At 43.6% G+C, this 288,358-nt stretch overlaps 2 protein-coding genes, 1 long non-coding RNA gene and 1 pseudogene across 5 annotated transcripts; 1 reads left to right on the top strand and 3 right to left on the bottom strand.

Moving 5' to 3' along the window:
• Positions 1 to 19,388: 19,388 nt before the first annotated feature.
• LOC110303995 (uncharacterized) lies at positions 19,389 to 38,356 on the bottom strand. The gene is made up of 3 exons (XR_002378992.2): positions 38,192 to 38,356; positions 37,358 to 37,881; positions 19,389 to 19,537 (listed from the first exon to the last, which is right to left on the bottom strand). It is a non-coding gene; the product is annotated as an uncharacterized LOC110303995 (long non-coding RNA).
• A 46,164-nt stretch (positions 38,357 to 84,520) lies between these two features.
• On the bottom strand, positions 84,521 to 201,800 carry Msrb3 (methionine sulfoxide reductase B3). 3 transcript variants are annotated; one of them, XM_021175168.3, is made up of 7 exons: positions 201,552 to 201,800; positions 175,463 to 175,579; positions 156,528 to 156,636; positions 154,592 to 154,669; positions 128,286 to 128,314; positions 94,152 to 94,249; positions 84,521 to 86,924 (listed from the first exon to the last, which is right to left on the bottom strand). In XM_021175168.3, exons 1-7 carry the CDS (start codon positions 201,709 to 201,711, stop codon positions 86,754 to 86,756), a joined length of 762 nt encoding a protein of 253 aa, XP_021030827.2. In that variant the 5' UTR covers positions 201,712 to 201,800; the 3' UTR covers positions 84,521 to 86,753. The 3 variants fall into 3 exon arrangements, with proteins under 3 accessions (XP_021030827.2, XP_029338519.1, XP_029338518.1); XM_029482659.2 differs by lacking the exon at positions 201,552 to 201,800 and adding an exon at positions 175,689 to 175,861; XM_029482658.2 differs by lacking the exon at positions 201,552 to 201,800 and adding an exon at positions 175,669 to 175,861.
• Positions 138,612 to 139,176, top strand: LOC110303928 (small ribosomal subunit protein eS10 pseudogene; annotated as a pseudogene).
• A 21,181-nt stretch (positions 201,801 to 222,981) lies between the features above and the next one.
• On the bottom strand, positions 222,982 to 278,529 carry Lemd3 (LEM domain containing 3). Its single transcript, XM_021175093.3, has 13 exons — positions 276,950 to 278,529; positions 251,452 to 251,489; positions 248,546 to 248,612; positions 246,451 to 246,518; positions 233,105 to 233,184; positions 232,870 to 233,015; positions 231,353 to 231,454; positions 231,137 to 231,239; positions 230,465 to 230,643; positions 227,502 to 227,583; positions 225,579 to 225,684; positions 225,411 to 225,489; positions 222,982 to 225,204 (listed from the first exon to the last, which is right to left on the bottom strand). The coding sequence occupies exons 1-13, from the start codon at positions 278,493 to 278,495 to the stop codon at positions 225,041 to 225,043; spliced, it is 2,760 nt and encodes a 919-aa protein (XP_021030752.1). The 5' UTR covers positions 278,496 to 278,529; the 3' UTR covers positions 222,982 to 225,040.
• Between the last annotated feature and the right edge of the window lie 9,829 nt (positions 278,530 to 288,358).

Raw genomic sequence — 288,358 nt, forward strand, 5'->3', positions numbered from 1 at the left:
TTCTTGCCAAAATGATATCTATCTCCATCATAAATAAAAAGCAAACCAAACAAACAAAGTAGCTAGCATTGCTAATATGTTAACACCTCTATCAAAACTCTTCCGAGGTGGGAGGGTTTTCCTTTGGACATTACTAGGCTGCTGGGTGTTATAAAATGGAATCTGTAAGACGAGCTTTGTGTAAGGATCATGTCCTACTTAAGCAGGAAGAGGAAGAAAGGAGCCAAGGGGCAGGATGGGGGCAGGGGTAGGGGCAGTCATTGTGAGAGTGAAGGAAATATTAGAATCTGAATTTGTCCGAAATAGCCCAAAATCTTCCAAGTTAGAGAATCCTGAGGTTTGAAAGTAGTTTAAGTTACAAATTCCTCCCCTCAGATTTCCACTTTCCCCGCCCCACACACACACAAAGGCTTTGCTGGCATTTGCCCATTCAAATTTCTATTTATTTGTGATTTTATCTCATGAGGGTGAGAAGTGACGGGAGGGTGAGAAGTGACGGGATCTAGGAATGACACAGGGCTTGTGGGTAGGAAGTGACCAGGCACAGTAAATCAGCTAGCTTAAGAAAGCCAAAGCTCGCCTTTAATCCTAGCACTTGGGAGGCAGAGGCAAGTGGCTTTCTAAGTTCGAGGCCAGCCTGGTCTACAAAGTGAGTTCCAGGACAGCCATAGCTATACAGAGAAACCCTGTCTTGAAAAACCAAAAAACAAACAAACAAACAAACAAACAAACAAACCAAAGCTCCTCCCACCTCTGCCCGCGACACACCCACTGCTTCCTACGCCCGGTGTCTCGCTCAGGCCTGCAAAGGGGTCCAAGGGCACTTTTGCTTGAATATCCACAATGGTTGCCTTCGTCAAACATAATGCTCGGTTAGAGAAGGAAGGCAATCCCTGTCAGCCTTTTGCGAGGTCCAGGCGGAACTTTTGGGATCTAAACTTTCTTCCAGGTTTTGATCCTTGCCAAGATATCTGGGCCGTGTTTTGCATTCCTACCACACTTCTCTTGCTAGACTATTCCAACCCAAGTGTTTCGGTCACTGTAACAAACTCCCTGAGGTGATTTCTTCAGAAGAAAAGGTTTGTTTTAGGAGATGGTTTCAGGATTGTCTCGCCACAGGGGGGCGCGCCAAGCACCGGCTCCCTTCATGACTTCCAACAAGCCTGGGTGGGGGAAGCGGGGGGGGGGGGGGATACGCTCTCACTCCACCCCCTGCAGTCTTATCTTAAAGTCGGATTAGAGCATCAAAGGCTGAGAACCAAGCCTTTCACATATAGGGCCTAGAGGACCTTTTAGATCCAAATTACAGCAATGGATTAAAAATCGATCAATGACAGAACTGAAACCAACCAAACAACAAACAAACCACGATCCCTTACTGAAAATCCGAGTAGACCCAGTGAGCTATCTATGAATGCATTACTGATACATTGGCTAGGAGAAACAGGACAACCGGGGACGGTTTAGTTTTGTTTCGAGCTTCCAGTTTAAAAGACAGAAGAAAGAACTAGTTGGTAGCCACTAATCCGAATCAGTAGCAAACAGAAAACCCTGCTGAGTCGGGATAATAATGGATCCTGGAGCCAATATTACTTGGCTGATGATTCTAGAAGCCGCCCCTGGGATGATCTCTTTGATAGCATCGCCCATGGATGCCTCTTGAACAAGGCTGTATGCTATTGCACATCTCTGGGCATGAAGTGTGCTTATAAGTCATGGGTTGTGGCGCACGGAGGTGTGGACAGTGTGACTTCTTTTCTGCCTCTTTCATTTCAGGAACAGGAAGAAACGACCAGAGATCCCGCGTTCAGGATCTATGAACCTTAGGATTAACTGTGTACTTCTAACAGTACTACCTGTCTCGTCCCAGGTCCCTGGTATCTTCTTCTTTGAGGCAATTTGAAATCATAATTTCTCATAGGGAGACACAACCTGAACTTGTCCGATGGACCAAACCAAGGACTCAGAGAGCAGCTTTTATCAACGAGAGACCCAAGACCCAACCCCAGTGTGTGTGTGTTGCTGTTGTTGTTGCTGCTGTTACAAACCACAGAATCCACGGTGATTTAAGCAAAATGAGGTTATCAAGACTTACTAGTAACTCAGCAACGAATTGGAAGGCCGAGGGAAGAGGGAGGTTGAAGCCAGGTTTCAGGAACCCAGCCCAGATCATAGGTAGAGTAGCCAGAGGGTGCTGGCACTGCTGTACTTTGCCAGTCCCTTCGATTGTAAATTGGCTTCACAGAACCCATCCCACCCCCACCCCCCATTCTTGCTAACGTCCAAATACAAGCTCCAGGCAGACATGTTTGCCTCCTCGTGCCAAGGAAGAGGGGTTGGGAAGGTCTGCTAAAGGAAGGTGAGGCTTAAAGTGGCAAGCAGAGAAAAGGCACCACAAACATTTTCCAGAGCGGCAGCGCCTACTGAAGAGGATGCTGGTCTTTTATAATGAGGACTTTTCCACCTAGACTCTTTAAAAAGAAACCGGAGGCCCTTAAAGTTATCGATACCTGTCGAGTATAAGGGTGAGAACACGGGCTGGCTAAAAGCAGAATAGCCGAATGTCTAGCGTCCCAGCCCCCCCCCCCCCCATGTATCTATCAACCTCTGTGCTTCCTGCTCTTCCTCTCTTTCCTCAAGCTGTCTATAACTCTATTATTGTATCCAGAAGGTCTAGGCCCACAGATTCTGGTTTTCAAGACAGTCATAGCAAGACAATTAAATTCTGCTTGGTTATGTGTGGAGGTAATGTATTTCCAAAGCTCTAAGAGGTGTCTTTTAGCATGTATAACTATATTCCCATAGCAAGTGTTCCTCTGCCCTGGTTCCAGGAAATTTGGTTTTGAGCTCCGGGAGAGGCACAAAATAGTATGCCTTACTTCTGCTCCGGGTCTCGGAAGGGATTGTACTCTTATTTTCCTTCCTCAGGGACCTATTCCTGTCCTGTCCTATGGTTCTGCTTCGTAGCATCGTACAAGGTTTTTGAGGTTCCCTGGACAAATCCAGGAGAACAGAGGGACTTCCTTGTTTCCATTTTAGGAAATAAATAAAATAGGTTTTGTTGTATCACAGGTGAGCTAGACAGCATAGACATCAAGAGCTGGGTTGTCAAGCATAATATCTAACAGTTAAAACTACACGTCTCCAAAGGACAAGATGTCCTTGCCTTCAGTGGCCTGAGTCCTCTATGCTCCGGTGGCACAGAGCTTCACATACATTGCCTATACAAGTGGCCCTGGTTAAACCCAGTGGGTCATAACAGTAAAACAAGACGCGCAAGCGGATTGGGACCTCTCCGTGGTGGATGGGAGTGAGGGGAAGACACAAAATGTGGCAGGGAACCTAAGCAGAATGTGCTGTATAAATGTATGAAAGGGCCAAAAATATACTAATTTTTTTAAGGTGAGGAAGAGGTCGAAGAAGACATTTTGATGATATCCTCCAGCCGGCACACGCACTTGAATGGATGGACGCACACCTCATCACCGCAAGGAAATAAGATGTAGCAAACTGTCACACATTTATGCCTAAATGAACTTAGGAGTCTTATGGTTGAGAAAAGTTGGCTTCCCGCTGTCCCATACGTGCACGCTCCACCAGCCGGATGCCAGACGCCATCTGCTGGGCGCAAGTTGTATCGCTCTGGACTTGCTCCCCAGGCCACAGAGCCACAAGGAGAGCGGTCCACTCCATCCTGGAAGCCTCAGTGGGCCCGCTGACTCAGAGCCCAGGCCCGAGCAAGTCCATAAACAAGTCCGTGACCGTTCCCAGGTTACCAAGCAAACTACCTTCACCGGGAATGAGAAAAAGGAAGAACATCGCATGTAGGCCTGCATCTCAAAACCGCCATTATTCATTCAAAGCTCATAACCACAAAGACACTTCTATTTTCTCAGGTGTTTCAAAGTTTTGATACGGGGAGAAAATATTGTTTCTCGAAACATAAATGAGTCTAATTCAGATCGATTTGATTTTTTTTTCCCACATTCTCATAAAGAATGTAAGATCTCTTCCAGGACTCATGTCCCAGGTCCTGTACCAGCCTCAGAGCATCCCTGGGCTCCAGTCTTGGTTCACCACAGGTAGACATATATGTTCCTGGCATTTCTCCGATGCCTGTGGGGGCAGAGAGCAGATAGCCACAGCCTACACCTTTTCCAAAGAAAATGTTATTAAACTATCTTGCTGAAAATCAAGTTTGTTTTATGTTCTAAGTATCATATCATTTAGTCATGTTCAGTTTTGTTTGTTATTTTGTTAATAAAAGAAGATCTGGGCCAGTTGCCATGGTGTCAGGACCCTGGGAAAAACACTCAGTAGTGACAATTGCATTATGATTCTCCAGATTTATTCCAAGTATATGTTAGATCCATCTGTAAAATGAATGGCAAAAAAAAAAAAAAAAAAAAAAAACAAACCAACAACAACAACCAAAACCCAAAAAACAAATAACAAAACACAAAAAAACCAATGCAGATTCTCTCATGTGTTGAGAGATGCATAGCTAACATGGCCACCATCTGGAAATTGAAGTAATAAGTAAGTATTATAAATGCCAAAAGACCAAGATAGATTAAATTTTCCTGATTCCTCCAGCAAACTTTATAGCTTACGTAAGCAAAGACCACTGGCCCAAAAGTGAGAAGCGTTGGCGGCAACAGGACCAGCTACTGATTGACTCGTGGAGCAATCAGCTTACAGTCTGCCATGATCATTGCTTGCACGGTCAGAGGTGTTGGGAAGCTTTGGAGAGGCGCATGGATATTTTCCAGTCTTCGGGCCTTCGTTGTGACCTCTGGCCAGCTTCTTTGCCCTGTCTCCGACATGGGGTCAGGCTAATGGCCCAGGCACAGATTCTAATTTGGTTTTGTGTTTGTTTGTTTGTTTTGCTCTGTTTGGATTTTTTTCCCCTTGCTTGTTTGCCTGTGATAATGTCTTATGCGATGGGCTAGTCTAGTCTGGAACTCATTGTGAAGCTCAGGCTGACCTTGAACTCGTGACAATCCACCTGCCTCAGTCTCCTAGGCACTAGGATTACAGGTGTGAGCCAGTATGTCACATTTCAGATGTCTAATTCTTGGGTCGGTTTTTTACCATTAAGTTTCACGTGTAGAAGGAAATTGAGATGGGCAGTAATGGATGGATATCCTGAAAGCCAGTTATGAGTCAGGACTCATAAATATTTGCATTTTAGCCAAAGGCACAAACAAAGATACCTTAGCTGACTGATTTTCTAAACTTCTGCTTTCTCACCTTCCTATTGGCATCCTGACTCCCTAGGGTCCCAACCACCCGTCCTTTCCAGACTGGGTGGAAACCAGGGGGCCTGGGAAACGCTCTCCTCACAGTGCTCCAGTAACACTCAGTCCTCCCTTGCACATCGAATCCCACAGAGCTTCTTTAAAATGTGAGTTCCTGGGCTGCAGAGGTGGCTCAGCCATGAACCACACAGCATTGCTCTTCCACAGGACTAGAGTTTGGTTCACAGCACATGCTTCTGGCAGCTCATAACCGCCTGTAACTCCAGTTTCAGGGACTCCAGTGCCCCTCGTGGATTTCATGGGCAACTACACTCACTTGTGCACACACCGCATACATATTATTATTATTATTATTATTATTATTATTATTATTTTAAATGCCCTGACTACTGGGAGGCTGGTCTTGCTGTAAATTTTTGGAAAAGGCTGTAAAGATGATGTCTGTAATTCTGGTTTACTGAGTGCTTGCTCTTTGTCAAACAGCCTTGAGAGCACTCAGTGTGTGCTCACACCCCAGCAATACCAGAGAGGGCTGTTCTCATCTTAACTTTGCAGAGGAGGAAACTGAGACACGGGGAGACACATGCTTATAGAAAAGATAAACATGATGCAATCTCATGCTGAGGATAGCATTAACCTGCACAGAGTTTTTGTTTTGTTTTGTTTTTTAAAGATTTATTTATTTTTTATTTATATGAGTACAACTACAGCTGTCTTCGGACACACACCAGAAGAGTGCATCAGATCTCATTACAGATGATTGTGAGCCACCATGTGGTTGCTGGGAATTGAACTTGGGACCTCTGGAAGAGTAGATAGTGCTCTTAACTACTGAGCCATCTGTCCATCCCCCCACACAGAGTTCTTATTCTGAGTACATGGTAGTCAAACACTTGTGTGTCCCAGACCTAAAATGCCCAGGGCCCAGTTGTAGAGACTGAGCAATAATTTTCTAGAACAGTTTCTGAAAAGTGGTTTTCTGTCACCGAACACAGAAGAGACATCTTGCTAGTAGAAGGTAAAGTAGGCAGAAACCCACCACCATATTCCATTTTTCTCCTGACACAACGTCATTCCAGGGGGCTGGGGGGGGGGAGGGGAGCCCATACAGAAACAGGAGGTTCTGCCCACATGTATCAGTGTTGGCGGGCAGCATAGTGAAGCTAGCCATTAAAACAAGCCCTGCTCTGCCCTGAACACGCACCTCACGGCAGACATGTGTCTGTCAGAGAAGCTTCGGTGTTATCCCTCACGTCACTTTCAGTTAAATATTTGTTACATGTATTTAACGTGGGGAAGAGCTTCAAATGTCACAGCCATGATGGGGGGTTAGAGGACAGTTTATGGAGTGGGTTCTTTCCTCCCACCACGGAGTCCTGGGACTCAAAACTCAGATCGTCGGGCTTACTGATAAGTGCAATTACTAGCCAAGCTCACCAAGCTCTTAGAAGCCATTTCCTAAGGAACTTTTCCAGAGAGGATAGCAGGTGTCTCTGTCTGTCTCACTCTGTCTGTCTCTGTCTCTGTCTCTCTCTCTCTCTCACACACACACACACAATATACACATACCCATACTCATGTACCCACACATGCACACATGCTTTTGGATGCCACATGTTTGATGATGTGGGAAACCACTCATATATGAAAAAGGAGTGAAACAAAAGCAGGCTAGAGAGAGCACTTGTTGCTTTTGCAAAGGACCTGGGTTTGGTTCCCAGAACCCACGTTTTGGCTCACGACATCCTTCCATCCCATCCCACCAGAGGATCCTCTCACCTCCACTGACCCAGGCAGGCAAAGCAGTCACCCACATAAAATAAAGATGTATTGTTTTAAACAGAGAGAGAGAGAGACAGAGAGAAGAAAACCACAAAGTAAAATGTATAGCACACAGGCCAACATCAGATGAACAAAAATGTTGTATTTGAGTAAATTACTTGTCCTAAACAAAACTTACGGATAGTTTTCCCTGTTGTTTTCATTCCTCCGATTTCCACCATGAATATGTAATATGTGTTTACTCAGCTACAAACCAGTAAAACTCAATGCCATGGCTTGGGTATAAAACATCCCACCATAAGCTCATGAGTTGGTCCCCAAGTGGGCAGTGCTGTTCGGGGAGCTTGTGGATCTTCGGAGCAGGCGGCAGAGCCAGCAGAGGCGGGCTGGCTGAGGGTCTTTGGGAAACATAGCTTGGTATTCAGCCCATGCTTTGAGCCAGCTTAAATCCTTTCCCTCTAAAGTACTGACTGGGTACTTTCGTCTCAGCAACATGTAAGACAACTAACTCAGTCATCTTTAAAAGATTCGCTCTAGTAGACGAGCCCACCATCAGTAAACTTTACCCAGATGAAATATATATATATATATATATATATATATATATATATATATATCCTACACACACATATATATATATATATGTAGGAAACCTGTTATCCGGTGGCTAAGCCTTTTCTTTTGTACTAATTGCCTTTATTTCACGACAACTGTATTTGGTTGTTAAGCACTGTGCCTACAGTCACTCCGATGAGGAGGGGCAGAATGACCAATGGCAGCATCCTGACATCTCAGCACCCCTGCACAGACATTCTTCCACACAAAGTTCTCAAAGCGTCTCAGCTGTGACTCTTTCTGAGCATAAATGTTTCACAATGTTCCAAGCCATACAAAAAGGTTTCAACTTCTCTCCCAAGTAGACAAAGAGAACCAGTACTGACCAGAGCAGTAACATGCTTGCTGCCCTTGCCCGGGAGACAGGAAAGGCACTGAAGAGCAATGGGAACCTACTTGCTTCACAGTCAGCCAAGGGCGGCCTGCACTATAATATTTAGGTTTCCCTGTTTATATCCTGTCAGGGGAGAACACACTATCACAGTCTATCAAGTCACTTGAAAAGAACCGCTGAGTTACAACTCCAGGGCACTAACAGAGTGATTTAAAAGAGTGTATCTATGTAGCTGGAATAAACATACCACACTCCAGAAAGTCCCAAGATAGCTTCCCCCACACCCACCCACACCCACCCACATCCACCCACCCCCAGTAAATGGCAAACAGTTAAGACTTCATTATACCCCTCCCCCTCTCCAAGGGTTATCACTGCCTTTTCCCTCACATTGAAGGGAAAACAAATGATCAAAAGATGGATGACCTCTGACCCTTCCCTATCTCATTCTCGGTCTGTCAAAAGGTTGCTCGGCAAGGCAGGACAAGCTAATTATTTTTTTTCCCCTAATCAATCAGCTATTTTAACGACGTGTGACATGCCTGATCTATCAGTACCATTAAGATAATGCCCACTCTGTTAGGAGGCTGCTAAGTTTATGGATAAGCCACCACTAGCCAGCCTGGCTCCTCAAAGAACCCAGATCCACTCATCTGAGTGTACGCAAGCCTCAGGATCTGAGAGCACATGGGAAAGAACTCAGCTGGTGGCTGGGTGGCGGTGGCTTAGGCAACTGACGTGCATGGCTGCCCCTGATACCTCCCCCTCCCTCCCGGGGGGGGAGGGGATTTGAAATTACCACTCATTGGATCCTCTAAATTTTCATTTTGTCTTCTAAAGAAGTTGGGGGGGGGGGTGGAAATGAAACAAAAACAAAACAACAATAATAAAAACAAACAAACAAACTACCCAAACCCACCATCTCAGTCCTGCAGTCAGGACTGAGGTATTAATAGGTATTAAAAACAATTTCCATAATAGCTCAGAAATCTTTTGTTAGCGATGACCTGAAATGTCACCAGTCTGCAGCTCTGTTTGAGGAGGGGAGGGGTGAAGCAGTTGGGAGAACATGGAGGCCATTGCTAAAGACATCAGGGCAGAGTGTTAAAAGAAGTCAGGAGATGTGGCAGAAGCGTGGACCCAGGTGAGTGAGCGAACACGGTTTGGTTTTGCCTTTGTGCTACCTCGAGCCTCCTGCTTAGCCCCTTGGGTACCAGCAGCAACTTTGTTGCTAAGGACTGGAATTCCCAGGCACCGGCCAGGCCAACCGGGAGCCGGAGGGAGGGTGGCCGCTGGAGAAAGTAGGCCTTAAGGTCTACCCTGGAGGCCTGCTTGCTTCTCCTGTCACACTTTCTCTTCTGCGTGGGCAGCTCCAGAGGTCCCATACAATCAGACCGGGGACCGCTCGCTCTCCCTCTCCCCAGATGACAGTGGCCCTGACCAGATGTTTCACAGGGAGCTTTCACACCCCTCTCCCATTGGGCAGCCACAGGACCAGGCCTGTGGGGGAGGGGCACGGGGGCTGCCCGGCCACAGCTGGCAAGCAGCTTTCAGCTCTGGATGAATTCAACTTGAATATCAGCCTGAAGAATGTCTCCTCAAAGGAAGGGGAAAGGCCTATCTCCGCAAGGACACTGTCTGAGTGGGTGGGAGGAGGGGAGAGAGGGGGTTGAGAGCATCCTCCCTCCTCATTCATAGACAGCAGGAAGAACCCAGGACAGACATCCCTCCCCATCACCACCACCACCCTGTCTCTGGGTAGAATCTTCAGGAGTGGCCAGCTCTCCCTGGGGCCTGTCTCTTTTTGTAGCCTGGATACCAGTTCCTAGGGGTTAGGCAAATGTAATGCAGACAGGGTTCTGATGCTTCTGCTTCCTGTTCCTAGAGAGTGTATAAACAGGAAGGGGAGGGGCCAGAAGTAGAAACGGTAGAATGTTAACAGAGGTCTATGAGACAGTGCGGAGACACCAGGAAGACAGAAGACCGCAAGAGACAACTCTGGGAAGGGCAGCGTGGTTTTTCAAGTACATCTAGTGAGACAAGCAGCCCAGGCAAGCAATGGCATACCAAGAGGCAGAGAGGCCTAGTGACCCCTGAACAACCGCTTCTGTTTCTGTAAGAATGAGTAAGAAGGAGATGCTGGGTCATATGCCCTCCTTGGATAAATACTTACTGGATACCATCTTGAGCATACGCTTAGGGAGTAAACCTAAAGAAATCTCACCTCCCTAGACCTTTGAGTTTAGCCAAGGAGGCAGGGGGCAAGTCCCTGCAGAAATGACAAGCCAGAGAAGGTCCTCTGAGAGAGGGAAGGAGGTTTTTATGTTGAGGAAGAGAAAGGAGAGAAAGCTGTGCCTTAAATCAGGGTGTAACAGAGGCCTCTTGGAGCTGAGAGGAGGATTAGCCGGGCAGAAAGCAGCTTGGGAAGTTTACTCAACAAGCAAACCAAACACCAACAAGGTAAAAACAAAAGCCCTGTGGAGGAGGAGGACCTTTGGCCAGGTCCTAAGGTTTGACCACACTCCTTGGTTTCAGGATGAGTAAAAGCAAAAACAGAAATTAACTAGAAAAACAAAAGCCAAGCGAGTTTGTATGAAAGATGCATTAAGGAAAGTTGATGGTAAACACTCAGCAAGGGGGCTTTGCAGAACTCATGGTCAGAAAGAGTAAGAAAGAGCTGGTGACAGCCCTGTCCTGGCAGCCTACAGGATATGGAAATAAATGGACCATACTAGACTCTCTCTTTCCCTCTCTTTGTCTCTCTGTCTCTGTATCTCTTTGTCTCTGTCTCTAACTCTGTCTTTCTCTTTGTCTCTGTTGCTGTATCTGTCTGTCTCTGTCTCTGTCTCCATGTCTCTCTGTCTCCCTGTGTGTCTCTGTTGCAGTGTGTGTCTCTCTGTCTCTGTGTGTCTCTGTCTCTCCCTGTGTCTCTGTTGCTGTGTATCTTTTTGTTTCTGTGTGTCTCTCTGTCTCTGTATCTCTCAGTGTATGTGTGTCTGTCTCTGTGTGCCTCTCTCTGTATCTCTGTCTCTCTGCCTCTCTCTGTCTCTCTCTCTCTGCCTCTCTCTCTCTCTCTCTCTCTCTCTCTCTCTCTCTCTCTCTCTCTCTCTCTCTCTCTCTCTCGTGTGTCTGTGTGTGTCTGTGTCCACTGTAGCAAGCTCTCATGCACCCTCTTAATTCGGAAAGGCAGGAACCACAGACAACCGATGGGAGACATTGTCTCAATGGTCTCTCCTGACGAGAGACTCCTGAAGATTTTTCTGCTCTTCTTTATCTGCCCCACTCTGTTTGGCCCTGTCTATAGTGTCCATTTGAGAATGATTCTAGAAACCTGGTCCTGGGGCAGACCTGCTTCTGCCTGCTTCTGAGAGCAAGTTCTTGTTTCTGCAGAGGATGCCAGTGGGACCAGCCTGCTCTGGGTGTGACAGCAGCTGGGTCCTTCCCATCATCCCCTCTACCTTCAAGTCCCACAGGTCACCCTATATGTGCTTTTCCAGAACATTCACACTGGGAGCAAGGGTGGGCGCTACAAAGTTCACATCAGCTTTTCATTGATAATCTGCCTCCCCTTCAGAAAGCCAGAGCAAAGCCTCAGTTATTTCCAGGGTCCCAGTGTATCCTGGGAAAAGTCTCCACACTGCCTCTCGAGTCATAAATGAAAATTTATGGCTTACTCTTTTATTAAATTTCAGTGACCTTCACAGTGCTTTGAAAAGACTAGAAGATAATTGTACCTGTGTATGAGCACGCACACGTGTGCAAGTGTGTGAACTCCAACACACCCAAAGCACTTCACCACATACTTTCTCATTTAGTTCAATATAACTTTTCCATTTTATTAAGTGGGGAAAAAATGAATCACAGAGTGACGAGGTTATTTGGTTGTAGGCACACAATTTATGAAGTCTAGATTGGTCTTCATTGTTCTCTGGAGCCTACCACAGTGCCTGACACATAGTAGGTAACTGATGGATATTTGGTGGAGTGAATTAATACCATGTATACTGAAGAGCTGGGGTTAAAATGTTAACCTTGCTACCCATCACATCTGGATTCCTCCCAGCAAAATTGTGTGTTTAGCTATAGAAGTCAGAACAAATATAGCACCTACTCAAGCCCTATAGATTTAAAACATTTTCTTGTAATATATCCAGGCCATGGTCTGTATTAGTGACTGCTCAATTAGCATTGAGCAGTTCATGAGGTAAGGGAGTTCCCTTACCTCTGCTGCCCCATACTCTATCCCGTAGCCTAACCCCCAAAGTGTGTGTGTGTGTGTGTGTGTGTGTGTGTGTGTGTGCGTGCTCATACACAGTTCTGCATACAACTTCATAGACATCCAGTCAAACTCAGTACACGTTCAGGACTAGGCTAGGTTGTGGGTTGCCCTGGTGTTGTTTGTCTTCTGATGCTAATTTCGCTTTCCCAGGAAGGGTTGCCTAGGACTAGGAGTGGATCACAGACTCAGGTGACTTCATGTGAACCTTCTCCCCCATTTTAACTTGTAAAAGCAAGCCTAGAGTTGGTGATTGGGCAGTGGAAGGAAAGGTGGAGCTGAAAAGTTTTAGGGAGAGAAGGAGAGAGGGGGAGAACGAGAAGAGCAGAGAGAGAGAGAAAGACTGAAGGAGGAGGAGGAGGAGGTGGGAGTAAAATGGAGCAGAAGCACATGGCCTGGAGAAGGCTCTAAGGCATCTCATAGCTGGGGAATAGAATAGTGTAGTGGTAGATCTGCCCAATCTAGGGGCGCAGCTTGTATTCATATCAACTGAGTTGTGTTTTCATTGCACTGGCTTATTTGGGTTGGAGATTTACCACAACAATGTTGGGGCAGCTTTTCTTTCAAATTAGATAATTTAGTGCCTAGTAAAGGCCCCTGGTAAACTGTGTACCGCATTGTACAAAGCTATCAGGCTGCAAGGGGGAGGAAAGGAAGGAAGCCAAGACACAGGTACACAAACATGCACTTCTTACATCTCGAGGGGGACAGGCAGGTCAGCTCCCTAGGACTTCCCAGTGGAGTAGGAACCTGAAGGGTAATAGGTGACATCACTATTTCAGACATGCCATCTAAGAATCCAGGGAGCAGTCTGCTGGTGAGCAGACAAGCTTCTCATTTCCTTCTGAGGAATGGGAGGAGGTCGGTTGTGCATTTAAATCCCTGCTGGCCGGTGGCTGGCAGCCAGACAGGCTGGCACACTGCACCAAGTCTCAGTTATCCGTACAAATACGACCCACTCAATGATCGATTTATCCTTCGAGAACATTGAGACCCAGACCATTTTTTCACCCCTTCCTCCCACGAATATTCTTGGTAAATACAAATAGCATGGTTTTATAAACACTCCTTTAATAAACCCCAGAAACGGAGCCAAGACTAGCATCCACAATCCCGCTTTCGGGAACAAGTGCCCTTCCCTCAGACCGTTCTTCCTTGTGAAAATACCACATCCAGTTAAACAGACGAGCCGGTGTGGTCAAATAAAATGGTAAAACTCAAAATGAAAAACCTTTTGTGAGGAGGAATGAAGGAAGGAAAATAATTCCTCTGCCAGCTCAAATACATCTAAACATCTCAGGAGTTCCGAGACCTTCAGAATGAAGATAAATTTGTGGAGATTAGCGGTGACAGCCATGCAAAGTACAGAAGGAGAGCAGAGACCAGTCCTGCTTTTAATGAGGAAGAAAGATCTCTGTCATCAGGAAGCCAGGGGCCCCAGAGCCGTGTCCAGTGACTGAGTAGGACGTCAGCTTCCCGTATCCTGCTCACCACTGCCATGACTTCATCTTAGAGAGGCCAAACTCTTCCAAGTAGTGAGGACCTATGCAATCCATATTTATATACTTAATCATAGAAGCAAACATAAAACAAAAATGAGCATAAGGAATAATATTTAACAAAAGTGCTGTATTAAACTATGTATCAACTATGTATATGTAACAACTATGTAACTAAATGTAATAAACGTAAATAGTTACACAAACTCAAAAGCAAGTAAATACGTTTACTGCTTGCTCCCATGTCCCATTCTAGGGACTTGGCACACATTAACTTGTATAACCTTCAGAACTCCTGGAAGAAACAATGGTTATCCCTGTTTTGTGTTTAAGGAAACCAAGAAAAAAGACAAAGAAACTTCCCCTCAAAGTTACACACGCACCAAATAGTGGAGATGGTACTCCCAGAATCTCAACTCTGTGTTTTTATTTACTCTAAGAGAGAGCTCACCGTAGCTGTGAAAAATGAAATTCCTTATGGATGTTAAAAGGATGCCTGGGAGTGGGTGGGGCAGCTGTGCAGGTCAGGTACTGCAATCTCCCACCCTATGCATAAAAAACCAGATCTGAGATCCTGCCTAAGCTAGATCCTGACAAGTCCTGTCTTAAATGAAGCCCCAAGGAAACTGTCCACCAATTCAGAAACGTGGTGCTCAAAAAGGAGGGAAGGAATAATATGCAAAAACAAGAAATGCTGCCAGGTTGCAGTGATGCACGCCTTTAGTCCTGCCACTCGGGAGGTAGGGAGGCAGGCAGGTCTCTGAGTTTGAGGCCAGCCTGGTCTATGGAATGAGTTCCAGGAGAGCCAGGGCTACCAGAGGAAATCTCTCGAAACAAAACAAAACAAACAAACAAACAAACAAAAAAAAAAACCCTAGAAACCCCAAGATCACTCTGCTCAGGAGTGGATTCCAAATTCACACTACCTACATGATAATGGAATGAGAAATGAACAAGAAAAAAAAATGGTTCAGAAGCAGCAGATCTGAACCTCTGAATAGAGATGCTTCTATGAAGAAAGAGGGAAGGAAGGGAGGGAGGGAGGGAGGGAGGGAGGGAGGGAGGGAGGGAGGGAGGGGAGGGGAAGCCCAGAGGTAAAGGAAAAAAAAAGAAGAAGCAAAACCAAAAACTGTCCATGAAAGGTAGATAGCAAATGCATTATAGAGACCACAAAGCAATCTAAAAGAGGCTCGTTGGGAGCTTTTAAAATATTATTTAAGAATAAGAGAGGAAAAAAAGAATGACCAAAACAGCTGAACTAAAAAGGCAAGTTTTGTCTTAAAGAGTCAGTCTATGTTCTCGTGCGAGGAAGATAGCCATTACACCTGACACGCTTTAATGCATGAATCACACTGCAAAGGTGACCTAAAGCGAAAGCTAGAAGATCGGAGATGGATGTGAGGAAACCCAGCTCTGAGAGACAGAGAGAAGGGCGAGCGGAACAGCAGAGAAATGGATAGTGGTGGGGATTATTTGGAGAATGTGGTAGACATGTTTTCACGCTCTAAAAAAACCATGATGAATTGCTTTTAAAGATTGATTGATTTAAACTATATGTGTTTGGGGTGTTGCCTGCACATAGGTAAGTGCACAGATGCATGCATGCCTGTCACCCCGAAGAGATCAGAAGAGGGTAACAGATCCCTGGGTACCGGAATGATGGACAGTTGCGAGCTGTCACGTGGGGTGCTGGTAATCTAACCTTAATCCTCTCCAAGAGCTGCAGCCCTCAACCACTGAGTCACCTCTCCAGCCCCCAAATCTTGAATATTTAGATTGAAAGAAAAATGTTGGCTCCAAGTATGTTTCTGAACCTAATGGGATCCCCATGACCAGGTGATGTAAAAACAAAGACACTCGCACAAGTCAGCAGGGAGAAGACCAGCTGCCATGGCAACACCATAGAGCTGACCAGTCATGGCCAACTTCGCAGAAATAATGGATTGCAGAAAACGATGGAAGAAAATCTTTTTTGCACTGATGAGATACAGCTGATCTGAGCTTCCTATATCTTGCTAAGATTTCACTTTTAAATGAGATTAAAGTAAAAATCCTCCCAGACATTGAACAACTAAAACTGCTTGCTACCAAGACCTTCCGAGAAATGCCAACGAACACACCAAATGCAGAAGGGAAAAGTGAGGCACAGGAACACACTGGCAAATACAAATAAGTAAAGCATGCTGGGAAGTCTCCATCAGATGTTACTAATAACAGAAGAGGGTTGCTTTGGAATTAATGAGTCTGAAGAGACTTATCTGTCTTAGGAGAGGTGGGCACATGGATAAACTTCAGGCTTTGAAAATAGTCTCTTAAGTTTAACGGCGTAAACTATGTTAATTGAGGAAGAATATTTCTTGGCCATAAACTTATTTCTAGACCTTCTTGGAAGTTCTTGTTCAGAGTGTCTGGAAAGGTCTCTATTTCTGTGTGATTTAACACATCCTCCCTGCAGGCTAATTTTGCAGAGCAGTCTTAGTTGTGACTATACTCAGTGGGACTTGATTTCTGAGTTCTTCCTCTTGAGCCTCCAGGATGGAGAAACAAGCTGTGAGCCAGGACACATAGGCAAACCAGTGTGCCAAATGGTGATGATTCCTGGGCAAACATCCTGGGATTCAAATGAGAAGAGCCCCCTATTCTTCCTGGCGTGTAATGTTTTTGTGGGTGATTAGTGTGAAGAGGGAATTTAGTGGATCCTCATCATCGGGAAAAAATTATTTTGAAGTGACGATTTAAATTGGGTATTGGCAGGAATTGAATATTTAGGCTAATGAGTTTAATTGAGTATCAGGAAGTGTTGTTCTTTTTTATTTTATTTTTTTTCTTTTTCTTTTGTGACGGTGATGTAATAACCATTGGCATTCTCTGTTGTAATAGCAGGATGGCTTGTGTGCTAAAGTGTTTGAGCAGCAACACTCAAACACTTTAGTGTTGGAGAAAAAAGTGCTTCCATAACATGTAAAAGTTATTAGCTCCCGGCTTAGCCTGGGTGAGAAGCAGAAGTCACTGAAAGTACAACTTGGCTTAACTGAAATCCAGAGCCACTTACCGGATCCTTGAATAGAAGTCTTCTGATCGATACAAGAAGAATACAATCAGTATTACCTCCCTTCTGAGAACCCAACGATGGATGCTAGTGTTGAGAACCACAGTCTTTGGAAATACTGATATAATGACCTTGGGGGACTTTTGCTCCAATGTGTAACCTGTTATGTTACAGCTCTGTCCCTTTATCTAAAGACCTAAGATATGGATCAGTTGAAAGAAACCGTACACACAGGGTAAGCCAGAGAATGATGGCCAAGTTCTTGGCCCAAACTGTCCTTAATCCGTTAAGACCTTGTCAGCACCATCATATCAAATTGTTGCCACTCTGAGCTGTGGGTACTTCAAGAGGAAGATTCTACTCCTTTAAATCGGGGCATCTCCAGGTTCAGCCTGGTGCCTGGCACATAGTGGTTTCCCATTCAACTTTTGTTTTTGAGTAAAAGTTAATTGGTGAGCTCTTGGAGGTCACTGTGCCTCTCACCATCTCAGAAAAAAAAAAAAGTCTCCCCTACTTCCTACTAGTCCATTATCCCACGTCACCTAGACACCATTCGGATGTGCCTCATAGAGACCAGTGCTTTCTAATACAGAGTTAAATTTGGCTATGCATATTTACATTGATTGGGTTACATTTCAGTACCTCATACTAGCAACACTTCAAGAGTTCAATCTCCACACATGACTAACAGCTACTACCTTCAAAATAGCACAGCTATAGAACATTCCCATCATTCTAGAAAGTTCTGTCATAAGGCTACTATAGAACCCCAGCTGGGATCTGGAGGCCCAGGTCTGAGCTGACTACTTTCTGAGGAAGGATTAGTCTTCACTTCACAAGCACATGCCCTTCTTCCGGCCCAAAGTACACCCCTTGCCCACAGGAAGTAATGGGTTCCTTCTCTTCTTTCAGGTATTGGCCGAGTCACACAGTATCCCAGCTAGATCAACCTGAGTGAATCTTGCCAAAATTGTTATTTTACGTACCTTTATGTAGTCACTTGGCCAATATCTGTCTCTCCCGCCAAAATAAGCACCAGGAGGCTAGAAGTGGCCACATTTTGTTCACAATGTATCCCCACTGAACAGAAAACTGAGCGGTTATACATTGTTGCAATTCTCGCTGGACAAGCTATGAAGGAAGCATCAACTCCAGGGTTCTAGCCTCAGCCTCTCAGTGGTTGGTGCCTGCAGGAACCGCCCTCTGCTGGCACACACAGGGAACACTGGATCCATAGCTCTCAACCATCATTCCTTCATTGTCATTTCTGTTCATCTACCTCCCTTGACTATGCTAAATATTTTCCACCTTGTTCTGTTACCTGTGAGGGTCTGTGAGAATATTCCAGACTCTCAGAGATGAGGAGACTGGTCATGCCAAATGAGCACCCACAATGTAAGAGAACACAGCCTTTCCTGCAGGTGTTGAAACAGGTTCTAGAATTCTCCCCGTGTAGGTGACACTCCTTTCCACGTAGTCGGATGCTTGATACCCAGCCCTTGTATCTTCTCTGGAGAGTAACTTCCCCTAGGAACCATTTCAGCTCCAGGGTTTGCTGTTGCGGGCCCCGCTCTGGGAACACACATACATCACTGTTCCAATAGTGTGACCACAGTTCTCCCAAGTGCTCCCCAGAATTTTGCTATTGTCTGGGTAAATTTTGGCAGCACCCCTGGCCTATTGCTGCCTGGAGACTGGGGAAAGCAGAGCCAGTTGCAGTTGAGTGTCTCCTGAAGTGTTCGGGTCTGCACAGTTCACACGTCTACAGCCTAGGCAGGCAGACACAGCCGCAGAAAGGACAGCCCACTCAGGCTCCTGGGAGACTCCCTGTCTGAGTTCACGCGGCTCTCGCTCCCAAACGGAAGTGGAAAACCAAATAAAGTCAACTCCACGGAGGTCCCGGGGCCTAACACTGAGCAGCCTCACGAATACCAGAGTGAAGCCTCATGACTCATGTTATTACAATTAATGCCTAAGTAAGGAGTAAGGATTTGGCTCTTAGTATAAAGCACTGGCAGGACAGCTTGAACGCTTTCTGCTTGTCGTAAAGTGTAGCCTGGGACATTTTCTCTCGCTGAGCAACAGGCATTAACAATGTTATCTATGGTAGTAGAGGAGTTACTCACAGGGCTTTATTAAGTGATGTCAAGCTCCCCGCTTCCGGGTGTTCTTCTCTTTCCTGGGAGGGGCTTCAGGACACTAAGATGCCTTTTCCAGGGTGTCTCCAGCAGTCTACCATTAGGAGATGAAACGCATACCTAGAGGATTAGCCATCCAGACACCACCTTCCCCAAAATGACTTGCTAGGAAGACAGACTGCTGCAAAGGTAAACACGTGTGCTCCCGATATGATATAACATATAACACCATTCACATTTCTGGAGTAGGCTCTGCACGGGACAAGGACAAGTTCAGACAACAAACAAACAAAAACAAAAACAAAAAAATTGCTCCAGAGCCAGGGGAAGAGAAGTAGTTCAGCTAGTTCTCTAGGCTCTCCAGAGCGCATAGCAAGGTCGTGGCCCCCCAGGGAAGGAGGCTCTCACAGAGAACAAACAAAATCACCTTGGGTCTCTGCAGGCAACTGCAAACAATCCCATGCAGGCGGGTACTGAGAGGGCTCCATTGCTCCAGGCAAGTCCATCCGTGTGATGATCTGAACACAGATGCAGAGTGTAGAGAAGAGGTGGCCCTTCTTCTTGTACCTAAAACAAGGTCCTCCTGGTAGGAGGAGGGATAGTATGGAATCTTGCTCGAGGAGAGAAGAGTTGGAAGGGATGGTGGAAAGCATTGGCTTTTCCTGATTGCCTGCTTAATATGGGGCGTCTGGACAGTATCTGGCAAGGCTTACCAGATCTATACCCTCTGGCAATGTGAGTCAAGAGAGAGAGAGAGAGAGGCCAGGCGTGGTGTTGCACACCTTTAATCCCAGCACTTGGGAGGCAGAGGCGGGCGGATTTCTGAGTTCAGGGTCAGCCTGGTCTACAGAGTGAGTTCCAGGACAGCCAGGACTACACAGAGAAACCCTGTCTTGAAAAACAAAACCAAACAGGGGGGTGGGGGGGACTGGGGATGGGGGGGGTGCACTTCTACCAGGCAGCAGCCCTACTCCCTGTGATGAAAAGCCCAGTCATGACCTGGCCACAGTTCCCCTGCTCCCTGCAATAGAAGGCCTTTCCCAGTTTGGCAAAGGAAAGAAACGCTGCCGGGTTTCGCATGATAGGGTTAAGTGCTGCTTCCCTAGTTCACCCCATTACCATGATGGATCCTGAGGTTTGCCTAGGAAGCACTGGCTTCCTGACATGTGGGGTTTTCACACTGAAATGAGGACAGTCCCCCTACCTGCCACACCTATTGTGTGACCTTCCCCTGTCTTGTCTTCTGCCATCACAGTTGGTGTAGAGTCCCATGGACTGTCAGCTTGTTGCAGATGGACTTTGGAATCATTCGCCTCTATAACCCCTGGTCGTGGGCAGAAAAAAAAAATATCCCAAAGCTATTACTATTGTGTTAGAATTGAGGCTCACATCCCGACAGACCACACCAGGCCAATATGGTTCCATGTGGGGTTTACTGTGGGGGAAGGGAGCAAAGGTGGCAATGAGAAAGAGAGAGAGGGAGAGAGAGAGAGAAAGAGAGAGAGAGAGAGAGAGAGAGTGAGTTGTGACATAACCCCACACAGGTAAAGGTGGGAGGTGAGCCAAATAGATTCTGGGAATGTATGGTGGTTGCCATGGCAACGGATGTGGGGTCCCTGTCATCTAGCTTTGACTCTACACATCCAAGATGGTCCTTCCGTGTCCTGCACCCAGGGCAGTCAATGGATGTCTGATTCCTACATCTTTTCATCACTATTCCCTAGTCACTAGAATAAAGAATTTAAGGACCAGGGGTCTCATTTGTTCCTCTCTCTTTCTCCCTCCCTTCCTTCCTTCCTTTCCTTCCCTTCCTTTCCTTCCTTCCTTTCTTTCCTTCCTTTTTTCTTCTGTCCTTTCTCTCCTTTCTCTCTTCTTCTTCTTCCTCTTCTTCCTCCTTTTCCTCCTCTTCCTCCTCTTCCTCCTCTTCCTCCTCTTCTTCCTCTTTTTTTTTTTTTTTTTTGAGACAGGTTTCACTCTGTAGCTCTGGCTGGCCTGGAGTAGACCAGGCTGGCCTCAACTAGCAGATATCCACTTGCCTCTGCCACCCCAGTGCCAGGATTAAGGGTTTGAATCACCATGCCCAGTAAAGTCGTTTGTTATTGTTCATTTCTCTCTGTCTGCTACGAGTGGAATATTTGTAAGTAAGAACTATGGGACTCCCTACTTTTAACTTTCTGAGTTTGTATTTAAAATGTCCTACTGTCCCCATTTTCCAGGTATGAATTTGATGGTGTAGAGAAGAGAAATAATTTGCTCAAATGCCCCCAGTTACTTACAGGTAGCCTGGGGCTGGGCCCCCCAGGTGGACTCTGCACTGGGCTGGAGAGCCTATGTTTATAACCACAATACTCTGCTGCCAGAAGCATGGGTGAGGGAGGCGACATCTGTAGGGGGTGGGGGGTGCCAAGCCTGTCTGTAGCATTGAGGAAAGGGGTGTGCAGCGCCTGTTTCTCTGCCTCTTGTCCTTTAGCCATACTGAGCCTGGCTCCTTTGAGGTAAAAGAAAGCATCGTGCAAGAGTGTGGTCCAGGAGACCCAATAGCTAACAAAACAGGAAGCTTGCTCACTGTTTACAAGGTAAATGAGAAGCAGAGAGCAAGCCAAGGTGGAGCTCCTGCCCAAGGTAACAGCCAGACAGTGGCAACGCCAGGCTGGGAGCCCTAATCCCCTGACTTCCTGCCTGGGGTTTCTCCAGGCATTCCCCCCACCCCATTCTGCGCCTATAAAAAACACACAGGGCTCTCTTTACCACATTCCTCAAGTTTTAAAGGCACCGCTCCTGCTGTCCTCCTTCCCAAATTCTAATACTCTTTTCTTTTTAACATCTGAGGAAGAAAGTGTTATGGTTAAAAGCATTTGGATTCCACTATGTCACTGTAACATAACGTGTAATAAATACCTTTTATTATTTATTACCTAAAAGCTTAGGGGCCATGGAAGACTAAAAGCTATCCTTTTTTTTTTTTCCCCCTCTTGATGAAGCTCTAACAAGTTTATTCCAGCCCCTGGGTGGAAGGCGAGGGTGGGAAAGGGCGCAGTGGAGCTTTGGGATTTAATCTTCTCAATGCCACAGGCCGTGTCTCTGTGATCATTGTATGTGACTAGAAGATTTGTTTTAGCTCAAACCTTGCAGCCTGGGGCATGCATGCCAGGCTCCCAGAACCGCCTACCCCAGCCCATCCCCATAATAAGCTTCAGTAAAAACAGAACGGAGGATCTAGGTTACCCCTGAGTTCCCTGGGGTAACCCTGTGCTCAGAAACTTCTGTTCCAGGATAAGAGCTACAGAAAGATCTCGGAGTCAGTTAGTGGAGCAAATTAACTTTGTGGCTATTTCTGGTGAAAAGAAAAACAAAAATCCTTTATCTTAAAAGGCACAGAAGACTACAAGTCCTCCACACTTTACCCTCCTACCCCCTCTTACTACCTGACAGGCGGGAATTGTGTTTGCATTAAAATGGCATCTTCCAAGAGGACCTATGAACCTGAAACAAATGTTGTTTAATTTGCCATTCATTAGGGGTGTATCGGGATTGATTTATTGCACCCTTATGACCCTACATCTTTGGAACAGCATTCCTGCACGATTAAACTGGGAAAGGGTTCAGACAGGAGTTGCAGGGATCAGCAAAGGAGGCTATGGTGATGCTGAAAATTGCTGGGTATCTGTAACCCAAAGAGAACACAGAACAGTTGAGCTTTGAAGGCATGTGAGCCAGACAAGAGTGTGTAAGCCTTTTGACCCAGGTTTGCCAAGTCTCTCCTAAGGGATGTGGCCCACACAGGCCACTGTGATCCAGCTTGTAGATTGTTGAGTACTCTCCCCCCCCCCCCAGGAACCCTGCTCTTTCTGCTAACTACACCACAGCCAGAGAAACATGGAGGTAGATACAAATTAGAGATGTTCGCTAGAGAGAAAACTGTGCCTCCTGGCAGAATCAGAAAATGGTCAAATTAAACAAAACAAAGCCAAAAAAAAAAAAAAAAAAACCCAAAAACCAAAAACCAAATTGCCGAACGCTGAGAATTGAGGTGACAGCAATTCCCGCCCCCCCCCCCCCCCCCCCGAGCACTGGGATCCAATCTCTGTCTTGTGCGAGGCACAAGTCTAATTACAACTCTTATGAGGAAAGATGACAGTGTTTTATTTTATTTTATTTTGTTCTTTATGTGTAAACCAACCAGTCAAGTACTGGTAAGCCTCAGCCAGCTGGCATTTATTTGTTTTTATCTCCTACTGTGATTCACCTTGTTTTAATTGACTTCCAAGAAAACATTCAGGAATGGGGCTGGGGGGGGGGCACTTCGTGGTTGTGGCTGTAGCTAAATACACACGTTTACCTGAAGCCGGGGTCAGGGAGGGAGGACACGGTGCCTTCAATTCCCTACCCAACTTCCTTCCAATCCTATCACCTTAGGCTATCCTGCCAGAGTCCGTGGGGCTGGGTTGGAGGGAACTCCGGGAACCTTGTGCGCCTGCGCCTTCTGTGAGCGCTTAAATGCTGGGTCTCCCTGGAAGCAGCTATCCCCAGGTCTGACCACTCCTACCCACAGTCCTCTTAGACTCCCACCCCAAACCGGCATTTGTCAGGTGTCTAGCAAGCATCCTGGCTTTGGTTTTCCCATTGAAACCAAATGGCTATATAAGTGAAGAGGAATGTGGAGGCGGGGGCAGAGGAGGTCTGCAAGTTGATCGTATTCTATTATTTGGGGGGACATTAGGAAGTCCCTTTTCAAATTTTCTCCCCACCGAGGCTGGGCATCCTACCACTTGTGAGGGAACTGGCTTCCCCCAAGAGTGTTAGGAGTTATTAACATCGCTTAGGAAAGGAGTCCCTGGAGGTTCGCCATGGGCTTGATCGTACAGAATGGCTGTGCGAATCAAGGGCTAGAGATGCTCTAGAGGATAACTTGCTGTCTCTCCTTAAAGAATCTGGAGTGTGCTTCCCGGAGTGAGCAGCAGGAAGTCTGACTGACCTACATGAAGCATCCAGAGTTAATGATTCATTCAACTGCTCTCTCAGACGTTCACTAGCCAGAGGTCTGAAACTTAATTTTTTTTTTCTTTTTTGATAGAAACGGACACCTACGGTTTAAGAATTCCCTTATAGCCTTTGGGATGAAAAATCTTGGCTTCCCAGTTTTAATTCAAATACAAGGTGAGAGGCTCTTCTCCTAAGAGGAGCCAGCAAGGAACTCTCTCTGGCTCCTTCTGTTAGGGGGCCTTGCCCTCCTCCCAAGCTCTGTGGCCTGGGTACCTTTGATGTCCAGGCTGCCTCCGACCTCATCTCAGTAGGATGCTCTCCTTGATCCCTTCCAACCTCCCCACCCAAGGTCCTCCTGAGTGTGGGAAAGTGGGTGGAGCAGAGTAGCGCAGCATCTGAGGTCTCTCAGCCCGCAGTGAGGGGCCAGGTCAGCAGGACAAACAGGAAGGTGCAAAAGGATGGAGTGGAGACAGGAACGATGGAACGACAGAAAAGATGGAATGGACAGAGCCAAGGGCCCAGCCAGAGCTTCCCACGGCATTCACCACAAGGTGCTGGCTGTATTTGGCGTGGTCTCCCCCACCCCCCAGCTCCATCCCATTTACAACTGCTTAAACAGCCCTGTATCCAACCAGCTCATGACAGCTGTTTTAACCTGTGGAGACGACTCTGGATGGTGATGGATAGGCAGATAGACTTGCTGGGTATGGCTGCATATGCAGCCAACTGCCCACTCCGATTTTGGCTTTATCCTTCTACCGTTCCTGGTGTAATCCCCACGCTCTGCCACCCCTCGGGCCTTCTTGTCTTTATAATTTCTGTCTTGTTTGTTCTATGCCACTCAAGGAGCTACAACACCTTTGGCTTCCCTAATGCTCTTTCCACGTCCAAACTTCATCCTCTCTCTGCCCTTGACTTTGAAGATGTCCTCATCTCTCTGGTAAATAGTACTGCGTGTACAGCACCCCCCCCCCACACACACACCTTGGTGGATTTCAGCAGAATTAACCCGAGAGTTGTAAGTCAAATCTTAAACGGAAACAATTAACTAGCACTCAGTGAATGGTGGCTCTGAGAACTGATAATCAATTCTCGTATTCTATAATGTCCTTTGGTTGGTGTGTTTCTTCTGTAAGTGGCAGGCAGGTGTGAAGGGGCTAAAATTATGGAGGTGCCAAAAGGACATCATTGTCTTGAAAAGGTAGTTACTAAGTCTGCCTCGGTTTGTGTCAGCCACTTCATCCAGAGCCTTAGAGCCTGGGCTGTTCACTAAAGCTCCCAGGTGTTAGCTTTGACTTTCTAAAGAGGACAGTAAAGACTGGGCACATGGCATGAGTGGATCACAAGACACTTTCAACAGGGGATGGAGCTGGGGAAAGTGGTGATCTTTCTTTCTTTCTTCTTTTTTTTTTTTAATTTACTGTTTATTTTTTTTTAATTTTTAATATTTTTTATTACGTATTTTCCTCAATTACATTTCCAATGCTATCCCAAAAGTCCCCCATACCCCTCCCCCCCTTCCCTACCCACCCATTCCCATTTTTTTTGGCCCTGGCGTTCCCCTGGACTGGGGCATATAAAGTTTGTGTGTCCAATGGGCCTCTCTTTCCAGTGATGGCCAACGAGGCCATCTTTTGATACATATGCAGCTAGAGTCAAGAGCTCCGGGGTACTGGTTAGTTCATAATGTTGTTCCACCTATAGGGTTGCAGATCCCTTTAGCTCCTTGGGTACTTTCTCTAGCTCCTCCATTGGGAGCCCTGTGACCCATCCACTAGCTGACTGTGAGATCTTTCTAACAGTTTCCAAAGTGCCCAGAAAAAGCCATGGGGAGGACAGAAGAGCTACAGAGATTTTTCAGAAAAGTGTGTGGAATAGGAAGGAGCCTGAGGGAAGAGCAGGAAGTCTGGAGCTTGGGGTCTCAGAAACCATCTCTACACCCATGGGCCCTGAGGGAAATGCCACCTACCCAGCCCACGTGAAGATTCCACACGGAAGGCCTTTGCTTCTGAGTTAGCTCTGAGGCCTGGCGCATCGTTGTGACTCCGAAAGCACACCATAAGCTTTTGGCACAAAGTCAACCTTTACTTCCCCGAGCAGAAGGTTCCTTAGTGCAATGTGACGAGACAGAACCACTTAGCATGCCACTTTTGCCAGATCTTTCCACTTCAAAGTGCAAGTTTGGAATGCTGTTCTTAGCTCTACCACTGCGCTATCATGGGACAGTGACCGCGCCCCACATCAGGCTCCCTATTGCTGGCCACAAAACTAGAGAGAGAAATCTTTAGCACCCAGTAAAACCATGACTGCTCCAAATAGTTCATAATGATTTTTTTTTCTGGGAAAAATAACTTTCAACTGAAATAGCATAAAAAAGCAATGGGAAAATGCACAGGCATGCGAGAAAACCCAATCTCCACTGTTCCATAACAGTGTATCACATCGCAGAGAAGAAAATAGAAAGAAAAATGTGTCCCTAGAGAGTCAACAGCTCGAGCTTCTCTGTCCCATAGAAATGACTGTTTATAGTATATACCAAAGCACCATATTAGGAGACCACTTTTTTGGTTTTTCTTTGTTTGACTCAACCAATTCATGGGCAAAGAGATTCAAAATGATTAGAGAACATATTTCCGTTGTTCACCAATGTTACTGTATTATTGTCACACTGCATCCTCTGACACACAGCTGGGTGGCATGGCCCGGGAATGACTATCTTGATGGGAAAACAGGAGTGCCTCTGGGATGCACAACACTACCACATAACACACAACACAACCATCAGGTCAAACATTACCAGGCTCTGATACGTCTAAAGAAAATATCAAGCTGCCAAGCTGGGGAAAGGAGTTCTTTGGTGCTGGCCTGATGAAGATGCCGGACAGGGTCATGAGTCCGTGGTCAGGGAGAAGCTTGATTCAGTATGGTGATTGTCCCAGTGAATGTCTCTGACCAGCAGTGTAGGTTAAAGGAAAGATCTCCGGGAACCTGGGCTCAGAGAGAATTCTCCTTTGCACATCCTACCTACATCCCCTCTAGAGAGCTACTCACCTCAGTGTCCTTATGGAATTCTATAAGAAGAACTCCATAAATATTACATACACATTTATTGTCACTACTTCTATTGACCTGGACTGCCATGACAAGGCATTATAGAATGGCTGTCTTAAACAACACATTTGCTTTCTCTAAACCCTGGAATCAAGATCCAGGCCCAACGGGTGAATGGCTTGATTCTTGAAGATTTCCTTCTAGATATCAGATAGCTGCCTTCTCAGTTGTGTCTTGGTATAACGGCTAGTTAATCCTTGTGCGGTGTGCAGAGAGATCAAGAGAGAAAGGAAGAGAGGGCAAGGGATGGAAGGAAAGAAGAAAGGAGATGGGGAGGGAAGATTGTTTCTTTGGTATAGCATTGTGCCTAGGCACTAATCCTATTGCAGAAGGGTTCAACCTCTGTGGCTTCATTTAATCTTAATTATTTCCTTGAAGTCCACATCCCACACTGGGAACTAAGACCCCGAGTGAATGGACTTTGCAAAGAAAGCCTTTACTCCATAAAATCTGTAACAATTGTTATTATCACTATCCTAAATTATATATCATAAACTTTGAGTTAGATAAATCCAATGCAAAATTATGAAGGAATAGGAGCATGTGGCCGTTTGAATGAAAGCGGTCCCATAGGCTCGTGGGAGTGGCACTACTGGGAGGTGTGGCCACATTGGAGTAGGTGTGGTTTTGTTGGAAGAAGAATGTCACTAGGAGGTGGGCTCTGAGATCTCAGATGCTCAAGCCAGGCCTACTGTGACATTTGCTTCCTGTTGCCTGAGGATCCAGGTATAGGACTCTCAGCTACCTCTCTAGTACTAAGCTGCCTGGCTACTGCCATGCTTCCCACCATGATGATAATGGATTAAACCTCTAAACTGTCAGCCACGCCAATTAAAAGTTTTCCTTTGTAAGAGTTGCCATGGTCATGATGTCTCTTCACAGCAGTGGGAATGCTAAGACAGGGTGTTCCTATGTCTCCATTGCTCGGCCGTGTTCAGTTAACCATCAGACACTGTTGATCAGACCAAGGCAACTCTTATAAGGACAACATTTCATTGGGGCTGGCTTACAGGTTCAGAGGTACAGTCTATTATCATCAAAGTGCGAGCATGGCTGCATCCAGGCAGGCATGGTGCAGGAGGAGCTGAGTGTTTTAACATCTTCATCTGAAGGCTACTAGCAGGATACTGGCTTCCCAGGCAGTTAGGATGAAAAAGCCCACACCCACAAGGCCACACCCACTCCAACAAGGCCACACCCACCCCAACAAGGTCACACCCACTCCAACAAACTCCAACAAGGCCACACCCACCCCTACAAGGCCACACCCACTCCAACAAGGCCACACCTACCCCAACAAGGCCACACCCACTCCAACAAACTCCAACAAGACCACACCCACCCCTACAAGGCCACACCTACTCCAACAAGGCCATACCTACTCCAACAAGGCCACAACCACCCCAACAAGGCCACACCCACTCCAACAAACTCCAACAAGGCCACCCCCACCCCACAAGGCCACACCCACTCCAACAAGGCCACACCCACTCCAACAAACTCCAACAAGGCCACACCCACCCCTACAAGGCCACACCCACCCCTACAAGGCCACACCCACCTCTACAAGGCCACACCCACTCTCACAAGGCCACATCTCTCAACAGTGCCACTCCTTGGGCCTAGCATATACAAACCATCACAACACACACGTGCTTACTGCTGCTTCTTCCACTCATGATCTGACTAAACTTTGGAAAAGCACGGTCTGGAGAAATGAACTCTGAGAGGCAATCCATGTTGCTTTGACTAAAGACTTTGGTATGTACAAGCATCTCCGGACTTTCTGTCTTCAACAACACATACACAGCCATCAGTCTGCCTCACAGATCCCGAACTCTGTGCTATATATTTGTAATTAGTTTCCCTGGGACCTGCCATAGTCCCCCTACTTAGCAGAGAATGCACCTACAAAGTTAGACCCACACCCATTACCATCCTAAGACTCTTTTCGCAGGCCTGTTTAACTGTCTCAAACTGTTCCAACCATCCTCCCCATACACATGAATCTTGGAGTCAAATTATCCCCAACACTGAAGGTGTTCCTTGGCTTCCTCTTACTAATTCAGGCCGCTCTACCCCTTCTGGGGCAGCTGGCTCACCAGTTTGTAGATTTGGGAGGGGATAACTTCAATGCTAGCACAGGGAGACAACTTGGCAGACGGAAGGCATCTCTCTTAAGAACAGCTTGTAAATTGAGCTGACTCTATGTATCTTGAACAGGATTTGAATTCCTGCACAAAACATCATAAAAAAGAAGCAAGTTGGGAAGGAAAGGGTTTATTCAGCTTACACTTCCACACGGCTGTTCATCACCAAAGGAAGTCAGGACAGGAACTCACACAAGACAGGAACTTGGAGGCAGGAGCTGATGCAGAGGTCATGGAGAGGACTGCTTACTGGCTTGCTTTCCCTGACTTACTCAGCCTGCTTTCTTATAGAACCCAGGACTACCAGCTCAGGGATGGCCCCATCCACAATGGGCTGAGCCCTCCCCCCTTGATCGATCACTAATTGAGAAAACACCTTACAGCTGGATCCTTTCTCTGTGATAACTCCAGCTTGTGTTAAGTTGACACACAAAACCAGCCAGAACAACTGACCCCTTGTCAGCTTGACACACAAACACATCACTATTAAGCCTCAACCCTTGTTTTCTTATTTCATCCCCAAGATCTAAATAACTTTAAAAGTCCCACAGTCTTTACAAATTCTTACATATTAACATTTCAATCCCTTAAAAATATCCAATCTCTTTTGAAATTCAAAGTCTTTTTACAGTTCAAAGTCTCTTAACTGTGTAAGAAAATACTTTCTTATTTCAAGAGTGAAAAGTATCAGGGCACATTCACAATCAAAATCAAACTCTAACCATCCAGTGTCTGGGATCTACTCACCGATTTCTGGGCTCCTCCAAGGGCTTGGGTCATTTCTCCAGCCATTCTCTTTGTAGCACACACCTTATCTTCTAGGCTCCAGCTGTCTCTACTCCACAGCTGCTGCTGTTCTCGGTGGTCATCTCATGGTACTGGCATCCCCAAAACACTGCTGTCTTCTGCTACAACTGGATTGCACTTTCTCAAATAGCCTCTCATAGGCTCTTTCCATGGTGCTAAGCCTCAGCTTCTCTGGTCTCATTAGTCCTTGGTCCTCAACTGCCAGTGAGACTGCACCTTCACCAATGGCCTCTCTTGGCCAAGCATCAGTGCCAAGAGTCAGCTGTTCTTCACGACCCCTTCATGTTTCAAAACCAGTACCACCTGGGTGACTCTTATACGTTACCAAGTCTGGCTGCCAACACGAGGTATAACCATGGCTGCCTCTGGAACACAGCTTCTCTGTGCTCTCAGGAAACACTACCCAGAAGATTTCACCTTAGTGATGCTGGTCTCTTCTTAATCACTGCTAATTTCTTAGTTCCAGCTAACCAGCATCAATCATCCCAGTGATGCAAAGGTTTCGCTTTAGTAGTTCTGGTATCTTGTTAATCACAGCTGATTCTTCAGACAACTGACCAAAACCACAGAATCTCCCGAAAGCAAAACAGCAACAGCCCTGACAAGAGTCCATAAGCAAGGCCTCCATCATTTGCACTGTTCTCGACATTATCTTCCAAGCTCCTACAGAACATCCCACAGAGTTCTTAACACCCAATGGCTCTTCTATCTTCTAGGTCAAAGTTCCAAAGTTGTTTCAAAGTCCTTCCACGGTCCTCCCACAAACAAGGTCAGGTTGTCACAGGAATACCCTACTTCCAGTTTGTCTTGGACAGGGTTTATATTCAGGCACAAAACATCATGACAAAGAAGCAAGTTGGGGAGGAAAGGGTTTATTTAGCTTACACTTCCACATTGCTGTTCATCACCAAAGGAAGTCAAGACAGGAACTCACACAGGGCAGGAACTTGGAGGCAGGAGCTACTTACTGGATTGCTTCCCCTGGCTTGCTCAGCTTGCTTTCTTCTAGAACCCAGGACTACCAGCGCAGGGATGGCACCACCCACAATGGGCTGGGCTATCTCCACCCTTGATCACTAATTGAGGAAATGCCTTACAGCTGGATCTCATGGAGGCATTTCCTCAAGGTAGGCTCCTTTCTCTGTGATAACTCCAGCTTGTGTCAAGTTGACACACAAAACCAGCCAGGACACCATGTTTGCAGGAGCAGCCCTAAGCTGGGTCAAAAACACATAGTTTGGTGAAAAAGAGAATATGTGATTCAGAGGGAGAGAAAAGTTGAGGTCATCAGATCATAGTTATGCACTTCCTATGAAGGAGCCTTCCACTTGGAAGCTGTCTACATGGTGCTGAGCAGGACGCCTCTTGGGAGAAAGAAGGTGGGTGAAACTTCCCCACCTAGGTTGCCCCACCAGCATTCCAGGTAGTTCTGCTATCCAAATCGTTCCCCGAAAACCTAGTGGCTTTAAAATTGTGTCTTAGTTATCTCAAGGTTCAAGGCTAAGTAAAATGGCTTTCATGTAGACTTCCGTGCACTTATAAATAAATGCCTGCTAGGGCTGGAGTCGTTACAAAATCTTTTTGCTCCTAAGTCTACCATTGACTTAGGCTGACAGCGGTGACCTCAGCTGGGAACATCAGCTGAATTCCTTCCTGCACGTGGTCTCTTCACTGACCAGGGCTTCCTCATAGCATGGTAGCCACGATCCAAGAGAGAACATCTCACAAGGACCAGGTTAAAAAAAAATGGTGAAAGGAAAACAAAACATACTCATAGACTAAAAATAAAGCCATCAATAATTACACCTGTTACTAAAATTTTAGTGGCTCAGGGAGGTGGAATGAACACTAGCCTGGGAATCGAAATATTTTCACCCCAACTCACCTAATTATTCTAAAAAAAAAAAAACCAGAAACAGAAAAACAAGCAAAACAACAACAAAAATACTGGCAAAAGTTGGTGAAGTTACCGACCAGATGCAGCCTGGACTTCTTCGTTTGGATGACGACGACGATCAGAGTCTACCATCTACCTTAGATGGTTCTCGGATAGTTGCATAAAAATAACGAGGGAATGCAAAAGAACCTTGAAAACTGTGACCTGGAGCTAATGACAGGAACCCTGGACATTGCAGGACTATCTTCTCAGTCCTCTCGGGCCTTGGTTTTCTGAGTGGAGATAGCAATGCTTAGCAATGCTTTGGAGCAGTCCCTCAGACACAGTGGCCTAAGGCTCCATGTTGCAGGAAAGAGAATTCTCCTAGACACCTGAATATCCGTCTGTGTACCCCCAAGTGAGCCACGCCTCCCACCTAGCAGACATTCCCTTTAGGGAGTAGTCTCCACATGTCCTGTGTTTTTCGGTTGGAAGTCGTAACTGCATACAAGGGAAGTATTGTGGGAAGCCACATGTGCCGTTGCAGAGTAGCACAGGCTTCTGTTGGCCACCACGCATACATAGGCAGTAAAGTTTTTTTGCCAAGATGAGGTTTTGAGAACTAACCAAAATTAACCAATCAGATGAGAGAGAAGTTGACCAATCAGATGAGAGAGAAGTTAACCAATCAGAAGAGAGAGAAGTTAACCAATCAGGTGAGAGAGAAATTAACCAATCAGATGTAGGCATGCAAATGAGGTGGTAAGCATCAACCAAGCACAACCAATCCGGGTGTGAGACACGCCTCTCCTAGGCCTATATAAAGTAGCACCAGTGCTGGGCTCAGGGTCTATTCACCTCTACAATCAAGCTCTCCCAATAAACGTGTGCAGAAGGATCCTGTTGCAGCGTCATTCTTGCTGGTCGAGTCGGACGCGCGCAAGAAAGTATCACCGCCCTGGCCCTGCCCCAGCTACGTCCCACCCTGGCATGCCACGCCACGCCACGCCCCCACCCCAGGATAGCCAGTAAATATATATATATTACATTATGATCAATATGGAAACCACACAATTGGAAGAAAATGACTGTAGGTCTCTGTGACTGTGGAGAACAGATCTGTGTTACCTGACCCAGGTGAGATGTAAGACTGACCATTTCACTGCAGGAGTCTGTGGTTTCATGGTGTCACACACAAAGCTGGTCCGTCTACTTAACCATCAAACTCCCAGAGTCAGAAAAGATGCATCTCAGATGTCTTTGAGTCATTCAAGGTGATTTTCATAGAGCATATACTCAGTGCTATTTAATTTATGGGGAACTAGAAAGAGATGATGTCATTTAAAATAATGAACGAGACAATGCACATTCAATCCCATCTTTGTATTAAGCTTACTCTTTAAAACCAACACCCCAACCCACCCTGTCCAACCTTCACCTCAGGTGAGGAAGCCAGCAGCCTTGACAAAGACAGACCTGGCCTGTTAATTGAATGTTCCAGGCTCTGTTTAGCTTAATAACTGGGTCTTTGTTTTTGGTCAAGTTCTCAATGTTAAGGAGGCATTTAAATCAGATGCATTGCAGGGAGAATTCAAAACCTCAACTCCTCCTGTTGGGTTCAGCTCCTGCCCCATCAAGTTCCACTTCTTCCTGCCTCCAGCCCCATTTGAGTCCATTGTCTCACGATAGTCACCCCCAGCTCTTTGCTTGGCTCTCTCCCATCTCTTTCAGTGTCTCTTTGGTGAGCCTTGAGGCCCTCTATTTAACTCGATACATTTACGCTTCCACTTGCTACCTTATATCTTCTACTTCAAAACTGCTGATTCGGATGAGTTAGGGTGAGTATCTAATTTCTCTTTCCTCTTTAGACTGTATTCTTCATAAGAGAAAGAACTAAATCATAGGGGCTTAGGGTGAGAACTAGATCTATTTTGTACATGACTGCCTCCCTAAGACTAGTATGGGATTGGCCTGACCATCTAAGTAAACACATATGACCAACAAACCAAAGAAGGGCTGCTTATAAAGCATTTCGCGTGTGCAGTTCTGTGTTACATAAGCAGTTGGTAAATTAGTCTTTCAAAATGAATATATATGTGTATACACACACACACACACATATTCTACAAAAGTGGGGTTTCTCTTTTGAAATCTGTCGTCTGTCAAACACAAAAGCATAAACCACCAGTGCTTCCACTCAAGGGCCCTGCTTCACATTGTTTCCAATAGGCTATGAGTCAGACAACACACCCTCGACCAAGCATCAATCAGCAAATGAGGCCTTAGTTGTTTTATGGGGCAGAGTCCAGCCCCACTGAGAGCATGAACAATCTTGTTTAAGAAGAGGAACACATTTAAAACCTATAAAAAAAATGTTTTGTGTCTCTGCAGTAGGCAGCCATAGAAAAGTGCTAAGTATGGAAATTCCCTTCAAGTTTCTCAGAGCCAAGTGCTTGCCGTGTGAACCCCAGGGATCTGAGTTCAGATCCTGAGAATCCATGGAAAAGTTGCATGCAACAGTGTCCTTAATCCAGGCGCTCCTATAGAGGGAGACGAGAGGTGGAGATGGAAGACTCCAGAGATATCTTCATCAGCTAGGCTGCCTGACACAGCAGCAGAGAGCATATTTCAAACAAGTGTGAGGTGAGGGTGACACTGGCTGTTCTACTTGTGTGTGCTTATAACTGCCCACACACACTCATATGCAGGAAAGAAAAAAAAAAGGAAGAAAGGAAGGAAGGAAGGGGGAAGAGAAGGGGAGGGGAGGGAAGGGAAGGGGAGGGGAGAGGAGGGGAGGGGAAGGGGAAGGGGAAGGGGAAGGGGAAGGGGAAGGGGAAGGGGAAGGGGAAGGGGAAGGGGAAGGGGAAGGGGAAGGGGAAGGGGAAGGGGAAGGGGAAGGGGAAGGGGAAGGGGAGGAAGGGGAAGAAGGGGAAGGGGAAGAAGGGGAAGGGGAAGGGGAAGGGGAAGGGGAAGGGGAAGGGGAAGAAGGGGAAGGGGAAGGGGAAAGGAAGGGAAGGGGAAAGGGAAAGGGAAAGGGAAGGGGGGAAAGGGAAAGGGAAGGGGGGAAAGGGAAGGGAGAGGGAAGGGAAAGGGAAAAAAGGGAAAGGGAAAGGGAAAGGGAAAGGGAAAGGGAAAGGGAAAGGGAAAGGGAAAGGGAAGGAGGGAAAGGGAAGGAGGGAAAGGGAAAGGGAAAGGGAAGGAGGGAAAGGGAAAGGGAAGGGAAGGGAGAGAAGGGAGGATTCAAAAATCCCATTTCCTTTGCTTCTATTTTCTTTCCATTCCAAGTGTGAGTCCCAGTGGTTGAGCTGCTTCATGAATGTGGGGTTGTTAGTGTGGCTCCAGAGACTTGATAGTAAGCTTTTAAAGAGGAAAAGAAAAGACAATTTGGCATGTGTGTTTTCCTTCATTTCCCCCTAGGAAAAACAGAAAACCAACAACAACAAACACACAGAATCTGGGGTTACCAGCTATGGCTCACAGACACCTTGGGGCATATTTCCTTTATCTGACAGCTGCTGAACATCTCTGGGGCCCCAAATCCTCTCTCTCGTCAAAGCCCAAGGGTGACTTGCTGTATACCCAGTGTTTAGACACGTTGCTTCTTGCAAGCGGGTAAATATTCCCACCTTCTCCTGCATTCTCGTTTTTTTCCCCCCTCTGTCTGCCCTGAGGCCTCTTCTAAGACAGAAGAATCTCATCTGATCGCTAAGTTGAAAACGGAATTTGAATTATGTATTGTCCAATAATGGATAATGCTGTATAAAGCATTACTGTGGGCTATGAGGGTTAGTGTCTCTCAAAGAATCAATCTCTTTACCTGTAAAGTGGAAATAAACACGACAGCTACCTCATACAATGTTATAATATGTAAAAGAACAAGAGAAGGCAGGCAAGACTTGAAGGCATGGTGTCTCCAGTAGTGTCGATATTAAACAGGGTGGTGCTCTCTTCTGTTGAGAGGCAGAAATCTGATTCACCTACCATTGGATATTGAATGGTCCTTATGCCTTTTTGATATGTCCATGTGTTAGTTGTGATGCTCTGAGACCTCCAGGGTCAGATCACGAGAAACCATGAACCTTTCTTTTGTCCAATCAACTCTGGCATTCTGTGGAATGCCAGCTACCCCAGCCTACCTTAGTAGAGGATGCACCAAGCAGTCACATGAAGAAACCGCATGCAGAGAGGTGTCTGGCTTTTCCTGCTGTTCTTGCCCCAGTGCCTGACCTGTGCGTTCCGAACATTCAGCTGAGCTTGGGGAGCTGAAAACTGGAGAACTGCGGAACCCTGGCAACTGCTGCCTATCCCAACTGTCTCCAGCTTCGACTCCAATAGGAATGCATCCCTGCAGGGCCTTGCCCAAACTCCTGATTGACAAAGCGTATTGTTTTGTACTACTAAGTTTGGCAGTTAACAGTAGAAAGCTATAGTACCTCAAACATTGCTAGATAATATGAACAAAAACATTACAGTAGCGTTTGGAAGAGAATTTTTAAATTAAATGCTGAGCTTTGCTAACTCCAGGGACATGTTCCTCGGAGACACATAGGACCAAGAAGGTTATAAAATGACACACGATGTGGTTCCCCGGTGTCCTCGGAAGTGCTTCCAAGTCACAGGAGCTCAACAAACGTTTGCCTCGTGAATGAATAAATATAATTAAGAATGAATAATAAATGAAAAGCAGCCTTCTGCGAATGAATGGTAGAGTTCACGCATCATTTAAGGGCATTAAAGTTCCCCTAAGATGATTTTTTTTAATCTAAAAATTGCAATGTGGGATAGACTTTAAAACGTCTTTAAATGTTCTGAGAAAAAAACAGGATATTGCCTCAAAACTATCCTTCAGGTAGACTGTTGAGACTTTAAAGTGCTTCTCTGGCTGTGATTCCTTGTTCAGCCAACAGGAGCAACTAGCTAATTTAATCACTGAATAAATTACTTTGTATTTGCTGTGCCAACACTGTCAGTATTGGAGATACAGTATTGAGTAACCAAACGATACATGTCTCTTGCAGCAACATTTTTAGTAGGAGAAGACACTGAATAAACAAAATCAAGGGAGCTTGTGCTTTTGAGGACGGCAGAGGAAAGCACAGTGTGGTGGTTTGAGTGAGACTGCCCCCCCATAGGCTCATAGATTTTATACTTAGTCACCAACTAGTGGAACTATTTGAGAAGGACTGGGAGGTGTCTTGGAGATATGCCACTGGGAATGGGTTTTGGAGTTTCAAAATCCCACACCATATCCAATCTCTGTCTCTTCTGTCTCTCCCTTTCCCTCTCTCTCTTCCTCCCTTTCTCTCTCTCTCTGTCTCTTTCTCCCTCTTCCTCCTCTCTTCCCCCTCCATCTCCCTGTTTTCTGTGGGCCAGGATCTAACCTCTTAGGTACTTTTCCAGCACTTTGCCATCCTGACGCATGGATGATAATGGATGAGCCCTCTAAAACTCTAAGCAAGCCCTCCCAAAGAGTTACCTTGGTCACAATGTCTCTTCACAGCAGCAGCTCAGGAGCCAAGATACACAGCACGGTAGAAAGGCACGGCTGTAATGGAGCAAGAAGTGGCTATTGTTTAAGAAGAGCAAAAGCTAATAGGTAGATGATGCTTGCGCAGAAACAGAAGGAAGTCCAGAATGGCTTCTGTGGCTCCTTTATGAACTGAGCCACCTTTCCAGAGCCTCTTCTCCTCCACCTTTTATTTTATTTTATGTAATAGTTGAGAATACTTGTGAGGTAAAGTGTGGCGTTGGGGTACATTGAACACATGGTACTCAAATCTCAGATCAGGCCCATGAGCATTTCTTGCTCCATAAAGACATCCCTTGCATTGGTGACATTTGTGTCCTCTTGTCTAGGTCCTTATAAGACATAAAGTAAACTGTGAGCTGTGCACACTTCAATCTCAAGTTAGAGAGTTGGAGGAGCAGAGGAGCGGAGGAAACACAGGAAGGCTGCCTGGCAGAAGTATGGCTCGGGTGCTTTTTGGAACGACCAAGCAACTGCAAGGTTGAGAAGGAAAATAGATGAATATATAAGCTCATTTGTTAAAAACAAACAAACAGACAAAACAAAACCCAACAGCTAACATTTCCTCCTCCCACTCCTCTCCCCTCACCCCTCTCCCCTCCCCTCCCCCCACCACACACACACCAGAGTCCCTCCCACCCTCCAGACCTACACCTGGAGGCAGAATGAGGTAGGTCCCAGCCCTCCCACTGCAGCTGGTGGGCCTGAGCTTTTGAGCAATAAGCTTATGGCATTGGTTAATTCTTCGATGATTCCCCTGGGCTGGTACGGCTAGAAAATTACCTGTTACATACGAACAAATATTCAGACTCGAAAGTCTCGGATTTGCCCTCATCAAGAACATTCAAAAGAATGTGCTGGAGGGTTGAAGACAATTTCCAGAGAGGCGCGCATTCTCAGGATGGTTTCAAGTAATGGCTGGATCGCTGGGACAAGCGCTGACCTCCCCCACCCCACCCCCACCCCGGGGACCGAGCTCGTTAGGATGCACGTGTCGAGGACTGTTAAAATTCCAGCTCGTTACATAATAGTTGCACCTTCTGCACTCGGATACCTTGGAAAATGCTTCCAGCCCTTCCGTTTTGGTCCTCGCAGCCCTCTGACAGGCTCCAGTGTCTCAGAGAGACCGTTGCCCTAGCGAAGCTAAAAAAACAAAAACAAACAAAAACAAAAAACAAAACAAAAAAACCCGAGAAGAGTCAACGGAGAGACACTGCTGTGGGCAAGCCTCTCCATTTACTTGCACTGAAAAGACTTGAGACCTTGAGGGGCGTACTCTCCCCAAGTTTAGGGCCAGCGCTCAGAGATCCCCATGTCCTTTCCTCTTTTACCGTGTGCGCATCCCATCTCAGAAAGCGGTAATCTGACTCCGAGAATAATTCCAGGCTCCAGGCCTTGGAATTATTTAGTGCCTTGAGGGAGGGGGGAAGCAAGCATCATCTCCGATTATCAGGACTTGCTGTTCAGTTCTGCCTTTCATGAGGAGACGCCTGCTTCATCCTTTTGCCTGCATGGTGGGGTCAGCTGACCCTGCCACCACAGTCCCTCACTCTCCCACGAAAGCTTCTGGATCTGCGTCTCTCCTAGCTCCCTCGCTTTGCTTGCTTTGTGCTTCTTCAGAATTTTGAGCATTGCGTTGAATACGCGTTGTTCAAAGTCTTACCTACAGACATTTCAGACTTTTATGCAAATAACGAAAACCCAGGTGTAGGGTACAATGTTTGCCAAGAAAGCATTCTAGTATGTAAGATGTGAGTTCCAAGCCCATTCAGGAACAAAAGGATCTTCTATTTGTCCAATCAACTTCAGAGCTCCAGTACTCATGGGTCTTAACAAAGAGCAAGCTTGTGGGGCTGGAGGAGTGGCTCAGAGGTTAGGCGCATCTACTGCTTCTGCAGAGAACCCAAGTTTGACACCCAGCATCTTCAGATTGTTTTGAGTACTTTGTAGCTATTTTCAGACACACCAGAAGGAGTCAGATCTCATGACAGATGGTTGTGAGCTACCATGTGGTTGCTGGGAATTGAACTCAGGACCTCTGGAAGAGCAGTCAGTACTCTTATCCACTGAGCCATCACTCCAGCCTCCAGAGGATGATTTCTAAGGGGCAGTTCTCTCCTATCATGTGGGTTCTGAACTCTGGCCATCAGGCTTGGTGGTAAGTGCTTTAACTCACTACGAAGTGTTACCAGCCCACAAATACATTTTCCCATGGAAAGACATTTGGGGAAAGAGATTTTTTTAGATGTCTAGAAACTGTGTACTAAAGAACACGGGTGCTCTTACAACACACTGGGGGTTGTAGGTGACATCATATCCCCCCGCTGTAAGACTGTAAAGAAGAAAACCTGGTTCATCTAAACATGACACACAGTTCAGTTCTGTCCCTCTGACATCCTGTGATGAGGAGTTGTTGGACTGAGGAGGTTGCTGAGTTTTCTTTCCTTAGAATTATGCTGTTGAAAAATCACTTGCTCTGGTGTCTTCATCTGTTCCTGGTGGAAAATCATATGCCAAGAGCATAATGGTATTGTAGGCTGTGACCTGCTGCTAGATAATCACCGATCCAAAACTATAACTACTCACAACCACATAAACATGTTAAGGTAAATACTAAGGACCTCACGCACTCAGAGCCTCAGAAGTATTTCGGCTGAGTTGGTTCTGGCTTGCGGCCTCTCCCCCACTGTTGTTAAGGTGTAAGCAGGAGCTACATGGTCACCTGAAGGCTTGATGCCATTCGTCATTGCTAATCTGATGGCGGATGTTAGCAGGATGGCAGCGTGCATGTGGATGCTTCCATACTTCCAGTTTGATATCCTCACAGCTGGCTTTCCCCAGAGGAAGTCGTCCTTGAAACCCAGGCAGAGGTTTGGATGGCTTTTGAGACCTGGTCCCTGAGGCTCATGTTCTGCCATTTTTGAGATTCCCCATTATCCATCCACACAGGTCATTCCAGATTGGCTCATGATCAGACTCTGCAAGGCGTTAGCATAAGGAAAGAACTGCTGTGCTGTGTGGCACTTCTCAACCTGTGGGTCCTGACTCCATGGGGAGACGGTTCTAAACACCCTTTCACAGGGTCGCCTAAGCCCATCAGAAAACAAAGGTATTTACATGATGATTCATAACAGTAGCAAAATTACAGTTATGAAGTAGCAACAAAAAAAATTTTATGACTCCGGAACAAGAGGAACTAAGGGGTTGAAGTTAATTGCGGGATTTCAGCCTTGTTTGACAAAATGGGCCTGTGATCCCAGCATTTGGAAGGCAGAAGCAGCCAACATGGTCTACATAGCAATTTCTGGGCCAACTGGGGCTGCATTATGAGACTATGATTCAAAATACATACATACATACACACACACACATGTACACATGCGTGCATGCATATACACATACATAATACAAACATGCATACATACACACATACATACACATGCATGCATATATACATGCATATATAGATACATATACACATATATACATGATACATACACACATATATAGATACATACACACATATATACATGATACACACATATATACATACATACACACATATATGCATACAAGCATGCATATATAGATACATACACATATATATACATGCATACACACATACATCTGCTGTTGAGAGTTGTGGAAAAAAATTCAGCAAGATGAGCTGGCAATATCTTTTCTAACAGACAGTCAAGGCATCAGGTCTGAGATGCAGCTCTTTGAGAAGGTATTTAAATTGGATATGAATGATGAGAAGGAACGAGCCTTGAAAGGGTCTGGGGAAGAGTGCTCCTGATACAAGAAGAAAAGCAAAGGTGCCAGAAGCCATAACATGAGTGGCAGGTTTCAGGAGCAGTTGACACAGGAGCCCGGAGAGGAGAGATGAAATTCCATCAGAGACCTAGCAGGGGCCAGATGTGGTCCTTGGTGGCCAGAGTAGAAACTTTGGATTTCAGTAAGTGCATGGTGAAATTGAAGAAATTAAAACAGGTAAAAGACATGACCTAAGTTACATTTTCCAGAAGCTCTTTATCCAGAAGATGTCTTAATAAAATAAAATATAACATCACAGGCTGCTAAAAGAATAGTTCACAGCAGGATTGCTACAGGGGAGATGAGAAGCTGGTGAAGTTGAAAGATGTTTTAGCAGCAGAAACATTGTATCAGGTGGAGGTGAGGAGAAAGGGTCAGTAAAAACAAGGTTTAAACAATTAGGTTTAACAGAGAGAATGCTGCTCCCTTTATGAAACCCAGGAGAATGTAGATGTTGGGCTGAAGTTGAAGAGTTGGGGGGGGGGGAGGCAGAAATTCACTCTTGAAGGTGCCGACTTGAGAAGTCTGCTGGTTAAGCAAGTAGGAAAGTCCAGCAAGAGGTTGGACCCATACAGAGTACAGGGGGCCAAGAGGAGAGCTAGGAGACATCTGAACAAGAATAGAAGAGAGATTCATGGCTGTAGGCTGCCCTTTCTGAGGAAACTCCACCAGTAAGGAGTATGGGGAAGGGAAAAAGGAGGACACACACAGATTTTGCAGGTGGCAAGGCAAGTTGGGGGTTGACAGTAAATAGTGCATTTGAGAAAGGATGACCGGAGCATACACACACGCGCACGCACACGCAATCGCGTGCATGCACACAGAGTGGAGTGAGGGAGGGGTGGGACAGGGAAAGGGAGGGAGATGAGGAAGAGAGAGGGGGAAGAGAGGGAGAGAGAGAGAAGGAGGGGGGACGGAAAAGGGAGGGGGTAAGGAAAAGGAAGAGAAGACCGCGGAATCTCCCCATGCAGCTTCAATGAGCAGGCGCTGTCACTGAAGGACACAGATCTTAAAGCGCCTAAAGGTTGTTTTCCAAGGGCTCTCTGTTCCCTGAAAACCAGGACTAGCTTGCTCTGTCTTAGCACCCAGTTTATGTTCAATAAGTGAACAAATCTCCCCGAGAAGTGACCATCTCCTATGCAGGCCCCGCCCTCAGGGATCCTTCTTCCTGTGTCTGACTTCTACTGTCAGGGGTCCTGAGGTGGCAGGATATGCCATACCTTGCCCCTTCTGAAGGCTCTGAGGTCACCCCTTACACTCCTCAGAGGCTTCTAGAGCTACTACCAAACCAGGCTAGGAGTGGAGATGCTGGGTATTTCATTCAGATGCTAATCCAGTCTCCCTTCCACTCACTTTTACTATGCTTTTTCGGGGTGTACTACGCTGGTGGGGGGAGGTTCCACAAATCAAGGTGAAAGGGAAGTTCTAAAAGCACGTTAGACACACTGGACATGCTCTCCCACCTCAGAGACATTCTTAGAAACACGCATATTAACTTTGTGCCTTTGGGTGGGAAGATTTACGTTCAATGCCCTCAGATTTGAATTGGAAGCGATCGAATGGGGGAAGGGGGCTGGGAAGAAAATAATGTCTTAGCAGGAAACTGCCCCTCCAGATGTCAAAAAAAAAAAATACCAGAGTGAATAAAACAACGTTGTGAAATGTCTTACTTTTGGGACTTGGTTTGGGCATTGAGATACTGCAGCCCCTCTCCTGGGACATTGGTTAGCTCTCCGCAGTCGTGATTTGCTTATAATGTAGTATCTGTCACAGGAAGCCTCGATTCACCCCCAGGAAAATGACTGGAGCATCACATCACACCCAGCAAGTTAAAATTGCTCATGTTTCTTGGTCTGACCCAGGGCCCGCCAGCCCTTCCTTTTCAGCAACATCAAGATGGGCTTATCACCCAGGCCCGGCTCTGGAACTCTCATTTTGAGTTCCTGGGGACAAAGGGACCGTTTTACACAACTCAACCTTTAGGTTCTAATCCCTCAGCCTATTCCTCTTCTCACCTCATTTTTCTCCCCTCTGGTCTGAGCTGCCATGAACTTTATCCAAAGCCCCATCTCTAACTTGAGTCTTGTCTCTCCGATCCAGTGGTTCTCAACCTTCCTAGAGCTTCAACCCTTTGATACAGTTCCTCATGATATGGTGACTCCCAACTGTAAAATTATTCCGTTGATACTTGATAGCTACAAATTTTCTACTATTATAACGTGTCATGTAAATATCTGATATGTAACCCAGGTGGGGGGTCACAACCCACAGATTGAAAACTACCGCTCTAATTAATTCACATTGTCTCTCTGCAATAACGTCTGCGCCCTAGGCAACCCTGAATTCTTTAGTCAGTTCATCTGCATGGCCCAATCTTCATCCAGAATAGAATGCCTCTGGCTCTGAGTAGTGGCATGACATTGTCCACAGAGGCTCCATAGATTACAACGTGATACACTATTGTCCCCTCCCTTAAGAGTTAATCTGGCAGAGCCCATCAGTTATTCACCCTGCCATTTCCAGGGAAGCTGATTTGTCTAAAGACCTGCAAGAGGGATAGGGAGATGGCTCAGCGGGAGCACTGATTGCTCTTCCACAGGTTCTGAGTTCAGTTTCCAGCAACCACATCGTGGCTCACAACCATCTGTGATGGGATCCGAGGCCCTCTTCTGGTGTGTCTGAAGATAGCTATAGGGTACTCACATACATAAAATAAATAAATAATTCATTTTTTAAAAAAAAGCTATGCAAGAACACGGGAGGAATAACCATCCCCTTCATGTGATACCTTACCTCTTCCTCCTCCCAGAATGCCCTCTGCTGGTGCAGCCACTTGGATAGTTTCTATCAAGTAGCACTGCAGAACCTGCCTACTCTACTGCCCAGAAATCTAAGTGTGCTTTCAGTGACACACTGGACTTTCCCATCTCTTCCATGAAGCTTGCCTGCCTCTTCTACCAAGCTGCTGCTTGGCTGTCTACTGCTGAAAATGGCAGGGTCCTTGCCTCTTAACTCAAAAGACATGTCTCACCTCCCTCTCTCCCTCTTTCTTCCTCTCTGTCTCTCTGTGTGTCCCTCTCTCTGTGTCTCTCTCTCTGTGTCTCTGTTTCTCTCTCTCTCTCTCTCTCTCTCTCTCTCTCTCTCTCTCTCTCTTCCTCCCCTCTTGGCAGCTGCCAAAACTTACAGTTTGGTTACTCTGTTTCTTTTCTCTCAAACTCTAATAAACTTGTCCCAGAGCTTCCTTGGAGTCCATTTCTAAAGTCTTTTATTAACAAGAGTAAAAACCCCCAAGGAGGGAACCCCAGTTATCCCAGAAACAATAATGCTAGATACAAGAAAAAGGAGCTCTCAGGGTTCCCGCCTTTCACACAGCTGACCCAAACCAAATTGTTATTTACAAGTCGCTCAACCATCTTACACCAAACACCTCAGTTCCTCCCTCAGCAGCCCATCAGGTGGGTGCTTCGACCTCGGTCTAAGCTCCTGGCACCCCTCTTTCTTCTGGCCACTCATTTGACTACCCTCTGCATTGCCCCTTTGAGCTCTGCGGGCAGGGTTTTAGAGAGAGTGTGTGCCTCTGCCCGAGGTAACAGGATTTAGCTTTGTGTGATAGGAAGACTCGTGTGGGCCCCGCGCCCGCCATGTGCTGGAGTGTGGATGCTCTTTGTTAAGCTCCCGGGGTCTGGAAGGAAGCAGCTATGCTCTTGTTTAATTCCATATGAGCGGCTTTTTTATTTTTACAAATAGTCCTCTTGCTGTTAGGGAGAGTGAGGGGCATAAATCATCATGTCTTTGGCAGCCAGGATTTCGTGAGCATGGTCCTCATTAAAGTCTTTAGTTGCAGGGTTCCTGGAGACCTTGCTTTGATACCAAAAAAACATCAAACTGAAGCGCCACGGTGGGGGGGGGGGGCATGGAGAGGAAGGGCTGGAAACTCGGGAGGACCTCAGAATTGCTGTTGGGAAGCAGCGGGGAAATACTAGGCAGCTACAAAAAAAAAAAAAAAAGTAAAAATTGCAGGAGTTATATAGCTTCCTTGCTGCAGAGTCCAGTCAGCACCCCCTACCCGCCAGTCCCCCACACAAAAAAACAAAAAAACCCACAAAGGCACAGAAAGCTATAGCAGCCAGAAGAACGGTTGCTGGAGGTGGTGAGGGAGGGGTTGGGGGGAGGAGAAAAGTTCTCGGAGCTTTTCCCTCTCCAGACCTCTGCCCAGCAGGCCGTGGACCTCAAGGAACTAACCTTTTCCTAAGGCCTGATCTCCCCGCTGGGAGGGAATCCAATCCCCGGGCAAAGGTCACCCGGAATAGCACTGCGCTGCTGGCTGCGCTGTTCATTCACAAAATGAGCTCCTTTGTGATAAAGTGGGGTGAGCAGCCCGCTTGTGTGCATTCCAGGCTGGTGGTAGGAGAGCCGCCAATAGCCGCCCAGGCAGTGGGGACTCTCGCACTAGCATCTCCCTTTTCAGAGTCATAGCGGCCCTGCGGAGCCCCGCACCTCCAATTCCAAGAAATCAAAGCACGTTTTAAATGTGTTTTGTGTGTGTGTGTGTGTGTGTGTGTGTGTGTGTGTGTGTGTGTGGTGGTGGTGGTGGTGGGGGTGGGGGGGGGTTGGTGGTGGCAGTTTCAAGGAACCCAGCAGTGACTGTTTTTGAAAAGTGAAAATCCTGGCTGAATCCATCTATTTTGACTGGAAGTCACAAAAATGTACCAGGCAAAGGGCCGGGCACAAGGAGCCATTCTTAAAAATCGCCCCATGGACGGGAGGAAAGGCCCTTTGAGTTTAGGTTTTTTGGTTTTGGTTTTTGGTTTTTGATTTTTTGGAGCAGGGTTTCTCTGTGTAGCTCTGGCTGTCCTGGAACTCACTCTGTAGACCAGGCTGACCTTGAACTCAGAAATCTGCCTGCCTCTGCCTCCCAAGTGCATGTGCCACCACTGTCTGGACCCCTTTGAGTTTTGTGTTTGGTTAAACCAAGATGAGCTGCTTCCAGAGCAGAGGGATTCCTGCTGGAGCCTGCATCCTCATGTCAGTACAAAAAGACACACACCAGTTGGTCTTCCCTGCCTGACCAGGCAATACCTTTTCCTTATGCAGACAAGCAATAGTCAATGTCTTTTTAAAGGCCTGAAAGAGGGAGTGTTAGCCAAAGTCACAGGGGAAAGGCCAGGGCAGTGACAGAGGAGTCACCCAAGTTCAGCTTTCTGTGGCAGTGTCTGCTGATCCTGGCAGCCCTGTCCTTCCTAGTCACTTCCTAGGGAACTTACAGCCCAGCTTGTCCACTCTCCATTCCTATGTATAAACTGGCATTGCACGGATCTACACACAACGTAAATCCTCAGTGTCATTTGGGAAACATGTTACACTTGAAAACCAGTTTGAACATGTGTGCTCATGCACAGACACCCAGAGGGGGTGAGGGGGCAGTCTGGATTATATAGGGAGAAGCCTCAGAGGGAAGGGCAGTCCAGCTCCTGGGTTAAAAAGTTCAAGGTTGGGGTCAAGGTATGCTAGGAAGGGACTGAGGGACTCTGGGAGACCCTGGAGACCAGGTCTGCTCCATTGTGTAAAATATGTACCTCCATTCCTCGTCCCAGGGTCTGAAACCAAACACTCCACCCAAGGATGACCGATTTCTCAAGTCTTTATCTGCGTATAGGCGATGCAGGAACTAGCAATATGTGGATGTGTATATGTGTGAGTCTCATTACCTTCCACCCTTCACAGAGGTCACCCACAATGGGAAGTGGCGATTGCTTCTGGTTCTGAAGGCAGACCTCTGTGTGTGAGTTTAAACCCTTGTCCTTGTATTTCATTTGTGCCTCAGATTGCTGGTTTATGAAAGGGTAGCTGTATAGCAGGACCTCGTGGACTGGAACACCCAGCAGTCTGATGCTTGTACGACCTATCATACAGCACCATCAGAGAGTTGATCAAGTGCCTAATCCTTCCATCAAGAAAGAAAGAAAGAAAGAAAGAAAGAAAGAAAGAAAGAAAGAAAGAAAAGAAAAGAAAAGACGTTTGAAAGAGAGCCTAAAGTAAACTGAGCCTGCACAAACCCTGCGTGCACAAGATCCGTGTGGAACTCAGAACTCTGACGTCCCACTGCCTTCCTGCATGAGAATCCCAGGCCTGTCACGCTTTCGACTGAACTTGGGCCAAGTTACCTATCAGCATCCTACTCAGGACTGCTTATTTATGAGATGTGGATACATTTTCTAAAATCCCCCTCAATAAAGGGAAAGAAGAAAGATAGCAGGGTTCGTGAGAGTTCTCAATTTCAGGGGTTAAAAACTTGCTTCACCGTGGCAGTGGAGGCACACAGCTTTAATGTCTGAATTTGGGAAGCAGAGCCAGGTAGGTCACTGTGAGCTCAAGACCAACTTGTCCTTACAGCCAAAGCTATGTAACTAGACTCTACTGCAAAAATAAACAAACAAATAAAGATTAATCACAAGCCACTTCTGTGTGTGGCTAAGTAGTGTGTCCAATGGGCATTGCACATGCTCAGTAGATGTTAGTCGCTATGATCTTGTTGGATTTGTTGTTGCTTCACTTGAAAAGCAAATCTCTAGATATAGAGTATTGTTTCCAAAACTGAACTGTGCAGTGGTAGCTGGCTGTCAGTTATGTAGCTGGTTGTTGGGGATCCAGATTGTAAATCCATAGTTGTAAATCCATAGCTTGAACACAAATGAGAAAGAACGCCAAACATGACAAGGAATACCTTTAGAGAGGCTATGAGAGGGACATCCTTGGCCACACAGTGGAAAACTGTTCTCAGAAAGGACCACTGAGTCCAAACAATAAATCTTACGATGAACAAAAACAAAACTGTGTCATCTTCATAATAAAAACAATGATAAAATACTATGAATTGTGGGATAGACTTTCCAATTCAGGATGCATTCTAAAACAAACAAACAAACAAACAAACAAACCAAAAAACCCACAAAAAAACCTTCTCCCCAGAGCTAGAATGAGATTTGAAAGCTTCATCCTTGCAGGAAAAAACAAACAAACAAACAAACAAAAAACAAAGAAAAAAAAAAAAAAACTAGAGATCATGACCGGGCACTGTCCTCAATCCTGGAAGACCACGATGGCAGCAGAGGGTGATAAAAAAAATCTGTTTCCGAACAGAAAGGAAAAGAAGAAAGGGTTCATGAGAGTTCTGAGTTTCAGGGGTAAAACTTGCTTCAGGGCTGGCTGTTGGGCACACAGCTTTAAATGTCTGTACTTGAGAAGCAGAGTCAGGTAGATCACTATGAGTGCAAGGCCAACCTGTCCTTAGAGCCAAAGCCTCCGAGTGAGACTCTGTCTCAAAAACACACGCTCAAACACATGCAAATACTTTGCTTCAAAGTCCTAAGAAGGATTGTGGCAGTGCTATGACCTCATCTGATGAAATCAGGAGGGACTGCAGAGAGAGTCAGGGGCCAACATAGTGCTGGGATGGCCCACATGCTAAAGGAACAGATCTAAGACTAGTGACACCTCCCTCCTAGTCAGTCATCGATATGGAACACGCTAGTCACACCCCCTGAGCTGTGCACATGTGGACCATCCTGGAGAGGGAATTGTTACTCTCCACCCTGAGCTGCGTACCACGGGCAAGATTTAGTGGCAATAAATCCACACTGACCGTGCAATTGGGGATTTACCACAAGCAGAAAGAATTCTTCTACCTGTGACAGCGCTGAAGGGCGCACATGCTCCCCAGATGCTGTCTCCTGAAACACTCTTTATTGACATGGAATGTACTGAGATAATGTCTCTTGGAAGCTCATCAGGGAGAACACAGATCCTGGGAAACTCCTAGAGGCTGTCCTGTGCACCTGGGTAGAATCCTCCAAGCCTTCAGGAATGTCCTCTCTAACGCCTAAAACCTAACTCCCCCAGCTCCAAGGTGAGGCTTGACCTCACATATAACCTCTGGCCTGGACCACCACCTTACCATCTTCCTTATGTAGTAACCTATGAGATCTGCTGTAGAAATCTCCCAACTACTTAATCTATGTTTAAATATAGCAGTTACACCATATCCACAGACCTGAACAAAGAGAGACTGGTTATCGTATGCTAAAATAGAAAAAAATAATAATACTTGGGCATCTTGGCCTCAGAGTGACATGAAATCCAGGTCCAAATGGGATTTGAAGGCATCTAAGAGTTTAAGCCCAACCTGTTCTTACAGCCAAAGCTACATATCAAGACTCTAATACACACATACACACAAAGAAATAAAAATGGTTTGCTTCAAAGTCCTGAGAAGAATTGTGACAGTGCTTTGTCATCAAGTACAAGCATCAAGGATGAAACTCCATCAGCAATTAGGAATACTACAGAAGTGAGTCTTCCGGCATGGAGGGACCAGTATCCTTTGGAACTATTTTAGCACAGCGGCCAACACTACGAAATGGTATACTTATCCCCTGCTGTCTTAGTTAGGGTTTTGCTGCTGTGAACAGACACCATGACCAAGGCAACTCCTATAAGGACAACATTTAATTGGTGGTGGCTCACAGGTTCAGAAATTCAGTCCATTATCATCGAGGTGGGAGCATGGCAGCATCCAGGCAGGCATGGTGCAGGAGGAGCTGAGAGTTCATCTGAAGGCTGCTAGCAGGATACTACCTTCCAGGTAGCTAGGATAAGGGTCTTAAAGCTCCTATCCACAAAGGCACACCTACTCCAACAAGGCCACACCCACTCCAACAGGGCCACGCCCACTCCAATAAGGCCATGCCCACCCATTAAGGCCGTACTTTCTAATAGTGCCACTCCCTGGGCTGAGCATATACAAGACTAGCGACACCTCCCACCTAGTCAGTCATCGATATGGGACACGCTAGTCACTACCCCTGAGCTGTGCACATGTGGACCATCCTGGAGAGGGAATTGTTACTCTCCACCCAGAGCTGCGTACCACGGGCAAGATTTAGTGGCAATAAATCCACAGACCGTGCAACTGGGGATTTACTACAAATAGAAAGAATTCTTCTACTTGTGACAGTGCTGAAGTAACAAATATGTACCATGGAAAATGGAAAATAGCCTGTAGATATTGTTTAGCTACAGAGGATGCTAAGGTACCAGAGAGGTTCAACTGGGGACCACAGATACAAGTATGAGAAGCCCACGCCTGGTATAATTTTGGACAGAACCAAGGTGTGTTCAGTAATCAAAAGAGGAACTACTCCCAATTAACTCTCCAATTCCCTCCCAAGGGGAGGATTGTGCTCTTTATTATGTCAAAAAGAACACTGAGATTTTAAGGCCATACAGCTATAGTTTTTCTTTTTCTATTCTGGCTGACTTTTCACTTCTCCCTTTGAAACAGGATCTCATGATGTAGCCCTGGCTGGCCTGAAACTCATTATGTACACCAGGCTACCCTCAAATTCACAAGAGATCCATCTGCCCGTCTTACTGAGCCATATTTAATCACAAAGCTCTGTAGTGGTAAACATGGGACTTCTTCCTAAACCCGCGGCTACCTCCTCTTTGATGGTAAAACCTGATACTCTGGGGATTATGGGGAGATTTTGCCATCAGGTAAAAATCTCAGAAGAGCCGGGCGTGGTGGCGCACACCTTTAATCCCAGCACTGGGGAGGCAGAGGCAGGTGGATTTCTGAGTTCGAGGTCAGCCTGGTCTACAAAGTGAGTTCCAGGACAGCCAGGGCTACACAGAGAAACCCTGTCTCGAAAAACCAAAAAACCCAAACAAACAAACAAACAAAAACAAACAAAACAAAACTTAGAAGAAAGCAGAAACGCAAATATTCGAAGATTTACTATTTTGCCAATTTGTTCTCTTCCTCAGTGTTGTCTGATTTGATTGGCTCAACTAGTAATCAGTGGATAATTTTCAGATATAGAAACCCTCAGCTATCGAGCAATGTCAGAGAATTGTTACAAGTATTCTAGACTAAGTGCCCACTCTATGAGTGAAGAACAGCCGGGTGGTGGCACACACCTTTAATCTCAGCACTTGGGAGGCAGAGGCAGGTGGATTTCTGAGTTCAAGGTTAGCCTGGTCTACAGAGTGAGTTCCAGGACAGCAAGGACTGCACGGAGAAACCATGTCTTAGAATTAAAAAAAAAAAAAAAAAAAATGTGAAGAACAAATACCGTGTGAAGGTTTTGTCCACAAGGGCAAATAGGGAATAGAGAAGGACAGAGAACATCAGTTATCCCTCCATGCATTAAGCAAGTTCAGGAGACACGGGCGAGCTGGCCCTGGTCCCAGTTGTCTCAGTGCGGTCTCAGCAGCAGGTCACCAAAGGCAAATCTAATTCAGTAGACAGACTTTGGCTAAACAAGTATTTCGGCCTTGCTTCGTGTCAGCTGGGGGTTGCCTGTGCCTCATGTCCTAAAAATCTCAGCAGAGAGGCCAAGTGCAGAAATCTACGCTGGAGAGTTTCTACTTCTACAAAAAGAATGAGCGGTTGAGGCACTCTGCCAAGGTCAACCTGGGACTGGAAGGCTGCAGCTCTGCTTGGAGGAGCCAGCGCCGGGTGGAAAGCTGGAGGCGCTGGGAGGGCACGGACAGGGCGGCTTGAGGAAAGGGCCAAGTGTGGGAATGTTTATTGAAAATAACATGGCTGGGGAGAACCCAGCCCTCACACCTAGGGGATTTGGGAACTGGCCGTCTGCATTTGAAAGCCCTGCCAGATGAGTTCTGCCATTCCCACTCCATAAAGTTCTTGGTGCAAAAATGAATGGCAAAGCCAGCCATGAATGCGATTTCTCAACGCAGTTAATTGAAACCAATGGGTCTCCGTTTCCACTCTGTTCTGGTGGTCTAGAGGAAAAATGCTGGTGGAAAAATCTCTGGGCACTTACTACCATCCCGGTCCTACTCAAAGAGCCACTGTGTTATACAGGCAGGACGATCGAGGGAGGGCCGCATCAGCAGTCTTCTCACTAGAAAGGGAAAAGGCAAGTTTGGATCTGGTTGCGGAAGAAGGACTTACTCATGACCCTGAAATAACATGACCCAACTGCCCCTGGGCGACGAAACTTCATAGTTGACATTAGACAGTAGCTCAAGGAAGAGACATGCTGATTACATATCTAATTGGCTGCCGCTGTCCTCATGACGTCACACACATCGCTGTGGTTTTCCGGATCACTCTTGACTGCAGATACTGGCGCCTATTCCAAATGGCACTGGTTCCATTTCCTTGCTTCCTGGGAGCGTTTGTTTGTTTACTTATTTTCTTTTACAAGTGCCCGTAGTTCTGTGTTTTGTTTTGTTTTTAATTTTATAAACTTTATTTAAAAAAAAAAAAAAAACCTTGCAAATAAATAGAAAACATCATCACAGTCAAACTAGCCAGACCCAAAGCCAACTCAACCCAGTGAACCTTGATACAGTTAGAATTGACATTTGGAACGGAAACTGTGAGGTCTCACACTAATTTTTTACATTATCAGTATTTATGCTCTTATCTGCCACTCAGAATAGAAACTCCATGACAGAATTAGAACCTAGACAAGCAATTATCTTTCTATCCTCATTCATAACGTGCCTATCACCCCAGCTCAGGCCTTCCCCGCGGCCTAGTATTTAGGTTTTCTCGTTCCCTTTCTTCATGCTATATGGTACCCACATGCGCATTTGCTTGCAGGTATACTTATATTCCTCATATGAGAGGAAAATGTGTGTTTGTTTCTTTCTGAGATTATTTTATCCATTTTATACATTCTAAGTCCATCTATTTTCCTGATTTTTTTTCTTCTGGAGACAGAGTTTCTCTGTGTAGCCCTGGATGTCCTGGATTTTGCAAGGATCAGGCTGGCCTCAGACTCACAGAGATCCTCCTGCCTCTGCTCCTGCTTCCTGCCAAGTACTGAAATTAAAGCTATGCCCACCTCCAGCTCCTGCAAATTGTTTAACCTCCTTTTTCATTAGAGCTGAATAGTATTCCATGTTATATTGAGAGACATGCATATATATATATATATATATATATATATATATATATGCATATATATGAGATAGATAGATAGATAGATAGATATACAAACTTTTCATTATGCATTCATCTGTTTATGGACAACTAGATTGACTCCAACTCTCCCTGATAGAGAATAAAGTAGCATTAAGTATGGGCTTCAAACATCCCTATGGTACAGCATGGAGCTCTCTGGGTATATGCCAAGATGGAAACATCAGGCTCACATTATGACTCTATTTTTAATTTTTTGAGAAATTTTGAAATGGGTTTTCACAATGGCTGTGTTGATTTGCAGGCCTCCCAACAGAGATGAAGAAGGTTCTCTCTCTCTCTCTCTCTCTCTCTCTCTCTCTCTCTCTCTCACACACACACACACACACACACACACACACACACACACATACACACACAGAGAGACATCTACAATAAAAACCTTAATCATATCTGTACTGGCTAGTTTTGTGTCAACTTGACACAGCTGGAGTTATCATAGAGAAAGGAGATTCAGTTGAGGAAATGCCTCCATGAGATCCAACTGTAAGGCATTTTCTCAATTAGTGATCAAGGGGGAAAGGCCCCTTGTGGGTGGGACCATCTCTGGGCTGGTAGTCTTGGGTTCTATAAGAGAGCAGGCTGAGCAAGCCAGGGGAGCCAAGCCAGTAAAGAACATCCCTCCATGGCTTCTGCATCAGCTCCTGCTTTCTGACCTGTTTGAGTTCCAGTCCTGACTTCCTTTGGTGATGAACAGCAGCATGGAAGTGTAAGCTGAATAAACCCTTTCCTCCCCAACTTGCTTCTTGGTCATGATGTTTGTGCAGGAATAGAAACCCTGACTAAGACAAATTGGTACCAGCAGAGTGGGGTATTCCTGTGACAATCTGACCATGTTTTGGGGAGGACTGTGGAAGGACTTTGGAACTTTGGGCTTGAAGATCCATTCGTTGTTAAGAGCTCTGCGAGATGTTGTGTAGGAGCTTGGAAGATAATGTTGAGAACAGTGCAGAAGATGGAGGCCTGGCTTGTGAAATTTCAGAGGGAAAATTAAAGACTCTTTTCAGGGCCATTGCTGTTTTGATTGTGAAGATTCTGTAGTTCTGGTTAGCTGGGGCTGAAGAATCAGCTGTGATTAACAAGATACCAGAACTACTAAAGCAAAAACTTTGCATTACTGGGACTATTGATGCTGGTTAGCTGGAGCTAAGAAATTAGCGGTGATTAAGAAGAGACCAGCATCATTGAGGTGACATCTTCTGAGAAGTGTTTTCTGAAAGCACAAAGAGGCTGTGTTCCAGAGATAGCCAAGGTTGTACTCCTGCTGCAGCGGGACTTGGTAATATGTAAGGGTCACCCAGGTGGTACTGGTTTTGAAGGCATGAAGGGGTCATGCAGAGCAGCTGAGGCTTGGCACTGTGAGAGGGCATGGAAGGCCATTGGTGAAGGTGCAGCCTCAGTGGCAATTGAAGGCCCAGGACTGAAGGGGTCACTCAGTGTTTTGGAGATGCCAGTACCATGAGATGACCACCAAGAGCAGCAGCCGCAGTGGAGTACAGGCATCTGAAGCCTAGAGGACGACACATGTGCTACAAAGGGCATGGCTGGAGAAGTGACCCAAGCCCTTGGAGGAGCCCAGAAGATCGCAAGTTGGATCCCAGACATTGGACGGTTGGAGATTGATTTTTGCTTTTGATTGTGACTGTGCCCTGATATTTTCCCTCTTGAAGGAAGAAACTGTTTTAGTGGAGCCCACAGTTAAGAGACTTTTAATTGTAAAAAGACTTTGAATTTTAAAAGAGATGGATATTTTAAAGAGATTGAAAATTTAAGAATATGTAAAGACTGTGGGACTTTTAAAGTTATTTAGATCTTGGGGATGAATAAGAATGTAAGGGTTGAGGCTTACTAGTGATGTGTTTGTGTGTCAAGTTGACAAGGGGTCAACTGTACTGGCTAGTTTTGTGTCAACTTGACACAGCTGGAGTTATCACAGAGAAAGGAGCTTCAGTTGAGGAAATGCCTCCATGAGCTCCAACTGTAAGGCATTTTCTCAATTAGTGATCAAGGGGGAAAGGCCCCTTGTGGGTGGTGCCATCTCTGGGCTGGTAGTCTTGGTTCTATAAGAGAGCAGGCTGAGCAAGCCAGGGGAGTCAAGCCAGTAAAGAACATCCCTCCATGGCTTCTGTATCAGCTCCTGCTTTCTGACCTGTTTTGAGTTCCAGTCCTGACATCCTTTGGTGATGAACAGCAGCATGGAAGTGTAAGCTGAATAAACCCTTTCCTCCCCAACTTGCTTCTTGGTCATGATGTTTGTGCAGGAATAGAAACCCTGACTAAGACAATATCATAGAATGGTTAATATTGACTTAACACCTAATAACCACAATTATGTGATTTTGTCTTTCTGAGTTACTTCAGTCAGGATGATTTTTCCCTAGTTCTATCCACTTACCTGTGAATTTCATGACTTTGTTTTTTTTTTTTTTTTTTGACTGAATAATATTCTTTTGTGTAAACACACCATAAGGACATACTTTAAAAACCTTACCAAATTGAAAAATCTAAAAAAATAATATGTTATTTTCTTGATATACACCACCTACAAAAGTTAAATCAAGATCAGATAAGCAATTTCAGACCTATAACCCTGTCTGAAATAGAAGTGGTAACTAAAATTCTACCACCACCAACAACAAAAATCCCCAAACCAGATGACTCTAGCCCAGTATTTTACCAGAATTTCAAAGAAGAATTAATACCAATACTTCTCAAATTATTCAACCAAACAAAAACAGAAGGGACATTGCACAGATCATTTATGAGGCCACAGTTACCCTGATAGGCAAACCACATAGAGACTCAATAAAGAAAAGGAATTCAAGTAATGTTGAGGATGTCCCTGGGGTTACCCTCTCTTCAGTCATTCCAGCTCTCCAGAATGACAGAAGTTAAAGCTTGGACTTTCCTAGAGCAGCTGGAAGAAGAAGAAGAAGGAGAAGGAGAAGGAGAAGGAGAAGGAGAAGGAGAAGGAGAAGGAGAAGGAGAAGGAGAAGGAGAAGGAGAAGGAGAAGGAGAAGGAGAAGGAGAAGGAGAAGGAGAAGGAGAAGGAGAAGGAGAAGGAGAAGGAGAAGAAAGAAGAAGAAGAAAGAAGAAGAAGAAAGAAGAAGAAGAAAGAAGAAGAAAGAAGAAGAAGAAAGAAGAAGAAGGAAGAAGAAGAAGAAGAAGAAGAAGAAGAAGAAGAAGAAGAAGAAGAAGAAGAAGAAGAAGAAGAAGAAGAAGAAGAAGAAGAAGAGGCAGCAGCAGTACCACAGGGGTGGGGATGAGGGACATAAAGAAGGATCATCAACTTGGAGTTCTTTGGGTTGCTTTAGGCTTCTCCAAGGGAAGACTGGAGAGCGAGAGACTCCAACCTGAGAAGCAACTTAGGGGTTAAGAGCAGAGGAGGCATGGTCAGTAACCAGCCTTAGGGAAGAGAATGCTACAAATTGTGACGAAAGAAGCCTCCAACACATCTACTCAGCTAGGAAACCAGCCAGTTGCCCTAGGCTTTGAAGACTGTTGTCCAACCCTGAGGTGATGTCTATTGTTGCTGTTAAAGTGTGTTTACTGCATGCAGCAGAAGGATGGGTCCTATTTCTGCATGCATTCTGTTAGTCTGTGTCTTCTTACTGGGAAATTGAGAGGGCTGAATCAATTATCAATGAACAGTGGTTATTCCTATTATTATGCTGTTGTTATTGGTGGTGGTGGTGGTGAGATGTGGGTATGGGTGTGTGTGTGTGCTTGTGTGTTCACCTCTTGATTTGCTGGTCTGGAGTTATTTATTCCTTAAGTTTTCTTCAGTGTGGTTAACCACTTCAGATTGGAATTTTCCTTCTAGTGCCTTCTGTCAGGCTGGATTTGTAGCTATCTACCTACAAATTGCTTAAATTTATTTTTATATTGGAGTATCTTATTCTCTTCATCTACTGTAATTGAAAGTTTTGCTGGCTATTGTTGCGGTAAATTTTCACCCAAATTAGCCTGGCAATGAAAACACAACTCAATTAATATGAATACATGCTGTGTGCCTAGATTGGGCAGATCTACCAGTACTCTACCATCCTCTCCATCATGAGACCCTTTAGAACTTGCCATTTCTCCAGGCCACATGCTTCTGCTCTTCTTTTGTTCTTCTTCATCCTCCTCTGCATCCTCTCCCTCTTCCATTTTTTCCTTCTTTTCTCTTCCCCCCTTCTGCTCCACCTTCCATTTATCTGCCCAATCATCAGCTCTCCGTTATTTTATAAATTAAGATGGGAAACAGGTTTATAGGAAATCACCTGAGTGCTGACTCATTCCTTGTTCGCAGCCCCTCACAGGAGAACGGAATTAGCATCAAATATGATTAGCTCCAGGGCTATCCACAACAGGGTATAGTAGTCTGGGTGGCATCTGTGGTCTCTTAAGAGTTCATAGAACATCTGTCCAGGCCCTTCTGGCTTTTACAGTTTCCATTGGGAATTCAGATATTATTCTAATATTCTTGATATGTTACTTGGTCTTTTGCCTTGCAATCTTAAATATGTTTTCTTTATTCTGTGTTTAGCATTTTAACTATTATGTGCTGAGAGGACTTTCTTTTCTGGTCTAGTCTGTTTGGTATATATGATTCTTGTACCTGGATAGGCATGTCCATCTTTAGAGTAGGGAAATTTTCTTCTATGGTTTTTGTTGATAATGTTTTCTGTGCTTTGGACTTGGATTTCTTCTCCTTTCTCCGTTCCTATAATCCTTGGATTTTTTTTTAATTAGATACAAGAGTTTTCTAGTAGACTTTGTAGGGTCTCTTAAATAAAGAATTACATTATCTGCAAATAGAGTTAGTCTGACATCTTCCCTTTCTGTTCTTACCCCTTTTTTGTCTCTCTCTTGTCTAATTGCTGCATCTAAGACTTCCAGCTCTAAACTGAAGAAGAGAAGGTAGGGTGGACATCCTTGTGTGGTCGTCCATTTTAGAGGAAGTGCTCGTAGTGTGTCTTCACTTAATAAAATGTTGGCTACAGATTTATTGTACGTAGCCTTTATTTCCAGGGATATTGCATCCATTCCCAAAGCCTGAAGTGCTCTCTCTCTGTCTTTTTTTTTTTAATCATGAAAGCACATTAAACATTGTTAAATGACATTCAAGCATCAACTGAAGCAATAATGTGGTTTCTGCCCTTAAATTTGTTTTTACAGTATACTGCATTTACTGGTTTATGTATTTGTACCAACTTTGCCTTCTTGGATGAAAGTAACACCTTCAATTTTGTTGCTTGTGATGGTCTGTTTAAGAAATCCACATCATCGGGGTTTAACTTCAGTAGCTGATATGCTTTAGAAATTCTTCTATTCCTTTGGGATTTTTCAGTTTTTCAGTCATACGTCTTCTGAGTAATGCCTAAGGATGTTCTGAGTTTCACTGGAGTCAGTCGTGGTGACTCCCTTCTGGTTTCTAATTTTATTTATTAATTTCAGTCTTCCTTCCTCTTCTCATATTCACTAAGGATTGTCTATCTTAGTAACTTTTTCAAAGAGCCAGCTCTTTGATTAATTTTGCATATTTTTATAATAATTTATTTTTATGTTCTGTGCATTGGTATTTTGCCTACATGTGTATCCACGTGATGGTGTTGGATCCCCTGGAGCTGGAGTTACAGACAGTTGTGAACTGCCATGTGTGTGCACTGGGAAATGAACCCGGATCCTCGGAAGAGCAGCTGCTCTTATCCTCGGAGCCATCTCTCCAGACCCACATATTGTTCTCTTAAGGTTAATTTCATTAATTTCTTCCCTCATACTTATTAATTCTTGCTATTTACTGAGTTTGATATGAGCCACTCATTATTTATTTTTTGAGAGCCTTAAGGTGTATTATTAGGTTATTTATTGAATATGTGCTCAGATTTTTAAATATGAGCACTTATTGCTATAAACTTTCCTTACAGGACTGCCTTACCCAGAGGATACTATGCATTTTCCTTCTCATTGTCTTGGGGAATTTTTAAATTTTCTCTCTGATTCCTTCGATGGCACACTGCTCATTCAAAAGTGTTTTGTTCAATCTTGAAGTGTTTTTGTCATTTCTCTTACTGTTGATTTCTGATTTTATTGCATTATGGCCTGGTAGGAGATAAGGAAATATTTCACTATTTTTTAATTTGTTGATACGTGACTTGTGTCCTATGATGTAATCAGTTTTGGAGAAGGTTCTATGTGCTGCTGAGAAAACTCTGTATTCCCTCTTTGTTAGACAGAATATTCTGTATATATCTACTAAGTCTTATTCATCTATAGAGTATTTTAATTCTGAAATTTTTACTTGTTTTCAGTTTGGAAGACTGTCTTCATTTGAAAGTAGAGTATCAAAGTCCACACAGTGATTGTGTCAAGACCTATACTGTCTTTTATGTTTTAAAGCACATATTTTATGAAATTATTAGGGGCTCAGCATTTGGTACATAAAAGTTTATAGCTGTTCTATCTTCTTGACAAATGTTCCTTTATTAACATGTGTGTGTGTACGTGCATGTGTGTGTGTGTCTTTTTATATCTTCTAATTAGTTTTAGTTTGAAGTTTACTTTGTCTGATATATGGATATCTATGCCATCTCTTAATATTTTGTTTGTTTCCCATCCTTTGACATTAAGCTTTTAGGTAGCTTGGCTGGTTAAGTGTGTTTCTTGGAGACAGCATATAGTTGGTTCTTAGTTTTTAAATACAGTTTGATAGTGTGCATCTTTTTAGTGACAAGTTGAGGCTTCTTACTTTTAAAAAGTGGTTTTCTATTTCCTATACAAATTTTTAGGTGATGTCCTATTTTCTAGACTATTGATATTTCTGTTTTGTTCCCATATTAGTTTTGAAGGTTCATTGCTCTGCTCTGCCAAGTCCAGATGTTACTGTAAATAAACTTTCATCTTCCTCCCTGTAAAGTATTCCACTAAGAACTTTTCGCAGTGCTGACTCCGATGTCATGAATTGCTTTAATTAATATTCTGCCTTGAAACATCAGTTTTAAAAGATAGTTTTGCAGGGTATAGCATTCTTTTTTTAAATTAATTAATTTATTTATTATATGTAAGTACACTGTAGCTGTCTTCAGACACTCCAGAAGAGGGAGTCAGATCTCGTTACGGATGGTTGTGAGCTATCATGTGGTTGCTGGGATTTGAACTCCGGACCTTCAGAAGAGCAGTCAGGTGCTCTTACCCACTGAGCCATCTCACCAGCCCAGGGTATAGCATTCTTGATTCACAGTTGTTTACTTTCAGAGCTTGAAATATTTTCTTCCAATGTAGTACTGACCTTTACAGTTGATAATGAAAAATCTGGGATAATTATATTTCTGCCCTTGTATGTGAGTTATTGTTTCTTTCTTGTTAGTTTTAGAAGTATTTTCTATACTTTGTATTTTTTGACATCCTACTGTAATATAACATGGAAAAATTCTTCTCTGGCCAGTTGTGTACTGACCTCTGAAGTCATTGTGGTGGAGACCTGGTTACATAGAAGCCAGAAGCCTGGCTGTGCAGAGCTTTCTCTTATGTTGGCATTAATTCTCAGATCATTTTGGGGGCTCTTGGTTGTCTTTCCCCTTCCAGACCAAACTTGAAAATCTATTGGAGGTTTTCCTAAACAATAGGGTCCTCTTGTCTTCTTTTCTCTTGGTCTGATTACTCAAAATAATCTCAAACTTGACCAAGTTGTCTGGCTCAACTGCTTCTGGATGTTCATCTATAGCCTGGCCTACCCCTTGATATTTTTGCTGCTTTGGGGGTTAAGATGAGTGAAGTCATCTTGACTGATCCTTTAAGCATAAGGAATTTGATAAATGAAGTTGTATGGGATCTTGGCAGGCAGTGCTTTAGAAAAAGAACAGTGACCATCTGGGGACCAGTCTTTTTATCCCCTGTTTTATAGACACATATTCAAGTTCAAATTGCTTTGTTAGACTTGTGTGTGTGTTTATATTCCAGTTTTATACAATTATACACCCATCTTCTATGCTGACAGTGAGGAAGAATAACTGGAAAGGGCTGCTCAGCTTAAGTCTTTTGAAGATTCACTGCATGGTTGCATATTCCTTTCTAATGTTCTGGCATCTACTCTATTTCTAGATAGTTCAAAAGCAATCTTGAGTAGATGAAGAAATAGAACTGATACTATCTGCACTCCTAGACAATTTTTCTGGACTTTCTGCTTTGGATGTTTGTCACTAGACAATTTATTTAGCATCAATCGATGTTCCAAGAGGAAGACACAGTGATGTCATGGGTCTAATTAAAGACAGAAGATTGCACAGACACGTACGCGGCTCATAAATACAATGGTGATCTCTGGAGAAAATGAGGACGTTGATGAACTAATTACCTTTAAAATGGTGGAGAATTCTGTCCAGGGAATGGAGAGGTGGCTCAGTAGCTAAGAGCATTTGCTTCTCTTGCAGGGGATGCAAGTTCAGTTCCTGGCACCCACTTCAGGCAATTCTCGGCCGAGGGAATCCATAACCCTCTTCTGGCCTCCTTGGACACTTTCAGAGTTGTGGTAGACACACACACACCCAAACAATATATTTTTAAGACTTTAAAACAGTTTCCCATTTCTTCAACTTTGAAAACAAAATAAGATCATAAGTTTTCAATTCTTTCAAAAGAATAAAAATAAAAGCTTTGTCTTGCTAACAAGAAAGCAAAGTTTCTTTTCCTTCACTGATACCCTTCCCAAAGAAAGACTGAGGCTACATCTGCTTTGGTGAGGTATCCTCCAAGCAAGATCGGAGGTGCCCCATCTCTGATGATGAGTGTCTAAGACCATTCCATGGCCTGTGTGCCAGACAGGGTGTGTTGTTCCCTCTCCTGGAGCAGCGTCCCTGGTGTGTACCACAGTGAGAAGGTAGCTCTGTCACTTTCCCCAAAAGCTTTGGTATCGTGGGTGCTGGGGTGTTTGTCTGTTTTTAAAATAAACCCAAACCTCCTTCCTGTTTCTTGCGCTTCTCATTTTGAATGGCATTTCAGTGAGTGGACATCTTTTTAGTGTTGAGTTGTTGAATCAAAGGATGTGGTACAACTCCCAGTTCATTCAGGATTTTGGTTATAGTAGTTTGGGCAGTCCTAATACAAAATTCTGCAATTAAAAAAAATACTGACATGAAACTACAGGTGAAAAATTCCCTCATTTCATGTGACAGGTCACATTCAAAATGCAGGTGCATTGAAAATATTGTATGGGAACACCTTCAGGCTACATGGTGAACTGTACATGACACACAAGCGGATGGTGTGTTTAGACTTGGGTTGTGCGCCTGATGCATTTCATTAGGCATAACTCTGTAGTACGAATTTCAACATGTTTCCGAGATCTGAAATACTTCTGGTCCCTGACATTTCAGAGAGAGAAAAGTGAACCGGTATTACGGTTTTCTTCCTACAGACCTTAACAGGTTTATCCCAGTGTTCTTGGAGTTTTGCAAAGAGGGTCTGTCTCTTCTTCACATTCCCTGACTATCGCTCTACATTCCATATACTCTGCTGGTTACCTTCTTGAGTGATTTTGCCTGTTCAAATGCTTTTCTCGAGTGAGCTCTGTGCAGTGTCTGGCTGCATAGGGTTCTCCCTGTCTCCAATCATTACTATTTCTTTACTCTTTTCTTATTGTTCTGCCTACAACCAGTGTAGGACTGCTGACACCACTGCTCTGTTCCCACTTCGTGGGGTTGCCGTTTCTCACCAGCGCACATAATATTTTCTGTTTTTACTGACAGCTACTTCTGTGGAGAAAAAAGAGAATGTCTCTATCCTGCTGTTGCTAAGATTTTACCCTAGGGAAATGCTGAGATTTTTATCACATGTAAGATACCATGAATGCACAACAATTTCATGATAAACATGGATAATTCAGAATAAAGTTCATTTTATAACCATGGCTTTTTATCCTTTTTCTGCATTTCCAAAATATCTATGAAGAAGTATGCTTTCTAGAGAAAATGAGCCTGACTCTCAGCAAGGTGGGATTTCACTTTTACAGTCATGAGCTGTAAAAATTGAGAATGATTTTTGAGATAAAGTCAATAATAACAAAAAATAGAAAGATACAACAAAAATTAACCCAAGATGTATGCTTAATTTCATGTACTGTAGAAGGGAAGAAAATGTTAATTTTTTAAAATTATTACATTTATTCTTGTGCATGTGCACGTGTGTGTGTGTGTGTGTGTGTGTGTGTGCGCGCGCGCGCACATCATGGTGTATACAGAAGCCAGAGCACAACTTTGAGGGTCACGTCTTCTACCATGTGGGTTCTGGGGAGAAACGCAGGTCATAAGGCGTATAGGCAATACCTTTACTTACTAAGCCGTTTTTCTGGCTCTGAAAGCATCTACTTTTAGAGATTTGTGGGTGTAGGCCCAATGTAGAGCACTCGCTTATCATGTGTGAGGTCTTAGATTTAATCTGCACCAACCCCTACACCCCCCAAGTTCCCACTTGTATACACCTAATACAATTTCCTCATCCACTGTCCCTTCAGAACACATATTGTTCCTTCTGGCTCCTAACTTCGGAGGTCTGCACCAGACAGAAAGACACTTCATGGTTCCCTTCCATATTAAGGAATCATAACTACTTAAAACAAAGTTATCGAAACAGCTTTGTCTTCATGTGAAGAAGAGAGAAATAGGTTGTTACAGAGCGAGGACCAACATTAGCTGGTGTCTGGAAATGTCAAAATGATTAACACGAACCACTAAACTTCCTTTTGAAGTCAGTGTGTAGATGGGGGTGGTATGACTTCCAGATTAATCATCAGGATTAAGAAAACAATACTCAGGTATTACAACGAGCCCTCTTCTCAGCTGACCTTACATCTTTTCCCAAGTCCTTAACTGTTTTCAGCATCCCTGTCTCTGTGGATTCGTGATGTTTTGCTAATGTTATTACATTGCCCACCTCCACCCCAAACATCTCAGGCGCTGTACATTATGCACATACAGTCATGAAAAAGCCAAAAGCAGAATTTCTCAATCCAAGGAACTGTAGGTAAGGCTCCTCTTCACAGTCTCAACTTGCACTTAAGAGACCATGAACAGCAGTGGGGAGGGTAGAGTCGAGGAAATAAGGAACTTCAGAGACAGAAAAGGGTGTTCTAGGGAAGAGACTAGCCTGTTTTCCTGACATGGTCAGCAGCGTGATTGGTAGAGCCCAGACCATAAGAGAACTGTTTTAACTTTTCCAGACTGGCTACAAAGATATGGTCTAGAGGAAGGTCTTTAGATCGACTGAAGCCATAGCTTCTGAGAACGTGGTAGGGCCCAATCTTACCACACATGCTCCTACCATGAATATTCATCAGTTCATTACATGTTAGGGGTCCCTCAGCTGACCATGTTGGAGTTTTAACTTCCAAAATGGTGAACTAAATAAGCTAGCTTGCCTTAATTATATTGTTGAAGTAATGAAAAAACAGACCAATACAAGGACTTACTTATTTCTATTTGTTAGCTTTTATGCGGTCAGTATACCTTCATTCTGAGTTTATACACTCTAGCTATTGTCACGATGATGTCGCCTACCCATCAACAAATATTAGAGACATTCAAAATTATTTCCCCCATGTCTCCGTACTCATTTAGTGTCAATTGGACTTAATGGAACCCTTTGAGGAGAGATAGATAAGATGACTTTACTTCACATGAGACACCCCCTACCACCACTACCGTTGGCCCAAGTAGCGAGCTTCTGAATCCAATGATGATGTCATCCATAGGCGACATGGATGCGTGCATCTGTTGCTTATGGCAACCATTGTAGTTCACCTGCCCGCCCTCATCTGCGTCAGAATTGCGCAGCAGTGTACAGCAGTGTGTGAAAAGACAGAGCCCCCAACCCTCTATCTTTTCTCTTTCCTTCTTCGTCGTCCCCCTTTTGTCGTTTTCCCCACAATAAACCTCTCTCCCTTGGAACTGTGCTGGCCTGGTGTGAACTATCCAGATGAGCCATGATTCTAAACACAACACCCCTATCTCAGTAAGCATGGTCCTTGGTGTTGAGAGATGGACTCTTGTCACAGATGTAGAAGGGAATGAAATAGTGAACGTCCGAGCCATCCTGTCTAAATCTGTCTTCCTTCTCAGTCCCAACAGAGACACACATAGCTTCCCGTTCAAGGGAAATCTTTGTTTTGAGTCCTAGAAGGTCCAGTTGTTTCTGTCATGGGGACGTCCCCAGCCTCCCATACTTATCTCTGTGACAGACAAGATTGAAATACATGACTGGAGCTGCACAGGTAGATTGCTTTGTTCAAATTAACCAAATTCCGCAAACAGAAGTCAGGATCGAGGAGAGGTCAAGTCCACTGGGGGCCACACACCGGCCTGTTATGTAGATCTCACTCCCCTCTGCACCCTGCCTGTACGGCTCTGCCTTTCTTGTCTTAATGCCCAGCTGTTTCTCACTGCTTTGCCTTTGATTCTGAGGCCCCTCCAGCTGACATAGTCCTGCTTCAGTGAGTGACATCCACAAATAGGCCACTATCTGTTACTCACTGTTTCTCTCAGATTTCCTTCTGCTGTAGACCATCCTCAGGATACCTATATCTCTCTGGCTGACAGCACACACACACACACACACACACACACACACACACGCACACGCACACGCACACGCACGTGCACGCACACGCACACAAACACACACACACACACGCACACACACACACTTTTGTCTCTGGCAGAGTGCTATAGCTGCCCAGGCCACACACTAGCCACTCTGGCAGTCAAGCTGCTAGACCTGACGGATGTCACACGGCTGCCCTGGGGCCTCTCCCGGATCTGTTCTCTACAAGAGAGATTTATTTCTCTGATGTTTTAGGACAGGAAAAGACTCGTTTCTTGGAGGCCTGCCAAGAAGGGGGTGATCCACCCAGGAAACAAACAAGACCCTTCCCCTCTCTCTCTCTGTCTTTCCTGCTTTCCTGTGTCAAGTACTCCCAGAGCAACTCCCCCTGAGTGGAAAGAAAGCTGTCAGGATGAAAGGGCCCTGCTTGTGATGAACAGCTGCTGGCTGGACCCATGCAGGAAGAACCAGCCTCAAGTTAACTCCTTGTTCCCAGCCAGACAGGAACTGACTGCATCCAGACTTCTGAAGCCACAGCTCTGAATCAAGCAGCTTTTTATGAATGGAGAGCCATGCCAAAGATCTTCAAAGCCTACGAGATCTTCATTCCCCCCACTCTTTCACAATAGACACCCTAACGTGTCCACCCCAGGAATCGAGAGGCTCAGACCTCTGGATCTACCACTCTTCCCTAGTTTTTTGGGAGACCTCAGCCTGTTGTTGTTCAGAGGCACAAGTGGCACCGCCAGTGAGTGGGAATAGCATCTGAAAGCTGCCTTAGTTTGCACAGTCAGTTCTATCAGAACAGGGAAGAGAAGGGCACATGCTAAAGATACATTCTGTGTAGTCAGAAGTCCTGTAGACAGAAGGTCTATAAGGCTCCAGGTTCTGTTACATTAGGGCAGGAATCAATCTTAGCCATGCTTTCCAATGCAGCAAAATGTGATTATTTTTCCAAAGGGAAAAACGAGCCCCAGTTTGCAGTAGATGAACAATCAGATGGGAAGAACTGGGCACAATTCTGCACCCAGGATCAGCCTCAAACCTTCCCTCAGCATCTGCTGAAGGCTCCAGCTCCATCCTATAATAGCGAACAGGACAAGAGTATCAGCTCGCAGGAGAAACATATCTATACATTGATAGCTGTACATTAGTTGTAGGTACTACAAAAACTCAAAGACTATCTGAGAAAAACTTTAAAGAACAGTTTCCTTTGAGCTCATAGTTTAGGATTTCAGCCCTATGGTCACCTGGCTCCCTTGTCTGTGAATTATAGTGATGCAGACTATGTGATGGTTTAACTCTGATCATCAACTTTATTGGATTAAGAAACCACCAAGGCATTAGTGAGTCACACCTTACCTCTGAACTTATCTGTGAGCCTTTTTCTAGAGAGGAATGACTAAGAGGGTAAGACCTTTCCTGAACACAGGAGAGACCTTCCCATGCACTGAGGACTTGGCTGGATAAAAACGGGAGAGGAGAAAGCCTCTGAGCTCCGTCATTCCCTCCTCTCCTATTCCTGGTCCGCTGAGATGTGAATCAGCAGCCTCATGCTTCTGCTGCCATGCCTGCTAGCCACTCCCACCACCATGCCTGTGAGCCCTGCCCACTGCTATGCCTGTGAGCCACGCCCACTGCCATGCCCGAAAGCCACTCCCACTGCGATGCTTTCCTGACTGTGACAAACTATACTCGCAAACCATGATCCAAAAGAAAACCTCCTTCTCTCATATTGTTTCTTGCCTGGCATTTGGTCACAGCTGCTGGAAAAGCAATAGAGAACAATGTGGAGATAAGGAGTCGGGGTGGAGCGGGGCTACTGATCTCACTGCAGCTGGGTAACAGCGTGTGAATCCGGGCAAGATAAACCGTTCAAAGGTACCCTCCCAACCCGCCACTTCCAGTTAGGTCACACCTCCCAAAAACACACTCAGTGATGAAGTCATCAGTAGAACGATCCATTGGTGTGGTTGGTATCCTTCTTATCCATCTATTTCTCAACAAAACTACCAGACTCAAAACCTGAGACTTTGAGGGGCATTCGAGGGGCACATCACTCAGGGTTCTCTAGAGGAACAGATCCAATAGAACATATATTACAAAGGTAATCCACTATGATGGCTTACAGTATAGGTGTACTCGTGCCTGCCGTGTGTGTGTGTGTGTGTGTGTGTGTGTGTGTGTGTGTGTGTGTGTGCTGTTACCTGCAGAGGTCAGGAGGGGGCGCATATCTCTTAGAGCTGGAGTTAGGAGTGGTTGCACAGAACTCAGAACCTCCGGGGGAACAGCAAGTTCTCTGAACTGCTGAGGCATCTCTCAGGCCCTCTGCTAGAATCCTTTGAGTAGATCCGCCCTTCATTCTTCTCCAAGGTTTTAAATCTCTTCATGAAAAAAAAAAAAACAAAAAAAACAAAAAACAGAATCAGACAAACTTAAGTACCATCGTCTCCTTACAACGAGCAAAGAATGTTATTTCAGGATAACTCTGTAGGTTCAGCAGGATGGAAATTCCCACTTTCCTCTAAACACCATAAAACAAATACAGGATCGGGAAGCCCCGCTCTTGCTGTTCCCACTGCTTTCCCAGATAAGAGTCGTACCTGTCTTTTCCCCTTCACTGGCCTTCGGTCTAGTTGGTTTGTTCTCAGAGTGAAAAGGATGGTGGTACTGTGTGGTACTGAGACGAGCTGCCGTTATTGGCAGCTGTCAATCTGCCGCTGTGCTCCACCACTGCTCCACATTGGCTGAGATGGAGACGGACTTCACATGAGGAATGGCCGTTGTGTGAGTCATGGCCATTACATTAGGCAAGCCAGACTATGATCAATACTAGGATTTTATTTTCACTCTAACAGCTTATATCTCGAAGACCAGAGCACACTGCACAAGAGTCTGACTAGCTCTGTCGGTTAGTCTTTATTGGGGCTGCTAACAGGCGGATGGGCAAGGGGTTACTCACAGGAGCAGGGTTGACTCAAAGGCAGGCACATCACAGAAAAGTCCACCCCAACATGGATGGCAGCTCACTGAGTGGTCTCACAGCTATCTGTAGGCAGCTTTAAAGGCCAAAGACTCAGCAGTTTGGCCATTCCGAGTCTCCTTTCCTTCCCAGTACATACTTCTTCTATGAAGACGGTGAGGGGTCTCCAAAAATATTGAGAGCAACTTTCCCTCGGCATGTGACTTTTCTTTACCTACAGAGTCTCAGTAGCCTCTTCAGGAGGCAGGGAATGTTTCACTTCAGAGGAAGCTGCTGCACAACCATATTGGACATTATATTCATCTATTCATTTATTGGTAGACACTTAGGTTGCTTTGTGTCCTGGCTGTTGTGAATAATTCAGAGATGAACATGAGAGAGCCAATTTGTTAACATAGAGACATACACATGACACTAAGACCAAAGCTGATTCCCTTAGCATCAGATTGCTAACTCAAAAGAGAAGGTTACGGTAAGAAACCTTGCGGTACAGCAGTCTCTTACAAGGAAGAGATCTACCACCTATGGAAAGAAAAGTGAATATGGACTTACAATGCCAAACTTTTGATCTAATTACTCTCCCAAGATGTAAGACATCTGGTAGACCCCACAGTCTTCCTTCACGTCATAGACCTTCACATGAAAGAAAGCTGTGGTCAGAACTGTTCGTTCTTTCACAAGCCCAAGGCATGAGTAACAAAAAGGCAGGCAGTTATAGTCTGTGTGTGTGTGTGTGTGTGTGTGTGTGTGTGTGTGTATGTGTCTGCCTGTGTCTGTCTGCCTATCTGTCTGTATGTCTGTCTGTGTCTCTGTGTGAGGTCAAGCTGACAGCCTTTTAAAATACTTTTTTTTTTCTTCTATTTAACAAGTTTATTTTCATTTGGAAAACAGTTCTTCATTACAAAGAATTTTTAGGTAGAAATTTTATTCACTTGAAAGCAAAATAACAAAACTAGTAAAATGGAAAAAAAAAACCAAAACACCCTAACTGCTTTAGTATTTTTCAGGTCTTAGTAGCTTTGTTTGTTTGCAGCCAGTGATGTTCCAACAAATCATAAAATGAAAATGTGTATCACCCATAATCTATCGCATGCTGACTACATGTAGTCAGTGCTTGCTGTCATATAAGTAAAATCCACATTGACTTCATGAGAATAATATGAAGAGCAAATTATTAAGTGAAAGCCTGTTTCATGTATGTAAATATTTTAATCAAAATACAAATTATGTAAACTTAAAATGCCAGAAATCACCAAGATTATTCTTGTTAAAATGTTTATATAATCCCCTAAAATATTCAAAATATTCAGAACCCTCTCCCCTCCCCCCCACCCTGTCTCTCTTCCCCCTTCCCCCCTTGGGTCTCATCGTGTAGCTTTGGCTGCTCCGGAGTTCACTGTGTAGACCAGCCTTCCCCCAGACTCACAGAGACCCACACACATCAACCTCCTGAGGGTTGGGGTTAAACGAGCATGTCACTACAACTGGGCATTTTTTTTTCTTTTAAAATTTTTATTCTATGTTCTGTGTCCATGTGTGTGCACATATGTGTGTCCCATGGTGCTCCTGTGGCAGTCAGCGGGTGGGTCGCAGGAGCCAGTTCTCTCCTTTCACCCTGTGGGTCCCATGGAGTGAATTCAAATTGTCAGGTTTGGTAGCCAGTGCCTTGACCCACTGAGCCATTTCACCAGCCCTCAAAAGTACTTCTGAAAAGTGTGAAAATATTGGGCTGGAGAGGTGGTTCTGCAGTTAAGAGTGCTCGTTGCTCCTGTAGAGAGCCTGAATTTAGTTCCCAACACCCATGTAGGGTGGGCGGCTCACACTACCTGGAAATGAACCTTCAGGGCGTCTGACAACTGGCCTCTTCAGGCACACACATGCACACCCCAACCCACCCACCCGCGCACAGATACTTATAACTGAAGATAAAATTAACTCTTCTTAAAAAGTAAAACATTGATCTTTACTTAACAATTATGAAAGTTTTAAACTATTTTTAAGAAAAAGCTAAAAATTTTACCTTTTTAAAAGTATCTTTTAAAATGCTTTATTAAGGTGTGATATAAAAATACACGCTTACGTGAATGTAATTCGGTGAGTTGAAGGAACAGCTATAAAACCATCGTACTTAAGATATTTTTGTCACTTCCAGAAGCTCCTTCCTGGCCTTCATCTTTTTGTTTGTTTGCTTGTTTGTTTGTTTTCTTGTTTTCTGGTTTTTGTGGTAATATGACACATGAAATCTAGTTCAAACGTAGTTAGAGGCACAATACATGGGTCCTAGCTGTAGGCATCATTTCTACCTTGTATTTCAGGCGTCTAGAACTCAGTTGTTTGGCGTAATTGAAGCTTTATACTCACTGAAAACCAACCACCCCTTCCTTCTCTTGGCTCCCTGGTCACATCCTATTCTCTGTGGGTTCGAGTTTGAGGCTGTGCGCGAGGGGAGCTGGCACTGTTTATCTTTGGTGACTGGGGTATTTCACATAGCATAGTGTTCCTAGGTCTACCCGTGTTACCGCGTTGTTAGGATTTCTGTATTTTGAAATGTGAATTATATCCCATTGCACGCACATGGCACAGCCTCTATTTCTCACAGGTTCATTTCGTTTGCTTGGCTGTGGTAAAAAATATGTCGGGGAACACAACAGTTCGGGTTTTCCCTGGAGACCCCAATTTCACTCTTTGTAGCTGTGTCTAAAATACACATGAAAAATTTTCCCCTGGGGAAAATGTTTTGCGCAAAAGATTTAAGAAATCATTACACTTTGGATAGAAAATACGCCCTCCCCCACCAACTTCCCGCAAAGAGGTGGATGCGCTGAGGGGCTGGTCCCCACTTGGCAGTGTTGTTGAGGTGGCTGAACTGAGAGGTTGATCCATTGATAAGTTCATGACTATTACCAAATGGGATGTCATCACGTGTGGCCTACTTGGAAGACATGCTTTCGAAGGGTGAATCTCATCCCTAGACGCTTCCTCTCTTTGATTCTCTGGCTGCCATGAAGGCACACAGCTTTCCTGTGTCATACATACCCTTCCTCCACAGATGACCTAAAAGCAATAAATATTAACTTATCCAAATTGGTTTCCCTCAGGTATTTGGTCACAGAAAAAAAAAGTTAACTAACATAGAAATGTTATAGAGAACGCATCAAGGAGCGAAGTCTCCTGGGTCCTATTGCTTAGTCACTGTCTGCATTGATGTGTGCTTAGACATTGTGGGAGTCTCCGAAGAGCTTCTCATTTTCTCTTCCCTGTGTGTGACGTGCTGAGACAAAATGCAGTCTGCCCCCATCCTAGCTCTTGGGGACCTGAGGGTGCTGGGCAATAGAGCTGACAAACTGCCCTCGAGCAGGGAACTTCAGACGGCCCCATCCAAATCTCTCCTCTCCCTGGGGCTAGAGGAAAATAAAGCCATTTGTGCATGGCTGAATGAGGACAAGGCTTGCTGTAAATGTTGTTTAACTTTTCTGAGGCAAATCAAACACTGTGAATGATCAATGTATCAGAACAGAAGACTCAGGTGCAGACAATGCCAAGCAAGAAACGCTCAATTTTCCCAACACTGTTATTTTCAATGGATTCAACTGGGAGGAGATAATAAATAAATGGATGGATGGATAGATGGATGGACAGATGGATAGATAGATAGATAGATAGATAGATAGATAGATAGATGGATGGATGGATAGATGGATGGATGGATGGATGGATGGATGGATGATGGATGGATAGATAGATAGATAGAATAGATGGATGGATGGATGGATGGATGGATGGATGGATGGATAGATGGATGGATAGATAGATGATAGATAGATAGATAGATAGATAGATAGATAGATAGATAGATAGATAGGATAGATGGATGGATGGATGGATGGATGATGGATGGATGGATAGATGGATGGATAGATGGATAGATAGATAGATAGATAGATAGATAGATAGATAGATAGATAGATAGATAGGATAGATGGATGGGTGGATGGATGGATGGAGGATGGATGGATAGATAAATGGATGTATAGATAGATAGATAGATAGATAGATAGATAGATAGATAGATAATGCATACTTATGTTGGGATATGATTCCATTCAGAAGAAGAGACCTTGAGAGCAAGATGTAAAACAGCAACCCCATTGAAGCCATTAGATGCCATTTCCAGGTCTCCCTCTCTGCGCAGTCTTCTGGAGAGCACTCAGCAGACAGAACCTGAGCTCAGAGATCTAACCTCTCTCTGACCCATTTATTTCTTCTTCTGTTTGCCAGAGACAGACACCAAGAATTAACAATCCACAGAACCTGCTCTGATGGACCAGCACTGAGAGGACCCACAGTCCTGCAGCAAACACATCATCAGACAGCTACAGGGAGAACAGGAGGACCTGTGGGGTGTAATCCTGCCTATTACACCCCACCCTTGTTGTGCCATATCCCAGCAGGCAGTCTGGGGTGTGGGAGGGATATAAATTCATGGCCTGACTACTCCAAGGTATGGTGAAGGGGAAGAATTTGACTGTAGACTTGAGAGAGAAAACATCTAGATAGAGGCATCTGGGAGAATCCAGAGCAGGGAGAGAAAGGAATAGACAGGTCACGGCCAGAAGACTGAACTTGGCCAGGAGAGCCACAGGAGCAGAGCCAAGAGGGTGGGGGTGGGGATGGGAAAGCAAGAAAGAAGAAATAGACGAAGAAAGAGATGAAGAAAGAGAGAGAGAGAGAGAGAGAGAGAGAGAGAGAGAGAGAGAGAGAGAGAGAAAGCAAGCAAGCAAGCAAGCAGGCAACAGAAGGAGTATAGCCAAAACTGTAGTCTATAAAGGGAATGAGTAGCTGAAGGGAGGGAACCCCATGAACTAGAGAAGCAGAGGGTAGGAGACAGGTGAGAAGAGCCAGGACTTTGTGCTGCTGAGGGAGCCTGGAGGCCAGCATGCCTTCTGGTATGGTAATAGGCACAGATGGCTATTTGTCTCTTCTGCCAGTGATAAGGCTTCTTTGGTTAGGGAAAACCAGTTTCCCAAGTTTCTGAGGACTGCTGGCTTTTGTCTAACCAGCCATTGTGTGTGTGTGTGTGGGGGGGGGTTCTGGGTGGATGGGGACCTGGTTTTGGGGGGGAGGGGTGGGTTCAGATGGGGGTATAGCATGTTTCCAGCTCTATTTACTTTTAAATTTCAACTTATGGTTATTTCTTCTTGCTGGTTAAAAGTCCAGTTAGGAAATTTTTTTTCCACCATACTGGTAATGCCAGAGAATCCATGACAGCATTCAGAATTCAGAATTACCTAGATGGACGTATTGTATGAACACTGTAGGGTCTCTAAATGTGCTCCACTCAATGAAATCAAACGTTTGAACTTTAACAGACTGGATTTCAGGACACATTCCCATCCAGCAGCTTTAAGATGTCTCCCCGGTAACGAAATCCATGAACGAATAGTCATTTGGTACAAAAATACTTGCTCGACATGGACTAACTTCCCGAAGAATGCAACGTATTTTGATGGTTGGCATGTTTTGTTGTTGTTGTTGCTTTGAATTAGGTGGGTTTTTTTTAAAACACTGCTTTGAAACATTTCACTTATAAAACTTTGTACCCTACCTCACATAAAACTAGCAGTTTCCCTCAGAAATTTAAGAACTTAGAGAAAGTCGCATGCATTGGAATAATTCTAGCAAGGAGAAGAGCTACGCTTTCTGCTCTTAGAGAAACATCAGATGATGCTTGTGTTTGGTTCTCCTGTCTCCAGGCTCCTGATCCAGGAGGCAAAGAGTGGGTAGACTTTTAATAATAGCATTCATCCATAAGGGAAATTAAGAGTATTTCTCTCTTTCAAGTGTCCAAAAGACCGTGTTTTGAACGTCAAAACCCTTTGCAACATCCAAATGAAATAATAATAACAAGGCACCAATCTCTTACACGCAGTAGGAAAGTATCAGTATTAGTAGCCAAAGTGAATTCAAGGGTGAAAGAAAACTGAGGTGATGTAAAATTCTGAAGAGACCAGGACTGGAAAAACCTCCCTTTGAATGAGTGGAAAAGTGTTCACTCACATCTTTCTTTGGGGACAAGAAAGGACAAGATACCAGAGGGTCATAATACAGTAACCATAGAATAGTTCCTGTGAGAGACATCTGTTTTGGTTCTCTTCTGAACGCTGTTTCCATGGGCTAGTTAGAGGTGGTTCTGGCTAGTTTTATGCCAACTTGCCACAAACTAGAGTTGTCAGAGAGGAGGAACCTCAACTGAGAAAACGCCTCCATAAGATCAGGCTGTAAATCATTTTTTTAACCAGTGATTGATGTTGGAGGGCCCAGGCCATTGTGGTGGTGCCATCCCAGAGCAGGTTCCTGGGTTTTGTAAGAAATCAGGCTGAGCAAGCCAGTAAGCATCACCTGTCCATGGCTTCTGCATCAGCTTCTGCCTCCAGGTTCCCACCCTGTTTGAGTCCCTGTCCTGACTTTCTTGAATGATGGACAGTAACTTGGCTTCCACTTAAGCCAACTAAGCCCTTTCCTCCTCCCCAAGTTGCTTGATTGTGGTGTTTCATCACAGCAATGAAAACCCTACCTAGGAGAGAGGTGTCTAGCATAGAGCACTGGTCCAAACGTCTACAAATTCAACTAAACCAAAGATGATCTTTAATTTGAAAACTCGAGTCTCAACACAATGGACCCCAGAGTGGAAGAGGCCACTCTTGGAGAGGGTAAACCACTTAGAGGTTGAAAAGTTTCAGACTCTGTAAGCAATTTTCAGGCTTTTAAACTAAAATATGAGTTTGAAGATGGCAGAAGAATTCTCTTTTCACCTCTTTCTCCTTTCAAGACTTACAGTGAAATAAAAAGAGCAGAAATCCACAGTGTCTATCTTGAAAGGCATGTGTCACCTCAACATACAACACAAAGAGTGCATGTGCAAAGAATCGAAGGGACATAATAAAAAAAAAACCTAAGGCTCAATTCTAGAGCCTTAAGCCGGGCAGTGGTGATGCACGCCTTTAATCCCAGCACTTGGGAGGCAGAGGCAGGCGGATTTCTGAGTTTAAGGCCAGCCTGGTCTACAGAGTGAGTTCCAGGACAGCCAGGGCTATACAGAGAAACCCTGTCTTGAAAGAGAAAGAAAGAAAGAAAGAAAGAAAGAAAGAAAGAAAGAAAGAAAGAAAGAAGGGAGGGAGGGAGGGAGGGAGGGAGGGAGGGAGGGAGGGAGGGAGGGAGGGAGGGAGGGAGGAAGGAAGGAAGGAAGGAAGGAAGGAAGGAAGGAAGGAAGGAAGGAAGGAAGGAAGGAAGGAAGAAAAAAACAATTCTAGAGCCTTTAGAAGGAACTGTTAGCATTTCCTTCTAGGCTCCGCCCAACCGTTACCTAGCAACAGCTAGGTATGAGCCTGGCTCTGTTAGAAGGACTATACAGCTCTTGCGTGCTCTCTCTCTCTCTCTCTCTCTCTCTCTCTCTCTCTCTCCTCTCTCTCTCTCTCTCTCTCACTCCCTCCCTCCCTCTCCTACACACTCTCTTCCCCACGTGTCCTTCCACGTGTTCTCAACTGTCCTCTTCCTCTCTTCCTCTCTTCCCCTCACTCTCTGTCCTTCTCTATCTCTCTTCCTCCTCTGCCTCTACCCCCTCCTCCCCATCCCAAATAAACTCCCTTTTATAAAAGTCCTGTTGGCTTAATTGTTCATGGGGACCCTTAAGCAGGGCCTGTCAAGGCACAGGAACTATGGGTGAATGGTAACATGAAGCCTGGTGTCATGGCAAAGGCCTGTAATCCTAGCACATAACCTCTGCAGCTAATTCTGGCAAAGAGCAATCGGTCCCTGTGCCTTATCTGGGAGTTTATAACACAGATCTGACATCTACTTTCCTGCTGCTAGATCCTGACCAGGGAGGGAGATCATGACTGCTGAAGCTGATTCTCTCAGAGAGAAGAGACTGCCTGTATCATTCCTAGAAGATGAATAGTATGTATCATATGACCTCACACTCACACTGAGGCGCTACCTCTCCAGCAATTTTAAACCTCAGTTGTGCATTTCTTGTGAACAAAGATGCTGCTGTTGTTGATCCTCATTTCATTGGCCCTTCATCTTCCACAACTCTACTTGCTGAACTAAAATAGTGGTACTGGTTGGCCATGGAATATACTAGTTCCTTAGCTTGATGAAATGAGGTGAGACATCTAAGCTCACTGGGCAGTTCAGCTTGCTTGTGGAGCTTGGTCAGTGTGTCTTTCTAGAAAGCTGAATCTAGCCAGTTGCCCCTCCAAATCCAAATCATAAGGAGCAAACCACCCACACACCTGCCCAGGGCTGCCATAAGCTGGCCCATCCAGAATCAGTCTAGGTTAATGGTGGCTCTCTTCTATTCAAAAGACACCCACAAAAGCCAAAATCCCCTTTTTCTACTGGCATCAGGGTAAGGATGGGGGATTATAAAGGCTTGGATCATCATGGCAACTCCATAAAAACCTAACAAAGTTCTAATAGTGGCCCTAAAGGAAAGAGAGATGTTTGAAATGACACAGAATTCAGGATAATGTCCTAAAGAAGTTCAGAAAGCTGCTAGAATACACAGATTAAAAAACATTAAAAGGGGGACTGAAGAGATGGCTCAGCAGTTAAGAGCACTGGCTGCTCTTTGCAGAGGTCCTGAGCTCAATTCCCAGCAACCACATGGTAGCTCACAACCATCTGTAATGGGATCTGATGCTCTCTTCTGAAGACATCGACAGTGTGCTCATATACATAAAACAAATAAATCCTTAAAAACCAATTAAATGAAATCTGTTAAGAAATGCATGGGCATTCTAGAGATAACACTAAGAATTCTGGATCAATTTATTGAAACAAAACACAAAGCAACAGAAATGTCAACCATAGTCTCAACAATAGACTCAATGGATCTCAAAGAAGTAGAACGTTTGAAATTATCTAACTATAGAAGCAAAAGTAAAATGGAATGAAACACTATGAGGTTAATGAGAAGCCACCAAAAGACCCAGTCCTTGTTACAGTGTGTTTGCCTCACCTCCTTATCTTTGCTACAATGAGTTTGCCTCACCTCCTTATCTTTGCTACAATGTGTTTGCCTCACCTCCTTTGGTGTCTGGAGGAAGGGAGGAGCCTGGAATAGGAGCTCACACAACAGCTGTGTGTGCAGATCAGACAGACTCAAGAGCAGACAGCACAGGGTTGCGGTAAGAACCAACATGAATCACCTACAGAGGCTGACTCTACCTTAGCTATGTGGGCACACAAAAAAGCAAAGGCACTATTCAAGATTCCCTAAGGTCTCTTCCTCCTCCTCCTCCTCCTCCTCCTCCTCCTCCTCCTTCTCCTCCTCCTCCTCCTCTTGGGTCTCTCTTAGTTTTTAAACAGGAGCTGGAGAGGAAATTCAGAACGTCATGTTTGCCTAGCATGCTTGCAACCTTGGGTTCAATCCCCGGTACAACACAAACTGAGTGTGGCACGGCAGGCTCATAAACACAGCACAGGGACCACGAAGCAGGAGGAACCAGAATTCGGTGTCACCCTGGGTACACAGTAAGCCTGAGGCCAGACTGTCTGAAAGGAGAAAAGTGGAAGAGAAAAACAACAAAAGAAAGAAGAAAGAAAGAAAGAAAGAAAGAAAGAAAGAAAGGAAGGAAGGAAGGAAGGAAGGAAGGAAGGAAGGAAGGAAGGAAGGAAGGAAGGAAGAAAGAAAGAAATGACAATGTGTATTCCCCTCTGAAAATGGATGCTGTAAAGAGAAGCAAAAACGCCTATGGGAACGTAGCATACATAGGATTTGGAAAACTCAGAATAACCCATCCATTTGAAAAAGATAAGGACCACACAAATCTCTAAAACTTTCCTGAACCATCTTGGTTTCTGCACCATTTTGAAGAACTCCACATCTGCTCCATCTCTAAGTGGAATCCTTCATCTACCACTCTGCTCCATTCATCCTTCTTCCAGCTGAGTTCTCTTGTATTCACACTTCTTCTCAGCTTCATGTGTCCCACTGGGGTGATGTGCAGTTACCTGCATGTCTGTTTGCTCAAACAGCTGCATTCGTGAAGTCTTAGTCTGCCTCATTGCACCCACCATTGACTGGTTCCCAGACACGAGTGTTATGTTGAGTGGATAGACTCTGGCCCATATAAAGGGAATAATCAGGAAGTGGGCAGCTGTTGATTTCTTCACAGATATTTTTTTCTCTTTCTTTCTTTCTTTCTTTCTTTCTTCCTTCCTTCCTTTCTTTTTTTTTTTTCTTGCTTTGCTTTGCTCTTGCTGCTAATGTAAAGTTTAGGGTAGTGCTTAGAGGGGAAAGGACATAGCTTTTATAAAATGTTCATATGTCATGTGATCTGTATTAAAACTCTGAGATTGGTACCAGGAAACCTTGTGGTAACTCCAGACTATCTCTATTTCTTCCCTAGAGTCTTTTGTCTTTTTCCTTGGGGCATAAATAGAAGCCTGGGGCAAAGAGAATCAGGAACCCCACTGCCTATGTGTAGGGGAAAGACCCGTCCTATGTAATTGGATGTTTAAAAAAAAAGAAAATCTCTTTTAGTGAGGCACAGGATTTTGGCTGAAGTTCAGCCACATACCTAGTCTAAGCTGAATTTGGGTAGAGCCCTAATAATTACAGTTACTCTTTAGAGAAAGAGCCCAAGAGGTTTACCTGGAGATTCATTCCAGATGTGCACAGGTATGTGAGGAGCTTGGTAATGAAGCTGTAAAGCGGATGAGGCCAGTTTGTGCCCCACCACCTTCCCTCCCTGCAATCATTCGAATGCTGGGAGATGCTCCCCAGACATCTAACAAACACCAGATGCCTGACCAGCATCACAGGCTAGAGTGTTAAGAAGGGGGGGGGTGCGCAGAACCCCAAACATGAATGCCTTTGCAAGTATCAATCTGCTATGCATTGTAATCAATCAGAAACAATTCTCTTTAGTCCGCTGTCCCTTGTATGGCCCACACTCACATACTCTCTGGTGGCAGAGTGTTTGGCTTAGTGACCCTGAGGAGACTCATCCCCTGTCTGTCACCAGGAAAGATTGCAGGGCCAGCATTCCCAGAAACTGGATGTTTTTGTCATATGCATTTCCAGTGTCACCTGTACTCTTCCTCCTTTGCCATTCAAGTTCAGGTGTGCCTTACTTGTATTCAGAATTAGAAGTATTCAAGACGTCCACTGGGAGGGGTTGCTACTGCATTCATTTATGTCTGTCTCACACAGAGCACCGGTGTATCCAGGCCAGCAATGACAAATATAGCTGTCAGCAGTGTCTTTACATGCTGCATCATGGTGACAAGGCTTTGACCAACAAAGAGGCATCAAGGTCTCACGGCGTGTCCCTGTGAATCCGATACCCTTGCAGACACAATGGGAGTTGTTTCCTCCATCCACACATAGACCTTCATGGGGACATGGCTGATGTGGGGGGAGTGTGCCAAGCTGTCCTCAGGGCATCTATACAGACACATTGCTTGCATGGCTGCCCTCCTCCTTCAACCCCCTAGGTGCCTCAGGCTATGGCTGTCTGTATCTGTCAGCCTGGATTCGAAGCCAGAAGCCTAGCATAACTGTCCTCTGAGAGACTCCACCCAGCAGCTGGTTGAAACAGATGCAGAGACCCCAACCAAACATCAAACAGAACTCCAGGAAAGTCTTGTGAAAGGGTTGGAGAAAAAACAATAAAGGTATTTAAGCAGAAAAAAAAAAAAAAAAAAAAAGGGTTGGAGGAAGGATTGAGAAGCCTGGAGGGGATAGGAACTCCACAGGAAGACCAACAGAGTCAACTAGCCTGGACCCTTGGGGCTCCCAGAGACTGAACCACCAACCAAAAAACATACACAGGCTGGACCTAGGTCTCTCCGCATATATGTAGCAGATGTGCAATTTGGTCTTCATTGTGGGTCCCTGCATAATTATACTGAGAATAACTTGTCAACTACATTGGAGCATGTCTAGGGGACAGAGTCTGTGTGGTCTCATGAGCTTGAGCTCCATGCATGATTGGTCATGTATGATTAGGGATATAACATACTCGGCTTTGGTTGAACATCATTGAGAAGACCACATATCTCTGATCGGAGGCAGTGAAGCAAACGGTTGACTTATAGAGCTTTATTTAATGTGTGATTCAGTTAGGATGAATGAATATAAATTCCTGTGTTGATACTGAAGTCCGGAGAAACGGAGCCTCAAGCAGCCTCAGCTGGACTCCTACAATTCTTTTGAGCTAAGAAGGCGCAGAGCCTTTCTTCATTCGAGTCGTACTTTCTTATATATCTGTGCCTTCGCCCTGTTGGGACCCCCCCGAGAAAGCAGATGATGCCAAGTCACTGCTTGCCCTGCCCTCCCGCTTATTCCCAAGACCTTGTAAAGGTTCTTATCAAGTCTGGGTGATGGAAAGTGCGCATTCATGTTTGCTGGGAGTATCACAGGGGACACTGCGAGGGGGAGCACTTGAAAACTTTCAGACAACAGAGGCCCCATGACCTCTACCCTGTGACGTTATTATCACCTATCATCTAACTAAAACGTTTGGAAAACTATATATGGGGTAAGAATGTGACTTGGTTGCCTGTGGAGTAAGGATGTGACTTGGCTTCTGGGCTGTGGAGTTATATGCAGACTTCATGCTAGCAGTGGGAGTTGTATGGGAAGAGGGATTGGGAAACGCCTCCACTGGATTGGCCTGTGGGCAAGTCTGTGAAGCGTTTTCTTAATTAGTAAGTGACGGTGAATGGCCAGTGTTGGTTGTCTCAAGTCTGGACAGGTGGTCCTGGGGCTCTATAGAAAGTAGGCTGAGCAAGTCAGTAAACAATACTTCCCCATGGATTCTGCATCTGTCCCTGCCTCCGGGTTCCTGCCTTGATGGGCTGTGATTCGGAAGTCTAAGAGAAATAAACACTTCATTCCTAAGTTGCTTTTTTGGCAGAGTAGAATCAAACCCTAATTCAGACAGCTCCCAGAACATGAGAGGCAGAGGCAGGCAGATCTCTGTCCACTTGGGGGCGGGGGATGGGGGTGGGAGACCATTTCCAACTGCCAGGTGTCTGTGACTTTGAAACCGTTCCAGAATTTTCCATGGCCACATGATAACCTTTCTGGTATTTCAGGTTGGGAGGCCTCACAGCTGCTTGATGTAGGGCTGGTAGTCATTGTCAAGCTGTTGTTTCTCAAGGTCAGCCTAGGACAAGACCAGCATCTGGATGAGAAAGGACCGAGTTCTTGTCAGAATATTCTTTGGTAGCACGGTACATCTTCCAGCCCCTTGTTAAAATGGTGGACTATCAATCCACTTTGATGAATTCAAGAACCAATGAATAAGGAACCAGTACTGGGTGCCTCTGAGACTGCCCCATGACCAACTTGTAAATTCAAACTTTGTTGGATACTAGTATTGTCCAAAAGTCACTTTACACTGAAACGTGGGAAATGTTAAGAGTTTCTATAGATGATGAAATAGATGTACATGTTATATGTGGACGTTTGAATGAGAATGGCTCCCAAAGTCTCATATATTTGAATGCTTGTTTCTCAGTTGGTGGACTCTTCAGGAAGGAAGGAATTAGGAGGTATGTCCTTGTTTGAGGAGGTGTGTCCTGCAGGTGGGCTTTGAGGTTTCAAAAAAGGCCCCACTTGCACCTCCACCCATGACTGGCTGCTTGCAGTCAGGAGGTAGATATTAACTATGGCTCTAGTTGAATGCCTGCCTGCCATCATGCTTTCTGCCATGCTGATCATGGACTAAACTTCTGAAAATGTAAGCAAGCCCCCAATTAAATTATTGCATTTATAAGATACATTGGTCTTAGTGTTTCTTCACAGCAATAGAATAGTAACTAAGGCTTTATGTGTGTGTGTGTGTATGTGTGTGTGTGTGTGTGAGTGTATGTGTGTGTGTGTGTGTGTGAGTGTATGTGTGTGTATGTGTGTGTGTATGTGTGTGAGTGTGTGTGTGTATGTGTGTATGTGTGTGTGTATGTATGTGTGTGTGTATGCATGTGTGTGTGTGTGTATGTGTGTGTGTGTATGTGTGTGTGTGTGTATGTATGTATGTGTGTGTGTGTATGTATGTATGTGTGTGTGTGTATGTGTGTGTGTGTGTGTGTGTATGTGTGTGAGTTTCATAGAAAGGCCCTGCATGAAACTGCTGGTCAGTACTTGGGATCCCAGGAATGTGACTTAGAGAAACAACTGAAAAAACGAGTCTCCAGCAGTCCCGCTTCTCCCTCAAATAAATAGGTCAGTAAAACCCAAACAATTCAACCACAGATAGTATCATACCAAGTGTAGATGAAGTTTTATTTTGTTTTGGATTTCAAAGACAGGGTCTCAACTGTAGCCTAGGCTACATGGGACCTCACTAGGTAGTCCAGGCTGGCCTTAAACTCACAGTGACTCTCCTGGCTCAGTGTCTCAAATTCTGGGATTACAGAATGAGCCACTGTGCCCCATTTATAGAGATGAGTTTTAAAGGTTAAAAAAATAAATAAGGGGAAACCAGGAAGGAGAATAATATCTGAAAAGTAAATAAATAAAATAACCAATAAAAAATGTGATTTGTTATTTAAAAAAGTAATGAGCAGTGGCGATCTCTATATCTCTTTCTCTAGAGACCAACCCTTGACGTTTGTGTAAGTTTCACACCGGACTTTTTAGCAGAGCCTAGGCACCAACCACGTCACAGCCCTGCAGTCTCACACCTGCAGTTACAATGAGAATCTCCGAAGCATAGTTTTAGCACAACACACACACAGGAACTGTTGAAGATTCTGCTGTGGTGAGGTGGTGGCTGAAGAAGTGACTCTGTCCTCCTGTTCTCTGGTCTGGAGGAGTCTCAGAGGCCCTTTCATTACACGGGATGTCCAAGTTCCAAAGGCTAAAACAAAGGAGAGCCTCCTTGGACACTAAGGACAGGCCAGCTCCGTAGGGGAAGTCGCTCTACACTGTGTGTGGTGGGAAGCCACGCTAGAGAGCACGGTCGGTCTTTAGGAAGCAGAGAAGAGAGACATTTTTATAAAGAAACTTTATTACCGAATTTCTGTATACAACAAATATCGAAAAAGGCTTCTCAATGAAGGTTTCTTGTCACTTTTCAAAAGTTTTAAACTATCAGAAGAAAAGTTATTAAAAAGCTTTCTAGATCAAGCATCATACACAACCCCCAGCACATGGTACTAATTCTCATTGGGTTTTTTCGAATTGAAAGCAAGACATTTTAAACAACACGGAGAGTCTTTGTTCCAACTGCTACATCATTTGCATTAAGATTTTAAATATATAAAAGAAGTGAAGAGTTTAAATACTCAGAAATACATTGGATGCTGCGGCTTCCTTCTGATCTGTTCTGTGCACTCATAGGGACGTGGCTCCTGCCTACTAGCCCATCTATCTCTGCATGGCCCAACGGTGCAGTCAGAGCTGGGGTGCAGACGAGGAAGACCGTGCAGCCTCCTGTGCTAAATGGCAGAATTCCCACAGATCACATACACCTCACCACCTCAGCTCACTGAGCTCCATATCCTGCGAAAGTAAATCTAGTCCCTGACAGCTGACATTAGCGCTCACTGACATTGTAGCAATATATTTCTTTAACATAAGACAGAAATATACTGAAATTTGATGCCACTTAAGCCCCCCCAAAAAGAAATCTGGAATTAAATTGTATGTACTCATTTTCTTTCTTTTTCTTTTTTTATTTCAATGGATGATATATATATATATATATGTATGTATGTGTATATATATATATGTTGGTGCTGGGAAAAGCTGCTTTTGTTACAAAACAGTAAAAGTTAAAGGGAAACAAAATTTTGGTTATTGGTGTGTGTGTGTGCGTGTTTAGTGCTATATGTATGATAAAAATGAAGGAAGAGTAAAACAACCTAGCGTCTCTGTGGCATGAGAACCTCCTTCTTTATCTTCTTTGTCTACTCCAACACTCTGGCTTATAGCCAAGGGACCCTGGGAAGGCCACCACACAGATGGGAGTGGGCAGAAAGGGCTGTGTGTGTCTCCGAAGGATGGATGCCAAGCTGTGACAATATCCCGTGAGACCCACGTCTGTCCTTAGCCACCCTACATGGGATCCTTCGAGATGATGTGAAAACTTTATGGAAGCCTGGAGGCCTCGCCCGGGACTCTCCCCATGTTTCTAGAGAAGAATGAAGCCCGGGATGTGCAGAGTAGCCCCGAGCTTGGGGTAAACGTCTGGAGCTGGGGGACCCCAATGCTTAGGTAATTTTCCTGTGTGTACCAAGTTAAAAGCATGGACGTCTCTAGAACTGGGTGATACTGAAGACTCGGCAGGATGTCAGGATCTTCAGGAGGTACCTGGAGAAAGGCAGAGCTGCTGGACATGGGCGGTCTCAGCTTGCTTGCCCCGGCTTTTATTGCTTCCCACTGTGTCTGCAACTGTCACACGCCTGTTCTCATCATCGTAACTGAGTACGAGGGGCAGATGCCAGTCTTCCTCAAAAATTTAGAAGTCTAAGTGTCTTTTCAAGCCACATCTCGGGATTAGCATTCAAAACTCACAACGCTTACTGGTGAGACAGCACCTTGAACTGCTGTCAACTTCGATCAGCCCTGTGAAAACCTCACGCCACCACGCAGAGCTTAGGCAAGCAAAACCTGGCATATTGCTACAAGATAAAGGTCTGACTTTCCGCTGACTGTTTCCATACCAACCAGCCAAGTCCACCTCTGCTTCTTCCCATTGCAAATTTGGCCTGCTCTGTGCAATTACAACCGGATCAGTGTGATTTTAAAATACTGATCTTATTAATTGTACAGCAATATAGTAATGTTGCCCTGAGAGTATCAATATATTTTATAAAGATATGAGTCCTATTGTGTACATGAAAATATAGGCACAATGGGGCTAAATGGCTTGTCCCTTGTACACACAGTGAAGTGTGGACCTTGAGCCTGACTATTCTGTCTTAATCCCCAACATCCTTGCTCCGACCTCCTGATGCTATGTGAAAGTCTGGTTTAGGTATAGTACCTATGAGATCCTGTTGGTCTTTTTGCACAGCATGGGATTATTTAGTGCTCAAGACTTCATACTAGGTCTTCTCTGATCTCTCTCTCTCTCTCTCCTACTGATGAAGTGTGTTGTCCCTAATATTTTATTTTGCACTGGGGAAATCTTCTAAAATGCTCATCCAGATGGAGTTCACATGAGGCATGCAGAGAAAGGCTTATGCAGAGGCAACGGGCAAGCATTCTTCTTTGTAAACTTTGGACAAAAAAAAAAAAAAAAATGGAGCCCAGTATTTTACACTTGTCTTACATTCTGCTGTTTTCAGTGGAAAATAATATAAAATAAAGACCTGCCCAGAGGTAATGTTTTGCATCTCTGCGGCAACCTTCAGTGAGCCCTCTCACATCTGGCAACAATGTAACATAAGGAACGACTTCAGACCTTCACACCCTTCGAGTGAGAAAAAACAACCTTAGCTCAGACTTTCCGTGCAGCCTAGAGATCGAATGCAGTGCTCTATCGTTATCGCAAAGGCCATGTGTCTAGATGCTCTGTCCTTGCCAGCTCTCCTCTCTGCTGCTGAGCACTAGCTCTCTGATGTCACTACGCAACCTCCGCCTCTTAATCAAAAGGAAGGGTACCTACAAGGACAAAACGTAAAGGAAGGTAGGTATGCGTTGGAAGAAAATGATGCCAAGGCTACTTCGAAGCTTACCAAGAAGCTCCACAAAGCCATCTCCGTTTGCAAGAGCTACACACAGTTCTGGACCTAGTCAACAGCAAGATACATGGATGGGCAGAACTGCCATCTAGACAGAGAGAGAGAGAGAGAGAGAGAGAAACATTTTCAACAGCATAAACTGCCCTTATAGCTTCTGAAAAAATAGCTCTGTTAAGATAAACCACTTTTTGGTTTTTTTCAATCAGCTGTGCATTAAGAACACTTTGTTCCCACCGCTACCCCTGATTTTACAGCTCAGCTCTGTCTGCTGCTGCTGGGCTGCCGCTCTCTTTGATGCCGCTTCCTTCTGCCTCACTGCTGTCTGCAGGAGTGAAGGACAAGGATGCTGAGTTGATGCAGTATCTTTTGCCGGTCGGACGAGGTCCATCGTCAAAAATGTGCCCAAGATGAGCACCACACTGTAAGAGAAAAAGGATGCTTAAGGCACACATGCACCAAGTGGGCTTTGAGGGGACTGGATGACTGGCTTGGGGAGGAATAAAATAATGAAAAGCATCCTGAACCATTTCTAATCTGCCTGTCAATAGCTGAAGAGATGGCTCCAGACAGACTTTGTACCACACGCTGAGAATAAAAAACACTCGAATTGTGCATATCAGACATCATTTAAGAGCCACTGTATGTTTTGATCTGTGAACTCTCTCAGTCAGCTGGAAATTGACTGCAGTAAGTTTATGAATTGAATTGACCCTTGATCTCCCCTTGTAAGAAACAGGACAGCATGAAATCTCTTCCCCCTGGCATGACTTTTTGGCTTTGGATGGGTGGGTTTCAGATATGCAGAAGTCCACTGTAAAAGATACACTTTAACTGGCCATGACAGAGGTGAGGGTTGTTTTCATGGGTGGTAAAACTTAACATCACTCCTGGATGTTCTTGGAACCCAGGGAAGCAGTGGCAAGACTCGGGAGATTTATGTCACGGTCACCAAAGCTGCAAATAGAGCACATGGGAGGGCTCCAGCCCACACCATGGCTTGTCTTCTAGCTTCCAATAGGTGGACTGTCATGCTGGCTTCTCTTTTCACACACGAAGTGCATTGGAGAAGGAAGAGGCGGTTCACTCAAACCTAAGTCCTTGACTATTCAGAATACTGAGGAAGGTGAGTGTCAGAAGGAAGGAGTGTTGGTTATGTTCCATCGAGTGGAGATGTCATTCGGATGCAGCGACCCCACAAAGGCCAGCTACTGGATATGTGCCTGCAGTAACTGTTTTAAAGCCGAGTACGGCTCCAGATGGTACCACACGCCACATGCACACATCTCCCGCTTCCTCTTAGCCGGGACAGGGTAGGTAGATGGAGACATCCATGCACCACCTCCAAAAGGCTTTGGGGACACAGACCTCATTGTGCGGTAGAGAAGCCAATGGCTGGACTAAATGATTTCCACACAACTGACAGCTATGGAGTACCTGTTCACATGCCTGGCACTGTCCTAGACTCTGAAGATTCAGGTACCAATCCCTGGCCTCTGAGTGCTTACCTGTCAGCTAGAGATACCGAAAATAAGCAAGAAAAGCAGTGACACATAAGATGTAGTCAGTAGAAACCAGCCAGGAGAAGACAGGGATGGGGTTGGGGAGGGAAAGTATCAAGGTGTAGAGGGGCCTCTGTGGTGGCTTTGGAGACACATATGAAGGAAGTGGCTGTCGGGTGGGAGAGGAAGGACTGGGGATTAAGGTAAAATCAGGACATAAGTGGCTTATAGGTGATTTGCTCCGTCCTCCCACCAGAGCTGTTTATAAACTGAGAAGGGTCTCAGAAGGGAGTGGTATGAAGAGAGAGGTGATGTAAGAGGCTCACCAGAACGGAAACACCCAGAGTCTCGATTCTCTCTCTGCAGGTGCTAAGCTCAGTGCTAAAGGCTCTCTGGTTTCTAATAAACACTACTGATAGCTGCTTCGGCGTCCCCTGCACTTCCGTGTTAAAGGTACATCCTTGCCTTACTGCCAGCATACCGTGTCAATTTATTCAAGGACTAAAAGTGAACCTGAAGTGGTCTGATCTATTGCCTGGGAGGAATAAAATATGAAGCAGGCCTACAAAAACAAGTCTTGCGTTACTGTATCCCAGTCTGTGGAGGTTTCGGTGACCTCAGGTTGCTTTTCCCTTTGACCACCAATAGAGGCCACAGGTATCCGCGGCTAGGAGGCACCGGAGGACTCCATGTGCTCATCCCGTGACACAGAGAAGCACTTGTTTCTGCTGCCAACGCGTGTAAGGTGCAGGCTGACAGGAAGCTAGCATCCTGCGACTGGCACACAGTTACTGATCTCACGTGCAGGTCTGGCACTTTGGTCCCTCGGCATCCGAGGGAAGTTTGCGGAGGAAAGCCGGAGGTGGGGCGTGAGAGCCTGCACAGCAGTAGTTATTGAGAGAACGCAGCTCTCTGGGCAAAATAAACGAGATTGCTTCAATCCACTAATCGTTTCTTGAGTGTACGTGTGAGCGTGCCTCCCTGTTGAATAAGTATAGTAAGGACAGACTTAAAGCTTGTTGGAATCTATGTGGTCTTCTTAAGTCCCCTACACTTTTCAGTAACTACACGACAGTGACTCAGTGTGGTGACCTAAGCTGATTTTCAACCTGTGCTTCTATTCGCTAATTAGGGACTGGCCCTCTGATTGAACAGAAAGGAACACTTCACTCCAAAATGTATCTCTGGTACAGGCAAAAGGAACAGAGAAAAGAAGATGAAGTTAGGAGAAGACAACAGTTATCTGCAAGCAAACATGGGTTAGGGTAGCGTTGTGCCACGAAATGTTCGTGAACCCCAAAAGATAGCCAAGGAGCTGATTCCAATGCGATCGCATTAGGGTCTCTTTATCCAAGTTCAAGCTTGGGCCACACTACTGTATCTGATGCAGCAGAGCAGGAGGGGGCAGCCCTAAGCTTATTTTCAGGCAAGCATTTGTAGAAACAAGAAGTGGGTATCTAGCCTGGCACACATCTGATGGGGGGGGGGTATTATGGCCTTTATCATAATTGGCTGGTGCTAAGAATCAAACCATAAATGTAACTCTTGTGTTTTTTCCTGATGGGTGGTTGTTAAGAATTGAAGTGCCAGGGGCAGGCTTGTAACCTGGGGGTGCATTTTGTTGGGAACTACCCTGGAAATTGGTGCTAGACGCAGGTTTTGGTTTGGGGGGTAACTTGGAAACCGGTACTAGATACAGACCTTGTTGTGGGGAAAGGGGTAGCCTGGTGGTAGGTATTGGCATGTTACTTAACTTGAGTTCAACCTCAGGTCAGGTTCTCTAAAATGGAGTCTGAACCCAAAAGACCTGGCGTCTCAATAAAGCCGTGCCTGGGAAACAATGGAGGTGACCTCAGGGTGCCCATCACAATATGCTTTAAAGGCTCCCAGCACCCCGGGTCACGGAGCTTGGCACGGGTGTTCACTTCTATCTCTGCCACCACATTGGTGCCTGCCATTCACTGCCTGCTGTTTCTCAGGGAAGACTAGCTTCCTCTCAGGCCTACTGGTCTGGGCTTGAGAGTGCACAAGCCCAAAGGGAGCGCACATGGAGCCCATTCTCTCCAGCTTCTGGCCGGGCCAGAGGCTCAGATGATGGATGGAAGTTGTCAGTGATACATTGTTTCCTTAGCCGCCTTCGAGCTCTGCCTCCCTGGCCCCAGCCAATTGGCAACGAGCTGGGATCACTCAGCACACCTGGCAGTAACTGAAACAAACTGGTTGCCTGATGAAGAAATCTCTGAAGCCTGCGGTTAGTGATTTCATCCAGGGATAGACTCTCTGGTGTGCGCTCTCAGATCCTTTAAGCACTTATGCAGCTCTTTATATTTTACAGAGAAACGCTGCACCTGAGTATTCTACTCGCCATTCCAAAGGTGCAGGTGAAAACAGTTCCAAGGGAAACATTGACTCTCACAGGAATCCTTTCCCACTCTGCAAGGTTCAGGGAGGGAACCTGCAGAGAACCCAGAGACAGGGCATCCTAGGGAACAGAGAACCAGATTTAACTCTGACTGCAGTTCCCAGCCTCAACCACCTGGACCCGGACCGCCTGAGAAACACAAACAGTGCACCCTCCACAGATGCATAGCTCTGCACTGAGGTATTTCCCACTGTTCCTCCAGGCCTTTCTCATAGGATGCTTTGGCTTTTTTACTGTCAGCTTCTCTTAAGTGTTTGATCTGCAAAATAAAGCGCTTTCAAAGCTAGGCCTTTACACTTGGGCACATGGGCTCGAGAAGGGACCAGAAGAGAGTTCTCAGAAGAAGAGCGATTTACTTTGCCATCAGTACTGTTTCCTCCCGCGCTGCTTGAGGACACCTGTGCGCAAGCATGAGCCCTGCTTCTTTGTGCTTGCGATATTAATCTTGTGTCAAGGAAATGGTTGTGAACTCACCAGGTGTGTGTTACGATTCGACAGAAAGACCGAGTGATGTGCGGGCATCTTCGATCATCAGCGATACAGGAGTTGTCATCTACAGAAGATGACTAAGGCTTGGAGGGCCGCTAAAGAGTTGCTTAGTTTTGGGAACACTCTTTGTGTTTGTGGATGTTCCACCTCTCTATTGATCGAGATACATTAATACTGGTCTAAAACAAATGTCAAGGACATTATGATGGCCTTAGCAGCAACACATTCGGCACAACCTGTGTGAACTTGGATTTAATGGGTGACTTCAAGAGTATTAAAGAAAGTTGGTGATCTCTTAGTCTCCCCCTTACAATTCTTACCTGGGGAAGGCAGGATCCCTAGTATTTCCAGGAGAGACTGACTCTCCTGGACTACTGACCATTCCAAGATTTTACCTCTTTGACTGACTTTTAAGCTCCTGGCATAGTGCTGCTTACTAGCTGAGGAACTGAGGGGCCTAGGCCAGATAAGGAGGACTCTTGGAGCCTCTGAACCCAGAAGAGGAGCTCAACGTTTCCCTAGGCTTAAAGACAAAGCCTTTGGAAGGCAGAGTCCATCTGGTAGTGCCAGAAATGAAGCTTGGGAGAAGCAGGTCCCTGCCCCTCTTTAGAACAATCGAGACAACACACCTTCTCCACAGGGCCAAGCACTGGTTGCCTTCTGTGAGAACTATCCTGTTTTGGCATAATCTCTTTGATCTCCTCAGGGCACCTTTGAAAAAATCTTTCCTGCATTCTTGCTGATGTTATCTTGCCTGGAGGGGTCGGGGGATGATGACTCCAACCCTGAATTACAGGACTAGACACAAGCAGATCAGAAGTTAGGGACTTGGGGAAGGCTAATACCTCTTGTCTCAGCTTTCCAGTGCCTTTAGAATTTGTTTAGAGAACTCAGCATTAAGGACGGGTTATGCGCAAAAGGAAAGTAGATGTAGATTTTAAAAAGAGGGTGGCACCTCGGAGGCTGGTGAGATGGCTCATTGGGTAAAGTCATTCGCCACCAAGCCATGGGAGGACATGGCGTCAATCCCTGGAATTCACACAGTGGAAGGAGAGAGTTCTGCAATCAGATTTCCGAGAGGGCAGAGCCCAGGCCTGGTATCATGGCCACTAACTAGCAGAGCCCTAGAAAATGCTGCCATACAGACGGTGCCCAGTACACTGAAATTAGAGTCTCTGGGGATCAAACCCAGTGGTAGAGTGTTCCACCTTCATGATCAGACCCATTTCTCAGAGGAGAACAAACTGAAGACATGAGTTAAATCAATGAAGAATTATGCTTTTCAAGGGAGAGGGAGGTCTTTGAATGTGGAAGATGGTATACTTGCTAACCCTACTTTTTAATTGAAAACAGAAATTCCCAGGGCATATTACCTACATGTATGAAATTGTCAAAGAATAAATTCAGTAATGAAAAGAACCCCACAAACTCATTGGACGGTCAGGCTCAAACAAGTACCTCTTGGAAATAAAAGTGCTAATGACTTCTCTAAGACTCTTGCACCTGTTGAAGATGAGAAACTGGGCAAAGGACAGCAGCAGAGTCCTGACGGTAGCCCCGATGGTGGCCTCTCTGCTCCTGCAGTGACCCAACTGTACCTCCCTTTATTCAATCTGTGCAAAAACATCTTCCAACAACAGTCTTGGGTACCAGAGTAAATGTCAGTAACACAGAACTCTGAGTCCATCTTTCACTTGTTTGGGGGCAGATATGAACTTCTGATGGTTTGTGTATGCGGCCCAGGGAGTGGCACTATTAGAAGTTGTAGCCTTGGAGGAGGAGGAGGTGGAGGAGGAGGTGTGTCACCATGGGTGTGGGCTTTAAGACCCTCTAGTCCTAGTTGCCTAGAAGTCAGTATTCTGCTAGCAGCCTTCAGATGAAGATGTAGAACTCTCAGCTCCTCCTGTACCATGCCTGCCTGGATGCTGCCATGTTCTTGCCTTGATGATAATGGACTGAACCTCTGAACCTGTAAGCCAGCCCCAGTTAAATGTTGTCCTTTGTAAGACTGGCATTGGCCATGGTGTCTGTTCACAGCAGTAAATCCCTAACTAAGACAGAACTGAACTCTTTGCCTTAGCATATGCCGTGGCTCTTTCTCTTTTTTTTTTTTTTTTTTTTTTTTTGTTTTTCGAGACAGGGTTCTCTGTATAGCCCTGGCTGTCCTGGAACTCACTTTGTAGACCAGGCTGGCCTCGAACTCAGAAATCCGCCTGCCTCTGCCTCCCAAGTGCTGGGATTAAAGGCGGGCGCCACCACCGCCCGGCGGCTCTTTCTCTGTACAGGAGTTTCAGCTGTGTCTCTTCGAGAGCCACCGACGAGTTTAAGTCTCTCGGCACATTGACTACTCTCATGTCCGTCCGCCTCGTTTTCATCCACACAAGCAATATCAGACTGACTAGAGCATCCTTGGAAGTAAGCACAGATATAGACACTGGCAGAAACACAGAGCTGTCTAGCTTGCACTCCTCTTTGACCAGCCTAACTTACACTTCTGACAGCAGCTTCCCTCCAAACTGTACCCAGGAAAAGCCATTTCCAAGAGCTTCACAGACTGTGTGTGGATCATAGTCATTAAAGACATTGTGAATAAGGACTGGATAATAGAACTGCCGGGGGGACACATCAGTACATCAGGTTACACTAGGCTATGTAATGAAATCTTCATTCACCCCCCCTCCCTGCAAATGCTTCCTTCATTCACCATTATAGTGAGAAGGCTAGGCTGATTCCATGACAGACCTCAAATTGGCAGGTAAGGAGACTAAGTCAATTATTAATAGAAAAAAAACAAAAACCTGCCCTGGCATTCCCCTAAGGTGCTTTAAATTGGGTCTGCAAGCTCACTTCGAGGTCTCTCTATCATAGGGAGACCCCAGCATGCTGGACTTGTGCAGAATAAAACACTCGTTGCACTTACATACTATTTGAGTCTCGGGTGTCATTCTTTGACCAATGGTGGACCCTTACATTAGTAAATCGAATGAAAAAAAATTCTCCCTACCAATGGTTGTTTAATATTGTAAAGCCAATGACTGACATCGTGTTAGTGTTGCTTAAAGTCCGAAGACTGAAGGTATCATTCAGCCATTAGAAAGAACCTGCTGTTCTTGTCTGTCCCTCTTGTGAACGGTCCCTTGGCCTTAGTTACTACAGGTAAGTACAATGAGAAGCCTTGGGAGTGTTTGCAGCAGAGAGCGAGCCACCTGCTGGGGACGCGGGAGGAGTCAACTCACCTGAGAACAGCTGGTTTCCACCCTGTGCATCCCGTAGGAAAAATCATCTGTGAACTCAATGGCCTCCGAACTGATCACATCATGGAAGGCAGGCCAGCCTGGGGCAAGACAGGCACACGGACCAAAAGAGAAGAGACAAAGGCTTGGGTTAGAACGCAATTCTCAAGGATGGTGTAGCTAATGAAGCGAAGCCTTGGCTTGTGACCAGGTCTTCTTCAAGCTTCGATAAAAGGTCAAAAGCTGGAAGAGAGAACAGTAAGATCACATAGAAGTTTAATCCCTCCCTCACATGGGATGGAGGCAGGGAAGCGCTATTGTGCTTCCTTCCATAGTCTTGAATCACCTGATACCTTCTGTGAGTGTCGAGATTTAGAAAGAGCTCTGTGGCCACCTTCTCTTGTCCTCAGAGCCACTAGGCTTGACTTTGAAGCGCTACTGAACCTCCAATGTGGCAGTTTCCAAAACCACCAATTGGGCTGGATGTTAACATGTCAACCATCCCGTACTTCTTTAGAAAATCATGTTTTTTCGATTCTCCGTTTCATATGGTTAAAATAAAAGGGATAGCCAACCTATCCACTCTCTCTAATTTCTCTCCTAGTCTAAAGTGTATCTGGCACACAGCACGTATCTTATAGGTGAAGGTCTTGCTCACTTCCTAGGAAAAGTTCAGAGTGGCACGCCCAGGTGTTTATAGACAGCATTATTTCTCAAACAGCATCTTCCCCTCCCGTTTTCATGAATTGTAGTCTAGTTTTATCAAAACACATTCTCAGAAACTCTTGGTGAGTAGGGCGCACAGTTTGGTTTGCTTATTTTTGTTTTTGTAACATTTCTTCCAATGGTGTATGGAGGTCCTGAAGTCTGGGTGCCCAGACGACGACAGGGGTGAGAAGCTGCTGAATTGCTGATGTCCCTACAGTTTTCCCTTTCAGAGACCACTTGTTCCTGAAGGAAGGAAGAAGCGCTCTAAGAGAAGTGCTTCACAGTAAGGAAGTGCTTCACACTGAAAGAAAACAGTCGGCAAAATGGCGGCAAACACCAACAGTAAGGATTTCCAGTTTCAAACAACTTGGCTTCTGCCAACTTTTTCTAAGAAGCTTGTCCCCAACTCTACATGAGTTCAGGCTTCCCAGTCATTGCTACACTTAACAGTGTGAGCAAAACCCACTTCCAGTTCCTCCATGGGAACTCAGGGCCGCTACCAACCCCACAGACAACCTTAGCCTTACCATCTCAGAACTTCATTCTTCCAAGACTCGCTGCTAAAAGTCATCCATTACTCATTGTGCATTAAACTCTAAAAAGACCTTGTTGACCTGTTTTGATTTACAGTGACTGCTTCACACATTCGGGTGTTCTCTGTTAAACCACAGAAGTGCCAGTTGCTAGTGAGGATAAGTTTCAGGGCCTTATTTAAGGACATTGATAAATGATGTCATTTATCTAGGAAAAGAAGAAAAACGCTGTATATTGTCCTTTTAACCCTTCCATGGCATAAGACATCTGAAAGTAGCTTAAGGCAATAAATGCCAGGGTGGGAGTGTCTGTGGAATCCTTGGGACTTGAGGTTCAGTAGAACAAAGGTAAAGGATGAGACTCCACGTTTTCTGTTTTCCTACTTCCAAAATTCACACTAGGAATGGCGACATGGATGTTGCTCCCCATCCCCCCACCATGCTACACTGCGTTTTATTCTGGCTTGTCTTCTCTGTTTCTCTGATTCTGAGATTGGCTGGCTTTTCTCTGTGCTTTCTTCCTGGGTGATAAGTGCCTAAAAGCAGACCAAACTCACAGCATCACATTATACCACTCAGAGAGCATGGATGCTCACCACCCTGATTTCCAGGAAGTATTAAGCAAGGGGGTGAATAACTGAAACATATCACATAGACCGATAAGGAAGACAAAACACACACACATACACACACACACACACACCATGCTTGCTAGGCTCTCTGCATGGATGGAGATTGTTTGTTTCATTGTGTACATGGGGTAGCAGAGACATGTGGAACATTTAGGCCAAGCATTCTGTGGGCCTTTTGGGGAGAGAGAAGAGGGCACAGAAGTTGTAGGCAGGGGAACCAAAGCTAGAACCTGATAATCTGACTCCCTCAGCCTCTTCACACCCTGCCGATTCCTCTCTAAAATGCTGAGGGCTCTTTCATTTGAGTAGACTACTGAGAAGGAGACCGAGTTTTTATAAAAGTACTTGAATGCCCTATGTGAATGAGTTGACTGCCTCTGGGAGCACATTGACTGACTGACTGGATGAATGAATGATAAATACTAATTGTTTTCTAGTGAACAAACTCTTCAGAGGGGAAAATCCAAACGTCACGATGTAAGTGCATCTAGTTAGAGACTAGATACAGTTTTATTCATTTATTTAAAGCACCACCAAGACAAAGCAACCCAGCTCATCCCTATGTGATAAGGACACTTAGTTAAATCTGAGTATCTCAGTTCAAATGATCTAGTTGGCCACAAAGATACATATTTTGTCAACCCGAACTAAATGTTCAAAGAAATTTCCAGAAGACCATAGTCCAGAACAGAGCATCTCAAGGAGGGTTAGAATGGTGTGGAAGTGCTCAAAGAAATGGTGGCTGACTAGTCTCTTTGTTGTTGTTTAATATGCTGTTTACTTTGGAGGAGACACTGAAAAGCAATTGTCCAGACGTTTCAATACTCCTCTAACTTATAGTGTCCTTGCGCACTATGGATGAATGGCAGATATAAAAATAAATAAATAAAAAACAATCAAATGTTCAGTATGTCCTTCAAACTTTAATCGGTGGAGAGCGACAAGAGAAACAATTCCCCATGACCAATGGCGTTTGTAAAGAGGGCAGTGGCCACCACTGTCACTGGTGACGTTGACAAAGGAGGTTACCAGGTGTGCGTCTCAGGGACGTAAGTTGCAACAGAAAGTGAATCCACTGGAAAGGTAAGTCCTTCCCGACAATCAAGCTAAGGAGGACCGTTGCCCCGGGAATAAATCGTCCTATGACAGGGAGCCCGCAGCGATGACAGCTCTTTGAAAGCGGAATTCCCTCTTCATGTGCAAGTATTTAAAGGAGGAACTCTTCAGTACTGTAAAAATCCTCAAAGGAAACCCTGCCCCCACTGCTAATAACGAGGGGAGCGCTTCAAAGGGCGATAGGCAAAGGCTGAAGCAATCTGCGTCTTGTTGAGAAAATTATCTTGAGCTGAGGAGTGGGGGGGTGGGGGGAGGGAACTGTGTTTATGTCAGTTTTGACATTAAAGAAAGATCATCGATCCTCCGTTCTCTGGGCTTTTCCTTCTGGTCTCCTCATCCAACTAAACATCATTTGTTTTGGATGCGTTCCATGCACTTTTTAAAAGGAAAGTCATGTGAAAACCTGTATAAACAGTGGGCTCCCTCCGCCCCACCCCCACCCCCAGTACGCCCCCTTTGTTTCTATTTGATGAGGTTGGATTTGGGCCTATTATCATCATTTCATTTCAAAGAACATAAACTGTACTTTTTTTTTTTTTTTTTTTTTTTTTTAGTTCTCAGCCTACTAGTATCGAGATTTGTCTTATTTTTAATAAATGCAGTCTCCCTTGAAGGAATTGTCATCTCAAGATAGCAAATAAACCCAGCAGCTACAAGGCAAACAGACAACTCTGCGTGCCGCGGTTCTGCTTTGATGCCATTCAACAATCGGGCCAGATTATCTGCAGTTGTATCTTAACACTTCTTGTACAGTAGGGAGCAAGTTCAGGATATGCTCATTAACACCTCTGACCCAAAGCAAATGATCCAAATTACTACCACTAAGTTGCCCCCCCCCCCCCGTGCTTGCTATATACACTACAATAGTTTGTTCTTAGACTACAATAAAACTCATTATTCTGCTCTTATCCACAATGCAGTTTGATACAGCTGTTCTGAGGCTACTCCACCGTCAACCAAACAGTGGTCTGGTGCTCCATCTATACTGTGTCCTCAAAGTGCGGCCCTCATTCTCCGTTGTCAATCAGGATGATACATAAAATCCACCTCCCTCCATTCTTCCTCTACTCCCAAGTCAGAGTTAGAAACCCCAGTAAGGTCCCAACATGATCAGTCAGTAGACAACAGTAGAAACTGGGACAAAAGTCTAGTGGGTTGAAAGGTCATTTCAAAAATGTTATCTGAATGTCCACTTAAGTTTGAACATAACTAAAGTCAACTATATCTGAGCATGGTTTCGGATGAACATCTGTATGTTTAGGGTCCACCAAGCCTCGCAGCTCTCTAATTGTAAATATTTCAAGTTATGTTAAGTTTGGGGTTTCTTGTAGCCTGAACCTGTTCATCTCCCTAACCACCGTTTGCCTGCTTAGCTCTACCAAGAAAAATAACACTCGCAGGAAGGCCTCCTGCCGACAACAGTTGTTTGAGGCTTAGATCCTTAATCCTTGACATTTCCAGTGTAACTTTTATCTCATTTTTTAAAAAAGGGATGACTCTCAACTCTCCTTCAAAGACCCCATTTGGTTACAATCTAGTCTTCCATAAGTTTTAGTAATCAACCAAATAGATCCTCGTAGCAGAAAATCACACCGTGCAGATGGCTCATCAGGAAAAGTTTCCCTTCAATCCCCTACCTGCCTACAGGCAACCATGATTTATTGTGTTCCTGTTTAATTCCCTTTTTAAAAGTGTTTATTTCGGTTATCTCTTGATTTGTTCACTTTAAACCCATGCTGTTCAATACAGTCATTACTAGCCATTTGAAGATAGCCACCTGCCAAGTCCTCAACACTCAGACTGCTCTCAAGTCCACAGGTAACTGCTGTTCTGGGGGCAGCACAGACACACAGAACATCCTCCCATGGTTTCCACAATGCACAAGACCTTAGCCACTAGAGAACATGGCTTTATGGATAGAACAGACACATGACACATTCTCACCGAGATGCCCACGGTACAGAAGGCTTCGACCACTAGATCACGTGAGCTTAGATGTTTTTAAATCAATCCCTTTCATGAAAGACTGAGAGTTCATACTCTATCTTTACTAAGCCTCTCATTTCCAGGTTTTTGTAGTTAAGGAGTAGGGGTTTTGTCCCCTGGGGAGGGGAGTTGGATCATCAGTGATATAAGAGATATTTTTTAACCATTCAACATCTTTATTTTTAAATTTTTAATTAAAACATTTCCAGGATAAAATATAGAGGAGAGTGCAGAACCTCTGATGCAATATTTTATCTACTCGGATGTAACAGGTAGCTCAGTTTACATTATTTTCTGCTTCAGATACTTTCCCTACTTTGTTAACAAAAAAGTGCTATGATTCCAGCCAGGTCTGACACCAGCTCTCTACATCCAGGCCTTCGGATGGCATCAAGGCAGTTGTTCTACAGACCCTGCCCACACTGCTTCCTCCATGAACATCTGGATCCACAGACAACACACACGCACCACTTTAACCACTGAGTGTCTACAGAAGTGATGTCACATCTTGACTGTCTTTCAATGATTCATTTTTTTTCTTGATATTCTTGGTCTTTGGTGTTTGTAATAGTATTATCTAAGTTCACAAACACAAAACCTTTCAAATACCTCCGAGAATACCAATGGGAGGGTTGGTTCAACTTAAATTTTCTGCAATTTTCTAAAATATGTTTTTTCCGGGGCAACTGACATTCTCACATCTCTGGAGAGCCTTGATCATGGTGTATATTTAAGAATAGAGGCTGGATAAATTGTCCCACCTGCTCGACATAGGTGCTTCTGTTATTAGGCGTAATTGTGGGCTTATTCCTTCAGTGGCTCTTATCTCTGTATAGAAAGGCTGCTGACAGACAAGGGTTTATTCTGAGGTTTCTTAAATACCTAAAAGGGAAATAGTTGATATCACAGGACCAGACCCTCAACAGCAGCCCCAATTCACTGACAGCCAGCTTAATAATATCTTAAGAGAACAGTATTCCAGGACCGTTCTCGTGTAGAGAATCGATGATCTGTCCTTTCAAATATGAAAGTGAGGAAGACATAAAACCGGTCTGCCATACCTTTAGGCTCCCATCCTCCCCCGCCCCGTCAATTTGCTCTCGCCAGTCCTGAACTCTGAGCTTTTTTGTTACTCTGCTGGGCATCAACTGTTGCACATAGTCTGGGATGTAGTGTTGAAAAGCAGGAATATCCATTATATCCATTTCCATTCTTAGAAACATTGCTTAGACTTCCCTGTGTGCTCAACTCCAGGGCTCTATAATGGCCACCACCCCTCTTGCTTACTTCTTTTTTTACCCCAATTTTAGGAGTCTTTTACAGCGGGAAAGAAATAACAGTGCATCTTATTCTATATATCTTGTGCAAGAAAATAAGATTGCAGATTTCAGCCACCATGTCATATTTTCTGTTAAGAAGAGGCAGATTTAAGGTTTCAATTTTTTTTTTTTTTTTTTTTGCTACTAACAGGAAGGATCTTATTGATAAACAAATACCAAAGTCAGCCCTGAGTTTTGTAGCTTGATGGAAAACTGTTTGCCTGGTGTGTGTGAGGAGGCTCTGGGTTAGATTCTCAGCAATGTAAAAACTAACTGAGCAAAATAAATGAAAGTCGGGATTGTGCTAAGCAGCTTTAATTGGCTTAGATGCAGCTCTGTGGCTGAGAACTGACTGTGGGCTAAGTATTCAAGCACTCTGAAGGCACTTGTCTTGCCAGCTCAGAATCAGCAGTTTAGAGTCAGAATTTAGAATCAGAATCAGACTGGTTCTGGGAAAGACATCTCTCACACAACTTTACAAGCTTATGTTTCTAACATTGTTTGAAAGCTTGTTGTGCTCTGCCTTGACATTGCAAATATAAGAACAAGAAGCCCCCCCCCCCACTCCCATGTGAGGACCACAGGATTTTATCTCTATAAACAAGATCTCTCTCCAGAAGCAAAAGACAAAGGATCAAGAGTAATCACTGGGAAAACAGAGCTCTGGCTTTGGGCAAACATTCCTACACAGTGTATCTAATCTTGTCAGGTGGCACCTGAAAAATAAAAAGGTAGCTAGAATATACCTTTAAAAATATTTGATTTTATTTGTAGGAATACGTGCCAGAAGAGGGCATCAGATCCAGCCCCCCCCCCCCCCCCCCGGAGCTGGAGTTAGACAGCTGTGAGCTGTCAGTGTGGGTGCTGAGAACTGCACCCAGGTCCCCTGCAAGGGTGGCAAGTGCCCTTAACTGCTGAGCCATCTCTTCAACCCCAGTCTGACTGCCTTTTAAACTCTGTATTCTAGGGGCTGTGGGATATGAAAATGTAGGGTCTGCTTATGGGCTTTATAGACTACTAACAAGATCATGTTTGTCTTTTTTAAAAGATGGTTCTAGAAACAGATTGCAAAGTCAAACAAACAAACAAACAAACCATAAGAGAGATTGTGAAGTTAGGAGTGTTGGAAGGTTCTACACTGAAATAGAACCCATGATGATCTCATTGTTTCTCAACCTGAACGCTGCGACCTTTTAATACAGTTCCTCATGATATGGTGACCTCAACCATGAAAGTATCTCTGTTGGTAAGTTTGCTACCGATATGAAGCGCAATGTAAATATTTGGGGCAACAGAAGTTCGTCAAAGGGGTCCTGACCCACAGGTTGAGAACCATAGTTCTAAATGAATTCGTTGATTTTGGTGACAGTGATATATTTGGCAAGATGAAGGAGCAAAAACAGCCTGGAGTCCGGGCTGGATCACGGCGGCTGACACACACTTTCAGTGCAAAGCTTAAAATCAGTTTCTTAAGGACGGCAGAGTGATCTGTGGACTTGAAGGTAAAGACCAAGCCAGAGAGACAGATTTGAAAGTCATCCGAACGTAAAGGCACGCTCGGGGTGAGGACACACAGGAAGGAGAGGCAGGCCAGACCGGTACTTAAATGTGGCTTAAGAGTGAGTTAGCGGAAGAAAATAAAGAGCGCTTCAAGAATTAGAAAGACGGAGATAAAACCAGCTCAGAGTTCAAAAAGGAAACTGCTAAAGGTCAAAGGGCCCAGGGAAGCCACAGCATCTACAGGAAGATCTAAATGCAGGGAGAGGGAACAAATCCTCTTCCTTCCAGCAGAGGGCAGCAGGAAGGAAGTCGAGGCAGGGGAAACAGTGGGCACGTGATCTCTGTGTTACCTGGATTCTGGCCCCTCCCACTCAACCCACAGCTCTCGGTTTTCTAAAGCATCTTAAAGTAACAATGTTACTTTTCCTAAAATTTCTCAATAAAAATGAATGTGAGATGTGAAAGTGTTAGAAATACTAATTACAAAGCACTATTCAAGTGCTCCTCGAGACTCTAATCAGAAGTGATACTCCAAAAGGCTTACAGAGAACTTTAATTTTGTATTTTGTGTCATTCCTAGTATATTGTGGTCTACCAAACAAATCGTGATGGACCAGATGTTATAAAGGACCATAAAAATGTGATTTGCTCTTGATGCACCGTAGGAAAAAATAAATATGGCTCAAGAAATGACTCCAGAGACGTAACTGCAGGTCTGTGTCCACACTGAACCTGTTCAGAGAAACCAAGACTTGTACTTCAAACGATGTCTCATGGTTAGCATTTACTTATTTATATGAACAACTCAAAATTAACAGTGCTCTAAGCACCGAGAGACCATGGCTGCTTTATTTACTAATATATTTTTTAATACCTAACCTATAGAGCTATTTCTTGAATGAATCAAACAATAAAGAAAATATATTCTGCTAACAGCAAAATTAAACCTAATGAAAAGCAATAAATCCCCACTTACGGCAGTAAAAATTGCAGAGAAAGAAAGTATGATGCTGTTTCCCAGGATCCAAGGGAAGTGGGAAGGAATTATTATTATTTGATGGTTTGGAGTTTCCACTTTATAAGGTGAAAGGTTATAGAACTGGGTGGTGGTTTCACGCCGCCATTAATTTATTTCATGCCCTCAACTACACACCAAACAATGTTACTGTGGTGAATTCTATTACATTTTGCCCTCATGAAAAATACGTGCGTGTGTGTATGCGTGCATGTGTGGGTGCATGCGTGGGTGCATGCGTGGGTGCTTGCGTAGGCCGGAAGTAAGTTTGGGGTGTTGCTCTTGAGGTGCTGTCCACCTTATTTTGTGAGCTGGGGACTGGCTTCAGGTTCACCCAGCATTAGACTGGGCTTGCTGGCCAGTAGGCCCAAGAGATCTGCCTGCTCCCACCTCCCCGGTGCTTAAGTGACAAGCGTGAACCTTCGGTATGTGTATGTGCCATCAGAGGAAGGTCCCCATCAGGAACTGAGCCGGTGCCTGAGCCAGGGCTGGGTTTCCCAAACTCCCAACCGGAGGAAAGAGAGATTATTCTTCTAAACAAGAAAGAGAAGAAAGGAAGAAAAGGAAGAGGGAGAAAGGAGAGGAAGACACAGAAGGGAGGGAAGAAGAAGGACGGGAACAGAACGTCTGAATGCATCTGCTACTGAACCAACCGAAGAAGTAGGGGAAAATAGGCAAATGAATTCTATTTTCTTAGGCAACATTTAGTAAATAACAATTAAACATTAATTATTTTTTTCTATCAAAAAGAATGACTGTTTTTCCAAACACATTCATTAATAAATTTAGATGTAAAATAAGGTACCCTCATTCCCCTCCCCGCCCCCCATAATCACTGCAAACATTTGAGTCTATTTCAGGACACCAGCACCACAGGCTGTCGAGAACACTGAGGTGTCCTCTGGGCCGTGTAAACATCTGGTATCTATTCTCTGTAGAGATTAATAATGGAGCCGCACTGCACCAGGTTTCACACTAATTCCTTTGAGCCCTGTACGGCATTTTTAAATGGTTCCAAACACACAGGATCTCTAATTGGTGTGGACTTCACCCACAGTCGTGAGCTGTCTCTAACCCATAGGCAACAATTGACAGTGCCCAGCTCCCCTATCTCCCTTAGTGGAGGCAGCTATTAATAATACTGCTTTTCCAAGGTCAATAAAATTACTGAGCTAAAACAAACCATTCCAACAAAAGGGCCGGAGTCGGAGACTTTATTTTCCCTTGCCAACCACTGCCTCTTGTTTCTTTAAATCAAGGTCGGTGTTTTAAAAGATGCAACTCACATCAGCTTGAAGACTCTCGGCATCAAGGGACCTGAGCAACATCAAATGCCACGGCCGGACTTCAGCCATAATCCCTAAAAAGTGCCATTAAAAAATGTCTCTCAAACTGGGCTTAAATTTAGTGCTGAGCCAGTCACTTCCACCCCCGAAACAGTCAACGTGAGATGATTATTTTATTTTGCTTCCAAAAGCTCTTCAGTCCGGGGAGGCATCCGTCCATTAGGACCTTACACAAGGACTTTGCAGTTTGTTTAGAATTTATTAGCTACAGCAGACAGGAAGGTGGCAATGTGGGCTGTTTGCTGAGTGAAGATTATTTACTGTGCTCAACTGACCTTAGAAATACCACAAGAGATAAAACAGGGAAATTCAAAGAAACACAGATTCTATTCCCAGTGGTATGCACTTTACACTGAAGGAAAACAAGGCCCCCACCAAGTGGGGTCCTGGCTCACACCACACACTCTGGAGCACACCGGGCAGTGCCAAACTGGAGCTTATAGTCCTCAGCGTGGCACCCATCAACACTTTCACAGTAATTCCTTGTCTAAATGCATGGACCTGGCAGAAATGCTAAAACTATTTTTTTTCTCTTTAAAGGGCAGTTTGAGTATCAAAATTCTTTTACCCATCTCAGGTTTCTCCTTAACTGGTCTCTCCAAACACGCAGCTGGCTTTTGATCTTTACTGTATTACAGAAGCTTAAATACTACAACTTAAAATAAAATCTCCCTGTTTCCATAAATATTGTATGATCCTTTATAGTCAGCACTGACTCTTCACATGCACCTACTATTAATTACACGTCTGATAGCCCACCTTGAAAAAAATGGAAAGAGAACATACTCAGAAAGTTATTTAAAATGAAATATTAGAATAAATTAATTTTCTCAAGAGTTTTTTTTTTGCATTACAAAATGTATTTTGCCTTTGTAGCAGACACATGGCAAAACTGAAGCAATTTATCACAACACTAAGCATTTTTTAATATATATATGTATATATGTATGTATATATATATATACATATATATATATATAAAGTTATAGTTGACATCACAAAAGCAGGAAGCAGGCTAGGAAGGCAGTTCATTGTTTAAAGGCTTTGCCACACGAGCAAGGGAACCTGAGGTTGGAGTCCCTCCACTCGTGTAAAAAGCCAGTGTGCGGCAGCACGTGCCTGCAGTCCCAGTGCCAGGAACATGGAGGATGGGAGACCCACAAACTCGAGCCACGAGTCTACTGAACTCCTGAGCTCCGTGTTCAGTTAGAGATCCAGTCTCAGAGAAAGGAGGTGGAGAATGACTGAGGAAGAGACCCAGCACTCCCCTCGTGCCACTACCAGCATGTTCCCACAAGCACACACACACTACACACACGCCACACACACACATACACACCACACACATACACACATACATACCACACACACACCATACACACACAAACCACACACACACACACAAAAGGGGTCAGGAGAGGAAGAAACCTATGTCCCATGAAGACTTAGCTTCACAACAGTTTGAAACTCTTCAGAGAAATAATTTGCTAACATGCAATTCTCCTCTGATCTGTTGTGTGTATGTGTGTGTGTGTTTGTGAGTGTGAGTGTGTGTTTGTGAGTGTGTGTGTGAGAGAGTGTGTCTGTGAGTGTGTGTATGTGTATATATGTGTGTGTGTGCGCATGTGTGTGTGTCTTGTGTGTGTGTGTATGTGTATATGTGTGTGTTTCCTAAAAGTTATCCCTGTCTCCTATATCATATTCTGTTTGTCTCCTATTTGCACCCCCTTAATTTAAATATAAACTCCATGAGATTATACAGTTGCTTTCCTGCCAAAATATTCCAAGCTCCAAGATTGGGCAGATGGTGGAACAATTGCCGGGATGGATGAACGTCCTACGGAACAGAATCCCATTACTCCAGAGAGCTGGGATTTCAGGATTCCATCTAAAACTTGCTTTAAATTTACAATGCGCCAAGTGTTTATGCTGTTAGCAGAATTAATTCTACAACCTCTACCACTTACCAATATTTGTTCACCATTCTGGCACCAGAAGACACATTCCTTTCTATAAGTTCCAAACTCTTCCTAACAGTATACTGGGCATCAGTGACAGAGACCCATGTGATACCCCTCATGTGTACCTTTGGGGACCTCAGGCAGCCTATGTTGAGATCCAGGTGCGCAAGTGGCCCTGGTAGTTTGAAAGTTTAGGTGATTTTAATTCTAACCACTGACAACAATTGAAAGCTTTAAAGTAGAGTGCATCACACGAAGAGTTAAAGCCCATATGACCATGTTTATCTAAAGGGTGGCAATGCAAACACTATAGAGAACTATAGTGGACTCCTGAACTGAATGGTTCTGTGTATCTCTGGGCTGATGGCCCAGGGTTCTATAAGAAAGTAGGCTGAGGAAGCCATGGGGAACAAACAAGCCAGTAAGCAGCTCTCCTCCATGGCTTCTGCATCAGCTCCTGCCTCCAGGTTCCTGCCCTGTTTGAGTTCCTGTCCAGACTTCCTTCAATACTGAACAGAGATATGAAACTATAAGGCAAATGAACCCTTTCCTCCCAAACTTGTTTTTTGGTCATGGTGTTTCATTGCAGTGATAGAAGCCCTATCTAAGACAAGTCCCAAGATCCAGTAGAGTAAAACTTCATGAAGAGCTAACCATCCCCCAAATATATTCCACACCCAAAGGCCAGCAAATCATGTTGTCAGCTATGAGGTAATGCTCAAGCTTACCTGTTACACCAGGTACAAGACATGGGCACAGAGCACTAGTGGGTACTAGAACAACTGTGTTCTTCTTGTGGTTTCTTTGGCATAGGGATTCACTGTGGAGCCCTTACTGGTCTAGAACTTGCTAGAACTTGCTAGACAGACTAGCCTCTCCATCACATCATCCATGCTTAGTTCTGCATCCCAAGTGCTGAGAACAGAGGTGCTCATTGCTATACTGAGCTAAACGTTTGCTGGAATGGAAGCCAAACTGACCCGAAGGAAATATTAATTAAAACAAGGAGCTGGTGAGATGGCTCAGTGGGTAAGAGCACCCGACTGCTCTTCCGAAGGTCCAGAGTTCAAATCCCAGCAACCACATGGTGGCTCACAACCATCCGTAACGAGATCTGGCGCCCTCTTCTGGAGTATCTGAGGACAGCTACAGTGTACTTACATATAATAAATAAATAAATCTTTAAAAAAAACAAAAAAAAAAACAAAAACAAAAGGCACCAGGACAAGGACTGAAGACACTGAAGGGTGAATACAACTGAATCTTGTAGTGTATGTGTATGGGAATCACACAATCAAACCCGTTACCTCATACTATACTACTGATGTGTGCAATCTTAAAAAATAAAAAAATTTCAAATTAAATTGTGTCATACACTTTAAATATACAGCATATACAATAAAACTCCTGGAACCTTCGTGTTAAATTTTCTTTTGGAATGGACTGCTCTGGAGGCCTGATGACACACACCGATAATCCCAGGGCTTGGTAGACTAAGGCGGGAGAGCCTGTAGTTCTGGGCCAGCCTGGGTTTCCTTTCCTACTATGTGGGTCCTAAGAATAAAACTCAGGCCATCAGGCTTGGTAGTGAGTCTCTTAGTCCACTGAGTCGTTTATCGGCCCTTACACACTCTTCAGCTACAACAATTCAAAAGCTGTACAGACACAATAACAATGAGCAGAACAGAAACTCAGAGACACACGTACTTTAAAAAACAAGTCTCTGGTTTTCTAGTTTGTTATCAGAATTTTCTGAAAGCTTCACTCAGCATTCAATAACACCACAGACCCTGGGGATTTAAAAAAATATTTAAAAAGTTACAGTCTCAGCCATATACTATAAGGTGGACAAAAGTCATGGTGTTCAATGCTACATAAAAATGAATTTTAATTATATTTCCCACCCTGGAAAACTTTCTTAGGAAAAGTTTTACCAAACTTTCATGCTATACGTGTTAAGTTTTAAAAAAATAATCTTTGACAAGGGTAAACTAAGAGCAGGTTTTTATATAGGTTTTTGTTTTGTTTCATTTTTATTTACCATGTTCCTTTCACATAACTTTACACCTTCCAATTAATGTCAGCTTTTCATTCAGCTCCTGAAGGGCCCTTGGCTCCTGGCCTCTGAGATGGTGCAGTGTTGTTGCTTTTTAAATGCCTGGTTAATATTCCCCTGCCACTTTAAAAAATTCATGCACATATTTATTAACCATATATAAATGCATAAACGTGAATATAGCAGTCACATCTTATGTGCAACCTTTTTCCTGTTTTTTTTTCTATTTACCACTCTCATAGGAAATCTATGTTAACAGCCTAATAAGGGTTGTATTGCATATTTGTCTGCTCTAATGGCCACATAAAATCATAAATATGTACACACGAATCAACATGAATGCCTTAGCATTCCACCGTGCAAGTGTCCCCCATGCCACAGAGGTAACTTCGGATCTAATTCTTCCCTCTTCGTGTAACAAACTGTAATAGACACAGAACCATCTGGGAGGAGGGAGGGAAGGAGGAGGAGACATGAGAGGGGAGGAGGCCAAGAGAGACTCACAAGGATGTGATTACAGTTGCACTGCGTTATACACAGGTATTAACATCTTACACGGGGGCTAGAGGGATGCTCTGAGGTTAGGAGTGCTTCCTGCTCAGTCAGAGAGCCTCAGTTTGTTTCTCAGCACCCACACAGGCACCTTCGCATCCACCTGTAGCTTCAGCTGCCAAGGGCGCAACCCACTCTTTGAGCCTCTGTGGGTACCCACATGCATGCAGGCACACCTTGAGTGCACAAACACAACCACACACAAATAAATAATAAAAATGTTAAATGTTACACTGAAACCTGTTATTCTATATAGCTAATAATTTACATAATTATTTTATAAAATTAATACATTTATGCAATAATTTATATGATCGACAAATACTAATAAGAAAGAAATTAATGAAAACATGGCGAAGGCCGGTCTTACAATAACATCCTGGTACAATGGCTCTGCACGTGGTAGACCCCCTGAACGGGAAGTGTTTATAAAAATTCTCTATTTTCTCAGCAGTGATGGGCACAACCACTGCTCTCTCCTCTGCTCTGCTGGCAATCACGCTTAAGGCCCTCTCCGTAGCCCCTTTGTGAGATTTCAGTCTGGGAGCACTCCACAGTCTGGGAGCACTCCACAGTCTGGGAGCACTCCACAAAGGTCATGTCCTTTACAGTTTCACTATTTATTAACATACACATTTCTCCTTGGACATTGTTATTTGCTTTTGCTTACACTGAGCAGTTCTTTGTAGACCCCATGTCTGTTCATCTTTTTCTCCCACAACAATGAGTAGAGATGGTTTTAGACCAGCTATTAACATTATTCTGAGCCTATTCTCTGTCTACACCGGTGGTTGTCAGCCTGTGGGTCATAACCCTTTGGGGGGTCGAATGATCTTTCCATAGAGATCACTTAAGATCTTGGAAAAAAACACATATTTATATTGCTACTCATAGCAGTAGCAAAGTTACAGTCATGAAGTAGCAACAAAAATAATTTTATGGATGGGGTCATCACCACATGAGGAACTGTATTGAAGGGTTGCAGTGTTGGGAAGGTTGGAAACCACTGGTCTACACTATATGGTTAGAGAAACTAACCTTGCTGCACAGATCTATGGGAAGTTGGGGACATGGTCAATTTAACTTCACATTGCCAGCTGAGAGATCAGGCATATGGGAGAATTGAGTGGAGCCGGGTTTCAGTGTGTGCCATGGGGCATCCACCTCTGCACTCTCCAGGATCTCTGGCGAATGCTTTAAGTGCATCCGGTTTACATTTTGTTTGTTTGTTTGCTTGTTTTTAAACCTCATACGGTGGTAAGACCTCTGTGGTTTCCATGTGGTTACTAGCTGGTATCTACTCAACAGGGAAGAATTCAAACGCCAGCCTCCCCTTGTGTGTAAAGGAAACTTGGGTCTCCCGACTCATTTAGATTGTTGTGTGTTTTTACAGCAGTAAAAGGATCTCCAAAATGCTCTACCCCTTCCATGCCAACTTTAGAAACACTGTGTGGGTTCTGAAGGTCCCATCCCACCATACTGTCTCCTAGGGAGGCATAAGGAAAAACACCAACGTGTTTCCAAGCCGCCATCCTATCTATCCCTGACTCTACCTTCCCCTCTCTAACTTACAGTTGTGATCACCTGGGTTTTCTTTTGATGTTTTTTTGTTTGTTTGCTTGATTGTTTTTCCAGACAGAGTTTCTCTGTGTAGCCCTGGCTATCCTGGTACTTGTTCTGTAGGCCAGGCTGGCCTCAAACTCACAGAGATCCACTTGCCTCTGCCTCCCGAGTGCTGGGATTAAAAGGCATGCGCCACCACTGCCCAGCTTAGTTGTGATAGTTTTAAGACATTTTGTTGGGGGGGGGTTAAATATCTAAACTACAATGAAATCGGCATGGTATTGTGTGATAATGTGTAACATAACATATAGGCATCCAGGGGCATTAAGTGAACCAATCACCATTTCCCCTTTCTACCTCTGGGATGTCTCCATTTCATCAGAGGGAAAACCAATTCTTACTAAATAACTCCCATTCATTCCCCACAGACTGAGTCCCTGCAAACTATCTTTGGATTTTCTATCTTTATTTTGCTTTTCAGTTTAGGTTGTCCATCCATCCGTCCATCCATCCATCCATCCATCCATCCATTCCATCAGTGAACATTTGAGTTGTTTCTGTCTTTGTGTATTGTGCATAACTTGCTATGAACACGGGAGAACACGCAAGCACCGTTCAGATCCCTGACTTCAACTCTTGTGTAGATTTCTATAAGGGGTGGTGTTGATTGAGCTGGCCCAAACCTGCAGGTCTCTTCCGCTGTTCACCAACAAGAGAATACCATAGTGTATATCCGTAGCCCAGACAAAAAGTCAAAAGTCAAAATTCAAAGTATAGGTTCTATCTATCAAAGTATGTGATCAAAAAAAAATAATAATCACAAGTCAAAGAATTGCAAAGCTGGGGGAGTCTTTACAGGGTCCTAATACTCCCATGGTCTCTCTAACGTGAATTTCCTGCTTATTTTTTCTCATGGGGCTAAAATAACTGGGTAAGTCACTCTCACGTTCACCAGCCAGTTTGCTGCACATTTATCCATTGAACGTTCACATGAGGAGAGACATTGTCAACACTATGAACACTCAGTGGCAATCACATATCCAAAACATCATTCAGACCATGCTCACAGAACTAGAGATTGGAACTGGAGCGTTCCATGTGTTGGTATCAGGACCTCAGAAACCAATGACATCACAAAAGCACGACCCACACCCTGTTGCTAAGACAACAGCCACCATATTTCCAGAATCCACTTGGCTCACCTCCCACCCTTACCTGTGACTACACCATCATCCAAGGCTCCTGATCTCTCTCTCTCTCTCTCTCTCTCTCTCTCTCTCTCTCTCTCTCTCTCTCTCTCTCTCTCTCTCTCTCTCTCTCTCCCCTTTCTCTTTCCACCGCCACCTTGCCCTTTTCCCTCTCAACAAATTTCATGTGGGGGGGGGGGAAGAAATGGTGAGAGGGGGAGTAAGGGGCAAGAGACAAGAAAGAGAGGCAGGAGTGAGAGAGAGAGAAGGGGGCAAGCAGCCCCTTTTATAGTGGGTCAGGCCTACCTGGCTATTGCCAGGTAACTGGTGGGGGTGGAGTCCAGACAGAATACCAACATCATGTGTCTATGTTAACACATGCTGATATTAAAAAACATCAATTTACTTCTTTATCTGTGTGCACAGCTAGCTTTCTGGTTCCCAGGTATATACACTGACCTGCCTTCTCAGTAGAAGTAGTGGTAGTTCACTCTCTTCAACTCTCCTGTTTTAAGTTAGTTTCCTAACCACCAGGCCCATTGGGTCTTAGCATGGTTAGAGACACTCTGTGCCAGGGATGCGCTACTTCTAGCCTGTGTTTAAACCCTGTGTGTATAAAGCTTTTTGGCTCCCCCACCCAACCTCTTGTAATCCATTCATCTCTCCTTACCAGCGCACTGGAAACTGGTTCTTTACTCCACTGTCTAACATTTCATTTCAGCTTACTATAAACAACATATGGATGCAGAGTATGCAATGCCAGAGGGCACTGCCTTCCTAGGGCTATATTTTCTGTATTATTTAACTGGCAGGCAATTACTACCTCAGTTCCTACTACTCTAACAACTGTAAACATCAAATAAAACACCATCATGGTACATATATGGATACCCAGTGATATTTATCAGTTGCTGAACAGTCCAGTATATTTGCAACTCTGTCTCCTTTTCTTCTACACCAAGTGAAGCCTGACGACAGGCCAGCAAGCTTGAGAACCGGACTGAGAATGCAATCGAGAATTGAATCTCTCATCAAATCAGACAAAGCGCCCAGGCCAGCACACACATACCAACTCGGGACCGGCCTCAGCCAAGTGAAGGCGCTCTGCTGTGAGCTTAACTGTTTGCATTTCTGAAAAAAAAAAAATGACCAAGGCTAGGGCAATGAAAGGGATTAATTTTTCAGTCTTGTTGAAGAACAGGAGTCGATCTGTGACCCAGCTCCCCAGGTATTACCCGCCCGGCCCCAAGAACAGAATCATTTAGGAAGTAACTGCTTCAAGGAGTCTATCTGAAACTACAAAGACATTGAATTCCTGTCAGATGCGGGCATTTCTTCAGGGAATAAAAGAATTTTATGACTCATAAGACGACAATCTCCTGAATACTCACTGAAGTAATCTAATGAGGTACTGTCACCAGGAGAGAAGTTTGATGAATGGATGCGTTATGCAGGAGAGTTTTAGGCAAAACAGGAAATTGAAAAGACTCAGACGTGTATTCGTTTGTAATTTCTCCTTTCGGGATAAAACTAACTTCAGAAACACACTTTTCCCATGTGGCATGGCATTCCAGAGAATGCCACATTCGACTTCTAGGTCCTTAATTAAAAATTCATATTTTTAAGAGTGTGCACAGATGGTGGCAAACCATCCTGAGGCAGCCGAGTCCAGGACTTGGTTCTAAGTCATTTTGAAGATTCTTATTCTCCAAATTAGATATAATTTGGAAGGGAAATGTAAGTGCTGAGGGTAAAGACTTGTACCCTATGCTGATTAATCAGGAAGGAGGTAGGGATTTTCCTAGGGAAATACAAAAGGAAGCTGAAGAGATAGCAGTGTAGCCTTGACTTTTAGATAAGGCAGAAGCACACAACACCAAGAAGGCCACCTTGACCTTAAACTAGTCCCAGTTAATTCTAATCAAAATTTTGTCTGTTCTATATTAAATTTTCTTCTACTAACAGGTTGTAAAAATAGAGCAAGCAATGAAAGCCCTCTGTTTAATCTTTCCCAGGGACAAACACAGTGTAATGTATAATATGTAACTACGAATTGGTTGGCAAGTTACTTTTATTTAATTTAGTCTATGCTCAGCTTCACCTCTGAAATACCAGTCTGCGTCCTTCTATCTGGCTTGATTCTATAGTCCACTTAGCACAGTAAGTGTTTACACTGAGAAGACAAGAAAATGTGTGATATATTTTAACTGTCAAAAGTGTTGTGAACAGCAGCAGCTGGAAGAATGCCTAGCCCCTTTCTCTCTTACCCAACAGCCTGTACTTTCCACAACCCAGCAGTTACATCCTTTCATGTCTATATTAAAAGAAAGGCAGAAGGAAGGAAAATGAATTTATTGCTGTTTCTGAAAAAAAAAAAAAAGCACATTATAGCTCCTCTCATGTGTGGTCTCTACATTCAGTGCAAACTTCGAGTTAGTATAGGGGGACGAACTGGTCGCCAGCAATGAAGCTTTTTCTTTCTTTCCATTTTGTTGTTGGTTTTTGTAGACACAAAAGCCTGGGAGGGCCCTCTGCGTGAACCCTGCTTTTTCCTGCTTCTCTAGGTGTACCTTGTACATCATCCTAAACTCGTCATCACAAGGCTGTGCTGAAAGGCTATTCTCAGCCGACTCAACTCTGAAAATAAGTTGCTTCTTATACCTCCTTCTGACACAGTGATCTTCCACTACTGAAGCTGAAGAGATGGCTACATTACACCCCTGCCACAGTGACGACAGGCCCTACAGGAATATTCTGGGGTGAATATTGAATGGTAAAGAAAGTACGGGCATGATTAGACTTTATGTTTAGCACATTCAACTCTAGAAATGTGAGGTTTGCCCACCCTCTGTACCACACCCCCATTATTTGTTAACCACAGCAGCAAATCTTTCTGTTTCTCCCACGGAGCAAGAGTTCGCTTTCACTCCTGCTTAGAATGCCCAAACTCTGAGTGCAGTTCAGTTCTCACACTTCTGAACTTAGTCACACTCACTCGGTGAGGACTTCCCTGAAATTCCCGTCCAGATTCGCATCTCCTCCCATGCACGCTGTGCGCACCTTCTTTCTGTTCCACTTCCTCTTAGCTTTTAATCAGATGTTCTTCACTGGTTTCAAGACAGAGATTAGAGTATAAACTGTCCTGCCTATTTACCACAGGATCCCGTTATTTACTGTGTAGAGAACCCTAGAGCTCTACCAGAAGCTGAAGCCAATACAAGATGAAGGTCTATAGTCTCACACCCGCCCCGGCCCCTGCCCCTCAAAGAAAGGAAATCTAATGTAGACATTTTTGTCTCTTCCCACCAGCAATCCCAGGGGCAGCTCCCCCCAAGCATCCTCGCCAACTACTACCTTCTAGCCAGATGTCTGAAAAAGATAAATCCCCAAACCCCATGGATATATAAACATTAAGCAACATGCCCCCAAAGAACCAAACATTTAAAAAAGATTTTTTTTTTAAAAATCTGAGACAAATGACAACAAAAACACCAAAGTTTGTGGGACAGTATAGCAAAAGCAGCTCTAAGGGCGGGAGAAAGGTCTAGAAATAAATAACTACATCTAGAGAGAAAGACGACACAGGAGTGCACACCTGTCACCTCCAAACCCGGGGTCTGCTGGGTGTGCAAAATGGTCACGTTTCTTTTCTCAGTGAGCCAAAAAAGCAAAGCAGTATGAATATGAATGTGCACCAGCAAAGAAGTGAAATAAGGAGGCTGATGGAATGGTGAGACAGTTTTCACCATTTTACAATTTCTGTCCTGTGCGGTACGTTCACATCCCTTATAAACCGGCAAAGACATACCTATACAAAAAGCAAGAGGTGCAAACACATCAGAAGGAAAGGCGGCAAATATCTTCAAAGGCTCTTCTTCCATAAAAACGGCAGAATATTTAAATTAATAGAAAACTTATTTGTCTACATACAATCTCCTTGTGCTGGGTGAAAAACAATAATGAAGAAAAACTGAACGATGTTCTTTTTAATACTCTTACATGAATTTAATTGACAAAGGAGAGTAATATATAAACATAGCAAAGCTACAGCTGGTAGATACCGCACAAGGGAAGCGGGGCGGGGGTAGAAAGCCTGCTAACTAAAGTAAAGAAATAAACACATAAAGAAATAAACAAGTAAAATCAATTCTAGAAGCATCAACTTCCATAAAGGGGGATATTTTAATTCAAAAGCACACAGCCTCTGGTGCACTTTTATATACGACAGAGCTGTGAACTGTATAGAACGAAAATTACTAGAAACACAAGACACTCACACACACACACACACACACACACACACGAGCCCTGGTAATCCTCACTTACTCTAAGGGCTGTTAATGCACACATTTCAAAACAACAAAAGTGGCAAACAATGATAAAGGAGATAAAAATGATGTGAATTCCATCAGGAGCCATATTGGCCGGAAATGGCAGTCAGCCTAACATGTACTAGGTCACAGACTTGATCCCTAGCACTGGGGAGAAAATAAGGGCTCACTGAATCTCCCTACCCGTTTACCAGCTACAACTACTCCAAGAGCACCAGGTCAACCGAAGGGAATCGGAAGTATAAGAAAACTACACATCAAGGGGAAATCTGGAAAACGACGTATCAAAGAGACCAAAACGCCAATCGAGCTTAAAAACCCTTAGCTTTTTGCCCAAGATTCATGAGCAATATTCTGGGCTTTAGAAAACGAGTCTGCCTTGGGATCTCGGTTCTTGACAGGTTCTTGACAACAAGGACGGAGAAACAAGGCCCCAGGAGACATGGAGTGCCAACGGGGGCTCTTAGGAATCGGACAGAAGACCTGTTGTCTGAACAAAGACAAGTTCAGAAGAGACTTGCCACAAATGTGACCTGTTGCTGAACTATAATCCATGGAATTAGAGAATAATTAATTCCATCCCTTCTTCCTTCTTTGATTCATTCTTGAGTTCAAGCAAATGTTCCCTGAACTTCTAGTGAGGGCCAGTCCTTGTGCTGGATGCAGAGAAACAGTGAATGAAGCAGACAACAGTGTGTCCGCTTACATCTGATTACGTCCAGGGGTGGTCAGCCTCTATACATTGGAGTCACTTGGGGGCCTTTTAGAGAGTGTTGTATACCTAAACTCTAGCACCAGACACTTTGAGACAATTGGTTATCAATGAGACCAAGGACCTATTTTTTTTTTTAAGTTCATTAAGTTGTTCTGACATGTGAATAGGGCTGAGAAAAACTGTTCGAAGGAAGTAGGCTCTAGCCAACAGAGTGAAGACTGGGTAACGTTGGTGTAAATAAACCCAGGTGCAGGCAGTGGGCTCGCCATCACTGGAAGCCACTGGAGACACGCCACTCCTCAGGTCTTCAATTATCCTCTCCTCCCCTCCTTTTGTAGATCCCCGGGATACGCTCCCATTTTCTTTTAGCACTTAGCTCAAATTATCTTTCTAATCCAACCTTTCATGATCTCTCATACACAACTTACATAGTACTGTTGATACTCTCCCAGAACCTTGGCTACCTCGGTCTCCACAACTCCACAACATTCGCTTTCAATCCCCAGCTGCTGAACAGATGGTGTGAATCCAAAACCAATCATTTCAAACACTGCTCCAGACTCCCAACAATCATGGGAGCTGAGTGAAGGACCCTCTCCCTCCCACAAGTGGGAAATCAATGCTTGACATCCCAACCTGACAGTCTGGATAAACTGTCCACTGAGACAGTTATATACTATCAAGTACATTATAGGTTCTACCCCCCCCGGGGGAAACTGGGCTTGCAGAATGCTCAATAACAAAATATATTCTAAGCTCAAAGCAACTGACTTACAAGCAAACTTTTGAAAAACCCTCCAACCCATTCACATCTTTGAGAATGTCCGCATATCACATCCTGACCAGTTCCAGGAGTAGCCACACCACTTAACAAAGGGCAGAGTTGAAAGACAGATGCAGTAAGCTCTAGACTATATTTTAAAAGTCACAAATTGAAGGCCTTCAGCTAGAAGCATGTCCATGGTGGCTTCATTTAACCAACAGTGGTTTCTGTAGAATACGGACTGTCATTGGTCAGCTGCTCTCTTTCTGGGGAAAGAGCCAGCTCTTTCTTCCTTTCAACTACACCATGTTTCAGCTGTTAGTTTCAATATTCAGTAAAGCTACCATGAGAAGAGCCATGCAACTCTGACGGGAGTCCACCATCTTTTGACTTGTGACGTTTGAGTTCCTGTTTCCAGCTGGTCTCTTTATTCTTTAAGGCTTCCACATGTCAGCCTTGGTGACTTCCTCTTTCTGCCCCCACAACATTCACATAAGGCAGTATGTTCCCCTCTTTGCTCACTTGGTGAGAAGCCCGGGTAAATTACATTTCTTTCCTTTCTATCATGAGTTCCAGTCTTTCGAGACAGTGCCCCATGGAATGACTGGAACATTCTGAAAGTCACTGGGTGGAGATCTTCTGCCAGGAACAGAAGTGGTGGACATGGGGGACACAGAAAGGTTAGCTATAATGATTTCCTTTTCCCTGTTTACAAAAGCATTGGGTGGTTTTACACACTACACTAGAATATTACAAGAAGCTCTAAAAAAGATAATAAAGCCACCTGTAATCTTGCTTCACTGAAATAACTACTGTTAAAGTTTTACTATATTCCCTTTTAAAAATTCTACATAGAGAAAATATAGTGACCTGCCCTTATTATGGAGATTTGGAATGTTTAGGCTCTCTTCCCTCTCCTCCCCCTCTCCCCCTCCCCCTTTTTCTTTCCTTTCCTTTCTTCCTATGATCGTGAGTATTTTATGAACACCCTTCCACATTCACCTTGAGTATTTTCTCTATAAAATTTCTGAAATTAGGATTTCTGTATTAAGCAATCATCAAGCTCCTTTTCGGGGGGGGGGGGAACCCATACACATCAAAATTCTGTTCCCATTACTAATGTTTGAACTTGGTTTAACTATACTCTTGAAGCCCTAATTTTTGGGTATATAATAGCTGATACCATTTATATTTCTATAATTCCCAATTTGGTTAAACTTGGGAAATGCTTATTGGCCTCTGAAAAATCATTCAATTATTTTTTATCTTTTACTTATTTATTTATTTAAGGCTATTTGCACAAGTAAGGTAGAGTTCACAATACTGTACTTAAAACTTTGTGTTCAATGGAAAAAGGAATTTGTCAGAAGCAAATGAGGCTGAAAGAATTACGCTGTTTTGTTTGTTTGTTTTTTCCACCTTTGTAAACATAGAAAGGAAGGAAGGAAGCAAGAAAAACTAACTTCTCTCAACTGGATTGAAATCACTCTACATTGCCTGTCAGAACACGAAGCTAGAGTAAAGCTGGCTTCCCAAAACCTATCAGCAATCAGCAGGCTCTGCAGAGGGTAAGAGACACCAAGAACGAAACAATGTAAGGTGGGACAGAGCAGATGTGGCAGAAAAACCTCATCCATGCTTTAAAGGGATTTAGTAGAAGTTTGCAACATAGTTTGCTTGATTTGCAACATAGTTTGTCTTTGGTCTTATCCATTCTCTTCCTTCCAGCAAACAGCCTCCTCTCACCATCCTTTCAAAGCCAGGCAGATGCGCTTGTGTAAGACGAATGGTTATCTTTAGACAAAGCAGACGTCTTTCCATTTGCCCATTTTATGTAGTATTTACACATAACCTCCGAGGAGGAGAAAAATGAGGGATTAGGAAAGGCTTCCTCTAGGTAAATATGACAGGGAATGAATATACATCGTTATCTGGGGATTAAAAAGGCAGAGCTGCCAGAGTCAGTGGGCAGATGTCCAACCTTCAGAGTTACACTTGTGCCACCTAGTTAGCTACAAGTGACACTTTCTGAGATGGTCTGTTTCCAAGTGATGAGGATATGCCTAGCTATAAAGATAAAGTTTTAAAATGACATCCTAATTGAAAAACAATAATCTTAGGCCCTTTATGCTAAGCCTACTAAATCTTAACACTTTAATGAATATATTAGAGATCTCACAAAAGCTGCATTTGCGTTGAAATTCTTTCTTAATATATGTTTTTTGACTAAAAACCAGGCACAATTTGACACGGTTAAACAACTTCAAGTGGATTATGATTGATATATTTTTCTTGTAATAATTTTACTAGCTGTAAATTTCAGGGCGGAAATAAGATAGTGGTCATTAAAAACAGAATGTGAAAATATTTTAATCTTCTTCGGTCATTAATCATGTCAGCTTTACTAGGTCAGCCCACTAAGCTATCTGAAGCAGATTAAGACATTTTCTAAACCATAGCCTTTCTGTTTTGGATCACTCTATATAAAGTCATCCCACCAACTCAGTGGCAAATTCAGATAAAAGATAAATACAGAACCCTTCAGTGTTTTGTGCCGTAGACCCACGACTCAAATCATGGTATGTCACACGTCATATTAAATTAGAAAAACATAGTTAAAAAAAAAAAAAAGCCTAAAGAGAAAAATCATCAATCTAGCAGTAAGAAGAGTAAATGAAAAAGTCATTACCAATCGATTTTGTGTATGATTCTACTAAGTTCTACTAGAGCAGGCCACACAGTATAACGCATTCAGACTGACGCTGGTGCGTACCCTTAGTCCCAGCAACTAAGGGCTGAAGCAGGCAGATCTCTATAAATTCAAGGCTAGCCTGGTCTACAGAGTGAGTTCCAGGATAGTCGGGCCTACATAGAGAAACCCTCAAACCCTCAAAAAAATATAGAGATTCCTATGAAAATAATTCTGAATGGCTACCTTTGAATGAAATACTGATATAACGTTCACATACAGGTTTTCTACTAGTATACAACACTAGAAAAAAATTAATGCTAATGAAACATTATAACAGAAATAAACGTATATCTGAAAGGCTAGGGGAAAGCTCTAAATTCCATTTTTTTTAATTGCCTGCAGAGCCTCAGGTATATTCTTACTGCTATAGCATAAAACTTGAACCTTTGTGTAGCTGCTCTGAGCTACTAAACCCACCACTAAGCACCTCTACTGTCACTAAACTAGCCACTAAGCGCCTCTACTGTCACTAAACTAACCACTAAGCACCTCTACTGTTACTGAGTTTCTAGCTATTGACACCTTTTGTCTTCCACCAATCATCCTTCATAACATGAATGATTTAGATACAAAGTAATTTATGGATATACTGTTTATTTTAAAAATACTACTTTTGATAATGAATGGCAAATATCCCAAATTACTTTGAAAACGGCATAATACATTTTATAAAACTCAACATCATCTCACTTGTCTTTCATCCACTCAACAAATATTACACATGCCATATTGTGTGAAGATATAATGAGAATTGATTGTTTAATACATAGTAATTAAATGTTTCCAAATTGATAAGAATAAGACATCAGGCTACTATTAATAGTAACATCTGAATACAATATATACAGTTTGGCCATCTATGTTCTTAAGAAAGAGTATGTGAATCTCTTATATATATGAAAGGATGAAAAATTACAAGATGAGTGATCACCAAGGAAAAATATTGCACAAAATTTGCTCACATTTAGTTTCTACCATCAGAAATTGGGAAATGAATTAAAAAATAAAACATTTTTATAAAAGATGTATATTTAGCATTTTAAATTATGTGTGTCAGGGCATGTGTGTATGAGTGTGAGTGCCCACAGAAGCCAGAAGAGGCTAGCTGATCCCCTGGAGCTGGCATTGCAGGCACCTGTGAGCCTTGAGTGCTGGGAACTGAATTTGAGTTCTCTGCAAGAGTAGTAAATGTGCTTAATCATTGAGCCATCTCTCAGCCCTAAAAGAACCTCCTATAAAATGTTCTCTTCTGTAATGTAATTCCATACTATAGAAGAAAAGAGGAAGCTATTTACATATAATATGAGTTTTAAAAGTCTAGCTAATTTAGAGTCCAGTGGCAGGACATTTGCCGGGCATATGCAGGGCCCTGAGATCTCCAGCATAGGAAAACATCTGTCAGTACAGCTATAGGCCCATACTTGGGAAGCTAAGGCAAGAGGATAGCCAGCTCTAGACCTTCCTGAGCTGGGGTGAAATCTTGTCCAAAACAAAACAGTATTTTTAAAACATGTAGAAGAGTGTCTTTAATATTATAGACAAAAAACAAGATATAGGTTAATTTATTTACATCTGTTCTTTAATGAAGCCAAACCTTATCATATTAGAATAAGCTGTTAGACTCTTAATCCTGTGACCAAGCGACATGTCCCACCAGAATTTCTAGGTCCTGCTGGATGACGTCGCTTACCTCTGCCCAGGAATGAGCAAGATGTGTCAAGGATATAAATGTTCTAAGACCGTTCTGTATTGACATATAACATTGACATATAAAGTCAACATTACCCAATGCTACTGAAATCTACAGGGTTACACCAGACTCTTTATTCTATACCCCAGGGTCTGTAATAAGATCTCAACACCACCTGGACCTTTCAGCACAATTCTCTAGATTGGGTGGGTTGGTTTACTTATTCTTCCTCAGAGATACTTGCCACTGTTACCTCTGCATTTGACCCCAGGTGGCTATTTAAAATGTTCTCCCTCTTTATTTATATCATCGACCCTAGCTCTTGAAGACCTCGCACACTCTAAAGTAATTCCCTTTCTAGAGAGTCTCCTTGGATTCCGTCCTAAGAACCAACCACGTTGCCGGGAACCTATAGACATCATTTCCTCGATGGGATTACAAGGTCAGTGAAAGTACGATGTGCCCTGTGTCCTGCTCCGTGTCTGACATGTGCAAGCAGAAATTGGAGGGGAAATGTCTGCATACCAGTCCAGTGCTTTGGTAGTGGCATTCTGGGCAAGAGTTTTGGAAACTAACCTGTCAGTAAGTATAACCACATCATTGGTAGCCATAGTTGGGCCTACATGGACTGAGACTTACACTACTCAGCCCTATTCAGTACTAGTTCCTACAAATATCTCTGTGGCCTTAAGGAAACTGCCTAACTTTCTGCAGCCCCACTCCCTTCACTGATGAGTTTGGCTTTGCAGAACTTGTAAGACATCTGTGAGGCTCAAACTTGGTCAGATATATGAAAATGGTTTTTAATGGTACAGAGCTATGCAAATATTTTCAGGATTACTTATCATGAACAGCACAGCTGAAGTTTGGGTTTGCAAATCATGAAAAATAAAAGAAGAACTGAATCCACTTCAAAAGTATAATCACTCTAACTGGGGACATGTTTGTAGAAGGTAACTGGCTTGGGTACAGCAGGCTCTAATGCAGTGGCTACAGTTATAGACTCTGAGCCATCTCCATTCTTGTATGAACCCTCTGCCATGTGTCTTGTCTACACTTCTCACCAGAGAGAAGAAAGAACAATCACTATGAGCAAGAACATTTTCCTAAATATTAATGTGCCCAAGAAAGGGACAAAGCAGCAGGTATTTAGAAGACTATATAAAGCCTTCCAGGACTCAGCTATAACACCAAGAAAGGAAATTCATAGCTTTAAAGGATTTAATTCCAAAAAGGAAAAAAAGAAAAAGAAAAATGGTGCTAGAGACAAGAAAAGTTTATGCAAGGGTCAGCCTCCGCACTCAGCCTGTGTGTGTCCTGCTGCCTCCCGCCTCCAGTTGGTTTATGGAAGGCAAGCAACCGTGTGCTGTGCTTGCTTCTATACAACCTGTAAGGTTGTTACAGTGGAGACCTGACTTCTCATCCCAGCCTTGAACAGGGCAAGCAAATGCAGGAGTGTGAAGGGCAGCATTTACCAGCACGCATCCGTGTCATGTCCTCGTTGATCTCTCGGCAGCCAACGGTTGTACCATAGCACGGCTTCCTGAGGCGCTGGCACCAGGGGACTAACCTCATAAGAGCTGGTTAGGAGTCACTTATGGATTGAGCGATGCAAAGAGAAGCATATTTGTCTAAACCTAAAATATATCGGCTCGTGCTTAGACAGCAAGAGCATTTTTAGCTCGCCGTCTGGAGCTAAGGTTAGCCTTGGTTAGCCCTTCTCTTTTCAACACAGAGAGAAACCAATGGGAATTCATATAAGAACCAAGTTCTGTAAGAAGCAATTGTGTCTACTGTGTTCCCAGCTCCTACCCCAACATCTGGCATACAGCATGCCCAATAAATACATGTTGAATGAACGAACTGTTCAATGGCCAGTGTTTTTCTTATTTCTGTTGAACGGTGTCCAGGTATGGATTGCCATACTCTCATAGAGAGATTCATGCTTTCTTTCCTTTTTTTAACTTCGTTGTCATTAAAATAAGAAGTTTAAGTCACAAAATGGTAAGGCTAAAATGTGTTGCCAGCCTAGACATGCCAGGGTGGAAGATATTTTCCTTATTGACATTTTCTTGAGAAGGGCAAATTGCCTTGTCTGTCAGTTTAAAACTCTAGTTCTGATATGCTCAGCTTCTCCATCTCACTTAGCTTCTCCATCTCGCTCAGCTTCTCCATCTCGCTCAGCTTTCAGCGTCTCATATTCTGCTCTGCACTTCCATGTTTTGGGGCATCAACGCAGTCTGTTCTTTGATTTCCTTACCACAGAGATCCCTTTTAACTAAGGAGCCTAACAGCGACACTGGATGCTTTTTATTCCTTGGATTTTTTTTTTTTCTTCTCCACCCTTCTGGATAATTATATTCGTTCCTGCCTTTTTATATCCTGTTGTTTAGAACCTCCTAACCTTCCCAACCCCGGGCTTTATTTAAAAGAACGAACTCTCCCGCCTCTACTCTCTACACTAGCCCGTGCTCATTAGGTTTCTTAATCCTCCATAATTTGCTTTCATGAAATCCTATACCTTTGAGATGCTGTGTTCTGTTTTCCTTAGGAGAGCTACTCCAAGCAGGGCAGAAGCAACGAGCACAAAACCACTTTCCTCTAGAAAACTTTACTTTGAATGTTTATTGGCCATGAAACTATACTTTTTAGCTTGGTATTTCATCTTTTTGCCCAAAGACTGCCTGAGATGTCCTGAGCAACAGCATACAGCTACAGGCAGTCTTTCACAGATAAGTCATTAACTTGTAAGCATCAGAATCCTAGAAAAATCGCAATATCCCACGGTGTTGTTGACTCGTAAGTTCAAACTACGACTTTGCATTACACCTAGAATTTAGAAGAGAATAAAACCCACGCGTGTTTCTGTGGTTATTCCGCAAGGATGTGAATGACACCATGGTCTTCGTCCTCACTGAAGACCTGAGTCCTTTCAACAGCTCCTCCACCTAGCTTTTCCCCATCCCCTTCCTTGACACTTCTGCTAAGGGGCATATTCAGAACCGACAAAAGAGCACGTGTTTTCCATTTTATTTCTAGCTTTCTAGGAGCCTTTGTTAAGGTAAAAAAATTGTTTTGGTTTGTGGGCTGAAAGAGTTAATGAGTTTTCCAAAGGTGCCAAGCTTCACTCCAGCAAAGTTCACACTCTCAGCTCTGAGCGAGTGAGCATGTGACCCCCCCACCCCCCCCTTCCAGATGACAGAGAGCAAAGCCAGAGTTCCTTATTTAACTGGTTTGCATCCACGCCCTGACCTCCGGGGCTCTGTTTATATAGTCTATCATGCAAAATACTCCGCAGTTCTCTGCCTTCAAAAGCATGCCTGAGATTTGATATACGGCTTTCATGTTTGATCACTGCATTAAACCCAATGCTCTGCTTCCTCCAGCATCAGCTAGCTTCCTGCTTGGGTGGTGGGCTGAAATGCTCAGCTTCTTGCTAGTGCTCAACATAAAAGGAAGTCTGTTTTACTCTCTTAATAAAGTCGCCAATTCCACGAGCTCGTAGGCAAGAGACATGCACTAGGAGCTCACGTCTAGCACAGAAACTTCCCAGCTTCTTTAGAAAGAAGGCCAGCTCACTACTCTCATCACGTGGGGCTGGAGAGATGGCTCAGCAGTTAAGAGCACTGACTGCTCTTCCAAAGGTCCTGAGTTCAAATCCCAGCAACCACATGGTGGCTCACAACCATCTGTAATGGGATCTGATGCCCTCTTCTGGTGTGTCTAAAGACAGCTACAGTATACTCATATAAATATAATAAATAAATCTTTAAAACAAAAGAAAAAGAAAGAAATTACTGGACATTAATCTAGCCGGACATTAGCCTACTTGACGCACTCTATGCCAGAGAAATAGAGTCAGACGGGACAGTACCTGCCTTTAGTCCACCAAAGGTTATCCCCCTAGCCTCCATACACACATGTATGTACACACCACACACATGCATATGCATACACATGCACACATGTGCACACATGTGCACACACATACATTTAAAATATAGCAGAAGGTTGTCTGTTGGCTTCTTATATATATATATTTAATAATATTATATATATAATAAGCAAGCCTTTATATTATTTTCTTCGTTGATAATTTAGTGTGTGCTCAACAGCTGTTTGTTTGTTTGTTTTTTAAATTATATGATGGTAGTGAGAGCCTGCCTTCCATCTCAGTCTAAAGCTCATCGATACAAACCACAAATGTTGTTCATAAACTGGTTACTTCCCTTAATAAGCCCTAAGTGCGTATATGTATGTGTATATATGCAAAATATGTCAGCACACACATAGATAACCTTTGAAATCCTGGGCTTCACTAGTCATTGATCACCATATTTAATACGGTCTTCAGCCAAAGATCTTGCTTTGCCAATCTGTGCACAGCATTAAACCGAGCTGCATCTGATGGACAATAAAGAAGCTGAAGCTCTTAGAGTCGTACATTTCATCGTCCCAATGTTTTCTCATTCATAACCAAAATTTGCATGACAGAAAACTTGGAAGAACGAACACCGTGTTCCCTTCCTCTGGTTCCTCATCCGTGGTAAGCTTAGAGTTTAGCGCTCAGAAGGGGGGAAAACATACTTATTTCTTAATTTTAAAACATCTAAATTTACTCCTTAGCTCAATGCAAAAAAATCAAAGTACAGATACTTTTAATTCCTACTTCCTGTAAGACTTCAGACATCTCTAACTGTAGTTTTCAAAGATATGTGCATGTTGTCTAACAGACATTCAAATAATTGAAACTGGAGAAAAGAGTTGTGGGCAAAAATCTTACGTCAAAGGAGTGAAATGTGAGCCTGTACAGATGTTATAACTATTTCCGAGATAAACACTAGCCTTCTGTACATGAATTTAGCAGCCCACTTTAATTTGGATTAGAAATCTTAACATAAATTATTTGACTTTGACACTAGCAGCCTAATATTTCAGCTTCGTACATTATTCACCGCTTTCACTTTTAAAAGGAACCTACCGGACTTCCTTACTTTTTAAAAGCCACATTCAAGGTCTTGGACCTTAAAACTAACTTCTTGTTTGATTTTTAAAGAACGGAATTATATAATCAATAAGCAGCTGTTATTACCTTATTATTTGGTGACTGGCAGGTTGGTTTCTTTTAAGGCTTGTAGTTTTTGTGTGATTTTAATCTCCATCAATTTATTTATTACTACGCTTAGAGATTTCAACTATTAAAGACATTTTCATTCTGATGCAATTTCTCAGGGGGTCAATGGTCAAATGGTAGCATCAATGTCATTTCATCTTTAGTCTTCATACTGTGAACACTTTGTGTCTGACTTTTGTTTACCTTGTTGCAGCAGTGACATGCCTGTGGGACTTAAAAGTCCCAGAACATTGGGACTAGAAAGGGTCTTGGGATCCTAGCATTCAAATCAGGTGGATTTTTTTAGGCCAAATCTATAGACGTCATCAGCTAAGAGTCCCTCTCAACTGGAGAAAGTCGCACAGCTAGAGTGGCCAAGGATGATCAGGCTCATGAGAGGGAGAAGCTGGGGAGGCCTGTGACACCACTCTCAAAAGGAATTTACAGCCACTCCACACGCTAAGGTGTTTTAGGCTGTGGACACAGTGAAACTCATAACTAAAAGCGTGACTTCTAAATCAACAAGTTATGTCATTTCCCCCTGCAAAGTATTATCTCTTAGGGTTGAAAACTAATGTTGATGTATTAAAATCCATCACAGGGCCTAATTCCTTGGCACCCAACGTGAGACAAATTTTGCACCTTACTAGAGAACAGCACGGAGAGCTCTGTCTTGCACAGATCTCAGCGGGAGGTGGAGGACTCAGCCTGACGAGCACTCTACGACCACACCCATGCTTAATGACAGAGAGCCACCCAGTGTGGCTGAGAGCACCACTGTTGGTAAACTCTGTCCTGGTAGATACAGAGCTAGGTGATCTATTCCCAATAAAACATTAAAACGTCTATGTCATAGATGAATTTCCAACTCTATGGTACAAAACCCTTCATACTTTGCTCCATAACAATGTATCTCCCCCCAGCCCCTGCCCCAAATCACTTACAGACACTCTTCAAGCATTCAAACACGTAAGATGCTTTGTCTATTTACAAAGTGATATTCTGTTTTGAACAGTGAAAGTGTGCAACAGACAGCCCTGTTTTTAAAAGGGAACTCTCTGCAGTTAGAGGGCAATTAATACTTTTTTAAAATTATTAAAGTTCCTAAAATGAACATCTCAAATTATGGTCTGAAGCAGCCTATATCCTGTAGTCCTGCTCTGAGGTGGGGCTCACGTTTTGAAAAGAGATCGCTCAGTCTGTTTTAAATCAAAATGGTTCTTGATGTACTAAATTATTTTTCAAAGCATAATGTAAAATATATATATACTCAGAATAACATTATTGGTGTAAACATACCTGAACCAGAGTCAAATTTGGTTTCTGACCTGCAAAGAAAAAAGAAAAAGGAAATTAATGTAAAAATTATAAAAAGATTTGGGATGGGAAGTGTAGTAACTATAGATTTCTACATAATGGTCAAAGGAGGAAATCATCCCCTTACATGTAAACATATATATTTATTTCAACCATTTCAATTGAACGAATATAAAAATTCAGGTCCCATAGCAAGAAAAAAAAATAACTTTCCAAGTTTGTTTTTCATAGAAGGGATTTTATTGTCCAAAATTTCTAATCTTTCTTTACAGATAAACTTACTTCAATTGTATTATGGAGCGATAAACAAATCCAGTCCATAGTTATTATCAAAGATTTCCAATTACTCAACACCAAGTAATTTTCCAGCAGGTTCTTAGCACGCAGCACATGAACTTAGTAACCCCATACACTTAATAGGGAGGAAGAGAGAACAGAGTCCTTGTGGGAACCTTATGTTTCAGATATAGGTGAATACTGACTGTAGGCTCAGAAGCCTTTGAAGCCCTTGGTCTGGCTGTGGGAAACTGCTGTTGGGTAATTACTCTCAAGATGCTGCTGAGATGCTTTCAAGCAGAATTAACCCTGTGACTGGGCCTCTCCACACGGGCCACTATAAGACAGCATTGTCTATACCAAGCGCTCGGCCCAATTAGTGGGCATGCTCAGTCGGATTTATATCACACATTCACAGGCGACGGTATATATGTTCACAGCTGCCGCAGCAAGATACAAGGACTGAGCAGCGGGAGTCCTGTTAGGGATGTTACATTGACAGAGAAGATTTTCCCCTCTGTGGAAATGCAGTTAACTCACTGGGAAAAGGGGGAGTCCTTTGAAATTATGCCAGAGCGCATAGGATGCCGTGGCTCTCCTCGCCTAAATGAGCTCTGAGCGAAGGCATCAAAGCACAAGTGAGAAAATAAGAGCCTTCTGTGGCCACAAAGGTCCGCATTCTCCAGTCTCCCCAAAGCTCACCTTATTTTTGAACAAAATCAACATTTTTCCATTTACATACTATATATAAGTATATGTGTGTGTGTATGTATAAGTATGTATAAGTATGTATAAGTATGTATAAGTATGTATAAGTATGTATGTATGATGCATGGAATTGAACCTAGGGGCTCACACATGCTAGGCAAACACTCAGCCATTTAGCTCTGCCTCCGGTCCAACCAATCACATTTGCAGCAACTACCTCTAAGAACGCACACAGACCCAACACCCTCCCCAAATCCAGTCCTCATGTCTGTCCTCCTCTTCTATGCCCCCTCCCACTCCCAATGCAAATTCATTTCACTCTCTGCAATCTACGATTCTGGGAAGCCCGGCTTTATGACTGACATCACCACTCTGACAGCTCAAAGCTGTCCCTTCCTTACCTACCTCCCCGCTAGACCTCAGCCATGCCTTGGTAACCTTTGTAGCCACAGCATCCTAACATGCCTTGTGTGTGTGCTTAGATGCCAGTCAAGGGAAACCACAGTGACAATGGTCTTAATAAAATAAATGTTTTGAGATAGGATATACCCACAAAATGGACGTAAAATATGTTCACAAACAAATTGTTGCCCTGGGCATCGATTAAAAAGCAGAAAACATCTTCAGAATCTTCAGACCTAGTATTAAATATTTAAAAAAAATACATTGTGAAGAATGAAAGCATGAACTTAAAATTAATACGGTCAGATGTGCAGTTAGGGAAACTCAGTCGTTGAAACTTCTGTGAGATTGCACTCATTCACACGGCCAAAGACGCCAAAATCTGCTGTGCAGATTTTGTGCTGTGCTGTCATAGTGCATTGTGGCATCTGTTAGGATAAGCTCTGTTCACGGACACTCTTTTGAGGAAGTGAGTAAAATACAGGCGGGAATGGGTAGTAATATAGATGAGGGCGGTAGAAGGTCATGAGCACTCGATCCATGGCGAGCCTACTCCTGGCAGGCTTCATTCTTGTGGTAGCTCTATGAGATGCTGGAATACGAGAAAACATGAAGAACGCCACGGAATGGATAAGCTCAGGGTGTCCGGAAGCATACCCACTCTATCCCCGATACTACAGACTCATGCATTGGAGGGCAGAATTATTCATTCGGCTCCGTTGGTAAGCACCAAGGGGAGTCGTCTGGTGCCAGCTGTAACTGCTTGCCGACATACCTTAATCCCTTTTTATTTTTGCAAAGTTTTAAATAGGTGCAGAGCGGCGTGGGCGAGATAATGCCCCTGCACTGTTCAGCACCTCTCTGGTGGCTCGTTGTGACCATGTGACCTAATTATCTTGCTCCTGGCCCCACCTCTTAAAGACCCAGCACCTGAACACCATCACACTGGGGACCAATGTTCCAGCTCGTGAACTTTTGGTGGACACACTACATCCATGGCCAAGTCTCAGCCAGGCTCGCACTAAAATTTACTAATGTTTCGAAGTGAAAACAAAGACCTTGTGCATTTTTAACCAGACTGAGTTGACACTAAAAAATCCAATCATCATTTACATTTTTTTAAATAATTTAAGTCTGTAACATATACATTCTTTTTCCAGTGCAATTGAAGGTTTTGGGGAGAGGGCAGACTTAGTCACTGGTTAGGGTTGTGGAGAAAGTAAAAGACATTGACATTTTCTATTTACATCAAACATTCTATGTATATCAGAGTAAAAAGGCTTGAGGCTGACGGTGTAGCTTTGTTGGTAGCATCCCTGCCTGGCGTGCAGTAAGGCCTGGATAGAGACCTAAGAGTATGTGAGCCGGTTGTGGTGGCACGGAACTTGGGAGGCTGAAGCAGGAGGGTCAGGAAGGGAGAGCCTTCCTCAGCCATATAGTAAGTTCTAGGCCACCCTGAGCTACTTGAAACCCTGACAATGCAGAATAGCTGACCAGGGTGGGGAAGGGGAAGAAAATGTTCAGAAATTATAATCTTTGAGGGCCACCCTTCCTAGTCTCAGAATTTCTTCCTACCCCCAGGCAAAGGCCTTTCTCGGACAGAACAGTAAATGAGGAGTGTGTCTTCTCCGGGAACGTGAGCACAGTCCGCTTCCTCTATGGGATGTGCCCCATCTCCCTGTCACCTAACCTCAGAAATGTCCTGCACCTATTAGCTTCAAACTTTTCTGAAGGAAGAATGACCAGACTAGGCTAAATCTCTGCTCCGTAACACCGTGACACCCTCCTGTGTGTGACACTCGTCAGGGTTGTAATTCTACAACACATTTGTTTAAATGAGGTTTTCTTATATTGTCTCCTGGTGGTCTCATTAAGTACGTATTAATTACACATTAACTGTGCATACTAGTAAGCTCCCCGTGATGCTTTTCACACATATGCACACCTTTTTCCACTGAGACCCAAGCTCAACAATAGCAGCAGCCGCCACTCATCGCCTACCTGACTAGTCTCTCCTTCCCTCAGTAGCAAAACTGCAGTTTCCAGAAGGTGCCAAGACAAGCCCACTCGAGCAATGACTTCTGTGCGAGAGCATCAGAAACCGGTTCAAGGCTAAGCCCTTGGCCCAGCTGAGTCCTGGGAGGTAAAACCTGTTGGTGATTGTTCTTGGAGAGGTTGTCGGACGGAAGGCCCTTCTCAGACCTGTGCTTTCCTGCCTTCAAGGTCTCTGTATGAAGATGCTGGCTCGGAGCTGCCACAGTGCCTTGCGACTCCAAGGACTGGGCACGTGCATGACCTCTCCAGGGCTGCTTTGCTGCCCATAGGATGGGGATAAGAAACTTAGTTCTAAGAGCTTTTGTGTAGACTAAGAAGACCCTAAAAGAGCCTCAACGAGGCTCTGGTATTTATTAAAAGCCAAATAAAAGTTTTTATGTAATAATGTAGCATAGAATTGACCTATGACAACAAGCTCAATCGGCAATGTTTCAGCTAAATAAGAACAGCATTATATATGTGTGTATACACACACACACACACACACACACTATGGATGGTCTGGATAAGATCTTACATGTGTGCATTGTGAAAAGGTACAGGAAAAACAAACAAGCAAAAGAACAGCAATGAAAATAACTGGGGGAAAAAAATGGAGCTTTAAAGCAGATAGAAAGTAAGAACGACTCCATGTGGTTGGGTTTTCTCATTTCTAACAAATACCTGACAGAGGCAGCCCAAGGGAGGAAACGGTTATTTCAGCGCACTCTTTGGGAGCTAAGTCCACAATGGAGGCTCAGGCCACGTTGTTCATATCAGTGGGAGCTTTCGATGTGACTCTTCACATCTTAGCAGATCAGGAAGATAATCCGAGCTGATACTTGGCATTAGCCTATCCCCAGCAGTCTACAGTAGTCGCAAACGCCCTGCCTCTCACAGTCGCACAAGGTCCTCAAACCACACTATCCACTACAGACCGAGAGCCCATGAAGGAGACATGGGAGCCCATGAAGGACATTTTATATTTAAACCACAACGTTCTGTTCCAATCCCTGAAGGCTGTCCCGTAATGCAAAATGTATCCAGTCCAACTTTTCTGGCTTTAACAGTCCAAACATTATTTAGGGCCCCAAAGTCCATTGACTTCTTTGAAACTACAGGCAAAGAGCTGTGAGTCCCTGTAAAATACTAATATTTAAAGCTACAAACTTCTAATATCCAGCAGAGCATTCCCATTCATAAAAGGGAGGAGTCGGGTATGGTGAGAAACACTGGACCAAAAGAAGATGAAACTCAGTAGGGACAAAAGCTAAACTCTGCAGCTCCAGGCTCAGCACCTAGGGCTTTTGGTGACATCATTTGAGCGCCAGGAGGTTTGGGCAGACTTGTCCCTTCAACTCTGCCATTTGCAACACACATGGCCTGTCTGGTGAGCCTGCAGCTTTCCTTGGCAAACTCTACACATCCTTGGCATCTCCAACATCCTCGGATCTCCAATGCAACTTGAGCTTTATCCTCACAGCATCACCAAGCCTGCTCAGGTGTCCCACAGAGAGAATTCAACCTTGCTTCACACTGTGCAGACCCATAGACGTTCTGTAACCACACAAGGTCCCAGGATCCTAATGCTGGATTCTAGATGCCTGCAAAGCCAGTGCCGTGTTGTACATGATACCAAGTCCTGGTGCCAACTCAAGATGTTAACGGCGCTCCTGACCCACTGCTGCAGGACTCTCCCTAGGCTGAACCCAGGGAAACATTCCTGGTTGGCTCTGTAAAAGTTGAGCCCTTGGGATCTCTTTTCAAATAAAATGTCTCCCTAAGCCTGGCCTCTAGACATGCCTAGAGAGCACCTTCTTTATTGGTGGTTGTTCTGGGAGTGAAGGGAAGAGAGGGGATGTTTTACCACCATCCTTCGAAGACCCAGGCTAGCACGGCACCACCGGTTCCAAAGGCCTGTGTCAATGGCCCCAGAAGACATAAGGTTCTCCAGCTCCTGAAAAGCAGATAGAGCTTGAGAAAATGCATGCTTTCAAGTTCTCCAAGAAAGCCTGAGCTCTTGGAACCTAACCGGCATTCCTCCAACGTGAAAAAGACCTCTCTGGTTAACAATTGCAAAGTGTCTTACCTTTCTAAGTATTTCAGCTTGTTTATATTACTAACTTTCAAAGTAATGGTTTTGCCCAATGGGAAAATAAAGAAGATCCCCTCGAACAGTGTGAAATTTCACATGGAAAGTATTTTTTCCATAAAGTTATCTTTGGGGGAAGAACTGAAACAAACAGCAAGCAAGTAGAAATCTGTTGGAAAAGGACCTGGTCCCTGGGGAATTATATATATAAATATATATATATATACATATTTGTGTGTATGTGTGTATATATGTGTACACATGTACATATATATCAAGTTATATACATATATATCAAGTTATATAGAGAGGAGATATATATCTTAGTGAATGTATTAAAACTACGGTTTTATTGTATAACTAAAGTCTCTGAGAGCACGAATCAAACAGTAACACCCCAGATTGCAGACTTGGACTGGTCAGCAAACCTCATAGAATGACTTATCAGTAAAAAGACAAGTCTCATGAAGTCCATAAAGTTATACTTCATCAAAGCCCTGAGCAAAACGCATATGAAGGACACAATTCCAGAAGCCTCCCTGCCAATCTGGAAACCAGGCAGAGAAGTTCATAGGAAGGTCAAAACACACATGAAGTCATAGTTGAGAGCATTTATGGCGTGCTTACTATGTACGAAGCACTCCGTTTGAAAGAGGAGGTCTTCCATAAAGTCACCATAATTCAAGTCATAAAAGCCCTTTACAGTTTAAGATCGATAACTTGAACCTCCTGGAAGAGCAAACGGTAGCTGGTACTGACGGAGACAGGTATAATTGGTCAGTCAGTGGTGTATGGTGTCTCAACTTGAGTGAGTCTTTATAGTCTACACAAATTCCACATTCTGGGTGGTCTTTCAGAACGTTCTCAAAGAAGGCACTCCAAAGGTGGGAGAGTTAATTTATGGTTATTCGGACTACGAGTCATGCGGCTGCCATTAACACTATACACTTAACTACATGCATGCAAGTAAAATCCTGCAAATCCCTAGCAGTATAATGCCAATTTTCCTTACAGCAGAAACCTTAGGACTAGATGCCACTGAAAACCAAATCCATCCATGAATTTTGAAGAGTGTATTTTGTTTCTGGTTTGATACAAGTAAGCTAGCTCAAGATAGGAGCAGCACAAGGAAGGAGCCCCCTTCCAGCTACTCCGTGGTCATGAAATACGGGCTCGGTGAAGCAGACAGCTAGCTGGCTTGATGTCGCTGTCTATTCATTCTCTGCTGTATGAAGCAATGGACACATTGGCAACAGAGTAGGAGCCACTGGGTCCCAAGTGCTACTTTATGGCAACATTTCTATCCAGCAGGGAAACAAGATGATATCGAAAACTAAAACATCCTGAAACTCAGCTTGGGCGTGGACAACTACTCACCTAAGAAGATCCTACTCCCAGAAGAAAAACCAGTCTTCAGTCCTTATTCTGTGGTCTTCCGTTCTCCTTCCCTCATTTTTAGCACCTTCTATATCCCTCTGTAAGGCCTTCCCTTGAGCCTGCCTTCCCTTGAGCCTGCCTTCCCTTGAGCCTGCCTTCCCTTGAGCCTGCCTTCCCTTGAGCCTGCCTTCCCTTGAGCCTGCCTTCCCTTGAGCCTGCCTTCCCTTGAGCCTGCCTTCCCTTGAGCCTGCCTTCCCTTGAGCCTGCCTTCCCTGCCTCTGCAGGGGATGGGTTTTTAGCCATTCCCACCCTGACCCTCCTGACCCAGTCATAACTGCTGTGTTTTCTGAGCTAGTCCTTCACAGCATCTCCACTTCGTGTTTACGGCTTGAAACTTAGATCATACTCCAACCCCTTTGCCACCTGACTTTGGAAGCCCCCTTCTTCTGAAGTGTTTCTCTAATACTGACAAACCAAGTAAGTTGCCCCTAGTCTTCTGCATCTCCACTGTGTTTCCCAGCTTTCTCTGTGTTTCCCAGTTCCTCTAGCACTGGCCTTTGTTCTAACCCTATGCACCCTTGTCTACCCTGGCATCTCGTGGGTCAATGATTCCAAAAATGCTAGCCTCAAAATATGGTTTTCAAATAACAGACTGATTCATATTTCATCTGCCTAGAATTGTACAAAAATATTATAATGGCACAAATATTCAAGAGAAGACATTTGCAAGAACACTGTTATGAATGAATATATGTATATATGTATATTTTATATATACACACACGCACACACACAAATACATTTATATTCTTGGTTATAACTTTAAGTTTATCAGACTTTCAAAACTGCATTCATTATTTTCCCTCTCATTCAAGGTGTTAAACATCAAATTCATCATTAGTGAGAGCTTTTGCGCCAGTTTCACAGGCAGCTGATAGCTAGTCTCGTCTCTCCATGAGCACTTTCACAGCATGTGTTAAATTGCTGCTGATACCATTTAAGCCAGATCTCCTCAGAACTCATTCCCACTGATGGGTGACCACACCCAGAAAGAAAATAGAGAGGCACTTTTCAGAACACAGAGCAGGTTCTGGGATCTACAACCACCTCCATAAGTAAGACCTCTGCCAGGGTGCGGTATAGAATCTGCAGCTCGCTAGGGATTCTAGGTTTGCAAATTGCTGTATGAAACTCAGCAAAGGGGCCCACGACCACGCTCCTCGAGCTCTATCACCTCTTCAATGAGCCATGGTTTAAAGTGTCCTAGGGATCAGTTGGGCTCTTTCTGAATTGGCCACTGCACCCACTAACTTCCAAATGCATGTCTTGTGCCAAACCATAGAGTACCTTGAATACAGGTTGGCCAGTTTCTGAAAGAGCATGGTTTATTACTCCCTGGCTTTATCTAGATTCTCTCAGTTTTGGACAAGCAAACCCACCTCCCTCTCACTTGTCCCCTACAGCAAGTGACTGCTCTTCATCATCAACCTGACCGTGAAATTAGCGGCTCAGTGAACAGGGAAAACCTCCCACTGTTCCGAAGCAGCTCTTGACTCATCCCAGGCCTTTGCTCCAAGCACAGGGCCTCCCCTTTCACCGAGGCCACCGCCACAGCTAATATGGGATTAGTCCTTCGCAGTGCTTTAATGTAAACAGGCCATGATCATCGCAACCTTTTTCTATTCCTAAGACATTGTTCACTTCATCTCCAAAGTCCTTGTAAGGTGGGCAGTATCTTTTCCTCACAAACAGCGTGTCAGTCAGCTGCCTCAGTAGGGTGGGGGAAATTGCGGACCTCTCCTCACTGCTTTACACCTTAGTCACAGCTTTCTTTGCTTTAACATCCAAATATAGCCACTTGGCCATCATCAGAAAAATTAGCATCAATTAACGCTGCTGCCAGAGCTGCCAGATGGTGACTTGCTAAGCAAAAGGATTAATCAGTCAAAATGTAGGGCAACATTGTATTAAAGGAGCTGAGGAGAGAGGGCCTGGGGGCTGTCTGACCCAAGCTTGGTCCTACTCCCAATGTTTCCTGAACTACACAGCCTGCGTAGCCTTTGGGTTTTGTTATTAAAGAATAGGATATTATTTTTAAGGTATGAGTATACCGTTTCTCACATGGTAACTTCTCAACTGTTGTTTTAAAATCTAGTCTGTTCGAGCATGATCAACAGTTTCATGAAATCAGCATTTTAAAAAATGAATACAAATCTTCTCGAGATGGTGCTTCCTCCTTCACCTGCTGCCCCTGGGTTTCTGAGAACAGAACTCAGGAGTGCCATGAGGAGACAGGACACAGTCCCAAGGAAGGAGAACATTTTGAAATAGTGGCTAAAAGAGAGGCCAAGAGAAGAGAAGTAAGACTAAAGTTTGAGTAGCTTGTCCTCCCCCTGGCCACTGACAGGAGAGACGTCTGTGCCTTTAAAAGAACTCAGCTCTGCGGGAACAGACTCCAAAGGGCAAAACATCTATTCAGAATAATGATCATAAGGAAACCCAGCAAAAAATTCAAAACACCATGAGACAGTTCAGCAAAACTTATAAAATCAATTCATGATATGAATAGGAGTAAGAAATTCAGCCAGGAGATGATTTTAAAAACTAAAACAGACAGACAAACAAGGGCTAGAGAGATAGCTCAGTCAGTAACATGTCTGCCCTGCAAGCGCAGAAGCCTGAGTTTTTTCCCTAGAGACCAGAGAAATTAGCTGGGCATGGTGCTGCAGACTTGTAACAGAAGCACTGGGCAAATGGAGACAGACAGATCTCTTGGGCCTACTGTCTAAAAAGCATAGTGTGAGACAAGGGGAATCCAAGCCAGTCCCTATCTCATAAAATAAGATAGATGGTACCTGAAGAATGACACCTGAAGTTGACCTCAGGCACATACACACACACACACATACACATAAACATACATAAACACACACACACACAAAGGGAAGGAACATACGGAAATGGGGGACATCATGGAAAAAGCAAATTTTCAAGCTATAGGTATATATGAGAATGAAGAACCCAAAGTCAATGGCATACATCAGATATCTAACAAGATCAAAGAAGAAAACTTCCCCAAACTAAGGAAAGATACATTCATATAGAATAGACATAAGAAAAACAGAACAGCAGATAGAAAAGAACAGAAGAGAAAATTCCCATGGCATTTAATAGTTAAAACAATAAGTATACATCACAAAGAAAGTGTATTGAAAGCTGCAAGAGAAAAAACACATAAATTATATGTAGAGATAGAGAGATAGATAGATATCAAAATAACAGCTGACTACTAAATGGAAATGTTGAAACCCAGAACGGCCTGGAGCAATGTATTCCAAGCCCTAAAGGGCTATGACAGCCAGCTTGGAATAATATACCCAGCAAAACTACCCACAATAGCTTCCTTTCCAGCCTCCACCTCGGACCTTGCAGCCTCCGTGATGTTGATGCCTAAGAAGAATCAGATTGCCATCTACAAACTCCTTTTTAAGGAGAGCGTGATGGTCGCCAAAAAGGATGTCCACATGCCTAAGCACCCTGAGCTGGCAGACAAACATGTGCCCAACCTTCCATGTAATGAAGGCCATGCAGTCTCTCAAGTCTCGAGGCTACGTGAAGGAGCAGTTTGCTTGGAGACATTTCTACTGGTACCTTACTAACGAGGGCATCCAGTATCTCCTAGACTACCTGCTCCTACCCCGGAGATCGATCGTGCCCACCACCCTGCGCCGCAGCCGTCCGGAGACTGGCAGGCCTTGGCCCAAAGATCCAGAGGGTGAGCAGCCTGCAAGATTCACAAGAGGGGAGGCTGATAGAGACACCTACAGAAGGAGCACTGTGCCCCCTGGAGCTGACAAGAAAGCTGAGGCTGGGGCTGGCTCAGCAACTGAGTTCCAGTTTAGAGGCGACTTTGGTCGTGGACGTGGTCAGCCACCTCAGTGAAGTTGGAGTTTATGTTGTGTTGAATAAACTTTAAAGAAAAACAAACAAACAAACAAAAAAACTACCCACAATAATTGAAGGAGAAAGAAAAAACTTTCCCCATTATAACAACCTAAAAAATTATATCCAGCAAACAAACCTAAAGAAAATACAGGAAGCAGTATCTCAGGGCTGAATAGAGGAGTGAGCATAGAAGAGAGACTGTGGAAGAAAATAAGAAGCCATCATTATTAAAACACAAAATACCATTGGGAACACAGACAACACCAAAAATCAACAATGCAATGACTACATTTCAATAAAGACTTTAAATACCAGTGGCCTCAACTTCCCATTCAAAAGACCCAAGCTGACTGAATGGATCAAGAAAAATCCATCCACCTGTTCTCTGCAAAAAGCAGATATGAGCTTTAAAGATGGGCACTGCCTTCAAGTAAAAGGCTGAACAAAAGTACTCCAATCAGATGGAACATGGGGCCAGGAAGAAGAAAAGTGTCACTGTTCTAATATCTGACAAAATAGACTTCAAACTAAAACTAATCAGAAAAGACTAGGGAGACACTTCATTTGAATGAAGGGAATAGTTAACCAAGTAGACATTGCTATTCTCTATATGTGTATATATACATATGTGTGTGTGTACATATATACACATACACATGTATATTATATCCAGCAAACAAACATATGTATGTATATGTATATTCACACACATACTATATATATATGCACCAAACTCAAGGCACTAAATTTTTAAAAATGATGTCCTATTGGATACAAAGAAACAGATCAACATCAATAGACAGACCATCTGGTTAATAAACAGCAATAGAAACAAGTGTCATCATAAATCAAATGAACTTAGCCGACACCTACAGAATATTCTACCTAAACACCAAAGAGCGTGCATTCTACTAAGCAGCACACAGGAGCTTCTCTTTAAAACAAACAAACAAACAAACAAACAAACAAACAAAAAAGACTGCACCCCTGGACATAAGACAAATCTTTACGCAAACGTGAAAAGATTAAATAACTCCTTGTACCCTATCTGACCACAATGCAATAAAACTTTAACAACTAACAAATCTCAGGATGAAACAACTCATTACTGAATGATGAATGAGACCAAGAAGAAGTCAAGAAATAAAAATTTCCCAGAAGTAAATTGAAATGAAAACACAACACAACGAAAGATCTGGTACACACTGAAAGCAGCCGCTATGGGGAGAACAGCTCTAATCCCCTAGTCCTCTCTGCACCTGTCTCTGCAGCTGCACACAAGTGAGCTGTGGCTGACAGGGTGGTTGGTTGTAAAGACCTCTCCTTAGGAGATGACATGGCTGCTCCAGAAAGGATTTGTTACTGTTTTTTAGACAAAAGGTACTAAGTGGGTGATCTCTGACATGTCTTAAAAAGTTTCTATTTTGTGACAGTTTATATTGCTCTCTTTGTATGGGACAGTTGTATATCTTTTCCCCTTATCTGGCATCAAAGCCTACCGTAAGTATTCAAACAATCCAGACTGGATCAAGAAAAAAATGAAAAACAAAACAAAACAACCTAGCATGAGTAAATGACTTAATGATGCAGTTCAAAAATTTGGAAAAAGTAGGAATAAACTAAATACAGACCCAGTCAATGGCAAGAAATAATAAAAAAAAAATCAAGGCAGAGATCAATTAAATAGAAACACAAGACAATGCAAAGAATCAATGAATTTAATAGCTGGCTCTTTGAGAAGATTAACCAGATTGACAGCCCTATTGACCAAAAGGAAGAACGTGGTGAATTCTAAATCCAGACAAACTGCTGACATTGAACCAAGAGACCAAAAAACTAAAAAGCCCACGATAGGTGAGGAGGTTGACATAGTAATAAAAACCCCTCCCATACTGAAAAAAACTGTCCAGGACTAGATGGAGTCACAGCAGAATTCTAACAGACTTCCATAAAACATCCGCAACCTACCTTGAACTATTCAAACAGTTACAAACACAAAGAGCACCCTGAAACTATTTCCACAAAGCCAATACTTCTTTAATCCCAAAACTGGGTGAAGATACAAAAGAGGAGGAGGAGGAGGAGGAAGAGGGGGAGACGGGGAGGAGGAAGAAGAAGGAAGGAGGAAGAAGGAAGAGGAAGTAGAAGTGGAAGAAAGCAAGCAAGCTACAAGGGCCAATCTCCCTGATGAACATAAACTCTAAAATGTTCAATAAAACAATTGCAAACAGAATACATACATCAAAAACAATTTCCACCATGATCAAGCTTGCTTCATCCCTGAAGTGTAGTGATGGCCTCAGGGTTTCTATAGCTGGGATCAAACACACAACCAAAAAGCAAGTTGGAAAGGAAGGGGTTTGTCTGGCTTACACTGCCACTCTGTAGTCCATCACTGAAGGAAGTCAGGACAGGAACTCAAACAGGGCAGGAACCTGGAGGCAGGAGTTGATGCAGAGGCCATGGAGGATGCTGCTTACTGGCTTGCTTTCCCTTGGCTTACTCAGCCTGCTTTCTTAGAGGACCCAGGACCACCAGTCTAGGAATAGCCCCACCCACAATGGGCTGGGCTGGGCTGGGCCCTCCCCCATCAATCACTAGTTAAGAAAACACCTTACAGCTGTATTTTCTGGAGGCATCTTCTCAATTGAGGTTCCCTCCTTCCAGAGAACTCTGGTTTGTCCTAAGTTGACAGAGAACCAGCCAGTGTGTGGCTTAACTTACATAAATGGCCACGATCATCTCATTAGATGAAAAAAGAAAGAAAGAAAGAAAAAAAAAAAGAGCCTTTCACAAACTCCAACAGGTATCAACGATAAGTCCCAGAGCCTGTAAGGCTAGAGGGAACGTACAATAAAAGGGAACACAATAAAAGCTATATACATAGCCAATGCCATGCTAAATGGAGACAGGCTTGTATTAGTCCCACTAAAGTCGGGAACAAAACAGGGATGAACACTGTCCCTGATGCTTTTAAATACAATGCTCTAAACACTAGCTGGAGCAATAAAGCGAGAGGAAGGGATTAAAGGGATTCAAATAGTGAAAGAAATCAAGCTATCCCTATTGCAGGGAATGTAATACTCCACATTCAATATCCCATTCTACTAGGAAACGCCTAGAAGTGATGGACAAATTCAACTCTTTGCTTATCAGAAGGCTATAGAATCAACTTGCACAAATCGGTAGCCCTTGCACACCACTAACAAACGTACAGGGAAGCAACTCACAGGTGACACCATAGGACAGCCACAAAGCAGGAGGGGAGGGGGGAATAACTGAGGAAATAGAGGACCTCTACAGTTAAAACTTTAAGCCTCTGAAGAGGAGGAGAGATAGAGAGAAAGACACTAGAAAATGGAAAGACAACCCATGATCGTTAAATGATCACATCAATATTGTGAAAATGGCTGTTTTATCAAAAGCCACTTACAGATTCAGTGCAACCCCAATCATAATATCCATCTTGTCCTTAACAGAAATAGAAAAGAAACTATTGCAAAATCCACTTCATAGGCAGCCACAAATGGCTCCAGATAGCCGAAATAATCCTGAACAAAATAGCAATGATGATGGGACTGCCCTTCCAGATCTCACTCATTATTACAGAGCCATAGTCATAAAAAAAAACAATCTGGTACCTGCACAGAAACAGATATGGAGCCCAGTGGAACACAATCGAAGACCCAGGCGTGGGAACACATAACTTCAACCATTCAACATTTGCCAAGAGAACAAACTCATAATCTGGAGAAGAGAACGCATCTTCAAAAGCAGATGCTGGGAAAACTGGATGTCCACATGCACGAGAATGAAAGAAATTGGGGGCTGGCGAGATGGCTCAGCGGGTAAGAGCACTGATTGCTCTTCCGAAGGTCCTGAGTTCAAATCCCAGCAACCACATGGTGGCTCACAGCCATCTGTAATGAGATCTGATGCCCTCTTCTGGTGCCTCTGAACCCAGCTACAGTGTATTTATGTATAATAATACATAAATCTTTAGGGCAGAGTGAGCAGGGACTGGATAAGCAGGGCTGACCAGAGCAAGCAGGGTTCCAAAATTCAATTCCCAATGACCACATCAAGGCTCACAGCCATCTGTACAGCTACAGTGTACTCCTATGCATAAAAATAAATACATAAATCTTTAGAAAAAAAAGAATGAAAAAAATTAAACCCGTTGTCTTTCACCTTGCACAAAAACTAGCTCCAAAGGGATCAAAGACCTGAATGTGCCACCCGAAACCCTGGCGCTGCTAGAAGAAAGCATAAACGGTGTCTACAGAGTACAGGTGCAGGGCAGGACATTCTGAGTGGGACTCGAGTTGCTTGAGAATACCAAAGAGCTTCCACACAGCTACAGAAACAATCAGCTGGGAGAGGAGGAAGCCCACAGGATGGGAGAGGGTCTTTCCCGACCATACACCTGACAGGTGGTTACTATGCAGAATATATAAAGAATTAAAAACGTATGGGATAAATAAATAAATAATAAATGACCCATCTGAAAACTGGATGTTGGACTTGAACAGAGACTTCTGAAAAGAAGGGGGGGGGGAATGGCTAAGAAAGGTCTTTAAATAGGCCCATCGTCCCTAGAAACTAGAGAAATGTAAATCAAAACAACTTTGAGATTTCGTCTTACCCTAGTCAGAATAGCAAAGATCAACAAAACAACTGACATAAAATGGGGGTGGGGGTGGGGTGTAGGGAAGAGGAAACTTTCACTCACGGTTGGCATAATTGCAAACTAGTGCAGCCAGTACAGAAAGCAGTGTGGGGAATTCTCAAAACGCTAAAAGTACATCCCGGACCACCGTTTGACCCAGCTGTGGCTTTCCCTGGCATGTGCCCAAAAGACGAGACACCCTTTTCCATAGATGCTTGCTTAGCCATGTCTGGTCCTACATAGCCAGGAAACAGAAACAACCTAAACGGCCTCCAACTAACAGATGGCTAATGGCACCGTGGAACACTCCTCAGCTGTAAAGAAAAGTGAAATCGGGAACTGGTGGGTAAGAGCGTGGAACTAGGAAAGATCCTACTGAGGGAGGTAGCCAGACCCAGAAAGACAAACGTGGCATGATTGCTTTTATTTTGTTGATTGTCTGGATCAGTTCTTTTCAACTGGAGATAATTTTGCCCTTTATGGGGGAGAGACTGTTGCTGGTTGGAAGAGGGGAGATGCAGTGGCCATCTAAGGTGACCTAAAGGCTGGTTTTACACTCTCCACTGCACACGTCAGAGATTCGGTCAAACTCTTGTCTTTTGAGGCATCTTCCTTGGTGGTCCCGCAGGGTCTGTCGCTGTCTTCAGCACTCCTATCCATACTACTAGAATCACAGAGAAGGCCAGTATTTTATCCCCGTGTGGTTTGTTGTGGTCCTCTTGTGATTTGGTTTTTTTTGGTTTTTGTTGTTTAGCATATTGATCTCCATGTGGAGTACAATAATTTTTTAAAAATGAAAGCTGGTTCTTAACATTTCTTTTAATACAGCTCTAAATGTCTGGTCCTTGTTTGTGACTTTCTGCTCCGTTCAATGTTTTCCTGAAAGGACATGCCAAGCGCTGGCACTGTCACCTTCCCTTCTGTGGTGGGAGTTCACCTTTGCTGGGGTCAGTGGAGCAGTGTATACAGTAAGCATCAAGTAAGGGTAAATGCTGTGTGACCTGCCTTTCAAAGAATCACTTTGGGAAACGTGGTAAGAGAGAATAGCTGAGAAAGTTTGCAGCCAAGAAACCTACAAGTCCATCCTCTGAGCAGTTACCTAATTAAATATGCAAAACAACAACGCCCTTCACCTGCAGCCACAGGAATTACAAAGCTCTGAGGTCATAGCCTACTCTCAAGTTGAAGGACTTGTTAGGAAGATAGACTTAGAAATGACCAAAATTGCATTGTTATTTAAGAACATTACTCAGGAAATGTAGAATCCACACTAAAATAGTTTTTTTTTTTTTTCAATCTGTCATAAGAGACAAAGTATTTTGGATGAGCTGTTTCATTGGGTCAAATACTATACCATGAAACATCAAGTCATTGTACAGCCCTGCTGACCTGACTGTGGCAGCGGGGGGGCGGGGGGGGGGGAGCTATGATCAGGAGGTCTGGGTTCTTAGGTGGAGAAGCCTCGGCACCCCAGAAGCTCAATTTCTTTACTCTACAGAGTTGAATGAACAGAGAGGCAGGGCTCCTGCATACAGCCGAGCAAGAAGCAGGGTTATCACTCACACATAAGGAAGTGGAGTCATTATACACAGATACACAAGGAGGCGAGGGTTGTGGTATACAGCAGGATCAAGGAAACCGGGTTAGCTAATCTAGGTAGAAGCAGTCTCAAGGGGAATGAACGGTCTTTAGAACCATCTAGGTGGGTTCTGTGGTGGACAGTTTCTGCACACGCTATCAACGTCCACACTTGGACCAGGAAGAAAGAATTAGCTATTTCCCTAAGCTACACAAGGGGAGGCTCTGTCACTTCCCCATGGGTCTAACACAGTCATGACTGCGTTCACATCAACAACACACATTTGATACTCGGGACTCCACTGGGGGCTTCCTACAAGAAAGCATGCTGTTTTAGTGTTGATAATGGAATAAAACACAAACTGTATGACTTCGTTCTGAAAACTCTAGATTCACCTGCTGCTTAGAGCTTGTCGTATCAAGTTGAAGTTACAGTTTTACAGACCCCACTTTACATGTCACAGCATGTCTCTATAATTCCTGCATTTGACACATTTGACACGGGTATACTGTTGTCTCGAGCCTTGTTTTGTATGTATGTGTACATAACTTCTAAAAAGAAAACTATACTATATACTAACGTTTCTGTCACCACACCTTCAGTGACGTCTCGCTATAGTTCTGTGAAGCGCAGTTTTTCTTCACCTCCTGAATGCTGTGCTCTTCCTGCCCGAAATGGTTTTGAGGTGTCCTATCAGTGGTGGTTTTTCCTCCCTATCCTTCCCAATAGCCCAAGAAAGTCATTTTTCTCCCAGCCCATCGGGGGTCTTAATCCTAAACTTTCCAATGAAGCGAAGATATAAATAACCCCTACTACAAACACCTCCCCAGCAGGGCACAGTGTGTGAGACAAGAAGGGGCGGAGAGATTCAGGAAGTCAAATCTATGGCCTCTTCAAAAACCAGTATGGCCTGTTCAGTTAAACAAAAGTTTATGTAAAGCCGCCCCTCAGAAACTACTTTGTCTCAGAATAGTCTCACTACACCGTGGAGCTTTATAGGGGGCAGGGGGGATTTAGATTACAGCAATGGGTGAGGCAATTACTGAAACTTCAAAGTTGACCACACTTCAGGACCGATTAGCGCTTTTCTGGGATTAGAACCATTTGAGTCCCGCGAAGAAGTCGTCTTGAAGGTAAGTTCACGTTGCCCCCAGAATTCTATTGTGGCTGCAGAAGTCCCTGCTAACAGTGTCGAGGAAGCAAGATCTCATAGAGAACAACGGGGGTGGGGGGGGGGGACTCTCCCTTCCCACCACTCGCCCTATCCTCCCTGCCACACAGGCACATCGCTGTGTCCAGGGCAAAGGTTCATGTTGAAAGTTTCCTGTGGTGCTGAATGGAAGACCGTGCAGGGAGTATCGGAGGTAAGCTGTGTGTGGCATGGGACTGGAGTTCTCTTAATGAAAGAGCTTATGTTCTCAAAGAGCTGAAAAACAGCTCCAATTTTCTGGTGGCCTAGAATAAAATAGCATGGAGGGGAGGGGTCACGTGAAATATAGAGTGTGCGCGCAGCTTTGCCGCACAGGGGAGGGGGTGCGTGCCTGAGCTATGGCGCATGCGCGAGTTCAACTTCAATGGCTTGAAGCAGTGATTCAGTCACACCAGCATTTGCTGTTAACAGACAGACCCACCTAGATGAGCTCTGCATGGTCACATTTCACAGTCCTTTGTAGACTGTTGCGATAGTGTACGTCCCTAAACTCAGTCAAGCCACCTACATTTAGCATTATTTTAATGACCAGCGTACACTAGGTGTGTTTGTGCGTTTAGTTTTTATCCTGTTTTGGCTTTGCTTGTCCCAGTTTGTGGAGAACGAATCTGAGGCCACATACCTGGGCCGGCATTCTGCATGTCCTGTGAGCTGCATTTGGCCAGTCCCTGTGTGGTGACTTGATGAAGATGGGGATACAGAGAAGACGTTTAGAATTGCTCATGCCCATTGATGCCAGTCTTCTCAGAAATACAGCAAGAAATTTTGAAAGAAGTGATGAGCATGTCATATAGCTACTTGAGATTTAAAAAAAAAAAATGAGACTGGAAATCGATAGGTGGAAATCATGTGCTTCAATTGCTATGGTTCTACCCATAAATCCCGCTCTGCTCCTAGGGGCTGATGGCTTCCTGGCTCCTGCACATTCGTTATGCCTTACTGGGATGGCTCCAAGTGTCTTCTGAGCTGGGACATTCAAGCAATCGGCCACAACAGAGCTAGCCTTTCCCTGAACAGAGATGTTCTCCAGTTTTCTACTCCAGTCCGCACGCACCAAAAAAAGCAGATCACAGAGAACTGAGATGCGAGTGTGTTCTGCCAGTTCTAGTGACGTTGACTGAAACAGCCATGCCTGATTGGCTAGAATAAAACAGAAAGCATCGGATGATAGAACTCCTTTTAAATTGAGCATTACAGTTTAACATACACTCGCATGCTAACTGTGATTCTCAGGGGTTTTCCTCGCTCGGTTCTCTTATATGAAATGTGCAGCTGTAGAGACATGATTTTCATATGAAGCACTTAGGACCATGCCAGGCATATGAAAACTGTTGTGTAAGCATTAGCTACCATTTACTAGTAATGTTGTCCTTGCTAATGAGCCTGGTCTACACACTGAGCTGTTCCGTGGAGGGTTAGTTACTATGCACAAAGTAGTGGATGTGTGACATGGGTCTTCAGAGTCAGTCACAGACAGATGACCTCACATAGATAATGGTGCAGTGTATCAGCTAGTCCGGACATGACTTCCCAATGCCTCTACTGCAAGCCTATATCCTTTATTTTACTCCCAGAAATCTATTTTATGCACTGTGATGACTGACTTCCCACATTCCTCATGCTATTCCTTTCCTCAAATCTTCTCCAAAACCTGCGCACGCCTAATGAGACATGCATGTGATCATAATTAGTCGATTATCACATGTCTGGAGCTAAGAGAAAAATATCACTAAGGCATGTTCTTTACACTGTGAAGTTCACTTAGTAGAAGGTACACATATGCACAAATACACACACATACAGATACTCACACATACACACATGTGCACACACATGCATACACATACACACATGCACACATACACACATATATACACATGCACACATATACACACATACACATACATGCACACATATATACACACATACACATATGCACACATATACACATGCACACATATTCATACATATACACACATGCACACATATATCTACACACACATGCATACACACACACACACATGCATGCCCGCACATACACAAGCATAAATATCCAGAACTAAGTAGAGACTGCAGCGATGGAAGGAACATGCTAAGAAACATAGATGCAAGGACCATGTTTACTCTGGAAGGAACAAAGAATCTGATGGAGGAAGGATGCTGAGGCTTAGAGGATAAGAGTGGGTTAAACGCCCTTTCTTCACTAATGTCCTACAGTGCTCCAGCTGCGTCTCCCATTGTTCGCAACAGAACCCATCTCTCCATCCCTATTGGACCAGTCTCCCATTGTCTTGAAAGATATACCTTTGATCTTATCGCTAATTTCTCTTTTCACAAGATAATCCATCAGAATCCTCCAAAAGGAAAAAGTCAAGCTTGCTCCTTTATCTCTTTCTCATCCCCCACTCCTCATCATCCTCCCCCTTCCTCCTCCTCACTCCCACCTAGTAAACTGTGCCCTCAGTCCCATGAACCCTTGCCGACTTGACATAGCCCTATCCTCTGACCACACACGAAAGCATTTTATCCTGGAGCCTGGTGCTGCTTATAACCATCTGTCATTTTCTCTCATGGTGCCAACCAAACCATAGCTACTTGGGGGGAAAAATATTTTGTAACATTATTTTATTTGTTCCATAGCACGGAGCGATGTATCAGTGACAGCACAACATAAATGATCAAACGTGTTTTCTGAAAGGAACTGTTTTGCCAGTTCTCTCTCTGGTTTATCTGATGTGGAATAAATTTACAAAATTTTAGGTGTTCGGATAACTGTCAGTCAATTACTGACTGAAGGTCAGGAGGAACGTAAGAGAGCTAAACTAGCTGAGTAAACTCTGTGGATGTGAAAGAACATGACCTGTGTACCGGGTAGATCACAGGTGTGGTTTGTAGGCAGGTTCTGAAGGAGGCTCTTGTGCTGGGAATCTGTGAGGGAGCAGTGTGTTGCTGAAAGAAGGAAAGAGTTTGCAAGTTTAGAAATGAAATGGGAGCGATTAAGTAGGCATTTTTGCGAGGAACTGTGATATCTGTGTGTCAGTCAAGTAAGAGAAGGTTACGGGCAGGCAGTGGGGGGATCTCAGTAGGTACAGTGAATGCTATACAAATGTGAGGACTTGGGGGTCAGATTCCCAGGACCCATGTGAGAGCCAGATGCCATGGTGCAAGTGTGTAATGTTGGTGCTTCTGAGAAAAAGGAGACGGAGACAGGGAGAGTTCAGAAACTTGTGGGCCACCTAGTCTGGCAAGCATAGCAACAAAGAACTAGACACCTCTTTCTCGAAGATGGAAGATGACCTCCACATGCAAGAAATGGCATGTGCTCTCATTCATATATGTTCACACACACACACACACACACACACGATGTTTTAAAGAGAAGCGTATGCATACACATGCATGTACATTGCTCCATTTGCCCCAGGTAAGAGAAATGAAGGTTTGGGGGGTGGGCGAGCATTTAGACACGTCCAGGTCCCGTACCTCGCCGTGTCTCCCTACCGCTTTCCTCAGAACATAGTTAGTCTGGTGTGCTTCTCATCTCTCACCCCCATCCTTCTAACAAAAACCACGAACTTCATTCACGTGACCCTGTACTCGGAGCAAGAGGTGAAGCGCCTCCGGAGAACCCTACGGCGAGGCGATGAGCTCGCTGCTACCCTTAGTTGTTTTTGATTGGGAATCCCTAGAAAGAAGGATGAAGCTGCCTGCCAGCGTTCCATTCAGTGCCTCTCGTTTCTAAATCCACATTTCTTGTCGGCTCCAATGAGTTCTCCCAACATCTTTCCTGGTCAGCCAGCACCATGTCACGGTAGCCAGTAGAAGGCAAAAGGGGAAGATGGCTCCTTTACTGGAGGACTGTGAGCTTCTTCTGTCCCAGGAGTTTCTCCAGCTTCTCCAGTTCAGCTCTTGTAACTTGGACAGCTGCTCTCCTCCAGCAGTCAGAGCGTCTCCACCACCTGATTCCAGTAGAGGAAACAGCTTTCCCTACACAAGTCTCTCCAGCAAACCCAAGTTCCAAGAGCTCAGCTGGTGCAGAAAGTGTACCTTCTTCTGGGGCGCCCAACTTCCACAATGGCGACTGTGCTCAGTGTGCTGTGGGCAGCAGTACTGAGCGGCCAGCAGCTTCCCTGACACTCCCCTTGGGTGATATTGCAGTCAACTGCCCCTTTCTGCCAACAGCTTTCCCCAATGCTGAAAAGGATAGCTTTCCAGTAAGTTCCAAAGGGCAAATGTGCAGTACACTACAGCACTGGGGCACAGCCATGAGCTCGGTGACACCCATGTAGCAGCTGCAAACACATCTTCTCCTTCTCAACCCCAAAGAAAGAATAGGAGCAGGACTGAGGAGGAGGAGGAATGAGGAAGAGGAGGAGGAAGGAAGAGGAGGAGGAAGGGGAGGAGGAGGAAGGAGGAGAAGGAAGGGGAGGAGGAGGAGCAGGACTGAGGAGGAAGAAGAGGAGAAATAGGAAGAAGAGAAGGGAGAGGAGGAGGAGGGGAAGGAGGGGGTGGAGAAGGAGGAAGAGGATTTTTCTGTCTCTGCCTAGAAGCCATGACCACCACTCCTGCTGTGTATGTACACATGACCACCCCTGCTGTGTATACACATGACCACCCCTGCTGTGTGTGTACACATGACCACTCCTGCTGTGTGTGTATACATGAGCATTCCTGCTGTGTGTACACATGACCACCCCTGCTGTGTATACACATGACCACTCCTGCTGTGTGTGTACACATGACCACCCCTGCTGTGTATACACATGACCACCCCTGCTGTGTGTGTACACATGACCACTCCTGCTGTGTGTGTACACATGACCACTCCTGCTGTGTATACACATGACCACCCCTGCTGTGTGTGTACACATGACCACTCCTGCTGTGTGTGTATACATGACCACCCCTGCTGTGTATACACATGACCACCCCTGCTGTGTATACACATAACCACCCCTGCTGTGTGTGTACACATGACCACTCCTGCTGTGTATACACATGACCACCCCTGCTGTGTATACACATGACCACCCCTGCTGTGTGTGTACACATGACCACTCCTGCTGTGTGTACACATGACCACCCCTGCTGTGTGTGTACACATGACCACTCCTGCTGTGTGTATACACATGACCACTCCTGCTGTGCGTGTACACATGACCACCCCTGCTGTGTGTGTACACAAGACCACCCCTGCTGTGTGTGTACACATGACCACTCCTGCTGTGTGTGTATACATGAGCATTCCTGCTGTGTGTACACATGACCACCCCTGCTGTGTATACACGACCACTCCTGCTGTGTGTATACACATGACCACCCCTGCTGTGTGTGTACACATGACCACCCCTGCTGTGTGTGTACACATGACCACTCCTGCTGTGTGTGTATACATGAGCATTCCTGCTGTGTGTACACATGACCACCCCTGCTGTGTATACACGACCACTCCTGCTGTGTGTATACACATGACCACTCCTGCTGTGTGTGTACACATGACCACTCCTGCTGTGTGTGTACACATGACCACTCCTGCTGTGTGTATATTCTTTCTAACTTCCTTTCACTTCTTACTAGCAAACCCCTCTTTATCCTAACCCTCTCTGATAATTTGAAATACTTCAAACTTTCTTATTCAAACAACTATGTGGATTCTAAACTTGTACCTGCTGATTGATAACTTTTCTCCTCGTATCTTTTTAAAAACTTATTAGAAGTAACTGCAAAAGAGGAATTTCTCCTTGTTCCATATTCTATATACCTGTTTAATATGCCTCTGTCTAAATCTCAGATCTATTACATACACTTATTTGCAAACCCAGTCTTCAACAATATATCTATCAATCAAATTAGACTTGCCCCCCCCCAAATCAACTATGACCCCCCCAACTTCTATTTTCTATTATTTGAATAAACTCACTGATTCATGTTCTCATGGCTACCCAGTTAAATCCCTGGGTAGAAAGCGGATACACAGACAGAAAGGCATGTACACAGACAGGAAGGGAGGTCAGCTGACCCGAGGCAGGAGCCCGCAACGCTATCTCAATGTTTTCCACCTCTAGTTCTTGTTTTTGTTTTTGCACACCCCCCCCCTTTCGGGAATCTTGTCTTCAAAATTAATACATCCTTGAACTATCATTTTGCTTGAAAATGAAGACTGTAACCAGGGGCAGCAATATTTGGGAGAGATGAAAGGTGTACCACCCCATGAGAAGAATGAGGAAAACAAACCACAGGAGAGACTGGATGGAAGGAACAGTGGACCCCTGACCCCTGAGGTGCACAGTTTCAGCAAACAACGTACAAAGAGAAAGAGGACAGGGAAAATCCAAGTCTCTCAAAACCGTGCATGCCCTGTGGCCCCTGCATCTCCGTGGGTACCCAGGTGCACATTTTGAACATGAAGGCAGTCGTACAAAGCCAACTCCATCTCCAGTGGTGGCGGAGCATGGGTGCTTTTCCCCAAAGTAGATGAGACATCAAGAGAGAGTGAATGACGAAAACCAGCAAAAGTATGAGTGAAAATTTAAATCCTATTTCTCAGAAGTTTAGAAAATGGAAGCTGACAGGAACGCTAGGGGGAATGACACAGGGTCACCGAGAGTGTCACCGGGAAGGTCACCACCAAGGTGAATGTGACTCTTGCAAGCACTTGAGTTAGTGTAAGAGTCTCGATTTCAGGGTTTGCGATTCAAATGCTCACAAGGGTTAAATTCTCCATTCACAGTTGGGCTCTGTTTCTTATTTAAAACAGTAAGTTTTCCTTCAGCAGAGTCCTTCAGTGAAATCATATGATGGGGAAAGAGGTGGGGCATCTCAAACGAAAAGCCAAGGGATGTGGGCAGCTTTGGCCGGTTGGGGTATTAACCAGTTTAGCATGGCTCAGCAGCTGTCTTAAGTGTTATGTCAACTATTATGACATAAGCTAAGGGTGTTGAAATATGAGGATGTGTGCTTTCTGACAGGGAACGGGTGACAATTTGAAGGGTCGGTTTTTTAACATGAGAAAAAAAAAAGAGTAAGAATTCAGAACAGATTGTCAACCAACAGGACCGTGCAAAAAGGTTTATGTCATTGGGGAAAAGTTGGAACTCTTAAGAATTTTTAAGGAAACTACCATTTTCCTGTTATTTCAGAAATATCTGTAAATGCTAGTGTCTTAAAGGAGAAACACAGAGCAAACTAAAGTGGTTTTTCCATTCTTCTTTTGTTATTTATTCTCTGAAACTTCCTAATCCTGTCTCAAATAAAAGATGCTCACCCCTAAGTAAGGATTCTGCTTTCATTCCCACCAGGGCAGCAATTCTGTAGGACATACAGGGAGCCTGAGATCTTATACACCCAGCACCCAGATAAAATGTCTTTGGTTAAAAACTGTCCTTGCTTGATAAGATTATCCTATCCAAACCAAGAATTATCTTTCTTGGTCAAAAAGTCTATGTGGTATCAGCATTATTGTGAACTTTTGGGATTTTTCAAAAAGAGGATTCTAGGCCAATGTCAAAATAATGTTAACCTCAGGTATAAGATATTGTTGTCTCATGTTTATTTGGGGTATATTGCTTCATTGTAGAAGTATAAAGAGACTTCTCACTGGATGCATTTTAATCTGAAGGATGTGCGTGAGTGACTTGCAAAATGACCTATACATGGACTTCGGGGCATCACTTGAAGGTAGACAAATCAGTAAATACATAAGCATATCTCTGTTCACCAAGATTTTCTTTGTACCTCTGCTAAGGACAATGGTTACTGAAGTGGATACCAAAGTTAGTGCTGGGTGTTTTAAATGTCTAAACAGTACAAAATTAGCCAGTCTGTCACGCTAGAAATTAGCCAAGAAAGTCTGTCATCATTGTTGGTTTCAGAAAGTGGACAAACATATGAAAGGATAGAATCAAATTCAGCAAAGGAAAGACGGGCAGGTAACTGAACAGCCAGGAGGATGTGGTCACCTGACCCGGCCACGCCCACCGGCTTTCAGGACACTTACTTGAACAACGGAGTTCCACAGACAACACATTTATATATTCCAGGATCTTTGTGATGTGTGTATTCTCCTTCAAAGGCACTGATAAACGATAAACAGAGCATCAAAAACTGTTAACAGAGCTAGTGTTACTTCTTATAGAACACACTGGTTTAAATACATTTCTCTGGTAAAACTTTCAAGGGTCTGGGGCCCTAAAATGAGAACAGACCAGACATATGGAAACTTGAACAATAGTAATATACTTCGAATATATATATAATAAAATGTGCATATAACTACTCCAAACTAGTACAGGTTAAGTCAAAATATCAAGCCATCTAGTAAGAAATACTTAGAATATTTTTCAAATTAAAAAAAAAAAAAAAGCCCACTGTTTGAGTCACACGAAGAACACTGTTACCTAAGATTTCCACGGCCCCACACCATACAAGAGAGGGACCAGAAAATGTAGCAGGTTCCAAGTCTATTTTTTGGTTTGAAAAGGAATATTGCAGCTTTAAGGAACTGTTTTTCTAAGTTAGCGATCTTACAGGCGCGGAGGTCACTCGGTTAATGCAGATCAGCTGTGTCGCCCAACAAAAAGGCCGTGTGCTCTGCAGCTTGGTTTTATTATCGTTTCGTCCCTCTTTACGAGGTCCAATTTTTTTTTATAAACAGAATTTTTTTTTTTTTTAAAGAATGACCTAATCTCTGGTTGTTTGTGTGCATTAAATCATTTTGCTAGGGCATGCACACAACATTGGCGGGTCCTGGACCCTGTGATCCAGCCCTGCCGCCACCGCCTGTACAAGGGAGGCACACCTTGTGAGAGAGCTTCATTGTTCTGTAAACTCAGTGAACAGTGGGGGCTGTGACAGCGTGCTGTCCATTAACAAGGATCCCTGTGTGGGAAAGAAGCTCTCCCAGCTCTTGAATGGAAAGACAGTGTTACATCACTAATAAACCTGCATCAGAGGGAACATTTACAGCCTCGTGCCGAGCCCCGTGGTATGAATTAGACAACAAAATCATTAGGCCTTGGCAAGTTACTTTTTCGCTGGAATCAGCTGAGAGAGATTTTATTTTATTCACTAAAAAACAGTCTTGGAAGTGAACGAACTCCTCCCCCCCCCGCATCCCCCCCCCCCCCAGGATGTAGGGCGAACTTCCAAGGACCAAAGCCATGCAAGGGCAGTTATTGAAAATTTTTGACATTCCAACCACAAATGAGCCAATAAATACTTTCTCCACATGTGCTTCAAAAAGAAATCTGAGTGGGGTGGAAAGGAACTAAATTATGCTACCTTCTTTTTGCAGCCAAAACGTCTATGCTTTACAATGCCACCTTCAAAATGCCAGCCTCCTGGCGTAGCGCCACATCCCTCACAGTTTTCCTTGCTGTGATGTCGTCCAAAAAAAAAAAAAAAAAAAGTACCCAAATCGCTATTGCTTCCATACATTTCACTGTAAACTAAAAACAGGCCCTTAGCAAAAGTCCCATGGCTTTATATAGATAGCACATTCGCTGAGTGGAGAGAAGCAGAAAAGAAACTCAGCCTTAACCCAAACAGTGCCATCTCCAGCCTTTTCAAAGACAGTCATTTGCAGGCCTTACCCAGCATGCATAGTTTCTTTAAAATAATCAACAGGGAAGAAGACTCCAAGGAGTGGGAGAAAGTGGTGCTTGCCTCCCTGCCTGCCTCCCTGCCTGACCGCCTGCTTGTCCACTTGCCCACCTACTTGCTTGCCTGTCTGCTTGCCCACCTGCTTGCCCACCTGCCTGCCTGCCTGCCTGCTTGCCTCCCTGCCTGCCCGCCTGCTTGCCTGCTTGTCCGCTTGCCCACCTACTTGCTTGCCTGCCTGCTTGCCCGCCTGCTTGCCCACCTGCCTGCCTGCCTGCCTGCTTGCTTGCTTGCTTGCTTGCTTGCTTGCTTGCTTTCATTACAGCACACATTACCTTTCAGTTCCTTTCTCCTGAGTGACATGGTACTGTAGGGGTGTCAGCCGCTTCCTCAGTTCCTGCTGGGAAAAGACCACCTTACAGTTCTTTTTATCCCTACATGACCCTGGAAAGAGAGGATATGGGAGAAAGAGCCATTTAGCCTGAATCCTAAATACTTGCTTTGGCTGGCCGCCACAGCACAGCCTCTACAGTCACTTGTCAATAACCAGAGAATCCCTAACGGACTACAAAACCTTACCTGAGCTGCAGCTGCTCTCCAAGCTCCAACAGAATGCACTTAAAAAAGCCCCATGATTCCTCTGGTGCAGCAACAACGTGTCACAGCCAAGTCTTGTAGCAGGTGATATTAGAAACTCACTGGGCATTTGTTTACAAGATTGTAGCACATCCTTTATGCCACCTGATACATGGTAGCATGCATGTATTTGCAGGTATGAAGTGATAGTAGACATACAAAGATCCATTGAATAATTTTGCAACTTGGTAGACTAGCTTGAGGGTGTCACCATGCAACTGTCAACCAAGATGACCACCTACTATCCAATTTATTTTTCTGAGGAACCTAAAGATGTCCTTTTTTCTACAGTAGGAACTGCTGTTTTCTATGAGTCTGACAGACACTTAAGTAGGTTCTGTGTGGTCTTTAGAAATGCATGTTTTTCTAAAGCCTGTGTCTTTACAACAAGAAACTGCCAGGAGACTTCAGGAGAAGGTATTTACTTATACAAAGAGAGATTCAAGAATTCCAGATTAAGAAAGAGACAGAGACAGAGAGACAGAGAAAGGCAGGAAGAAAAAGACACTGCCACATGGAAGCTGAGCGTGGTTTTACTTTAGGGCTTGTGCGGTCCTGGCTGGGATAGTTCAGCTGGGAGGATTTCCCTGATCAGAGGTATCTGAATGATGAAATGATTCTAATGTTGCTGACAGTGAAGGTAATTTTATTTCAATAGACACAGAGTGCAGTGAAATGTTCAGACAACACTTGTTTATGGGCATAATTACTTTACCTGAGCAAGCAGCTGAGAAGAACCATGACTGAGACAGGAGAGCCACTGCTCAGTGCAATTACGGGCCTTTCCCCGGCCATCCGTCATAGTAGGAAAGCTGCCTGCAGACAGTCCTCAGCACAAAGGTTCCCTAACAGTGTCTTGAAGTCAGCCTTGGTATCCTGAATATAAAATCCAACGTCTCCTGACTTGCCAATGGAAACCCTTCCCACTGTTTACTTTTAAGGCACCTAACACAGACTATGAGATTACTGAAGTTAAGGCAAGAATTAACTAGCCAGCTATCCCAATTGTGGGGCTGAAGAAGGGGCTATCAGCTTCCGGAACTGGGGCCACCTAGACAGAAAGCTGCTTCTCTACCAGAAAGCAGGGAGCCAGGGAAAGAGCAGAGCAGAGCCAACAGAAGATTACTATGGCCAGGCCGGCAGGAGTCACACTAACTTCTACCAACCTCCCCATCCTTTGTTGGTCTAGAAAGAGACCCAGGGACAATAGACACTTGAGCAATAGCCCTGAGGGCCTCCCACCTAGCTGAACCGCAGTTAACACCAGGCTCACTCACCCTGGGGAGTGGGGTGGGGGAGAAACCTGATTATTGCTGTCCAAAGCATAGACAGAAAGAAATGTCTCCCTATAGTTGCCTGTTGAGCTTGAGTGAAGAGGGCCTCTTCCTCAAACAATAGGCACCCTGAGTTGGGTGAGTTCCTGCTCACCTCCCTCACAGACTTCTTAAAATTGATTTTTGCTTTCATTTATTTGCCAGAAGGGTGCCTGCTAGTTTTGTCCCAAAGTTCATTCATCAGAAACTTAGTTTGACAAATTATCATGGTTAAAGTTATTGGTTCCAAAGGGCTTGATAATTAAGATCTGAACAATCAGAATTAAGCAAATCTGTCGAGACTATTTTGGGTTAATACACATTCATTCATACAAAAAGGCCAATTGTGTTCCCAACGTTTCGAGAGCTCAGTCACCCATCTGTATGTCATTTGGTCCAAGAGAAGCAACCGTGGGTTTAAATTACATGGTATTGGATTGCAATTCCCTAACACTGGATGCTTCTCTGCTTTTTTTTTTTTTTTTTTTTACCCTGAGTCGTTTTACTAAGGAGTGTTCATAAAAAAAAAAATAAAAAAAAAAAAAAAAAAGTAGCTTCAAGCACAGATGCTTGCAAATCGCTTAGGTAAAGATGTTTCTCTCTTTTTCATTCTCTCTCACTCACTCTCTCAATTTTTTTTTTTTAAAAATCTCCTTTCTGAAGGAAAAGAATGAGACTTTGGTCAGTCTTGATGAACCCTATCATGTATGTGTAGCGGGAGCCGGGAGGAAGGTAAAATTGAAAACATCTGATTGAAGTAAACAATGCAAGCATAAAAGCTTTGCTGGTGAATGGCGGGTATTGAAGAGTCCTTATTTCATAGATTAGAAATTACTTTTGATCTAAACATTCTTAAAAACAGATTGTTTTCCGCTATGAGCCCATCTCATTAGCTTGCTACGGAGACCCTGTTTTAATGGTGAACTTTGAAAGGGACCCTCTGGACTCCTTTGTTCGTCCCCCTCGTGTGTGGAAGCGGGGAAGCTTTCGTCCCAGCTTCCTTTGTTGTCTTTCAAGACCCACGAAAGCATTATTCACACACTTTTTGGAGGAATGTGCCCTGTGTCACAGCCTACAAATTATTTGGTTTTGATGCACTTAAAGGTCACCTTCCAAATTAGCGAAATTTTCCTACATCCTAGCTTCCCAACCTTAAAGATAAATATAAATGTTGCTTCCTAACTGTAAGCAAGGCTCACTCTCTGAGAAAGGCTGGCAATCATGTAAAGTGGTCGAACTTCAGACACTTTCTACTCTTTGGTCATACCGTTTAAAGCATACCTAATAGCGGAAGGAAAGACGTGCATATTAGAAACAACTCCTGCTGATTTTTGTATTAGGCAACTCAATGAGAAGTTAGTCGGATTTTAGTAAAAGTCTCGCCACACCGTTCAATGGCAATAATAGACCTCTTGGGCAATTGAAAGCTGTGTTGATGCATTAATTCTACTAGCATCGTCAACGTGGCATGCACAGAAAGTAGCTTCATGCCTGTCCTGGTCCCCTGCTCCCTGCCAAACTGACTGTGCTCAAGGCACATGGTGCCAGTGTTGACTCTGAAGACATCATTTCATTTTGAAATCAGAGCGTCACTCATTGGGGGTCTGGTTCTCCTTTACCATCTTCTCTTAGGTACCGTAATTTTCTCATTACACAGGGCAATTTAACATTAGTGTTATACGGCATCTGCTCAATGACTTCCAAATTGGCCTAGAAGGATGTCGGAGCAGGGAGAGGTATCCCTTTCTTGAAATGTTTAATAGCACACTTTGAAGGCACAAGGCGGTGCGTGCACACATGCAACACGCTACGGCTAGGGGAACGATGTTACCCCTTGTATATTGAATCATAACCCATTCCCTGTAGTGTAATTGTTACATGGATCAGATACATCCTAAACCCAATCCAGACGTATTTAAATACAGAAATATGCCCAGGGTATTTTTTTTTTCTTTCTACCAAGACGTCTTCCATGTTGCTGTTGGAGGGAAGAGTTGGGTTGAAACACCAGTAGCTACCCAGATGCAGGAGGGACACACCTGTCATCCCACAAAGCAAGGCCTTGTCACCCCCACCACACACACACACACAGACTTCACACATTTCACACACTTCTAAAACGGAGTCTGCATTCTGATTCTGCCTGCTTCAAACTGTGGCCATAGCTGACTGTTTCATCAGATCCGCCCCTGTTTGACTGATGACAGCAACTGGGATTTAGCAGCCCCTGGGTATGGAATCGCAGAGGATTTTGAAGTTAAATTCCAGTTGAAAAGGTAACAGCTTAGATGCTTCTGTGTGCACCAGTATTCTACTGTAATTATTTTCTATCAGACCCTCAGAAAAGCATTTTTTTTCTAGCAAGTTACCTTTTAAAAAAAAAAAATGCTCGAAAAACCAAAAAAAAAAAAAAAAAAGAAAAAAGAAATGAAGAAAGGGGGCTGGAGAGAGGGCTCAGCTGTTAAGAGCACTGACTGCTCTTCCAGAGGTCCTGAGTTCAATTCCCAGCAACCACATGGTGGCTCACAACCATCCATAATGAGATCGAATGCCCTCTTCTGGTGTGCCTGAATAAAGCTACAGTGTGCTTACATATGATAAATAAATAAATCTTTGAAAAGAAATGAAGAAAATAGGAAGTAAGGGAGAAGACGGTACTAAGATTAAGTTCCATTGTACACCATGCATGCTTTCAGATGCATATGTCCATTTTACAGACAGAAACTAGGCTCCCAGTATTGGCTATAACTCATTAAGAAGACATAGCAACTCAAACATGCAGTTGTCGGACCATATACCTATTTCTGTGAGTAAGAAAAATCGGGCAACAACTCTCTTTTCAAATTATGCAGTACATTTCAATTAAAAATAAAAATAAAAATAAATCCTGCACTAAGGAGTTAAGACAACAAGTGGAGGAAACTCACAGTCCTGGCAGGACACGAGAAAATAACAATGTCTGCCTTTATGCAATTCTTTTTTTTTTTTTAAGATTTATTTATTTCATGTATATGAGTACACATGTAGCTGTCTTCAGACACACCAGAAGAGAGCATCAGATCTCATTACAGGTGGTTGTGAGCCACCATGTGGTTGCTGGGAATTGAACTCAGGACTTCCAGAAGAGCAGTCAGTGCTTTTAACCACTGAGCCATCTCTCCAGCCCCCAACAATGCCTGCCCTTAGCCTGCGAGCCTGCTGTCCCCTGCGTGCCTGCTGTCCCGACATCCTTCAGCATCAGGGGCAAGCCGGTGCAAGCCCGTGCAAGCCTCTCACCGCACCTACAAAATGCGGAGAGGACTTTCTACTTACTGTCTGGAGTAAGTCACATCCGTCGCCTAAGTGCTTGAGAGCTCTGTTGAACCATACATTTTATACTTTGGTGTGGGAAAGAAAAATCCAAATAAAACCCAAACCTGAAGATCTCAGAATTTGAATTTCTGTTCTAGAACTAGGGAAAGATGAAAATATTGACTATTTTCCCCCAAGATAATAAATATGAGCCATATATCTTGTTCTGATTTAAGATGGTGACGTTAATGTAGGAATATCCAGCTACTGTATTGACAGGCAACGTAAAATTAAAGCATAGGCTATTTTTTACTGTGAACTTCCACGTTCAAGTTCACACTAGTCTATCATGTTGGAAAAATATTTTATTTCAGGCTTCGGGGGTGTTAGAATCTGTAAGTGGGAGATTATGAAACTAAATCTAGCCGACTTTTAGAATAAAATGCAAATGTGTCTCACAAACACCACACTGTTTGTGTTCTCTTTTTTCCCTTTTTCTTTTATTATTTATTTATGCATTTTATTTTATTTTATTTACAACTCTAGCAATTCATTAAAGAGAACAAAATAGCACGTGACAGAGGGGGATGTTTCCTGCTTATAGAGGCAGCCTCAGTTCGAACTCTTCCCTCGGAGTAAATATATCTGGGACTACACACCACTCAAAGTGTCAGGATGCAGATTCAGGCCCTGGCGTCCACAAACCTGGGGCTGCGCTGCTCACCTTGAGAACGCTGAGTCAGGACTTTCCTAAGTCACCAAACTGTTGCCAGCTCGTGAGCATGCATGCAGCAGCGCTTTAACTGCGCTGTGCGGGCTCATGGCTTCCGCCATTGTCTTGAGGACTGGCTAAACACTGGCGTTGCTCTATGCGATCAGTGCAGAGCCGAAAACAAATACGACCTTCTGCCTTGGAGCTCCCGTTATGGCAGAGGTAAGATACACAGAACACAGGAGAAACAAGGAGGTCTAGAGGAAGGTCTTTTAGAAGGTGCTAAGCTAAGTACGGAAGTGTGAAAAGGCAAGAGTGGAGCAGGGCCAGGGCCCCCAGGCTATGGACGACTGCAGTCTCAGTGGAGTAGGTAAGGGGCTCTCACTACAGTGATATTTGGACAGAGTCCTAGAGGAGAGGAAGCTGATTGTAAGGATGTCTTGAGAACGTTCCAAACGCATAGAGGAGATGGCCAGGGCAGGAGGTGAAGACACTGTACAGCTCATGCATGAATGACAGAGAGACAGGTAACGTGAACACAGCCAGAAAGCCAGAGTGAGAGCAGGATAAACGCGGGACATGGGCAAAGGGCGAGCCTTGAGGCCAACAAACTTGACTGTTCTGCGTGTTCAGTAATCCGATCTTTTTCTACATTACTAAACATTACTGTAGCTTCTGCTTCTAGGAGGGCTCTCAGGGGCTACCTTTCAGACTGTGTCTACCCAGCGCGTCTCTGAGAGTGTATTCACCGGGCTGACTTAGAGACACGCAATGTGTCTAACTTGCTTGCTGGCTTAATGTCAGCCTACCTAAATCCAGACCAACCTCGAGCTCCACGCGGCAGGTATCAATGGAGGGTTTGTTGGAGATAAACGTTGCACGAGCATAGAGAACAAAACCCTTTGGCCATTTTAAACATTTTAAACAAGGCACCTCTCCCCTTTCAGGGTAACCCTGTAGGTAATGGCAGGGGACATCCATAAGTAAAGAAAGTATAGAATTAATACCCCAACTGAGCTTTAAAAAAAAAGCCTTATTTTTTTTACATCAAACTTATTTTAATTTCACCTGTGCTCCAAGCCCTTAAAAAACACATAATAAAGAATTAAAACATTTCTTGAATTAAGTAATGCCACATATTTTACATGCATAGAACCAAACGATGAAATTGGCCTCCGGTTTCTATCCTGGCAGAGTGGACAGGCCAGCTCACAAGACATTTGAGGCCCGTTTTCTTTACCACTCTATTCATCCAGGTGGCTTCGCCTCTGCTAGCCTTCAGTGGTAGCTCGTCTGCTCTGCAGGGTAGCATCTACGTGAGCAAATACAGTGCGGTCCAACTACACGGGGACATCTCCTAGAAACATTGTAAATTCTTCAAGATACAAAGTTCTGAACTTAGTAGTGATTCATTCTCTCTACAGTCACTTGTTGAAGTATCTGCAGTGAGTTAAAACTTCAGCTGAGCACTGGAGAGTTCAGAACAAATCAAGGAAGGCTCCTGCATCCTGAGGCACACACACAGAAGCAGGAACGGTAAGAGGGCAGCACAACCTGCCTCCTTAGGGAAGGCATGTACAGAGTTCTGCATAAAGCGAGTTAACACGCATTTGCACCCTGAACTTTTCCCATCCGGACTGACAATGTCTAGCTGTCCCTGTAGTATAGGAAGCAAAGAAATCCATAGAAATCAGATGTCTAAAATCAGAGTGTCAGGAAATGTCCAAATAGGGAAGAAAGCTCCACCCCAGAAGCTGACTGATAGATGGGGTGGGATTAAATGTGTATAAGCCAAGGCTGGAAGCATCCAGCCTGCTGCTGACAACTATGCAGAAGGAGTGTTTGTAGCTGGAGTGGCTAATTTTATGACGCTACCAATTCTCCAAGCAGGAAAAGGTGTAGGTTCAGATTCAAAAGGGCAAAACCTTGGCATCTGAGAAATGAAGTGCTTTTAAAGCCAAGGAGGGAAGTGTATGAATGTTTTGTTTTTCCTATTGTGGGCAGACAGGAGTACATAGTATCTCGGGCTAATTAGGATGACTGGAAATTCTTGCCATAATAGCAAGGCCTTGTTCATGAAGCTGCATGACTCTCCTGATTGCAGACAACGGGGAGATTCGTTCATCCTGATCTAAGAGTCATTAAAAAAAAAACGCTGAAACCCTATAGATGGAACAACATTATGAACTAACCAGTACCCCAGAGCTCTTGACTCTAGCTGCATATGTATCAAAAGATGGCCTAGTCAGCCATCACTGGAAAGAGAGGCCCATTGGACACACAAACTTTATATGCCCCAGTACAGGGGAACACCAGGGCCAAAAAGTGGGAGTGGGTGGGTAAGGGAGTGGGGAGGAGGGTATGGGGGACTTTTGGGATAGCATTGGAAATGTAAATGAGGAAAATACCTAATAAAAAATATTTAAAAATAAATAAATAAATATTACAAGGAAAACAGAAAAAAAAAAAACCCAAAACCAAACCAAACCAAACCAAACAAACAAACAAAAAAAAAAGAAGCAGTTGAAGGGGAAAAAAAAAAAACAAAAACGTTGAATAGCCGTTGAGATAGAAGCCATCTTCTACGGCGTCTATATTGTACGCTATAAACTTTTAATTGTGAAGCCCATATATGGTCATGATTTCATCGGCATCTGTTAAACTCCCACGAGAACTAGGAACTACGTTATCAACCCTTCCAAACTTAATGCAAACCCTGGGAGCAATGATACTCGCGTTAATGTGGACCGTGAAGTTCAGAGTTTAGAGAAATATTTAAGGCATGTCTTGATCCTGAAAGCATTTTCTTGCTTGCAAAGCATATGACTAAAAAAAGAATTTCGGAGGCGCTGCCGTCATCTAGGGACAGCAGTGGAAGAGAAAGTCACTTCATGTCAATTCTATCTGATTGCTTGTGAGACTCTGACAAACCTGCAGCTCCCTGGTTTTAATTTTTTTTTTTTTTTAAGCATGGGTCTTCACTTGAACTTCATAGCCCATAGAGAAAAAAAAAAAAAATTAAAACCAGACAGACTCAGTTCAGCTCTACATTTTACACGCAATCAAAACAATTTGTATGCATGTGAGAGCACACACACACACAAACACACACACACACACAGACCATATCCTCTCTATCCATCTCTCCTCCCTCAGTTTCCCCTTTGGGGACCACAGTCTGCTTAAGAGATAAGAAGTAACCAATCACTGAAACAAGCCCTCTCTTAGATTATCATGCAAAATTTTATTTAAATACAACTTTGAATATACTTCATTTAGAAAGAAAATGGGTGGCCTAAAAACTCAGTTTTTTTCACATTTCCAAAATGAACTCATGGTGTACTTCAAACTTGAGTCTCAATTTAAGTGCAATGACAAAAACCAAGACTGCAGCTTCAGCAGGATGAATAGTTAACTAATTTGCCCAGCAGAACCTAAGATGTTCTGGAGAAGAGGATACAAGTTAACATTGCGTTCCCTGTACCAAACACTAAGTCACGTAAGACAAATGTGATCTGAACTTGGCTTGCTTATTTACTTAAGTCTCCATCTCAGGAGCTGCTGTTGAAAGCTTCCTCCAAGATGTCCTCTAGTTACCTGTGCCCATGTTTCTTAGATCTCAGTTTCAAACATACAGTAATGTTTGCTGAGTGAGTCAGAGTGATAAAAATGATAATAAGGATGGAGTAAGAAAACTGTTCCCTTTGAAAGTACTCGATCCTTTATCACTTCTCTCAGGGTCCGAGTTCAAGTCTTTTCACCAGGATTAATGAATGACTAGCATAAAGGTTCTTTCGATGTAAGGTTATGATGATGTTGATCCAGCACGGGCCAGATAGTATTTTATAAAACATTGACTCCTGAAAGCAATGCTAACCTTTATTCCTCTTGGAAAGAGAGAGAGGGTAGTTCCCATAGTCAAATCAGGTTAGGAGAATCTACCTGATTCCTTCATGCGGTCCATTTCAGAAAGACTCTCATATTACTGTACATTTTAAAATGTGATACATTACCTATGCCCCACTAGAAAGAGGAAAGAATACTGCCCAACTATCAAATGTCCTTATCACAATGTTTGTCTTAAAGATTTATTTATTTTTATTTCATGGATAGCAGTGTTTTGCCTGAATGTCGGTGTAGCATGCATGTAGTACCAGCAGAGGCCAGAAGAGGGCACTGGATCCCCTGGAACTGGAGTTAGCAGAAAGTTGGGATCTGCCACGTGGATGCTGGGACTCTGACCCAAGTCCTCTGCAAGAGCAGCCAGTGCTCTCCACAGCCGAGCCACCTCACCAACCCCCATCACGATGGGTTTTTTTTTTTTTAAGCTGAATCCTCATTATGAAAATAGCAGAGTGGAAAAAGCTGAGTATTCAAATTTGTGAATAAAGACAGTAATGTGTCGTAGCATCATCTGATAATTTACAGGGTAAATAACAGAACTAATAGTCCTCATATTATAAATGAAAATTGACAAGCTTCTAGACTAAAACCCCTAAGAAGCAGTTAATGCCTGAAGAAGTTACTTGGTGTGCTCACAGGCCTATGTGACAGGAGCCGGGACCTGGAGGTTGTACCCAGCCCTTGACTACGTACGCTCTCCTCAGCGCATGCTCTGTGGTACCTTACTATGCCCCCTACTGCTAACTCACGTTCCCCAGGTCATCTCCTGCCAGCTCCACGCCCCGCTAGGTACAGCTCCCTCGTCCTTGACACCCTTCCCTGTCCTCTGTGAAATCTGGTCCCCGGAAGCCATCCTGCCGTATGGTGCAGAAAGCAGCAAGACACTTCTTACCCTGCTCCTGCCTCTATAGTTAAACGACAAGGGAGTGTCTATGAGGACTCACAAGAGCATCCTTCCAGCGGCCATCTTCCTGAGGCACTGTTCTGATGCCTAAGGGTTGTTTGTTTTGTTTTGTTTTCTTCTTTCTTTCTGTTTTTTCTTTTTTCGAGACAGGGTTTCTCTGTGTAGCCCTGACTGTCCTGGAACTCACTCTGTAGACCAGGCTGGCCTCGAACTCAGAAATCCGCCAGCCTCGGCCTCCCTAGTGCTGGGATTAAAGGCGGGCGCCACCACTGCTTGTTCACCGACATTCACCCGGTACACAGACATGCCCGTGATGTGACAGACGTGGTTCTGGTGTGAATGGAGCAGTGAATCAAACGGTCAAAAATCTCAGCCTTTCTGGTACTTTACAGGATCCAAGCATTTCCTGTAACAAGAAATACTTTGCCTGGCCACCCCATCGTCCTCTCCGGGTTTTAGCCGACTGCTCCCCCGTTTCTTTTCTCCGCTTTCTTCTCTTGGATAGCAAGAAGTGGAGGTTCTATTCAACAAGGTTTGGGAATTTTTCAGCTAATGTAACACTTGAGAATTCTGTCTAATTGTAAAACTAATAATTAATAATAATAAATGTTATATAACTCTTAGTTTACAGTTGAAACCATGGAATAAAGGGTAGAAAAGGATGCTTCTGGGGCCCCACAGCAAACTGGTAATAAAAACAAACCAGTAAGGAATATATAATTTGTTTCTTCATCAATGCCAAAACTATAGTAAAAGGCTCTGAAACTTGAGGTTAAGTTATATAAAATCACATGGGTGATATTAAAATATTAATCAATTGGAATGAGTCGTCCTGAGATAATATGTATTCTGGCAATAAAATCTTATAAAATTACAACTGTAAAGATATTTACAATGGTAGAATTTCCTGGCTTGCCTAAAATTCAAATAATCTATTGATTTAAAATAATATCCTATTCTCTGTAATCGCCTGGCTGAATATAAGCATCATAAAGTAGTGTTGAAGGGAGAAGTATTTATCATAAAAGTTAATATGTGTAACTGTGCAAGTATATAATTTATTAATCCACTGTGTACCTAGTAAATACTTTTGAAGCATTTTTAGATAAGTGATACTCGTGTGGGCGTATTAAATACAGATAAAGGGGGAAATTAAGGAATTTCTAACAGATGTTAAGCTTTCCCATAAATAGTTGCTTTCGAATGTGAAGACACAAAATATCTACATAAGCCTATTTATCATTTTGTCACTGTGTCTCAATAACCTAGCTTAAATAACTTTAAATTACAATGTATCCAGCAAAAGGAATCATAAAAAGTTTGATTGCTGACTAAACTGTTTCAGTTGAAACTCTAAACTGGGCAACACTGCTGGTGGAAACCCACAGGTGTGATGGGGCGTGTTCGGCAGTTCCCTCCGGCTCGCTCCTTCATCATGCACAGCAGCTGCGGCAAAGATCCCGTCATTCCTCTCTATCTTTTCCAACATCACTGTGAGCATGTGTAACTACAGAACCAGCCTAGCTAAGCAGTGTCTCTGCATTCATCTTGTCCTGACTGTTTGTTTGTTTGTTTGTTTGTTTTGTTTTTCCAGACAGGGTTTCTCTGTGTATCCCTGGCTCTCTGTCCTTCCTGGAACTCACTTTGTAGACCAGGCTGGCCTCAAACTCAGAAATCCGCCTGCCTCTGCCTCCCGAGTGCTGGGATTAAAGGCGCTGACTTTCCTATCCTATAGAAGTGTTGGAGACAGTAATGTTTTATATCCTTTACACTCATTGTTATGCTTAATGTTCAAGAAGAAATACTGAGATGTGTTTAAGATATTCTCCATGCCTCTCTTGACTGTTCTACTGTGGTATGGATTTTATAATTATTAATTCGTTTGCCATTTAACATTAGTAAGGCATATGCCCGGCACTTTGGATTTATACATATACATTATTTTGTGACAAATCGGCCTTGACAAAATATGCATTCTCCACAAATGGTTTTTTAAACAACACCACATATCAAGTTTTCCATATTAATTGAAGCTTTACTATATTATAAAGCTACTAAATCTTGTTTCAAAAATACTCAACTCATTAATCAACTCATCAATAAATATTTAAAATATAATTTTTCTAGTTTCCTAAATTATTCCATTCATGCAAAAACTGACCCATGCCTAACATTCAACATGTTTAACTAATAACGTCTCGAGATTCTATAAAAATCCAAAACATGGCAAAACAAAATGTGTAGTTTTCTTTAATTCTTGGGTGGTCCGCTGCAGAAAATTTAGCTGCATATAAAGCTATAAATTACTGCTAAATCGGCTATTTGGTACAAGATAAGTTAATTTACAAAAACTTGTTTTAGTTTGTAGAGAGTCTACATATGAAAGACATTTCCAAGAAATGTCGGAGCAAAGGAGGTTGGAGTCCTATTGAAAACGGAAAAGGTTTCACTCTACACATATCGTCGGAACACGGCATAGGCAGGGAAAGTGTGGTTCGTAAATCCATATGTTCTTAACTGGATATTCCGTACATACTTTCAGATTTTTACAACGCACCTATGTGTTCAATGCTAACACTGCAGTACAAGCTGTGAAAGAAATGTAAAGCCAGCGCCACCTACTGGAAGGCAGGTGTAGCAACCAGTCAACTGCTTTCTAATTCTGTTGCAAACTATGCAGAAACTTGTCTCTGTTTTTAAAGTTATCCCTCTTTAAACAAACAAACACAGCACTCCTGGCCTGTTAGTGTATATGGCATGTAAAGGCCCCACATCAATCCTGAAGAACTGCATGCTCACGTGCGCATACAGACACACACATGCTCATGCACACACACACACATATCACACGCACACATCATACATATCTGTGTTTCTATGTATTCTTCAAAATGTTAGTATAATTAAAAAGCTAGGTGAGATGAATTTGTAGAAATGGTGAGCAGAAAAATCAGAACTGTACTAGTGACAGCAACAGAGAACCAAGAGCTACCAAACCCTGATCCTTTTCACAGTGGTTTCCTGTCTGCCTGAGAACAGGCTCTGAGCTCCACTCGCAGAGCCCAGGGGTTTTAGAACAAGAACAATAGAAAACGTGAAACTACAAACACACTGTGTCCACAAAACTGTTTTTTGATTGGTTGATTTGTTTGTTTCCTAGAAGACCATAGGAGGTGGTCCGGATTTTAACAGGCTTATTTTAACAGCACTAACAGAACCTGTACTAGTTCCCGTGGGTAGGCAGGGTGTTTTTAAAGTAGATGCAACACCAGTTGCTGCTAATGAACTATTGTCAGTTTTAATTGAAAATGGTGCTTTTTGCTTTACAGAGATGCTGTTGTGTGCATCTGTACTCCATAAAGTACAAACGTAACTAATTTGCTCCACAGCTGTGACCAGATGAGCCAGAGTTCTTAACTCTCGTAGTAAGTATAAGATCTATGTATGCACCTTCAAACAGTTAATAAACCAATGAACTCATATTATTTTAGAGAAAAAGGCAAATAAATTCTAGATGGTTCATATGTGTGTGTGCATTTTATGTATATATATATATATGTATGTATATATATATGTGTGTGTGTGTATGTTTGTATACATATGTGTATATGTATATGTGTATATATAGGTGTGTGTATGTGTATTTATGTGTGTATATATGTGTGTGTATTTATATGTTTATATATATGTGTATATATGTGAATATGTACATATAGTGTGTATATGTATACATGTGTGTATGTGTATGTATATATGTGTGTATGTATATATGTGTGCATATATGCATGTGTGTATGTATATATGTATATATATGAAGTTTATATGTGCTGTCATTTTTGTTATTTAACTGAAAATACTATGGTCTATACCTAAGACATCCACTATATTGTAAAAATATAATAAAATGAGAATAAATTGCCTTTTGAAAATAAATTTGAAAGGCATATAAGCTACAAACTTCACTTTTAATCTTCCCATATAAAGTCATCTCGAATGAGTCCTAATCCTTGTTATAGTTATGACCTCATAACTTTCCAAATGTTTATTATTTGTTTAAGAAATACTAACCACCAGATGCTGTGTCACGTTCTAGAGTCGCAAGCCCCTGGTTTACTCGTTCTCCTCTCACAGAGGATGGTCTTTGTATTTCAGACCCCATTTTCGGAATGTGCCCTTGGGAGTTTTCATTTACTCACTAGAACGTTATGTTACAAACGTCATCTTCCCAAACAACCTAATAGTCGTGGGCTGGTTTGTTAAACAGGTCGATGAGGTGACATCAGAGTTTCAACTGCTTCCTGTGTGCCTTGTGACGTGTGACTTATCACTAGAATTAGACCTATCTAGACAGGCACCTCTAGTTGGCCAAGAACTACCATGCTATCTGATCTAAGCCACTGCAATACCAAATTTTCCCTAGGATTAAAACTGTGCATCAAATTTTGCTGCACGATCCCTCTTCGGATAATCCTTTCATCTTGCTTTAGTGACGGGGAATTCTGGTGCTCAAGCACTACCTAGCAGACTTTCCTGTAAGTCTAGAGTAATAATTAATACTGACAATTTGGAATGTAATTCACCTCCAGCCAGAAATGAAAACTGTAGCTAAGAAGAAAAACAAACCACAGAATTCCATGATGGGACAGATTATCTAACTTTTCTCCTTCATTTTAAAGAAGAGAATGAAATCTGGGCAGGCTCACAGACATGTCCAGGGTCACGCACAAGCCAAGGACAGAACTGTGGTCAGAGTTTCTGCTCCGGGCCCAGAGTGCTTTATAAATTACAGGAGCTGTTGTGGGAAATTACCAAGAAATCCTGAGTGAGAAAAATGACCTTTAATGACAAACATGAGTGAACCATAACTCAGATGCACCTAATAAGCTCTTAGTTAAAATTATGCATTATTAAAAAAAATAAGGAGAAAGACAAGCCAGAGCTGGAAAGTGATAAACCACTTCTGGGATACAGGCTTCAAGCAGGCCAGCCCAGTTACGATCAATCTCAGAAGCCTGTTTCAATTGTTATTTCCTCTTAGCTCTGGAGTTATTTCATAATGAATTATTATTCAAAATCAATGTATAACTCAAATGTTGAATAATTATTCAAAATTAATTTGTTATTTGATATTGAATTATTATTCAGTACTCAAATTTAATGGGGATAAAGGCACCAAAATCTTTTGATTTACAGACATTTCTGTCGTAATGGGTTTGGGCCAAGGAACAGGGATTTAAAGCAAGAAATAAAATTTTCATCTTAATTTCCTATGCCTCCCATTTTGCCCTCTTTCCCTCTGTGTACCAAGTCGTAAAGGTCAGGGTTCTCGTTGTCACAACGACATTTTTTAAATTTGAAAGTTCAAATAGTTTGTATCACTGTCGCTAAATCTAACAACTTCCTCAGCGTGCCTGCCTCTCAAAGAGTAAAATCCCATTAGAGGCGTAGATAACAAGCTCGCTCACTGCACTTCAAACAAGAATGACCCTTGAAAGTGAGGGAAACTCTAACCAACTCATTTGCCAGCTAAAACGCATCTTTAAGTACAAGGGAAGAAAAGAAAGGTTTCTCTGGGTTTTTGTCAATATGGGGTGGTAAGAATGGAAGACACACATATTTACAGAACATGGCGTCTGGTGCTGGACAACATCCAGCATCTACAGGGAATAAAGACATCAAACACAGGCTGGGGAAGGCAAGATGGCTCAGTAGGTAAAGGCACGTGCAGCCAAAGCTGGCAACCTGAGTTCAATCTCCAGGAACTATGTGGTCAAGAGAACAACACACCCATAAGTTGTCACCTGACTGCCAGAGATGCACAGAAGTAACACACACATACACAAAACATCAGTGTTCAAAAGAGACAACAGATGGAGAGAGTCGATATATCTCAAACAACATGCGTTTGTGGTACTGTTAAAGTAAAAGAAGTTAAATGAAAATGTATTTATGGGGGATGGAAAGATGGCTCAGTGGTTAAGAGCACTGCCTGCACTTCCAGAGGTCCTGAGTTCAAATTCCAGCAACCACATGGTGGCTCTCAACCAGCTGTAATGACATATGATGCCGCCCTCTACTGGTGTGTCTGAAGACAGCTATAGTGTACTTACATATAAGTAATAAATAAATCTTTAAAAGAGAGAGAGAGAAAGAAAGAAAGAAAGAAAGAAAGAAAGAAAGAAAGAAAATTTATACATATTTAAGTGTTTTTAAAAGCCTATTTTCATGGGAAAATATAAATCCAAATGGATATAAATATATATCCATTTTTTAAATATAAATATATTTTATAAATATATATATCATTTTTGTAATGAGCCTAGTGAAAATATCTATGGTGCTTAGGCAGTGTCCTAACTTTTTTGATATGTTAATTTATTTAATTCTCACAGCAGCCATTTTGAACAGGACCTATTATTTTCTTTCTTTTGAAAATACAGGAACTAAGACGTCCAGACAGTAAGAGTCAAAGCCAGATTCCAATTTCCATCAGTCTGGATCCAGACTTGCTTGCTGAGCACTGAGCACCCTACTGGAATGGCTTGCTCCTTACCGGGTTCTGTTGAATTTATGTCTGAATTGTATCGTCATCAAAAGTTCAAGTCATTTGTACTTCAACTCAACAGTGTCCTTGTGGAACACTTTCTGAGCCTGTTACATTTTAAGGAATACACTGCTCTTCTATAAGCTCTGTGTCTCCACTGTGGGAAGCAAACTCGCCCTACAAAACTGTATGCTTTTCCCCGTAGCGGTATTTACAACGGGGGTTAGGGGAAAATAGACACGGAGCCTTAGCTGTATGTTTGTGGTCCAGCTGTTGTTGTACGTGTCTATAGCGATGAAAAACTGCCGTATGGTAGAAAGACTGCAGGGAGTGAGGTTTCCCTCATGTGCAGACACAATGCAATGGGTGAGCCTTGCCAGGTCTGCAGCCCGCCTCTCTGTCGTCTACCCTCACCTTTTCCCATCTGCTCTCATCACCAGCTTCAAGACTCCCGACTCTTGATGTTACCGCGCGGCCTCGAATCCATCCACGCATGCGCAGGACAGGGAGCCCCCCCCCCCGGGTATCAAAAGGGGTTGGGGGCGGGGCTCTGTGCAGTAGGCTGCATTTACTCCTGAGTTGTCATAGATCAACAACGTGAAATCTACTTTTTACAAGTGCCTTCTCTGACACTTGAAATCAAGTTGCCATCTCAACCCTGTGTAACTGTGTAGGAAACCCCGCGCCGGGCCTCCCCCACACTACCTCTTGTACTGGAAATACCCCCACTCCGGGCCATGCAATTAACTGCTGCGCATGCTTTGCGATCAGCCATCTTCCTTGTGGAGGCCTCCTAAGCTTCAGAGAGCCACCTCCCTTCCAGAACTTCTGTCACTACAGAAGGCAGCTAGGATCACTTGGCTCTTGCTCCCCACTCTGCCCAAGGCACAGACGTGTCCGGTCTAGCCACACCATCATATGGTCAGAGGGCCTCCTCCGGGTTTATTTCTCTCTTCTACTTGTTGAAAAACCCAATCAACTGAGCCTTGTTTATCATCATATCCCCACTGCTCACGGCATGCATTCGACTCTTTGTAAGTGTTTAATAACATAATAAAATTCTCTACCGGATATGTTGATAAAGATGTATACAGTAATGGGACTATAAATAATATTAACAATCATATTCACTGAAGTAAAACATTTGACCATTGCGAATTTCATAATAAAATTGAAGTACTAATTTAAATGTTATAGACACACAGTGAAAGTTTGAACTTTTATGCTTCTTTGGTTTAAGTGCTTAAAAATCACATCTTAAAAAAGTATACTGGTTCTATTTTATCTTATTTTTATTTTTTTAAGACTTGTTTATTTATTTTATGTATGTGAGTTCACTGTAGGTGTCTTCAAACACACCAGAAGAAAGCATCAGATCCCATCACAAATGGTTGTGAGAACCCATCACGTGTGGTTGCTGGGAACTGCACTCAGGACCTCTGGAACAGCAGCCAGTGCTCTTAACCACTGAGCCATCTCTCCAGCCTGTGGTTCTAATTTTGGACCCAGTTTTGAAACATGCTATATCCGTTCTGTTTATTTGGTTCTTGTTAATAGAAACTCTTGGCTACAGTATACGTGACACAATTACCTTAAAGTTACCCATTTTCGCTTTTTCCCTAAAGGACCGGCCACATGTACAGCGAGAAGCTTGGCATTCCCTTAACAAGCTGAAAGTTCTACCTCCTGTGCACTGACTTGTAGATGTGTACGCATGCACTGGAGAACAAGAAGACACGGGGAAACCCTGGTGACAAGTGTGTGCTGGGCGAGGGACCTCCAATATTGAAAGGACCATGGAAATGGGTGTCACTCAGAGGACGGTGAGGGTTTGTAACCAATCTCCATCTTTAAATTAGGGTCCAAATAAAAGAGATGAAGTTTAGTAAAGCATGCTGGTGCACCATTTCCTGCAGCAGAAATACCCACTCTGCCCGGTGCCCTACCACAGAACAATAATTGGCAACCTGAGGGGAGCCCGCAGGCTCTCGGGGCCACGGGCTGGCTCTTCGTCACCAAGTGCAGCAGGTTGAAGGCAGACATAGCTGTGGTATCTCCAGCAGAGGCAAAGGCAGTGTCAGAAGCTGAGTAAAAAGAGAGGAAACAAAAACAACGAATTAAAACCTCAGGAACGGTAGGCACACTCATGGAACAACTGATGGCTTGGGTTTACCTAGGGCTAAGCACACGCACAGTGCTAATAAACCGCAGTGCGGCAGTTTAGGATGGACAGCTGACTCTCCCTGCCACCGTGAAATCCTGCACTCCGCTGAGAAGGCTGGTTTTACATATGTGAGTGCAATCGAGGCTCGAAGATCCAAGGACACAGAGCAAACACGGTGTGGAAACGCTCATTTAACAACAGAGCCAAAATGTGTCCTTACGTAGAGACTTGCCCTTTAAGACAAGGAAAAAAAAAAAAAATGAAGGACAACTACGAGACTTTGTTTCAAGTTTGAAGAAGGCATAGGGAAGGTGCCCTTTCGTTTAATTCTATGATTTTTACCTTCTAAGTAAAATTCTGGGAGAAGAACTCATGACCCAACATTGAAAGGGGTAGCAAATATTTTACTGAAGTCTTGAGAAATGAATCACGTAGAAAAATCCCCAACCTATGCGATGTTAAACTTCAGACAAAAGTCCAGCTTGTGGGGTTTTCATAAGCATGCCTCACAGGGCTGTGATTGGTGCGTAAACATCTCACGCAGGGCCATGATTGGTGCATAAAGATCTCACGCAGGGCCGTGATTGGTGTGGACTAACTTCAAATGAGATTGGAGAATACTGGGTGATTATCAATCTCTCGTGTTTTATTTAAAATCGCCGTGTTAAGTAACTTCAACTGCCTAATGTCCAAAGATGGAATGAAACTAATGCCTTGATCATTTCCTCGCCTCCACCCACCCCCTCCATTCCATACCCTGAAATAAAAGTCTTTTCCTGGACTCTCCTGACCCCCTTGAAGAGCAAACATGTGATAAACAATAATCTATTTGACCAAGTCGCTCTGGAGTATATCTGACCGAAATCTGCTTGTATTAACATGCCTGAACTCTGACTTCCCCAAACTAAACTCACTACAGAAGCAAAACATGTTTGTGTTACTAACTGGAGGTGTGGGGGTGGGGTGGGGGTTAAGAATCACAATGCGCAGCCTGAGAGAACCGTTAGACATAAATAAAGATGTCATTTTCACGAGTGACTGCGGAGCAGGCAAAGACTGCATGCCTTTGTAGCAGACTACTGGCTAATAAAAGATCAAAGGTCTATACCTCACAACGCCGTAAATAAAAATGTAGGTTTTTTTTTTTTTTTTTTCCCTCCATGAGACCCTTCCCCGTGAGGGATAAAGTATGTGCGGTAAATGTAATTACTTAGCAAAGCTGCGGCCTCTCAGTGCTCCCGCAGCTGACCATAAAAGGTCTTCCTATTCTGTTTCATCAACCGCTGTACCAGGCGGCCTGGGCGCCTAAGGATCACTGTGGCCATCTGGCTTGTGTCAAAGCCAGCACACAGGAAGAAAGGCAGTGACGTCACTCCGCAGGTCAGGCAAAGAACAAAGATGCCGTCTACAATTAAAAGCCAAGGACTGCAAATACCAGGGGCTCAAAGTGGCTGTGATTTAATAGTCCCTCCTCGATCCTTTTTTTTTTTTTTTCCCTACCCAAATAGCCAGAGCGCCATCTAGTGGCAAATTGGTCTTGCCCAGTTTGGGGGCGTTTAAACTGCTTTGTTTCCTTTTTGGTGCTTAAAGTCGACCCTGGAAGTGCTATACTAACACCAAGCAGTGCAGCAATGGACAGAGTTACTGACACAGACACCTTAGTTTGTCATATGCGGAAGAATGAAGGAACACAACCTGTCATGGTGTGAGCCACTCACAAGTCTCCCGTGTTATAGGCTGGGCACTGATACAACCTTAATTACGTGAATGCTCACAAGTATGTTAGAGAAGGCGGGCAAGTTTACAGAATGCTTGGGAAGTGTCCAGCACCCTGGGAATATGTGTCTGAGCCATGGACTGAAAGGCAATTCTGCCGCCTGTGTCTGCATGCCCTGCTTAGCTCCGTCCAACAGAAGCACCCACAAGATGTGCCTTTAATGTGTCCGGTCCGGGAACAGGAGCATGGTAAACAATATTTTGGGACTGAGGTTTTGAGGGAAGAGAGAGAGGAGTGTGTATTTTTACACTTGCAATAGAAAACGGACGCTGACGACAGATGTAAAATACACAACCCATTCCCAGAAAGATGCCTGTCACCGTGGATGTGTGCAAGCTTTGTTGCCAGACTGGCTGGCTGGAACCCTGTCAGTATCTGTAAGTGCTTGTATGACCTTGGACAAGTTACTTTCCTTTGCTTCCCCGACTCTAAAATAGCAGTTCAATACAGCAATTAGCTAAAGGGACCTCTCCTAGTATGTGGTATATGTTTAAAAAAAAAAAAAAAAAAAAAAAAAAAAAAAAAAAGGTTAGCTGTCAGATATTTGCCGGGCTTAGTATTACATGAGCCAGAAAAGATTTACAAAAACTTAATCTCCCATCAGTACATTCTGATCCTGGTTGCACCTCTGCTTAACTCCTCCCAGGTCCTCCCAGACCCCTCCTCCCCATCCATCTAACTCCATGCCTTCTTCTTGTGTTTCTCACCACATCCTATCCCGTCCCACGGTCCTGCTGGATCCACTGCTCATGGTTTCCCCCAGAGCAAGCCTCCGTTGTGAGTCCATGCTCTCTGATACTGTTTCCCACCATCTGCTGGTCACAGCTTAGCTTTCCCAGCGCTGACCCTACAGAACGCCCGACGAGCCCCCGGCTCTCCTATGGCAGTTTTCAGGATACTGGTGTGGTGCGTTTGCACTCTTGCCTCTTCTAAATTAACGCTGCAGGGCAGAGAGGGGACCTTTTTGTATCCAGCACATGACAACCAAGCACTCAGTCACTTCCTGAGTAGAAGACTCCATGTGAATGATTAACCTGTGAAACTGGTTGTTCTGGGCATCTCATTTCCAGCGTTGTCTCCCCCAGTTGCTTTGCTAATGGTGCTAAAAGGAATTGAAATCTGTGACAATGTATGATTGCAAGCCAGGGCTGTAACAGGCGGGATGCTGAAAAGCACCCCCACTAAAAATTCAAAGATAATTCAAACGCCCTATGACTTTTCAAAGATTTCTACTTTCCTACCTAATACCCCTACTGCCTCCGAATTCTAACGTCCAGATGATGACTGAACTCAGTTTGCGAGTGGTTTTGGTTTGGGTCTTCTCCGACTCCCCCGTTTTCCTCTCTGTCCTGCAGTTGAACAATGTACTATCAAGAGAGAGCATTACCAGGGAATCCAGAGAATTCACCAAGCTGATCATTCGTTCCAGATAGAGCTGACTGTACCCGTGGACGTGAAGTGTCAGCCCTGAAGGTCAGATTCCTTGCCAACAAATGCAAAGAACTGTGTACGTGAGGGGTTTCCACAAGTTGGTGAAACGCTCTCCCACAATGGCAAAAGCCAATTGCAAATTAGAATGTTGTCAAGGACAATTTTTAAAAACATTAACACTCAGATCTCACCACAGTCTTCTTTCTCTCCTGAAAGAAAAGGTGTGCTGACAGCAAGAACCAAGAAAGCAGTCTTACAGGGTTTCTCTGTGTAGCCCTGGCTGTCCTGGAACTCACTCTGTAAACCAGGCTGGCCTCAAACTCAGAAATCCACCTGCCTCTGCCTCCCAAGTGCTGGGGGGTTAAAGGCGTGCGCCACCACTGCCCGGCTCAGGATAGCAATCTTAAAATAAAGACCACATTTGACAGAAAATGCTCCACTGACCCGTGCAGTCTCTCAAACCACCACTTTCCCCGTTTCCTTTAGTAGAAATGTTACCATGGCATCTTTGAACCTCTAACTAAAACGCCTGCTGTAAAGTCCAACAGGAAACATTGTATTCATCCGCATGGGGCCTGACATACTTTATGTTCAACTGTTATTGGCTGAATGGATGGGCAGCTCCTTTAGCTGCTGCCTCTGTGAAGTCAGCAACACCCCCCCACCCCACCCCCCCACCCCACCCCACCCCCACCCCCGGTAGTGATGGCACCACCTCTGCTAACTCTGATGCGGGGAAGCCTGGGTTTTAAGAGTGCCCCAGTCTTCCGAACCATTTTCAAACTAAAATTAGGAAAGTTGAGAACTGCTGCTTTAAAATGTCTTTTTTTTCTACCACAGTGCAAAACGTACCTACGCACTGTTCTAACGGGGACATTGATGTCGCAGTTTATATGTGTTCTGTGTTATATCTGTGTTTCAGCTACACTTTTTCTTTGTCTTCACATGGGTTTTAGCGATCTGAACTCAGATACCCTTTACTTTTCTTGGTATATAAAAAGCATTGACAAGACAGAAAAATCCACATAAAGCAGTTTAATTTTTAATGTAAAGAAAAAATACTTTCAGGGGGAGGAAGACTGGAGACTGAACCTAGGGTCCTGCCCCTTCTAGACAATCCCTTTGTCACCACACTTCATCCCAGGCTTTTCTGTCGCTTTTTATGTGAAATGGGGTCTTGCCGGCCTTTGGCACAGTCTATATCCCAGGCAGGCCTCCACCTCGTGCCCCTCGGCCTTGCCGGGCCCAGTTTAGATCTGGTTTTTCAATTGTTTCTTTCTGCTGTTCTGGTTTTCCTTTCCGAGTCCTTGAGATCACATTAAGACCCTCACTGACCACACTATGTTTCAGTGAGGTGTTTTACGCTGAGGTTTGCAAGCCTCCTCCGTAAACACAGAGCTTGTGATATCAGCCATTAGAGAGGCACATGGCACCCCTACATTAACACTACAGATACCACGGAACAGAGGTGCAGAGCCCCCTGGCGGCATCTCCTATGGCTGATGATCAATTTCTCCCTTTGCAGAAACTGTGTCTCTATCTCATACACTATTTCTTTTTATCCCCAAAGTAATCATGCTCCCAGCCTGGTTCTTCGACTCCCTCCGGGTTTCTGTTTGCTTACTCTCTCATACTTAATCTTTACCTCCCAGATGCTTGCAATTTGACAGAGAGCTGTAAAGCTCTAGAGCTGACCTTCCTCAAAGCCCCCAGTGCCTCGTTTTCTAAAGGTTTCTAGATAACAGTGCTATCAGCTTGTGTGTGTGCTGTGCGCTTTTATTCGCAGGGACCTCCCTATCGTTTTATAACTTCATAAGCTAATCTACTTCGTGTTATTTAAATATTTGCACGCATGCATTTCATATTACTATGAATAGTAACCGGATTCAAGTGTCCGAACTCTGTGAGTCTGAACGTGTGATTCCGAGGTAGCTACTCCTCCTACTGCTTGCTATTCTCCGGTTATTTCTGGCTCTCCACTTCCCACGCTAGGAATGCGGTTCCTCCTGCTGCCCCCTGGTGGTGGAGAGGCCACACGACACGTTCCAAGCAATACATAAGCTGCAGAGTTGGTCAAAGTGGCATTTTCCCGAGCCTCTTAGCTGTTGGTGTGAAACCGTACAATGTTTTCTTTTCTTCTGTAACAATCCCAGCTCTACGGTTAGTCCAGAGCAGCTCTGTTAACCATGACCCCGGAGGAAGGGAACAAGGAATAGACCTCCCATCTGGCCCACAGAGAGTACGCAATGCAAACAAGAAGGAAGCCTTCAGCATGTGCAGCCCTTGGTATCTGCGATTGTTTGTTCCAGCAAGAACTACCGTTCGGATAAGAACTTGTTTGACGTGCCAGGGCAGCAGGCGATGGAGCCAGAAGAAAGTCTATGTTAATCTCCTCTACTATATTAAAAATTCCTTTGGGCTGGAGAGAGCCCCGCAGTGAAGAGGGAACATTTCTCTTCTAGGGGACCCAAATTAGTTCCCAGTAGTCACGTCACAACTTCTGGTAACAGCGGCTCCTCCGTGGCGATCATGTACCCCTGGCCCCATGAGCACCTGAATTCACGCGTATCTACCCCCCACCCACCCACACACACACAAACACAATTTAAAATAATATATGCTTAATCCTCAAGGACAGGAATTCTGGTGCTAAAGATTATTGTACCTATTTCAGAAAACACATTCCAGAAACATGAGAAGTCCACCGCCAAGGTCATGGAACGTCACAGAAAGCCTACGGTCGCTCTCTCATTAATCACCTTGTTACTGACTGTCCCAAAGCTCCTCTTATGGTGGCAGGAGAGGACTCACCTCCTAGATAAAGACACTGAAGACCAGACAATTGCTGTTTAACCACAGAGAGGTAACTGCCCCAGTCCTTCAGAAAGCAAAGCGGCCGGTCACCCCATGGCAAAGTTGGTGAAAGCTGAATGAATGGATGAATGAATGAATGAATGAATGAAATCCTTTATCCCAAAGTGGCTCCACAAGAGTCACATCCGCTGCAGCTTCTTACTGATTCAACAAGTTGGGAGCCAACACAAGGGCACACAGACACGACGCTCGCATTGTAACCAATCAATAAATACAAGGAAAAAACCAACATATTTGCCAGTAACTTTAGTTACTCCAGCCCTAAGGTTAAGCAATCATAGAAACCGTTCCATTTTTTTTAACCTAAAAATAAGCAGCCAGCAACAACAATAACAACACACACAACACCATACACAGACACACACACATACACACTCACACACCATACACACATACACACTCATGCAAATACACACAACACACACATACACAGACATATGTGCACTCACACACCATATACACACTCATGCACACTCACACACACATACATACTGTATATACACACTCAAATGCACACACCTGTGTACCCACACACATATGCACATGTCATAACAATATAAGCTATATATATGTTATTTTTTTAATTATATATATATATATATATCATGTTATTAAAAAAAAAAAAACCTATGGACAGATACTTGGCTGTTTCTGAACACACTGCAAACACCAGCAGCATTCTTCACACATGAGAACAAAAAGGATTTAGCAAAGACAGCCAGAAGGGAAATCAGAAGCAAGTCTGAAGGCATCAGGCTCTTCATCTTGTGAAGCACAACTCGACCATAAAATGGCTCCCTAGAGTCCATCTTCCCTGTATAACAGAACCCCCTGGGATGTTAGCTCAGCATACAGTCACGGGTCTCGGCCTCCCAGTAACCGGATTGGAACACACCACTGAACCGTGGGAAAGAAAACGAAAGTCTGTAGACGGTGTGGCCTGTCAGAGGGGCGTTAAAGGCGTAGTCACTTGCTTTCAATTTCATGTCCCCCACTCCTGGGACATGGTTCACAGTTCATAAGCATGTGTAAGCCCCAAACAGAAGTGGCTTGATGAAGAAGGCCAGGCTATATGAAGCAAAGATGGTTGCCAAGTTTGACCTGGCACATGAGAGAAAAGTAAGATTCTGTAGTGTCTGAGTCGCTCTGCTGTGTCTCTCTCTACCACCGCACAGCTCGTCTCGGGGCTATCCCAGGCTAAGCAGGAAATACACGGGTGCTGTAAAATGAACACTAGACAGATCACAGCATCAATAGACTAGTAAACACTGGTAGACAAACTACAAAAGCAATCAAATCTGGATATTACCCAAGTTTGAAAAGCCAATATACACTGCTATGACTATATCAAAATTATAGAAGTATCAAAAAATAATGATTTGAAGCCACTTCAGTGGAGTGAGACAGAGAGGTGAAACTGGAAGGTGTTGCTTAGCACCTTTGCAGATCTTTTTTATAAAAATAAAATGAACATAGGAAAAGCGTACTGTGCTCCAAATGACTGCTTCATCTAAAGAAAAACACGTCCTAATGCTGCCTGAATTGGTTCTATAATTCTTGGCCTGGGACTGTAAGTTAAAGTATCTATGTCTATCTGTGATTGGTATCATTTGTGTGGCAAGGTCTCACTATGTAGCCCAGGCTAGCTTCAAATTTGTGAGAGGAGGATTATGAGGCAGGAGGATTATGTTTAGTGCAAGGCCAGCCCAGGCTACATGAGTACCTGGTCAGCCTGCTGTACAGGATAAGATCCTGCCTCAAAACAAAACTCAGCTCCTTCCTTCCTTCCTTCCTCCCTTCCTCCCTTCCTTCCTTCCTTCCTTCGTTCCTTCCTTCCTTCCTTCCTCCCTCCCTCCCTCCCTCCCTCCCTCTCCCTCCTTCCTTCCTTTCTTTCTTTCGTTCTTTCTTTTTCTTTCTTTCTTTCTTTCTTTCTTTCTTTCTTTCTTTCTTTCTTTCTTCACTAATTTATTCTTATTTCTATATTTCTGATTTTGTTCCAAAATATTCCCAACTACACATCACCAAGATTGCAGACGTGATTTCCTGGTTCTACTGAAACCACTGCTACCCAGGGGACATTAACTGACCGCAACTCTGTTTCCATTCTGCCGGCTAAATGTATCCTTCTCTTCTGACCTAGGATGGGGAACGAACTGCTGCTCGGAGCAGAGCCATTCACTTCCGAACTGATCCCCTTCACATCTGCCCAGCTGTCTGCTGCACCCGCCCTGTGTACTGACTCTGCTCACGTGCAAACACGACTTAACATGCTCCAAGACTCATCCCCATCTCCAGAGAACAGTTCCACCAATCTATCCCACTTTTAAGACCTATCAGAGTCACTTCTCTTGCTGCTTGTAGAGCTTCAGCCTTCAACAGACTCTGACTCTCACATCCTTTATTATTTCTAGTGACTCCCTTGGCGCCTGGCTCTTAGGAGACAGCCAACCTATACCATTTGAATAAATGAATGAATGAATGAATGAATGAATGAATGAATATTATGTTCTGATGATGACCCACTGCTCAGTTCCTCCCTAAAATATCCCATTTCCTGGGGATCTCTACAGATCTTTAGTTTCCTTACCATTAAAATATGGATTATAATAATAGTTATTTCATTAAAGTTTACCTTAAATGAAATGTGTTATAACACCATATAGCACAGCGCAGTGAATTTTACATTCCCTATCCTGAAGGAAAACAAAAGGAGGAAGAGGAGGGGAAGAGTATGGAAATGAGGGGGAGGATGGAGAGGAGGGAGGAGGGAGGGGGAAGAGGGAGAGGAGGGAGGAGGGAGGGGGAGGAGGGAGAAAGAGTCATACAATCACAGAATTTAATTAACTTAGTTTGGAATATGGAAGATGAGACCATTAAACACATAAGTTCACAAGAATGATTTTTTTCTACTTCAGGAATTACAGTTTAATGACCTTATGTATGTATGTATGTGCGTGCATGCATGCATGCATGTGTGTGTGTGTATATATACATATATATACATATATTTCTTTATTTTGACAAAAAGTAAAATTTCAAATTTTGCAACCACTTGTTTCAGATGACTTAGACTGACCCAGCTTTGTGTGTGCAAAAAAATCAAAGGGCTAAGCAGCTCTTATCAACTCCAGCAGAAGTTACAAATTACAGTTTCAAGGTTACTGCCCTGCAAACATAAAGTATTCAAGGACTGAAAACTAATTTTGCACATGACCCTGAGAATTATTCATAACACTTGCGATCTTGGATTCCCAGCACTTACACCCTTGTGACTGATACAGTAATCTCTCATCAAAATGCCAGCAAATTCCATTGTCTCAGGCCCCTCTTTGGCACAAAATTCGGTGACTTTTTATATATTCCACAATATATTACCATATGCAATCAGCTTATCCAATAAGAATTGTCCAACCTCCTTATTATGCCTTTTCATAATCTTTTTAATCAAATGATTTTTAAGGGATATGATAGTTTTTTTATTGAATTACCTCAGGTTTAGGAAATAAATATCAATATATCTTTTCATGTTTAAAAATGTATCAGCTACTCAGGTATTTAAAACAAGGAATTTATTAAATTCTTGGGCAAATGGATGGATCTGGAAGATATCATCTTGAGTGAAGTAATCCAATCACAAAAGAAGTCACTTGATATGCACTCACTGATAAGTGGATATTAGCCTAGAAACTTAGAATACCCAAGATACAAATTGCAAAACACAAGAAAATCAAGAAGAACGAAGACCAAAGTGTGGATACTTCATTCCTCCTTAGAATAGGGAAAAAAAAAAAAAAAAAACACCCATGGAAGGAGTTACAGAGACAAAGTTTGGAGCTAAGATGAAAGGATGGACTATCCAGAGACTACCCCACCTGGGGATCCATTCCATAATCAGCCACCAAACCCAGACACCATTGCATCAGCAAGATTTTGCTGAAAGGACCCTGATACAGCTGTCTCCTGTGAGGCTATGCCAGTGCCTGGCAAATACAGAAATGGATGCTCACAGTCATCTATAGGATGGAGCACAGGGCCCCCCAATGGAGAAGCTAGAGAAAGCACCCAAGGAGTTAAAGGGGTCTGCAACCCTATAGGTGGAATTACAATACGAACTAACCAGTACCCCAGGAGCTCATGTCTCTAGCTGCATATGTAGCAGAAGATGGCCTAGTCGGCCATCACTGGGAAGAGAGGCCCCTTGGTCTTGCAAACTTTATATATGCCCCAGTACAGGGGAACGCCAGGGCCAGGAAGTGGGAGTGGGTGGGTAGGGGAGCAGGGTGGGGGGAGGGTATAGGGAACTTTCAGGATAGCATTTGAAATGTAAATAAAGAAAATAACCAATTTAAAGAATAAAAAGTATCGGCTCAAGAATAGACTCCGGGCTATGAATGATCTATAAGTCAAAATATCATTAATGAATTTAAAGGTTGACAGAATTTAAAATAATGTGGTGATGTGGTAGTTTCAATAAGAATGAAACACCCCACCCCACCTTCATAGGCTCATAGCTTTGAATGCTTGGTCCCCAGGGTGCCCTGTGTGGCCTTAGTGGAGGAAGTATGTCATTGGAGGTGGCTTTGGGATTTCAAATACTCAAATCAGGCCCAGTGTCTCTCTTTGTACTGCCTGTGGATCCAGATGTAGAGCTCTCAGTTACCTCTCCAGCACCATGTCTGCCTGCATGTCACAATGCTGATAATGGACTGACGCTCTAAACGTCTGAGCCAGCCCCAATGAAATGTTGACCTTCATAAGAGTTGCCTTGCCCATGGTGTGTCTTCCCAGCAATAGGACACTGACTGAGACCCCTGGTGATCAGTAAATATAATAAAGGTCACTCATTAGATGAAAATAATCCTTAAAAGTATGAAGACAACAATGCAAATGCAACCACTTTCGACTACAGCATCCATCTTAACTAACAGAAGCAAGACAGGAAAAGTCTTCCTAAATTCCTCCCATAGAGAAGAGTGAGCACTGAAGCCCTTTTAATGTGCTGGTCAGCTCCGGTGAGATTTGTGGTGTTTCTACAACCACAGAAACCCAAATAACCCCTCTAAGAGATGAAGGCAAATACAACACGCTATGAGAAATGAGCGCTGGGAGAAGCAAGAGAGCGTCATCGGCTAGGTCCGTAGCATAAAATAAAAATGATGATTTTTTATGAGGTTATTAAAAAGAGTGACTCACACAGCAGTGCAAAATAAAGAAACGGCGCAGAAGGGTCTGAAAAGAGACAAGGGAGAGAAGGTGCTTCCTTTCGCCCGGTACACGCAGGCACCAATAAAAGGGAAGCAATACTTTTCAAAAGAGCTCACTCGTAGTCAGATTCGTCACTCCCATAAAAGCGGAGAATAGAATATAAAAACAGGAAAGCCTGCATCCGCCCTTAAAACGTAACATAAATAAGGTTCTTCTGAAAGCCTCTGCTGGATCAAGTGCAGAGAGGAAATACAAAAGGAAAGGTCAAATCCCCACTCATCCCAGCGACCACTGTTCCCGCGATCACGTTCCTGAGAGCCCAGCAAATTCCCACTGGCTTCTACAGAGGCAGAAGAACGCCCAGAGTGCAGCTAGGTCACCGGGTACGGAAAGCACCCACTGAACACGATCTGCCTAAATCCAGTGGGTAATTCTGGCAGGTCAGGACACAGGCTTATCACCTTACAAAGGACTAAGGAAGAACCCGTATGCTGACTCTCAACATGGACAAGCAAATCTGGGAGATGCTGGGGGTCCCCGCCTTGAAAACTCTGGCTCATGCTCCAATCAAAATCAAGACGCTCCAACAGCAAGCCAATCCCCTCCTTTCTAGAGCCCACTTCTTCGGTCGGAGGCTGCTCCCTTCCTCTCCTCACAGCCCGCTGCTTCTTTGAAAGGGAATCCACAGAAAGCTTTCTGTCCTCTTTTGTAAGCTTGAAAGACAACACACACCAAACTCAGAAGCGCTCTCATTGTCAAACCGGACAGGCCGGCGTGGCATCTGCTCCCCGGTCTACTTGACAGACAGACACTGAAAGTAGAACAGGACACCTTAGTAACTGGCAGCTCACTCTGGTGTTAGCAAAGTGAGAGCTAAGGTTACCAAGCTTGGTGACAATCACCCAGAATCAGAAGCGGGGACACAGACCCATACTTATAAAAGGTAAAAGAAATAATATCCCACGCAAAAAAGAAAAGAAGAATGGGAGGAGGAGGAAGAGAAGGAAGAAGAGGAAGAGGTAGAGGAGAAAGAAGAGAAGGAAGAGGAAGAGAAACAGGAGGAGGAGGGGAAGGAGTGAGAGGAAGAGGAGAAAGAGGAGTAGGAAGAGGATAAGGAGGGGGAAGAGGAGGAGGAAGAAGAGGAGGAGGAACAGGGAAAGGGAGAGGAAGAGGAGGAAGAGGAGAAGGAAGAGGAGGAGAAGAGGAAGACAAGGAGGAAGAAGAGGAGAAAGAAGAGAAGTGGAGGAAGAAGAGGAGAGAAAGGAGGAGGGAGAGGAAGAGGAGAAAGGAGGAGGGAGAGGAAGAGGAGAAAGGAGGAGGAAGGGGAAGAGGAAGAGGAAGAGAAAGAAGAAATTGTTCCAAGCCAAAAAAAAAAACAGTGAACAGTGGCAGTGGTTTGGAGCTAAGATTAAATGTCACTGGCTGGTTACAAAGGAAGAGTATGTGGCTTAGGCTGACATTTGTGAAAATGATGTTGACAAGCCAGTGCAGGGATTTGTAAACAAGAACAGACACTAAGGAGAGCATTACTACCAGATAGGCAGATTTAAATTCTAACAAGGAAAACGTGAAAATGGGTAGGACTCACACAGGGAGACTCTGATCTCGAGTGCTGCAGCCTTGACTAAGCTCCGCTGTCTGTCGGGGTGAGAGAGTTTAAGTCAGAGAGCACAGCTGTGGCTCAAGGATCAGGGTAAATGGTAGCAGCATTTACTAATCTGGGGTGGGGTGGGGTGGGGTGGGGTGAGGAGGTCAAAGTTGAAGTAGAAAAGGAGTTCTGGTTTTGGCATGTCAGGGTGCCCTAGGCAAGGTTACCCAGTCAGTGATAACACAAAAAGAAGTGAGGACGGGAGAGCTGGGCTGATGGGAAGATAAGAGGGAAAGTGACCTAAATACAACTGGGACTGAGGCCACAAAGTAAGAGGACTGAAGGAGACGCATCCACTGAGTGAGAAACAGCGGCTCAGCTCAAGGCGAGTTAGCCTACAGAGGATCTAGGAGAGAGGCACAAGTCAAAGAGGGGAGAGGTCAAAGGTGTCGTCCCAGGATGACAGAGATGAACAAACCTGTAAAAGCCGCAACATCGCTAGTAACACTAGCCATGAGAGGAAACCTCCTAAGTGAGTGTCTTGCTTATGCCATGACCAAGGCAACATACCAAAGAAAGCACTTCATCTGAAGGCTCGTGGCTTCAGAGGCCTAGAGTCCATGACCATCGCAGCGGGGAGCATGGCAGCGGGCAGGCACAGTGCTGGAGCAGGAGCTGAGAGGCCCCGGGATGGCTGTGGGCTTTTGAGACCTCATAGCCTGTCCCTGGGGACACATCTTCTCCAACAATGCCACACATCTTAGTCCTTCCCAAATCGTTCTGCCCACTGGGACCATGCATGAGCCTATACTAGTAGACATACTCAAAGACCACAGTAATTCACACACACACAGACACACACACACACCACATGTCTTAGTTAGGGTCTTACTGCTGTGTACAGACACAGTGACCAAGGCAACTCATAAAGACAACATTTAATTGGGGCTGGCTTTCAGGTTCAGAGGTTCAGTCCATTATTATCAAGGCAGAAACATGGCAGCATCCAGGCAGGCATGGTGCAGGAGGAGCTGAGAGGTCTACATCTTCTCTTCATCTGAAGGCTGCTAGGAGAAGTCTGGCTTCCAGATAGCTAGGACTAGGGTGGTGTAAAAGCCCATGCCCACAGTGACACACCTACTCCAACAAGGCCACAATGGGAGTACAGTGTCACTCCCAAACACCGCGCAGCCTGTCCAATAGAAATCTCAGGACGTTGTTGGTCAGTGGGATCCCATAGACGGCCCCCAAATATCACAGGTCATTTCTACTACTGTTGATATTCTGAGAGGCAAGACCCTATTACTAACAACTTCATGTATTTGAGTCATAGATCGTGGAAAACTCAAACCAGTACTCACTGGGAAGATTTATTTCTGCAGATGCTAGAAGATGCTACCCATGCAAAGCTACTCTGGGGCTAAAGCACTCAGCTGGGTCACTCCGCTCTGAATCGGCAATAGCGAGTTCCTAGAAAGTCCTGCCAACCAATGCAGAAGTGCACACATGTTACGATAGCGACCAACCACTATCTGGTTGGATTTGAGGTCCACTCTACAAAGGGAACTCATGGCGAGCAGCTTTATTAGCCCCCAAGAGCCTGTGACTGGGTAGAGGATAGGCCCTGTGGGAAAACCAACTACTATTATAATGCTAAATGGACACGGAATTAAACAGTCTCCTACGGGCTTATCTCTATATCTGTAGATTACTCCCCCCCCACACACACTCACCTGTGGCTTCCTTTTGTTAATAGATGATGATTAACACGGAGAGCTACAACTCACCTGAAGAGAAACATCTAGTTAGCAGACCCTCCTCCTAAGGCTCCCTGATCATCATGCAAGAGGAAACAGAAAGACTACAGGAGTAAGAAGTCAGGGAGGATTGTGGTGAAGCCCGTGCTGCCAGATGAGGCAGAAGCAAGCTGCAGGGCTCCATTCACAGCATGCCCAAGACCTGCACAAGACCAAGCCGGATGAAAATCCCCGGCTCGGACAGGGGGAGGAGTCACAAAGTCCCACCCCAGCTGAGAAGCCTATGAAAAATGATGGCTACCGGGAGAGATTAGGTCCATTTTCCTCAGAGATCCAGTCCCTGAGAGCCTAACCACACTACAGCAGACGGACCTAAGCCGGTGTGCACACAAGCAACACCTAGGGAACTTAGCGGGTTTGAACACAGAGCTCATAAAACTGGGAGGGGACACTGGGAAGAGGACCCAGGAGGGGCTGTAGTTTATATAAAAATTTCAAACAATAAAAAATGAAAAAAAATGTAATAGCCCCTCCCTCCAACCAAAAACTAAGTTAAATCTCAAGGGATGCTGGGATAAATGGGCTTTCTGTTTTGTGGGAGAAATCTAGAATGTTTAAATGAGAGGTATTAGGAAGGTTCCCCAGAGCTTTGGAAAACTGGAGGTTTTTTTTTTTTTTTAAATCATATGAAAAGTCTTAATTTCTTACTTCTAATTTTAATCTTTCAACTGTACACTTTTTAAAATAGTAAGTAGTATTTAGGGCTTTTGCTCCGTGTGCTAACACTTACAGTCTGTAATTTGGGGTTAGTGGAAAACCAGTTGTTCCCAGCCCCATCCAGATCTTTATTTTCCCCCTCTTTGGTCATTTCATGCTAGAGGAACATTCTTATTAACAGCTCTATGTGCCGACAGAAGAAGTGAGTATCACTCGGCACACACAAGTCATCTGAAAAATCCTAGGGTGAGGGACAGAGCCTCTCTCTGTCCCTCTGTCTCTTTTTCTAAGTCTCTAAGTCTCGCTGTGTCTCTAATTCTCTAAGTCTCTAAGTCTCTAAGTGTCTCTGTTTCTCTCTCTGTCTCTAAGTCTCGCTGTGTCTCTCCTTCTCCCTTCCTCCCAGGGCTGCCTGGCGTCAGTGTCCGCCAACGAGAGACCCATCCCGGCTTCCTCACGTCTCTCTGCCCTGGTCTCCTACCTTCTCCTACCTTCTCCTTCCTTCTCCCCGGGGACCAAGCCCGAGTCCGCGTCCGCCAGCGAGGCTACATCCAGGCTTCTCGTGTGCCTCGCTACCCCGGGTCTGTCTCTCTCTCTCTGAGCTACCTTCTTCCTTCCTTCTTTCCTCCTGACCCGGCCTGCCTGGTCTTTACTGTGACCCGCGCAGCTCGGGACTCTGCATCTCTCTATTCCCCCTGGCTTCCTCCCTTCCTCCTCCCTTCTCCCCGGGGACCAAGCCCGAGTCCGAGTCCGACCGAGAGGCCCCATATCCCGGCTGTGCATCCTCCGTGCCTCCCTGGTCTGTCTGCCCCGGTTCTCCTTCCTTCTTTTTTCCTTCTTTCCTTCTGACCCGGCCTGCCTGGCCTCGACCGTGGCCTGCGCAGCCCGGGTCTGTCTGTCTCTCTGTAAAGAAAAAAAAAAAAAAAAAAAAATCCTAGGGTGTTAACTGATTCATGTGAGGCCATAAAAAAATTCCCTTAAAAAAAAAAAAAAACGATATTTAGAGCTAGCAAGCTGGCATATCGGGTAGAGGCGCTTGCCACCAAGTCTCCCAACCAGAGTCTGACCTACACGGAAGGGGAGGGCTGACTCTCTCCAAGTTGCCTTCTGGCCTTCACAAGTGCACCACGATGTGTGTGTGTGTGTGTGTGTGTGTGTGTATACAGAGGTGCACATTGACACACATACATAAAAGTAAAAAATTTAAGAAGTGTTGGTCTATTTTTAAAGTGTGTGCTGCACGCCAATATAGAAACACAATATTTCGAGGGAAAAAGCAAAACAAGCGCTGTCCCCGCAGATGGTCGGCATCTGTAAATAAAGAACCAGAGCGTGCAGAACTCAACAGTGAAATACGAAGCTTCCTCTATAGTGAGGGATAAAGACAGATGAGCTGACACTTTCATTGCTGAGGAAAAAAAAAAAAAAAAAACCTCAAAGCACTGCGATGAAGGCAGAGGACGACATGACAGGCAACTCCACGCAGTTGGCTTTAACGCTCTATCCAGAAGCTGGAAGGGGGGAACGAGACTTTTCAAATAAGGTCTGTATGTTTTATATAGGTGACTTACTCTTTCTATATGTGTGAAATAATTTTGAAGAAGAGAAAGGCTTACTAATAAACTGAGGTGAGTGATCACATATCATATAAGCAAAGCATTTTTCCCTTAACTGATTGTGAGAGTTCAATCTACTTTTAGCATGGCCAGAGGCAAATTCTGCTGGTTATCCACACCTTTGAAAGAAGGCTTTCCACTCAGAGACATGCTCCCAACTCTTGGCTGCTACACTTTAAAAAAGAAAAAGGCATCCTTTCTAGTGCTTAATGCTGTTACTTCAGACGGGGCATGTGATATTCTAATATACTGTAGCCTATCTTTCCGATAAGCACTAAATCTTTAAAAGGGTTATGTAACTTTAGCTGTAGATCCAATTACTGGGCACACTAGGATACAAAGTTCAAAAATAAGATCTTAGACAATGCTTGTAGATAGTTCAACTGAACAGTGAAACTTAAAGCATCACAAGAAAAACGTAACTCTATACAATTTATTATCTAAGCTATTTCCATTAAAAGTTATGGAAGCTCCTGGGAGATTTTCAGACAACCCACAGACTACAGATGCTTAAAAGCAGCATCAGGGGTTGGCAGTAAACCCACCAATTCTGCAGATAGAGAAACAGAGGCATAAGAAAGTTAAATGGTTTGAACACAAACAAGCTAGGAGAACACAGTCTCCTAACTGCCCCCCACCATTCCTCTCAGGCCACTGCAGGACTCTCTTGCAGCACTACTGGGTGATTATGCAAATGAGCCTACAATGTTTCAGATTGCTCTTCCTACAGGTGAACAACCTCTGCGTTCAAACCATTTTCTTCCCAGCCCACTAAGACAGCCTGACACTTTCACATCAGGAAATCAGAAACAGGCTGGAGGGATGGTTCAGGAGTTAAGAGCACTGGCTTCTGCTCTTCTAGAGGACCCAAGTTCAAGTCCCAGCATCCACATGGCAGCTCGTAATCATTTATACCTCCAGCTCCAGGGATCCACTGCCCTCTTCTGGCTTTCATGGTCACTGTATAGACATGGCACAGACATACAAGTAGGCAAAATGTCAATACACATAAAATATAATTAAAATTTAAAAATTTAAAACAGTATAACTTTTGAAAAAAGTCAGAAGCAAAAATGACAGTGACATTTCAATTTCCAACTTTCCCTTTGATTATCGTGACACTAGAACTTCAAGAATTCTCGCAGACACTTGCCCAGTACCTTACCCAATCTGGACTAGGTCACAGGAGACATGGCCACACTTTCGTTATTAACCCACTACAAAAAGAAAAGCCTCTACCCTATCACACACTTTGGAATTCTCTCCAACTCCAACCAAGCCCAGAGTCTGTAGCCACCGAACACAACAAAAGGAGGGCTGGTGAGATAGCTCAACAGGTAAGAATACTGAGTGTTCTTCTGAAGGTCCTGAGTTAGAATCCCAGCAACCACCTGGTGGCTCACAAACATCCGTAATGAAATCTAATGCTCTCTTCTGAAGACAGATACTTATGTATACTTATGTATAATAATAAATAAATCTTTGGGCTGGAGCAAATAGGGACTGAGAGAGCCGGGTTGACCAGAGCGAGCAGAGGTCCTAAACCCAGCACTCGGGAGGCAGAGGCAGGTGGATTTCTGAGTTCGAGGCCAGCCTGGTCTACAGAGTGAGTTCGAGGACAGCCAGGGCTATACAGAGAAACCCTGTCTCAAAAAACAAACAAACAAACAAACAAATTCAATTCCCAAGAGTCCCATGAAGACTCAGAAGCATCTGAAAAGCTACAGTGTACTCATATACATACAATAAATAAATAAGTCATAAAAAAGTAAAACGACAAGCATGCAAATACAAGATGGACTTATACCAGGATGGTCTCACATCCCCTCATAGCACAAGCTCACTCTTGTTAACCACGTAAACTTGACCTAGGTTCTGAAGTGCTTTCCTTGGTCATTAAATAAAGAGACTATAAGAGTCCGTTCTATGCTATATAACAATGGCAGACAGTTATGACCAAAACAATGAGTGCTATAAATGGCTTATGCAAATTTCACCTTAAAATTACATAAGAGGGGCTGGAGAGATGGCTCAGCGGTTAAGAGCACTGACTGCTCTTTCGAAGGTCCTGAGTTCAAATCCCAGCAACCACATGGTGGCTCACAACCATCCGTAATGAGATCTGACTCCCTCTTCTGGAGTGTCTGAAGACAGCAACAGTGTACTTACATATAATAAATAAATAAATCTAAAAAAAAAATCACATTATAGACCTAGGAATGGTGCCTGAAAATGCAGTTTTTGAAGCATACCATTTCTGTTTCCTCAGCCTTGAGACTATTTAATAATACAGTCTCAGCTAGTACATTACCTGGCCAGGGGAAAATAAAACCTTTAAAAATTAAAAATAAATGAATAAAAACAGGTTGCAAGTGCTGTGACAGGATTTTGAAGAAGTTCCTTTTGTAAAAGAGAGACAGACAGACAGACAGACAGACAGACCCAGGGGACTCTGGATCCAGAACGTCCCTGAGAGTACCTGCAAAGGCAGAGATCAAGTGCAGTCTGCAGGATTTGTAGGTCATGATTTCCACACGTGCACTTTGCAAACCTACGGGAGTGCTTTTCTATTCAATGTTGGCTTTCCGACTTTCAGATCAGAGTGGCTTTCTGCTATTACGCATCTTCTCAGTCTACAGCTGCCAAAAGGTGTAGCTGTGGAAGAGCTGACATTCCGTTTTGTTTTTGAGAGGGAGAAACAATTCTTCATACTCCATTCTGTACACAAACCTGTCTCTCTATCTACATGTGAGGACACTGTCCTTAGAAACCCCAAATCAGGGAGAGATGGCTCAGAGGTTAAGAACACTGACTGTAGAAATAAAAGAAAAAAAAAAACCAAAAAAAGAAAAAAGAATAAAAACAAAATAAAAAAAGAAAGAAAGAAAGAAAGAAAGAAAGAAAGAACACTGACTGCTCTTCCAAAGGTCCTGAGTTCAAATCCCAGCAACCACACGATGTCTCACAACCATCTGTAATGAGATCTGCCGCCCTCTACAGGTGTTATCAGTCTTTACAAGCCATGGAACTGAACTCTCACTCGGAAGGCTTTCTCTCCATCAGTCATCAATGCATTGGGTCCTCTGAGCTGACACCAGATAGCCATGCTTCTCTACGTTACAGTGGCCAGGGTGGCTAGCTCACGGGTGCTGGAACCATGCAGATGACACAAGACGCTCAGGGTGTGTGTGTGTGTGTGTGTGTGTGTGTGTGTGTGTTAGTACAAAATGGAATGCTGTGATAGTCAGATTCATACATTTTTAGACTAAGAAAATGTCAAAAATTCTTAAGGACAACCTGACCATGGCGATGGAAAGTGCCCCTAAGACACGGAGCCGGGTAGATAATTGAGAGTAACCCCGGAACTGTCCTCACTGCCGGCCCATTCCTGGAGAAGATGAAAGGAGGTTCCGAGGAGGGGTGTGAAACAGAATGTGTCCAGAACTAACGGGAACAACGAAAAGTTCTGTTGTATTGAGGAGGGTGGGAAAGGAGCAGCCCCACTGTGCAGGTTGAGGGCCTTCTAGACACAGTACCTGCCATCCAGTATTCCCTACATAGTTCATGCGCAATTAGAAAAGCCACGCCCCTTCGGCACAGCAGCTCGCAGACAGAATGCCAATGGATCGCCTTTGAAGCCTTATCAGGTTCTGTCTTCTTTAGGATGCTTTTCCCCGGGTCCTTCCTCGGACGCAAGCCAACCCTGTTCACCTCTTACCTTTCTCTCTAGCCCTCCTCTCTCACACAGGGTCCATTCCCAGTCCCGCTTGCTCTCCCTCCACACCCCCCCACACACGGTTCCCCAACCCACTTCCACAACCACATATGAGCCTACCGCACACTTCCATGGGAATGTCCTGTGGGTGCCCAAAGCAGGAAAGATCTATAGCTAATTACAGGAAGTATTGTCTCATTTATAAAGCTGTTCTGAGCTCACGTTCTCTCGGTCACCCAGAGTTACATTTAGCCAATGCCTTTTACCCACCCCTTTCTTTCCCAGTATCTGCTTAATGATCTCAGCCCATTCACCCCCACCCCAAGGATTCCCCACCCCATCACCGCTCCCCAGTTTGGGTCTCCCTTTTTTAAAAACCTCCAACGTTGCTTCCTAGTCACTCAATACTTTCTTTGCCAACTCCACTCATCCTGTGAGCTGTTAGAAATACCACCTGCAATTCAACTCTGATTGCAACATTCCAGGAATCGAGAAACTCCAATTTCATAGCTAATGAGACCAGTCCAAATCCCCAGGCCTTTAGCAATCCGAGTCTTGCACCTTCTGAGCTCAACCTAATTCTCCACCTCTTCACCTTCACAGATCTGTTTACATCTGCTCTGTGCCGTCTGCATTGGCTGTGTCTGACACGGTATCATGTGTGCAAGCAAGGCCGTTCCCTTCCCACACAAGCTGGCCGTTCCCTTCTCTCCTGTGCCATTTCAGGTGATGGGGAAACTTCCTGTCTTTTACATGTTCAATCTTCACAGGGGAAACTGTAGTGCTCGTGGAAAAGCTTATGAAAAATCTATGAAACAAAGAGTAAGAAAGAACAGTGCACCTGCGCTGCAGGAGTCAGGGAGGAAGGGGGCGGAGGCCAGGGAGGAAGGGGGCAGAGATCAGGGAGGAAGGGGGCAGAGGGCGTGATGACTTCAGAATGTGGAAAGTCGGGATATAACATGGCTGTGGCTCTGTTAGAGTGCTAAGAGCCTTCTCAGAATTACCAGTGAACAAATCACTAGCCTGCCGCACAGTGAACGCCTATTGTTTTGGGTGGCACAAGCCTCAGGAGAAGCTAAAGGAAGTTAGATATTAGATATGGAAGGCTTCACAGGAGGCCATATCAACCACTATGAAGAAAAAAGGCCGGGATCGTGAGCCAAACCTCAGGAACTCATGCTCCCTAAATTCTTTCTATTTTGAATGACTCTATCATTAACACAGTCTTCACAAGTTTATAGAGAGAGCTACCTGGACTCAACATTTTCATTAGTGGATTCCTGAAAATCCTTCAGAGTGGATTGATGGTTATCACCCAGGATTTTCACAACTCCATCACATGGCGAGCTCAGAATTCCCGGGTGTGACACACACTCTGTTGACTCCCAGTATGTCTCCTCCTCAGCATTCCTGCAGAAGGAGACGCACGAGGTCTAGTGCCGGCAGGCAATGTCACAGCTCCTACACACTGTGCAATCAAGGAGAAAGTACGCAGTGTAAAGACTAAATAACCCCAACATCTAACACAGGAAAAGGCTCATGCAAGCTCTCTACAGGGCTAGACTACATGATGCGAGAAGGAAAAGAGGCTGTGGGGGGAAATCTAGACAGACCATGTGACCCACAGTGGGTGTTATCAGGTTCCTCCTCTGAGGCACATTCAATCAGCTTTGCACTGTGATCAAGGGACACAGAGATACAGTGTAGCTGCTGAGCTAGCTACAAAGAATAAGAACAAAACCAGCCAAAGACCAGGGAAGCATATGAAGGCGAAGACTAGAGACACAGAATGTTCTAGGCTTTCGTTATCTATCACGACCCTGGGCCCGAATGAGGTCAGTCTGTGCTTGGCTTCCAGTGCTTTCCCTAGCCCCTTCCTTCCTTCCTTCCTTTCTTCCTTCCTTCCTTCCTTCCTTCCTTCCTTCCTTCCTTCCTTCCTTTTGATTAAAAGCTCAAAACTCCTCGTTTTGGTTTATTTCCATTTCTTTTTTTTTGTTTGTTTGTTTTGTTTTTTTGAGACAGGGTTTCTCTGTGTAGCCCTGGCTGTCCTGGAACTCACTTTGTAGACCAGGCTGGCCTCGAACTCAGAAATTCGCCTGCCTCTATTTCCGTTTCTTGAAACAAGTAGTAATCAAAGCCTTCCACAAAGTCAGCTGACTCATAGCTGCTCTGTTTCTTTTTTTTCTACATTCTCTTAAAGGCCGCAAAAGAAAATGTCAGACTGTTGGGCAATGAGATATACAAACAGGGATCAAGGGCCATGGAGAGCATTTTACAAGAATGAATTACGTGCGCCCTAGAAATTGGAGATAAAGGGCAGTCAAGGTAAAGTCATGAGATCCACATCAGCACAAGAAATGCTAACGAAGTGTCAACTCAATGGCTGTTCACGATCCCGGGCTGGTAGATGGAACTGAGCTTCTGAGGGACAGGATTATCAAGTGACTAATTACTTGAGGGGGTTTTTGTTTGGGAGGTTCCCCAGGTAACTAACCACAGGCTTTGAGGGCCGGAAGTCCTGAGTGAACTCTGAGGGTATCTCCCCAGACCCAAATACCAAAAACCAAGTTATCAGACAGTGTCAGAGGCTTCGGTTTACCAACAGAGGGCAGGCGGACGTTTGCCAGTGACAGAGCATCACTCTCTGAAAGTACAAGACTGAATTTTAGAGGAGCACCTTCTGTGAGGCAGCCGGCTCCCCAAAGCTGAAGCCACGCCTATCGGACGCAACTCCGTGGAGACCAGTTTAACGCGTGGAGCAAGTCAAAGACTGACACCCAGATGTCTGAAGGAATGAAGTGGGCGGCTCTGCGGGGTTATGCAAACAAAAACTGTACCAGAGAAATCCTGCAGTTGAGAGGCATTTACAGAATAAGCAGCTAAACTTTGGAACCAAATTCATTGACCAAATCCCCAGCCGTTATGTGTGTGTGTGTGTATTATATGTATTATAAATTATATATATTATATATGTAATTTCTATTATATGTATTATATATACATTATATTACACACACATATATGTGTGTATACATATGTATATGTATATGTATATATATGATTAAAATATAAAAGGGCTCTGACTAGATTAAACTCAAAAGCATCTGCTAACTTTCTTTTCTGATGGCTTAAATATCTATGTTTGCTTATTAAGTGAAAAAATACAACAGAAAAACTGATGAATTTTAATTTGGGATAGTTTTTAGACTATTTTTTTTCTTCTGACAGTCTGACAACCAAACTGTGGCTGGCCTGGATGGAACTTGCTCTCCGAACCCCCTCAGACTCACAAAAAAACCCTGCTGGCCTCTTTCTCTGTGCTGGGATGAAAGGGAATGTCCCAGCACACTCGGTGTTAGACACAAGGACTTCTGTCCTGATACTTTCAACATTTCAGCTGAACTACTGAAACAAGTAGCTTTACAAGTTGAAACAGTGCTTTGATTCGAAACCTAAATGATGCTGTGTGCTGCAACCTTGGCAGACAGGCAGTTCAGGCACTGTGACAAAAATCTAAATGGCAAAGAGCTACTGGGTTTAATATTAAAAAAAAAAATCCCAGACAGCCACATAGGGAACTATTAAAAGCATCAGAAATTCGACTATCAGGTAGGAACAAATTTTTAGAACTATGTTTAAATAGTCCAAATATAAACTTGGTGTTAGAACTGACTGGCAAGAGGCCATGGCACAGTTGACTTTGGTCTTCAAAGGCTGCTTGACCACAGACATCAAGTAAGTCCACTTATCGCGCGCGCGCACACACACACACACACACACACACACACACACACGATCATTCCTATACTCCCTTTCAGCACAATCTGTTCCTCATCAGCCAGCCCAGCAGGCTTTAGAAATCCATTGATAAAATGTCTAGTCAGAATCCGTTGATTCCCAAGAATGAGTGTTAGATAGAAAGCAGCCCCAGGATTATGAGTCGATTTAAAGGTGGGTCCTTTCCGAAGAACAATGTTCAGGAACAAACATAAAACTGCCGTCATTGTTAACGGAAGCACTTACAAACTGCAGTGTGTATACTTAACTATGTACCAGTGGTTCTGAGAAACCACTTCGTAAACTCTATAACCCTGAGAATCTTCCCTGGATAACATTTTATACATTAAAGTACCTTTAAAACCTATTTTGTCTTTTATGCTGCACAGGGTGTAGTCGCCTGTCAACTCTCGTGTGCGTCGTGTCCTGGCTAGCCGAACCTCATTTTGACAGTTCAGTCTATCCTAGCGATAGGCAACACAGCGACCACCTAACACCGCCCACGTAATCCCGGTTTCTGGTGATTATAACGTTTTGCCTTGCCAGACAAAATGAATCAAGCTTTGATTTGTTTACTCTGTTCAAATTCAAGAGCCCCTGCAACTTAATATTTTCCTTTAAAACCTCCCCTTTGGACTTCAAATAATTAGTTTTTTGACACGCAATGGAAATAGGAAGAAAGAAGAAAGAAAGAAAGAAAGAAAGAAAGAAAGAAAGAAAGAAAGAAAGCTCTCTAATACTTTCCATATGATTCAAAGAAATTTCTTTTAAATCCTTATTGTCCCCACTTATCGCATAACCTACAAAGGCAGGAACAGTACTTTTTATTCAGATAGTCTGACTTGAAATAATAGCCCAGTGGAAAAGTTTAAGAAATAAAAGGGCGGGGGGAGCTCTGATGCTTGTTTTCACTTGAAAAGAAGTCAGAACTGGTACCCGCTCCCTGGAGTTTTGCTGGTACCTGTTTGGGCCTATGAGCCGCCAGCCCGCTCCTGGGTGCGCCCCTGTCCCCAGGGGCCTGGCGACGCCTTCCTGGTTCCCACGCCCTGGCCCGTTATCCCCCGGCCGCAGTTGCCGAGAGGCCCGAAAGAGAGAGAGACGCGCCCTCGGAGCGTCAGCCCGCGCCCCCGGCCACCTCACTGAGCCTCCCGGAGGACCCGCGCGAGGAAGGCGGCTCTCAGGTTCCCGTTGGGGACGGGTAAGGTGTCAGCGCGGCGGCCGGCGGGGCGCGAGCTCTCCCGCCTGACCTCATTCTGCGCTGTCCCCTCGTTGGCGTGGAGCGTCTCCGGGGTCCGCGCCGAGACTCTACGGCAGGGGGATGACTCTCAAGACTGAGGGGCGGCGCTCCCGGGACGGGGGTGGGGGTGGGGGGAACACTCCGGGTCCCAGGCTGACTCGGAGGGGTCGGAGGGCCGGATGGGGCGAGGCGGGGACTCACCGCGCGGCGTGGTGGCCGCGGCCGCGGCTAAGCAGAAACCCAGGCAGAGCGCGATTGAGCGCAGGAGGGTCCGCCGCGCACTCTTGGGGAAGACGAGCTGCCGCTGTCCGATCCCTCCTCCCTCCCGGCTCCGGGCGACAGACGGGGCGGCGGGAGGCATGACGGGAAATTCCTGGGCACGGGCGGCCGAGTCCAAATATGAGCATAGCAGACAAGCGAGGGAGGACGGCGGAGCGCGCTGGCCGCGGAAGGGGCCTGCTGCCCGGGACGCGGCCGCCGCCAACTCCCGCCTCCGGCGCCGCCTCCACCGCCCCGGGCCAGCCCTGCGGGAACGGCGCTTCCGCGCGTGGGCAACCCGGAGCAGAGCCCCCTGGCAGCAACCACCCGAGACCTTTACTGTAGGGTCAGGGCGCCAGAGAGCTAAGGACCAAAAGTCCTGGCCTGTACCAAAGAGCCTGCGAAGTGCCAGTTAAGGTGTGACATGGTCGCTCTTGTGCCTACTGAATACCCATAATACAGAGGACCACCGACTGCGTCCCAGAGGTCGCACCTGAGGGGGTCCCTACCACACCCATTATGTCTGTCCAGGTGAGAATGACCTTATAACCCCCCCACACACACACTATGTGTGAGTGAGTATGTGTGTGTTGTAGTGAGATTCAGCAAAAGGGCAGCCCCTGAACTTTTACTTGAACACCATATATGGAGTCAAAGCAGGCTGGAAAAGTTTTCGCTCCAGCTAAAGCTGTTTTACAGGACATGCCTCCTCACCTTGACTCAATATTCACTGATACAATCTCTCCCCCAAACCCCAACTCTCTCTCTCTCTCTCTCTCTCTCACACACACACACACGCACGCACGCACGCACACACACTTTTGCACACTGTCCAAAGAGGAACTTTGATAACATATTCTAAGGGCGCTACCTCTGATGACCAAAATGTCAGCCCCAGATGTTTGATTACAGGCCAAGCGCGTGCGGACCTGACTTTTCTTTGGCACTAAACTCTACAATTAATCAGATCCAAATGACCCTCCGTCTCTCAAGACAATGAATGTAATTATGTCTTAATTACTATAATATATATCCACACACACCCAAACAAGTGTTTGACAGGATCTGGAGATGTGGGATGTTATACAATTACTTCTCAGCATATTAAGATGCTGCAAAAGTGATTAATTGATGCCAAACACGGACGGGGGAAATGTCGAGCAGATTTAGAGGGTGGATTATTCTAACATGAACTAGAGGGGGGTAATTTGTCCATCACGCCGCGCTTGAAGAGGCTTTATTTGAAAGTTAGTAAACCTCATGTCTAAACAAACTCGATTCTGGCAACATAGGAAGGCCCCCAAGCCAAAACACATTGTATTTGCAATCGGCCGCTTCTAAAACATCCCGTGAATTACACCCAACAGATGGGCAGATATCGCTTCAAGAATTAGCAGTGTTGGTAGAGCTACAGGCAGATGGCCTAAGGAAACTCAGGCTGGATGAGTTCTGATAGAGCAAAGAGCTTTAAAGGCCCATTAATATTACTATCCAGCTATGTACCTGAAACACACAGTGGGCAGGAATGGGAAACTTGAGTATCCCCGTTCCCATCCTCCGTCCCTCCTCCCTCGCTGTTGGAGCTTGTATTACGTAAGCAGCCATTTTTCTCCCTCCTTTCCCTGCAATGCGCAGCAGTCCTTCCCCATAATCTAAATGTTTAAAACAAAAATAAAATGAGTGCAGCCATTTATAAACTTTAGATAAGAACTCTCCATGGTGGGGGGGGAGCACATTTCGAAGGACTGTAGCAATGGTGGCTAGGCCTACAATATGTCTGTACAGTGGCGGTGAGAGGTGGAGCTGTGACAGGCGACTCGCATTCACGTAAGTGGGGAGTTAGGGACTGGTTTGCAGGCTTCACCTGTCAGCAGTCCCTTTGAGTGTCTAGAAGAAGGAAGAATAGACTTAATGGGTGCAAAGTAAATGGCAGACCTAAAGCTATATATTTCACACCTGATGTCTCTGATTCCTGACAAATTCCTGCAGACTTAGTATGTCTGCCTGTCTTGCAGTTATGAAGACCTAGGCACAGAGCCTAAACCAGGAGAATAGAGGTGGTGTTGGAATTCAAGCCCCAATCCACAGTGTGTGTACATGTTTTCACCATGTTAACATGGTCTGTTTTCTACACACACACACACACACACACACACACACACACACACACGGAGACACCTTCAAAGAGGATGTCCCTTGGGGTCCTTATGGTTTTAAGTATCTGTCAGGCACTCAGGTTACCTCAGGTACAGGAGGTAAAGACTCACATAGAAATTTGACCGGAGGCTTAACTGCCTTGCCAGATTATCCTTTCTGGGCCTTGCAGGTGTGGACCATACCTTTGATGGCTCTGCAAAGAGGAAAGGCGCTCTCCTCAGACCACCACCCCGGGGAGGTCTGTAACTTAAGTGCTGACGTTTAAGTCATATATCCCCACGGTGGGTGTTCCTCAATGCCTTTCCACCATGGGCTTAGGAACAGCCATCTTACTTGTTCTTTTAAGTATTGCTTGATTTTAAGGAAAAAAGGCCTGGTGGAAATAATCACATCTCCACCCCCCGAATCCCGGGTCAATTCTCCCATGGGACAGAGGCACACTGGCAAACATGGACATCGGATCTCCCACGGGACAGTGGTACACTGGCAAACATGGACATCAGAGCAGGCGTGTAGGGGTCCTGGCCAGTTGCATCAGCTTACTGGACTGCTGTAACTACTAAATTAATGTGTTTGAGATCAGAGTTTGGAAAATATAAACAAACATAAGCAACTCTTGGGCAGCAGAGCCAGACACGGCTGGCTACAGCTCTGAAGCCTCGTGGTTTTAGAACACAAGATTAATTTAATTTGTACGACTGCAGCTCCTCATCTCTCTGCCTTCCCAGCCGTTGCCAGATGCCTCATCATCAAATACCCCCTGGGGGAGAACCTCGTTCTTCACCGCTCTGGCAAGAGTCTATGTCACAGAGCACAGAGTAGCCTACAAGACGCCGCCAGAACCAGGCAGTGACAGTTAGTGGTTCGACGATGGCTAACCCGAGCTACAGAGCAATGTCGGTTGTGCTGAAGAAGTGAGTAGGAAGTGGCCGGGCATAGTGGAGCAGCTTGTAATCCTAGCACTCTGGAGTCTGAAGCTGTAAGTTCAGGGCCAGCCTGGGCCAGACAGCAAGAACCCTTTTCCAAAACAAACAACAAACAAACTTTCCAAGAAGGAAAGCAAAAATGATGAGAAATACAAACAACCAAACAACAACAACAACAACAACAAAGCACAGGAAAAACTAGAACCAACATTTCTTATCTTTACACAGCCATCCAAGCTACATCCTCGCTAATATGCTAATGTCAACTCCTTAAGAAAATCTCCCACCACTGCACAAAGGCTTAAGACTTGTGTGTGTCTGTGTGTGTGTGTGTCCCACCCCTATGCCCCAAAGAACTGGATGGAAGCCAACTGTGCTACAAGTGAAGAAGAGATACAATAGAACTTGCAAGAAACCCAAGTCAGGGCTTCAACTCAGTGACCTTTCACATATGACCTTTCACATATGACTTTTCACATATGATGACCAGTTAGTGATCGGTTGGAGAGGAAGTAACATTCCAGGCGAAATTTTTCCTTGCTTCTCAGATGCTGGGCTCCTATCTTGGGAAAGGGTGCACTGGCTCTCACTCCTCGTGAAGGCAGGGTTTTATGCAGGTGGGAGTGTGCCTCCTCCCTCAGTGCACTCAAGTGGGAACAGGTTGAGAACTGTGCTCAACTGGACAGACACAGAGTCAAGGCTGAAGGCTCTGATAAATGCTTAAATTTTTGTTTCAAATCCTCGAAAAGAACGCCAGGGCCATGGCTTCTGGTCTTTTACTGCCAAATGCTCTAAACAGGGACAGCCTGCCCCCAAATCCAGGTGACTGCCAACCCGAGAGAGGAGGCTGGATTAACTCGAGCGTTTTCCTCCTTTTCTAGATAGAATGGTTTGCCTGTATCTTCCATGGCAATGTAAAGTTTAGATGGACAAAGCCCTCCTACTTTCTTGATTAATTCTGGGGAGATCAGAAGTGACTGACACCCTGCCTGCTTCTTCTAGCTTTGGCTTTGCTGTAGTGAGTGATCGATATTTAGCAAGAGTTTCAGTCTTATGAAGAAAGAAGTAATTCTCCCTAAATCAGCAAAGATGCTTGGTTTTAAAAGGCAAGACTCTACGATGGGAAAGCAGCTACCTACCAATAAGCATCCAGAGAGCAGAGATCGACTTCTTACAGTCAGATGCTGATGAGCGAATTCTCCTTACCCTTCCTCCATTTGGGCTGTGCCCACGCGCTTCTTACACTAGGCACATCTTAACTACTGTATAATATCTAATGGCTAACGGTGTATACTCCTTCCTCAGTTTCTCCTTAACTGCAGTCCACCTCTGGCATCTGTTGCTCATCAAAGCAGCTGCATCCTGAGCCCGAGTGAGACGCAGCTGCTCTCAGCATCCGTGCCTCGAACTTTGGCATCATCAGATCCAGATTCAAGTATTCCACCTGGGACGCTGAACCAAAAAAAAACTCCAAGCCTTAAATTGGTTATCTATAAAATGGAACATAAAGGTTCGTACCGCACATGATACTTAGCAATTAGTCCCATGTTAGCTCTCAGGTTAAGGTCAAAATACATGTGGTTTAGACGGTGTCCCATTGCTGTGAAGAGACAGCACAAGCACGGCAACTCTTATACATGAAAACATTTCATCAGGGCTGGCTTCTAGTTCAGAGGTTTAGCCTATTACGGCTGGAAGCCAGGAGGCAGGCGAGGTGCTGGAGAAGGAACTGAGAAGAGAGAGTGAGCCATTGGACCTGGCTTGAGCTTCTGAAACCTCAAAGCCCACTCACAAGGGGCACACTTCCTCCAGCGAAGGCCACACCCACTCCAACAAGGCCACACCCACTCCAACAAGGTCACACCCGCCCCAACAAGGCCACACCCACTTCCAATAAGGCCACACCTACTCCAACAAGGCCACACCCACTCCAGCAAGGTCACACCCACTCCAGCAAGGCCACACCCACTCCACCAAGGCCACACTCACTCCACCAAGGCCACACCTACTCCAGCAAGGCCACTTATGTCCTAATCCTTTCAAATAATGCCATTCCCTATGAGCCTGTGGGGACTGTTTTCATTCAAACCACCATAAAATGTCAATACAACATTATTATTAACCCTTATCATTTCCTACCAGCCTGCAAATCAATACAAAACACACTTTACCTTTAAACCTTATCTGATTGGATAAATCTTATCTTATTTCCTGTCTTAAGTGACTTGGATTTTTTGTTTTTCACAGCTCAAGGTCCTACATTTGTATTTAAAAATCACCTCTCAGGAAGACTGGCCATGTTTAACGATTTTCCAACACATTTTAAAAATTTTTTACTTTCTACAATATATTCAAGATTACTAGTCATTCTTTTTGAAATGTTTTAACTTCCTCAAAGTTACCTCAAAGCCTACCGTATTTGAATATTTGAATATTCAAGCTAGTTTGTGAAAACTGCTTTTCATCAAAACATATGGTGCGATTAAAAAAATCTCCAAAAGAAAAGTCCTGTTCCAGTCATCCGCCTATATTTGCTGGATGCTCACTGATATACAAAATATACCACAAACTCAATAAACTGGCAAAATGCTTAGTATGTAATGTAAGAAAAATAAGATGGTGGTCGGGAGGGCGTTTGCTAAAAGCATTTGGGAAAGAATATTGAAAGACCCCGAAGAGGTAAGGAGCGAAGCTAGGAAACACTGAGAGGGGAGGCTGCCCACCACGAGGCTGCCACGGGCCACCTCAGAAGCACATGCTGCAAGATCTGTGACAAGCTGCTTTGGGGTGGCGGGGCTAATAGAAAGATGTGTGCTAGTGAGGTTCTGGGTGGCTTTAGGGTCTGAGGAACAGTTTACCAGAGTGTAATGGCAGGGCTAGTGAGACTGCTCAGCGGTTAAGAGCACTGACTGCTCTTTCAGAGGTCCTGAGTTCAGTTCCCAGCAACCACATGGTGGTGGCTCACAACCATCTGTAATGGGATCTGATGACCTAGTCTGGTGTGTCTGAAGACAGCGACAGTGTACTCACATACATGAAATAAATAAATCTTTCAAAAAAAAAGCACAAAGAAGCTTAAAGTCAGCAGATGTGGAGAAGATTAAGCTTGTCCTAGGGGTGGACAGTTATTCCTATGGACCAGAAGTATGATATATATATATATATATATATATATATATATATATATATATATATATATATACATAATAGGTATACTATGTACATCTCTGCCCTATAGATGAATATACTGTGTGGAGATCACCTGCCCAGGCCAGGGCCCTTCCAGCAGCCATATATGGCTAACAGAGGAGGGATGGCCACAGTAGCAGCCTTGAGTGTATAGATCCCCTGAGAGTTGACTGCAATGACAGGTGAAAAGTGTGAGCATACTGCCCAGGCCCCCTAGCCAGGCCAAGCAGTGCACGCTGACCCACCAAGCCCATTGGAGGCAGGGAGATGAGTACCAGCCCCACAGCAGTGCCCCAAGATGAGGAAGCAGGGTGGCTCATGAGGAATGACTGTGGATTGTGGAAGGCTAGATGAGGTAGTGTCCCACATGCATGCTACTGTTCCCAACACTGATCTGTGTGGAAATATGATATTAGCTAATTTTTTTTTAATCTCCTCAGCTCCTGGCACTTGTTTGAAGTGTTATGGTAGTGGGCCTCCATAGACCTTGCCAACTCTCTGGGTGTTTGTTTGTTTGTTTGTTTGTTTGTTTTTAAATTTCATTGTTAGCCGGTCGGTGGTGGTACACGCCTTTAATCCCAGCACTTGGGAGGCAGAGCCAGGTGGATTTCTGAGTTCGAGGCCAGTCTGGTCTTCAAAGTGAGTTCCAGGATAGCCAGAGCTACACAGAGAAACCCTGTCTCGGAAAACCAAAAAAAAAAAAAAAACTTTCATTGTTTAATACTGTTGCATGAAAAAATTCCTAATGCCAGGGGCAGGTCACCTTCCTGTAAGGTGTTGTCCAGGGAGGAGTTTGTGGTCTGTCACATAACAGAAGTTATGGCTACACTCCGGGAGTGGTAAGTCCCTACTGCTGACGATACCACATGCTTCAACAGCGGCATGGAAAGATCAGCCTGAGAGTGAAATGGAAACTCCATCCCTTACTGCTGGCTTGGATAGTGTTAGGAAGGAGGTGCCAGGCAGGCTGATGGGGCAGGATTGTCACTGGTAGGCCTGCTACATAGTACACTACTGCATTAGTGACTTTTCTGTGACTGTGACAAAATACCCGCAGCCAAAGCAATTTATAGAAGGAAAAGGTTCTTTTGGACTTACAGTTCCAGAAGGTTGGAGTCCATGATGGCTGAGCAGAGGCAGCCAACTTCTGTTATGTACGGGGTGGGTACAGCAGCTGGGGGCTCACATAACCAACTGTAAGAAGGAAAATGAGACCTAACTTGAAATGGCACAAGTCTTTGGAAATCTCAAAGCCTGCTCCTAGTGATGTACTTCCCAGATCAAGTATTCAGTTGCCAGGCTTATGAGGGACATCACATTTAAACCATAACTATCCACAAATTAGATAAGATGTGCCTGCGACAATACGCAATAGTGGCATAAACATTAAAAGCACAACCAAGTGCTTTCCCATTGGTTGGAGGCACACTCCAGGACTGGGGAGGGGGGAGCGGGGGGGACGGGACTCATGTCTGATACTGTAAGCCAGGGCAACTATTTGAGCTTGGGGACCTAAAAGGCTCCAGTGGGAAAAGCAATTGCTACTGTTTTGTTAAACACATAGGCTTCTCACATTGCCTTTTGTGTTTATGGATATTTGTGTTCATGCTCACAGTGTACAGCAGCTGTCAGCCTGGATTCATGGAAGAAAGCTGTTTTGTTTTTTTGTAGGCAGTGTTTACCACTTCAACACAACTTAGCGCATTGCCTATAAGTATCTTGTAGGATAACAGCTGAGTGTTCACACAGAAATGATTAAATGTTTTATGTGTGTGTGTATGTATATATGTATGTTATATGTGTGTGTGTGTCTGTGTGTGTCTGTGTGTGTATATATTAGCCACTAATACTCAGGGATCATCAATAGCAGACAGGGCAGGGAGAATCTAAGAGCCACAGGAACGGATGGAATGTTAGCCTTTTCTCTCTTTCCTCCAAATTGAAACATCCCATCTTGGAAGCAACCTTGTATGACTCAGAAGCTAACAGATACCCGAAGACATCGGAGGCTCATTAAGGTTTTGGATCGTTTGCCTTTGGAGAGAGTCTCATGAACTTGGATTTGCTATGGAGCTGATGATGGCTTCAAACTCCTGATCCTCCTGCCTCCGGCTCCCAATTGTTGATATTACTGACATGTGCTACCTTGTGTGTGTGTGTGTGTGTGTGTGTGTGTGTGTGTGTGTGTGTGTGTGTGTACATGAGTGCAGGTGCCTGTGGTGGCAGAAACAAGCATCAGACCCCTAGAGCCAGAGTATCAGATGAATGTCGGCCTCCTGACATGGGAACGGGGAATTGAACTCTGGTCCTCTGTAAGAACACTAAGTGTTCTTAATCACCGAACCGTTTCTCCAGCCACAGATGAGCATTTAGCTATGGCTGGGGAAGCGAAGACACTCTAGCAGAGCTGCTTGTGGGTATGCAGGGGCACCACAGATCCACCTGAGTCTGCACCCATCCACTCCAGGCTCTGCTTGTCTGTAGCATGGCTACCTGTCTGGTTGCCTTGGAGTCATCCCTGTTCTGGTTAATAACCTCAATAAACACACTTGTCCACCAAACTCAACACAGAAAGAAGACGTTCTTTGGTCTGTCAGTGCTGTATCTGGGATGAATAGACATTTATTCATGTCTCCCCCCAGAAAAGTCACTTACACAAATGTTTGTTACTCTTCAAGCTGGCTGTCATAAAAGCTGAGCAATCTTGTAAGTAGCAGCATTCTGTTCAAGCTCCGTGGCACATGACAGCCACGTGTGACTTTGCAATTCCTTGTGTTTTGCTGGGATTTCATCCATATCTTAAATGAATACCTGTAATTCTGTAAGATGCTGGAAGTGAAGTTAAACAAGGGGACTCTGAAACTACTGATACCTGAAGAAAGTCATGGCCGTGGTTTTCTGAATCTGCCTTTTCTTTGAGTAAGCCAACAACATTCTTGTTTTTGTTTTTGTTTTTCGAGACAGGGTTTCTCTGTGTAGCCCTGGCTGTCCTGGAACTCACTTTGTAGACTAGGCTGGCCTCGAACTCAGAAATCCACCTGCCTCCAACAACATTCCTTACACACCTTGAGGACTCTTCTGTGTCTGACACCGGGGTGGGAGAGATCATTCAGCGGTAAGAGCACTGAGTGCTCTTCCGAAAGTTCAACTCTCAGGAACACGTTCTGTACCCAGTCTGCACATGGTGGCTCACAACTACCTGTAATGGGATCCAGTGCCCTCTTCTGGTGTGTCTGAAGACAGTCACAGTGTGCTCATATACATAAAACAAAATATTAAAAATCTTTTAAAAATTATTTTAAAAAGTCTGATACAGATTAGGTTAGATACTTGTGCATTCGTGGGTGATAAAAGATGCAAGGTCTAACGATCAGAAGTCACTTTGTTGGCTGCCGATGTGGTTCAGTCAGTAAAATGCCTGTTGTGCAAGCATGGAGAGGTGAGATCAGAGCCCTGGCGCCCACATAAGAGCCAGGTGCACTGGCAGGCATTTGTAACCCTCGTGCTGCCGGGAGGGTGGTGGACAGACAGTAAATCTCGAGTTCACTGGTCAGCGAGTCTAGGTGAATCGAGTTCTAAGATCTTGAAGCCCTATCTCAAAAGTAAGGTGGCCACTGATCGTGGTTGACAGACATTGACTCCTGACCTCTACATACTACACACACACACACACACACAAACACACACACATACACACACATACATGCATACATCAATAGTAACTTTGTAAAGGAGAGAGAGAGAGAGAGAGAGAGAGAGAGAGAGAGAGAGAGAGAGAGAGAGAGAGATAATACTCTTGTGGAAGAGAACTATAAAGAAAAAGGCTTCTAAGAAGCTGGAATGTGCTGCAGGCACTGGGGTGATAAGGAGTGTTGGGAAGGCTGCCCAGGGAAGATGTTGGAGAAACCGGAACCTAAAATGTCCCAGTGAGACTAAAAGAACAATAGAAGATACAGAGAAATATAGTTAGCAGATATAATGCAGAATATGCAAATATACCTCTATCTTAGATACAGCAAATCGTTTTGAGCATGAATGCCTGCAGTATTTTATGGACCATTCTTAAACATCCATGGTGTATCTGAAAGCAGTTTTCAGTGTCCTTTATTCTCTTTTGCTAAATCTGCAGCCATTGACATACTCAGTAACCGCACTCCCACACCCACGTCTGTTTCTCTATTGGGCGCAAGACCTATTTACTTCCCAGTCAAGTATGTGTTTCAGTAATATTATGGCTGTATACCTTTTTATTTTATTTATTTTATTTGAGACAAGGTCTTATTATGCCAGACTGGTCTGGAGTCATATGAGCAGCCTTGCCTCAACTCCCCAGTTATGGGATTATAGCTTTGTTCCACTGAAAACTGTTTTTCTATGAGGTTGCGTGTTTGTGTGTGTGTGTGTACATGAGCACACTCAGTGTATGGGTTAATTAACAAGGGATCTACTGACCCAGTTTCTACTGGAGACATCGGCTAGGAACCGAGGATCTGCAGACCTATAGTTCTCTCCAACACCCCCACTTACACACAGGAAGTACACAACAGAAGTATGAGACACTGGCAGGGACTTCTCCCTCCCTGACTCCAGAAAGCCTGGGCAGCCTCAGCTTCCGATTGCATAGTGTATAGTGTATGCAAGAGAAAAAAAAAAAAAAAAGAAAGAAAGGTCCAGACTACAAGGCCCTTTCAGTGGAGGAGCCACTGAAACCCAAGGGAACCCATTTGGTGTAGCAACGTGAACATGCAGGTGGGGCTGTCAAGAGCAGGGACCTGCAGAAGGCTGCCTCTATCTGAAAGCTAGGGACCATGAAAATGTTGAGTGGGACAGGGAAACTCAAACTACAGCTGTAGAATCCTAATTCCTGTCTCCCCTGCTTTATAATCCCACTCTGAAATCAGGTGCAAGACTTACCAGGACTTGGATGCTGAATGACGGACACTAGCAACAGAGAAACTTGGAAACCAACCTACAGCCTTCCTCCTTTTGCGACTCTTCAAAGTACAATCCATGTGCTAAAAATGCTGCTGGCCTTTTAAGTGGGGTTGGTGGGATTATGTAGGCTCAAGACGCATAGGGAAAACAGAGTAGAAAACAACCATTAGCCACTTACCTTTGTACAGACAGAAGGCACAATAAAAATAATTCTGGAGAGCCGGGTGTGGTGGCGCACGCCTTTGATCCCAGCACTCAGGAGGCAGAGGCAGGTGGATTTCTGAGTTTGAGGCCAGCCTGGTCTACAAAGTGAGTTCCAGGACAGGCAGGGCTACACAGAGAAACTCTGTCTCGAAAAACCAAAATAATAATAATAATGATGATGATGATGATAATTCTGGAAATATGTTCTGCTCCCAGTGATGAGTTTCAAGAGCAAATATAGTTGGTTCACAGTGTCAGAAACACATATCAGAACCAAAGCTCTGAAACGTCCCATAATGTTCAGGAGAAAGAACCCCTAGAGAGGCTTCTGTAATGTTCCAACAAGGGGAAACATCAAGGAAGGAAGGAAGGAAGGAAGGGAGGTAGGGAGGGAGGGAGGAAGGAAGGAAATATCTTTCACATGAGTGAGATATGCTCAGCTAATTTCATGTTACTTCATGTTTATAAAATAAAAATATATTGGGAAATATACATATCAAGTATGGATGCCATCAATACAATGAAAAAAAATGTCTGAACAGTTTCCAACCTTGCCTTCACAATTCCTTTGCCTCCACAGAGAACCGTTTCATGTCCTGCTCTTGTACTGTGGCAAGTAGGGCATCCATTTAAACCTTGCCCGTTACACACACACACACACACACACACACACACACACACACACACACCGTTATTCATGGAAACAATTGTCTGGTGATGATTTGGTTAACTCTAAGTTTGTGTCTCTCAGTCAGATCCTGATACTGTCTGAAAGGCAGAACTATCTAGGCACTTTAATATTCTGGGCTCTTTCTCAGACAAAGTGACTCAGTTCCCAGCAACTACCCCAGATGGCAGAAAACAAGGGGTCCACACAGAATTCTCCTAAAACTCTGGCTTCCATTTACAGCAGTAGTCGCTGCTGTTATGGGTGTTCTTCCTTACATCCAGCTATCAGGATTGACTTTCAATGTCTAACTTCCAATTGGGAATTCCAGGAGGGGTGAGCTTTGCTCCCTCCTTTCCTATATAATGCTCACAACAGAGCTGGGAAGGATTAATAAAGAAAAACACATAAAAATCTAAGGCACAACTTTCATAGCCTTTCTGAGACAAACAATTCACTTGTAATCCAAATAGTCAGGTCAGAGCGGAAATTGCTCTCTCTGTTGTTAGCAATGAACACTACACGCCTGCCTCTGTAACAGTCCCTTAGTAAACTGAGCTCTCTGTCTGCTGAATGCTAGGATTACCTTAGTCTTCAGAAGGCAGTCATTTCCTTTAAGGTTGCAACAAATCTTAGATAACCAGGATATCAAATTTATCAGAATACGCTTTTATTATTCCAGCTAATTGGGAACTTATGAACCTGATCTCAGAATACAATATGTATTTACTATATGGAGAGTTGGGACTTGAGACCACTTAGCAGTTAAGAGCACTCAACTGCTTTTTCTAGCACCCAAGTCGGGCACCTTGGGAAAACCTGTAGCTCCAGCCCCAGGGCATCCCACACCCTCTTGTGGCCTGCATGAGCACCAACACCCACAGAGCATAAACACACACAAATAGGTTCTGGAAAGCTTTAATGAGAGCATTCCAGAACCTATGTTATCCTGAACATGATAAAAACATACAAATGTCTGTGAACGTATTAATTATACACGCGATATTTCTCCCATGAATACCTACAAGGGAGAAGGTTGATCTTATGACAACATTTTAAATATATTGAACTAACTCTAGGGAAAACCAAGGAAAGAAGTCTTGAATATTCCATGTAACTAAAGAATAGCAGAAAAAGCAAACCAGGTTTTCCATAATCAGGTTACAAGGCAACTTTTAAAAAGAGATTTATTTATTTTATGCATGTGAGCACACTGTAGCTGTCTTCAGACACTCCAGAAGACAGCATCAGATCCCATTACAGATGGTTGTGAGCCACCAGGTGGTTGCTGGGAATTGAACTCAGGACCTCGGGAAGAGCAGCCAGTGCTCTTCATCGCTGAGCCATCTCTCCAGCCCCTGGCAGTTTTTTATGTTAATGTGATACTGAAGCATGGCAGGTTTAAGAGTGAAACAATGAAGATCTCATAGTAATGAGCAGGAGAATGAACAGCCTAGCGGGTTCTTTGAATGAGAGTTTTGGGTTCCACAGCTCACTTGGCTGCTTATTCAAACAGCGGTTCCTGCCTACTCACTGCTGGGGTCTCTCACAGCCACTGCTCTTTGTTGTCTCCTGGGAACCGATGACACGTGACTTAGCCACAGAGGCACAAGGTACGCATCCTGTGGAATGACTTTAGCACTGCTTGTTGAGAAGGTTAGGCCAGCATCGTGCTCAGAACAACGTGGAACACACCCGACTGTACACACCATGTTCAAGATGTCGTGCTTTCCACCAGCATGCACAACTGGTCCACTCTTGTGGGGCCAAATCCCTTCTAAGCACGAATATGGATGCTGCCCTAGCTCCTTGAAAACTGCGGGACTTGGCTTCTGATCTCGATGGTGTTAGACTGAGGAAGGAAATTGAATTTTGATTATTTTAGCTGTTTGAAGAAATTTTCAATATTTTAGAGAAAACGGTAAAACAAAGGATAGCAAAGTGTACTGTCCCAAAGCCAAATAAAATAAGATGACTGAGGTGGGTCAGCATTCAAGAGCACTCGATGTTCTCCCAGAGAACCCAAGTTTTGTTCCCAGAATCCACACAGGCAGCTTACAGCCTGTAGCTACAGGGATTCTGAAACCCTCTCTCCTCTCTCTCTCCCCCCCCCCTCTTTTTTTTTTTTTTTTTTTTTTTTTTTTGCTTTTTGAGACAGGGTTTCTCTGTATAGCCCTGGCACTCACTCTGTGGACCAGGCTGGCCTGGAACTCAGAAATCTGCCTGCCTCTGCCCTACCAAGTGCTAGGATTAAAGGTGTGTGCTACCACTACTGGGCCTGAAGCCCTCTTTTGATCTCTACACACACACACACACACACACACACATACACACCGGGGGTGGGGGTGGGGCATAGACATATATAAAAATATTTTTAAAAAATTTAAAGGATCCTTTAAAAAGAGAATACATTCATTTCAAAGAAAAATGATAGTGACTGTCCAGTTTTTTTTTTTTTTTTCTTGACACACATTTAAAAGGTATCTGTGAAGAGGGACTTCAACCGAGAAAAAGCCTTCACCAGATTGACTCTAAGAAAGCCTGTGGTGTCAATTTCTTGATTAATGGCTGAGGGGAGAGCCCCACTCATTACAAGCCAGTAAGCAGCATCCCTCCATGGTCTGGGTTCCATTTCTTGCCGGGTCTTTCTTCCTGACAGACTACAGCCCTGAGGTGACAGATGAGACAAACCCTCTCCTCCCCAAGTTGCTTTCAGCCACTGCTGTTTTATCACAGCTACAGAAAACAAACTAAGGCAGTGAAACAGTGATGAAAACATCTTTTTTTTTTTAACTTTACAAAAAAATTTCAGACCATTCAAAATTTTAGTAAGCCCCCTTCTGGCTAAAATAGAAACCTACAAGGGCTTTTGCAGTAAGATTTGTAAGTGTCTTCCAGTAGACTGCCTCCAGTAGACTGCCTCCATTGACGAGAATTCTAGTGTGGTTTACTTTTGGGAAAGAATGCGTGTATGGTGAATGCCACCAGATATTTGGGGACCAGCCATATTATTACTTTGTCAAACTTGATGAATTAGTATCATAAAGCAAACTCACTCTGTTGTGCCCCTGGATGAACGTGACTTGTCTGCGACGTGTAATTTGTGCTATGTAACTTGATGAGTTAGTAGAGTAATGGAGTGGGTTCACTCCTGGACTGGCCTGGGTTCACTCCCAGCCCGATGTACTTTACTTACGACACTCAGGCTGTCTCGCACCTCTTCCCTGTCTACCTGTTGCATCCTAGTCAGCTTACCCCTTTCTCTCCTCTGCAGCTGAGATTTCAATTCAAAATGAAGCACTGAAGAGCTGATACAGTTTCAAGTTTCTCTTGCCCGTGTTTATGTGTGTGTGTGTGCATATGTGAACAATGAACAATATGAAGGGCCACAATGAAAACAATTTTAAATAGTTCCTATTACCAAGTAGCCTCAGCTTAGACACAGTAACAGCGATACCCTGCAGTGGGTGATTTTTCAAAATTATTTTTATAGTCTTGTCAAGAGTACAGACAACTGTACCACTGTTTGACTTGCCTGAAGTCACTGAGCGGTTTAGGTTGAAGCTGAAATGGAAACACTCAACTCTAAAGGGCCCCGCCCTCCATTGTCTCCTGTCTTTCCAAACAGGGATCTGGGGAGTGTTGGAAGACTTTTCATATACCTGCTAACACTAACCACCAATGCCAAAACAAACACAGCCCTTTCCCATTGTGCTGAGATGATTAAACTCTGTTAGTCTGAGCCTCATTACTGAAGACTGGCAGTGACTCAAGACAAACCAGCGGAGGAGACCAAGTCCAACAAAGGGGGAGACAGTTATAGCAATGGACATAAGAACGAACGCACTCGAAGTTCCGTAAATAAAGTCATAATTCAACAGGCCGCTCTCCACAGCTAATTTTGAAATAATTTCTGCCCAGTGTTATGTGAACATGATATTGATCCTTGACAGCTTCTTACTTTTTAACAACTGTGGCAGAGAATTACACACTGAAGTCAACAGTGTTCTCAGGAACAGAAATAAACTGCTCTTGCCTACGTGAAGGGCCACTTCGGAGGGGTCCTGATGCTTTCTCCCCCCCCCAGCCCCCCCCTCCGGGACAACCAGCTTCACGTGATGATGACACAAACTCCCTTTGCCTGAAGGCTTCTGGAGACCGCTGCTGTGGGAACTGGATGCCGGGACTGGAGGGATGGCCTGGTGGTTACGTAAGAGCACACTTGGTTTGCTCTTTATGAGACCTAGGACAACCCCTAGCATCTGCACGGTGGCCCCACAGCCTTCAAACAACAGGTCCAGGGTCATCTGATGTCTCCTGGACACTGGGGGCACAAGGCCCACACATGAGCAAAACACTCATACACATACAAGTAAATTAATCACAAGACCCTTATCAGGCAGCTCGCAGCGACCTGCAGCTCCAGCTCCAAGGGGCCCAACGCCCTCTGCTGGCCGTCTCAGAAACCTGCGCACATACGCACACTTAGTTACATACATTTTTAAAATTATATATAAGCTACTGTTAAGACATACTGTGGGACTCTCTTAGGTGTATCCATTCCGAGCACCTACTAATGCCTATGCTTAAATGTTTAAAAAAATCTCTTAATGCACTCCACTTCTTCATACTGGCACATATTCTGAAATTTTTCTCTGCCACAGAGTCAGGAATGTAGGCTTTACTGAACAGAAGTCTGAGGAGAACTCATTAGGCCATGGCGGGCGGCAGTGTGGAGCTGTGTCTCTGGCTCCCACCCACCGTTACTGACATCTCCCATACCTTAGAGGTTCAGGTTAGTAATATCATCTATGTCACAACAAACTCAAGGGTCTGAGCCATTTCTAAAGAGACACTTTCAGGAAGCACAGGCCCTGACATTAATAATGCCGCAGCTCTAACATTACGGCCTTTTGCTTTTTGAAAGTAAAAACTTTAAAACAAAACAAAATAAAAACCACTTTTCTCACGAGACACCATCATATATTGAATTCTCATATACCAGAATGTCCTTAAAATGCAAATGTTTAGCAACCATATTATCTCAGTTACTTGGTTATTAATCCACTATATACAAAACTGGCTTTTAGAAAGTCACCGGATATTCTCTGCTTCGTGGTACCTACCATCTATTCCTGCCCACTGGGAAAATGTTTTCCAGTGGCGTCCAAGTTGTCATTCAACAATATAAATGCAATGAAGATACTCTATAAAGTGGACTTCCAAGCCCCTCAAAATGGTTAAGATCTCAGGAAGTCAGTAAAACCTGCTCCAATCACAAGCACGGCCAGAGACGGTGGCAGGCTTAGTCCAGTCAGGAAAGAGGAGCTGACAAGGACACGGGTGATGCTGCAGAACATGAAAGGCCCGCCCAGAGACAGCCTCGTCCAAGACCAGATATGGCCTGGGATAATTCTTCCAAAATGACTCTGAGTTTCGAGAAGGGATCAAATATTTGGAAATTATAAACATATGCTTCCAAATGCTTTTGTCAGAAAAAAAAAAGATAGACTTCTGGAAGCTAACATAATTATAATCTAACTTCCTGTATATTTTTTTTCTTGGTAAGTTGAGTAAAGCGCTTCAAGTTAAGCTTTAATAACAGTGTTATGAAAATCTGGTCTCTGGTTAAGGCGGACTTAAGTGACTCCCAGTGTCAGTGGCACTAAGGGAGGCGCGGCAGCAATGAAAGCATTTTCTCTTTCCCTCTATCTGCAGTATGTCTAATTACACATATTTAATCAGCTCTATTATCTAGTAGAGGCAGTCTACTATTATTAATCACATCCTAACTTAAAAACACTATGTTTCTCCTTCATCCTTCCAGCTGATATTTTAGATTTCTAGTTGAAATCCCTAGATACTAGCCCATGCCTGTAGCTTTGCTGACTTGTTAAGCCTTGTTCATTTGTCATAGTCACTCCTTCAAGGGAAGTCTTTTTTGCTTTCTTCGAGCACCCTCAGAAAACAGCTTCTCACACATCACTCGACATCTCTTGTCGGACCTATTCCCAGGATGTATATCTGTCTACCAAATCACCATCTAAACGGTAACACTCCCACTGAAGATGTGGGCATAACACTGAGAACAGAATACTAGTTCCTTAAAGGCAGAGAATGAATTTTGACTATGGGGACCACGAGGAACAGTTCAACAATGTATTTCCAGGGACACAGTAACATAAGACAGCCTGAACAAGGTTCTACAGAGGAAGCCAAAATTGACTAAGTAGATTGTGATAAATTTGTGATGTATAAAACTCTAATGAAACAAGTAAAACCAGAAAGGTCAGACAGGAGCTACAATACAACCACAATGTACTTGGTACAAACCAAACTCCCTCAACACGCCCTCTCTACACCCCCACACCTACGCCCCCACACAGCCAAACTCCCTCAACACGCCCTCTCTCCCCACACCTACGCCCCCACACAGCCACTGTAATTACCACGCAGCTAATCCAATTCAAAGACAGTCTGACTAGATTGTAAGCATGGTGGAATGTAAGCTGTCACATAAGGATAAAGGCCCAGATCAGGAGGTCCCCAACGATGAAGGTCTTAACATGGGAGGAGTACTGGGAGGATAAAAGGAGTGTGGAGAGGCTGAGTGCCAGAGGAGAGATGAAACCAGCCAAGCTTGAGTGGAGCAAGACGCTTGCTGGGCTCCTCGTGCGTGAGGAGGGCGAGCTCACACTGAAGCATGAGCAGTGTGTGCAGCACTGGACTGCACCAGAAAGGTCTATTTTGGTCCAGATGCACACTGCAAATGTTAGTGACTGCTCACATGCAGCTTCTGGTACTTAAGCTTGCCTGGTGCATTTGAAGAACTGAAAATTCAATTTAGTTTTAATTTGCTTAACACTATTTCAACTACAGCAACATTACAGTCATTACTGGCTGGGGACAAAGCTTATCGTTGAGGGTCTACCTCTGCTAAGAAACAGCTACTTCATTGATGATGTCCTGCTGATCTTTTTTTTCCGATACTGATTGGATAGTCTTTTAGTCTGTGAAAAATGAGACATGAGGTAGATTGCTAAACCTGTAATTCAGGAAATAAACCCACTTTACCATCTTTCCTGTCTAGTATGTTCCATATGACCTAAATGTTAGAGGTTTAGATTTTCCACAGTAGAAAATCAAACACTGTAGGGGAATGCCAGGGAAGTGAGATGGGAGTGGGTGGGTGGGGGGAGTACCCTCATAGAAGCAGGGGGGTGGGGGGTTGAATAGGGGATTTGCGGAGCGGGAACTGGGAAAGGGGATAACATTTGACGTGTAAATAAAATATCCAATAAAAAAAAAAAACAACCAACAACAAATACAAACACCAGTTTGTGCCTTATCATATAATTAATCACTAATCTTTTGTTTCATCTCGTCCTCCAAATCCTTTATTCTAACAAACCCTTAATTGCTTATCTGAACTCTTATAGACAATGTCCAAATCCTGTGCCATACCAGATATTTCAGTAGCCTGAACATTTGACTGAACAAGAGCCTTGTCTATGTCCTACAATCACCTCAAACTCAGTGACTCATGAACAACGGCTGGGGGTGGGGCGTGCGTGCGCGCGCACACACACACACACACACACACACACACTTCTGTGCATGTGAGTGTGTGTGACAGTAACGGTGTGGGTTTGGGGTTCATTAGTTTGTCTTTGTTATGTTCTCTCAAGTTCAGGAGAGTGTGCAGTTCTCTGACATCTACTCTCAGAGAAGAAAATGCAAATATAAACAAGCTCTATTGCTTTTTAAATTAAAAGAAATGTGTCTCTCGTGCTGCCCTCGGGGCTTCCTTCACAGGGATGAAGAGCAAAGATGAACATCCAGGATAGTCAGTTTCTTCACATCACAGGTGCCGGTCAGTTCCTCAGTACCCTCAACTCTTACATACCTGCTTGTGTTTCCCTTCCCAAAGAATGGCTGCCAATGCTCTGCGGCATGACTCAGAGAGCTAGGCCGCGGGGAAAAGGGTGAAGAAGCCATGCAGGTGACCTATGATTTCGTGGCACTGAAACTCCAAGATGACTCTCATTAAGGACATGTTACACACTGTGCATCTCCATTCTGCTCACTTAGAAACTACCTCTTATACAACCTGCAAATACAATGTGAGGGAAACCCAGGGAGCGCAAGGTGAGGGTTTGATATTCAGGACGCACGCAAGAATGCATGCATCAGTGAATGACATGGCGGAGGGAGGGAGGGAGGGGAAGGGGGAGAGGGAGAGAGAGACAGACAGAGAGAGAGACAGACAGAGAGAGAGACAGACAGGGAGAGAGAGAGAGAGAGAGAGAGAGAGAGAGAGAGAGAGAGAGAGAGAGAATTTTCGAATGCAAATGCAGGGCAAAGACTTACATTGAAACTCTAACAGATACTAGGCCCTTTGTCTTAACTCATCCTTAGCTGTTGTGCCTCTGGTCCAGGAAGACACAGCCAAGCCTCTCTGCATCTCAGAGTCCTGCCTACTTTCCTTTTACGTTACTATTATAATGCTTTATCCACAGTATCCTTTAACTTACTATAGAAACTTTCACTTTCCTCTTTCTCCAGGATTAGCCTATGTGTTTTCCAAGTCTGAATTCTTAACTGGTACCAACTGTGTCAGCAATCTGTACGTCTAGAACATGACTAATGAATCAAATCTTTTTACTTGATTGAAACATCCAATAAAGATCTAAACGAATGGTCTAGCAGCTAAGTCAGGATGCATAAAACTGTTTTCTCTGTTGAGAATTCCCTCTTTGACAAAACTATCTAACTGAGCTGAAGTGCTTACTGACCCAGTTGATTCACATTCTTGTCACCATTTGGTCCAAACACTTGAAAGTTAAATGAAGTCATTTTCATAAAGAGAAGCAGAACTAGAAGACAGGATTAGAAAGGATAGGAAGAGGACAATGAGGGTAATGGGTGAACATACACACACACACACACAAACATAAAATATGATGACGCCCATAACCTGTATAGTTAATAATTACTAAAAATTGTTTAAAGATGATGAAAGTAGGTGGTTACAATGACCTTGTCACGTGGGCATGGTGCTCACCCGTGTAACTTCAGCTCTTGGAAGGCTTTCTTAGAAAGCAGGAGGAATCCACAAGTCTGAGAGCAGCCCAGGCTACACAGTGAGATCTCCATCTCAAAATAGTGAAGACATCCAAACTTTACAATTCTTATCCTTAAATACACATGCAACCATCCACCCTGAGGAAGAGATTTAAAGATCCCTACTTTCACGGCAAGAAGAAAAAGAGACACAAGACACTTAACATGTTTCTTTAAAACAAAGACGCATGTTTTTAAAAAAACCTAATAAATTTTTAATTAGAATGTTTTCCTTCTTTTTTTAAAACAGAACAAGAAACAAATTACATCAAAGCAGAACTTTTCAAATACCTAATTATTATACACATTCCCATCTGTCTTACAGGGAGGACTCTTGGTCGGCGTAAGAGTTCCAGGTAAAATAAGCTGCATAATAGTATATATTACAATAATAAATGTACAATGTTTACATGAAATATATCTTAGAAGCAAGAAAAAGATGCATCTGCATCAACAGGTGACCTGTTTAAATGCCACAACTATCTTATTTTACATTCACTCTTGCAACAGGTTACAAGATTGTGTCACTAAGCTCAAATAAATCACTATGATGCACATAACATACAGAAAGATTGGTTACTTTATATATTATATATATATATATATATATATATATATATATATTTTAACACATTAGCATCTGAGACATAGATTGAGAATTTAAAATTTATTCTCTTCTGAGAACAAATCATTTCTTCTTCATAAACATGGTGCCCACAAAAGCACACAGGTAAGGCACAAGGATTTTCTGTTACAGAATCGTGTGCATCATGTTTACTTAACCAGAAAACGTGCATTATCTGTGCAAGTGCATGCTGCAAACCAAACACATACACAGCAAAAAGAAAACTGAACTTAACGTAAAAATTAAGATTCATGTACTTCCAGCTGTTTCACATCTTCCCTTGGACCAACAATGATCTATCCAGCAGGTTATGTTTCAAAAAGCCAATTTTTAGGTTACAAGTAAACCTTGACCAGTAACTATTCAGATCTGAAATCATACAGTAATAAAGGAGCTTTCCTGAAGTAAACACTGAGGCACAAACCAATGGTCATTCGTGCACCATCTACACTGCAAACTTGCATGGCCCAACCTTCCAAGGAAAATTTGTCTAGTACATTTTGCTGCAACAATGTACCCTGTTTTACACTGGACATAGAACAGGACAGGAGCTAACAGTTCTTTAAGCTATAAACAGACTGGGAAATGACATAATCCCTTTAGTTCTGTCACAGTCCCAGTATTTATAATAAATACAGCTTTTCACAAAATATTTTCCAGTATCTGCCAATTGCTTTTTTATTGCTCACATAAATTTGAACTCATTACAGCTGGTGCCAGAACTTCTACACAAAACCATACTCAGATATTTTTATATAAAATCTATAAAAGATATTTTAAACATGTATCTAATACTTCCAGGTATTTGGCTGCTTGATCATCTATGACTGTACAGCCATATGTATATATCTGTGTGGATATGTACATATGTGCAGCTACATATGTACATAGGCACACAGCTACGCACATATATATGTATGTATGTATATGTATATATACACAGATTAGATTATGAGTAAAATAGAAAGCTTATTTTACTGCTAATGCAGACATTCTCACAATACAAGGCTTTCGCTACCATCAGCATTTATACATATATACAAAAGCCAATGTAAGGACATGTCACCCTCTTACACATGTATGTAGCCATTAAAGCCAAATAACTTTCCCCATCTTCCAGCTGCAGCAAATGAACCTTTTACGAGCAATAGAAACCTAAGGTTAAAGTGGGACGTGAACGGTTTTACCACAGTGGCCTGTAAGGAACGATGCGGCTTACTGTATACAAAAATTCACATTAGTTCACAAATTATGGAAACACAAAACAAGCTGCTTCGCCATGCTTGTCCGTGGTTCTCTAAACACTCTTGGTGCAAGCCTATAAGCACCATCTCTGAACCGCTTACTGTCAAGTCGGTGCTCCTCATGCCCAGCCTGATGCGCTGGCACTCCTGAGCCCCACAGACTGAGTCACACAGTCCTCCTCTGCCTCCTCAGCACTGCCTGCCTCACTGCAAACCCTTCGGAACCTCAAGATTTCCAGAACTTTCAAACAGCTGTCTTCAGCAATAAAAATATTACATACAAAAGCATTTTAAAAGGAAGACAGGAAGCCAAATGGGAATTTCCTATTTAAATTAACAGTCCTAGGAGTGAAGACATCTTTTCACGAACTTCCTTGAGAATTAGCTAGGCCAGTCCGCAGGCGCAGGTGAGACAGAGAGTTCATATGTTTATTTGCTGGCTTCAAGGGAGTGTTGCAAGTGAGGGCCTGGGGAAAGCGATGGTGGTATCTATCTAGTCGTAAGTATTTTACTGTAACCAATTTTCCTGTTGTAAGATAAAAAGAGTATTTTAGATCTGTAAAATGATGCTTAGTATTTGTAGAAAATTAACTGTGGAAAGAAATGAACACAAAATATTATCTAAATTATTATTCAAAAAATGTTAACCGAAAATTATTTTTTAAAAAGTCAGGCATAATCTAAACCAACTAATTACCCTTTCCAAATCTTTGTAAGAGTCAAATTTCTTACCATCAAACCAAGAGCCATGCAAGGCTTTAAAAGCCTTCCCAGCATATTCCGGAGACAAACATTTAACATAGACACAGCCCTGTAACATAAACAGAAAACAGAGACACGATAGTCTTAGTTTCATAGCCGCAAACCCGAAACGCACGTGTACGATTGGACTCGGCTTACCTCCCGCGAGTTCCTGTCTACGGCAATATGAACGATGCCGTCATTATCACTGCACTTCTCTAAAATCGCTTCTTGGATCGCCAGGTGCCAGTGATCTCCTATTTCCCTGGAATTAAAAGAAACAACATCAACCCTGCTATCCGGAGCTGCGCGTACTGTGCCCCACACTGCAGCGAAACCAAACAGTCCAGTCCGTCTGTGTAGCTCTATGCTGCAGGTTGTTCCAGCTCTGCAGACAAGTGTTAACATGACTGCTGCAACAGAGCAACACTGTTTTCTTTACTGTTAATAACGGCTTCCAATTGTAACTTATTTCTTAATATAAACACTACATTCCAAGCTTCTCTTTCCAAAACAAAAAGAGAAATGCCACAAGGCAAGCATGGTGCTGGGTCACCCCACCTCCGCGAGAGCCTCAGGAGCGCCTCTGCTGTGCGCATGCTCCAGTCGCACTGGGGCGAGCCACAGATGCTCCGGAGGGCAAAAGGAAAAGCAACTTGACTTTTAATCTGCCTAATGCACTAAAATGCTGGACTGCAATTGATTTCCTAATTACTAAAGCATGCTGTAGATTCCCTACAGAAGTATCAAGCACTGTGAAAAGCGGATCAGAGTGCATGCGTGTTTACAGCGACAGGACCTTCCTACATCTAATGCATTCTGGTATCACCTGTCATTGACTTAACAACCACAAGTGAGTGACCATAACATGGGATCAGCAGCTATTTTTCTTAAAACATAATTTCTACTGTCAAGATTTGAAGAAAAAAAAACAAACCACCCACCTCTAGCTGAAGAGCTATTGGCATTGATGGTTTCTGGGGCAGGAAGAGTCCGTCCTTTTTAAAGGGCGTGGTCTTTATAGCTTTACTACACTCACACTCCCCTGTAGAACTCCAAACCCAGGGCTGTATAGGAGGTGGGGAGTGGGAGTAGATCTGGGAGGAGTTAGGGGAGGGCTAGGGGATAAATATGATCAAAATACACTGTATGTATATATGAAATTCTCAACGAATAAAAGTATTATAATTAGAAGAAAACTAGAAAAAAAAGGTTTTATCTGTCATATCATTAACAGCTAACTAAGGTAGCTATTATAATAGCAAGTCTCAAAATTATTACAACTGATAACTAAAATATATTAGGAAGATGGTTCAGTGGGTCAGAGTGCTTGCTCTATAAGCACAAGGGCCTGGATTCAAATCTCTAGCTCTTTCTAAATAGCTGGGCAAGGCAGCCTATGCCTGTAACCAGCATGTTATAAGCAGGAGACTATCAGATCCTTAGAGCTTGCTCACCACACAGCCTAGGAGACACTTCAAGTTTAGTGAGAGACCCATGCATGGAGACTGAGGCACAGGTACACGCACACGCAGGCACGCACAGACAGACAGACGTGGTATTCTAAGGTAGTAGATGCTGTCACTCCCTGGATGTGTGCTGTGATGATTATGTTGGTCAGAAAAGTTCCAGAGTTCTTCTACTATTGTGTACATATAAAACACAGAATAAGGTGTGATGCTTTGTAGGGGGTTGTTCTATTTTCTGTTTGTTTTTATAGGACTAGAAATTTCTGCAAGATTAACGAAGGTAGCCTACTGAGGTAAAACTGTAACGATTCCATATAAAATGAACATTGCATTTGATAGAGGGCATGCATTATTTGTTATTAACCTACCTTCATGCATTTATGTTAGCAGTCACACTGAATACAGAGATTTATAAACATTTTACAAGCCCTTATTTTTCTGTGTCAAAGGTCAAACCTTTGCTTAGAATTTAACAAAAGGGGAAAAGTATAACATTTATAGTTAAACAGAAAGAAGTTATAAATTAGACACACAGTATAATAGATATAGCATGCATTTTACACCCAGATGCTTCAAATAAAAACAATTATGCATGTCTGATCATAATACTTACATAACTGGGTCAAACATATTTCGAATCTTTAAACATGGAGTCAAACTATTTGGTGGTGAATTTCTTCTATCTAAATGAAATGCTACAAAAAAAAAAAAAGCAACTGTATTACTTGCCATTGTTCCAGTTTGTTGAAAGACAATCATTTAGTTCATTAAAAAATTATTTGTGGTCTCCGAGGCTGCTTACTTACTACCCACAATTCCCTCTTCTTTCTCTCTCCTCCAGCTGAGCAAGATGCTCAAAGAAGGCCAAGGAAGAAGGTGGCTTTGGCCCCTGCTGTTGTCAAGAAACAGGAGGCAGAAAGGTGGTCAATCCTTTGTTTGAGAAAAGGCCCAAAAGAGATCTAACACGCTTCATCAAGTGGCCCTGCTATATCAGGCTGCAGTGGCAAAGAGCCATCCTCTGTAAGCCGCTCAAGGTACCTCCTGCTATTAACCAGTTCACCCAGGCCCTGGAAAGGCAGACAGCTACTCAGCTGCTTAAGCTTGCCCACAAGTACAGGCCAGAGACAAAGCAAGAGAAGAAGCAAAGGCTACTGGCCCGTGCTGAGAAGAAAGCTGCTGGCAAAGGCGACGTCCCAACTAAGAGACCGCCTGTCCTCCGAGCAGGAGTCAATACAGTCACCACCTAGGTGGAGAACAAGAAGGCTCAGCTGGTGGTGCCTGCCCATGACATAGACTCCATTGAGTTGGTGGTTTTCCTGCCTGCCCTGTGTCAAAAGATGGGGGTGCCCTACTGCATCATCAAAGGAAAGGCCAGGCTGGGGTGCCTGGTCCACAGGAAGACATGCTCCACTGTTGCCTTCACACAGGTTAACTCGAAGACAAGGGTGCTCTAGCTAAGCTGGTGGACGCTATTAGGACCAATTATAATGGCAGATATGAGATCCGCTGCCCCTGGAGAGGCAACATCCTGGGTCCTGAGTCTGTGGCTCGCACTGCCAAGCTGGAAAAGGCAAAGGCTAAAGAACTCACCACTAAACTGGGTTAAATGTACACTGCTAAGTTCTCTGTACATAAACATAATTTTAAAAAATATATTCCAAAAATTATTTGTATGCTTTTAATGAGCCAATTACTGTGTTAAGGTGGGTTAAGCTTGTCATTAATCTCTAGAGTCAACACTTGGGTGATAGGTATCTTTCAGGGATTAGAGTTGTGACAATCAGGAAGACTCTACAATAATAACATCTCCTCAGTGTAAGGTAAGATTCCCTCAAGGAAGTGAAACCGACTCTGAGAGCTGAGGCATAAATTAACAGTGGAGGAAGTAAGTAAGTGCACAGGACATCTCAGGTAGAGCAACTGGACACAGCCCTGTGACAAGAAGGGAAAAGGCAGATTCAAGTAACGAAAGTCAGTCAGTGTAGCTGCAATACAACAGAAAGATGAGCCCCGAAAAGGAGAAGTCGGATTATTCAAGACTGTGCTGGCTGCATGAAAGTATCCCGATAACATCCTAAGAGTTGCAAAACCACACAAATGTTTTAAGTAGAGGGATTGCACAACACGGTCTACCTTTAATATTGAAACAAAATTAAAGTAACTGTGTGGAAAGTCACTTAGGCAAAGTGAATTTAGAACCAGCCAGGTTATCTGCTGTGCACAGGGAGATGGCGATGCTGTGCAACAGTCGGGGCAGCAGAGCCATGGTGCAGTCAGAGGTAAAGCCTGAGGCCGACTTCCGGGAGTGTGGCAGAGCAGGTGAGGAAGAGTGAGCACTGCCACCTAGAGCAGGGGTACTTAGAGACGTAACGCAGACACGATGAGCTCACGCTCACGGCATGTGCAGTGTAGTGCTCAGTGGCAGGAACAGATACAAGGCACAAGCATGAGAGCTGGTGTGTAAGACAGAGCCATGGCATGAGAAAAAGTAAGGAAAAAAGAGAGGACAGCGCTGACGAACCGCAACACCAAAAGATGAAAAGGCAGAGTAGGAAGCAGAGGGCACTGGACACGACCACGGGACTGGAAAAGACGACCAGGGCGGGAGAGAAACCAGGGAAGAGATGCCACTGTCAAAGCCCACAGGAAAGTTTGATGAAGGGCTCGGCTGACAGACTCGGGCTGGTCATAGGAAATAAGTAATTCCATTTCCAGTTTTACAGGGCCCCGCAGCGGGTAACTTTCCAAGGAAAATTTGTCCTTAGCATTTGAAACAGCACATCACTTTTTAAAACTGAAAACATTATTTTTGTAAGGATATATTCTGATTATCATTCCCCCCCCCTCAACTTCTCTTGGATCCTCTCCACCGCCCTCCCCTAAATCTATTTAAGCTTTAAAAAGGAAAATTAGAAGGAAAAAATGGAATGGCTATTTTTAAAATAGCAATTCTAAACCACTTTACTTACCTTTTCTATAAATACTATGTTTAGCAAATATTAATAAGCAAGACTTTGTATAGGATTTGGTAGGAAAGAGGATTTACTATCTACAACTCCCTTCTATACTGTTTTATATTCACATTTCTCCTGTGTAGTAGAGGTACAGGCACACAAAGCAGCCAATCTTCAAGACTCCTTCTGTGTTCTACTCTATCTGTTCTGAAACTACACAGATGATTAAGACAAGCATGTAATGACAGCTACAAAAGACACTTGGAAAAGGACAGAGTCGGGCACAGGGGTCTTAGTGAGACCCAGGAGAAAGGCAACCACAACTGGAAATCGGGCTATGGAGGTCACGGTTCCACAGCACACCTGATGTGTCCTGAACATGTATTAGCAATGATTGTGGTAACACAACAACCATCTCATGGATCCACAAGAAGAAATATTGGTCTTTATTGCTGTAGACAAAGCAGTTCTGTGCTAACATTTATTCCTTCTATGGGGTAGAGCTGTAAAGGGAACCTTTGCATTCACATATTTTCACAGTACATTGTTTCAATTAAATATATATTGCATATTTTGAAAAATTAGAAAATCTTTGGTTTTGCTTAAACTTAAAACTACATACCTTGACCTTGCCACACTTTAGAGGGTATAACTAATGTCTTGTCACAAGATGCAGAGGGCTGGATCCACCGCCAGACTAGAAAGTCTGCACCGCCTACTCTTCGAGTCTCCGTACGGACTCTAGATTCGTTAGCAGCAAGGAAGTCAACAGCTCTATCCCAGACTTTCTTCATCTTTTTCCTATCACACAAACCAAACAACAAATTTCCCCTTGGCTTCTCGTCTTTTGGAAATGTTAGTAACTGAAACAACAGTTACTGTGAGCAGCTGCTCTTCACTGGAGATGAAGATGAGCTACTAGACTGAGAAGCCATACCTTGCAGAATATGGAAATATGCATCTTTTTTTCATTTTCAAAAAGTCAGGTTTAGCCTTCATTTAAAAAGCTTCAGTAGTAACCACCTCAGTCTTTAATATTACTAAAATCAATCCTAAGTGGCTCTGCTGTTTCTCAGTACGATTCTCACTGTCCTCGGGGATAGAGAGGAAGACTGAGAAGCAGGGATAAACAGATGCAGGAGCGGGAATGAGCGATAAACCAGCTGTCTTACTACACACTGAGGAGAGGGTGAAATACTTTAAAAACTCTATCCAGTCAAGTAGGTTTAGTTGAGAGGAGCCACAAGTCTCAGTAAAATGCAAGTCTCCCACAGATCCGTGCTGGCTTACACACCTGTCCTGCGGCTGTATTAGGGAATCGCGGACATGTGGAAGAGGCATGTAAGGCTGTAAATCTTTAGTCTCCTGGCAAGCTTCATTATGACTTCGCAAAACATCTGAAAATAAACCAACAATAACTTTACAAATAAATCAACTGCTGTCAACCATGCTGAAGCTTTGTCTCTGGTGACTGTTCTACAAACAGTTTAGGACTTTATAAGTTCCATACCTATAATCTTTACCACCATGTCATACATCTGCCTTGTCTCCTCTTCCTCCTTAGTCCAGCGGTATCTCATGTAACGGAGAACAACACACACCATCAGTACACCTGCAACATTCGGGGTTGGCGTTAAGGCTGTGCTTGGTAATGGTTCCATGATAGCTGCTAACAGTGACCCTCCCCCCCAGCCTCACGGAATAATGGAGTGCAAAGATGTAAATTTAACCGTATAATAATAAAGCTACGCTGAGAAAACCTTCAGTACTTTCCCAAAATTTCACCCCTCTTGAAAACAATTCTTCCATTACATTAACAGTTGAGTGTTTAAATCCCAATTACTAAAAATAAAAATAACTTTCAGATTTTTCTTTTAGCACTAAACTACTCAAAAACTGAGTTTTATTAAACACACCAAATATTAAATAAACTGAATTATGTTTAGAGTGCTAAGAAAACAGAAAAGAATAATTTCTTATTATAAAAATTCCAGTCGGGCATGGTGGCGCATGCCTTTAATCTCAGTGCTTGGGAGGCAGAGGCAGGCGGATTTCTGAGTTCGAGGCCAGCCTGGTCTACAAAGTGAGTTCCAGGACAGCCCCAGGGCTATACAGAGAAACCCTGTCTCAACCCACCCCCACAAAAAAAAAAACCAAGAATCTAAGTTTAAAAAAATTATTTCCCATAAATAACATTTTAAACCAAAAATTTAAGGGCTTACTTTATTTAAAAATAAGCTCAAACTTTAGCCAGATATGGTGGCACATCACTTTAATCCCAGCACTCAGGAGGCAGAGTGACTATGTTTGAGGCCAGGGTACTTTACAAAGTGAGTTCCAGGACGGCCAAGGCTACACAGAGAAACCCTGTCTCAAAACCCAATACAAAAGCGGCGGGGGTGGGGGTGGGGGGTGGGACTCAGCTTTTGTATTTCCCACTCTGCGTTCTACAAGTAGGTTTTGTAGGTTTCTACACACATCCTACTAAACGTGTTCCTTCTATGACATGTTCATGACAAACTTTTCTCTCTCTTTTTAGAATACCGTCTTCTAAGCCCTTGGGTCCACAATTGTCATAAATACCCCCAACTTTGCTGTTATCATTTAAAGATGAAGATGTGTCCTCGTACAACCTGTGTCAGCGGCTGACAGCACTAAAGTGGGAACTGTGGCCATCTCCAAAGTGGACCTAGCTGGAGGAAACGAGTCCCTGGCACAGGACTTTGGGACACTTGCCTCTGGCCACTCTCTCCTCTTTGCTTCCTGGCTGTCATGCTATCTGCTCTGCCAACCCCCCTCTCATGATAGACTGGCAACTCTCACTAAATACACCTTTCTTGCTGAGAGTTATTGATCTCTGTCAGGTATTTGATCACAGTCACACAAAAGTAAACGAAAACTTAGTGAATGAAGACGCCTGGAAGTAATTTCCAGCACCGTCGATGGAAGCAAGGAGTAAGCTGGCTCTCAGCTCTGGCATTCTGTGGGGTGGGAGCAGTGCACCCCCTTCTAATCCTCACAACTTACCTAAACATAACAACAATAACCTATGGGTCACAGTAATGAAAGCACGCCGGAAACGGCACCAGAAGGGCATCTGGGGCCTGGTGGACTGTAAAAACTGCACATCAGTTATGTTTGTCAACTCTTCCTCAGGCCCGTAACCAACACACCTATTTAAAAATAATTAAGGTAGAGATTAAAATTTCAAAAACCACTTCTTACAATACAAAATCATCAAATTGTAAATCAAATCCTGTACCTTATTCCAACATCTTTCCCATTTTTAAAAATCCACAGCAATGAAGTATTAAATACATCTTCATACTCAGGACCTAAATTCTAACAAGAAAAACAGAGACCCATTCTCAATAGTCCTATGTAAACCGTCACATAAACAACATGCTTTGTTTTCATTTTAACCACATAAACATAACGAAAACATACAACTCGGTACTAAAAAATAAAAAATGAAAAACACCATCTTCTCATGATTCCAATAGAAGCACTATTAATATTCTGCTATGCTTTCTTTCTAGTTTTATTATATTTACAAATTTTAGTTATTTGTTAAGTTTATTTTCAAATATCATTGTGATAATGAATTAAGTTTACCTTTCATAAATGGAACAGTATTTTCAAATAAGCATATGGCAAATTACTGAGACGATTCAAATGTTCAACAAGTGAAACTATTAAGCCTGTAAGCTCAAAAATGTGGATTGTAACTAATTATAAATTCAAACTTCCAAGTGAGAAAGTATAAATCAGAAAAACATACTTGTCATTTATGACTATAAGTTCACAGTACTTAAAGACTTTTCATAAATTGATATGACATTAACAAATGTGACTTTGATACAGTGTAACAGAAGGATGTTAACAACTCAGTAAACCAGTACTTTTCAACCCATTTTTTGTAGAAAATAATCATACACAGGTGAAAGATCCACTCATTCCAAGAGAGACCCAAGAGCTCTATGAAGCGGAATACAAACTTCACTGACAGGGCAACTCCTGCTTGGCTAGGGAGGTGGCTCAGAGGGCAGGGAGCCCGAGAGACAGGCATGAGGAATAGAGTTCAGATACCCAGCTCCATACAAAGGCCAGGAATACTAACATACACAGGGAACCACAGCACCTGTGGAGTCTGGGGGAGTGGGGGTAGAGGCAAATTCGGGGCACAGAGGACAGCTAATTTAGTCAGGACATCAAACTCCATCTTCAGTGAGAGACATGTTCTCCAAATAGAAGTTGGAAAAGGAGGAAGAAAAATACTCAACATCCACACCACACACACACACACACACACACACACACACACCACACCACACACCCTACTACTACTACCACCAGCAACTAACTGAGTTACGATAGATTCATGTGAGGCTGCAGTTTCTTGACATGCTTCATGCTCCAAGCACAACACCATGAACCTGCACTGAACACAAAGGACAATCTATTTTCCTCTTCATAAGCTGGGCACTAAGAGCTTTAGTTGAACAGCCTGACAGGTGGAGTTTGGTCTTCAGAAGCTATATAAAAAGCTAGATGTACTGGGTACATTTATGACGGAAACACTACTACTGTAAGATGAGAGGCAGAGACAGCCAGTAGAGACCAGGTGAGCACTGCTCCAGGTCAACCTCTCACCTACACTCACGTGCCTGCCATGACACTTAAGTATACGTGCAGGCACATGCACACAGACACTACAGTTTAAAGTATTTTTGCCATATAGAAAGCTCACAGACACTACATTTTATAAGTACTGTGCCATGTACAAAGTTCATTATAATTTCAAATGAATAATTTTAAATGTTTTCAGTTTTAGTTACTAATGTGATAATGTTTAAGTGTATACTAACACATTAACCACATCAGCCAGCCAGCCACACCTACACAGCAAGACCTTGCCTGGAAAAAGAAAAAATATCCCAGGAATATAAATTTATATATAAAGGTACAAATATATGCACATTTTTCATAAATAAAGGCCATTTAAGGTCCTAAAAATTATAGAAAATCCAAAGGCTTACTAATTGGTAGGGATGGGCAGGTATACTGTTTGTTTTTAATTATGTGTGTTATGTGCACGGTGTGTGTACATGTGTATGGGGAGGGGTATGTGGTGCATATATGGGTATGTGGCTGTGCGTGGAAAGATCAAAGGTTGACACACCGTGCTCCTCAATGGCTCTCCCCCTTACTTTCTGAGACAAGGTCTCTCAGTAAACCTGACATTCACTGTTAGAGGACTGAGCAGTGAGGTTCCCCATGCAAGCGTCTTTGCCTGCCCCTCTTCCCGCTACCACCGAGCAGAAACACTGTACCCTGTATTGAATGTGGGCTCTGGAGACCAAACTGAGGTTCGCATGCTTGTGTAGCAGTCACCTTCCCTCCTGAGCCAGCACATGGCCTGGGTGCACACTGAAACCAGGATAGTCAGATAACAGTGCACGGCACTGTATCTTATACACTATGCTACAATTACACTTATCATGGAAAAGAGGATCTCATACACACAGGAAAACTCCTTTTTTCAGCCAATTTCTATCCACTGTATGTGTATTTTGTACTTTAATCAACTCCAAACATTGTTATTTACTTTTCTGCCTTTGGTGCTAGGGATCAAAAAGTGGGACGATATACATGCTGGGTAAGCCAATCTAGCACTGTTCACCTAAACCCTATTCAATTTCTTTTAAGAATTATTTATTTTATGTGTATGAGTACACTTCTTCAGACACACCAGAAGAGGGCATCAGATCCCATTACAGATGGTTGTCAGCCACCGTGTAGTTGCTGGGAACTGAACTCAGGACCTCTGAAAGAACAATTTGATATGTTTGCAGATCGGATATTTTAGAGCAAAATTGCCAGTGAATTAGGAAGTTGAAATGTGTGGCCCAATGAAAACAATTTCCAGTGTCATTGGAGAATCTGTTGGTAAAATAACAGTCAGTGCTCTTAACAGCTGAGCCATCTCTCCAGCCCCCTATTCAATTTCTTAAACATTAAATCTTAAACAACTTTTTTAAAAAAAAAAATCTGATGCCGGGTGTGGTGGCGCACGCCTTTAATCCCAGCACTCGGGAGGCAGAGGCAGAGGCAGGCGGATTTCTGAGTTCGAGGCCAGCCTGGTCTACAATGTGAGTTCCAGGACAGCCAGGGCTATACAGAAAAACCCTATCTTGAAAAACAAATAACAAAAAACATCTGTTTATCTTAATACAATATATATTTAATTATGATCCACACCGCGCCAGCTCTTTTGCTAGAAACTACAAGCACAACACTAAACCAAGCAGCTGAGGTCTCCTATGCTAACAAAGCCCTTTACAAAGGATCACTTTATGCACTTTCTATAGTGCAAAGGCTGCGTTTGAAGTTTTAGAAATCTCTTTTAAAAATGATTTTAGAAATGTCCACTGAATTATTTTACCAACAGATTCTCCAATGACACTGGAAATTGTTTTCATTGGGCCACACACTTCAACTTCCTAATTCACTGGCAATTTTGCTCTAATATATCCGATCTGCAAACATACCAAATTGTACAAAGCACCACTAACTGCCAGGGATCATAAATGACTGACACAAAACTTTTGCTAGGATTTTTTAAGATAATAAAGGTGGCTTACAGGGCATGTGTTTGAATTTGCTTTATAGAATATAGCCTTCACCCTTCTTACCACCATCTTTCTGTGTTACAAAAGAAGCCGGGCCTTTTACATAAAACAGTATTATCTACTTTTGAAATGGTCGAGCTATGCAGTCCTGGCTTGGTCTCACAACTGACTGAACCAAACTTCAATTGCTTTTGTACTCTGAAATTTAAAGCATCTGATGTTTTAAAACATAAATTTTCAGCAGTTATTTTAAAGACCAAGTGCACCTGGAAAGGGTAGTGTGTGTAAATGCACATGAATACATACAGTATATTAAAGGAATATAACCTCCCCCCCTCTCTCCAAGTGCTCATGGACAGCCTCTACTCCTCTACTCTTCTACTTCTCTACTCTCTCTCTCTGCCTCTACTACCCTCTTAACTCCCCTCCCCATGCCCTGAATAAACTCTGTTCTATACTTTAAAAAAAAGAAAAGAAAAGAATACAACCAAGAATTAGAAATCTGATGGGGCCGCTCATGCAAAGGAGCTGCCAGGCAGAGACAGCTCTATGCACCTCCACCTAGAGACTACAGTTTGTTTTTGAGATGCTATATGCTAGATGCCAAGAAACAACACTGTGCCAGGCATGCTGATGGATCTCTTTAATCCCAGGACTCAGGAGGCAGAGATCCGCCAGGTCTACATAGTGAGCTCCAGGACAGCCAGGGCTGCACAGTTAGACCTTGCCTTTAAAAACAAACAAACAAAAAACTAGATTTAACCATTGATTCGATGATTGACTTCTGTATCCAGCAGATCTGAGACTAGATTTCAGTTTCGTTACAAACTACATATGCGCAACATACTTAGTGAGGTGTACGCTATCTATGACATGTAGCCATTGTTAACTGCCACGTCAAGGTGTTCACAACAACTTTAAAGTGTCAACTGCTTATGCACACTGGAACTGACGGGTTATGGACCTAGCTGGTCATCAAAGAAGTACAACAGTGTTACATGGAGGACAGGCTCCCTACTCCTAGGCTGGTCACAGTCTAGCTGGGTGACCCAGTTATTATACCTCTAAGCTCTAATTTGTTCATAAAGTAGGTTTCCTGTCTTCCACCTTGTTAGATGAAGGTGAACTTGAGACCAGCACACGGCATAAAGTGCATACTTAAAAAAAACGTATTATACAAGTCTCACTGCCTCACTTTTTAAAATACTTCTTTTCCTTTTACCAAATTTCTACTAGAAGATTTAATTCTGCATAATGAGAACTGAAAAAGGATGAAGGCATCAAGATGGAAAGACAAGCAAACTGGAATGAGGTTGGGAAAGTGGCGATGGCGCAGACACCGCATTTCCAGACACACTGTCTGCAGAAGAGGGAATCCGCCCTGTCTCATCACAGGCCTCTTGAAAACACTTCATCTTCCACATAAAGGTTCACCAACAGTGATCAGGGGGCCGGGCTGAACCATAAAACTCTTATCTGGCCAGCACTTGGGACATTCACAAAGATCTACTTTCCTAGTAAGTTCTTCACAAATCTTAGGTATTGTGTATTGTGTCAGAAGTTAATCGGGGTTTGAAAGCAACTTAGAAACCGACGCAGCACTCCTCACCCCGCCCACAGGGATGCCGTGAGTGCTCCAGCTACAAACACATCGCTGTGCTTCCTACGCGCTCCACCAGAGGGACCTATTTCTTAAGTCTCCCAACGGTGAGCCGCCTTTCACTACCAAACTATGAAAGTTCAGTAAAAGCCCTTGGTAAGTCAGAGATATATCTAGATAAATAAGCGGATTAAAACTCCTTCTGAAGGAGAAAGAGTAAGGAAATACTAATAAAATGTAATGAGTCAAAGTCAACAAAACAGAAGCTCTGTGCTGGGACTTCTGTACCATGCACCAGAAGCCAGAGATGCTGGTGAGCACTGTGGAGTGGTGGGAATGGCTGCCTTATTTGCTACTATGTCCAAGTGTTGGCTTTGTGCGGATGAAATCATAACGTAAATGCCTAGAAATGAAATGTACAAGAATTCTCCATAAACAGAAAGCTTGCTGTGTATACCTTACAGTCCTTGTCTGATAACAAGTGGGGGTTTCTTACATGCTGCACAGATTAAAAAAAAAAAAGCCAACTGGGGCTAGGCTACGCTCACACTGTCATTCTAGATTAGGAAGTAATATGAACATTATCAAAAGCATTTTATAAAGTTCAGGCTCTTTGAAAAAGTAATTTCCTTTTCAGGATTATTTCCTAAGGAAATGACTAGGAAAAAAGTCAATGCACGTTAGTTATATAGTAAAATATTATCCAGCAATTTAAAAACTTATGCTGTGTAATGGGAGAGGCAAATGTATATGATTGCAAGGATAAACACATGAATATTTGTAATAGAAGATATTTATAGTCATACTAATTTTAAAAGACTAAAGAAAGCTAGATCAAATACTACCAGAGGTTACCATTATACAGTGAATTTAAAACTTTTTCCCTTTATTTCTCATGAGAATTAAATTATGATGGTAATTTTTACTGAAAATAAAACACTATTTTAAGAAATCCTTTTGAGACTTGTCTAGAATTTTAGACTTTTTTTTGACACACCCCCATCCTGCTTATTGATTGGGGGTGGGGGAGTTATTATTGGCAGCTCTGGAGACTGCATCTATGATGTGATAAACATATTTCACAACCTGAGGCCAAATAGAGTAACACAGATGTGCATACATATGAACCTAATGAGTATTAATATTTGAAAATAACTTTAAGAAATGGAATCTCGACTCTTTTTAGAATATGCAATAAAAAGTCTATAGTGTTAAAAAACAAAAGTAACCCCAGCCCTCATTCTGGACCATGAAACAGGAACTGGGGACACATCTTAGTGAGAGAATGCTTGCCTAGCAAGGCAGGAGGTCTGATCTGCTAGGCTCAACTCCTAGCACTGCAGAAACAGAAACAAACAAAAAAGCCAGCAACACGGGGGCTGGAGAGATGGCTCAGCACTGACTTTTCTTATGAAGGTCCTGAGTTCAAATCCCAGCAACCACATGGTGGCTCACAACCATCCGTAATAATATCTGACGCCCTCTACTGGTGTGTCTGAAGACACCAGTACACTTACACATAAATAATAAATAAGTGTACTTAAATATAAATAATAAGTCTTAAAAAATAAAAAGCCAGCAACACAAAACCTAGACCAGACCAAACCCACCACCGCCGAAATCCAACTGTTCGGAAGTACAGAATAATTTTAGGAAATTTAGGAAAACTTTTGATGACGGGCATGTGTAACAGAACAACTAAAGTTCACTGAAAATTAATTATACGTCTTCAGGAATGTACTAGAGTCAGCAAACCCCACCGTTTGATATTATTCAGTTAGTAGTTAGAGGTACATTACAAAGAACAAAAAAGGCAAAGTGTTTCACTCAGGATATTATGGAAGCATAAAATGAGAAAAGAGAAGAAAAAATGAAAATATAAGAATCAAAAATTCCCCAAATTTGGGTAAGGAATTATGCATTCAGATTGAAGAAACCCAACAAGTAAGCAGGAATGTTAAGTCTAAATAACAGGAACAACACATCAGGAGACACTGCTGCCTTCAGGGGCTGGGGAGATGGCTGAGCTGCAGTGCTAGTTTGCTTGAGTGTGGACATGAGTCTGGATCCCCAGACTCATGAAACAAAGCCTGGCATGGTGGCACATGCCTGTTCCCCCAGAGCTGGGGAAGCAGACGGGGAGGCGGTCCCTGGAGCGTCCTGGCCATATGGCTTAGGTAAAGCAGGCAGCTCAGGATTTTTAGAGAAAGGAGGAGACCATTGAAGAAGACAGTGTTGACCTCTGGTCTCCTTCCCCACATGTGAACCTGCCCATTTATCTACCCATACATATGCACACGTGTCCACACACATACACATACCATTATTATCACACACATGTACACACACACAATTATTATCAAACTGTCAAAAGGCAAAGAGACTTTTAAAGAGAGAAGCTGCTCATCACATAGGAGAACCTACGGAATAGTAAGATAAAACACATGAAGTGCTGAGAGAGGAAGACCAACCAATATACAAGTTAAAGAACAAAATTAGGCTTTAAAAGCTATAAATATATTCATGTCAAAAGCTATAAACATTAATGGTTATACAATCTAAAAGACACATTGATAACATAAAGGAGGATAATAAATTCAAAAGCAATTAAAGCATTTTACTACAAAAGAAATACAAAAAAGAAGTATGGCAGAAAAACAAAATTTCGGGCTTGAGAGATGGCTCAGTGGTTAAGAGCACTGACTGCTCTCCAGAGGTCCTGAGTTCAAATCCCAGCAACCACATGGTGGCTCACAACCATCTGTAATGAGATCTGATGCCCTCTTCTGGTGTGTCTGAAGACAGCTACAGTGTACTTATAATAAATAATAAATAAATAAATAAATAAATAAATAAATAAATAAATAAATCTATCTTTAAAAAAAATGAACAAACAAAATTTCCATACAGAGAGAAAGCAAGTGGAAACAACAACAAAAAAAAAGTCTCTCCCATCAACAATAGACTTCAAATAAAAATAGAAGCACCCTAATCATTGGATTGATGGATGAACGTGTAAAAGAAATCCACTTTAGCTTTAAGGGCACACACACAGGCTGACAAGGATAGATGAGAGAGACAGTCCATGGGAATAGTCAACTACGGATGTCACATAGGCAGGCAGCTCAATCCACTCAGAAGATACAGCAGTTATACTGGCATATACACATTAGAGAACCCACAGACAGAGAGAGTAATTAAAGACAGGATGGAGGGAGAGCGCACCACTGTTGGTAGTAGATTGCTATAAACAACTTTCAAAACTGGACAGAATACACAGATAAACATCAATGAGGAAAATGATGACTTCAATACTACAAACCAGACAGAAGTAAAAGACAAACATTTCATTCAAAGAAAAATACATATTTTCTCTTTATGAGGATTTCAGAAATGAGTAAAATGTATTTTCACTATACCTACCTCTCCCTCCTTCTCTAAGTCTTCCCCTGTTCCTCCTGTTCCTCCACAAACGCCCCTCTAAACGCATGCCCTCTCCTAAAAACTGCCTGTACATGACTTAGCAAACCCCATTAGTGTTGCCTGGGTTTAGAACTAACTACTTGAACATGGCCAACCAGCCTATGGGAGCTTCCTGAAGAGAACTGAAGTCTCCTTCTCTCAGCCATTGAGTACAGCTAGTCAAATAGGTATGGGGCTTATGTGTCCTTCTCCATTCATGCTGGAACACTAATTGGTGTGGTCCTGGGCAGGCATGAAAGGGTAATTCACTTCTTACTCACTTCATTAGAAAAAATTACTACTCAAATTCTTCAAAAAACAAAGAGAACTTTTCCAAACTTTCTTAAACTTTTAACACTAATTTATATATTTATTTACTCTGAGTGTGTGTGTGTGTGTGTGTGCGCGCGCGCGCGTGCATGCATACATGCAAGGCCATGAGCATCCAAGGGCTCACATGTGGCAGTAAGAGGACTCTCCCTTCCACCACGTGAGTCTCAGGGATTGAACTCAGGCCGTCAAGCTTGGCAGCAAGTGCATTTATCCAATGCATGAATGATCTTGCTAGCCCCCAAACTGACTTTTTTTTAAATTTTTTTATTAGATATTTTCTTCATTTACACTTCAAATGTTATCCCAAAAGTCCCCTATACCCTCCCCCCGCCCTGCTCCCCAACCCACCCACTCCCACTTCCTGGCCCTGGCGTTCCCCTGTACTGGGGCATATAAAGTTTGGTAGACCAAGGGGCCTCTCTTCCCAATGATGACCGACTAGGCCATCTTCTGATACATATGCAACTAGAGATATGTGGGTTTTTGTTATCAATGTTAGATAGATGGGACATTAAAATTCAGACTAACATCAATTAATAAAGACACAATTGTCCCTAATAAAATACCAGAAAAGGGAATTGGACAGCGTATTCAAAGTATAACAGCAGGGTCCTGTGGTACACAGACATTTCCACACAAAAAATATCAATGCAATATTTTCTTAATCTGTTAAACCTGTTGTTTTGTTCTGTTAAATAGATCAAAAAAATTAAAAACCACAATATTATTTGGATCCTTATGCATCCTGTTAATTAGAAGTAGTATTCATATTGTAGTCCCAATAAAAAATAAATGAAAATATTTAAATCAAATGATTATTTCAATAGCTACAGAAAAAGCATGAGAAAACTTAACAGTCCTTCAACAATGAGTTTTAAAAATGCCCAGGAGTAGGGAAAGGATGTCCATGTCAAAGAGCCACACCCACCGAGGCCCACACATGAGCGAGCTGTCAGACCTAACAGGGAGAACATAAAGACAAGAAGGAGGCGTGGGCCCACTCGCCACTCCTATTCAACACAGGCACTAGAAAGTCTAGGAGTAACTTATGCAAGAAATTTGAAAATCTGAAACAGAAAAAGTAATTTTATCTCTTTTCACAAATGATATAATTATCTACATAAAAATATTTTTAAAAAACCTGTAAAAATTCTAAATTAAAAAAAAAAAGTCCCCTTAGAGTAAATGAATTCAAACTTGCAGGGTACAAAAATCAACATGGAAAAATCAATTGTTTCCTATACAGTAAGAGCAAAGAATCTCAACAGGAAATGACAACAATTGTTTATAATCGCCTCAAAAAGGAAATACATAAGAATAAACTTAAAGGAGAGGCAGGCGGATTTCTGAGTTCGAGGCCAGCCTGGTCTACAAAGTGAGTGCCAGGACAGCCAGGGCTACACAGAGAAACCCTGTCTCGAAAAAAACCAAAAAAAAAAAAAAAAAAAAAAAGAATAAACTTAAAGGAGATGAGAAAATACATATACCAAAATTAAGATACAGATCAATAAAAAGTCATCTAATAAACTATGACTAGAAAAGGCCCAACTATAATGCTTATCTTACAATTTCTAGGGATTCTGTTTGCTTTGCTTTTTTTAATTATTTCATTTATTTACACTCCAAATGTTGCCCCCCTTCCTGTTGCCCCCTTCCAGAGTTCTTCACCTCATACTCCCTCCCTTTTGCCTCTGATAGGGTGGCTCCCCCAAGGCTTAGTAGATAAAAAAAATCTTAAGGGGCTGGAGAGATGGCTCAGTGGTCAAGGGTGTTTATTTGTTGCTCTTCCTAAGGGCCCAAAATCAGTTCCCAGCACCTTTATCAATCAGGCAGTTTATAACAGCTAAATCTGCTCCAGATGATATTACACTCTCTTCCACCTCCAGAGACATTGAATGCATGGGCACGTGCACACACACACACACACACACACACACATACACTATATTGGATCTTAGAAAAGATTGATAGGTAAAGTACAAACATAAGGATCTAAATTCAGATCCCCAGCAGTATAACAGATTGGATGGATGGATGGATGCATGGATGGATGGATGGATGACAGATGCATGGATGGATGGATGATGGATGGGTGGGTGGGTGGATGGATGAATGATGATAAATGGATGATGGATGGATGGATGCATGGATGGATAGATGGCATGACCACATACTTCTGAAACCTCAACCCTAGGGTGAGCGGGGAGTTGGAAGCAGTGAAGACATCTGGTCCTTCAAGTTCTCTGACCAGCCAGTCTATCTAGTCGATAGACAAGTGAGCTCCAGGTTCAGTATAGAGACCCTGTCCCAAAAACTAAGGTGGAAAAGGACAGAGGACACCTGGCACTAACCTCTGCCCATCCTTCCCCTTATCCCCATGCACACACATACAATAAAAGATATTTAAGAAAAAAGGGACCCAAATATAGCGGTCTCTTGTGAGACTATGCAGGGGCCTAGCAAACACAGGAGTGGATGTTCACAGTCAGCTATTGGATGTATCACAGGGCTCCCAATGGAGAAGCTAGAGAAAGTACCCAAGGAGCTAAAGGGATCTGCAACCCTATAGGTGGAACAACATGATGAACTAACCAGTACCCCAGAGCTCTTGTCTCTAGCTGCATATGTATCGAAAGATGGCCTAGTCGGCCATCACTGGAAAGAGAGGCCCATTGGACTTGCAAACTTTATATGCCCCAATATAGGGGAATGCCAGGGCCAAAAGAATGGGAATGGGTGGGTAGGGAAGTGGGGGGCGCTATGGGGGACTTTTGGGATAGCATTGGAAATGTAATTGAGGAAAATATGTAATAAAAAATATTAAAAATTAAAAAAAAAGAAAAAAGGATAAAGCTGAGGCTTTTTTTAACTTCAAATCTTATGAAAAAGGTGTAATAAATAAAAAGAAAAATACTATCAAATGTTATCATATGGCCTTGGAAGATATTAGATGAAGTAAGTCAGAGAATTATCAATGAGCAGTTAACATATCTAAATGTTACAAAACTGATACAGAAAAAAAAGCAGTGATTGACAGAATTTAAAAGAGAAAAATAGGTGGCTACTATGCAATGAGCATAGGGTTTCAGTCCTAAAATGAAAATGTCCTAGAGATTATTTATGTTAAATAATATGTATACAATTACCACATTGTACTACATGTACATTTAAAATATCAATAGGAAAAAACCTGTTCCCTTTTAAAGCCATGCTATTTGAAGGGGGTAGGAGAGATGACACACAATTACATCTGAACCCACAGAGCCATCTAAAAGCTGGCTGCACCAGCATCTCAGTTTGCAAGCATTCACATCTTTATGGGGCTACTTACATGGAACTGGATTGTCATGAATTCCATTTTCCCTTTCACAAGAATGGAAGTTTCCATCTTTCAGCTTCTATTTTCTTTCCTAGTTCCAGGATAACTTGTAACCGCTCAGAGAATCTCACCTGCAAGTCTTCTTAGCACCCTGAGATAACTGACCTGAGCAGGTCTCACTAAAAGCCATGTGCCTCACTTGCTTTCCTGAATGCTGCCCACCCATCTTAATTCTATCTCAATCTCCTTCTTAGTACTGCTAAGATTTGTGCTGAATCTTGTTTTAAGACAAGTCTCACTAACTTGTCCCGGCTGTCCTCAAACACTGGGCTCCAAGCATCTGCCCTGCTTCAGCCTACGAAGCGGCTTTGAGGACAGGCGTGTAGCACAGTGTTCTTCAGGCCCTTTGTCTTGTTTTGTTTAAAGATTTATTTTATTTATATGAGTACACTGCTGCTGTCTTCAGACACACCAAAAGAGGGCATCAGGTCCCATTACAGATGGTTGGGAGCCACGGTGTGGTTGCTGGGATTTGAACTCAGGACTTCTGGAAGAGCAGTCAGTGTGCTCTTACCCACTGAGCCATCTCTCCAGCCCCTCTAAAGCCCTTTACACACTTATGTGCACTTTCTTATATACAGTATCCTAAAACAAAAACACTAACAATTCCCATTGTCCTTTATTATATCTGCTTACATGGCACTAAATAGTTAAGACTTTTTAATTTTATAAGCTTTATTATTTTAAAGAAATCCTGCGTATAAATAACAATAAACAAAATCTACACAATTCAATGAACTCCGGGTTAGAAGGTTCTCCGAGGAGAGGCTTTAGAGCTTCCCGTTCATCATACTTCTGTATCAAGTACCCGGCATACACTTATTCACCCCCAAAACAAGCCAGGGCAAAAGCACAGCTAGAAAAGCAGTTAGCTTTCCATCCTTAAGGTATAAAAACACTCCAACCAGTTATATCCATAATCTCAGAAAGAAAACCCCCTCATATTCTCTCTTAACAGGAACCTAGCCAAACATATACAAGTAAGTAAACAAGTGTTCAAGTGGGTGGAATAGCATGGGAGAGACAGAGGCTAACCCGAGGGAGGAAGGGCCTGGTGCAGGGAACAGACGCATGAGCACTGAAGAACAGAGACTGCCTTACACAGTACACAAAGTAACCCAGCGCTTAACACTGTTGACAGTACTAAGGACATACATGCACTTTAAGAACACGGCTATTAAAACTCTGGTGTCACTGCTTACTTTTAAATATGCAGCTGCTTCTCGGACAGAAAGCATCCTTTGACTAGAACTGCCACATTCATGATCTCCTGAAAAGATTAGCATATTAATTTGGAGTAAGTACAATATTAAGCAGAAGAAATAGAACTTAAAGTATTTTACCAATTATACAATAATATAATCAATAAATATTGATGAACATTACTTATATCTTATAGAAACAATTCCAATATCTAGTGTAAACAAACCACTACCCTTCCATAAACCACTACTTTAGTCTATAGAAGAACGTCTTCTTCTTGTGTTCTAAAATATAAGCCAATGTAGGCACATTAAAGGGGAGCATCCAGGAAATTCTCACTACTAACTCACACATAGATTCCTAAAGCTAATAATCCAAAGCTTCATATAAGTCTAAGTTACTATTATTGCACTGTATCTTACTGTCGTACTAATAAGCATGTCTACTTTCAGAGCATAACCATGTTCATTGCAGACAGGAGTACATGTCCCTTAGAAATGTCGACCTGTGAAACTAAGATATTGCTGTTATAAAGGGGTGTGCTATAAAAGTTAGAGAAATTACGTTCTTTTTTAATATAGCTGCAGAGAATTCAAAGCTTTTTCCCGACTACATGTGGTCATTACAGATATTTTTCCTCACACTAAACTTCAATTCTAAGTCTTTGCTGCTTTATTACTCTCAAGTAGTTTAAAAATACCTGCAACATAAAAGTACAGTACCGAAAGTCATGCTCTGGCAACCCTTTCTGTAGTGAAAGCCGTGTTGTTACTTATAGTTTACTCCGGAAGCCAGGCTGTCATGGGCATAACTAGATAAGGGATAAGGACCTACAGGATAAATAAGTCTTCAAGCTTTATAATGCTTCCCAGAGACTCAGATTCAACAGGTCTAGAACAGAAGTCAGCAAAACACAGCCAAGGCCCAAATGTGGTCTACTGTTGGTATTCATAGAGTCTAGTCAAACTAGTTGATTAATATACTATTTATGGTTACTTTCATGCTATAATAGCAAAGTAAAATAGTAATGACAGAGGCAGTCTAGTCCACAAAACCTAAAATATTAACTACAGGCTCTTCATAGGAAAAAAACTGGCCAATACCCACTCTGGGTAAGGAAATCTACATCTCTAAAAGCAACCCTTGTGTCCTGATCTGGTAAACCAGAGACTATGCTCATAGATTTGCTAGTGAGAGCTATCCAGGATTAAGCTAGCTATAAAATACATTCGACGTAACTTCCAGGTATACTAGAGCATACCAAATAAATGTCATAAGATGTAGTATATGATTAATGAAGGCAAATCAGTGTGCAAGAGAAGCATTTAATGATGTACACAGAACTATACAGAGTCATTAAGACTAAAAACTGGGCAAAACCACAGACTCAGAGATAAATCTATCAGACAGAGGAAGTGAACATCAGGATCGTAAAGACTTCTGTTCAACCAGGAGTCACACTACATCTGTCCCCTAGACGTCTGCCAAGGACCCCAGCTGCACACCACAGTCTGCTTCTGCAAGCCCTGAAAATCTCCATTTCTGTTTTCCCAATCACCTAAAGGAAGGGACCCAAAGTCACTTCTTTCAGATTGTATGTAAAATGCTAATACTCTGCATGGATTGGATAAACGCATACTATTACTGTAAGTTGCAAATCTCAAACTTAGTAAGAACCCATTTAATAATTTCAGTAAATTATTCATATTGCAGATGTGTTGATGCCTGAGCAATGTAACAGACTTAAGAGCAGAGCATGAAAAGAATCTAATTAAAAATAGAATACTTTACTTCCTTTAAGTAAAGAAATGACAACTGCATAATCATAGAAGATTTTATCCAATTCAATTGCTATTTAAGTCTTCGGAATTTGTTACTATGTACACAATATATATAAATAACATCTAACATATATGGCAAGCAGAAAAATGGCCTGGATTATATCTGTATGAATTTTTTTCAAATCTCTAAAAAAAAATACTGTATAAATAAATATAAGCCTGTACTTAGGCAAGATTACCACTATTGACACAACACAACACACACTGGCTAATGTTAGAAATGTTTGGGAGACAATGAATGCTAAAATAATACCTGCAATCTGGGCCAATCGATCATGAAGTTTGTACAATGTGCTCATCAAAAGATTTTTTTCACTTTCCTAAAATTAAAAAAAAATTATGAAATAACATTTTTTTAAAAGTATAGTTTTTAAAAAAGGAGGAAATGAAGCTAAAATGGTTAAAGCCATATAATGTGAAAGGCAGAGCCTATGGAAACAGTAGCCACTCTACTTGAAGGCCATCAACATAACTGAGTTATCACTGTAAGTGCTTTACTTCCTGAGAACTAACCTGACACAGGGAGCTATCGAGGTGACTCAATGACTGAGAGCTTTTCTCCCAGAGGGCCAGAGTTCAAGTCCAGCACACCCCTGTCTGGCAGCTCACAACCTTCCCTAAGATACACAGGATTTGATGCCTCTGGCCTCGGTGGGCACCAGAGCTGATGTGTACACACACACACACACACACACACACACATAGCTACATAAATGGTTCTTACACACATACACCTCCTCTAACCATCAGAGCAGCCCCTCCAACCCCACACTGTATCATTCATACATGCTGTGTTAAACACAGACTATTCTTGTCTTTCTTCTAGCCAGCTTACATTTCGTGTTTGAGAAACTGTTTAACAGTTTAACAGACATGGGGTTGCACACATGTGCGTATACCCGTTCACCCTTTGTAGTCAGAGAACAATTAACAGGAATGGCTTCTCTCCTTTCACCATGTGTGTTCCAACTCGGATTAACATGTTTGCTGGCAAGTGCCTTTAGCCACTGAGCCATCCTCCAGCCCCTCATGGTTTGTTTTACTCTGACTCCATCACATAACTAAAGGAATATGTGTTGTTACTTTGACATACATCCTGTCCTAGACTTTCAAGATGACCCTTGTGCATCATTATTATTAAAGTGAAGCATGCAATGAGGTTAAGGAGTAAAGAGTTATCGTCTCAGAGCAAAGGGAGACACAACGAACAAGGTATTTCCTATTCTCAGGAGCACCGCCACAAAGCCCCATGCAGTGTCACACTGTGACTGCCCAATGCAGAGAGGGAGGGAGGTCAACAAAGCCATCTGTGTAACAGCAGGAGAGCTGGGCTGCATAGGAAGAAGAGACTCCATCATTCCAGCCAGAGGGAACTGCACAAGCAGAGGTAGAGGCATGAAAGCACTGGTTAGACTTCTTACACAAGCAGGAGTGAGCTGAAGGAAACGTGGCTTAGAACTGAATGCCACAAAACCCTAGATATGAAGAAAAAGAGTTTGGCTTTATTCTGAAATTTTAAGAGAAAAAAGTAAGCCAGCCTTGTGCATGTCTAGAATATTGCTCTGACCAGAAGGGAGAGATGCTATGAAGAAGACATGGTGTGGTCTATATAATCTATCAACTAGTCTAAACTATGATATCCAAATTTAAGAACAGCTACAACTAAGATAAGCCTTTGCAGGTAACGACAAAGGCTGAGACATTATCACCTGAGATAAAGCCATGGTTATCAGGGAGTCTTCATGAGCACAGGATTTCTGGATGAACATGCTCAGGGAGCAAGTTCAGGCATGGTTAGAAGCTGTAGAATGTGACCCGCACATATAAGTCTAAAGACATGAAGCTGCATCTACCCTTTGTCCCCACACTCATGTCCAGGAAACAAGGACAACAAGCTTCCACACTATGGGAAACAAAGTTCTGTCAATGCAACCATGATCTGTGATGGAGGAAGAAGCCTTCATCAAAGGCTTCAGATCCCCACCTCATGCCCTCCTCTATGTCTCCTGATGACACAGTATTCATCCCTCCAGCTGGCACCTGTTTCCTTCCAAGCTTTGCCACATCACCCTTTCCCTGACCTCATCCCTAGGTTACTCTGAATCAAGGCAATTCCTATCTTCATACAAAGTTACAAAACCAAAGTGTGAAGCAGAGTGGTCACACCTGCACGCCCAGCACAAGGAGACTGAGACAGGAATATAGCAAATCTAAGGCCAGGGTGGCCTATTTAACAAGATCACCTCATTCATAAATAAATAAACAAATAAACAAGCAAAGGCTCTCCGCCTCAAAAATAAACAGATAAAAATTCAAACTCCAATAATTAAACACCAAAAAGTAAAACCTGGGCTGAAACCCGAGAGTCTTAAACTGAATCTGTGATTCTACAAATTACTAAAGAAAATCGTTTTCTACTTCCAACGTTCCATGAGTCCACTGTACTAAGTCTCAACTATAACACTATCGCATTTTAAAGACTCAGTTGTCAAATTCACTGCAAATAAATGTCTTCACTACAGAATATACTGAAGAGAATTATTCCAAAGCCCCAGTCCTAAGAATATGAAATAATTCAGTCTGACTACACTTTATTATATGCTCTCAGTAAAACCAAATCATTTTGATATAGATCTATATAATGGTCAGTTCCCACAATGAAAACTTAGCAGAGAGTTATGTACTATACCATTCACTTCAGCTTTAAATATCTAAATCTGAAGTGTTTATTCTATGGTAAGCAAAAAGTATTTTGATGTAAATAAAATTTTGGTTCAAGTTATTATATCAATCATCCTTTGAAAAAGAATCTTTTAAAAGCCTTGTTTTTTTGCTTTCCTGATCCTTCTTCACACCAACGGAACAAAGATCCAAAAAGAAACAAAATGAAAACAAAACAAAAGCCTGCTAAGGCCTTAGACAACACAAGGTACTTTTAGGTAGGAGAGCCAGATCCAGGCATGGCAGGGCCACTCATATGTGATGGGGTCTTTACATAAAAGTAGCAAACATGCTATTGTCAGGAGTGGCTCTACACCAGACATAACGACCAAACTACTAGGGCCTTAGAGTTACTTTCCTTAGTTTACAGTCACTTTAGTATTTTCATCATTTAAAACATGACATCATACATTATAAGCATTATGATCTTTTACTTACTTGTATTTTTCCAAATGTTTCATCAAAGGGGTTTTTTACTATCAAGGAAAAGAAAGAAAAAAGAACTATTAGCATCACTCCAGCACGTCAATCCTAAACAACTTCCCTGAGAAGCCAGCACATGCGGTTCCACCAATGCACATACACAGACCAATGTAAACAAACGAGGTAAGAAGCCGGGAAGGAAGGAAGGCAGGCCAACTATGCTGGACAGTCTCACTTTACATTCATGGTTTTCGCCATCACAACTGAAAGCCAGGGTTATACAAGGAATTGATGATTCAAGTCTCTGCACCAGTCCTAAGTAATACTTGCTTAAACTAATGCCTCGCTCACTCTCCACTAGTTTTCCTATAAAGGAGGAATACCAATTGCACATACCTTGTCCAGTCCCGTAAGGACTACATGAGACAACCCTATAAAATGCCTGGCACAACAGCAGCTAGCTAGCACTCACTATGCTCTCAGTAAATACTACCCATTTTATTATCACTAAATAGATCACGTTTCTACATGGCTTGTTGCTTTAAAACTAAATAGTTCTTTTAGCATTCAAACTTCTAGTAGCTACCAAAAGAAAACAAACAAAAACCTGACTCTCTGCTAACATCTAGACAAATGGCAAGGAAAAAAAAATAAACAAATCAAAGTAGCTAACAATTAGATTTTAGTATTTGACAATCAAATATTATAAAGGAAATTTACAGTATTTTCCATGTAATCTTCCTCTACCTAAAATCTCCCCAATAATAATAATCTGATGCCAGATTATAATTAAATATATAACATGTCTCACAATTACTCAGACCCCCACCCCACACTCACACACACACACACACACACACACACATATTCAAAGTTCACAGACACTTGAAAGCTCTCTTACTCATTTCATACAGAGCGTATACTATACAAGCCCGGCACAGGGAAGCCCACCGCTCTGCTCTCGTAGGCAGCTCACACCAACCAGATTTCCTTTCTGAGAGCTTTTCTATTTTTATTTGAGAAAACAGGAAGTTCCATAGGAACCAGGAACTGCCTGATTCTAAGAAAGTTCATGCACAAGACCATTGACAAGGTACAATTAAAAAGCAATGGAAAAAAGCGTACATCCTGTTATCAGATTTTTCAAATGGCCATTGAGATAACCTTTCTGTATAAAAAGGTATCAATGCTGGGAAAGAAATATTTTTGAAAAGTAGAAAATCAGAAGTTCTCAAAATAGAGCACAAAACTGAGTTAAGAGAATCAAAGCACATGGATTGCAAAGTGCTTTTAATAGCACTGATTTTTAATGTGAAATCTGAGCACTCTGAAATAAAGCTATACAAACTCGAGCATGTCTGTGTCTGTGACAGCAGAATGTTTGTAAATCAGCCTGCAGACTCCTCTGCGAGCTGCTGACAACAGGCACCAGTGCAAGGCACACCTGGATGGATGGAGACAAGTAGAGTTCGTGCTGGACAAGGCTTACCACCACCTAAGCCAAGCCACACGTATGTCTATTTTGCTCTGTGTTGCAAAGGTAATGGTGTGAATTCTAACAGAAGCTGGGGGAGGTTGTCAGAAGGACTAGGAAGGCAGAAGGAGTAACACAGAAAAAGTCATGTTGAAAGCTACTAATGCCTTTTATATTCCAGATTTGCGCTTCAAGACTGAGAAAACGGAGAGCTGACATATCTAAAGAGCCAGGGGATTCGTTCTGCCCTTCAGTTAATATTTTCCCCTCAAATGCCAACAAATGACACATAATAAATTGAATTAAGAATGGTAAGAATAAAACAGAGCCTTTGAGAAGGCCACTCTGTGCAAGCACAGCAAGGGTTAAACAGTAAGTATGTCAGCCCTCACGCAGATTTATGAAGAGGCGTGGTCACACATCTTCCTTTCTGCACATCACTTTAGTATTTTTAAAACACCAATATACTTTATTGAAGCTGTCTGGTCTTCACTGAGAAAAAGAAGCATCCTATGTTTAAAAACCCACAGAGATCATCAGTGTGACCTACCTAACGACCTGGAGAAATGTGGCAACTGCAGAGAAGACCCATGTCTCAAGAGCATCTGACAGCCGAACTTTCTTTCTTTCTTAGTTGGTCTCTTCTTTCAGAAGACCTGAGGGGAGCTATAGTCCTCACCCTTACCCCCAGCAGCAATGCCAGGCACTCGCAGAGTGGTTCCCATCCCCTAAAGGCCCAGGCAGCTGCGGGCTCCCTCCACACTGTGCTGTCTTCTCCCTATGCTTCTCGGGGGCTCACAGCACGGCCTTTTCTCAGATTATCCCAGTTCAGCCACTTCCTCTTCTATAACCGTGGACCTCTCCGGGTCATTTCAAATTTCAGATACCAAACTCTTCTTGTGTAGATCCTTAGTACTTCGACTTATCTTTCCTTTAAACTACATTAATGACTAGAAATCAAATTCCTAAAATGTGTAATTTGATCTTCAAAATCTCCCAGTGGTTTCCTACATTTTAGCTTATAAATTTAAGATGGTACATTTTTTATTTTCCTTCTCTAAACTTCCGTTACCAATTTCAAAAATATAATTAGTTTTGTCAAAGTTTTCGACAAATATAAACTTTTTCTAGTTTTTAACCTGAACATTTACCAACCATTATGCTTTCCTAAACACATATTTTACTATTAACAGGTTATAAGTCAGGATATTATAAAGTATGTGCTATTCTTAAACAAATGCACTGATGACCTTTTGAAAGGACTCCATGGGGGTCCCAGTGCCTGCCTGGGAAGAGACTGAGTGCTTCATGTTGGGCAATGTGAGTCTGGGCACTAAGTGAATACATGTTTGCCCTAGTTTACTTTCTATAGCTGTGATAAAAGACTGACCAAAAGCAACCTGGAGAGGCTTTACTGGCTTACAGGTTCTGTCCGTCCATCCTTAGCCCTAGGATGTGGAGGCAGGACGTGAAGCAGAGATCATGAAGGACTCCTGCTCACAGGCTTACTCAAGCTACCTCTCCTATACACAGCCCAACCCCACTCCTCAGGGCACCATTCTAGTGGGCGATCAAGAAACTGGCCCAGCAGACATGCCCACAGGACACTCTTATAGCGGCAACCCTTCACTGAGAGTCCTTCTCCCCAACTCTGACTAGGTTTGTGTCACACTGACAGCTGGAGGAACCTATGATCCCTGCCCTCCTGGCACTTATCTTCTACAGAGATTCAAAGAAACAATAAACAAGTTAATGTTAAAAATCCATACATGCCAGATAGGCCTCAGTATTTCAGATGGAAACAATGGGGCTTGATTATGAAAGAAGCTATTTTTAGTAAGATAATCAGAGAAACCCCTCCCCGCCAATAGCATTTCAATAGACTCCTGAAAGAACATGCCATATGACTCTCTAAAATGTGAAGGTTAGTCACAGAAAGGCCAGCCAAGAACACAAAGGCTGGAAGGTAGTTACATGTTTGGTATGTCAGTCCTGGAATGAAGTAAGCCAGTGCAGTTAGAATACCCTACAGTGGAACAGACAGCAAGCAGTAAGAGACTTCGACTGTAAGATCAATTAAGGAAGTCGGCAAGTGGGATCTTAAACATGTTTTTCATATTTTACTCCAAGGCAGAAACCTGAGAAAACTAGAAGCGTTAGTTATCCACTTCACATTTTAAAAGAACAGCACGTGTAATAAGGAGAAGGTCTAAGAGCCCTAAGCAGTTAGTGACTAAGTATCTGCTTACAAGATCAGAAAAATCGGCAATTGTATATATACTGAATGCTCTTCTCCAGCTTTCTCTGGACCAATACAATCAACTTCACAGGATGCACTCATGTTTTTCTATTCTATGCATCTTGAATTAAAGTAAATCACAGTACACAGAAATGTATTTTTCCCAGGAAAATTCTAGACATTTGCTTCTCCTGGTAATTTTCATTCTCTATGTTCTCTCTCTATGTTTCTTTCCGCTTTGAGAGTCAAGTCTGCAGCTACAACAGGATGTGGAAGTGCTATAGCTCACTACGACTCTCCTCATCTCTGACCCTGTGCAGTCAGTCTTATACCTTCACAACCAGATAGTCTGATGTAACTAGGTGGGGTTTCTTTCTTTCCCGGAAAAAAGCAACTCAACACCTGGAGAAGTGTGGTGCTAAAGACATAAAGAGCAGACAAGCTGAAGGCTCGTCTCTCTGATATCAGAAAGGTCCAATCACCTGACCACTGTGCAGCCCTTTCAAGGGACAGCAACTGCTGCAGCACTCCTGTACTGGGAGCTAGCTTGTTGACACACATTTTAAAGTGCCTCAATTAATACACCACCACTATTTTAGAGAATATATTACTTCTATTTATGTCTGACTCCAAAGGCTATATACCTTCTCATTATAAAAACCATAAAAACTAAAGTATTTTCTATTTCTAAAAACCAAAGAGCATTTTTCCCTTGCACTTTCAGATGCTGAGTTACTAAGCTTTAACTCCTTAAAAGAGAACACATCAAAACCAACAGATAAATGGCCAGAGGACTGCTGCTGGAGATACACTGTAGGTTCTTAGGTAAGGAGAACCTCTCAAACCCAGTTCCCAACTACAAGGAGATGGACGCATGGGTAGTGTGGCTCAGGACTATCATGCGCTGCACAAAAGCACCAGGCTCTCAAGACTGCCTTTCTGAGTCCCTAGAACCTGTGACTCCCCAGGTTAGAGCTGTGACAGACAGACCAGGTAGCTTTATCTTGCAAAGCAGCACATTAGCAAACAAGTATCTGCTCCAGGCCTCTCGCTTAGTTACAGGAGTTAAGAATAACGATAACGATAAGCCCTCCTCTCAGTTCATTTGACAGATCAGACTCTGCCTCCAGACAGGGGCTTTCAAGAGCAGCCTTTTTCAGTTCTAAAGCTCTGTGAACTAGCCCAGGCATGGCAGTGCCCACCTTTAATCCTAGCACTCAGGAGACAGACAAAGGGGGCTCTGAGTTTGAAGCTAGCCAGGGCTACATGGAGAAACCCTGTCTTGAAAAACCAAAACACACACACACACACATACACACACACACACACGACAAAACCCACACCACTCTATGACCTTAAACTAGGTCCTAAGAAAAATTCAAGTCATCTAAGCAGTAAAATGCAACTATGTAAATTACCAAATATATATATACATATATATATATACACACACACATATATACATACACACACACACACACACACACACACATATATATATATATACATACACACACACACTCAAATGTGCAAATCCACCTCTAACATCAGTGGGATTAGACGGCCTGATTCTACGTAAGAGGAGGGAGCGGGAGGAGGGAATGTTTCCAACAGCTGAGGAACACTGCACCTGTGTGGCAAGTGCTTCTGAATGTCACCATCAGCCAGGCCGATCTAAATATGGACAATGAGCAAGGCAGGACATTCTTTTGTAACAGTAATTGCCCATTTGTTTCCTGAAATTTTGACAATTATTCCTGGCCTTATTAAATATATGCTCATTCCATAACAGAGGCTCTTGATGTATACTTAGAAAACTCCTTATAGTCTATTCCTGTGAGGCCTGGGTTCAGAGGAACACTTCTACCATCTTTATCTAAGACATGAATGATCCTTTAGCCATAAGCTATTACCAACCTGGAAATATAAAGATACAAATCTAAAATAGTTGATTCATGAAAGAAAGGGAAGGGGGGACCCAGTCTCCAGCTCACATATCCTAGTCTACAGGACTTCTAGTTTTTCATTTGTCTGTTTTAAGAAGAAATAACCCCATATGACTTCCAAATAAAGTATTTGTTGAAAAATCAGTTTATAGCCGGGCGTTGGTGGCGCACGCCTTTAATCCCAGCACTCGGGAGGCAGAGGCAGGCGGATTTCTGAGTTCGAGGCCAGCCTGGTCTACAAAGTGAGTTCCAGGACAGCCAGGGCTATACAGAGAAACCCTGTCTCGAAAAACCAAAAAAAAAAAAGAAAAATCAGTTTATATAATGACTGTATAAAAATAAAGAGGGCTTTAAGTATGGGTATCAAATACTACCAATACATAGAAAGCAGAAAAAAATGCATTTGAGGATTTAAAAAGTCAAAATTCAGAATCAGACAGAGCAATCACTTTCTTTTAGTGTGGTTAGCTCCTGTTGTTTCTACATGACAAGACTCCTTCCTGAGCATGGCAGCACACACCCAACACTCAGGAGCCAGAGTCAGGCTAACAAGTTCAGAGTGTGTTCCAGCCACACAGGGAAACTATGCCTAGAGAAATTTTTCTCTTTTTAAAAGAAATAACACATAAAAATGGAATCAGGGGGCTGGTGAGATGGCTCAGTGGGTAAGAGCACCCGACTGCTCTTCCGAAGGTCCGGAGTTCAAATCCCAGCAGCCACATGGTGGCTCACAACCATCCATAACAAGATCTGACTCCCTCTTCTGGAGTGTCTGAAGACAGCTATAGTGTACTTACATATAACCAATAAATAAATCTTAAAAAAAAAAAAAAAGGAATCAGACTATAGTTGAAATTGCTTATCTTTCTCAAGTTCTTTTAATTATTATTTAATGTATATGGGTATACTATCACTACCTTCAATATATCAGAAGAAGTCATGAGATCCAATTACAGATAGTGAGTGATAAGTCACCATGAGGTTGCTGGGAACTGAACTCAGGACCTCTGGAAGAGCAGTGAGTGTTCTTAACCGCTGAGCCATCTCTCCAGCCCCATCCTTAACTTTACATTATGGTTGTACTCAGGTCTGGGATCTCTATTACAAAAACTAAAAAAAAAAAAAAAAAAAAAGAATGACAAGTAAAGGAAGCAAAGCAAACAGCGACTATAGAAACAGGCTCTGTATACTATAGAAACAGGCTCTGTATACTATAGAAACAGGCTCTGTATACTACAGAAACAGGCTCTGTATACTACAGAAACAGGCTCTGTATACTACAGAAACAGGCTCTGGATACTACAGAAACAGGCTCTGGATACTACAGAAACAGGCTCTGGATACTACAGAAACAGGCTCTGGATACTACAGAAACAGGCTCTGGATACTACAGAAACAGGCTCTGGATACTACAGAAACAGGCTCCGGATACTACAGAAACAGGCTCCGGATACTACAGAAACAGGCTCCGGATACTACAGAAACAGGCTCTGGATACTATAGAAACAGGCTCTGGATACTACAGAAACAGGCTCCGGATACTACAGAAACAGGCTCTGGATACTATAGAAACAGGCTCTGGATACTATAGAAACAGGCTCTGGATACTACAGAAACAGGCTCTGGATACTACAGAAACAGGCTCTGGATACTATAGAAACAGGCTCTGGATACTATAGAAACAGGCTCTGGATACTACAGAAACAGGCTCTGGATACTACAGAAACAGGCTCTGGATACTACAGAAACAGGCTCTGGATACTACAGAAACAGGCTCTGGATACTATAGAAACAGGCTCTGGATACTATAGAAACAGGCTCTGGATACTATAGAAACAGGCTCTGGATACTACAGAAACAGGCTCTGGATACTACAGAAACAGGCTCTGGATACTACAGAAACAGGCTCTGGATACTACAGAAACAGGTTCTGGATACTATAGAAACAGGCTCTGGATACTATAGAAACAGGAGGGCCATATCCACTCTATAAGCAGTAGGACAAAGTAATGAGTATGAGTACGGACAATACAACTTTCTCAACTTTGAAATTTTTCCTATATTATAGGGGAATATAAATACAAAAATTATTTTACTTTTAAAATATATCTTACAAACCAAAACAAAAAATATTGATGGGTGATAGTAAATACTATCAAATAATCTGCTTTCAGGGCCGGGCAGTAGTGGCTCACGCCTTTAATCCCAGCACTTCGGAGGCGGAGGCAGGCAGATTTCTGAGTTCAAGGCCAGCCTGGTCTACAGAGTGAGTTCCAGGACAGTCAAGGTTACACAGAGAAACCCTGTCTCAAAAAAAACCAAAAAACAAAATAAAACAAATCGCTTTTCGTCTGAGCTACGAGAAATTGTGATGATTACTTTGTTAAACAATCAAAAAAATTAACTCTTCTTCCAGCCGTAATGGAAACAATGTCACGGGTCAACCCGCTAGCCACCAAACTGGAGACATCAGCAGTCACTTGTAAGGGAGGTCTAATGGCCCAGGTCTAAGTTCCAACCACTCAGAAAGCTGAAGCAAAATGATTAAGTTCACGGTCTGCCTTAGTGAGCTCAAAGTCAACTTGGACAGCTTACTGAGACCTTAAGCTAAACAGCCAGACCCAATGAATGAATGAATGAATGAATGAATGAGTAAGTGAGTTCATACTTTCTCAGGAAAGTAGAAATTGGGAGAATTTCTGTCCAGTGACAATGACTTGCATGAAATGTTTAAAATCCTTTAGAGAGAAGAAAAATGATTCAGGTAAGAAACTTGGAACTAGATAAAGAAATGAAGCACATCAGAAGAGGAATGTAAAAATAAAACCCAACTCATTTTTCTTACTATTAACTAAATCTATTAGGAAACTAATTAATAACTACCAAAACCAGAAAACACCAGACCCAGGTGAGTTTACTGGTAAATTTTACTAAAAATTTGAAGATTTTAACTGTCTACATTATCCTCCAGAAGATCGAAGGATAACTTATCCTTTCAGACCAGCATTACCCTTAATATCAAAACCAAACAAACTATTAAAAGAATCATACATCATCAGCTGTCATGAACTCAGGTATAAAATCATCTACTGAACAACTCAAATCTAACAATGCAGAAAGAAAAACATAACCAAATGTTAATTAGCCCATGTATACTTGGCTGCCTTTATTATTCAAAAGTCAACTAACTTAGTCCACCAAAAAGGCCAAAGAAAAAACATTAAATGAAATTTCATTCCCATTTCTAATTCTAAAACTGCTCAATAAACAAGGACAGATGGGAACTACCTCAATTCTGTAACAAGACTGCCAAAAAAACCTGACAATGGGTTTTGACACCAATAAAGCTCTATTCATTTACAACAGCTAGAAAACCGAACCAGCCTCCATGTCCAGCAACTAATAACGGGATAGTGCAACACTAGTACACATACATAAGGGAAAATATGTATGCTCAGGCTATAAAGAAAAATGAAATAAAACTTGAAGGCAAACGAACGGAACTGGAAAATACTGTATGGAGTGAGGTAATCGAGCCAGGCCCAGAGGTCAGATACTGCCACATGGTTTCTCTCAACTGCAGAGCATAGCTTGGAATTTTCAGATTTAACTTGGAGCATAGTGGATCCAGGCAAAAGGCCTTGGGGGCAGGAATGGTGAGCACAGGTGACATGTAATTCGGTGTTGCAAGTTTTAACAGGAACAGGGTGAAAGGTGAAAGTGGGATACAGGGGAGAAGTTAGCAAAAACTAAGGCCATACAAAGTGACATGGAAGCTCACTACTATATAATTAAAAACAAAAACAAAAAACAAAAAACTTTAAAAAGGCAGAACAGATACCATCCATGGGTGGATAATGCCAATCCCAAAGCCCTGGGTTATGAAGTGAAAACCTTAGTACCAGGTACAGGGCAGCTCCCAGTGTTGTTGGCTAGCAAGGCCACAGAGACCCTCAAAACTACCCAGATTATGGCTGCTTCCCTCTGCTGCCCCAAAGAGTGGAATGATAAGACCCTCCTGCTAAAGCCACTACACACCTTGGTTACAGCGACAGACGAGCCAGGCCAGAACAGAATGGAAAGCTTCCTTCCCCCTGCAGGCTGGTCTTCACAGAGCCTCAAACTGCTATGCAGACAGAGGGAGGAAAAAACTTAAAACAATGATCACTCTTAGTTTTGCATCACACACACACACATTACCGACTTACAGGCTCAGGTGTTTCCTGGTGCAAAAGCAGCATGGCTGACTTGGTTAAACTGGGGTCCACTTGCAGGAGGGAGGGAGGCTCTGTCTATTGCTATGAATTTGGACAGAACTCCATGATCAGGGAGGTAAGAACCTACTACTCTTATTTTATTAAATGGATATGACATACCCTCAAACTTGGCAGTGTCTCTTTACAGTGAGGGCAGCTAATTTGGGGAACCATAGCTGATCAAGGTGCTGAGAACAAGGACGTCCTGAGAGCTTAGCCTGGGTCAGGGAGCACCCAAGAAGGGGTGGAAAGAACTGAAGAGCTGGATGACTGCGGAGAAATGCCATGAAAAACTGTCTGAGACCAATACGGCCAGGGCTCTCATGAACTCACAGTAACTGCAGCTGCCTGCAAAGGATCAGAACAAGACTGGGAATAAACATCCAGTTATCTATCAATGGGAGGGGGGGTCACGGGGCCCCATCCTGACCAGGGGAGCTGAGGCAGTTGAGGGCTACTAGAAAGGAGAAAGCCACTGCCTTTGATGATGTAGCTACTGCCAAGTGAGTTACTCATGCTCCAAGGGGTAGCCTTACAACTATGTCTACAACTGTCTGGAATCCCCAAGCATAAACGAGACATTCTTTAACACACCACCTGCCCCAGTGCTCAAGGAGCATCATGGGAAAAGGAGCAGAAAGATGGCTAGGAGCCTGAAGTCAGGGAGCACTGCCGCTGACAGTATGATGTAGACACGGCAGGGCTCACGGCAGCTGTGGCTGTGTATCGACACGCACACAGTCACAGCAGCCAACACGGCAGGCAGCACAGACCAGGTGAGTGGTGTGCTCACAAAGTCCCACCCGAGCTCAAGACCTCCGGGCTGCTAGGGAAGGAGTCCGTTTTCTCCCAGGGTGTGGCCCTGTAGGTGCCACAGTAGATTCTGGTCCTATACCCACGCGCATGTAAGCATACTGAGTGGACTCACCGGAAGTGGGGAAAGGAAACTGGGAGAGGAAACAAAGGAATGGAAGATCGACATGAAATTGGAATCGGAGACAGGACTAGAGTGAATGTGATCAAGACCCATCCTCTGCACGGATAAGATTCTCAGAGGATGAATAAAAACACACTAAGTCAACTGCCCTCTTATACACCATGTAAGGAACAAATGTAAAGGAACAAAGGACATATAAAAGTAAGAAGTATAGAAGGCCGGGCGTGGTGGCACACGCCTTTAATCCCAGCACTCGGGAGGCAGAGGCAGGGGGATTTCTGAGTTCGAGGCCAGCCTGGTCTACAAAGTGAGTTCCAGGACAGCCAGGGCTACACAGAGAAACCCTATCTCAAAAGACCAAAAAAAAAAAAAGTAAAAAGAAAGAAATGAAATAGAAGCCAGAGACAGCACTGCCCAGGCTGGACCTGCCCTCTCTCTGCAGACTATGGAACACAACTCAGGAATTGCTCCTTGCTCAAATAAACTTATTTTGTGAATTTTTTTTAAACACTATGCTATTCCTTCAGCTTCTTCCTATTCCCACAGAGCTTTTATAGCATACTTCAAATTCCAGATGTGATTTTAATATTTAAAGTGAAACTGTTCTAATTCTTCCTTAGTTATCTAAAGATAAATCTAATTTTATAATAAAAGGAAAAAGTGGCCTTTCTGAGAGAACATAAGGGAGTCTCAATAAGAAGTTTTCAATTGCATTTCTGCATTTTTGACCATGTTCAATTTCTGCTTTATACTCAGATTTCCAAAGCTTAACTTCATGAAACTATTACAACACCAGAACTGAACTTGCCAATTGTATAACAATATCGAAGCAAATCAACATGGCTGATACTTTTTTTTTAAAGATTTATTTATTTATTATATGTAAGTACACTGTAGCCATCTTCAGACACTCCAGAAGATGGCATCAGATTTTGTTATGGATGGTTGTGAGCCACCATGTGATTGCTGGGATTTGAACTCGGGACCTTCGGAAGAGCAGTCGGCCCTCTTAACCACTGAGCCATCTCTCCAGTCCCAACATGGCTGATACTTCATTCTCTAAGATCTAAGCAATCAACCTTAAAATCCTGGAATAACCTAATTTAGTTTATGTACCTATATACCATGCACTATGATTTGGATGCACATCACCCAAAGCTCCTTTATGTTACAGGATGAAAATACCCTGGTGGCGCACGCCTTTAAGCCCAGCACTCGGGAGGCAGAGGCAGGCGGATTTCTGAGTTCGAGGCCAGCCTGGTCTACAGAGTGAGTTCCAGGACAGCCAAAGCTATACAGAGAAACCCTGTCTTGAAAAAACCAAAACCAAACCAACCCAAACCGAAATCAAAATACCCTGGGATAATTATCTGTGCTCAGAACTTGGATCTGCCATAAACACACTATAGTTTCTTAATCTTGCAAAGATTCAGTTTCCTTATCCAGAGAACAGGAGAGATGGTAGTCTAGAGCTGCTGGGGATTGTTGTACCTCACCTTTTGATAACTAAGTTTGTCCTCAACAACTTCATCCACACAACACACTGATCACTCTAGGCTCCACCCCCTCCTCACCTGCCCACTCCTGTCAATCCTCCCCACTGGCTCCCTTCCAGCCTTTCTGTTTTGTGACCCACCAAGTTTAAGCAGGTGGTCTCTGTGAGCATCCGGGTGGGCTCACCTGTGCACACATCTGAAGATGCGGCCTCCCCTTCTCCAGAAGCATTCAGCAGGGAAGAGTGGGCCCTCATCTTCCACCATCTGTGACTCTTTCCAGGCCTGCTCTTGGATATGTCCAATGAAGGCACCAGGCTGCTGGGATTCATGACTGCTGTGACCTCCTCCCGCATGCACAGAAGAGAGCACTCTGCAGCCTTCTCTCTCTCCTCTCACAGTCTTTCTATCCGATTTCCCATGATATTCCCTACGCCTTATAGGGGATAGTAAAAATGATCTGTTTAAAGCTCAACATGCACTGTTTTGAACAGCCAAGAATCCCTGTATTCACCAACACTGGCTGTCCTGGAACTCAATCTGGAGACCAGGCTGGCCTTGAATTCAAGAGGTTCACCTGTCTCTCTGCCGCCTGAGTGCTGGGATTAAAGATGTGCATCACCACTGCCTGGCTAAACTCTGTTGCTTAAAACCATCCTTACACCTGAAGAAGCCTGGATAAACAACATCCTCCCAAATTCTACCACGGCATGATGAAGCACACAACTCTGAAAAGTCCTTCAAAACTGAAGATGGTTTCTGTCCCTTTACAAGTTTTAATTTCCCAGTGTGTCCTTTCTTCTTAAGAAGCAGAATTGCCATCCATAAATTGGGAACAGGGAACAAAGAAGCCCCAGGACACATTGGTAGAGTTAACTGTGTAAGAACAAATATAAAACAAACTATTTACTGATATTCTTCCAATATCTGGTCTGGCTAGAAGACTTGTTAGAATTTCTCTTTTTTAAAGATTTATTTATTTATGTATTTGAGTACACATTGTAGCTGTACAGATATTTGTGAGCCTTCATCTGGTTGTTGGGAATTGAATTTAGGACCTCTGCTCACTCCGGTCCACCCTGCTTCCCTCAGTCCCTGTAGCTGTCTTCAGACACACCAGAAGAGGGTGTCATATCCCATTACAGACGGTTGTGAGCCACTATGTGGTTGCTGGGATTTGAACTCAGGACCTTCGGAAGAGCAGTCAATGAGTGCTCTTACCCGCTGAGCCATCTTACCAGCCCAGAATTTTTCTATTTTAAGTAATATGTTCCGTTTTAGTTCCATCAAACTATATATCCTATTATAATCTATTTTTAAAACATCTGAATTCGGGCTGGCGAGATGGCTCAGTGGTTAAGAGCACCAACTGCTCTTCTGAAGGTCCCGAGTTCAAATCCCAGCAACCACATAGTGGCTCACAACTATCCATAACGAAATCTGATGCCCTCTTCTGGAGTGTCTGAGGACAGCTACAATGTACTTACATATAATAAATCTTTAAAAAAAAAATCTGAATTCAAGTGGCATGCTCACATATTTTTATTTATTTTCTTCTAGTATTCATGATTAGGCAGTGGTGAAAGCCGGTGTCCCTTATTTAAATCTCTATAGAAACTAACAAAAGATTAAACATCTTTAAGAAAGATGTGGGGATATGCAAAGAGAGTTGAGTGAGTGAGAGAGAGAGAGAGAGAGAGAGAGAGAGAGATGGCTCAGCAGTTAAGAGCACTAGTTGGTCTTGCAGACAACCTAGGTTCAATTCTCAGCTCCTAAACATGTATAGCTCCAGGGGATCTGATGACTCCCTGACCTTCCTGGGCACCAGGCATGCATGTGGTACACATACACATGCAGGCAAAACACTCATGCACAAACAAACAAGAAGGAAAAGGAGGAAGAATGAAAACGAAGAAAAGCAAAGCAAGCAAGCTGTGGTCTTATAGGCTACAAGAATACAGTTGCCGACCCCCCACCCTACCCCACCCCACCCCACCCCACCCCACCCCACCTCTGTTTTGTCTGGCCTGCTGGAGACTGACCAAACAAGCTCCCTGATGGTAAACTGTAGTTCCAGCCAGGGTAAAGGGGCACTGCAATTTTAAAGATGTGCATTACACATCACCCATGACTCTGATCAATTCAAAACAGAGAGCTGCCTGTTTTCCCTCTTTGAACAAAGAAGGTTGCTGTGGTGAGTAAAGTCTTTACAAACAGGAATCTAATTCAAGGAATTATTCAACTTAAATTGGAGATGCTGTTAAGTATAAATCTACTATATTATATATGATAAACTGATATAAAATGTGTTTAACTCAAACATTTTGCCTAAGAGCTTCCCAGAAATCTCAAACACTGACAAAGTTAAAACAAACAAACAAACAAAACAACAACAAAAAAACCCTTTGCCTGATAGATACAAGCTTTACTCCTCACTGTTTCTCTTCCCAACAGGAGCTGACCTTCCCTTCCCCCTCTCACTACAGCCAACTGCCAGACAGAACACCTCTCATTCAAGAGCAATAGAAAGCAGTTTAAATTGGAAGTGGGAAAGTAAGCATAGAGGAATCTTCCCATGACTATGAGAGCAGCTGCCAGGACTACTGTCATTACAAGCTAAGAGGTGTGTGGTACCTTAAAATAAGGAGCAAGCGTCAAGTCCCACCGGCCTGCCCTATCTCTGAGTGGCTGTATTCAAAACACTGTCATGTAGCAAACAGAAGGGTAAATCCACTCTTGTAGAGAATACCTGCTTACCTCACTATTTGTATCTGTAACTTGATAGCAAAACCTTTACCATATTACTAGAAATATTAACTGCAGAATTATATAGAACACAATGCACAGCGCAGTGTAATCATCCCAGGATGAGCCGTTAGATAACCAATACTGCAGAGCAGTCCAGAGCTAAGCTGTCCCAGTAAGAACTAGCCACATGTCTACTGAGCCCTAGAAAGACCACTAGTCTGTTGATTTATTCTATGTATAAGAAAGACATCCTGAGTTTTGAAATCTTAGTACACTCACACACACACACACACACACACACACACACACACACAAAGCACATAAAATAATTCATCAGGAATTTCTACACTGATTATTCAAAATCATATTCTGCCTAAACTAGATTAAGTTAATTGTTAGCATTCAGTCTACCCATGTCTTTATATGCTTTAATGTGGCTACTTGAAAATTTTAGCTAAATGTATGTACTATATTTCTGCTGAATGATTCTAGTAAAAGAAAAATCACAGCATTGATGTTTCAAATTCAAAATGGAATAAAACTGTCATTATATGTTTCACAAAAATTATCCAAGAGACTGGAGATCTTATTGCACTTTAAATTCCTTCTAATATGACAGACTGATTTTAATATCCTGCTTATTAAATCCATTTTATACCTTCTAGTTTCTTGACTGCACCCATTTAATTGACTGGAATAAAATACTTCATCTTCCCACTATGGTAGAGGAATACTCAATCTACTTTCTTTTTTTTTTTTCTTATTCAAAACAGATTTATTAGAACATATGAAAAAATATAATGGTAACGGTGGTGGTAGAAGATAATAGCAGGCTGCTGAACCTCCCCAAGAAAGAGATACAGCTTAATAGTGATAACAGTCTAATACAAAAATACTCCAAGTTTTAGTCAGATTTATACTTCATAAAAATATATCCATATACCGTAGAACAGTATGTAAGGGGAGAGCCAAAAGGTGGATGCCATCCACAGGGAGAATGAAACAGAGCTCTCCTATTCAAGTCCATTGTGCTCTTTATAATGTCCCCTCTCTTTAGCCCCTTCCCTACTTCTAGGGTCCCTCATACTCGGAAAGTGCTGGAATGCCGGCCTACAATTTTCAGATATAGCTGCTGTTCAAGGGTGGGTCTGTACTGTAGACACTAGGCTGAAAATAAGCTCATGGTTTTCCATCTCAACACAACTACCTCAAATCAGAAGAATTTGACTGACATTCAAAGGAAATGAAATAATTATCTTTCCAAAGTACATCCAAAAATGTTTGAATACATATGTTCTTAACTCTAATGAGTCTCTTGAGACCTGCCATCCATTGATCAAATCCCAGCAATGACCTCTCCTTCTTAATTGCTCAGAAGATACCACCATGCCCTCCAAATTATAAATGAGGAATTAATAATTAGGTAAACATGTCATACTCACAAAATAGACCTGCTCAATCTACTTTCCAAGTTCTCTGAAGAGCATTTACCAAGACAAGCAGGTATTGCTCCTCAGCTAGTATCAACAGCAGCTTACTCTAAGACCCAACTGAGGCGCGTCTATGAGGGTCTTTCCAGGAAGGAATAAAGTGGAGGAGGATCCTCGCACAGGGCTGCCTTGTCTCCCTGCCTTGCTCATGCTGGGGACTGCATCAGTCTTGCTGCTGCTGCTGCAGCTGCTGATGAGGGAACTCAGCAGCTCAGGTGTTCCACCCCACACTACACCCCACGGTCAGGTATGGCCCAGGCCTTCAGAGCCAGACTGAGACTGCTGAGAGCTGAGAGCTTTGTGGACTGCGGCTGCAGCATGCTCAGCCTTTCTAGAATGCAAACAGCTATTGCTGGCTACCAGTCACTGTCATGTGAGCCTAATAATTCCTTTTCATTATATATCATTCTCTTATTTCTGTTCCTCTAAAAACAAACCTCTTAAGTAAAACCCACCTTCATGCTTAACTGTATTTTCTGCCTCAAATCCAGTACTACATTTACATTATGTATTGTAACTCTGAGTTACCAATCTACCTTCTTGACATCAGCACCATTAAATTCTAGCTTCTGGCTGTGTTTTAGGATATAACATAATAATACAGCAACAAAAATAAAAGATTCTTCTTCAGTGCAGGAAATAAGGAAGATGCTAATCAGATGATATGGAAGAATGACAGCTGCCCCTTTCTACTCAGATGAGGTTAGAGACAAGCTTAAAGCACGGCTAAGGACTATGAATGTCACCTAGTTTTACTCCGTGCTAGCATTAGTAAAGCACGCCACTGAGCTGGACAAGTGCCTCTTAATTAGACTGTTAGAGCTGAGGGAGTCGAGCTTACAGATGACAAGTATAGTTTAGAGCATTTCAATTTCTTCAAATCATTTATGGAAAATTCCCTATAAAACTCAATGGCTGGACATAAGGAGTGCTTACTATGCTTTTACTTGAATAGCTATAGAAACTAACGCAAGGGTTCTAAGCACATCCTCACCCAAACACAGCAGCAGCTAAGCATCAGGAACAACTGCCACCTGACAGGCAGGCAGGCAGCAGGCAGCAGGCAGGCAGGCAGCAGGCAGCAGGCAGGCAGGAGGCAGGCAGGCAGACAGGCAGGCAGGCAGCAGGCAGGCAGACAGGCAGGCAGGCAGGCAGCAGGCAGGCAGGCAGGCAGCAGGCAGGCAGCAGTGTCTTACAGCACACTGGAGCTGGAACACATAGCTAGCACTCAGCTGAGGACCTTGACCAAGATACTTTTCCTTCCACACTTCAGTTTCTCACAGAGATAGAAGTAACTACTCTCATAAAAACTGGTGTTCACGGGCCGAAGAGATAGCCCAGTGGTTAGCCCCTTTTGTCTTTTAAACTGTGGAGAAACCAAAGCCTTAAGAAAGAAAATGAGGGGCTGGAGTGATGGCTGTGCGGTTAAGAACACTGATTGCTCTGCCAGAGGTCCTGAGATCAATCCCCAGCAACCACACGGTGGCTCACAGCCATCTGTAATGGGATCAGATGCCCTCTTCTGGTGTGTCTGAGGACAGCTACAGTGTACTCATATAAATAAAAAATTAACTTTAAAGAAAAAATTGGTGTTCACACATAGAAAGTTCTTAATGTTTCCTTTTATCAGTTAAGTCTTTAAATTCTGAAAGGAGGGACACTTGAAATGGTAATTTAAAAAAACCAGTTTGTCATAAGTTTAGGAATACTTCTAGAACATCTTGAACTTAGCAGCAAATGTTAAGATTTATGACCTCACCGGGCGTGGTGGCGCATGCCTTTAATCCCAGCACTCGGGAGGCAGAGGCGGGCGGATTTCTGAGTTCAAGGCCAGCCTGGTCTACAGAGTGAGTGCCAGGACAGCCAGGGCTACACAGAGAAACCCTGTCTCGAAAAACAAAAAAAAAAAAAGATTTATGACCTCTTCATTTGGGGCACATTTATTCTCTATTTCTTCCCCCAAAACGCTTACCTTTAAAATTTTTTAAAATAATACCTACATTAAAATCTGTACGATTTATAGACAGAGTCTTCACTTGAGAAACGTGTGGTATAAAAACTAGGTGGAAAGAAGGAGCAACCCACACTGACTCCTCAGCCCTGGGATTGCTCAGCCCCTAACACTCAGCCCTGGGATAGCTCAGCCCCTAACACTCAGCCCTGGGATAGCTCAGCCCCTAACACTCAGCCCTGGGATTGCTCAGCCCCTAACACTCAGCCCTGGGATAGCTCAGCCCCTAACACTCAGCCCTGGGATAGCTCAGCCCCTAACACTCAGCCCTGGGATAGCTCAGCCCCTAACACTCAGCCCTGGGATAGCTCAGCCCCTAACACTCAGCCCTGGGATAGCTCAACCCCTAACACTCAGCCCTGGGATAGCTCAGCCCCTAACACTCAGCCCTGGGATAGCTCAGCCCCTAACACTCAGCCCTGGGATTGCTCAGTCCCTCCAGTATAGAGAGTATACGTTCTGGTGAGCTTTACAATAAGACACTCAAGTTGGCAGAACTATTTTTTTTTTCAAGCTATGTTTTGAAACTTACAATATACAAATTCAAACACTGCTCCATAGAAACAAAACCCTAAGTCCTCCCAACCCTGTCACACCTAATTTTTAAAGTATACATACCAACACTTTAGAACATTTCCTTTCCACTAGAACAAACATAAAAATAAACGGGCAACACAAATTTTAGTCAAAAAGGAAAACCACATATACTATATATCTAAAGCTCTTCCTCAATTTAAACCCTAGAAAACAATGAGGAATTTCATACTGGGAATCCACATCCTAACACTACTTTCCACCACTTTTATGACTACACAACCATTTTACAAGTTAGAAAGCATCACATTATGGCTTTATATACTATGTACTACAGTTTGTATTACAGCAGACACCCCTTCCCCATATACCTACGAATTAATCTAAACTTTTTAAGTGAGAATGGTTGCGCACAGCCCCTAATAGTTGAGTTAATTTTGTACTTTCCTAGCTTATTCTTAGCAGTTCTTGGATCTCACACACTAATCTGCATAACCCAGCCATGCTCTTCAACATGTCACGGACAATGTCACAGACCAGAACTGAGTACTGTGTACTTACACACATAAAGGCAGCTAGCATGGTGACTAAAAGCTACTGCAAGTTCCAACCCTCCCCACGCAGGGCTGCCTACAGGATCCTCTCTCTCCCTGTCTGTCCATCCTACATTAGGGAACTACCCATATGAGGATTAATGAGTGCTTGATCCTCTGCCTGGAACACAGCACACAGAAGGTTTTCAGTGCTGTTATTACTGCAGCCACAGAGCAAGCTTTCATGTATTCTTTTGTTATTCTTCACTCTTATTCAACAGATGAGGACTTAGGCTTACAGTTTACAAGCTGGTAAGTGACAATGCCAATTCTCACACACAGGCTCTCTACACCATTATTCCCTCAAACTACAAGCTGTCATTGATGTTTCATAATTTTAAATTTAAATTTTATTTCTCAGAGAAATATTTTTTAGTTTCTAAAATCATCACACTAGTTATAACAAACATCTTGGATTTACAGGAATATTCTTAGGTCTAAAAACATTGTTTTCTGATCATTCTTCACAAATAACTACAAGCATTTTTTTTTTCAAAAGTTTTAACCCCATATCAGTACCAGGCATCAACTTCTAGAGTCCGCTAGTCGATATTCCTCTAAAGACTGAAAGTTGGTGTCTGTTGGTGTCTGTCAGGTAAAATGGCATAGCATTTGTATACACCCTCCATTCATCCTCTTCTGTACTTTTAATGCAAAATATTATGTAAACAACTGAATATAAATTTATGTCAATCGCTAGATAAAGCCACTGTACCACACTATTTAGACAATAACAAAGTACACGTTTAGATGCAAATTTCTGTCAAATATTCTTGATTGGTAGCTAGTTAAATCTATGGAGGCCCTGTGTTGGGTACTTTATATGTAATCACTTATTCATTAAAAGCCATGAATACTAAAGTGATTTTCATCTTCAAGAACACTAAACATTTAATAAATTATCTCATTTAACTCGTAAAGCCCCCCACCCACGAAGGCATCAAGCCCCTTCATTTTTTAACCCCAGACAATTACATTTCTAGTAAACTCACAGGACAGACAGAACTGAAATTCAAACCCACAGCTGAATAATAAAGCCTGTATCCGACCTACAAAGACTAACCAAGGGCGTCTAAGCTGTCTGGCATGGTGGGGTAATGGACGCTATGAAGGAAGTTGTTCTTATTGGGTGTGGGGGGACGAAGTTCTTCTAAGTGATGATGGTCCAAACTTAAACAGGATGAAGTGTCTGAGTTCACAAGGCAAACTTTTAAGATAAATAGTAGAGAGATAAAGAAACTATTACCAAGGAATGGGTAATATGTTTAAAGACACAAAAATGCCATTACATCCTCATTGTCTAGCAGGAAATGAAGGTAGACAGGAAACAGAATCAAATTTCAATCTGCCTAGTGAAAGAACCGCTGGGGACTCTGAAGCAAGGGAGACTAATGCTTTAGGGTTCTTCTCTAGCAGAGATGGACTGAAAAGGCTACTGCCCAGAAGCATAGACCTGTCTGCTAGCTAGAGAGCGCTTGGGCAAAAGCTAACCTAAAAACAGAAGTGACAGGAAACGAAGACTGAGCCAGGCAGCAGTGGAGCACACCTTTCATCCCGGGACTGTGGAGGCAGAGGCAGGGGATTCTCTGAGCTAGAGAACAGCCTGCTACAGAGCAAGTTCGAAGACAGTCAGGGCTACACAGAGAAACCCTGTCTCTCTCTCGAAAAAAAAAAAAAAAACAACAAAAAAGACTGATTCAAAGAAAACAAAGAACATCAAAATACCAACAGGACGGAACATGTAAGGTGAAGGGAAGGAAGGAATCTAGGCAAACTCCCACCTCTCTCTCTTGAGTTCTTGCTATGTATGGACGAATCGCTATCAAACCAAAGAAGAGAGGGGCCAAAACAGGATGACAGTACAGAAGACGGCAGACGGGGCTGTGACTTGGGACATCTGAAAGATGTGTATTCAGAAGGGACATTTATGAGAGAATACAAATTGAGGGGCAAGACCTCAAGAATGGATGAAACACCCACCCAGGGAAACAGGAAGGATGGCACTGAAGACAAAGTTACAAGGACTAAACCTTTAAAGTCTACGCAAAACTGAAAGCTGGGAGCCAGTGGTGCTGTGCAAGTTTACAGGAATGCATATCCAAGGGAGCTGCAGTGCAGAGTCAACCCAGAGGCAGAGACATGGAACCTGCTAATTGGTGACTGAAGAATGATTAAGAAGAACTGCGGGGGGGGGGGGGGGGGGGGGGCAGACAAAAGATCAGCAGAGGAGAATACTCCTGACTGTGAAGTGTGACAGAACCAAATGATCACTGGAGAAAGACTCTTGACTGCGAAGCGAGCAGTGGTAAAGTAGAATATGGAAGTGTACATTTATAGGATAGCAGATTTAACACTTTTACAGGATGAGAAAAAGACCTGTGGTGAGAGAAAGCCTTAAAATATACCTTTACACTTAAACTCAGTACATGGGAAGGAGGATACCTATGATATATAATGTTAAGTGGAAATACAAGTTGCTTATTAATACATAATGTTGCCACTAAAATTCAGACTCCTCCATTGTGACTTCCCCCACATGTAGTCTTCCTGACCCTTCAACACACAAGCTAGTTCTATCTGCCAAGAGTGCTCTTCTTGTCAACGGCTAACCCTCTAAGCAATTCTGACCTTGGTTCAGAAAGGCCTGCCTACCTGTATGCAGTATTAGCCATGTCCCCTCTTCCAGCTCTCTAAAGACACTGTCTTTCTTACTAGGATATAAGTCCTGCAGATTTCATCTACCACACATCCACATATTGTTCAACACACACTATGTTGTTTAAAAATTCTTAGCATGGTAGGCACTTCAAAGTAAAACTTATACATATCATTTGAATGAAAACAACACACCTGTATTTATGTTAAAAATAGGAGGAAGGCTATTAAAGGAGCTAACATCCCTGTTATAAATTAACAAAAATGGGTACAAAATTAGGAAGAAGGGACAATATAATTACACTCCTTTTTTGTTTCATCTCTCTTCAAACTGTCTACAGGAACTGAGGAGTGATGTTTAAATAGTGACCATGGATCTGCAGCAGGCAGTCTACTCTGCTTCCTGCTCTTCTTTCAGTGAGCTGTCATGACTGAGTCATCGCTGGGACAATTACTGCAGGGTAATCTGTGACGTGCTCTGATAGTGGTTTTTAAAGTTAGAATGGTCATCTAATTTATCACCTAATTCTGCAGATGTAAGAGAAAACTAAGAAATTTAATGAGTAAAAGTGGTTTATGTAAAAAAAAAAAAAAAAAAAAGATCCTAATGAGAAAACGCAGACCAAAATAAGAACATTTTACTTAAGAAAAACTAACAAACATACATTTAAAAGACCATTATACAGGCTGAAGAGATGGCTCAGCCGTTAAATGCTAGGCTCACAACCAAAAATATAAGACATTATACATTGTCTAACTTCAATAGTAACCAATAAAGCTCACTGCCACATGCAACCTACAATCTTCCGGTGAAATTACTACTTGAAGTAAAACTTAAACATACAATTGACCAATGAACGCTACAGCTGGACATCATAACAAGCGATTGAGAATACAGGGAGTGTAAGTGCCTGACAACCCTAACGGTGTTACATGAGCTGACTAACTGAACAAGCTGGAACTTCTTTCTACTATGGCTTCCACCATGTCAAGTGCATCATGGATTCCGGATACTCTGACTCAAACTTCTGCGCCAGCTGCTTCACAGGGTATCTAACGGAACTGATGATAATTAAATGCTAAATAGATTTAAAAACAATTAAGACGTAACTATAATTTACATCAATGATTATTTCATGTTATATATATTATACTTTACCAGAAGTACAGCAGATTTTATTTGAACTTCTAACTAAATGTCATCCCATGCTTACTAGTTGAGCCTCACAACTACAAGGTTGGCAGATACTTCTACCCCTTAGTACGGAAGAATGACTTAGCTCAGAGTTAGAGTTTGAGTCTCTCAGCCAGGCCCTTGGTCATCCTACCTCTCATTTCCATTCAGGATGTCCAAGTACCATGCTCTTTATGAACGAAGCTGAGGAGGGTTCTTTTGCTCTTGTCTTTTAAAGGAGACTATCCTATCCAACTCTACTTGAAATTTAAGTCCATAACAAAACATTAATCACCCACCATACAGTGATGAAACAGATATGAAAGTGATCTTTAATAATTTGGGTCATTACGAATTCCGTTTGAAGTCCAATCAAATGTTCTACTTTAGGCACAATAGAGGTACCCTCCTGTCTATAACTCTCTACAAAAGACACACAAAATATTAAGGAAATGGGCCTTGCCATACAGAAAAGAATCTGAAACCATAGCAACGCCTATAAATCATAGTCCCCCGACTCACGAAACTTTCAATTAGACACTCCTTACTTGAATTTCACTAGCCCGTTCATCAACTCAAGTTACCTAACCTTTTCCTGAGAGTTGCTGAAGACTAAGCAAGACACTATGTAAAGTACTTAGGTTGAACTTAACTGCCAGACAGATGACACTGTGGTCAGAAAAACAAAGGCAAAAACAGGTTCTGTCATTTACTGAGTTTGATTGAGAGAGAGAGAGAGAGAGAGAGAGAATATAAATATGAGTGTGTGTGTTTCCCCCTAAAACATTTAAGGCAGGATACAGATCACTCTTGTTCCCAGAGAGCCAACTGAAGTGATGGCTGCTCTTGTAACCCCTGTCATTAAACAACACTGTAGTAATTTGTTTACTATATGGGTCTTTGTAAGCTCCTACCACTCAGCCTGCTAACAGCATCTCATCACTCTCCCATTACTGTGGGGTAAAATAGACAGGAAGACACCTTTATAAATACAAATCATGATACTCTAAATCCCTATTAGGAGAAAGCTCTCCAGGGGGAGTGGGAAGGAACACGAAGAAACCCAACAGTCCATTAAACCCATTTTATTAAACCTCATCCTAGTCAACAGCAACATGGTTTCCTCCACAGCAAGGCTCCTGCTCCACTCAAGTCCTTTCCCCTTCCTGTGACCCTTGTCCAGCCGTGTTCTGTTGTCTCTCTACAATGCTCAAAAGGTAGCCCCCGTGACCACACAATCTAAAATAGCTCACACCAATTACTTCATCCTTATGTCCTCACAGGGCCCACAATGGTTATCTGTTGTCTTGATTACTCAGTCCTCAGGATGGAGGAAGATGCTGGCTTAATGAACATACATGCCTGCCTACAGTCATTTACCACAGTTGACTCCAAGGTCCCCTGCTAAACTACCATGACTTTCATCAGGAGTGGGAGTGGGCTGAGAAGTGTGAACTAGGAGGTGTGCCTGCTGCCTTCTTAACATTCATTGTCTTTAAAGAACTTAGAAAACTACCTACACTGTCTGTGCCAGAATTTCAAGAAACAGCATGCTATCTTCTAGAATCCTAACGCATTTAAAAAGAGAACACTGCATGTATGGCGCTGCCTTAAAATGGCAACACTTCAAAACTCACGAGCAAAAGACATCTGCTGTTATTTAAAACTAAAAGAAATTAAGACATTCAAGCTCCTTTTACTAACAGGCTTACAATGTCGTCTTCTTAAGTTGTTTTAAATTTGAACCATGCAGAAAAACTTGAAAACCAGCCCTAAGACATCATTCTGACATTGGCACAATAAGTGCTCCTTCTCAAAAGGAAGACGAGGCATGAATTCTGCCATATCTTTCACTGTTAAGTAAATTTCTTGCAGGTCAAGGTCACCGCTAGCCAGGCTGCATTTGGTAATCTGGCCCTCGGGTGTGTGTGGGGGGGCGGGGGGCGGTTGACTTAATACTTACTGAGTCCTCCGTCCTCGGGTACTCCAGTCCCTCTCATTCCTAGGTAAGTCAGTCCCAGTATTAGGAAAAACAAGCAGGCAGCGGTTAGGAGGAACATCGACAAGTAGTGAGCACTGAAACTCCCCGTCGGGGACACCTCCTCCCGTTTAAACTGCTGGAGAAGTTCCTCTTCGGGCTCGCAGAGCTTGGGCTTGCCGTAGGCGGTTTTCAGGTAGGTGTGATTGGAGCCAGTATGGTTGGCGTGGTTGATCCTGAGTGTGCCAGGGGCGACCGCGGCCGCGGCGATGGCCCCGGGAGGGAGGCTGTTGGCATACAGACCGGGGGAATCCACGCCGAAAGCCCCGCCGCCTATGTGATTATTGGTTTTGAGGAGGGGCCCCGTGGACGACTCCAAGGTGGAGTCCCCATCCGGACTCGGCGGGGACAGCAGCGGGGCCAGCTTCTTCGCGCCGGCACGGTATCGAGGAATGGAGTCCACTGGATCGCAGCCTCCTCCTCCTCCTCCTCCTCCCCGCTCGGCCGCCGCCTCCTCGAGGTTTCGGCTCCTGTCTAGACTCCCCGCGGCCGCCGCCCTGTCATTCATCGCCAGTGCTCCCCCTCCCTGAACCGAAGTCTCCTGCCGGCTGCCGCCAGATTTAGCAGTCAGCGCCGAGAACGGCTTACTATGGCTCCGTCTGGGTCGATGCCGGGCGAGGGAGTCGTCCTTTAATACCTGTCTGGCCGGGGCCACGTCGCCGTCCTCCTCCCCCTCCTCCCCCTCCTCCTCCTCCGAGTCCGAGTAGTGCTCCCGGCAGCTGCTGTAGGGGAGAAGCCGGCTGCCGTTCACGGCTCGGCTGGCCCACAGCGGCTCCTCGGCCTCGGGGTCGCGGTCCTCACCGTCCGCCAGCTCCTCGTCCGCGTCCTCCGCGGCCCCGTCGCTCCCCGCCGCCGGGGGCTGCGGCTCGGGGCCCGCCGGCCTCCGCGCCCCCCACCACGAGTGCGGCTTCCTCCGCTCGCCCGGGTGGCCGCCCGTCACCTCGCCCGCGGCCGGGGGCGCCGGCGGGGCTCTGAGCCCGCGGTACTGGAGCGCAGCCCGGTCCCTCCGCGCGCCGCCACCGCCGCCGCCCGCCGGCTCCCGCGGACTGGCCTCCACGTCCGACTCGTCCGAGCTGAAGCCCAGCAGCACTTTGCTGCCCGCCGCGGGGACGGCCGCCGCGCCCCCGGAGCCTCCTGCCACGGGGCTCTCCGCAGCCGAGGCCGACAGGCGGCCGAGGCCCGCGGGGCTCCGTAAGTACGCGAGGTCCCCGGAGCCCGGCCGGCCCCCCATCGCCGTCGCCGTGTTATTGTTATTACTGTTCCGCGTCTTGTTGCCGCGGCCCCCCGCCCGGTGCTGCTGCTGCTGTTGCTGCTGCTCTTCCTCGCGAAGCTTCTTCAGCTTCTTGAGGTAGACCGGCCGGGTGCTCTCCGTCACGGGACCCGGAGACAAGCCGTAACGGCGGAGCTGAGAGAAAAGCTCCTCATCCGAGAGCTGCTGAGGCGCCGCCGCCGCCGCCGTCGCCGCCGCCATTTTCTCTCCAGGGTGTTTTACAAGCTCCGCGCTACCGGAAGTGACGCGCCGCCCTAGACCCTGAACTAGACCGGGCTGCGTCGCCCTTCCAGCGCCGGCCACGGGCGCCTCGGCCAATGGGAGGCGCGGGAGGAGCTCACCTGAGCGGGAAGGCGCCACCTGAGCGGCGCGGCCCGGCGTGACCGCGCTCCCTCCCTCCCTCGCTCGCTCGCTGGTCCCGGCGGCCGCGGAGGTCCTGCCTGTCACCGCCGCGCGCCTGCGAGCGCCGTCCGCTCGCCCCCGCCGGGTTCGTAGCCACACCTTGACCTCCCCCCGGGCTCCTGCCACCGCGCCCCGGGCGTGGAAGGGAGCTCGGCCCTCAAGTTCATGGCGACCCTTGGCTGGCTCGGAGCGGTATTAGAGACCCCGAGAGCGAGCCTGGGTCGGCAAGTTTGATGTCTGACTCTAGGTTCATTTTTCATTTTGCCTTTCCGTTTGACGTCTTTTTTTAAAAAAGAAAAAAAAAAAAAAAAAAAACCTAAGTGACTTTTTCTGGATGCCTCTGGAGATGGGGAGAAATGGAATATAGATCGTTCACTGCAGTTTTCAAAAAGTCTTGGGTGTATGAAATTAACTTTTTGTCTTTTTTTTTTAACCTAAGTATGATGACCTCATACGTCGTCCTGTGTCATATGTCAAATGTCACCATTTGGAGAAATGAAAGAGCCATCTTATGAATTCGTTTTGACTGAAGAAAGACAAGCTCACCGTGCAAATACGTGACTAACACCTATCCAAACAATACTTAATAAATGTTTTATTTATTTTGAAATGTTTTTATTGCCCCTTTGGCTGTAAACTCCCTGTGCAGAGGACCTTTGCGTCTCTTATTTTCAACACTAGAAGCACGGTAAGCATTTATTGAACAAGGTAGTGAACTGCCAACCAATAGAATGAGATTAAATTTAGGGGCATGGGGGAAAAGGCCTAGTGAGGTCACCAAACTTCCCCCAACCCCAAAGAAAATAATACTAATTGGGAATCCTACCCTCTTGTTCACAAAGCACAGATGAGTCCTAGAGAGGAGAAACTTGCCAGTTTTGATAGAGCGTGCTTCCCCTTTGCTTGAATCTTGACAGAGCTAGTATCATTGAGTACTTAAGCCCTAGAAGCTACCAGGCAATCCTAGCACCATGTATGAAACATTAGTTTGTGTCTGCGTTGCTTTACCCTATAGCTTAAAACATCTATGCAGAATAGGCTAGTCAAAAGCTTAGATATTAGCTTTTCAACACCCAGCATCCTGTAGCAGAAAAATACTTAGTAACCTCAATTCCTAATTTCTAGCAAATCTTTCCTTGTCTTCAAAACAAAGCTTTCATATGGAAGATGGCTTCCGGGGCTGGCGAGATTGGTCAGCGTGTAAGAGCACTGGCTGCTCTTCCGAAGGTCCTGAGTTCAAATCTCAGCAACCACATGATGGCTCACAACCACCCATAATGAGATCTGACATCCTCTTCTGGTGTGTCTGAAGACAGCTACAGTGTTCCTATTTATAATAATAAATAAATCTTTAGGTCAGAGCAAACAGGAACTGAATGAGCGGAGATGACCAGAGCAAGCAGAGGTCCTAAAATTCAATTTCCAACAAGCTTATAACCATCTGTACAGCTACAGTGTACTCATATATATAAATACATCAATAAATAAATAAATCTTAAAAAAAATGATGGCTTCCCTTTTTCTTGAGCCTTCATTGTCACAAATGTTCTTGAATCTACAACTGTTAAAGCAAGACTACAAGAGTATTGAATACACTATATCATGTGATAGTGACTAGGATGAGCCAAATTTATTACCCTAAGTTTTGGAGTGGAGACTCAAATGACCATAAAATTACTGGACCGATGCCTCAGTATAACAAAGGAATTCATGCTTTGATGTTAGCAAAGCTGATTATCAGCCCTATCCTTTCTGCTGCTATTCATTTCAGTTCAACATTTGCTCTCCACCCTGCTGCTTCATTAGGTAGGAGTCCCAAGGGTCTGTGGTGGTTAACAATGTCACCTTGACTGGAGGTAAACATCACCTAGAAGCTGAGCATCAAGACAAGCCTGTCAATGGGCTATCAAAAGTTTGTCTAAAGGATATGAGAAGACACACCTTAGCGCAGGGTGGGACCATCCAATGGCCTGGCTTAAGAGACTGGATACAAAACAGAAAGTGAACTTGAGAACAAAATATTCAGCCTTTCTGCTCCCTGACCATGGTTGCACTCGATCGGCCCCCTTCAGTTCCTGCTTCATTCCTTGACGGCCATGAACTTTGGCCTCAAACTATAAGCCAAAATAAACCCTTCCTTCCTTCCTTAACTTCCTATGATCAGATTTTGTTTCAGCACTGTGCAAAGTAATAATACAGTATCTACTGGTCCTACCTCAACTGCCATGAACTTTTAAATACCAACTTATATTTCCATTGGAACTTTGGTAAATTTAATGTTTCTGAGCCTTCCTTTCTGTATACACAGAATTCTTCACAGGGATTAAATGTCCCTGTGATTTTCAATGCCATGTCTGATCTGATGCCCAGTGTACACTCAGTGTTAGCAATACAAAGTCGGACATTGTATGTCTGTGTATTTTAGTTGTATGGTTCCTGAGAATTCCATGTAACAACAAACTACTGCTTCACTGACTGAAGTAGAATTTGCCCGAGATATTAATCATGTTAGGAATTAATGAAGACCAAAGGCTTTAGGCTACAGTTCTTGATCATTTCAATACTTTGGGTTTTGAATGAACTAGGAACTAAAGGTCTCAAGTCTCAAAGTTATGAACCCAAGAGCAAATCTTAGGGTCTCAGAATCTCAATTTATTCTTTTAAAGTCTCAACAATATTCTCTTCTCTACTTGGCGAATAACTAATATTTAAGAATTTTATGAGAATGATGAATAATACATAATAGTATGTAAAAATAGCATCCAAGTACAGAATACACGTTAGTTACTGCCACACATCAATAAATATGACAATTATACCAATAGGAAGATTTTTATTTTACAAGGAGTTTTGAAGACATGATCTCATTTGGTCTATAAAACAACAACAAACCCTTTCTTTGAGGATGCTGAGGGTATGACTTCTCGTAGGGAACTATAGGTTGTAACTCCCCTTGGTCTTAGTGTTTAAGCAGACAGGAACCTCGCTTCCTCAGGAGAATCTCCCCAGCCTCAGCCCAGGCGCTGCTCATTTGTGCCTTGCACCTTCTTTGTTTGTCAGTACATCTTATGCCAGCTTCCAGACCCACTGAGTTTTAAAGTTTGGAGCTGTATCTTAATTGTATCCAGATAGTTAACAGGGAATACAATCTCAAGCTTACTGGGCTCCATGGATTCTAAATAGCTGACTGAGGGAGACATTTATGATTGGCTGTCCTATACAAATGTGGCATCAGTTTTCATTGAAAAATTTTGTACAGAATTTTTAGAACCCAGTATTATAATCAAAGATTATAATCAGTATTATAATCAAAGATCCCATTCATGCTTTTATGTTGTAGAAGAGTATCCTTTCCAGTCCTAGTACTAAAACTAGTTCTGTTTCTCCAGATCAATAGATTTAGTTTTGATTTTGGTTTATTCTTCTTACTAAAATGAAATTCTTAAAGATAAAACTAGCATTTTAAAGTACACCAATGGCATTTAAGACACTCAGACTATTGCGTAACGGTCACCTGTATCTGGTCCCAACATATTTCCATCATGCCACGTGTCCTTGTTCTACTTACAAGCAACCATTACCAGTTTCTTGTCTCTATGAATAAAGCTTTTCTGTATATTCCTTGTAAATGGATTAAAAGGTCATGTGATCAAAAGTAAGCAGAATCAAAAGTCATGTGACCTCTTACCTTCACTTCTCTTGGCACAATGTTTTCAAGATCTATCCATGTTGTAACAAGTCTTGATTTGTAATATTATTTTTACATATATCTAATTTATATATAAATATTATAACATGATTCTATAGACTGGCCACATTTTATTTATCTATTCATCCATTGACAAGCATTTTGGTTGTTTCTACATTTGTTCATAATGTCATCATAAACATTGACTTTTTTTTTTTTTTTTTTTTTTTTTTTTTTTTTTTGAGACAGGGTTTCTCTGTAAAGCTCTGGCTGTCCTGGAACTCACTTTGTAGACTAGGCTGGCCTTGAACTCAGAAATCTGCCTGCCTCTGCCTCCTGAGTGCTAGGATTAAAGGCGTATGCCACCAAGCCCGGCAAACATTGACTTTTAAGGATCCATTTTCAAATCTTTGAGTGTGTGCTTCAGAATGGAATAACAGATCATGTGATAACTATATATTGGAATTGTTGCAGAAATTTATGAATGTGTTAATGAAAGAAAAAGGAAAGAGAAAGGAAGGAAGAAGGAAGGAAGAAAGGGAGAGAGAGAAAGAAAGAAAGAAAGAAAGAAAGAAAGAAAGAAAGAAAGAAAGAAAGAAAGAAAGAAAGACATTAGCCTGCTATTCTCCCAATAACTAGAGCTTTTATGTAGCAAACTGAACCTTGGGTTCTTCATAACTAACTGCTATGCTTTGAAAATGGTCTGTTCCCAGCAAAGTCTCTGTTCATGTTTAACTCCACAATCTATTAGTGTAGGTTGCTCAGTACTGGTAGAGTGCTATGAGGTGCAGAGGTCATATGAGCGGAGCTTCCCTGAATATATTCATACCTTGTCCTGGGAATGAGTGCCCACTTTCAACAGGGCTGGAATAATTACCTGAAGAGCAAATTATTATAAAGTAACCTTGCTTCTAGGCTCCAGGGCATGTGCTGGGGTTTGGCTGCTTCCCAGAATTCTCCGGGAAGCATGGTTCTTGATGCCTTGGGGCTTGTTTTATGACGCTGGTTTTGGTGGGGATTTTATTACAGACACTCATGGGGCTGGCTGGAAGAAAATACATCATTTGGCAGTTTGGGGGCTGGAATGATTCTGAGAGAAGCGATGCTTTTACTTCATCCTGTCTGCAGGACCAAGTGAGGGCCGTGATTCAGCCCAAGAGGAATTTACGTTTAAGAGATGGGGTAAACTGAGAACAGGGATAGTAAGGAGGAAGGGGATGATTGGGGAGGAGCCAGGGTGGGAGGAGCCAAGGACCTGTCCTGCAAGGGAAATCTGGTATTGAATGTTTTGGTGGTGGTGGTGGTGGTTGTTGTTTTGTTTGTTTGGTTTTTTTGTTTGTTTGTTTTGTTTTCTGTTTTTTGTTTTTTTCGAGACAGGGTTTCTCTGTAGTCCTGGCTGTCCTGGAACTCACTTTGTAGACCAGGCTGGCCTTGAACTCAGAAATTCGCCTGCCTCTGCCTTCCAAGTGCTGGGATTAAAGGCGTGCGCCACCACGCCCGGCTGGTGTTTATTTGTTTGTTTGTTTTGTTTGTTTGTTTGTTTGTTTGTTTGAGACAGGGTTTCTCTGTGTAGCCCTAGCTGTCCTGGAACTCGTTTTGTAAACCAGGCTGGCTTCGAACTCAGAAATCCGCCTGCCTCTGCCTCCTGAGTGCTGGGATTAAAGCCATGTGCCACCACTGCCCAGCGGTATTGAATGTTTTGAGCTAGTTTTCTAAGTCTTCAGGTCCTATTTTGAACCGGTTTGGATTTGTTGCTGTAGAAACGACAATTGTTCCTGGAGAAGGGCATGGGTCCCTCCGTTAGCAACAGTCAGGACCTAGAGCTCTTCAATTCAGAAGCCACCACAGCCAAAGAATGGAGTTTTTCCTGGAAGGGCCCAAGCTGATCTGAAATCTCTTTAGGTTTTTCTGAGACCTGGTGAGATACGGATATATATATATATATATATATATATATATATATATATATATGTATAAATATTTAAATATACCTATAAATATATGTATATATTTTATATGTATATTTATATATTATATATGTATTTTTATATTTATATATTATATATGTATTATTATATTTATATATTACAACAACAAAACCTCTCAGTCCCACTATTTGAGTTCTGATTCCTGAAAGTGTGCCCAGGATGGCAAGAAGAGGGCCGAGCAAGATGGCACATTAGCTAGACAAAAGCTGTTGGTAGCAAAGAAACACTAGTAAAGTTGGGTGGGGGCACTGGGAGCAGACAGAGCAGCTGAGTTAGGTTTGAATAGGGATGGAGTGCATAAGTGGTCCTTAGCAATACTGAGGCAGAAGCAGACTTAGAGTGAAGGTGGTTAGGCCAGGAAGGCAGATAGTGCCAGAAGGGCATTCGCTAGTCTTGTGGCACAAAGGTGGTGATGGTGAGATTGTATTAGTCAGCTTGGGGAATGGACACAGAGAGGTCTATGGACCCATAAAGGGGCCTTAGGAAGTCAGCTTATTCTGATTGCTAAGGTCCCTTCAGCAAATGTTTCAAGGAACATGTTTTATAAGGCTCTTCCTGAAGCTCAGTGGTACAGCCTGGTTAGTAAAGCTCTCTCACCATTTCAAGAGTCCCCCAATATCTTTACAGGCAAAGTGAAAGCCTCCGGGCAAGGTGCCCACACTCTTCTAACCCACACCGAAGAGGAAGGAATCTGTAAGAGGGTGAAGAGGAAGACAAAGCCTTTTGCAATCGCCTTGTCTCTCAGTCTTGTTGCTGCGTGCAGCAACTGGAAAGAAACACAGAAGCAACCAGGCATAATCACGCACTTTCTGCAAGATCAAAAAGGCGACACAATATTAGATCAATGTTATCATTGCAGCTCCTCTCAAATGCCTCCAGGACGGGTTTGCTAGTTTTTAATCTACAAAGGTTCCTGGGATTTATTTCTCTTTTTAATTACTCAGCTTCTATTTAAATGCTAAGACTTCTAAGGAAGGAGCCAGAATAAACATGCTGGAAATACAACATGGTATTAGGAAATGTTAGACAAAAATTCTTATTCTAGGTTAGTGTGAGAATTTGCCAAGAAAGTTTTGTCGTGAGGGCATCTGTCTTACTTTTCTATATATAACTCAAACAGGTGAGGAGCAGCTATGGGATTCAAGTGAACAGCACACATATGCCACGACTGATATTTATATCCTACTGTAACCACGCGAGTGAGTCTCCTCAATCATATGCACAAAGTTACAGAGAACATTTCACTTTAAAGCACGGCGGATGAGGGTCTCAGTGCTAGCTGGGAATTCTATTTCTGGTCCTACAACTCATTGCGGTAATATTTTACATTGCCTCACAGTCTACAAAAATCCCTCATTATGTCATTTTGCCCTTACACCCACTCTGAGGAAAATATTAACAGGACAGTGTGAGAGACGGAGAAAACTGAAGCTTGGGAAATTTGTCCTTTGTCCTTTGTGAAGCAAATGGGGACCGAAATACAAAACCACTTTTGGGTTGTCAGCCCCTAAACTGATTGATCCCAGCCCACCACGGCCTCAGTCAGATGTTGCAGAATGAGTTCTTGAGTCGTTTGCTTTTGGTTAATTTGTCTGTATGATGTGGTGTACAGTGGTTTAACCAGCAAGACGCTTTCAGGATCCAAAGCATTTGAAGGCACCTTCTTAACCACTTAGTGCTGTGGATCTTCATGTGCGCAACTTGTCTCTCTGTGCCCTCAACCTCCATGTGCCTTTTTGAAAGTTTCACCCTTCCTGTCTCTAATTTAAACTCTCTATACAGAAGATGATAATACAGCTGTGTTGATCATGCAAAAATTACAAAACAGCCTTAGGAAGATTTTCAGGTGCCCTGAAAAGAAGGAATATCCTAGAGTTGGGTCTCCTAAAGCATAGGGACTAGAGAAGGATGCGTTAGTGAAATGAGTATGAAGGTTAAGAAATAGTCCTGCGGGCTGGTGAGATGGCTCAGTGGGTAAGAGCACCCGACTACTCTTCCGAAGGTCCAGAGTTCATATCCCAGCAACCACATGGTGGCTCACAACCATCCGTAACGAGATCTGATTCCCTCTTCTGGAGTGTCTGAAGACAGCTACAGTGTACTTACATATAATAAATAAATAAATCTTTAAAAAAAAAAAAAAAAAAAAAAAAGAAATAGTCCTGCAAGAAGCTCGGGATGCTCTAGGGGTTTAGTTTCATTATGCAGCAAAGTGGGGGTTTTTTTCCCTTAAAGATTTATTTATTTTATGTAAATGAGTACACTGTAGCTGTCTTCAGACACACCAAAAAAAAAAAAAAAAAAAAAAAAAAAAAGGCATCAAATCCCATAACAGATAGTTGTGAGCCACCATGTGGTTGCTGGGAACTGAACTCTGGAAGAGCAGTCAGTGCTCCAGACCACGGAGCCCTCTCTCCAGCCTGCAAAAGTGTTTTAATGACAATGCTTTCGTGTCCCACATCATATGGGCAGTGGTGTAAACACAGCCACTTTTCTTTTTAAACTTTGGTATATATCCCCTTTAATATCTCGGTGTGTGTGTGTTTGTGTGTCTTTGTCTCTCTGTGTCTATGTCTCTGTATCTGTCTGTCTGTCTGTCTGTCTGTGCCTGTCTGTCTGTCTCTCCTACCTCCCACCCCCCTTTGTGTCAGTGTGTCTTTGTCTTTCTGTGTCTGTCTGTCTTTGTCTCTGCATCTGTTTGTCTCTCTGTATGTCTGTGTGTGTCTATCTGTCTGTCTGTGCCTGTCTGTCTTGTCTCTCCCCCGCCCTCCCGTGTATGTGTATAGATCAGAGATCAACTTCAGATATTCTTTCTCAGGAGCATTATGGGTGTCTCAATAAAATGTCAGACATATTCGTAGGCATTTGAATACCTGGCCCCCAGTTGGTGGCACCATTTAGGAGACTTGGAAAGTATGAGTAGAGCAAGTTTTGAGCTTTTTTTTTTTTTTTTTGGTTTTTTCGAGACAGGGTTTCTCTGTATAGTCCTGGCTGTCCTGGAACTCACTCTGTAGACCAGGCTGGCCTTGAACTCAGAAATCTGCCTGCCTCTGCCTCCCGAGTGCAGGGATTAAAGGCATGCGCCACCACACCCGGCAAGTTTTGAGCTTTAAGATTTGGTGCTGTGTGGAGTTTGCTCTCTCTACTTCCTGTTTGCCACTTGAGATGTAAACCCTCAGCTTGCCACTTCAGTCCCAGTGCCTGCTGGCCTCCACACTCCCCCACTGTGATGGTGGTGAACTTGAACCCTCTGGAAGCATAAGCCCCCAAATAAACCCTTCTTTCTATAACCATTGACCATGGTGTTTTATCACAGCAATTAAAACGTAGCTGGGATAGCCATCTGCTATTTCTGAGACAGGCTTTCTCACTAGGAACTAGGACTGACTCACTGGCTGGCTAGGCTAGCTCTCCAGTGAGCCTGAAAGATCTTGTGTTTGTGCCATCCCCCCCATCATCACACGTAGCTTGTAGGTGGATGCTGGGATTTGAACCCTGGTCTTCATGCTTGTGCAACAAGCACTTTACCAACAGACCTATCTCCCCACTGTGTCCTTTGATGTTTATCTTTTACAAATATTTTAATCTCATTTATGTGCATATGTATGTGTCCGAGGTCCATATGTGTGTGTGCATGCACATGCATGTTTGGGTGCCTATGGGAGCCATTAAGAGAGAATTGGACCACCCGGAGCTGGAGTTACGGGTGGTTGTGAGCCGCTAGAAATGGGTCCTTTAAAAGAGCATCCAACACTGTTACTTAACAGTGAGCCTTTTTTTTTTTTTTTTTTGGTTTTTCGAGACAGGGTTTCTCTGTATAGCTCTGGCTGTCCTGGAACTCACTTTGTAGACCAGGCTGGCCTCGAACTCGGAAATCCGCCTGCCTCTGCCTCCCGAGTGCTGGGATTAAAGGCGTGCGCCACCACGCCCGGCTCGTTCATACTTTCTTAACAGTGAAAGCATTCCAAGTCCTTGATGTGTACAGG

Source organism: Mus caroli, unplaced genomic scaffold (genome assembly GCF_978045245.1).
Source record: "Mus caroli unplaced genomic scaffold, Mus_caroli_1 scaffold_9, whole genome shotgun sequence".
Taxonomy (NCBI): Eukaryota; Metazoa; Chordata; class Mammalia; order Rodentia; family Muridae; genus Mus; species Mus caroli.

Bases quoted from the DNA above. Each gene is read 5' to 3' on its own strand.
- Msrb3 (XM_021175168.3), bottom strand. From the start codon at position 201,711: ATGCCTCCCGCCGCCCCGTCTGTCGCCCGGAGCCGGGAGGGAGGAGGG. The intron at 154,670-156,527 runs GTAATGTGTGCT...ATCGTTTATCAG, and splicing joins CAGGAGAAAGGAACTGAAAG to TGCCTTTGAAGGAGAATACA. The intron at 128,315-154,591 runs GTAAGTGTCCTG...TTTTCTTTGCAG, and splicing joins TGTGGAACTCCGTTGTTCAA to GTCAGAAACCAAATTTGACT.
- Lemd3 (XM_021175093.3), bottom strand. From the start codon at position 278,495: ATGGCGGCGGCGACGGCGGCGGCGGCGGCGCCTCAGCAGCTCTCGGAT. The intron at 246,519-248,545 runs GTATTATTTTAG...TAATCTTTTCAG, and splicing joins TCGATTGGCCCAGATTGCAG to GAGATCATGAATGTGGCAGT. The intron at 225,205-225,410 runs GTAAGAAATTTG...ATCTTACAACAG, and splicing joins GCATGGCTCTTGGTTTGATG to GAAAATTGGTTACAGTAAAA.